Source organism: Taudactylus pleione, unplaced genomic scaffold (assembly GCF_031769625.1).
Source record: "Taudactylus pleione unplaced genomic scaffold, aTauple2 ptg000026l, whole genome shotgun sequence".
NCBI lineage: Eukaryota > Metazoa > Chordata > Amphibia > Anura > Myobatrachidae > Taudactylus > Taudactylus pleione.
The window spans coordinates 2,200,822-2,450,364 of record NW_028284428.1 but is presented as its reverse complement, the minus strand read 5'-3'; the positions used below and the strand labels follow the sequence as shown (position 1 = coordinate 2,450,364).

At 44.4% G+C, this 249,543-nt stretch overlaps 2 protein-coding genes across 5 annotated transcripts; both read right to left on the bottom strand.

Annotated features, from left to right (window-relative positions):
• Positions 1-37,092: 37,092 nt before the first annotated feature.
• Positions 37,093-124,784, bottom strand: VEGFD (vascular endothelial growth factor D). The gene is made up of 7 exons (XM_088451577.1): positions 124,131-124,784; positions 81,421-81,622; positions 60,901-61,091; positions 58,090-58,232; positions 46,943-47,046; positions 44,956-45,130; positions 37,093-37,892 (listed from the first exon to the last, which is right to left on the bottom strand). Exons 1-7 carry the CDS (start codon positions 124,215-124,217, stop codon positions 37,772-37,774), a joined length of 1,023 nt encoding a protein of 340 aa, XP_088307703.1. The 5' UTR covers positions 124,218-124,784; the 3' UTR covers positions 37,093-37,771.
• Positions 124,785-124,839: 55 nt separating this feature from the next.
• Positions 124,840-216,071, bottom strand: PIR (pirin). 4 transcript variants are annotated; one of them, XM_088451580.1, is made up of 10 exons: positions 215,990-216,071; positions 214,394-214,495; positions 195,000-195,092; positions 177,148-177,231; positions 165,396-165,602; positions 161,246-161,330; positions 148,945-148,989; positions 147,363-147,445; positions 140,112-140,178; positions 124,840-125,971 (listed from the first exon to the last, which is right to left on the bottom strand). In XM_088451580.1, the coding sequence occupies exons 2-10, from the start codon at positions 214,484-214,486 to the stop codon at positions 125,856-125,858; spliced, it is 873 nt and encodes a 290-aa protein (XP_088307706.1). In that variant the 5' UTR covers positions 214,487-214,495; positions 215,990-216,071; the 3' UTR covers positions 124,840-125,855. The 4 variants fall into 4 exon arrangements, with proteins under 4 accessions (XP_088307706.1, XP_088307704.1, XP_088307705.1 ...); XM_088451578.1 differs by lacking the exon at positions 215,990-216,071 and adding an exon at positions 215,384-215,565 and having other exon boundaries at positions 214,394-214,538; XM_088451579.1 differs by lacking the exon at positions 215,990-216,071 and adding an exon at positions 215,384-215,564.
• Between the last annotated feature and the right edge of the window lie 33,472 nt (positions 216,072-249,543).

Below are 249,543 nucleotides of genomic sequence, written 5' to 3'. Positions count from 1 at the left end.
CCTGTCATTTTACCCTTGCCGGATTATACAGTCGGGAAGCCGGCGGTCGGGATTCCGTCCATCTGCTTCCTGACTGTTTTCCCTCTGTCCATATCTCCTCCGATGTCCAAAGCCCTGCTCATTTACCCATGTTTACCGAAGCTCCGTCCATTTACCGATATTTACTGAAGTTGCACCCATCCGTGGGTGCCAGACCCGTAGCCCCGCCCCCAGTGGGCATCCGAAGTTCCGCCCATTCACTGTGCACATCTACCTTGGCAACTACTGAGATGGGATTTGGCAGCTGTGCTCTGAAATTATGAAGAAAGTGGAAGCTCAGAGGCTGAGCTGCTGGTGGAAATAAATGGCTGTCACATACACTGACTGGTTGGTATAATGTCTGGTGCTGCTGTCTCTGGGAGGGGGCAGCCAGGCATGGCGCTGCACAGGGGGAGTGGTCGGGCATATTACATGGCAATGGGGGAATGGCCACGGAATCGGGTCATTTTAGCCCCGCCCTCACTACACAATGCCAAGATTTTCAGCATTGTGAAGCAGGGGGCGGGATCATGAATCGTGTCATTGCCCCTCCTCCGCTGCAGAGGTTTGTCTAGAAAATGTGGGTGGGGAGACGACCGGCTGGGATGCTTGCCTACTTTTCCGGGGGCCGGGAGCGGCACCTGATTTTCGAGTGGCTCCTGGCCGAATCTGGAGAGTAGGTAAGTATGGTGTGTTGTGATCTTACCCTGGGGCTGTATATCTATCTAGATAAATATAAACAATGGTAGAAGGACAGGTACTCAGATCATATCCAATGTGATAGTGCCTTCATTTGTCGTAAATTCAAGCTGAAATGATAGGCCTTATAGTTAAAAATATGTCATGTCACTATACACAGAGGCCCTGATTCAGAGCCGGACGCTCTGACAGAGCGCTCGCTCTGAATCAGGGCCGTCCTTCTCTTTTTGTAGAGCGGCAATGGTGATGGTCAAGACCATCGCGACCATCGGGCCTGCGACGAGACCCTTGTGGTAGGGTCTCGTTCATCGCAAGCCCCAGAGAGCTTTCGGCTCTAACAGAGCCGGAAGCTCTCCACTGACATCAAGGCCGTCCTTCTCTTTTTTTTAGAGCTGCGTCCTGTGACCACCCACAGCTATAACGAATGGCCAAAAAGATGGTCGCGATGGTCAAGACCATCGCGACCATCGGGCTTGTGACGAGACCCTTGTGGTAGGGTCTCGTTGCCGCAAGCCCAAGAGTGCTTTTGGCTCTCCCACTGACATTACTTGTGATGTCAGTGGGGCCGGCCCTAGACGATAGGCGTTCCCATGCACGCTCATAGGTGTTGCTTTCACAATCTCCCTGAAATGCTTTTTCAAAAGTAGGCAAGTATGCCCTTAGAATAGGACTGTCACTGGACCACTCCACTATACTATGTATATAGGGCCTGATTCAGAGCCGCTCGCTCTGAATCAGGGCCGGGCTATTTTTTTTGTGGAGCGGCCTCTTGGCTGCTTGCATAGCTGTGGGTGACCACCCACAGCTATAGTGAGCGGCCATGATGATGGTCGCGATGGTCAAGACCATCGAGGCCGCCCCCAAATGGCAGGCGTTCTCATGGGAACGCCTCCGTCTGGGCAGCCATGCCCCCGGCCCGCCCACCAAAGGGGGCGTGCTGTCACTCAACAGCACGCCCCCGGAGCAACAGCTTGTCCGTCGCTATCCGGGTCTCGCGCATGCGCACGACAGCCGCCTCCGTCGTGCGCATACGCACTGAGCCAACATCGACCCACTTGCAACCCACAGTTCACTCGTATTCTTTTTTCAAGGTAACATGTAAACATGCTTATCCCTCTCTTCATCTGCTGCTCAGTCTGTCTCCAATATATTTATATAATTGTCAGGATCTGCAGCTTCCAGCCTAAAGTACTGCATTAATTACTGCCTGTCTGTGTGCAGTGTCAGGTGCATGCTAATTAATTCTCCTGTCTGTGCACAGCTGCACACTGGTCTATCATTAAGGGAGACTTGCTCTGTTTGGGCCTTGTTCCTGTTCCAGCCAGTCCATCGCTCCATGCCGGTGATAGAAGTTTTTTCGTACTTCTGGTTCCTGTCTCCTGCATGTCAGTCGAGCTGTGTTTCGTGTGTGCAGTGTACTCCATCCAGGCAGCTCCACCTGCATCCTATTCACACGTGCTGCTTGTACCATCTGGGCAGCATGGCGCGCTTCCTATCCCAGAAGCGTCTGTCACCATCCAGTGACCGGTGTCATCCCGGCGCACTGGTAGCAGCTCTGCGTTCCAGATGCGCAACCTCTCACACCGTCGCCAGTGTCATCCTGGCGACACTGGTAGCCACTCTGCGTTCCACGTGCGCAAATTAGCACACCATCGCCAGTGTCATCCCGGCGGCACTGGTAGCAACTCTGCGTTCCAGGTGCGCTGTTAAGCACACCGTCGCCAGTGTCATCCCGGCGACACTGGTAGCAGCCCCACGTTCTTGCTGCATACCTCAGCTGTGTCACACCATTAGTCCCTTGGCCACGACTATAAAGGCCACAATCAGCCCCCAAGGCTGCTCCAACAGCCCAAAGGCTGCTTCACACCATCAGTCCCCTGGCCACGACTATAAAGGCCACAATCAGCCCAAAAGTTGCTTCATACCATTAGTCCCTTGGCCACGACTATAAAGGCCACAATCAGCCCCCAAGGCTGCTCCAACAGCCCAAAAGCTGCTTCACACCATTAGTCCCTTGGCCACGACTATAAAGGCCACAACCAGCCCCCAAGGCTACTCGGACAGTCCAACGGCTGCAACCAAATACTTAACCCTTGGCCATGACTAGTACTATACATTCCAGCTCTCAAGGCTGTCATCAGTTGGCTCTACATTAATACCATTGATTCCCTCCAGGAATCATAATATTATCACCGGCCATAAAAATTTGTAGAGCCACGGATTGTAATTGTGGAGCTAAGTCAGAACCTAGCTCAAATTCAGGCTGCCCAAATACAGGGCCTAACACAAAAGGACTTTCTCTCCAGGTAGAAGAGACAAGGGCAGCTCCCCCCTCAGTTTCTGTTTCTGCCTCAGCTCGGCCCCTTGAACCTAAACTCAATCTGCCGATCATTTTCGGGCAACCGTAAGGACTTTCTTAACTTCAGAGAAAGCTGCAAACTATACTTCAGGCTTCGGCCTGCTTCTTCTGGATCAAAGACTCAACGGGTCGGAATTATAATTTCCTTGCTCCAAGGTGATCCTCAGACCCGGGCCTTTGGTCTGCCTCTGGCTCATAGTGCTCTGCAGATGGTGGATGCTTTCTTTGCCGCTCTAGGCCTCCTCTACGATGACCCAGACAAGGCGGATTTAGCGGAGTCAAAACTTCGGTCCCTGTCACAAAAACAAAGAGCTGCAGAGGATTACTGCACAGAGTTTCGTAAGTGGGTGAATGACTATGATATCCTTGTCCAGCACACCGTTCCGGAGACATTGGATGACTTCATGCATCTAGTCATTGGTACTGACCGCCGCATCTGAGAACATAGAATGGAGAAGGAGCTTGCTTCACCTGCTCCTCGGTCTCCAGTTTGGGTAACTCAGCCGGATCCTGGAGAGCCTATGCAGTTGACTCTCGGCCGAAGAGAAACGAGGAAGACGCTCCCAGGGCCTCTGCCTATACTGTGGAGGAAAAGGGCATACAGCCTTGAATTGTTCTGTTAAATCAGGAAAAGGCAGGGTCTAGGTGTCATGGGAGAGCTACACCTAGGCCTTGTATCTGTCTCTCCCGCAAATTCAGTCCTAATCCCCACCGTTATTCAACAAAATGGTGGCCAAGTTTCCGTTCCAGCATTCTTAGCGGTGCAGCAGGGAATTTTATGGACATCTCCTTCGAATCATTGGGACTAGCATCTGAACCTTTAATACAACCTCTCTCGGTAGTTGGGCTCAATGGAGAAGAACGTTCCAGAGTTGTCGTGGTCTCTCAAACATCTCCCATTCAGCTGTCCATCGGGGCCCTACATTCTGAGGAGATCATGTTCTTATTACTCCAGTGTCTGCTGGCTCTGTTAGTGTTAGGTCTTCCTTGGCTCAGAAGATACAACCCTGTCTTCAACTGGCCGACTGGAGAAAATCTCCAGTGGAGTGATTCCTGTGCCTCTACCTGCCTTACTCTCCCTGTCCACCTAGTTGCTGCTGTCCAATCTGAATTAGCTTCCAGGATTCTGACTCCTTATCAGGACTTGGCAGAAGTCTTTTCTAAGAAAAAGGCAGACACCCTTCCACCTCACCGCTCCTACGATTGTGCGATTGATCTCCTTCCCGGTGCTAAGCTTCTCAAAGGCAGACTCTATGCTCTTTCGCTTCCTGAAAGCAAGGCTATGGAAGAATATATCCAGGATGCTTTGGAGAAGGGATTCATTCGGCCTTCCAAATCACCGGTCGGGGCAAGGCTTTCTATTTTGTGCAAAAGAAGGATGGCTCTCTTCGACCGTGCAATGGCTTTCGAGGTTTGAATAATATCACGGTGAAGAACTCCTATCCATTGCCCTTGATTTCTGTGTTATTCGATCAGCTCCGGGGGCCGCCATCTTCTCCAAGATAGATCTCAGAGGCGCATATAATCTGGTCTGCATTAGGGAAGGTGACGAGTGGAAAACGGCCTTTAACACCCATTCCGGCCGTTATGAATATCTGGTGATGCCATTCGGCCTGTCAAATGCTCCAGCTGTATTCCAGGACTTCATTAATGATGTGTTGAGGGAGTATCTCTGGGTATTCGCAGTGGTCTACCTCGATGATATCCTAATTTTTTCCAGCTCCCTTGAGGAACACCACAAGCACGTGAGACTGGTGCTGCGTAAACTCCAGGAGAACCAGATATATCCGAAACCTGAGAAGTGCGACTTTGAAGTTCAAGAAGTGTCGTTCCTGGGGTACATTATCTCCTCTCAAGGCTTTTCAATGGATCCAAGCAAAGTCAAGGCCATCTTAGATTGGGTTCAGCCCTCCAATCTAAAAGTAGTACAACGCTTCCTTGGCTTTGCCAATTATTATAGGAGATTTATTGAATCCTTCTTATCCATAGTCACGCCTATTGTGGAGCTTACCAGGAAAGGAGCGGTCGTAGCAAACTGGCCAGCCACAGCTCTTCAAGCTTTTGACTTCTTAAAGATTGCCATTACCTCTGCTCCAGTTCTTCTGCATCTTAATACTGACCTCCCATTTGTTGTCGATGTAGGCGCCTCAGATATCGGCGTGGGGGTCCGTACTTTCTCAGAAGGATTCTAAAGATGGCAAACTCCATCCACGCACTTATTTTTCTCAGAAATTAGCCTCAGCAGAGAGGAATTATGATGTAGGGAAACGTGAGTTGTTGGCTATCAAGTTCACGTTTGAGGATTGGAGGCACTGGCTGGAAGGAGCGAATCATGTTGTCACGGTGCTCACTGATCATAAAAATCTTATATTGAGACCGTCAAAAGGTTGAATGCCAGACAGGCTCGATGGGCATTATTTTTTACTAATTTTAATTATGTCATCTCGTTTCGGCCTGGCTCCAAGAATGTTAAGGCAGATGCGCTGTCTCGCAGTTTTCAACCAGTTTAATCACTCACCAGACTGGAAGAAACCATCATCCCTACCTCTAATATCCATTTTGCTGTGACCAGGGATCTTGCGGATCTTATTTGTACCTGTCAGTTGGAAGCTCCAGCAAAAACGCCACCAGGGGTCTTGTTCGTTCCGGAAAGATTTTGGAAAGCAGTGCTATTGGACTTCCATTCTTCCAAGCCGTCAGGGCACCCAGGAATTGCAAACACTGCCGAGTTGCTGTCCCATTCAGCCTGGTGGCAATCTATGGGTCAAGACACTCAGGAATTTATTTTGGCTTGTGATGTCTGTGCTCGCAACAAGTCTCCTCGCACAGCTCCGTCCCGTCTCCTGCTTCCTCTTCCTACTCCTTCCAGGCCACGGACCCGTATTGCCATGGACTTCATTGTGAACCTACCATCTTCCTCCTGCTGCTCTGTCATCTGCACAATTGTTGATCATTTTAGCAAAATGGTTCACTTTGTTCCACTTACCAAACTGCCTTCTGCTAAAGAATTGTCTTCACTAATTGTACTCCACATATTCAGACTTCATGGCTTACCGATGGATATCGTTTCCGACCGAGGGACTCAGTTTGTGGCGCGGTTTTGGAAGAATTTCTGCTCAACCCTGGGTATCAACATCAGCCTATCTTCCGGGTACCATCCACAGTCAAATGGGCAGACAGAACGGATGAACCAAGCATTGGAACAATATCTCTGATTCTTCGTTTCCAAGGACCAGAACGACTGGGTGTCTCTTCTTCCCATTGCGGAATTTGCATTCAAAAATTCTTGTCACTCCTCTTCATCAGTTCACATTTTTTCTGCAACTCTGGGTTGTACCCTAGAGCAAACTCCTTTGAGGCAGTTTCAGCTGGTGTGCCATCCTCCACATCGGTGACGAGGCTACGGTCTATTTGGAAAAAAGTTTGCCAATGTCTGATGAAAGCATCCGGTCCTGCCAAGATCTGGGCAGATAAACATAGACGACCGTGCAATTTCAAAGTGGGCGATTTGGTGTGGTTGTCTTCCAAGAATATTAATATCCATCAACGATAGCAGAAATTAGGTCCCAGATTCATTGGACCATTTAGGATTATCTCTCTTATCAATCCTGTGGCCTTCCGTCTGAAGTTGCCTGCTAACCTGAGGATTGACAATATATTTCACTGCTCCTTACTCAAGCCGGTGTCCTCTTCTCTCAGGTACAGTTCTAGATGGCCAGCAAGACCTCCACCTGTCCTTGTCCAAGGACATCAAGAGTTTGTGGTGGAGAAATTCTGGACTCCAGACTCTCACGAGGGGCCCTTCAATTTCTGGTCCATTGGAAGGGGTATGGGCCAGAAGAACGCTCCTGGGTGCCTATGAGATCATTGAATGCTCCTGTCTTAGTAAGAACATTTTTTCAAGATTTTCCGGAAAAACCTGGAGCTAGGGGTTCCTTAACCCCTCTTCAAAGGAGGGGGGTACTGTCAGGATCTGCAGCTTCCAGCCTAAAGCACTGCATTAAATACTGCCTGTCTGTGTGCAGTGTCAGGTGCATGCTAATTAATTCTCCTGTCTGTGCACAGCTGCACACTTGTCTATCATTAAGGGAGACTTGCTCTGTTTGGGCCTTGTTCCTGTTAAATTCCAGCCAGTCCTTCACTCCATGCCGGTGATAGAAGTTTTTTCGTACTTCCAGTTCCTGTCTCCTGCGTGTCAATTGAGTTCCTGAGTCAGTCTAGCTGTGTTTCGTGTGTGCCGTTTACTCCATCCAGGCGGCTCCACCTGCATCCCATCCACATGTGCTGCTTGCACCATCTGGGCAGCACGGATCGCTTCCTATCCCAGAAACGTCTGTCACCATCCAGTGGCCGGTGTCATCCCGGCGGCACTGGTAGCAGCTCTGTATTCCAGGTGCGCAACCTCGCACACCGTCGCCAGTGTCATCCCGGCGGCACTGGTAGCAGCTCTGCGGTCCAGGTGCGCAACTTAGCACACCGTCGCCAGTGTCATCCCGGCGGCATTGGTAGCAACTCTGCATTCCAGGTGCGCAAACTAGCACACCGTCGCCAGTGTCATCCCGGCGACACTGGTAGTCACTCTGCATTCCAGGTGCGCAAATTAGCACACCATCGCCAGTGTCATCCCGGTGGCACTGGTAGAAACTCTGTGTTCCAGGTGCGCTGTTAAGCACACCATCACCATTGTCATCCCGGCAGTACTGGTAGCAGCCCCACGTTTTTGCTGCATACCTCACCTGAATGTCATCAGCCCAAAGGCTGCTTCACACCATTAGTCCCTTGGCCACGACTATAAAGGCCACAATCAGCCCCCAAGGCTGCTCCAACAGCCCAAAGGCTGCTTCACACCATCAGTCCCCTGGCCACGACTATAAAGGCCACAATCAGCCCAAAAGTTGCTTCATACCATTAGTCCCTTGGCCACGACTATAAAGGCCACAATCAGCCCCCAAGGCTGCTCCAACAGCCCAAAAGCTGCTTCACACCATTAGTCCCTTGGCCACGACTATAAAGGCCACAACCAGCCCCCAAGGCTGCTCGGACAGCCCAACGGCTGCAACCAAATACTTAACCCTTGGCCATGACTAGTACAATACATTCCAGCCCTCAAGGCTGTCATCAGTTGGCTCTACATTAATACCATTGATTCCCTCCAGGAATCATAACAATAATATATTAATAAAGATGGACACATGGTTTGGGAACCTGCCTTCTGCCTTCTCAGACCTCCTGCTTTAATGTTACCACGTCTCCATTCTACCATTTTTCCTTTTATATAATTTGGGGATCTTTGCTTAGGCTCCCCTATTCTATAACATTGACCCTAACTAGGCCTCTTCCCTACTTACCCAACCCCCCCCAATCACCGCCTCTTCTCTTCCTTTTCTTCTTTCTATTCCTTAATTTTCTTTTCTCTCATACTCTTACGATTTCCATTTGTTCACATTGTATTGTATGCTTAGTAATGTTACTTACAGTTCATCTCAAAATGTGCTTTGGCATCTAACGACTCTCATTTCCCCATATTTTCTCTCAGATTAGTCTATTGCCAAACTTGTACCTACATATTTCTATGCAAATCCAAGTACTGTATATTGTTTTTGTATATTTCTATTTTACATGCATATGCACGTATCTTTGTAGTTATCTTATTTTTTAATATTGTAAATAAAAAAATCCATGCCATTTAAAAAAAAAAAAAGCTGGGCACTCTGATAAGGTGCCAGACATGAGAAAAGGCTTAAGCTTAATAAACACTTTGGCGATCACATAGTCACTGAAGGGTCAATCCAATTAGGTGTTAATTGTGAGGTGCGAGTTGCTATTTTCTCTTCGAACTTGCACAGCAAATTCATTTTGCAATGCAATTAGCAACTCGCACTGAACCAGTTAGAGTGAATTCGCATTTTTCCATTCGCACCTCCCTGAGGGTGAGAGATGATTTTTTTTTAAGGTTAAAATGTCACTGAGCTGAACCCCTTGGACACGCACCCCCCCCCCCACCCCCAATGACTAATTAGGCAATTGGGAGTTTCAAATTATCTTAATTAGTCCAATAGTTACATGTCATATTTTGGGGTAAAAATAGAATTGTCCTCAAAAGACCCCCCCAAAAAATCAACTTTTTCGTTAGTTTAGGCACCCCAAATTTAATTACAATATTTTTTTTAATTGAAAAATAATTGGGTTTTTTTTAATCATTTTTTTTTTTTTTTCAAAGTGCCCTCAAAGTACCCCAAAATCACCTTTTTTTTGCATTTTTTGTTTAATTGAGTTTGAGATTATGCTTTTTATCAGTTTTTTGCATTTTTAAAAAAAAAGCACAACAGCCATTTGACACCATTATAAAACCTTCAGTACTTACTTAATGCCCACAAAGTCTTCTATATGGTCCTGCTAATGAAATTATCAATTTTGGGGGGTCCAGGATGGTCTCCCTACTTTTTCATGCACTTATCTCACATCGCATTTGGCAGTCAATTCGCAAACCTCAGCTGCGAGTACTGCAAATAGGCATTTTTTACTGGACTGGAGAATTCTCTGGCATTCGTGTGAAGTCTGCGAGCTTCATGAAACAGACTCACTACTCACAATTCGCACCTAATTGGATTGCCCTATGTCTGTGGTTAACATATCAACATTCACAATGTGGACAGCAGAAGGTCAACATTGATAATATCAACATGGTTAAAATGTCAACATCATTAATGTCGACAATTGCAAAATGTCAACATTGACAGAATATCGACATTGGAAATGTTGATTTTCCAGAAGGCTTAGGGTTAGAGCTAGGTTTTCAGTTAGGGTTAGGGCTGCCGTTAAGAAGTAGAAGAAAACCTGAATGTCGACATTGTAACAGTATTGACATAATTTACATAATGACATGATGTCAAATTAATATATCAAACCATTTTGAAATATACCTTGGAGTTCTGTTCGTATCAACTATCTGTCCGTCCATCCATCCATCCACATAATGGGCCTGATTCAGAGACAGACGGATCTCTGTTCATGGGCAGAAATGGCGAGTGTTTGCATACAGCGCATGCACAGATGTAAATTTGCGCTTTTACGTTTCTCCGTTATATTCTGAATTAGAGGAAACTTGGCTGTATCTGCCTTTCCATGAAGTAGGACATTTTGGAGTGGGAACTGGGTGGTGACAGTGAGATTGAACGTAATCACCCTGTCTTGTGGGGGTTTAATGGGCGTGCATATAAAGCTCTGTGCGATTCTGTGCTGTACATACAGGTATGGGATGCCTGTTTTTGACAGATCTCTTGCACCTAGCATGGGTCTAGTGCAAGTAAAGGGGTGCAGGGCAGTGCCCCGGGCTTCAACTTAAACTTGGGGAGTCCCGACCTTCTCAGAAAACCCTTGGCTTGGGCTGACTAGGGTGCTAATGCTTTGGCCAGGGTGACCCGATGAAAGGGTCTCCTGGCTGTGGCATTACACCCCACCTAAGTTTGATTCCAGTGCTGGTTTTAAAAATAGGGGGAACCTCGCGCAATTTTTTTTTTTAAAACCAAGACTGGCTCAGGAGCCCAGTGCTGGTTCCTAAAATACTGGGGAACGCTACACATTTTCCCACCCATATTCTTAGAACCAGGACTGGCTCAGGAGCCTGGGGCTGGTTATGCTTTGGTTGGGAGGCCAACCCCACGTCATTTAAAAAAATATATATTTAGCACTTTCATAACTTGCAAACACACAATCAGCCTGCACGTATCTCACTGATATGTGCAGTCTGCTTGTTCGGGAGGGAAACATGGGTAGGGACGATCACATACAACATCGGGAAACACGATCCTGACAAACACGGGAGCTTGGTAACTCCCCGATTTTCTGTAAAAAAAAAAATCCTGATTCTGATCGTTCTTACTAGTGGTTTACAAACTGACAGACACGGGCAGGATACGATTGTTAGTAAACTTTCCCCTTACTGTACATTATTTTAACAGTTTCCACTAGATGTCCTCTGTGCTTCATGAACATTTTCAGTGCAATACCAAGAACCACATTGATTGTGGAGTATATAAGATGAACATCTTAAAACTACTTGTTGGTCATGGTTTTTATTATATTATTGTCCCCATGCAAAAGATCTAGTATGAACCTTTTTATAAAAATCTGAAAATAGAAACTATCACATCCATAGTGAGAAAAACCAGAAGCAAACGGTAAATTATAAAAGTACAAGATATTGCAGTGAACATGCTTCCTTGTGACACTATTATCTGGTATTGAAATGTGCCTATATTTTGGAAACCACATGTATCTGTATCAAGATTGTAAAACTTTACACTTACTGATGTGGGTAGCTGGGTAGATTGGAGTATTATATACTAAATAGAGACAAGATATACTCATGCACTTTGTATTGGGTCTAAACGCATCAATGAGATTATTGTTTTTGCATTTGCTGGCATTGTACCTTATTAGGGCATTGGCACATAGCCTCTTATTTCTTAGAAAGAGCCAGTATCATCATCATGTAAGGGGATGTAGTTTATATATCATCTGTCATGATGATGGTGCTCAGAATGCAGACACCAGTCAGAATCCCGGTGCTGGCATCACAATGGTAAGTATTGGAGTTATGAGGGTTAGGCACTAGGGGGAGGTTAGGCTGCGAGGAGGGAGGGATAGGTGACGTAGGGCAAGGTAAGGTTTAGGCTGCGGGGGTAAGGTTAAGTTTAGGCTGCGGGGAGGGAGGGCTAGGTTTAGGCGTACAGTTGGGATATTTGCCAACGGGGTCAGTATCCTAATCCTGTCAGGATGCCATTGTCGGGATTCGGACTGCCGGGATCCTGAGCGCCGACATTTAGTACCTGACCCCATGTAAGTGGCAACAAAGCACTGCCATGCAGGACAGCTAGAGGTCGATTCAATTATTCGCAAATTATGGGTGCAGGGTGTCATATACGGTAACCCTGGAATTGTGCAAAGCTGCCAATTTTTGTACACACCTCTCTGGGGCAAACAATTGTCTGCTATCTAAGGGCCTGATTCAGTGTTGTACCCAAACCCGATGATTTGTGTATAACACAGTTTGAGAGAGACCAGCGCATGCGCAGAATCTAACCTGCATGATCGCTCGCAGTTTCCCCAAGCTGCAGCCTGATTGACAGGCTGCGGCCATTTGGGGGTGGGGAGTGGGCGTGGCCTGCCTCCTTTCCAGCAATATTGATGACACTTTATATCTAGCGTGCACAAATTGTGGGGGTTCACAAATCCACTGCTTCACAAATTTACCCCCATTTTGCATTAATTGTTTATTTAATTTTATTTACAGATTGCTATCATAGCAGAAAAAAACATTAGAGCTTGAAAAAGATTTTGAGTCCAAAAGTTCCCATCCCTGCTTATGGCAAACAAAGTGCAAAGACTACTCAAGCAGGCAGAAGAGGGTCAAGGCACTGGAAGACCTGGTGAGGGTGAGCCAGCCACATTTTCCTGAAGGCACAACAGATTTGGAAAGAGGGAAAATTGCCAACGTGACAACGGGGTTCTAGCAAGAGTTGAACAGGAGAGAGGCATAAAAAAATCCAGGGCAGAAGTAGATGAGGGTGCCTTAAATCTTCAGCTACAAGGCCGGATCTAGAAGATATTCCCTCAAGTGGCATTGTAAGAACACACTCAATTATAAATAAAAATACATTTTAAACTCTTTGGGTAGGATGTACTAAGGGCAAATACCACATTTCTCAAATGTACTAAGCAGCACTTCATCGCATTAATTGAAGCTTATGGGCTTCTTATTGGGACTCCCCCTGAGAGGGATCTAATCGGATCCCTCCCAGCTTCCTCCACAGCGCACGTGCCTTTCTGCGCAGAAGGACGCCAAAGGGATTTCTGGGTCTTAAACCTCTATTGCAAATGACAGACCTGTCCTTGACGATTTTCTATTTACATACATATTATTACACAGCCATCACTGCTTATCAAGGAGGGGACATCGGCTACTATGGAGGAACCAGTTGACACACAACCTCCCAGCAAGTTTAGTACTCCAGGAGGGTAAAGAAAAGACCACGTGAGGGAGTGGAGTACACTGAGGTCATGACTTGCTGCATCATGGAGTCTGCAAACAGGCTAATGGAAAAAGATCAGGATGAGCTGGACCTGGTGTGAGTCACCTTTTAGGAAAAAAACTAAGGAGGATGGATCCTAACAATAGGGTTGAGGTAGAGAGGATTGTCAATGATGTCCTATATAGGTGAAACAGGGATGAACTGACCCTATACACCGGTCTAGTAGAACTCAACTCAATGACCAGACAGAAAGAGTTTAGGCCCATCTGTCCTGCATCATTGCTTCAGGCACCATAATACCCACACATGCATTTTCCCTAGTTTCCACAATTTGAGGGGTGGCCCCCCACCCCCACCCCCTGTATTTACCCTTGCTACACCAACAACAACTGTTGCTGCATTGGGAAATACTTTCATGCTGCACTTTGGGGAAACCCCATCTTTCATTGACTGTGGAATATAAGCATCTTTCATTATTTTTAGTTGTTATCAGTAAGCTAGAGTCAATTTCATATTTTAAAATTTATAGTTATTATTTATAATTCTATTTGTCTTCTTTGTTTATAAATTAATACTTAGTTATTATTTTTTATTTAGTTATGTTTGCTGTACTTATATATGTGTTTATATAACTATATATATGTGTGTGTGTGTATATATATGTATATATATATATGTGTGTATATATATATATATATATATATATATATACTGTATGTGTGTGTGTATATATATATATATATGTGTGTGTGTGTGTGTGTGTAAATTAAAAAAGTTTACTTATTTATGATCCCCAATTCTCTGTCCTAATGAGTTTCCCTTTGGCTGCAATGGTCAGATGTTTCCAAATTCCAAGCAGTGTTGTCAAGTCCCTTCCCCCATGAGCTTCCCATTCATCACAGAGGATCAGGAAGCGGGATGACTGTTTATTTTTTTTAAATCTCCTAACTCCACTGAAAACTGTAACTTTAGTTTTGGTGGCGTTCATCCTTTAGTATAGTGGTTCCCAAATTTTCAGCAATCACGGCACCCTAGAGTATCAGCAAGTTTTTCATGGCACCACTAGGCCAAATAAATCTTATTGAGAAACTCAGCAAAAATTATTAAGTCAAGTAAATTGTGTTTACCTGGCATACTTAGATTCAGTTATGTGGTGGTGGATATGGTTGTTCTTCAGATTATTCAGATATTGTATGAATGGCAGCTGCCAACACTAGTTTTGTCTATTACATTGACCATAAATTTGATTGGTCCTGGACCACCAACCAGTGATACCTCTGCACAAGTGCCCCTTGGCACCCTAGTTTGGGAACCACTGCATTAGAAAGATTAATCAAATGGTGCTAGTCACTGATTTAATAGTCCATTACATGGGAATGGTAAGTGTATGATGCCTATAAAATGTGTGCGTGTGTGTGTGGGTGTGTGTGTGTGGGGGGGGGGGGTTATTTTCACTTGAATTAAAGAATTTCAATTCCACTTGAATTAGATCACATGTGGAGCTTACATAGTTTGTACATATTGAATGCATTTGGTAATGTCTGCATCAACTGCCTACACTATCTAAGTCATTACTGACACTGCCTCCTACTGACAGTGCTTGCTGTAAACCACATGTAGGAGTATTTAGTCTTGGCAGACGATTGATATCAGGAGAATAACTCTACACCATGTTATGGAGAATCAGCAGGTCTGTTCATTTATCATGTGAGCTATGTACAGTATGTATGCCTATGCTGCTGGTAATGAGGAGACACTTATTTATGCTCACTGGTAATTTGTTATGTCATATAACAATGACAGTAGTACACGTATGCATTTCCTATGTCCCTGGCCACTCATTCATCCCCTGTAGATTGTGCCTGCTAAAACATTTTTTGAATTTCTTACATTGTTTCTATTCCATTGTAATTCCATCATCACTGAGATTTCCAGATGTGCAATTACTGCCCAGGAGATTAGTGAGGAAACAAAGATGTTGCCAGAAGTCCATTTGTCTTTCCTAGGGTCCTTTTTAATATTTACATTGAGATATGATTAATAGGAAATTAAATTTTACATTTATTATTATATGTTGCTTCATACCACCATAAAGTCTTGTTTATGAATGTACAGTTCTATTTTAATGTAGGTAAAAAGTGTGGGTCAGCTTATTTTGAGTGACCACAGGACATTTTGAGTGTGGTTTTGTGGAGCACAGCTGTGTGACCGCATTGGGGTTATCCAGTTTTATTTCTTTTTCATAAAAACCCCCAGAAAAGGGAGTGTCCCCCAGATATCCCCCAGCACACTAAATTGTAACTGCAACAATACTTGAAAACTATATGGTAATAGAAATTCAGAGATATTTGTTGCAGGCATATGCAAATACATGGTAATGCACCAGGCCAACTTTACAGCTTCTCTGATACTGGTGGTCCCTACACTGCATGATAACAGTACCCACTCTTGGCTATGTAATTGTCTATTGTAAGGCCTCATGGTAAAGGCACATACAGAGATACATTGAAATTGAGAGTCAGCTTACCTGGCAGTCACCCCTGGGACCTCCAGTTAGCACTATAAGAACCAGCATGCCCTCCAAATGCTGGTTCCATCTATGCATCTCAAAATAGCAAACATAAAAAAGTGGAAGCCTCTCAAATCAAGTTTTTTGTTTAGTATGACCCCTCCCTTTCATGCATCTGAAAAGCATTGCCAAATTGATTTGTGCAGCTTCCACTTTGTTATGTTTGCTGTTTTGAGAGGCATAGACGCAACCAGTATTTTAAAGGCATGCTGATTCTTATAGTGCAGATTGATTGACAGGAAGTACTGTTTGTTGGTGGTGACGGGGGGGAGGTGCTCAGTGAAAACGCAGGTGTGCCAGTGTGTTTGAATGCCGTTGCATGGGCGTGCATAAATTTTTCACTTCGATGCCCTACGCAGCCTGAAGCTTCATAGTGTGCTCTGAAGTTAGCAATTTATGAGTAAGGTCAGGGCTTGTGCAAGTATGCGTGAGGCTGCGATGATACTCGATTGTACCAATGTTTTTGCAGTCTTGCTAAACATTACGGATGTGTGTAAGGTAAAGTGGGTGTCCGTATGTAGTGATGTGGCGGCATAGCAATCGCAATGAATTAGCATACCGTCGCAGTTGAACTGTGTGCATAATTGCAGCTGCGATCGCAATAGCGATCCAAGCTTAATCAAGCCCAAAGTGTCAATTGGGAGGGGATGGGGCCAGATGACACAATTTAATGAAATTGCATCATATTGGCTCTGCCTCCTCCCTATCGACCCGCGAATAGCTGCATTTTGCAGTGAGGGGCTTAATAACATTGTGCCTGTTCGAGTCTGTCAGGGGGTACCTGGGTACTCAGAATCTTCCCCCCCCCCTGCGTGCACTACTGTGGGTCTCCCCACAACATTTTAGCGTACTCTATAAGAAAAAAATTTAAATATCCATGTATTACACAGGGATCTTTTTTGTTTCTTTCCTCTTTTTACATATATATCTCTCAATGGCTGAGACAGATTGTGGAACACCTTGTAAAGATAACCCAAGGGAAGTGTGGTTAATGTTTTACTTAATGCACCTCTGTTATACAATTGAAACTTTGTTGTATTATTGATTTGAGGGTAAAATGTGTGATCCCCTTCTCTATTGTTAAGCTAAGGTTACTTAAGTGTGCGCACAAGAACTGTACCACCTGCTTTATTATCGATAAAGAAACTGTTAGGCAAGTTTTGCATGAAGATCTTACCATGATAAAAGTTTACACTAAGATGGTTCCAAGGCTTCTCACTGCCGAGCAGAAAGAAAATCAAAAGGGAACTTGTCCAGACATTTTGGAACAAATTCATGCGGATTCACATTTTTTAGATATAGTTATTACCTGTGATGAAACATGGCACTGGAAACACCATTAGCACCAAGAATGAAGAAAGCACGTCAAAGCAAATCCAAATTCAAAGCCATGTTAATTATTTTCTTTGATATTAACCGTGTTATTCTGGAAGACTGGGTACCAGAATGCGCAACAGTAAATCAACATTACTACAAAAATGTTCTAGCAACTTTGAGGGAAAGAATCAGAAGAAAGAGGCCAGAGATGTAGAAAAATGGTTTCATCCTCCATCAGGACCACGCACCAGCCTCTGGCTTAGAAACAGATTGCAGTATTAGAACACCCTCCATACTTGCCAGACCTAGCACCGTGTGACTTCTTTCTTTTCCCTCAAGTCAAATCTGTACTCAAGGGGACCAGCAGAGAGGAGGGGGCCCCAGACAGAGACTGCACATGGGCCCCCTCCTCTTAATACGCTCCTGGTGCATTATTCTGATAAAAGAGACCACTGCCATCAGCGAATACCGTTGCCATGAAGGGGTGTACAATGATTAGGTAGATGGGCCCTATCAAAGTAACATCCACATAAATGCCAAGACCAAAGGTTTCCCAGCAGAACATTGCCCAGATCATCACACTGCCTCCTCCGATTTGCCTTCTTCCCATAGTGTATCCTGGAGTCATCTCTTTCCCAGGTAAACCTCACATGCACCCGGCAATCCACATGTTGTAAAAGAAAATGTGATTCATCAGAACACAGTTAATTACAGTTAATTACTTCGTATTACACGGCAGAGCGAATCAGAGAGTTGTGTTAGGTTTACTTTACAATAGTAAAATAATACGTACAGTGTTGTAACGCTAATTCAGGACACCATACGCTAATGATAAAATACACTGCTATGATGGCATCTGTGACAGATAAAATCCAATGTATTTATGTATGTGAATGACCAATGCACTCAGCCCATATTTATTTGCAATTAATAGGTATCAGTGGTTTTAAGGTTATGGTTGATGGTTGTATATTTGATAGATATTCAGCAAAAGTTACTTTCGAGAACTAAGCTTAATGATCTATATTAGCTGAATTTGCTCTACCGTTTACAACAATTAATCTTATAACAGCAATCTTTCTATTTCTAAGTACTATTAATATCACTGTTATGTGTAATCTAATTGTGCAACCTTATGTTCATATTTGTATTCTATATGTAAAATCTTAACAATTCATGGCCACGTATGCTGGGTGGGGGGGGGGGTTTGCCGGCAGGCTGCACGGAAGGGGTTCCACTGTAGAGGAGCTCCCTAGATGGGTCCAGGCAAGGCTCCATGAGAACACTGCTTGGTAGGGCAGTACAGATGGTGTAGCCCTTCACATATCCCACAGGTGAGACACACGTTTTATTTTTTAGCATAGCATTATAGAAATAAGGCTATCATTCTCATGAGGCTGTGTTTGTATATTGCAATTCACCCCCAAATACATCTAATTCGCCCCCTGTCTGGGTACTATATATATATTAGATGGAATTTAGAACAAGGGGAAGGAAGAGGAGCTGGCTCTGTCCACTCCACGCATTGTTAGAGTACATCTTTATCTTGGCCCTCTTTTGGGGAGGGTCTCCAGTGTATAGTATATGTTTATATTCATCCCAATACTGGGCTGTATGGTCTGGTATCTCCTCTGAACCAGTTCCTTTAGTCTAAGAGGTCTTCTCCCATGTGAGTACATGAAGATTTTTATTTGCGCTGCTCTCATTCATGAGTAAAAGACTGTGGTATCTTGGTGTGACCACAAGTGTCTCCACTGACAAGTCTGATGGTTTTTTTACACAGGGCGAGGCCTTACTGACGCAACTCCAGTCTAAAGCCCAGGTTGAAAAGCGTATGGTCTAAAACAACCTACGGAAACTATTGGTACTCTAGCGGCAACATTGAACACAGTTCAGTAAAAGTCCAAAAAGAAACCAGGTGGTCCCTGGTCGCTTGCAGGTAAGATCTTGCTCCACTTTTTTAGGCAGGCGCTCTTGTCTTAGATATATTTAAAAGGATGACAGGCTCACTGTGCAACCACATGCTCTGACATAACTCCTTAACAGCTATACTGGCAGACATTTGTCCCTGTAAGGTACCTCCATTCATATCGGTTTAGCTCTAAACGGAGTTTTTGCTATATTCAATATTTCCTTCTAACGGACCGGGGCAGGTCGAACCAGAGCGGAGGCATTAACACTGCTTCCCCTTGAACTAGTATACATAAACTATTACAATTGTATTTGTTGTGTTAGGTTTGTTTTTTTGTCTCCTACTGGCTCTCTATCAGATAGAGGGACAGTTCAAACTGGGCAAAAACACACCTAGTTTACCAATCCTTTATTGTGCTTATTCTCCTTCAGTGGTTATATACGCATTGCCTTCTGAGGTACATAGTTTTAGCTTACCCGTTTTCCCTCCTGGCTAGAGTTATACGCCCTAGCTTCCATACTCTAGATGTTTAATGCTTCTGATCAATGTGCTGGTATTCTGTGCAATCTTCTCCCTCTTTTGGAAGCTACCTCCCTTCTCGAAGGTTGGCCTGTTCGGATCCTCTCGGTCAACAGCATTGCTGTCAAGTACATCATCAGCACGCCCCCTTTGCTACGAGACCTGGAGCGACGGCTTGGCCGTCACTATCCGAGTCTTGCGCATGCGCACGACGGAGCCGGCTCCGTCGTACGCATGCGCACTGGGCCACCTTCGACCCGATGTCGAGCGCTCAGCGCTCGCGAGCGGGTCTGAATCAGGCCCCATGTCTCTTCAAGGCTTAGTACATAGACACCTTATTGTTTAGGTACAGTACACCTTTAAAAAAAATAATAGAAAAAAAACTGTGTATTATGACATCACAATGTGTTAATGGCACTTAAAACTCCCCACCCAGGCTCAGGCCACTGATTTGCAAATAAGTAGATGAGGAGTTTATTCCTATGAATCCTATGCTGTGAGTATTCTAACAATCTTTAACACTGTGCATTTAACATTATTTTATATTAAGTAAAATGTAAGCAGAGAGATGCAGCCAAATTTCTTAAGTTTGTTTACATAGGAGCCACCTATTGCTGAGACAAAACCATACTTGCAAACTCTCCGGGGAGCTGCGGGAGGCTCACGATTTTTCAGGTAACCCCCCGCCCCCCCGGAAGAGTATACAGATCTCCCAAATCCCGCATCCCTGTACAAAGCCAGAGTCTACTGCACTGTCAGAAAGGAGGGGGCCCGCATGGAGCCTGCGCACAGGCCCTCTCCTCTCTTAAATCACCCATGGCATAGCTACTGTGTATATATATATATATATATATATATATAATCATTAACTATGATGTAATGTCCTGGGCAAAAAAAATATTTTCCATGAGAAAGTCTCTTTAGCACTGAAGTGTGAAGGTGTGTATAGCTCTGCATCATCAGCTTATGATGAAAAGCACCACCTTGTACAGTACGTTTGACATTTTTAGTATTTAATTTACCATTATCTGCTATATCCAGTTATTCTTACATTATTTCCATCTGTTGGAAGTACCTGTTTACCAGTGTGTCCAGCACCACTGAATTTATTATTTTGACTTGTGCTGTTACCCTGTCTTAGTCCAGCCATTGGGATCCCTACCTCCTTCCACACATATCACAGTATTGGATAATGTCTGCAGTGTTCCTGATTTTAAAAAATATTTACATTAAAAGTACTTTGCTTCATCTTAACTATTGCCTAAGTGTTCCAATTATTGTGGTAACACCGTGTATTCATACATCTGGCCACAACAAGTAATCGGATTACATTTTTCTAGTACAGTTCAGATTTATTAAAGCAAACTACTAATTGGGTGCTTTGGGCAGCACCATCTGTTATACACAGTGACCTGCACAGTAACTTTCATATATGCTCCTTATATATATGGGTAACTCATTGACCTTGTGTGATGACCAATTTTTTACCTTTATAGCTGTGTCACTGTTTTACATTTCTATCTTTTATTTGTATAGTCTCCCATTACACACAATGTAGTGGCCAGCGCCCCACAACCATCGGAGAGGCTGCCACTGCCCCCACGAACATCTAATAGGCTGCCAACACCACTGCAAACTATGGAGAGGCTGCCTGCAGCCCCAACACGTCTGCCTAAGCTGAGGCCACGACCTTTATGTGAGAGGCTGCCTCCACAAAAAACACGAAAATCAGTGTGGAGGCCACCAGCACAGTCATCATCTGGGAGGCTGTACATACCCCCATCTCGTATACCAGTACTGAAGCCACCAGGGCCCCAATTATGCCAATCATCTATGAAGCTGCAAGTGCTCCCTCCAGTACAATCATTCGGGAGGTCACTTGCACAGCCATCATCTGGGAGCCCGCAACCATCCTCATCACGAATACCAGTGTGGAGGCCACCAGCACCCCAAAAACAAATGTCATCACTGAGGCCTCCTGCACACCCTTCACAACCATTATCAGGGAGGCTGCACATGCCCACATCTCGACAATCAGTGTGGAGGCCACCAGCACAGCCATCATCTGGGAGGCTGTACATGCCCCCATCTCGTCTACCACTACTGAAGCCACCAGTGCCCCAATCATGTCAATCTTCTGTGAAGCTGCAAGTGCACCCACTAGTATAATCATTTGGGAGGTCACTTGCATGGCCATTATCTGGGATGTTGCAACCATCCTCATCACAACTACCATTGTGGAGGCCAACAGCACCCCAAAAACAACTATTATCATTGAGGCTTCCTTCACAACCATTATCAGAGAGGCTGCACATGCCCTCATCTCAACAATTACCTGTGAGGCTGCCAACACTTCCCCCACTAAAATCATTGGCAATACCATCAGCACAGCCACCAACTGGAAGACCACATGTAAATCCATCACGTTTATCAGTGAGGAGGCCAGCAGCACCACAACCAGTGCCCCCATCAAAGCTATCATCACAAGACTGCTAGGTACCCCCACAACTGCTACTATCGTTGAGGCTACCAGTGCTGCTACCACTACAATTGAAGAGGCCAGCTGCATCCATCCCACCACGACCATTAGTGAGGCTGCCGGTTCACCCACGATGGCCATTGTCAAAAAGTCTACCCATGCTCACACCGTGACCATCGTCATTGAGCTCACCAACATCCCCACCAAGACGAACCTTGGGGAGTTCACCAGCACTCCCACCACATCTACTAGCTACGAGGCCACTAGTGATCCCACCCCAAACATTATTGGAAAGGCAGTCAGTGACCCCACCATGACCATCAGTAGTGAGCTCGCCAGCGCTCCTACAAACACCATCTCAAGAGAGGCTACCAGCACTCCGCTCAAAGACCATGGACAGAGAGGCCACCAGCACCCACACCACCTTCATCAGAGACGTCATCAGTGCACACTCACCACTGAATCATGACAACTTTCATCTAATTGTATTTGGGTGGTGGTGCGGTGAACAATTAATGTCACCAATCTTATGAATAAGAGAGGACACCAGCACCCTCACAATAACCATTGTAGAGGATGCCATCACTCCAACTATGACCATAACACCATCACTCCACCAAAAAAGTTTATATAAAATAAACAAATTCTTCATCAATTGTGTCTAGCTTCTTGTGCACCACTTCCTCTGTACTTCCAAAATATATGATGCATATTACTGAATGATAATATATTCCAAAGCCGAAGTATTGCTGAGTTAAAAAATTCAAGTGACAGTGGTGTTTTTACTTAAAAATATCCATCCAACATGCTATTTGTGACAACCTTTGGCTGTGGTATCATGTCTAAAAATATGTGTTTGCTGTAATTGGACTGAGCTAATCTTTTTTTTGGAGTCACTGGATTGCAGAAATTGAATTGCAGAGACCAGATTGATAACCTCTGAATGACCAACCTCAGGAGCCCAAAATGACAGGAGCATGATTCCTGTATATTTCATCTTTTTCATCCATATCAGAACATATTTCATACTTTTTACAATGATGCAGCATCTCATACTTATATTATTATTTTTTTTTATTTAGGAGGGGGGTGGCAAGATTGTATGAAGGGATGGGAGGCAGAATGAGTGGGAAGGCATTCCAGAGGCTGCCCCTGTAATTCTGTGCTGGTAAGTAGGCCAAAAAATACATTGATGTATAGGCTTCTTGAGCTGGATTCTCTGAGTATGATTGTAGTACCATAATTTAAGTGTACCTGAGTTCCAAGAGATTTGCTCTGGAATGGAGAGAACTAGGTATAGGTCTAAAGTGAGAACAAGGTCTCATAGAGATGAGCAGCAGTGTGAGGTAGCAGCTGGATGATGTTACCCCAACCTGCACATGTGAAAATGTGAGTGCTCCTACAGAGAAGTACCTGGAAAGCAGCTTCTGTGCTGCATGTACCTGTCATCTAAATGCAATTATGGAGAAGTCCAAACAGCCATAGGGGGAAATGTATAGCCTACACATATTGCAGCCCCTCCACCTGCACTAAATAGCATTGAGCCCTTCCTTGGGGAAACAGTGGGGAAGCCGACAGACACAATGCCGACCGCTGGCTTCCCGACTGGTAAATCCCAGCAAGGGTTAAATGACAGGCATCGAAATCTCAACACCTGTCATTTTACCTACGCTGGGAGACGGGCGCCTGGCATCCCGATCGACGGTATGCCGGGCGCCGGATGCGGACAGCCGCATGGGGGTTAGGTTTAGGGCTCCTGGGGGGGGACTTAGGGTTAGGCACCCCCCGGAGGTTAGGGTCAAGCTAGGGGAAGGGGGGGTTAGGGTTAGGCACCCCCCGGGGTGAGGTTAGGGTTAGGCACCCCCCCAGGGAACTTAGGTTTAGGCGGTGGGGAAGGGGGGGTTAGGTTTAGGCACTGTCGAAGCCGGATGGTTAGCTAAGACAGAATCTGTTAAAATCAAAATCTGCACAATGCCATTTTGTGAATGGCTACTCAGCGCCATTTTGCGAATACTACACAGTATACGGCACTATGTTATTATTTAGCATTGTGCGTTTCCTGCACAATAGAACACTGCTAAAAGTCGTTAAAAAAACAATACGTACATTTATTAATACACATATATCAGTGATGACAAAGTCTTGTAGACATGTCTGTGACAAATAATTAAGAATACACAAAGAAACTGTGAGTGTTTGCTCCGCATACAGAAACAGTATGTCTGTGACAATTTAAGTATATCACAGACACTGATATGCTCAGAAGAAGTGTTCTAAATATGGACTTGGAAACAATGGTCAGACATTTAGCTATCGTTTAACAATTGTAGGCCTTGTATCCAATGCTGATGTGGTTAAGTAGAACTAACAGTTGTATTCTGGATAAACATAGGAGAGCCTTTTGTTAAAATTATCAGACTGTTTGCCAAGACTTGCTACACAAATGAACAGGACAAACTCCATTGTCTGTAATTTTTTAGCTCAGACAGAAGTAATATTGATAGTAGCCAGTGACTGTTTGAAGCTATATGTATATATATATATATATATATATATATATATATGCTTATATACACTTAAACGATCACATGAGTATCCACAATGCACACATATATACAGTTGCAATTATAAATAGAAACACACAGCGCACCTTTTATGCTGCATGAAGACACACCACTTGGCATGTTTGGTACTAAACTGACACACTGTTTATTTCCAGATATCTGAACCTATCAGCGAGGGAGTCGCATCTTGCGTTCGATGGTTATGGAATATAGGAAATTATTGGTTAGAATGCATTCTGTGTGTAGTGTCTATTGATTAGTTAAAACACACACAAAGAGCCATTGGAGGGCTGAACTACTATTGTACAAACTGACCTATGACAGAAGAACCAAGAGGAAGAACCAATGGGATTATGCCAATTTTTTCCTATTGTATTGCCTGCTCTGTATAAGGGTATATATGCAGCCGCTCTATATTCAGTAGTTAGTTATCATATTTTTTCTTTTGACGGAGGCTTCACCTTTGATGCCGGAAATCTGGATCCAGAGCGCCTGCGTGATGTATCGACTGTACCTTACCTTGCTTTGGAACCACTCAAAGTTTGGAAAGCAATTATTTCTTGTGCGACTTACAACGCTAAATAGCAACATTTAGGGTGTATAGATTATTAGATATTAATAGTACTTAGAAGGGGGATTAGGGCCAGCGGTAAATCATACCAAATCCCTTCCTTGTACCTGTGGCGATGGTGGATAGAGGAGAAGTAATAATAAACTGGGTCCTCTAATTAATCATAGTAAACTGGATCTGGGTGAGAGAGAGCTCTTGGATGGCCAGCTATTCAATACCATTCTTCCCTGTCTTCGAATAAGTTCACGTTGGGTCTTCAGAACAATTGATCACTTCTTTTTAATGAGGTTTACTTTTTCTATTCCTTAAGGATGACTTCTGATTAAGCAAAAAAAAATAAACGCAGGTAAGTAAGTTAGAGTAATCACTGCACTACAAAAAAGTTCCATTTTCTTATGGCCACCAGTTATTGCAAATTGTTAAAGGAAACAGTTTTCTAAGATATAATGTACACAAGTTTTTTTTATTACCCTGGTACCGTCCACTCATTGGGCCACTCATGTCTAGGTAGGTGGGGCCATCATATATCCTCTGGCCTTGCTCCATCTGTAATGTGTATGTGCATAGCAGTGACTATGACTACAATACCTTGTCTGCACTAGAATAAACCTAGCCCATGGTTACGCTAGTGTCTACTGTTTAAAATTCTGCCTACTACAATATAATACACACATCTCAACAGGATAGATATAGCATATAAAGCATATACATTTGTCAGAAAGTACATATATAAATGAATTGCTGTGCAGACTAAGGACCCCCCACCTCCCACCACCACCACTTCCACCATTATAGGAGGATTATAGTCAGCAATTCATAATTCATACCACAAAGAGAATGAAAAACATTGAAAAAGCAGTTGCTGTGATCGCAATGGAAGTGTAGCTATGTAGCTTTCACAGTCAACCCACTCTAAACAAATGAAATAGCTTTTGCTTAAATAGAAAGGAGGTATCCCTGATTGAATCCATACTTGTAGTTTGGTCTTTTTAGCAGCAGCACTCAGGGCAAATAAGATTCTTCGACAACTACTAGAGATCCGCTGGATCTTGAGTCCAAATGTAAAGATCTGCATTATCTTCCTGGCATATAGGACATTTGTGAAAAAGAGGACAAACCCATAAAAAATTCTCATATCCTCCTCCTTGCAGCCGGTGGCCTGGGCATCTCTAATATATGTAAATATTATTACTTGTCTAGGCTAGCACAATTTGTGCATTGCCATTCTCCACCAGGCATCAGAGTTTGGGTGGACATGGAGATTGCAGTGATGAGCGGATTTCCCATTTGTTCACTCCTATAACTACCCCCTCATCAAAGAGGCTCTGTAGCACAATTGCACTGTTTAATTCTGCACTACCTGGCCAAATGGACAAGCTGCAAATCAATGTCCTATTTGTTACCTTCTCTATCTCCTGCTGTTCCTCTCTAGGGTAACAAAGCATTTCCACCAAGTTCTACCTCCATGTTTTGTCCAAAGAAGGTTTTCTATTTATTAACACTTTCCTGAAGGCTGGGTCCTTCCCTCATTATTGGGAGATCTCCCATGATTTTCCAGGGAGTAGCTGCACCAGTACCTGTAGATTAGGTATTTCTTAATTAGTCGATTGAGCTGAGCCTTCAGTCCAGACCAGGCTCTGAGGTTGGATGTCTTAGTTTCGCTGGCCCTATCTTCAAGGGTCTCATATATACACTTTACAAACCCCTTCTCCCAATTACTGGCAATGAGAGGGATCCCTTCCAAACAAAATGAGAATTCAACTTTGAGGAATCTCATATAATCTCCAAAACATTTCCAAACAAAAATGGGAAAGTCTGCAAGGTCAAGGCCAAGATCTGCAAGCAGGGTGAGACTAAGTTGTTTCTTAGACCAGTATCTGAACTGATCCTAGTGTTACCCTATGAGGACTTGAAGCGTGGTGTCTGTTGATACCATACAGGGAGTGTCATGCCTTCAGCATCATCTTATGTTTGTTGTATGCACTTTTTCTGTGTAAGCTCAACCTAGTGGTCAGCCTGATATTAGTTTTGCTTTAATTTCATAGGTTTCCACTAGAGATGTGCGCTGACCCCCGTGTTTTGGTTTTGGATCTGAACCTGGTTTTGGATTTTTTTCTATGGTGTTTTCTTTTTAGGTTTAGGTTTTGTTTTTGGATCTGTATTTTTTCCAAAAAATGATATAAACAACTACTCTAAAACCACATAATTTGGGCCTGTTTTTGTTCCTACAGTATTATTAACCTTAATAACAATCATTTTCAGGCATTTTATACACCTCACAGCTCACAATATTGATTTCACAATTTTTCACCAATACAGGCCAAAGGCTGCAGCGAGCTGGCTGGCTAAAGTAAGCAACAGAGCAGCGGCACAAACGCACAGCAGTTTAAAAAAATATAGAACATCTATGAAACATTACCACACAGCAGTGGTAGACTGGATGGCAGTTTAATTAACTATAATAATGTCAGTCGGCAATGCCCCAAATTGTGCCAAATGTAAAGGACAGAGGTGCAAGATGGAATTGTCCCTCCCACCCACTCTTATGTGGGATATTAATAAGGACATGCACAGTTAAACAAACCAAGCACTTTAGCCACTAGGACTGACACTTTCATGACTGAACTCCTTGGTTTGTTTGGGCCCCACAAAACATTTTTTGGAAGGACTACCTTCAATTATTAAGGAGGAGGTTGATGATTATTATTATTACATTTTATTTATAGGGCACCGCAAGAGGTCCGCAGTGCCGTACATACAGTACAGGGTACACAGAACATTACATTACAATACAGTAACCAACTTATAAACAGAGCACAAGTAACAATTAGCAACACAATTCTCCATACACAATACAGCTGGGAAGGTGAAGGCTGTCATAGAAGTACTAGAGAAGAAGGCTGTGAGACAGTGGGGAGGAGGACCCTGCTCCTAGGAGCTTACAATCTAGGGGGTGAGGGTGTTGGTGTGGAGATTGCATGTGCTGGTCCAAACTGCTGGTAGCTGATACTGGACTGCTTGTTATTAATTTACAAATTATAATTTTGTTAAACAATTTGAATGAACTCGCTGCAAATTACGTAACAGGGAGGAGGTGCCTAGATGGTAAATGTCCTTTCCTCTGCTAACTTTGACTTTACAATTGGAACAGATGCCTTCACAACTGTTGTCAGAATTTAGATTAAAATAATTCCACAACCAAGACGTTGCTTTTCTGGCTTTCTTTTTATCATTAGCAAGAACTGCTACCACTGGTGGCTGATTTACGCAAACCACATCCTTATCATCAACATTCACATTAGCGTCAGATAGGACACAAATTTCCCCCTCATCCTCCTTTTATACTTCCTCCACACTATCATCCTAATTTTTTATTATTTCACCATCTAATACTAGCACAGCCGTCATGGCGTCAGTGATCCGCTGTGAACCTGGGTGACAGCTGTTATACTTACTTCCTCTATCAAAAGACTGTTTAATAGTCAATTGTTTTTTTAAATTACTTCCGATCACAAATGAGGATGTAGATGATGATGCAGGTGTTGCTGTTGGAGATCGGAGGTGCTTGGATCCCACAGAGAGGGAGCAGGGAGGTGACACTGGACTTGTTACATTTTGAGTTTTGGAACTTTACTTTGATATTTGATGAATGCACTCCAAGTGACGTAACAAGGAGGAGGTTCCTAGATGGTTTAGGTCCCTCCCTCTACTCACTCTTGCTTTGCAATGGATACATATGGCTTGACAACTGTTGTCCAGATTGGGGTGGAAATAATTCCACACATGAGAAGTGGATTTTTTAGTCTTTTGCCTCGGCATGACAACAATAGGCTATGGCTTTTTCAATTCATGGGCAACAGCTGTTGCCTTACTTACACAAAGGACATCCTCGGTATCAACATCCTCATCACCAACATCTTCATCATCAACATCCTCATCATCCTTAGCACCTTCAACTACCAAAATATCCTCCTCCTCCATGTGCAGTTCCACAGAAGCATCCTCACTGACTACGTCTGCAAGATGTTGACTGCCCTTCCCCACATTTACAGAGGGCACACAAATGTTGGAAGTTGGAGGACCCCCCAGTACACTAGTATTTAGGTCTGGCTCACACATGGCAACTGCGGACACACTTGCACTCTCCTCGCGGATTTGTGATTTCGGTTTCTCAGGGCACACATTTGTTTTTTCCGAACGGCTATCTGAATCAGAACCAGCAGTCTTCATAAAGAAAGGCCAAGGTCTTATCCTTTCCTTGCCACTTCGTGTAGTGACAAGCATATTGTAAATTTTTTGTTTATCTAAAGGCAGCCCAGATGGAAACAGCAGACAGCACAGTGACAGCAGTAGCACCAGCTCTGATGGATCAGCAACAGCCCAGATGGACACAGCAGACAGCACAACAACACCAGCCCAGAATGGATCAGCACCAGCCCAGGACACAGCAGACAGCACAGGACACAGCAGACAGAACCGCACATCACCTCTCCCTAGCCCTACACTACCCACCCTCCCTGTTCAATCTCCACAGCCGGAGTGAAATGGCGCCCGCCACGTCCCTGATATATATAGAGATGAAAACTTGCGAGCCGCGAGATTTCATCTCTATGGTTTTGCCTGGATTTGAGAGATCCGAGTAAGGCGGGAACATCCAAGCCAGCTTGGATCTGACTCGGATCTACAAATTTCGGGTGGGTTCGGATCTCTGAAAACCGAACCCGCTCATCTCTAGTTTCCACCGAAGCTCCCCAATGCACCCTGGGTATATGATAGCACAGGTCCACCATTTTAGTAGCCTCATGTTCACATCAAGAGGTGGAGTTACATGCTTCCTTATATTTGCTACCATTAGATCTGCTGAAAGTTTAGAATTTAGGGCCTGACTCAGTAGAGGATGGAATTGCAAAGCCGCACACAAGCAGCTTTGGAATTGCGTCTTTGATAAAATGCAGAGGCATAAGCAGAGCTACGTGCAATCTCGCAGGGCCTGTTCTGCACATGCGCAGAACAGGTTCTGCACATTCACAGATTCCCAATAATCGGGAATCTGCATTAGGCTCCTTAACTGCGTCCTTTGCTGAATCAGGCTCTTAGTTCTGTTTGTGTATTAATAGTCAGTACATTATTACTGTGTGTATGTATTTCATGTTTAATTTGCATACATTGCTGTATCTAATATTGTGTTTTTATGTGCGTATGAAGTGCGTATCGTAATTGTATTTCATTGCTTACTTGTATTCCAGGTTTTCTAAGTCACTTCATGAATCCTATTATTACAATAAATACCATTCTTCAGATTTCACATCTAGATTGATAAATACCATATCTGATCAAAACTGATACAACTTAATTTAATTTTAATTTGGGTATGATTGACCAGAACAAGACATAATGGTTGAATTGACTGAACTGAACAATATATGTGTGCAGCCTAATAAGTAAATGCACAAAGAGGTATCACTATCAAGTAAGGCTTGACTGAAGTACTATACAAGGCTTAAGTAGAAACAGAACACAACTACAGTATATATTAAAAGCATAGAACAAACAAAAATCCCCTTCCTTATTAAGAACTTTATAAATACAATTCTAAAATAAATAATTCACATCCAAAGATATGTTATATGTGTCTTTATTTGCGTGTGTCATATTTTCAACAACTGGGGATATATAAAAGTAACATATATATTTGTCATTTTAGCACATTTGGGCCACACAAACTGAACATTTTGCTATGAAACTACATTACTAACTTAACATAAACCATTTAAAATAATCAACAAAAACAATCTGCAGTGACCTTGTCGACATCTTGGCACCATCAACAAGTTAAACCAACAACAGATCTGATCATCTTATATAATATGTTTGTATTACTTTTCATATTTGACAGCTTAGAGCAATTGTTTAACAAATGTGGTAATTAAAAGGGTTTTCCGCATTAAAGCTTTTGTAAATCATTGCGCTTGTAAATCATATAGTAAATAGGTTACTTTCTTGTTAGTGTTCTTCTGCAGTTTTTAGCTCCATATTTCCATCATCAAGCAGAGTTGTTTATTTTCATTGCCCTCAGTTTTGTTGTATCCAGGAGCACCGAGGTGGTACTCTTATAACCATGCTCTCCAAGTTGGCATACCCATGCCCTTTTTTGCGTACGCAAATTACAAATCACCATCCAGACTTAAGAAAACAAACTGTGTAATTTATCAAGCTGTGTTTAAACAAATCTCCAGACAAACTGGTGGAGAAAATAGCAGAATAATGAATTTATTGTAAGGGGCAAGATTGCTCTAACTGCATTCTGTTTTTGCTGTATGAGTCATTATTTATTAGGGCAGTTATTATTTATTGATTAAGAAAAACAATTATCTGATTGTAAATTGGGCAATAAAAATGTATTTATTGATGAGGGCAACAGTTATAATTTCATGGCACTATAAATGGTGCCCACATCATAATATAATAAGTGTCTTCCTCATCATAAATATATTATTATTGTCCCCATTAATAATAGTGATGAGCCATTTGGTTTTGCTGAAAACCAAACATATCCGAACTTTCGGGTTCCAAGTTGAACCGAGTCCCGCGTCTTCTCGTAAGTTCAGAACTCTTATCTAATAACCAAATCTCGGGTTTTGGATTGCATGTAAGCAGGTCCAAAGTTCATGATTTTACATGTTTTTATCAATTTTAAAGAAATCCAAAGCCGAAACCAAACCAAAATGCTTGAGGGTTTTGCCAAATCCATAACATTCGAGGGTGGTTTTGCCAAAACCAAAACACATAGGGATCTATGGTTGCACACATCTCTGAACAATGATCAAATATTATTGCCTCCATATAATTATTTATAAATAAAATTGTTAAATAAAATGACCCTCTTATTATAATCATACATTAATTGGGCCCCATAAAATAAATTTCCCCAATAAATTATTTAATACTTGTGTTTGTCCCCTTAATATATAAAGAATGATTACTATCATAATAAGTGCGCATTGTGCCTCTTATATTCTGAATGGACAAAGGGCCTGATTCACTAACAATCGCAACAGAGATGTTCCTAATCCATTGTGATCGCTATGCCGTCGCAGCATAACATAAGGACGCCACTTTACTTTACACACATCCATAATCTTTAACAAGACTGCAAAACCATCGGTACCATTGAGTACCATCGCAGCCTCGCACTTGCACAAGTCCTGACCTTACTCAGGAATTGCTAACTTCATCGCACGCTATGGAGTACTCAAACTGCATCACAGTGGATAATTTATGCCCGCCTCTGCAACGGCGTTTAAACGACCCTGGCATGCCTGCCTTTTGCCAAACCCCCCCCCCCCCGTCACCTCCCACAAACACCAATTCCTGTCAATCACTCTGCGAAGTCACTGCGATCGTGGTACCGATCGCAGTGGCCAGTTCGCGCACGCGCACTGCGATGCTTACGCGATCGGTCATGAATCAGGCCCAATAGTTCTAAATTATGTCAGTTTCAACCCATTGCAGAAAAACTATTATTAGTAAATCTAGTTCCTATTATCAGCCTTTAATACTTTTGCTCTAGACCAAATCAGCTTGTCTCTATAAGTCTTAGCCAACCAAAAAACAAAATTTAAGCAGAGAAGTTGGGCCCGAGGGCCTGATTCAGACCCGCTCACTAGCGGGTTGAGGGCCGGGCAGTGTGAACGTGCCACGTGCGCACTGTGCGTGCACGAGCCCCGGAGCGAGCGAGAACTTCACTCGCTCGGGGCTTGTAGAAAAACGGGCCGGCTGTCGATGTTGATAGACAGCTCGCCCCGTTTTGTAGGCGGGGAGGGGGGGTGGCTGGCCAAACGGAGGGGTTCCTGAAGGAACGCCTGCCGTTTCAGGGCGGCCCTACTGACATCACTTGTGAGTCAGTAGTGAGCTTCCTGCTCTATTAGAGCAGGAAGCTCACTGGGGCTTGCGAGAACGAGACCCTACCACAACTTACCCACAGCTTAGCGAGCGGCCAGGAGGCTGGTTTAGAGCGAGTGTTCGCTATTTGCGAGCGCCTCTGAATCAGGCCCTGATTTCTCAGTACAGCACTGTGTATTATAAAGTGTATGCATATTTTATGCACTAAATGCAATAGTAAATTATATATATTCCATTCCATTTATGTTGAATACATGGGAAGGTGCTGCTGTACCAAGACCCACTCATATGTACTTACCTGTAAACTGATCAAGGTCTTGTGGCTACATTAGTTATGTGGTTAATTGTTGTAAACCAGAACTTACTAAGAACTTAACTTTTTACATCACATACTCCTAAAACAATACACCATGCCCAACCCCACCTTTTTCTGGAGGCCACATCCGCCTGGCTTATTGACACTCTGGGGGTTAATTTTCAACTCAAAAAGTTTTGCTGAAACTCGGGTGATTTGAGGCTCCTGAAACTCACACATTTACTAGAAGTGAGTTTAGCTGAGAGTGAGATGGCCAATGGCGAAGCAGATGATTTTTCCCCCCGATAAGGAAGTTTTGAAGGAGATTACTCACCCATGATTGCAGTGTCTTCTCTTTGCCTAACCCTCCTGAACAAGCAGCCTGCAAATATCAGTGAGATATGCGAAGGCTGCTTGTGTTATACATGTAAACAAAAGGGTTAAATCTTTTTAAAAAATTATGTAGAGTCCCTCCCCCCCAAAAGCATAATCAACCGCAGACTGCTCAGCCAATCCTGGTTCCTAAAATTACGGGGGAAAAAACGTGTAGGGTTCCCCCGTGATTTAGAAACCAGCACCTGGCTGCAAGGCCAGTGCTGGTTTTAAATATAGGGGCGAAAAAAAAGAGTAGGAGTGTAATGCGACTTGGGTGTAATGCCACAGCCAGGAAACCCTATCACCGGGTCTCCAGAGTCAAAGCATTAACACGCTTAACTGGTCAGCCCAAGCCGGGGATCTCAGGGGAGGTGGGGACCCCCCCCTAAGAAGGGGTTCCCTCTCTCTCGAAACCCCAGGCTTAGTCTGAAACTCGGGGCTCTTCCCCACACCCCTGGAGCGGTGGGTACGGGGGTAATAATGGGGGAAATAAATCAAAACTATTGTATCTTACAATGGAACTACAGGTGCCAGCATGCTTGCCCTTTTGCACTTGTTGAACTACAAGTGGTAGCAGGTGGCCGGCACCTGTAAACTAAATAGTTAAAAAAACACAGTACACACACACCGTATAATACAGTAGAACTTTAATACACCTATCCCACTCACACATACCTGCTGCCAGATGTTCACGTCCGCTTCTACCATAGATTCCAATGGGAGTACATGGAATAAAGATCCCATACTCACCTATATCCTGGCGCCACTCTCCGTAGCATCCACGGGAGAAGTGGATGTGAACATCTGGCAGTAGGTATGTGTGAGTGGGATAGGTGTATGTATTAAAGATCTACTGTATACGGTTGTGTGTACTGTGTATTTTTAACTATTTATTTTACAGTTGCGGGGGGCCGATCACCATCCTGGGGCACTTACCTACTCTTGCGGGGTGACGGGATGCTCCCAGCAGTCCCGAGAGGGTAGGCAAGTATGCTCAATCATTTAGGAGCTGATTCATCATTTGGGCAAAGCTTAACAAAGAAGTAACTTTGCATCTTGACTAAACTTGCACTGCAGGCAGGACATATTTAAAATGTGCAGAGAGATTTAGAGTTGGGAGGGGTGTGTCCTAGCCATACTTGCCTAAAATCGGGTGTCGCTCCCGACCTCCCGGGAAGGCAGGCAATCCTCCCGGCTGCCGCCCACCCCTCTTAACCCCCCCCCCCCGCACTTACCTTAAAAACTCCCGCAGCGGGCTGGGCTGCGACGCGATTCACGCTGAATCGCATAATTTTGGCTCCGCCCCCTGCTTCACAATGCCTGTAATATTGCTCTGCCCATAAACACACATCACCCGGCCGTCCTCAAGATGCGCCACGTCCCCCCCCCCTCCCTGTAATGCCGATCTGGCTGCTCCATCCTGGAAGGGGCAGCCAGAAAGTCGGCAAGCCTGGTCCTAGATGAACTCTAAATGACAGTGTAAAAATAAAGCTGTGCAGCATTTGTGGGCTACATACAAAAACATCTTATTATTTCCCCGGAATACAAAAAAAAAATATAAAAAAAATGTTCAGGTGCAAAGTTTTCTTTTTGCTTTGCTACAAACTCACAATCAGCCCATCAATGTCTTTCTTTTGATCTTCTAATCATCATCTCTCTCTCTCCTTCCAAACAATCCCTATATTGGCTCCCAAAAGCGTTTTTTTTGTGTGTGTGTCTAAATGAGTAAAAGCATGTACAGTACACAATGCACAGTATACTGTGTTGTGATGTGTTTACGTTGTTTGTGATGTCTGGAGCTACGTATTATAAGCTGTGTCTTTAGATAATAGATTCTATTATGTGTTTGTGATGTTTGGAGATACACTAATATTTGCTATTTGAATTTTTGGGAGGTACAGTATATAATCAGAACATAGAAAAAATTAAGTTACAGTATGTTACTTATTTATTTATTGCCAGTTATTTTGCAGCGCTTTACAGAGACTTCAAACAATAGATGCAAGGGCCACCTTATTAGTACTAATGTTGGCCACACATATCGGCAGTGATATTGGCAAAATGCTCTGTTAACACTGTGTGACCCTAATATAAGCACTAAGCCCAACATTGCTCCAAACATCTGACTACATCATCAAGCCCCATGTGGTCCATCTAAGCAAGTAAAGCAAAATTATTGGCAACTTTGAGCTTCAGGAATCCTAAGAAGGTAAATATAAAATAAAGCAGTTTCTTGTAGAAATATAATAAACATGTTGGCCATTAATTTGAGTCAGTTTCTAATATAATATGTGTTTGTAGCCCTACATAGGATATATGCTAGGGAAGGGAATAAGTATGTAATAGGCTTCTTCATGACTTTTTGACATGACATAGACAATGACGTATTGCGACAAAAGCACTGGGGAAGTTGTTGATAGGAGGTACTGTATATGGGGCATATCCAGTTGGGTGCGAGGATTAGCGAGGTAAAAAACCTTACACCCCTCGCACCCAATTTTGGATTACCGCGGGTATGCATGCTCCCGATACCCATATCCAATAAAAAAGTAATTGTGGGGTTTCCGGAAAACCCTGCGGCGTGGGAAAAAAAAAAAGGTACTTACATGTCTGGGGGTCTTCAGTGGTTTCTGTGGCTCCTGGTGACCTTCTCTCTATATTGTCACTGGGGAGGGGGCTGCTGGGAGCCTACGAGGGTGCTGGGAGATGCAAGGGCTGCTGGGAGATGTAGTTCTCCCAGCGCCCGGTACAGGGGGGTGTACACACACACGTGGGGGGGGTCACACACACTAGGGGTCACTTACACACACTTACAAACACCCACACACACTTGCATACTCACCCTGCTGCAGAAGAGCCGTCTCCCGACCTGGATGCAGAAGACACCGCTTCAGAAGGTGAGTAAATAAGGACTAATTAAATTAATTGAAAACTTCCAATGGCCTAATTAGTCCTCAGAGGGGGTGCCATCAGCATCCCAGAACAAGTCCCGCTGCTTTTTCTTAAAATTAACGATTTTAGGAAAAATCAGACTTGCTTTGGGTATGCAAGAAAAAAGACACAGTGATATCTGTAGAAATCACCATGTCCCATTTACAGGCACCTTATTGAATAGGAAAACTCGTGGCTGTGAGAAAAACCCAGCGCCGTGGGGTTTTTCAAATATCCCACCTGCAACTGGATATGCCCCTAAATGGCCCAGGTTCTTATCTTTTGTGTGGCAATTATCCAGGTAATGAGCAGCCTTGATTTCCAGACCACCTGTGAAACGCTGATAACAGGTATGTCAGTTTCTCTGGGCAGTCTCTCACTACCTGGGGAGCAGACTAACAGACCTGTTGAGAGACATTGCTATTGCTTTATGTAAATACTGTATTTAAATGCTGTTTTGTGTGAGTTGTACATTACGTCTTCCTACCCTCAGCGAGGAAAACTTCTGTTTAATTAGACGCGTATAGGCTAGGAATTATTGTTATGATTTTGTTTATTTTTGCTACACAAATACAGTAAAACGAGCTGCAGGTACTTGTACCAAGGCCCTGAACTGGTGTGATACTGATTGGCTGCTGCATGCAGAGCGTGGCTATTTACCCTAGAAAACGGCACTCCTTAACCTGATCTTGCGACAGTATTTATATACATAATAAGTTGCGTCTTGTAAACATCAACAGATTCATTTCATGTGAAATTGAATAACACTTGATTAAAAAATAATTTGCTGATACATATGAAACCAGTGATCCCATCTTATATTATTTAGAAAAGGAATCTTGAAATTCAGCTTATGTTGGGAAATCTTATTCCATTAAACCCCTAAGGTCTGTAACGTATGCTTCCCACACTGGCAGATCCTGTTGTCTGAGCATACAGATCTGCGTAGAGTGTTTTGTGACATATCTGGAAGTCCAAATTGGGCACATGTCAGCATTCAGTCTTAAAGACCAGATCATGGGGTGCCCGAGAAGTGCTATTGGTCATCGAAACACTGAACATTTTTTTAGTCAGATATTTGTATAGAAGCATTGAAAAAGTATTGTCCAGTTTATGAATAAGAAGTGGCATAAAAAAAAGAAATTCAATACATACATAAATGTGCGCTTTCATTTTAAAGTCTGGAAATGTTTATTTGGAAAGTCCTAGAAGTCTGAAGAATTCTGTTTATGGGTTTTCTCTGTTGTGGTATGAAAAATGTCCTCTTTTCATGCAGTTAAAATACTTTGCACAGACTTTCCTACCATCTGGGCACACTGTGGCACGGAATGGGCAATCATCTTTACAACTGTGGGAGAAAGAGAAAATAATATGAGATATGGTAAGAACTTACCCTTGTTATCTCTATTTCTACGAAGTCCATAGGGTTCCACAGGATACCTTGGGGTATAGGTGTGACGTCAGTCGCAGGGCACCAAAGAGTTAAGCTTTCAGCCTCCCAGGATGCACTAGGTCCCCCTCCTATACCCCGCCCCCGGGCCAAGGCACCTCAGTTAGTTACCAAGCCATAGGCCGGAGGAGGAGAAGGAAGAGAGAGAACAAAGATCTGGACACATACAAGAATCACATTCTCACCAGAGGGAGACGGAAAACCGGTGACCAGAGCAAAGCCCATCTGCAGCACAGGTGCGACAGGGCGGGAGTCCTGTGGAACCCTATGGACTTCGTAGAAATAGAGATAACAAGGGTAAGTTCTTACCATATCTCATATTTTCTACTTCAGGGTCCATAGGGTATCCACAGGATACCTTGGGGATGTCCCAAAGCAGTATCCTTTAAGGGTGGGGACGCTCCTGTGCAGAAAGGAGAATCCGCCGCCCGAAGGAAGCATCCTGAGAGGCGAAGGTGTCAAACCTGTAATACCTCACGAAGGTATGGACAGAAGACCACGTAGCAGCCTTGCAGATCTGAACTGCCGAGGCACCACGTCGAGCTGCCCACGAAGGACCCACAGACCTAGTGGAATGAGCCTTCAGAGAAGGAGGGACCGGTAGGCCTTCATGAAGATAAGCTTCAGAAATAGCCATACGGATCCAGGCTGCCAAAGTTTGCTTTGAAGCAGGCCAACCCTTTTTACAGAAGCCATAGAGGACAACAAAGCGTCCGACTTCCTAAACAAAGAAGTGCGGTCAACATAAGTCCTTAAGGCCCGCACAACATCCAAAGAGGCCTCACCCACGGAAAGACCCGGTGAGTTAAAGGCCGGAACAACTATTTCCTCGTTAACATGAAACTGGGAAACAACTTTGGGAAGAAACTCGGGCCGAGTGCGGAGCACTGCCCTGTTCCCATGAAAAACCAAGAAAGGGGGTCTACAAGAAAGAGCCCCTAACTCAGAAACACGTCTGGCTGAAGCAACGGCCAGAAGGAAAACAGTCTTAGCTGTTAGCCATTTAAGATCCACTGAGCCCAGTGGTTCAAACGGCGGTCCTTGGAGAGCCCTCAGGACCACAGCCAAATCCCAAGGCGCCACAGGTGGAACAAAGGGCGGCTGAATACGGAGAACACCTTGCATAAAGGTGCGCACATCCGGGATTGTAGCAATCCTACGGTGAAACCAGACAGATAGGGCCGAAACCTGTACCTTCAAAGAAGCAAGGCGAAGCCCATGATCTAGTCCCGCTTGCAGGAAGGCGAGAATCCGAGACAGACGAAACTCCCGCGGTGCATAACCTCTCGGTCGACACCACTGGAAGAACGTATGCCACACGCGATGGTATATCCTCGCGGAAGACGGTTTCCGAGCTCATAACATGGTACGCACCACAGAGCTGGAAAACCCCCAGGACCTCAGCATGGCCGTCTCAACAGCCACGCCGCCAAAGACAGCCGAGTCAGGTCCGGGTGAAGACAAGGACCCTGAGACAGAAGGTCCGGTAGTAGCGGCAACCGCAGAGGACTGTCCACGGACAGACCCTGAAGGTCTGAGAACCAGTGCCGTCTGGGCCACGCGGGAGCTATCAACAGGAGCGTCCCTCCTTCCTGTTTGAATTTCCGGATTACCCGTGGAAGAAGGGAGACCGGAGGGAACAGGTATGCGAACCTGAACGTCCACCGGACGGACAGAGCATCCACCAGAGACGCCCCTTCGTCTCTTGTGCGAGACCCGTACACCGGCAACTTGTTGTTGTGCCGGGACGCCATGAGGTCGATTTCTGGAAGACCCCACCTGTCCACCAGTAGTTGAAAAACGTCCGGGTGCAGGGACCATTCCCCTGGATGAACGTCCTGGCGACTTAGAAAGTCCGCCTCCCAATTTAGCACCCCCGGGATGAAGACCACTGATATGGCCGGAAGATTGCGCTCCGCCCAAACCAGGATCCGAGAGACCTCTACGAGAGCTGCCCGACTGCGAATTTCTCCTTGCCTGTTTATGTAGGCCACGGTGGTAGCATTGTCCGACTGGACCTGCACCGGGTGACCCTGGAGAAACCGCTGTGCCTGCAGGAGAGCATTGAAGACCGCACGGAGTTCCAAGATATTTATTGGAAGCTCCGCTTCTGTCGGTGTCCACCTGCCCTGGAACAAGTGTGGACCCGAAACTGCTCCCCAGCCCCGAAGACTGGCGTCCGTTGTCAACAGGACCCAATTTGGAACCCAGAACGGACGTCCCTTGTTGAGGTGGGTCGTCTTTAACCACCACGCAAGGGACAGGCGAACCTCCGGGGTGAGCACAATCGTCTGGAACTTCAGAGACTGAGGCAGCCCGTTCCACTTGGACAGGATCAGGTGCTGCAGAGGTCTGGAGTGAAACTGGGCGTATTCCACCATGTCGAACACCGACACCATGGAGCCCAGTAACCTCATCGCCGAGTGTAAGGACACCCGGCGGCTGTGCAGACAACTGCGCACCCTTGACTGTAAAGCAGAGATCTTGTCCTCCGTCACGAAGATCCTTTGCTGTCCCGAGTCCAATAAGGCTCCAAGATGCAGAATCCTCCGAGACGGGATTAGAGTGGACTTCTGCCAGTTGATTAGCCAGCCGTGCCGTTGCAGCAGTGCAATGGTCAGGTCCAAGTGGTGTAACAGGAGCTCTGGAGATCCTGCCACCAATAACAGGTCGTCCAAGTACGGCAACATGCGGACTCCTTGCAGCCGCAGAGAAGCCGCCATGACCGCCATAGCGTCCTGTATGTCCAATGACACCATGTAGTCCCCAGGTTCCAGCGCCAGAATGATGGACCGTAGGGTCTCCATCCGAAACTTCGGGACCCGCAAAGACTTGTTGAGTGCTTTGAGGTTGAGAATCGGACGATATGACCCATTGGGTTTCTGTACCAAAAATAGATTTGAATAGAAACCCTGGCCCCTCTGGGAGAATGGAACAGGCACTATAACTCCAGCCTGGAGCATAGTGTGCAATACCTTCCGCAGCTCCGTAGCCTTGTTCCGGTCTGATGGTAGACCCGTGGTGAAGAATCGAGCCGGGGGTCTGTGCCGGAAGGAGAGGGCGTACCCGTGAGAGACCACCTCCAGAACCCAAGTGTCTGTCGTAGTGAACGACCAACACCGGGAGAACTGCAGCAGGCGGCCTCCCACCCTGGGATCCCCCAAGGGGAGACCCGGACCGTCAGGCCGCAGGCTTGTCATCTGGCTTGGGGGCCGGACGTCTGGTACTCCATGCCTGTTTCCGGGGCTTGACCGATTTCTTAGGGCCAGCCTGTCGAGGAAACGACTGTGGTTTGGGCCTGCCCTGGGCCCTAGATGACCGAAAGGACGATGGTCCAGAACCAGAAGGAGCAGCGGCCGACAGGAGACAAGCAGATTTGGCTGCCGCCAGCGTGGCCACAATCTTATCCAGATCCGGACCGAAGAGAACTTCTCCGGTAAACGGCAACGCTTCCAGACCTTTCTTGGATCTGCGTCCGCCTTCCAGGATCGCAGCCACAAGGTGCGACGAGCAGCTACCGCTGCTGAAGAAATTCTAGACACCAGAGTACTAATGTCTAGAGCCGCCTCGTTGATGTAGGTGGCCGAATCACGGAGATTGCCAATCAACTCCGCCTGTTCGGCCGGACAGTCGGATTCAAAAGAAGCCTCTAATGAATCCGCCCAGCGCTCCATCGCTCTGGCAACCCAGCAAATGGCCATAGCCGGCCGTGCTGCCCCCCCTGCAAGGGAATAAGCGGACTTCAGGCAGATTTCTACCTTGCGGTCCGTAGCATCCTTAAGGGAGGACATGGATGGCATCGGCAATGTGGCACTACGGACAAGACGGGTCACGTGAGAATCCACCTGTGGAGGGGATTCACACTTAGCAAAATAATTATCCGCGAACGGATAAGCCACCGCCACTCTGCGGCTGGTATCTTTTGCCAGGTTGTTTCCACGCCTCCTCTAAATGGTCCACCAACTGACCCGAAAGAGGAAAGACTGTGGCATCGCCCTTCACATCTTTGAAAAAGGCATACTTAGATTTAGCCGCTGGGGGAACTTCGTCCTCAATCACCAAGGCTGTGCGGACCGCCCGAATAAGTCCAGGAATATATACTTTGGACTTAGCATCAGCGTCCTTAGTATGGAAAGGTTCCTGATCGTAAGGATCCAGAATCTCCCCATCATCAGACGTCCCTTCGTCATCCTCATAAGGAGCGGACAGAGACGCCACCGGCCTTTTATGAGGCCGCATCACAGACTCCCCTTGCAACACATCCGACAAGTGCTGTACAGAACTCGTCAGGGAGTTAACCCACGCTGGCTCCTGAGAACCCGGGAGCGGGGAAATAGGGAGACTGTGGGGTACCACCAATTGTCGTGGGAACCCCTGCATGGGTGACGACACCACAGACTGCTGGGACAAACCCATCGGAGTAAACGCGGGCTGCGGAGCTAACTGGCCCACTAAAGCTGTTAACGCCTGAGCGAAACAAGCCCAGGGCGGCTCCTGTACCGGTGCTGTAACCGTAATAGGCCGCGCCATGGACAAACACTGCCGGCAAAGGCCCTCCGCGCTACCCTCCCCCTCCGCTAACGGTACTTTGCACGTGGTACACTGTAGCCGGAGGGGAAAATCACTTTCAGACATGATGGCACCACGTATGTGACCTCTCTCACCAATTAAGTATTAAATAGGCGAGAGACCACCCTGCAGCACCGCACCGCAAGGGCTTTAGCAGAAAGAACAGGGACAGTAATAAAGCTGACAGTTTAGAGAAGAAAAGTTACAGGCAGCGCTAGCACAGTCACATACAATGCAGAGAAATAACAATTCCTGCACTAACAGCGCTGATCACTCAACTACACAGACACAGGGCCTGGTAGGACACAGCGCTGCATACACAGACCTGAGCCACAGCGGAGGAGAGGTATGCGGGGGGACCCAGACCACGATGCTTCCTTCCAGACTTCCAGCAGCGTTCACCATGCGTTGCAGAGAAGATGGCCGCCGAGGAGCAGAGAGAAGCTGGCCTGGGGGAGGAGCGCTGACACAGGACCAGTCAGCACAGTGCAAAGAGGGCTGTGTGCAGCGGGGGAGGCGCCGGCTGTGAGACAGGGAAGGCGCGCTCCCCTGGCATGCATTTAACCCCTGGGACGCCGCAGCGCTACCGCTCTGCTGCGGTCCGCTGTCCCAGGGGGTAGTGGAAGCGCAGGTTGGTCGCCTGGCTCCACGCTGCAGCCAGTCCCCAGGGAGCCCCCTGCCTGGGGACTTAGGACCATGTGATCAGCGGGGACCCACCGCGGGACCCCGCTGCTTACCTCTGTCCCCCTTGAATCCGGCCATGGTCCGGAGCATCTGGGGTCACCGCTAGCTGTGACCCCAGACGCCCACCAGCATCCCCGGATCAGTACCGGCGTTCTGGTACCGGTGGGGTGTAGGGAAGACAGCATGGACGTCAGGACTGACTGTCCATGCTGTTCATCCAGATGTGCAGCCACAGCTGCATGAAGAAAAAGCTTCAGGGGCTCTTCTAGCCCCCACTCCAACAGGTGCACCCGACTCCGGCCGGGCACCAAACTAAACTGAGGTGCCTTGGCCCGGGGGCGGGGTATAGGAGGGGGACCTAGTGCATCCTGGGAGGCTGAAAGCTTAACTCTTTGGTGCCCTGCGACTGACGTCACACCTATACCCCAAGGTATCCTGTGGATACCCTATGGACCCTGAAGTAGAAATAAGGATGTTTGTGTCAATGTGAACCTTACATTTACATATGCATTTATTTACAGTTATTTATATGGTACCTACATATTATGTAGTGCTGCACAGAGCATATTTAATCATTGACACCAGTCCCTGTCTCATTGAGGATTACAATCGATATTCAAAGCCAATTAACCTATCAGCAAGTCTTTGGAGTGTGAGATGAAATGAAGTGCCTGGGGAAGCACACACACAGGGAGAGTATGGTTGGCATAGAACCAATGACTCCAGAGCTGTGAACCACTGTGCCATCATTAACCTATATAAAGTATAACAAACAGCTACTAATGTCTGTATGGCTTGGTAGCACATGGCACGGATGGAGCAAGCTTGTTTTAGACAGATGGTGGATATAGATCATTTTTTTTCATTAAGTAAATACCCAATGTTTTATGTGTTGGCTACTTGTTGAGGTGGATATTGAGCGTGTGAGGTATGTACTCTCCCGGTAAGAGCTGTCCTTTACAATAGAGGGACTTCTTGATTTATGACCCAGAAGTCCTTCTGGCGTCCTTCTGTGCATGCTGCGGGGGTTCTGTGAGGGATCTGATTGGATCCTTCTTAAGGGGAAACATGAAAAGTAGCCCATAGGCTTCTATTGGGTAACACCATCTAAAGATGGCATTACTCACTGGGTCCAAAGCTCTGGAATGTATCACATTTAGGAGCTTGGTACATATGAAAATGCGGCCAAAACTCAGACTTTAGTACATCCCGGGCGGCCATCACCATGTTTTTGGATTAGAATTTCATTGCATATAATGAATAAAATAGTAGTTGGGAAGTGCATAGCTTTCTTTTAATAATCACACTTTATTTTCTGCACTTTTTCTATAGTCTATTCATTGTATTATGCTGGGTTTTAACGTAGTTATATCTTAAAAGTGACATCAAAGTTATGTTTTAGAAAATGATTATGTGCACCACACAGGACAATTATTTCTTCTATTTCTTTTGTTTGTTATGTACTGTATGGAGGAACACCCTGATAGTAGAGTGTCTGGTGTATTTGTTTATGGCTTATTGGCTATAAAGAGCAGTGAGCACATTTATTACTGAATGGAGACTTCTACTGTATTGGACTATCACTTTACTGATATCCATAGTTTTATCTACTGTATAGTTAGGACTTGTAGCCGGTGTTTACAGACCCCACGATTACCAACATTTTAAATATAACAATAGCACCATGTATATCTGACATTAAACTCACCTGCAGGTGTCAGGGTGAAATATTTGACTTTTCTCGCAGCAGCTATGTATACTTTCACTGCACTCATTACAGGTGCAGTTATCTTTATTTAGCACATGGTTCCTGGGACATTTAAGCTTGCAGACACATTCACAACTGTCTTCAAACTCCATGTGTGCACCGCATAAGGCCAACTCTGAACCAAAAACAAAGAATATTTCTTTTCTGATAATGAAGAGAAAGCTATACACAGAAGTCACATGACTTTACAAACGACCTCACTCAGACCAGTTCATCAGAATCCTTTTCACTTATACCCCTTTTCCACTGCCTAAAAAACCCGGATAATTGTCGTCTCTACCTGGGATTCTGCTCAATGAAAACAGCTCCAAAGAAAAAATGCCAGGTCTACTGACCCAGTATTTCTTCCCGGGTATCGAGCAGGGTTTTTAGTGGGTAAAACCCGGTAACACTGCAGTGGAAACAGCTCTTACCCAGGTTTTATGACCCAGGTAAAGGCAAAAGCTGCTGATTGGTCCTTCCAGGGTTCTGACTGCTGATGTAATCATCCAGAGACCAAAGGTGACGCCTGAATAAAGGATGTCATTAAAAATGTTAGTAAATTAAATAATAATAATTAAATTAATAATAAGAATTAAATAATAATAATAATAATAAAGGATGTAATTAAAAATGTCATTAAATGTGGATGTCATTAAAAATGGCCTGAATAAAGGTTTTCCTGGGCTTACCTGAGTTCAGTGGCAATGGAGGCGACCCGGGAAGAACCCGGGACGAGGGTGTAGTGGAAACAGGGTCTAAGCCGGCTACGACACAGCAAAATGCCTGCTAAAAAATCCTGGGACAAACCGGGATTTTGGTGGAAAAGGGGTAATAGTGAAAATTGTCTGGTTCTGCTTTCCCAGTTATAACTGTAATAACCTAGCCTGATTTAAAGGGATGTAAATGTTAAGGAAATAATCTATAACACTATTATTTCCCTAGTATCTATGATGGTGTTATTAGGTCTGCTTGCTGAGCTCACTATTTAGTATAGTTCAATAATTTGCCATCCCTTACCCATAATTAATTTCTCTCCTCCTATAGCTCAGCTGTTATTTATATGCTACAAAACTTTCAATAGTATATAATACACGGTCATAGGCTTGTGGCAAAGTATATGTGTGACAGATTGAGCAGATTATAATGTAGTTTGGGCATTGGTCGAACCGGTAAAAGCCAAAAAGATGACCAAGAGTAACCAAGGAGGAAGCAGATGTAACCCTCTTCACACATCCTGCACAGTGGGATATCAGATAGTTATAATTATGATTATAATATACACTGCATCAAACTAGGCATAATTAAACCAATAATATATTGAGGTTACAGTCCTTTTAAATAACTGTTGTTTTTAAACATATCAATCTGGCCGTCCACCCGCATAAAAGATCTGTCTTTAGTTTCCGACTGTATATTACATTAAGAGGGTTATGTTTGAATTATAAAATGTCCTTTTTATACTATTTGTGATCATATATTTGCTCAGAAAATAAGTCAATAAATAAAATGATAAAAATGTTATATCGATTGGTGTATAATAATCGGTGCGGTGTGTACCCTGCACTCAGGTCCCATGTAAGTACCACAAAAATGGCACCACCATATTTCCAAAGATTATGCTGGATATATGGTGCATGCGCAGATAACTCTGACGTGGTCACGTGGTGCCAGAGCCTTGTGATTTTCTGTGCATGCAAAATTTTGTTCCATGGGGAGGGGAGGAGACCCTTGGACATCCGTCTTCCAATCTTAAAACACTGGTGGTTAGATCAATTATATTTTATCCATAAACACAATTAGGACTGTTGATTAGCAGATCCTATGCTTAGCAAAACATTATCAAAACTGTAAAGGCCAACCAGACATAAGAATTGTCTCAATACACACATAAATTTATGGTGTTTAAGCTGATGCCATTCTTGCTTTTGAAGTCACAAAACAGTACCTTTCTTTCGTCTATTAATTGAAGAATTCTTTTCAAGCACACAATCACACTGGTTACTGTCCCAATGCCAACCAGAAGGACAATTTCTATTTTCTTGGAAACAACTAGAATAAAAATATAGATTATTACAATACATTGTATGTTGGATTTTGCTGCTACAGATGTGTCCTCATAAACTGTTGCTGCAGTCATGCTAAACAGCCCCTCTCGGCACGCCAGGTGCCATGCAATTTTACTTGCGCCAAGCATCTTTTTTGCCCAGAAATGTATCATAGACACAATGCAATGCGAGTTGAACTAGGAGACTGCACTGATCTCCGCCCCCCACCTCGCCCCCTCCCCACCTCCTGACTTGGAGACACAAGGTGCCTCCCAGTAAAGCACGCTGCACTGCAAATACTTGTTTCCTATTTTTTATTTTGTAAGGAGGTGTGGCCTTTCCTCCTCACATAAGGAAATGCCCCTCAAAGAGTCCAGCACAGCTCTCTGCGGCACTGACGCCAAGTTCCATTTTGCTTCATGTACAGACTCAAACGCACACATATATATACAAGTGTTAATACGCAGAGTCTGCTGGTGAAGCTTAGTTGCATCACATTGCGATTAAGATCTAATTTCAGGAAAAGAAACTCTTGGTGCAAGCAGAGTCGCACATGGCGGCTCACTCACGCCAGATGACACACACCGCATGATGTATTGAGGCTAGAATTATGAGGACACATTTGTAGACTAACATTATACTACTTAATGCTTTAATGCTATTTGTGTCCCTTGGGATAACTCTTACAGTATTCTATACAAACGAGAAGGGGATAGGTTTTTTTTTATTATTATTTTCATTATTTTAATTGTAGGATAAAAGTACTGTATTAGTATGTGATTTTCATATGTATTTTAATGGAATTTTGACACATACTTGTATTGTATTTTTAGATATATAGATGTATATTTAACATATATTTATCATTCTAATTTTAGCCATTATGGAGCTACAGTAATGCAGAATTGAATGCAAATTGGCTGTAACTGCTCCTGCATTACATACACACTCACAAAAAATGTGTATATTTCCCATATGCAGAGCAGTATACATCGCTGTTGTTGGACTGTTCCCATCTGTACATTTCATCATCATTATCAGTTTGCAATTACACCATCCGTATCCCTAGTGCAAAAGGCACATCTGAAAACAGGCGTAATTATGTGTACACACAATTCAGCATAACCCACAACTCCATCAACCAGCCCTGCCTGATATTTGGCGAACGCCCTGATACCACACAGTTCTGCTAATTGAAACGCAAATGGATATAAGACTTAGGGCCTGATTCAGACCCACTCGCGAGCGGCTGTCCGCTCGCAAGTGGGTCGATGTTCTGGACTGAGCATGCGCACGACGGAGGGAGCTCCGTCGTGCGCATGCGCCAGACGCGACGAGCGAAGGAAAGTCCTTCGCTCGTAGTGTCTGATGTGTCTGAGGCCGGCCCTCATTCAGAGCGTGCGCTCTGCTCAGAGCGTACGGCTCTGAATGAGGGCCTTAGTTGCTTATGACTGAGCATCTTTATTACTTACTTATAATCGGCTACTGAGCATGCGCACTGTGATAGTATGTCCGCAAACCAACTCTGTATAAACTCCTACATCTCCTGCATCCAATTCATTAAGCTCAGAGACAAATCCCATATCATTTAGGGCCAAGCTTGTATACTTTTACATTGCAACAGGTCTGAGTAAAGCAGAATAACTTAATAGAAACCAGAATGCTCTGAAATATTTGTGTTTATCATTCCTTTCTTTTGACATAAGTGTGCAAATAGCATGGCCTACTGTTGGTTCCACATATTTGCACATTCAAGGACAAAATGTAAACAAAGTAAAATACACCTGAGACCATAAGCTCATGCCTTTATGCAGAACTATTTTACCTATCCCGCATATTGATCCAATTTATATTTACCTCATAAAACCCTTGCTCTCTGATAGAGAAAAAACAGACCCCTTGGCGATTCACGGTACAAAACACATGTCTTTAGGAATGCAGACAATAATATCCCTGCTTTTTCTGTCAGACATTCTTGCTTATTGTGTAATAATTCTCATTAGATACGCATGGCTCTGTCACTATTTGTTAAATATTGAAGCTTTCTTTGCCCACTGTTGTGATGGACTGTGAGCTGAACTATATTTTTAAAATTATAAATGTACACTATGGGCCTGATTCTGAGCCGCTCGCACGATGTGTATGCAAATTGTGTAGGCAATGCATTAGCACGCCCACTATTTCTTAGAGAACTATCACATAGTGTATGCAGACACCCCACCAACCTGTTTTAAGGCGCCCACTTGTGCACGTCATATCCAGGAAGTGTATGCAACCATCGGTACATCGGGTAACATCGGATGCTATCGCAGCACTTGAAGTTGACCATACCCTGCCGCAAGCACTTCAGTGTAAAAACAAGCCAGGTGACGTGTACTATGATGCTGTCTTATAATTATGCACACCTCTAAAACGCCGTTGAGATGCTCAGGCACGCCTGCGTTTGCACCTCCACTCCCCCGTTTTTAATGACCGGCCCTGTTACCACCTACAACCGGCTTCTCCTGTCACTCACTCTGCTGGGCTGTCTATGCGCAGAGAGCAAATGCATTGTGAACTTTCACTAAGGTATGCACATGAGCACAATGCATACACATTGCATACACACTGCATACCATCGGCAGCAGCGAGAGTATGCATCTTAGCGAACGGGTCTGAATGAGCTCCTATGTTCAGTATTTTACTGATCTTTAAGATAAACTGTGATACGAAATTTTGTGACACATTTTGGTACTAAGTTGCAGCTTGATGATGTTTTTGCATTTGTGTTTCTTTTCCACTATTTTTAAACAGGTTTGACTGTTGCTCATTGTGGGAATGATTCATAGGTGGTCACAGAAGCAGCTGCATCTGCATCTATTGACGATCGCCCGTCTGTAACTTTATGCAGATGCCACTACAAAGTCCTTCCCTTCTGCGCGTATGAATATGTAAGGACTGAGATGCCCACAGTCAGCATATGTAGACACTATAATACCGCTTGATGCATCCTTAAATGTCACCAACGGTCGCACCAACGAAACTTGCACCAGCCCTAAGGCAGGTGCATATTTTCCATCTAACTATGGCCTCTAAACAGAATGAGAGTCTGAGGGGTCTATTTACTAAGCTGTGTTAAGAGATAAAGTGAACGGTGATAAGGTACCAGCTAATCAGCTCCTAACTACCATGTCACAGGCTGTATTTGAAAAATGGCAGTTAGGAGCTGATTGACTGGTACCTTATCACCGTTCACTTGATCTCCTAACACAGCTTAGTAAATAGACCCCTGAGTATACAAACACGCCCACGACACTCCCATAATGCACTTACAACACGGACCATCTCCGTGCATCTTTTTAGCCACCCCCGTGTCACTACCCAGGAAAGCCCAAATCAATTTCAAAACAAACACTTCTGTGTGTGTGTCTGAAACAGCAACTGCAACTTTGTAAAATCACAATTAGAATGCATGCGCGGTGCAACTAAGACGCAGTAGCCAAAAAAAACGCTCAATTCCGTCAACATCAACATTGCGTGCAAATCAGGCCCTGTACCTTCTAAGATGCACTTTTCAATTGCTGTTATCTGCTGAATTTATATCCGAGGCATGGATTGCAATTTAGTGGTGGTGTTTGGACATTTTTATATCAGGGAGTTTGTGAGGTATGGGTGTCTCCTTTAACAATGGTAAAATGGATATCCTGATATACAGGAGCAAGGTTCCACACAGGACACTTGGTGGGTAAGAAGGATATATTGACTTTGATACAGTAGAGGTGTGTTACTGCACACCCAAACCTTATCATAATCTATATAGTGATCGGCTAAGATGTGTCCTGTCTCCAAAATACGCAGACCAGCCAGAGGGGACGAAGGACCACTCAGCACCGAGTACAGGCTGTGCTAAGTATACAACAAGGACAGGGTGAGATGGGCGTCCAAGAGTAGCGGAGTGGGGAAAGGGCCGAGGTGAACCAGCATATAATAATAATAAAATAATATAATGTGCTCCTCTTTGGCCTAATACACTTAAAAATCGGTAACACTGGATGAAATGTCTGATAGTTAATAAATTTAGGGGAATAAAGCCTTTCACTCAGTATCAAACATCCTAAAGAGCAGCAGTGGAGAAATTATATATAGCAACCAATCAGCTTCTAGCTACTATTTATCAAGCACATTCCATAAAAGGATAGCTAGAAGCTGATTAGTTGCTATGGGTAACTTCTCCAACTGTCCTCTTTAAAATATGTGATAAATCCCCCCATAAACATACACTCATAAGTAGCTACTTGATGTACAGATGTGTCCTTGCTCATCTAGCCTCAATACACCATGCAGTGCAATACGCCTGGTATACTTGCCTACCTTTGTTGTCTCTTTTACCTCTTTCAGGGGTTCACCCCCAGTGTGAAAAAAACAAACAATTGTTTGGTGTGCGCGTGTTAGCCTGCCACACCACCAGTGAAAAAATAAAAACGATTTTAAGTGTGCGTGTTAGCCACACCACCAGTGAAAAAAAAATAAATACATTTTGTGTGTACACCACGAGTGTGAAAATAAAAACAATTTGGTGTGCGCGTGTTAGCCTGCCACACCACCAGTGAAAAATGAAAAACAATTTTCTGTATGTGTGTGTTAGCCACACTTGTCATCAGCGTAGGTGTGCAGGAGTGCTGTGCTTCTGTCTGTCAAGGGGCTGCTGCCTCTTTTAGGGGTTCACCCCCAGTGTGAAAAAAACAAACAATTTTTTGGTGTGCGCGTGTTAGCCTGCCACACCACCAGTGAAAACATAAAAACAATTTTTTTGGTGTGTGCGTGTTAGCCTGCCATACCACCAGTGAAAAAAATAAAATAAAATTTGGGTTGTGTGCGTTAGCCACAAATGAGCTGCACAATAATTGCTTGGTGACACTGCTGTAAGACCGCAGTGAGTATAGAGGACAGACACATGACAGGAGAGCAGGATCCACATACCAGTCTTGTAGCTGCCGGCAGCAGTCATGATGACAGTACAAGGCCGTCAACGTCATCTTTGAAGGCTGATGCACCAGGGCTTAAGTCCGGTCATGTAAAAAAATCTACTTTTACCCTGATAAAGAAAAAAAAAGCTAAAGCTAAGTTACCTTTAGAGAAACAAAAAACTGGCAATATGCCATTCACTACACGAAGTGGCATGGAAAGGATAAGGCATTGGCCTGTATTTATGGCTGATGGTTCCAATGATAACTTAAGGCCCCCTGCTTGTAGGAGAGGTACAAAATTTTTTTTAATTGTTAAGACAAGTAAGATACGGAACCAACTGTGTGCTCGGAAAAATCACAAATCCACGAGGAGAGTCCAAGTGTATCAGCGGTTGCCATGTGTGAGCCTGACCTTTCTAATACTGTACTTGAAGAGGATCCTCCTTCCACCATTTGTGTGCCTTCTGACATAGAATTCGAGGATGCTTCTGTGGAATTGCACGAGGAGGATGAGGAGGATATTTATCTAGTTGTGATAACAACAAGAATGATGATGATGAGGATGTTGATGGCAAGGATGTTTGTGTAAAAACTGTAAATCAGGCAAAAGTTGTTGCCCATGGTGGGAAAATCCCATTATTGCCATGCCTGGGCAAAGGACCAAATTATCCACTTCCATTGTGTGGAATTATTTCCACCCAAATCTGGACAACCGAACCTTAACCATCTTGGAACCTCCTCCCTGTTACTTCACTTGCAGCGCATTCATCAAATTGGAAAGGGTATTTAAAATTCTAAAACTTTGGGGATAAAAAACCGAACAACAATCAGTCCAGTGTCACCTAGCTTCTCCCTTCTATCTGGTTCCAAGCACCTGCAATCTCCACCACCAACAACTGCATCATCATCAACATCCTCATTCCTGCTGCATCCAATTTCATAAGCACGAATGACTCCTCTGCTATCCATGATTCATCAGAAATATCCTTGAGTGCTACGCCTGTTGCTGCTGCTGGGGGTGGATCTTCATCCCAGAAAGGGACCAAGACGACTACTACTAGTAGTAATTAAAAAAAAAACAATTGACTATTAAATAGTCCTTTGATAGAAGAAGTAAGTATAACAGCTATCACCCAGTTTCACAACGGATCACTGATGCCATGACGGCTGTGGTAGTATTAGATGGTGAAATAATAAAAAATGAGGATGATAGTGTGGAGGCAGTGCAAAAGGAGGATGAGGGGGAAATTTGTGTCCTATCTGACGCTAATGAGGATGTTGATGATGAGGATGTGGTTTGCGTAAATCAGCTACCAGCAGTTTGGACCAGCACATGCAATCTCCAGGGTAGTCCTTGCAAAAAATGTTTTGTGGGGGCCCAAACAAACCAAGGAGTTCAGCCACGAAAGTGTCAGTCCTAGTCGCTAAAGTGCTTGGTTTGTTAAACTGTGAATGTCCTTTTTAATATCCCACATAAGAGTGGGTGGGAGGGACAATTCCATCTTGCACCTCTTTTTTTTACATTTTGAACAATTTGGGGCATTGCCGACTGACATTATTATAGTTTATTAAACTGCCATCCTGTCTGCCACTGCTGTGTGGCAATGTTTCATAGATGTTCTATATATTTTTTAAATTGCAGTGTGTTTGTGCCGCTGCTCTGTTGCTTACTTTAGCCAGCCAGCTTGCTGCAGCCTTTGGCCTATATTGGTGAAAAATTGTGAAATCAATATTGTGAGCTGTGAGGTGGTTAAAAATGCATTGCAATGCCTGAAAATGATTGTTATTAAGGTTAATAATACTGTAGGAACAAAATAGGCCCACGTTATGTGGTTTTAGCTGTTTATATGATTTTATGGAAAAAATACAGATCCAAAATCAAAACCTAAAAACAAAACACCAAGGAAAAAAATCGAAAACCAGATCCAGATGCAAAACCAAAACACGGGGGTAAGCGCACATCTCTAATAGGAATCATTGTGTCTTATAACAAATTCAGGGAAACGGCACTGATTATACCGATACTTGGCGACACTTAAATGGAGCTTCCCGGGACAAGGCTCCTTTACTAGATGCAGGTGGGCAGTGATGGGGACGGGGCTGGAAGATTGCTTCATTAGGCCACGCCCCCTCACAACAAAGTGCCATGAATCGCATACATTTAGATAGGGGCGGGGCCAAATTATTTTCATGTCATTCAACCCCGCCTCCCACAGGACTGCGGATTCACGGTAGGATTCTTTCCATTCTGCCCACTTCACTAGGAAGTAGGCGGGATGCTGGAGAAATGCCTACTCTTCCGTCTTGCAGGGGTGCGGGGGGGGGGATACCCAGAAACTTGGGAGACTCCCGCAGGTCCCAGGAGAGTAAGTAAGTATGATTATACCATTTGAATATATATAGTATGATTATACCATTTGAATATATATATTGTTGTGAGAGGGGTTGTCTTTCACCTGAATTGCCCACATTCCTGTGGGATCAGCTCACTCCAGGGGAGTGCATTAGCAGTGGAGGTTTTCACATTTACATTAGCAGTGGAGGTTTTCACATTTACACAGATCCAGCTGGAATAATCACTGGAGCACAGGAAGGGTTTAAAACTCCCACAAACCTGATGCTCCTTGCTCCTGATGCTGGATAAGCTGGCCAGGCGATAGGCCAGGGGGTGTTGGTTAGCATTAGGGTGCCAGGACCTGGAAGGTCCACAGATATTGTAACTACTGACTGTTAAGCACAAGGAGTGCTGGGACATTTACTTTTATGTTTATTCGCCTATGCTCAAGTATTCTAGGGTGCAGTGTTTGCTGCCATTAAAAAGACATTGCTTCACTGAGTACCTACATATATATATATATATATATATATACATACACATATATATATGATTTCTTTTTGTTCCCAAGTATGTAACAGCTACATAAAAGGGGTATAATGCAATCAGGGAGATTGCTAGACTCTTCAGGGAGCTGCTATTTCAGGAAGTCTCCCTTTCAAGCATAGCAGAAAAGAAAGAAAAGAAATGTCCTCTTTGTTGGCGCACTATTGGTAATTAAAATATAACCTTTATTATTAAGCTTTAAAATGTAAATACACTCCTGAAGTTAAATATTAAAATAATAAATTGAAGAATTAAAAATTAATTAAATAAATATTATTGTGTCTTGTTTCTCAATTTGTGTTATTTCATTTATAAATGATTTAGTTGGTAAACCTATTAGTGCTATGTATCAAGTTTATGCTGTGGTCCTGGAAAATTCTGGACTGATAGATAAGCCAATGTATTCTTGTGTGAAAAGAAAAATTAGTTACATCTATTATGTTACAATAGTTTCTGTTAGGTAACAGTTCTCTAAACACAAATGTTGCTAATCTAATCACAACAAGTGTATCTATGTGGACATACACAAAACCACTGGATGTCACTGTTGTTATATTAGTCCTTAATTATCAATTCCACTCGCCTATGTATCTAAGATATACATCTGCACATTCACTATAGATAGTACATCATAATCTTGATGCTGTCCGTGAATCAATATAAGGAGGCCATAAAGTATATATTATATTAGTGTATTTGTCTTCGTATTGTTTAATGTCCTCTTAGATCACAATATGTATAGTACACAGCGCTGTAATAATCCTATAGGTTGGTAATTAATTTCACCTTACAGATATGTTGGCACCCAAATAAGTCTCTAAATGAAGAGCATTACATCAGCTCAAGATTCGTTAATGTAACAGTCTGAATAGCGACAATTATTTAATTGTTCAATATAGTTATATTGACTATAATGCAGGAGAGGTTAAAGTCTATATTGACTAACACTGGGGTGAACGTAGTATGAATTGCACTCAGTGTTGTAACAATCCTATAAAGTGGTAATAAGTATTCACCCTATAGATATATTGGTGCCCAAATGAACCTCTAAATAAAGAGCATTACATCAGCTCCAGAGCCATTTGTGTAACAGTCTAAATAGCAACACTTTGTTAATATATTGAAGCACACATCCTTATCAACATACTGAGCCTAGCATAAGCTCAGAAATATTTCAAGTATTTATATATCTCAACCCACCCGACATACGTTTCACTACAAAAGGTTTTTGCCTTGATAAAACCTTTTGTAGTGAAACGTACGTCGGCAGTGGGAGTAGTTTCACTACTTCGATATGTGTCTCTCAATATGATCTATATATTATAAAATTTGGGTCACCTATTTCCACTAAATGTAATACTGGTATCCAGATTGACTAGCACATGGTGAAAGTATTGCGGTAGAACGCCATATGCATGTCAGTCATACAAGCAACCAATTTACGCAGTTCACCTATGATTCCAACAATGTTCTTGGGTTGATATATATAAATACTTGAAATAATTCTGAGCTTACAGTCGTACACTGAAATCTCTTACATATGATGAAACAAAGTTTGCAGATATGCACATTCATATGAGAATATGCCATAAACGCCAGGCAATTGATGCAGAGCTGAAGTATTGCTAGCATGCCAATGAATGTATATATTTAGCTCTGTGCAGAGCCAACTCTAATTGGCCTCATTCTTTCTGAGTTGGTCGCAAGTGGACATACAGATGGCTCCTGCGGATATCTGCAGACTGCAGGATGCGCACGTGCCACACCATGCACACGCACTTGGATGTGCCACACCATGCACATGCATTCGGATGTGCCACACCATGCACACGCACTCGGATTCAATGTGAGGACGGGTTTATCCATCTGATGACGGAGCGCTCTTTCCATGAAATGGGTGTTTGATCTGTATTGTGTACACTGGGAGTGTAGGACGAATTCTGTGCTTGGTTGCTGCATGGGGACAGAGATGGGACACCTGTTCCAGACCGATCTCCTGCACCCAGCATGGACTGGGTATAAGTGCTGACACTAATGATGATGGCTGTGAACGGGAAAAATGTGGGCGGCTTGGCCTCACCATGAAGACCGACCGATATTCAGCATAAATGGGCGGCTAATCGCATTAGCATAAGGTAGCAAGCAGCTGCTGTGGTCGTACAGAAAAGCAACTGCAAATGCATCCAACTCAGAACGAGGTACTTAGTTTAATACCCGCTACCAACATTAGTATGGACTTACACTGCCCCTATCCTAAAATACGGCTGCATTTGTATGCTTCCTAGTAAACCTGAACAGCCTGTAATTCCACCAACATGCCCATTACAGCCCAGTTAAGCACCTTCAGCAGATGTTATTGGTATCCCGGCGGTCGCGATGCCAGCGGTCAGAATATCGGCGCTGGAATCCCGGCTTCAGAATCCCGACCACTGACATCCCGATGGTAAGTATTATGGTTAGGAGGAGGGATAGCGTTAGGCAGCGGAGGGAAGAGTTAGGCTGGGGGGGGGGATTAGGGTCAGGCTGTGGGAGGGGAGGGTTAGGGTTAGGCTGTAGGAAAGGTGGGTTAAGGACACTTACCTACTTATGTCAGGATTCTGACTGTCGGGATGCCACTGTCGGTATTCTGCCTGCTAACATCCTGACCGCTGCGATCTGATACCCGACCCCCCTTCAGTCACAGTAGAGATGTTCCTGAATTTTGGACAGCTCTACATCGGTTTGCTCGATTGCACAGAATGAGCAGTGTGAAGACTTGTAAGATGTGCGACACAAAGGACTGCGTCTGTCCTCATGTGTCTGCATAGTGTTTGTGTGCCAGATTTATTGATGTCTCGCTCCCTTCTCTCTCTCATTCTGCTTGTCAGTAGAAGTACAGTATCTTAAGAAGAATGCAAACTCATAGAGAGGGAAGGAGCACATTCAGTCTGGTACACTATAAGACTTCTTTACTCCACTTTATAAACACATAAAAGACCAATTGTAAAAGAATGTTATTTATGTGGAAAATATAATGGCACAGTTTTATCAGCTCTCAAAATAAATGTTCTGTACAACACAGATAGTTACTGCCAGACACTGAGCCCCAGTCACTCTTGTAACTTAGTTTGATAAAGCTTTTCCATTTCTTTGATTTTTACGCAGTGTCTAATAGTCAGACATTGCTCCATGTGAATGTAGAGAAATACGCAACTGATGGAAGAAATGAAATACTAGTTACCCATATTCTGGATAGGGAGCTGATCTACGTATAATGGATGAATGACGAGGACTAATCGGTGAACATTTGCAGCTTGTGTGATTGGCAACTTTGATAGTTACGGGTTCTGGTGCTTGAGTCAGGGGCACAGAAATTTGAAATACCTAAGAAAATAAATCAATTGATTAGTTATCTCTAGTTTAACTTTACATTATATAATTTATTCAGTATAATTTCATATACTTTATTTTCCCTATTTAAGTTGTATACATTTAAATGTATGCATAATTTCACTACCTGTCTAGTGGCTCTTTGTTGCTGGAATTCCATAAAAACTAAAAGACCTAGGGGTTTATTTACTAAGATATGAGATTGGTTGAGATGCCAATCTCGGGTGAGTTTAGAACTGATTTTCATCTCGCAAATTTACTAAAGGCAAAGTCAGGTGAGTTAGAAAGAGAGATTTCTTTCTTCTCACTTGTAAAACTCGGGTGAGATAGCAAACTCGAATCAACTCACCATCGGGACAACTTTGGAGTACTTTCCACCTAAGATACATCTATCAAATTTACCAAGAATCGGGATGACAAGCTCGGGTGAGACGACAGCAAACTCTCTGGCAAACTCACTTTTCAAACTCTCCACCTCCTGAGCTGCGAGTTTGGCAGAAACATACACATATTATTGTGATTTGTGCCTGTTTCTGGCTGTATATAGTTAAAACAGGGTTCATTAAAAAAAAAAAAAAAAAAAATTACGTAGGGCCCCCCTAAAACTATAACCAGCCCCGGACCATCAGCCAGTCCTGGTTCCTAAAAATTACGGGTAACAAAATGAGTAGGGTTCCACCATAAATTAAGGCTGCAAGGCCAGTCCTGGTTTTAAATATAGGGGTAAAAAACTGAATAGGGGTCCCCTTATATTTAAAACCAGCACCGAACCCAAACCTACCAGGGTGTAATGCCACAGCCAGTAGACCCTATTACAGGGTCTCCAGGGCCAAAGCATTCTCACCCCAAGCCAGTCAGGCCAAGCCGGGGATCTTATGGGAGATGGGGACCCTCCAAAAAAGGGGTCCCCCCCCTCTCCCGAAACCCCAGGCTTTGTCTGAAGCCCAGGGCTCTTCCCCGCACCCCTGGGCTGTGGGTATGGGGGTAATAAAATGTAAAATAGAAGTAAACTATTGTATTTTACAGTGGAACTACAGGTGCCAGTATGCCTGCCCTTTGGCACTTGTGGAACTACAAGTGCCAGCAGGCATCCAGCACCCGTACCTCCACTGTAAAATAAATAGTTAAATAAAGACATAACACACACACTGTAGATAGTATAAATTTATTACACACATACCACAAATCACACATACTTACCTGTACCAGCTGATCGGTCCTCTTCTCCAATGTAGAAATCCGTGTGGAATGACCTGCTAAAAGATCCTATACTCACCTACATCCTGGCGCTGCTCTCCGTAGCATCAAGGGTCTTGTCAAAACAACAAACCGACTTACTCGAACCATGCCGAAGATGTGCAAGTATATGTTGTTACATATACTTACACCTCGCGAAATGACAGATGAGCGAAATCATCTGTTATTTCTCACGGGCCGCTAGCCAATCACCGTCCGCGTTACATGTAGCGGCCACTCATTGGCTGGGACCCACGTGGCACCACCGGGAGGGAGGTTAGGCTTAGGCACCCCCCAAGAGGTTTAGGGTGCGGGGAGGGGGGGTTAGCTTTAGGCTCCCCTAGGGGGAGGTTAGGGTAAGGCAGTAGGTGGGGGTTAGGGATAGGCACCCTAAGGGAGGGTTAGGGTTAGGGGGGGAGGGGAGGGTTAAGTTACTTTTGTGCCCACACATAATTGCTGCTGTTCAAAAACAGGGAAGGGGGGCCCTGGCTATTTTGTCAGTCCCGGGCCCCACCATTTCTGAAACCAGCATAGCGGGCATGAGCTAGTATATTGAGTGCGGCTTTAGAGAGAGGTGGAGGGGGAAAGGGAGGGAGAGAGAGGGAGAAACAAGGAGTAAGACAGAGAGAGGGAGAAATGGAGAAAGGGAGAGGGAGGGGGAAGGGAGAGCAAAATAGAGGGAGAGAGGAAGAGGGATGGTGGGTGTGGGAGAGAGAGGGAGATGGAGTGACAGAGAAGGGAGAGAAAGATAGACTGAGAGAGGGAAACAAAGAGAGAGGGAGATGGAGGGAGGGGGTCATTGGGGGATGGAGGGAGAGAGATGGAGGGAGGGGGTCATGGGGTGGAGGGAGAGAGAGGGAGGGACAGAGTGCACATACACTACATGTTGCAGACTTGCAGCATCAGGCTTCTGATGGGGGCAGGCAATTCACGGCATTGGGCCTCCACCCCTTACCCATACACCCGTGAATCGCAGCATTATGTGAGGGGGAAGGATTTCCATAGTTAGCCTCGGTCCATCAGTGACTGTGCTGTCACTGCTGTTGGCCAGAGGGTACAGAGTGGCACAGGCAATGTGGGGGCCCCCAATGTGTCTGCCTTTTCTGCCCTGCCTATAATCCGGCCCTTAGAGGGAGAACAGTTAGGGCTATAGTGGGTATCGAACCCCCAACCTCAGTGCTTTGATGCAGTAATGCTAACCATTACACCGTCAGTGCTACCCATTACTCGACTTGTTGCTTTTGCTGTATGAAGATGGAATGTTTTGCTGAATTACTCTTGAAAATGGAAAGTTCTGCTTAATTACTCTTGAAAACAGGACTACAGCGTATATTCAGGTTAAGGTCGACTATAACATTTAACAAAAAGTTAATGTTTTCTTAATATGAAAGTAAAGACAGCATATGTACAAAGGAAATGTTATTACCGATTTCAGCACATAAGACGTGCTGGTATTCAGACAGGACACACCCTCCTCATTGCAGCATCCTCCGCACCTGTATACGGAGACGCAGGGCGGCTTGTAGAACGTACTGGTAGCCGTGCCAATGTCCTTCCCAACATCCAGGCAGGTCTCTCTGGGCATGCACTGCGTCTTCTGCCACTCCTCATCAATAACTGCAATAGTGGAAGAATATGTTACCTTTATTGACAAAGCTTGCAATCTGTATATTATGGATTGTAAGTAAATTGTTCTGATTTATATGCCTTAATATTCCTTTATTATCATCTGTTCAGCTTTATAGTGAGTAATTGCAGCCTTGACCATTCAAATTTTCCCACAATCCGTCAGTGGAGGAAATAATCATAAGTCTGATTATCCAGTGCTGGATGACATGGCTGCTGGCTCATTATGATTTGGCTTTTGTTCCTGCAATACCCGTGTTAGTGTGTTTATAGTCCCCCACACCATACCATGAGGTTCCAGCCATTGCCAGATCGCAATATTTGTTTAGTACTCGTCTTTTAGTTATTCTTTTATGTACTAAGTCAATTAAGTATTGCATTGTGTAGGATGCACAAATGTATATCAAATCTTCAAAATTTTCGGCATCTACTTTAGTTCATTTGGAAAAAATAGAATTAATTTGACTCTTTTCTGATTGGCAGTACTATACGTTTTAATACACACACACACATATATATATTGTTTTTTTCTTTTTTTTTTTTGAAAGCACTACACAGAAATGTAAGATCATGTATTTTGAAACATATTTTCTCCATAAACAGCTAGTGAGGCTTATATTAGTATTTCTAGAGTAAAAAGCCAACTCTAAGGATCAAAGAGTATAGTTTTAGATTGGTCGTAATTTGCTGACCATGCAAAGAATGTAAATTAGCTCAAAACAAACTTTAAACATTGTATATAGAAGACGAGTATGATGCTATCATTAGAATACATTGCCAGACATACATAAACCAGCTGCTGATGAGCAAACATATCACCAGAAAATCTTTTATTTTAGTAAAAGGCATTTTATTTTTACAGAACAATTCTTATTTATATACCCTCTGCACCCATGGCATTGTATGTTAAAGAGAGAGAGGGGTCAGGTCACCAGTTACATCAAATTAAGCCTACTTTAGGCATAAAAAGCAATATAACTGTCATTATAAAAAATATAAAACGCCTTAATTTTACATATGCCAGTTGCAGCTATGTGAGTGTGGTTTACCTTGATGTAACTGGTGATGAGACAATTTTATAAAACCTTCATTAATTGTTTCCAATAACTTGGATCACCATCTTTCTGAATGAAAGCAGAAAGAACAGACTGATGTTTATGGATGCGGTAAGTCTGTAGTAGCAGTCCCAATTACTCCCTGATTAAGGAGATATAACAATTTCAACACTCGACTGTAAAGCTGAAATTTATAGAGCTCCACTATGCAGGATAGGCAATGCAAAGAAGTCCTAGAGAGACACAAATGTGTTACAAACTTGTTATTATTATAATGTGATGTCCGAGTGTCTAAAAAACATGCCACTAAAACCAAAAGATCTCTGCTATGTAGGGTATGTAATGAGTGGTGTATAAAGTAAGTGTTAATTACTTCCTTCGAGACACACATGTAAGGCAATGTCCCAGCAGCTATAAACGCAGTATTGTATTTATTCAAATTTCAATAGTTCTGCTTATACTCCACTGTGCAGTATTCACTAGTCATTATATACACACACTACGTCTTACAATAATAATGGGACACAGAGATTAATACAGCCATTTATATTTATATTTTCATTACTTTTCTATCGTTTTATTTCGCTGATTTTAATATTGCTACCTTAATAAAAGTTATGCTTTAACATTTATATACCTATACTAACTAATACTGTGCATCCAAACGGTTGGACTACTTTTTTCTTTTTGTGCTATGTACTATTTCAATGTTCCAGGGATAGCACCCCTCATATATATCCAGATAAATAAATGGAATTACAATATAAAGAGGGTTTTATTATATAGGTATCATATACTAGTTACTTTGGTGCAACCTATTTGTTTTGTATCGTCCCAGCAGATATGTTATGTGCAGTCAAAAAGTAATAGTAGTGAACCTTTCCTTGTCACAGCGCACTTGTAATATGAAACGTTCACATTCAGTGAAGAAAGCTCTGCAGAAGTAACTCATGACACCATGAAAAATAACAATCCTGGGATTAAAATTATACAGCTGGCCACAGACTGAATATTAGAGGTTCCCATTAGGAGCAGCTGTGTGCTGTTTGCTGATAAGTCAAGGTGTAATCTGCAACATTCTTTTATATATGTATATTGAATACTGGCTCTTTGTATGCCCATATTTTAAAACACTGCAGCAGTTAACATCATGGAACTGTAAACTACACTATGACAAGACAGGAATAACCGTCTCTCATGCAGCATTAAAATATTTATTAAGGGTATATCATTTTCCTAATGCCATTCCCATACCTAGCACTGTAGTTCAGTATTGCATGTCAATCATACTTGACTAACATGACATGCCAGGTTGAGTATGAGAGACCAGCAGTCGGGATGCCAGCTGTCAAAAGACCGACAGTGGCATCCCAATGCTCAGAATCCCGCAGGGGCTAGGTAAGTATTCTAACCCTCCCACCTTCACCCCCTTACCCGAACGCTCCCTTCCTGCATCCTAACCCTAACCATCCCTACCCCACACCATAACCCTCCTGGTTAGTGTCTAAACCTAAGCCTCCCCCTTAGTTCCTAACTTCCCCCTGTCCGCAGCCTAACCGTAACCTCCCCCCTTTTGCAGCCTAACCCTAACCCCCCCGTGGTGCTTAAACCTAACCCTTCCCCCCCGGCTAACAGCTAACCCGACCCACTATACTACGATCGGGATGCCAGCTGTCTAGATATCGGCGTCGGCAACTCTACTGATGTCTGGATTCTGTCACCGGGTCGGGCGCTGGGTTTTGAACCACCGGCATCCCGATCGTAGGTAAATTGACTGCATCCCGACATGCCTGCATACACATCTAGAACTGAGAAAGTATTTTATTGTTGTTTGCCAGCAAACCAATTCTCTGTATTATGCCTCTGGCCTCGAGAAGGAATCCCACCAGGGCCAGTGAAATGTTTCCCGGTGCCCTAGGCAGAACTTGAATTTATTGCTTCCCCCCAATCCAATGTGTGTTGTGTGTCAGTAAGTGTAATGGAGGTGTAGACAGTATATAATATACTGTCTTCAGCGCCATTATACTTACTGACACACACAAACAACAGACATTTGTTGTTAATATACATGTGTATTATAGGAATGGGTACGAGATGCCAGCACTTGGGATCCCGGTGGTCAGAATCCCAATGCTGGCATCCCAACAGGGTTAGAATACCTATACTTGTTGTTCAGTATCCTAACTCTCCCCCTCTCCCTACCCTAACCCTCCCTCCCTGGTGCCTGACCCTAACCTCCCCCACTAGTGCCTAAATCTATCCTCCCCCTCCCCACCCCCTAAACCTATCCCTCTCCCCTTAGTGCCTAACCCTCCCCCTAGTGCCTAACCCTATCCCCTTGCCCTAAACCTCCCCCTAACACCGCTATTTACCATAGGGATGCCGACCAATGGTGTAACTAGGGCAGGGCCGCCGGGGCTTATGCCCTGGGTGCTGTGGGACCATCGGCATGGAGGGGGCGCCGCCGGCCATGTTACAGGCCCACCCTAGTGAACCAGTGTAGTGCAGACCGCAGTGAGTGCGGTCCGCACTACACTGTTACACACACACATCGCCGCCGGCGCTGGGTAGTACACTTGTACTACTCGGTGGCGATGTTTGTGTTTCAGCAGCCAATGAGAGTCAGACAGACTCTCATGGGCTGCTACACCCACTGCTGGAGCTGGGCTGTAGCTCACTCATGAGCCCCGCCTTCCGGCTCCTGCAGTGGGTAATGGGAGAGTCATCATGATGGCACTCCCATAGTACCGAGCGGGACCCAGCGGGTCTGTGTGTTTTATGCACTACGGAAGGCACTATATAAAGGGCAACTCAAAGGGGGGCCTTTATAAAGGGGACCACTACTGAGGGCACTGTATAAGCGGCACAGCATAGATGGGATCACTACAGGGGGTCTGCATAAGGGGGACAACTACTGGGGGCCTGCATAAGGGGGACCACTACTGGGGATACTGTATAAATGGCACTACTGGGGGCTTCCATAAGAGTGACCACTACTGGCAGCACTGCATACTGGGAGTACTGTATACGGGGCATTACTGGGGGCTTGCATAAGGGGGAGCACTACTGAGAGCACTGCATAGGCGGGACTGTATAAGGGGCACTGCATAGGGGGGACTGTATAAGGGTGCACTACTGGAGGCACTGTGTAAAGGGCACAACTGGGGGCACTGTATAAGGGTGCACCACTTGGGCACTGTATAAAGGGCACTACTACATGGGGCATTGCAATGCAAGAGGGGGACTATTACTCGGGGCATTAAGGTGCATATGGAATGGTAAGGAATGTTCCCAGAGTGACAAGAAAGGGGTGTGTAATGTTCACATGCCCCATTTTTCAATGACCACGCCCCTTGTGTCATGTGGCCACGTCCATTTTAGACGCACGGGCCTTCGGCGCTTGCACATAGGGGATGGGAGGCTCCATTTTTCATTTGCCCTGGGCTCCAATTACCCTAGTTACACCACTGATGCCGACGCTGGGATTCTGACAGATATCGGGATTCCAGCTCCAGCCAGTGACGTAACTACTGCCCCCGCAGTGGCTTGGAGGCGCCGGGTAGCTTGGAGGTGCCGGGGGCAGTGGTTACACCACTGCAACTGTGAGCGCTGGCCTCTGAAGTGATCGGAGATCATGACGTCACCCGCGCAGTGAGGAACCTGAGTGGCCGCGTCTGCAGCGCGGGAGTTGGGAGAGACAGCCGGATGACAGCTGCAGCCTGCACGGAGTCAGGTAAGTAGAGGGGGAACATCTACAGGGCGCACTAATTGAAGGGGCACAACTACAGGAGGCAGTGGGCACTACTTGACGGGGCACAACTTCAGGGGACAGTGGGCACTACTTGAAGGGGCACAACTACCGAGGCACTTCTTGAAGGGGCACTATTCTAAGGGGCATAACTACAAGGGGCAATACTTTAAGGGACACAGCTACAGGGGGCACTGCATATGGGCACAGCTACAGGGGGCACTACTTGAAGGGGCACAACTACAGGGACACTACTTGAAGGAGCAGAATTACAAGGGGCACTACTTAGAGGGGCACAACTACAGGGGCACTGCCTATGGGCACAACTACAGGGGGCCCTGGATAATGGGTACTACTACAGGGGGTATTGCATAAGGGGCACTATTACAGGGGGCATTGCATATGGGGCACAACTACAGGGGGCACTATATAAGGGGCACTAATTTAATAGGTTATAAACTATGTTCCCAATAATCTGGTTCTACATGGACATAAAAGCTGTGCAAGCTGTCTTGAGCTGAGGTGAAAGTCTGACAGGAGCGGAGAGGAGGGTTGATGAAGTAAATCTGTCAGGGTGGGATGTAATGGGCATTATTGTGTGGCATAAAGTGTAATGGGCATTACTGTGTGCACAATGTGCTATTAGGGGTATTACTTTGTGGCGTTATGTGTTATAAGGGGAATATGTATAAGGGGCATTACTGTGTGGCATAATGTGTTATGTGGCATAATGTGAAATAGAGGCATTACGGCATGGCATAATTTGTTATAAGGGAATCACTGTATGGCATGTGTACAGTGCATTGCTGTGTGGCATAATGTGTTGTACGGGGTATTATGGTGTGGCATAATGTGTTATTGGGGCATTCCGGTGGGCATAATGTGTTATAAGTGGTATTACTTAGTGTGTCATAATGTGTAAGGCACATAACTGTATCATGAACATGAAACCGCACACCTTAAACGTCGTCTTTGGGTGTGTTTGTTTTTTGGGCGGGGGGCGCCTTGAACTTTTTTGGCATGGGGGAGCAAAATTTATAGTTACGCCACTGGCTCCAGCATTCTAAGCTCCAGCATCCTGACTGTCAGGATTTTAACCACATCCCATATTAGCGTTCCCGCTAGGCTGTTTTAGCGGGGCGCAGCGCCCTGCCCTCCTTCTGGAGGGCAAAAAGCACACTGCCCTCCAGGAGGAGGGAAAAAAGCGCCCTGCCCTAACAGCCTGCGGGAGCCGTTCTCACCCGTGGGACGCAGTGTCCCGAGGGGTGGACAAACATGCGGTGACCCGGTCACCGCCGGAGAATAGACGCCGGGCGCATGCACCCGGCATCTATTCTCCCTTTCTGCAGCGCTTGGGGGCTGCCCGGCATGTCCGTAAGCGCCGGGCACGCCCCCAAGTATGACGAAAAGGGTACGCGTCTTATAGACACGCCCCCTTTTCATAACCACGCCCCTTTTTGGCCGCGTGCGCACAAGATTGCCCTCTCTAGCTCCGGCGCCCTGCCTGCCGCCGGAGCTAGAGGGAACACTACATATTATATACTGTCAACAGCAGTGCCATTACACATGCTATGAAGACTCTTTCTGGCACTGCTCCTTGTCTCTGAGAGGAAGAGGAAGAGTAAAGGGAAGCATAGTGGAGGCTAGGGGGTGGGTGCCACAGGAGTGATTGATTCATTCACTTGTAAACAACAAGTTAAAGTAAGCGTAGGTCAGCGGTAGCACTGACCCTGACAGGCAGCACAGGCATGGTGGGCAGACACAGCGGCTGCAGGGAGTGAGGAGACCAGTGTGCAGCACTGCTGGTGCACACTGTCTCAGTGACTGACAGAGGTAGCTGTGGCTGGCTTTACTAGCACCGTAGCCACCACTAGAAAATCATCACAGGCACAACCATGAGCCGTAGCATAAGCAGGCACATTTATTGTGGCGTGTGGCGCCCTCCAGTGGGCAGCACCCCTAGGCAGCTGCCTAATGGTGGCGCCAACCCTGCATCCCATGGCAATATATCTTTGCTCATTTTTCCTTGCATAGAGGTAAGTAGGAAAATGAATGAAGATTTCTTACCACAATAAGTAATGATGCGCAGATCCAGACTTTGGGGCAATACATCATAGAAAAAAAAAATTACCTCCTTTGTGTGAGGGCAATAACAGGAATATATTACCTGTCTGCCAATGGTGACCACATGTATGTTTTAAGTTACGATAGATTTAGCGCCACAAGAAATACTGTACATAGCGTGCGTTCATAAATTATACAAAGGTATAGCTATAATAAAATAGCCTGTGGATGCTGCTATTCTATAATTAAGTAGCTATCTAACAGTTGATTAATCATCATTGTCAACACACATAGCAGATGACTGCAGCACAAGGAAACAAACACGAATGCCTATCTTATATTTTACTGGTTTTATTCTTCAAGTTGTTCCAAATAGAAAAGACAGTTAAATTAAAGCTAATAAAACAAAAAGATACAAAATAAATGAGTGGAAAAGAATACGAAACTGCCAACATCAACATAGAGACATGACAGAGAAGCTTAATGAGGTTCCTTGTTGATAGACATTACAGTTTTATGAAGTGTGTTATGATAAATCTAATCAGAGCCAGATGCAAATAACTCTCTGAGCTGTAAGATTGTCTGTCTCCTCCAGTAACTGGCATGTATCTTTCCCCATCTTATACCAATTCATCTATGACTGTGTTACTCAATATATGAAGAAACAACACAACACGATCGGGCGCTGTGGCTTTAAATGAAGTGAAAAATGGTGTTCATATGCAGCTCTCTAAGGGGTGGTTGACCCCTAAAAGGAAAAGACTAAAATAATGATGTATGAAAGCGCAATCAGAAGAACCAAGTTGTTCATTTATTGTATGGTAAAAAGTATAAAAAGTGTCTAATGACAGTAAAAATATCTAAACATTAAATTCAAAACTGTAACATAAGATATTGCAACTTATAATAAGTATCCAAGTCACTGATAAAATAAACTGTAGTGACGACCGTATATATGAGAAGGTGTAACAAATATCTGATTGAAATAGTATCCGGGGGAAAAAAAAACAAATGGTATTGTAAAAAAAGTCACATAAAATATAATATGTCTGCAATGTTCTAAATAACGAATGTTAAAACATCCATGCACCGATGTGCAATAGCTTGGATATATTTTGGAGTCCCCAATGAATGGTGGAGGGACAGTATTAGTTGATCCACAAATATAAATAAAGATAATTCAAGTCACTTGTGATAGTTCTATAATAGGCTATTATCACCAGTGATATTGTGCACAATACTGGCTGACCTGTTTGTTCAAATACCGGGTTACATCTAGATGACAACGAAGGGCAGTGTCCGGAATGCTGCTCCGGTGGTCAGTATTCGCCGTGTGGAGGATTAATGTGATCTCCAATAGTGGAGTGACACCTCCGGTTCTTTGGCACCAGGGAGATGTTAATACAGGTTGTCAGCTGGTTTGGAGCTGTTCTTATGCTACCTCCTCCGTCCAAGCGGCAGCGGCGATTGGTGATGGACCAAAGTGCTTTGTTGTCAAAACTGAGTGTTGGATGCGAAGAAATAAGGTGCTCTAACGCGTTTCTCGGCCCTAGTCTGTCTGGCCGTTTCCTCAGAGGCAAACTGAGATGGAACTGAGATATACCCTCAGTCATTAGTTTGAACACATGCAGGTGAAATCTCTGCTGATCCTCATTATTGTGTCACAGAGCTAAATCTCTGATTAAATCGGTCTTCTCAACATATTATGTGTACCTCAATAGATAGGGTGGATACAATATAAATATTATGGGTCGTATATACAGTATAAGACAATTATAGAACTCATGGGAAAGAGTGTATATAATGAATCAGTTAGATTACTAAATAACAATAATAATATAATAATATCATGACTACATATCGATTTTTAAAAATAAGTGCTTATTCCATCGAGATGTAATTCATATTAATTAACATCACATATATATGTGTATTGATATAGATGCCTGTGCCAAACCACATGAATAACCACACATATAGAGATAAATCTCTGCCCCCATATAGGGAAACATACTTATTAAAATCTAATACAGAATCTACCTAATAAAGAATCGATGTGCTCAATTATGAGGAAAATCTAGTTAATAGAAAAATACACTCAATACTGATAAAACCCTAATATGGTGTGTACTTCCCTTTAATAAATGGAAGCGGATCATATATCTCACATAAATAGATCTAAGGGATTTTGGGCTTGATTCAGACATGGTCGCAAGCACTATGCGCTCGTGAGCGGGTCGGTTAGGCCACTGCGCATGCCGGAGCCGGCTCCGACGTGCATAGGCGCAAGACCAGGCTGGCAACGGGCGCTCTGTCGCTCCAGGTCTCGCACCAAAGGGGGCAGCTGTCGATTTTGGAGCCGTTTTGGAGGCATGGCGTGGGGGTGGCTTCAAAAATGGAGGCGTTCCCATGCAAACACCTGCCATTTGTGGGCGGCCCCACTGACATCACCAGTGATGTCAGTGAGAGAGCTTCCAGCTCTATTAGAGCCAGAAGCTCTCTGGGGCTTGCGGCCACGAGACTCTACCACAAGGGTCTCGTCGCAAGCCCGATGGTCACGACCATCATCCTGGTCGCTCGCAATAGCTGTGGGTGGTCACCCACAGCTATGCGAGTGGCCAGGAGGCCGCTCCAAAAAAACCAAAATGCCCTGATTCAGAGCTATGTACATATCTCTACTTTGTTTTTGCAAAAGTAAGCCTCGTGGAGCAGTTCCTCCTCGAGTGGAGGAACTGACCTTTGGGTATATTATTTTTCCATGGTTTGAAATGACTGCTATTATAGTGCAAATAATTCTGGCAATCTACTTTTTAATATACGTTGCTGATTGCAATTTCCCAGCAGAGACACTTACAGCAATATCTAAAAAATGAATGGTGTTATAACTATGTGTATACTGTAGGTGGATCTCAACCCAAACGTGTTCGTGTTAAGATGTGAAACAAAAATCAGAGAATCAAGTGTACCATCACAAATAATGAAAATGTCATCAATATAATGTGTATAGAGGACCAAGTTCACCCCGAAGTCACCCGTCCACACATGTCGCTCTTCAAAAGAGCCCATGTAGAGGTTGGCGTAACTCGGGACAAACTTGGTCCCCATCGCTGTGCCCCATGTTTGAAGATAAAATTGTGCATAAATGTGAAGAAATTGTGTTCTAAAATGAATGAATCAATGATATAAAAAGTGCGTAGGTTTTCAGTTAGTCCTATGTCTGAGTTTAAATAATGATTAATTGCAATTAAACCAAATTTGTGCGGAATAGTCATGTATAACGATTCTACGTCACATGTGAATAGATTATACGTGTCTTTCCAAATAATAGTGTCGAGTATCTGTAAAAAAAAATGTGGTGTCTCTAATATAGGATGGAAGAGAGACAACATATTTCTGTAAGTGTGCATCTACATAGGCTGATAGATTCGATGTAAGGGATCCAATCCCTGAAATAATCGGATGTCCCAGTGGGGATGTAAGTGACTTATGTACCTTTGGTAGGTGGTAGTATATTGGGGTTATTGGATATTCCATACTTAAAAAGGTAAAAACCTCTTTAGAGATAGTTCCTGAGCTGAAAGCTAGATCTAGGATACATCCTAGATCCTCTTTGAATTTAGTCATGGGATTCATAGTTAATTTGGAATAAAAGGTTTTGTTATTAAGTTGCCTATGGGCTTCTTGAAGGTAGTCTTCTGAATTTTGTATGACTAAGCCCAGGGGCAAATGCAGGATTTCTAGAGGGGGGTTTCCATATACATAATTTTAGAGTGTGGCCATCCCATGTAGGGGGCATAATTAGCATTAAACACGATATATTCTTGTCTGGTGCACTAATGGAGTACTCATTTTGACACAAATTTGTATTATTGTGGTCTTGATTTGATCCACTGGTCTGGAGAGGGGTTTCCAGGCAACTGGAAACCCCCCCTGCATTTGCCTATGAAGCCCCCACCCTTGTTGGCTTGTTTTATAATAATCTCTTTATTTTTCATCAAATTGGATAATGCTAATCTTTCAGCTCTGGTCAGATTATCTCTAAAATGATATTTATCATATTTATTACACAGTTCACTGATAGTAATGGTATAAAAACTTTCTATAAAGGGTCCCCTATATTGAAGGGGATAAAATTCGGATGCTATTTTAAAAGGTTTGATGTCACCTGATTTTCGGATATCGTATAGTAAAGTTTCTTTATTTGTCTCATTCCCATTCTCTTTCAAAATGGACTCTAGTGTCTCTAAAGCTGACTTGTCTCCCTCATTGAGTACAATGGGAATTCCTTCAATGTTTTGCCTTTGTAATGACTTGATACAAAAATACAGTTTTCTACTCAGTGTGCGTGTGTATTTATTCAGATCCACAAATAGTGTGAATAAATTTGCTTTGGTTTGTGGGGCAAATCTTAATCCCTTAGTTAAGAGATTATGCTCTGCAGGTGTCAGTTCTTTTTTAGACAAATTGAAAATGTTGGTCGGGTTTTTAGAGAAAGACATGATCCCCAGAGGTTTTAGGATTCTTAAGATGTGTTCATTCAAAGATGATCCTGTGTTTCTGAGTGAGTGGGATACAGCATTAGACCAATGTTCCAAAACTCTAATGTGACTACTTATTAAATATAAAGAACAAAAAATAAATGATATTCAGAAAGAAATTGAAGTACAACAAATACTATCTAAGTACATCAAACATCCAGAGTTTGACAACAAGGATATGAGATTTAATAGGAAATTAGAAGATTACGAAAAATCTCTAATACAAATTAAAGATAAGAAATTCTACAGAGATAGAGGCGATTACTCTAATGATAGAGTGCGCTCATTCAACAGACAAAAGAGAACTCCTATTCAGAGACATTCCACAAGATCATATTATAATGAATCACTTGCCAAACCACTGAGATTCAATAATGACAAAATAAAGAATGGAGATCTATATAGAGATTATCCTATAGACCATACCCCCAATGAGAGGAATTGGAAAACTGTCCCACGACGTAAGACATCACATGAACATCATACACATTATGTAGATGCACCTAGATGGGATTATAGAAGAGAAATGAAAGATCAATTTACTCATCACAACAGATTTGAGGCATTAAGAGACAAGGAATTTTCTCCACTAAGATCTTTTGCTAGGACTAGAGATGATCAACAGAAACACACATACTCAAATAGAATACGAGTCGCATCTGACCCCCCTTTTTTATAGAAAGGAGATTTATCCCCCAGAGAACCCTCACAACACCCCCCCAAAAGAGATCAGAAAATTCCAACAGACTGTCAAAAGAAGAAAAAGAGAGGATGTAGAGGTAGAGGAGGAAGGGTCACAGAGAAACAGAAAAATGTGAGATGGGATTAAACCCGACCAACATTTTCAATTTGTCTAAAAAAGAATTGACACCTGCAGAGCATAATCTCTTAACTAAGGGATTAGAATTTGCCCCACAAGCCAAAGAAAAATGATTCACACTATTTGTGGATCTGAATAAATACCCACGCACACTGAGTATTTTTGTATCAAGTCATTATAAATGCAAAACATTGAAGGAACTCCCATTGAACTCAATGAGGGAGACAAGTCAGCTTTAGAGACACTAGAGTCCCTTTTGAAAGAGAATGGGAATGAGACAAAGAAAGAAACTTTACTATACGATATCCGAAAATCAGGTGACATCAAACCTTTTAAAAGAGCATCCGAATTTTATCCCCTTCAATATAGGGGACCCTTTATAAAAAGTTTTTAGAACACTACTATGCAAGATTTCGGAGAACTATGTAATAAACAGGATAAATATTAGTTTAGATATAATCTGACCAGAGCTGAAAGACTAGCATTATCCAATTTGAAGAAAAATAAAGAGATTATTATAAAACAAGCCGACAGGGGCGGGACCTTAGTCATGCAAAATTCAGAAGACTACCTTCAAGAAGCCCATAGGCAACTTAATAACAAAACTTTTTATTCCAAATTAACTATGAATCCCATGACTAAATTCAAAGAGGAACTAGGATGTATCCTAGATCTAGCTTTCAGCTCAGGAACTATCTCTAAAGAAGTTTTTACCTTTTTAAGTATGGAATATCCGATAACCCCAATATACTACCACCTACCAAAGGTACATAAGTCACTTACATCCCCACCAGGATGTCCGATTATTTCAGGGATTGGATCCCTTACATCGAATCTATCAGCCTATGTAGATGCACACTTACAGAAATATGTTGTCTCTCTTCCATCCTATATTAGAGACACCACAAATTTTTTTACAGATACTCAACACTATTATTTGGAAAGACATGTACATTCTATTCACATGTGACGTAGAATCGTTATACATGAATATTCCGCACAAATTTGGTTTCATTGGAGTTAATCATTATTTAAACTCAGACATAGGAGTAACTGAAAACCTACGCACTTTTTAGTTATCATCGATTGGTTCCATTTTAGAACACAATTTCTTCACATTTGATGCACAATTTTACCTTCAAACATGGGACACAGTGATGGGCACCAAGTTTGCCCCGAGTTATGCCAACCTCTACATGGGCTCTTTTGAAGAGCAACATGTGTGGACGGTGACTTGGAGGTGAACTTGGTCCTCTATACACATTATATTGATGACATTTTCATTATTTGGGATGGTACACTTGATACTCTGATTGATTTTGTTTCACATCTTAACACGAACACTTTTGGGTTGAGATTCACCTATACACATAGTTATGACACTATTAATTTTTTAGATATTGCTGTAAGCGTCTCTGCTGGGAAATTGCAATCAGCGACTTATATTAAAGAAGTAGATTGCCAGAATTATTTGCACTATAATAGCAGTCATTTCAAACCATGGAAAAATAACATACCCAAAGGTCAGTTCCTCCACATGATATTATTATTATTATTATTAATTATTATTATTATTGTGATTTAGTAATCTAACCGATTCATTATATACACTCTTTCACATGAGTTCTATAATTAATGTCTTATACTGTATATATACACTATCTATAATATTTATATTGTATCCACCCTATGTATTGATGTACACATAACATGTTGAGAAGACTGATTTAATCAGAGATCTAGCTCTGTGCCACAATAATGAGTATCAGCAGAGATTTCATCTGCATGTGTTCAAACTAACGACTGAGGGTATATATCAGTCCCATGAGAAATAAGGATCATTGCCTCTGAGGAAACGGCCAGACAGACGAAGGCCGAGAAACGTGTTAGTACACCTTATTTCTTCTCATCTGACACACAGAGTTTTGACCACGAAGCACTTTGGTCCATCACCAGTCGCCGCTGCCGCTTGGACGGAGGAGGTAGCATAAGAACGGCTCCAAACCAGCAGCTCCAAACCAGCTGACAATGTGTATTAACATCTCCCTGGTGCCAAAGAACCGGAGGTCTCACTCCACTATTGGAGATCACATTAATCTTCCACACGGCGAATACTCACCACCGGAGCGGCATTCCGGGCACTGCCCTTCATCGTCATCTAGATGTAAGCCGGTAGTCTCAACAAACAGGTCAGCCAGTATTGTGCACAATATCACTGGTGATAATAGCCTATTACAGAACTATCACAAGTGACTTGAATTATCTTTATTTATATTTGTGGATCAACTAATACTGTCCCTCCACCATCCATTGGGGACTCCAAAATATATCCAAGCTATTGCACATCGGTGCATGGATGTTTTAACATTCGTTATTTAGAACATTTCAGACATATTATATTTTATGTGACTTTTTTTACAATACCATTTGGGGTTTTCTTCCCCGGATTCTATTTCAATCAGATATTTGTTACACCTTCTCATATAAACGGTCTTCACTACAGTTTATTTTATCAGTGACTTGGATACTTATTATAAGTGGCAATATCTTATTTGTTACAGTTATGAATTTAATGTTTAGATATTTTTACTGTTATTAGACACTTTTTACCATACAATAAATGAACAACTTGGTTCTTCTGATTGCGCTTTCATACATCATTATTTTACTCAATATATGGCAGAGCTGATAGTCTGTAGTTTGCATCAGTCTTTCAATGGTTTAATGCAATGAGCTAACATGAACAGAAGGCAACATCTTATTGAATTTATGAACACATCTGATGAACTGAAGCCAGCATGTGCTGCCATAGTGTCATATGATTCAGCTGTATTAAATCACATATCAACAATGTCCAATGCAGCAAACAAAAATGTGATGTATTAAAACCGAAGCTCTGCCTCAATCAACAGGAGGGTACCATACCCAACTTTGGTTAAACTGAAAATATTATATAAAAGGCTCTGAGGGCAGTGGCATTCCTCCCTGTGGTGAAACCCGGTGTGGAAAGGATTGCAGTGCACGCCGAAGCCGTGAACTGGCAAAAAGGGAGAGTCGGCACTTTGGTGTCACCCTTCGGCGGGTGACACCCGGGAGCAGCCAGCACCTCCCGCCCCCACTTGTGATGCCACAGCTTATTGGCTGTGGCCCACAGGCAGGCCCAGCGACAGGGGAGGACTAAGTGGACACCCATACCGGGCCCCGAGGTCCAGAGGGGCCCCGAGGACCATAAGGGCACTGGCACAAACAGGGCCAAGGACGATGGTCTTTGTTCCAGCCGGGGGGCTACAGCCACCGGGACCCATAGCAACCACCCAGCCCCTTGTCCCCTGTAACCTGGCCATGGCAGCGCTGGGCTCTTCCAGGTGGCTCAGCTGCTGCCCGGGATGGGCCTGATCTTTAATTGAGTAATGCGGCGGCGTGACATCATAGGTCACGTCCCCACACGTCAGACAGGCAGCGCCGCTGCAGGGATAGAAGTGGATAGTTCCCCGGATGGTACAGCCTGAGGAATAGGTGCTGGGGATAGAAGAATTAGGAAGCTGATAGGGGCTCTGGGCAGCGGAAGGTGATGGGAGCTGGGGATAGAGAACGATGAAGGGGGATAGGAAGGTGATGGGGGCTGGGGGCAGAAGGTGACAAGGGCTGGGAGCAGATGAAGGTGAGATGAGCTGGAGGCAGAGGAAGGTGAGATGGGCTGGGGGCAGAGGAAGGTGATGGGGGCTGGGTATAAAGGAAGATGAAGGGGCAGAGGAAGCTGCTGGGGGTAGAAGGTGACACAGGCTGGGGGCAGAGGAATGTGATGGGGCTGGAGAAAGGTGAAGGGTATAGAGGAGGATTGTGGGTGCAGAGAAAGGTGATAGGGGCTGGGCGCAGAGAATGGTGATGGGGCTAGGGACGGAGGAAGGTGAAGAGGGCAGAGGAAGGTTGATGGGGCTGGGACAATAGGTGATGAGGGCTGGGGATGGAGTAAGGTGATGAGGGCTTCTGGGCTGAGGATGGTGATGAGAGGCTGAATTTGAGGAAGGTGACAGAGAGACAGTGTGGTAAGTCATAGTATATTTTTACTTTATTTAACGGCCGGCATATGTTTCAGTTAACATTCTCATGCTTCACATATCACACATGCAGGGTAGGGATGTGCGGGATCCGGGGTGGTGGTGATAAGGTGGGGTCCCCAAAGACATCAGTATACCGGGCCCCGAGATTTCTGTTGCCGGCCCTGCCCACCGGCCAGCCCTTGTGTAGATGTTTCTCTCTGTACCTGACAGGTGAGTGCAAGTAACTGCAATGTAATGCTGTGTTGGGCGTATATGACAGTGTAGGACTTGCAGAGAATTGGAGTCCCTTGATGGGCGGCAAGCTAAAATGTTTTGATCATAATATGAATAAAATCCCTATGTTTTATATGCGAGATACACACAGATTTGCAATATATTATTATTAACGCTAATAGCAAGAGCCTTTCTGTTTTATTATATATATATTATATATATATATATAGTAATATGATTGGGGTAGGGGTCCTTCTCCTGGGGTAGACGGACGCCTCCTTACACACAGCAGCCAGGAAACAGCAGTAGTCGTGGGTTTTCGTGCAAGCTGGTCGGCACCAGTTTTTATTGTGTGACACCAATAATCAAACAAACAAAACATAAAAACAAACCCTAGCCCGTCTGGGCTCTAACTAGGCAGGTAACTCCCTCTCTACATGTGGCAGGGCCTACTGCCTTACCACAAACATAGTACATACCAATGTCACAGTATCTCAGACCAAAACATCAATGTCTGTTCTCCCCAGGGTGTGTGAGACACTGCATCAAAACTCTACACAGCTCTTATGAGCCACTTTCAGGTGTAATCATTAATTAGCCTGGTCTCAGGCTGAATAGCCCAACACCTGAAGCGGCCGTGTGGATGGAGCCCTCCCTTCTCTTTCACACCCACACCCCCAGGACCCATTATCCGGCTTTTACCAAAAGCCGACACTCAAATCTGCTTGGTAAAACAGACTTTTCCTGGGGGTTTAAAATACATATGACAGGAATCTGGGACACACATACATGCCATCCCCAACTTCTCCAGTGCCTCTACCACTATATATATATATATATATATATATATATATATATATATATATATATATAGTGAAAGGATCAGAGATGGCGATAGTGAGCTATGGATTCTGTGTAGGGCTGCAGGGATCCGCCCACACAGGAGGGAATTAAAGCCAGGTATTAGCTCACCTAATTGCTGCCCAGTGGATTCAGTCTAGGGAGGACTGAGGCAGACCAGTCAGACAGAGCTCACTGTGCTAGCAAGCCATTGAGGGCCAGGAGGCCTGTGACTAGACCTGTGGGAGACAGGCAAGGCTACCAAATTCTGGGACTGAGCTATGTTACCTGCAAGAAAACAGGCCAGACTGTGGGGCTGTGGCAGCCAGCCAGCTAAAGACCATCTGTCAGGACAGCTGACAAAAAAAGCCAGAGGCCAAGCGAGGCCAGGCTAATTATCCCAGTGTTACTCTGCAGGAGGCAGAGAGAGACTCTGGACTATGTTTGCAAACTAGCTGCCCAAGGATAGTCAGGAGAGAAGAAGTGAGTCAGTGCCCTGATGAGGGCTAGGCGTTTGTTGTTTTGTTTTCTGATCATGCTTACATTAAAGCATTATTTCATATATTTTACCTGGAAAAGCTGCGTGGACCCTCACTCAAGCACTAAACCCTGCACCACTGACACCCATCTACCTAGCTAATTACCCCAAGTTATCACAATATAAATACAGTTTGGTAGCCTTCCCTGTCTTCCACAGGTCTAGGCTCGGGCCTCCTGGCCCTCAATGACTTGCTAGCACAGTGAGCTTTGTCTGACTGGTCTGCCTCAGTCCTGTCTGGACTGAATACACTGGGCAGCAATTAGGTGAGTCAATACCTGGCTTTAATTCCCTCCTATGTGGGCGGATCCCTCCAGTCCCACACAGAATACATGGCTCACTAACACAATCTCTGGTGATCCTGTCTCATATCCCCCTCTCCAGCTCGAAACCCCTGGGTTGGGAGACATGGGACGAGACATTTTCATGATGAAGTCCCTCTTCACTCTCCTCATGAGGGCCATCCATTGTATCCACGGTCATACAAACTCTTGATATATATGAGTGATGTATGTGTGGCACTCAGAGATTTCAATAATACACACAACTGTCTTCCTGTGGTCAACATTTCAATGTCAGAGTATTTTTCATCATATATATATATATATATTCACACCAACCTGCAGTCTCAGTCCATATAATGAAATTGTGGAATACAATAAAAGACATAACCAGCAAGGTGTAGGATGATGGTTACACAATTGCAGGACTTATTAGACATGTTGGTCTTTAATTGTTGGTGTTGGTTTGTACCAACTTCACAATGTATGTAGCCAGTTAAATTGATTATTGTTGACCTTCTGAATACAATTGGATTGGATTTACTAGGACATAATGGCTGATGGCCCCTGTCAGAGAGGGTGTGGTCATCAGCCAACATGATCTACTTACCCTGATGTCCAAAAAGCCCACCATCTAACTGGCCCCTTATTTGTATGGCCACAATTTGCTGATTTGTTAATCTGATCAGATTACATTTTACAAAACATACAAGTTGGCATTCCTTATCCAGGGGGCTATTTGTTAGTGTGTATGTCGCTTCGCTTTGCAATCCATACATGCAGCAGATAGAATTGTTCCCAAGGCCATTGATACAGTAAAATTCTCTCATCAACAATTTTAAATATATATTTCAATTGGTAACATGGAAGCATTGCAGCTATCTTGTCTTTTCTTTAACACTCAACTCACTATCACAGGAGCCATTTGGCCTTTTTGCTGTCAATAACCAGTCACTGGTCTTTGATTCAATCACACACACGCATACATACCTGGACAAGATGCAAGCACATTCGTTATTCCCCATTCATGGATAACACAAAGGCTACAGTACACTTTGAGGATGTCATAACATTTCATTTTCTCTCTCTCTCTCTCTAGGTATAAAATTAGATTCATGGAGTTTTGCTGTAGAGGTAGATCAGGATTTGCTTTAGGGCTACAATGTGAATGGGTCATAAGGGCTGTACAAAACGACCACTAACATATGCTGGTGACTCTGTGAGATACATGTGAGAAATGTTGCTGATGTCCGGAACCATAGTTGTATTTTGTAATCAAAAGTTTAGAGTATAAGAATATTTTTCACGGGATTCCTAGGCCAAAAGTTTCTTACTCAGAAATTCTAAAAAAAATTATAATTTATGTATACTGTGCTTACCTGTCATCCTTATCTTTAAATACATAGTGGTGGACAGATTGCTTGTCCACATACTGTATCATTGGCACACTGACCCTACATAATTTGATTCGGTCCTGGACCACCAAACCCTTGGCACCACTGCAAGTGTCCCCCCAGGGTACCACGCCACCCAGCTTGGGAACCACTGCATTATGGAATGATTACTACTGATATGATTGTAGACTGCGTAGTTACCTTTAATTGGTATGTAATTTATATCTTGGCAGTCAGGATGCTAGCTTTCAGAATGCCGGCGCCGGAATACCAACATCATTCAGAATCCTTGCGCAGCATCCCGACCGCTGGCATCCTGACGGTAAGTGTTGGGGGTTAGAGGGAGCGTTAGGGTTAGGCACTAGGGGGAGGGTTAGAGTTAGGCTGCAGGGAAGAGGGGTTGGGTACAGGGGGGTTAGGTTTAGGCTGCAGTTAGGGGGGGTTGATTTAGAGGTAGGGTTAGGATACTTATCTTACCTTATCCTAACCCTGTTGGGATGCCAGCGTTGGTATTCTGACTGCCGGGATCCTGAACACTATCATCCTGTACCCAACCCCCTTGTATCATGGGTTAAGGGTACCATGGGTTAATGGGTGCAGGCCACCACACACCCTGCACCCATTATAGATATGCCCATGTGCATGACACTGGTACCTCTTCTTACCCGATATAACAATTTATACAATTTAAAAAATTTAGCAAATGAGTCTTTAATGTTTTTGTATTGCTATAATTTATTTCTATTATGGATCTGCTCATTTATGTACCTTTTAGTATTTCGATGTCATAGAATGCTGCAGCAAATCTGGTTGATCTATGAGGCCCAGATCTGGCGTCTGTGCTGATGTAGGATTTCAGCTTTGAGCGACACCTCCACAGCTTCAACTCTCTGGGGTGAGTAATGCGAAGGAGCTCTTCCAGGTTGGCAGCAGATCTGATCTTGTGTTCTAATTCAATCTGTGACACCCCCTAAGCATCGAACATATGACAAGAAAGCAAGGTTAAGATTGTGGTATTAGTAGGCACTTCATAGAGGTAAAGCTGTATAAAGCAAACTAGTCATGGTGTGGGAAGCATTGGTCAGGATGCCACATTGAGAGGTTTCATTATTTCCTTTCAATGTTCTTTTTACCATTCCCTTGTATACCCAGCAACAACCCATTCACATCTCACAACCTATGAAACATTACACCTTTGCCATGGAAAAATGTGCCTTTTGTCTGTTGAAGGGTATATGGCTGGTATACGTTCAGAATGTCAACATTGACAGAATTTCAACATTTAACATGTGAATGTCGACAGCCAGTTTTTTTGATTCATAGGTTTTAGGATTAGGGTTAGGCTGTGCCTAGGGTTAGGGATATTTATCTCATCAATGGTCAACATGCTGCCTATGTCAGTGTGAATCTCGACATTTGACATTTCGACCTCCAGTCCATGTTGACATCATGGAGGCGATTCAGATGCTCTGCCGGTGTCTTTTTTTTTTTAAGACGCCCGACAGAGCAATTCAAATGTTGCTCTGTCAGAGCGCGATAGCTGCCGGTGCCGGCATTTCTGCACGCACTCAGGAGGGTGCGAGCAGAAATGTGTCTGAAACATCCTGGTTAGGGTGCGCTAACCGCAGATAGCGCACCCTAACCAGAAATTAAGACTGGTTTAGCCATTTTACACAGCTAAACCTCGTCAGATAGTCGGCGAAGAGGGCGATAATTAATGAGCGCCCAGAACAATTGAATAGCAAACTCGGCGCTCATTAATTATCATGCCCAAAAAACATTTGAATCGCCCCCCATGAATGTTGACATTTGTACCGCACCCATATGACTAGCCACCTGCTTTTCACAATAAAATATTGGTGTAAAGGTGATGGATGAAAGATCCTGTAGTTAACATAGTTGCTAATTTAAGTTTTGTTTTTTTTAAATGTCTAGAATAGGATCCTCTCTAAATAAACTTACATGACAATATGGATTTCTAAATAATAATAGCAATAAGTATAATAATATTTACAGTATATAGCGCTTTTCTCCAAAAGGTCTCAAGTAACTTTACAAGTACCATAAAGATAATACAAAGGTTTAAATTTGCATAAAATACAGAAACCATGAATATAATACGGGCCATCAGGTCCAAGTATTATTCATCCTACCCACAAAGAATCCAGGTGAGGCAGCCATTTTAGGTGCACTACTGTACATAGGATTTCACTGGCCAAAATAGGCAATGCCTGGAAGAGATGACACATAATTGAGGAGCAAAATCATTAGAACCATGTATTGTTCAAACTACACAAGAGTACCAGTGGAGGTAGCCACCTTGGGCGCACTAAATAGGTTACAATGTGTGAAATATGTAATACATGGGAATAAGACGACATACAAGGATATAATGAAAAACTACTAACATGATGCCCACTACATAAATAGTTAAATAAGATGTTTTTAGCCCAGAGAAGTATCATTACTTATCACAGAAAAAGAAGTTTGCAGATGCACTGTGCGATCATTACTGTTCACATTTAAATGTATTTTGTAATTAAATGTAATTTCAGATGTAGTTAGCATATCAGTGGCCAATGATACGGGCCTGCCCACCAGCGTCATGGTCACCTCATTGAGCAGGTCCCTAACACTCTGGGGTTATAGCAATAACTGTTTGAGGCTTTTCATAGAAAACCTCATACCGTGACAGTGGCTATCACTTTACTAACTGACCCAGTTTACCTACTGTACATTCACAGTTATAAAGCAGCACAAGTGCACAGTTTAGACTCCGGGGATCAGTCTCTGGTGATACTCACTACAATGGCTAATGCCATTTGAAGATGGTATTGGATTTTGAGGCCAAATTACTGGTAAATTGCTGCAGTTTGCTGTCCCCAATTAAAGATATGGATCTGACAGTCGTGAGCAGTAGTTTGGTTAGAGCAGGAGATATTGTTTAATAGTGCTGATACAATTATTTGCCTTAATCATGCAAAACAGCACCGTACCCTAAACCTAACCCTCCCCCTTAGTGCTTAGCCCTAACCCTCCACCTAGTACCTAACCCTAATGCTGACCCTCCGCCCATCCCCGCTACTTACCTTCGGGATTACGGCGGTCGGAATGTACCTCATCCTCTCAGAAAGGAAAAGACTCAGGGAGACAGCTGATTTTCAGATCAGCTGTCTCCGCACCGGAGCAATGATGAATTGCTCTGGCGGTCGCATTGAGTTAGAATGTTAATTATTGGGCTCCGTTTGGACCCCGATAATTAACATGATGAATAGAGCCCTTAGTAAGACATTCTCTCAAACACTAGTTTACCTTCCAAATATATTTAAGGAATGTCATCAATTTGTTCTCCTGTGTAATTTCAAAAGACTGAACTGCCATGTTGAACTTCATTTTTAAATTAAATGGCAGTTGAGTAAATTTACTGTAATTATCTAGAAAGTAATCTACATTGTTACAAACACAGATTATTTAAATAAGGCTAACTGCTCTCTTCCCCTTGCTATTTTTAAATCAGAATTCACATCTATATAATAATTTGCTAAGATCTGTCCGGTCTGCAACAAGGAATCTCCAAGGTGCGTTGCATCTGTCCAATGGCTCCCACTGCTAGGGATACTGGGCCTGATTCATTACGGATCGCAACTGCGATTGCAATAGCGATTACGCACGCAATAGTATGCTAATCCATTGCGATCGCTATGCCGTCGCAGCACAACATAGGGACGCCCACTTTACCTTACACACATCCATAATGTTTAGCAAGAAATTGCTAACCTCGTCGCACGCACTAAGTATTCAAGCTGCGTATGGCATTGCAGTGGATAATTTATGCACACCCATACCACAATGTTCAAATGCCCTAGCACCACTGTGTTTCACCGACCCCCCCCCCCCCCCCGGTCACCTTCCACAAACGGCACTTCCTGTCAATCACTCTGCGATGGGTCTGTGTGGTCACTGCGATCGCAGTGTCCTAAATTACACATGGGCTTCATACAGGGTTGGGTATGGAATGCCGGCGCTCAGGATTCAGGTGCTTGGAATCCTGACATCGGCATCCCGACTGGGTCACAATGCCGACCCCTACCATGAAGTTGGCAAACCCTAACTCTACTCCTTAACCTAACCCTCCCCACCCGCAGCCCAGCCCTAACCCTCCCCATAGTGCCTAACCCCTAACTCTCCCTCTAACTCCAGTACTTACCGTCAGCATTTCACTCACTGTGTCATCTTACAGTAGCCATCCCAGGGGTCTTAGCAGAGTGCCTGGCAGGCTCATGAGCAGCTCAGCACTCAATACATTCAGACTGTGGTAGACAGCATAACCAATCCACAATCTTTGATCCTGCCAAATTTTAGCATACGCATATTACAAGCAGCAGAGAAGCTTGATCGCAACCACTGTGGACGGCCCCCTTCTGTCCAGCCCTGCTAGACATGGTCTTCAGTGTTGATCTGCAGGGTGATTTCAGGGGGATGTAGTCAGGAAACCGACAGTCTAAATGCCAACTGCTGGCTTCCCGACTGTCTAATCCTGGCAAGGTACTAATGACAGGTGTCGAAATCCCGACTCCTGTCATTAGACCTACGCCGGGAGCCCGATGCCCGGCATACCGATCGAAGGTAAGCCGGGCGCGGACAGCCGTGAAGGGGAGGGTTAGGTTTTAGGTCTCCCAGGGGGGACTTGGGGTTAGGCACCCCACCGGGAGGGTTAGGTTTAGGCTTTGGGGAAGGGGGGGTTAGATTTAGGCACTTAAACAGGGGTTAAGGTTAGGCACTTGGGGGGGAGGGGGGAGGATAGGGTTAGGCACCCCTAAGGGAGGGTTAGGGTAGGGAGTAGGGTTAGCAGCACTTACCTTAATTAGCGATCGGGATCTTCACCCCTGCCAGGCTTCTGCTGTCGAGATTTAAACCGCCGGCCATACTGCACCCATTTCAGGGGGTGATTCAGCTGTGGACACAGTGACATATTCCCGATTATCACATGTGCAGTATGGGTCTGTGATCCCGCACACAGGGCTCGATTTAGACCTGCTCGCTAGATGCATACACTCGCACCCAGCGTATGCAAATTCAGTAGCGGCAGGCGATCGCACGGCAAGGCATTAGCACGCCCACTATGTCTTGGCGAGTGATCACATAGTGTATGCAGACGCCCACCAGACTGTCTTAAGACGCCCACTAATGCACGTCATCTCCTGGAAGTGTATGCAACCATCGATACTATCGATTAACATTGGAAGCAAACGCAGCGCTTGTGGCTGACCATACCCAACCACAAGCACTGCTATCACTTCAGTGTAAAATCCATCCAGGTGACATGTACTATGACACTCCATGTTAATTATGCAGGCCTCTTAAACGGCGTTGAGACGCTCAGACACGCCTGCGTTCGCACCACCACTCCCCCGTTTCCATCGTCCAACACCTGTTACCACCCACAAATGGCTTGTACTATCACTCAGTCTAGTGAGCAGACTATGCGCAGCGAGCGAATGCTTCCCGATCGCCTGGACTAGTTTGCTCACACGCACTGCGATGCATGCGCACAATGCGAACCATCGGCAGCTACAAGTAAACGCATCCTAGCGAACAGGTCTGAATCGGGACCACAGTCCGGCAGCAGACTGTCAGTGATTGACAGTCCGCTGCAGTTTCTGGGGGAGGAGGGGGCGGTGACGTCCTCGGTTTCCCAGAACGGAGGCATGTTGCTGCCGTTGGAGGAAGTGGAGAGGCCAGGATCTCTGACGACTGACGGAGATTTCCTGGTCTCTTTTACTTATCTGCAGCGGCTGACTTGTGTGATCCCATGGTCACTCAGCCATCTCAAAAGATTGCAGATGATTTGATGCTCCGTCCATGGACGCAGCTCAAATCAGTAATGCATGGAGGAGTTGTGACTCCTCCTGTTGCTTTACTATATTACAGCTGCTAACATGTTAGCAGCTGTGATTACAAATCTGTCCACAGCTGAATCACCCCCTCTGTTCTGCAGTGATTTCTGAAACTTAAGTGATTTTGTAAGCTGTACTGATTTCTGTTCTGTAAGTCAGTCTGCCCCTGATGTACCCCATTCCAAACAGTATGAGAATACGCCTGCCTGCACTGTCATTTACTCCTAATTTGCATTGTTATTCAGGTTATAGGCGAGGACATAGCAATTTTATTAAGCACAATTGGTTCTGAGGCTTTTTAAACTTTAGGTACAGTTTTGTATACCGGATAGTGCAATATCCCTTTATTTGGTTTATTATGTAGTGGAGACTGATATCCAGTGCTGTAAGCAGCTAGCTAATGAATAATGATATTATAAAGCTGTTGCGTGGGACTAACCAGGAAGCAGATGGAAATGAAGTGAAATGAATCACATTGAGTGTTACTATTTATGCCAGTGCAGCACATTTTGAACCCCATTTGCAATGGTGAATAGATATTATGAAAACATCTGTTTTAAGTTGCAGAAGAGCAATTAAAGGACAGTCTGCTTTAACAGACACATAAAATCTATTTATATTCATCATATTACTATTTCACATTAAATTGCAAACCAAAACCAATCTGTTAATACACAAAACACACACGCACTAGCGACCCACCCCAGCTTTGCACGGGAGCAATTTAATTTCACCATAGTCCCCTGCATCTCCTAACAGCCTACGCCATGTTATCACAGCCCCCTGCATCTCACAACAGCCTCCTGCTTCTCACTGCTGCCCCTGCATTTCACCACAGCATCCTATATTTCACCACAGGCCTCTGCTGCTCATCACAACCCTTTGCTTCTCACTCCTGCCCCCTGCATCTCACCAGTGTCACCACAGTCCTCCTGCCCTTCCCAGTACATGCCAGTGGCTGGGCCGCAGCCATTTGCCCTGCTGTGGCTGGAGCCTGCCACTTGGATGTGCTGGGAAGGGCAGGATGATAATGGTTGAGAGATTTGTATTGCAGCTACCATAAGCATTATCAGGAGCATGTTCTCAAGGCCGGGGCACCTGTGCATATGTGCATATTTCCACAGCCTCCAAGCGCACTCCTCCATGGCTGCCGAACATGTCGATGAGCAATGTCCTCTTTGCACAATGCACCTTGTATTTCCTGAGTATTCAGTTGAGCTTCCTAGACGTGGTGCCCTTGTCCAAGAACAGCGCTGACTTCCATGGATAGTGCCTCCTGTTCACTGAGGGCATGTGGCGGAGCGGGAACATTAGACTGGAGAGAGAGCACTTCATGGTGGAGGAGTGGTGGCTGGAGTTTGCCTGCAGGCTCAGAGTAGGGATGGACATTGGCATCTGATGGTTACAGACCATCAATGTTTTTGTGCTGATGGTAGTGTTTTTACCATGTGATGGAAATGGTCCAATGTTTGCCACCATCGATTGGAAATCGATGGTGTCCGATGTTTTGCTTTTATTTTATTCCTGATAGATATGCCTCCCTTGCCTCTTCCGGGCTAATGTGTCTCATCAGGGCATCTTCATGGGTACGTTGGAGGCTGTCGCTCACTCTCTGCCGGTCTCAGACATGACCCTGCTCAGTTCCTGACTTGCCCCCTCTCTAGGCTGCTGCTAAGCATCACGGCACATTGCTATCTCTGATTGGCTCTCATTGTCTCAGCGAACCAATCAGGGTGCAGCCCTCGGCCCTTCAGCAGCAGTCAGACACACACACAGCACAACAGTTTTTTCTGACTTTTTTCATTCCAAGCCTCAGTTGATGATTTTGCTCAGCGAATGCATATGCATCGCAGTCCGCGTGCGTGAACCGGCCAGTGCGATGGAGTATGCATATGCAGGCAGTCCGCAGCCCCAGGGACAAGCAATTGACAGGAAGCGCCGTTTGTAGGTGATGACGGGGGAGGGGTTGGGCAAATGATCGGAATGCCGGTTGTTGGGATTCCGGCGTCGGCATCTCACCTGATGTTGGGATTCCGATGCCGATGTTGTGGCCACAGGTCGGGATTCCGGCGCCAAGATTTCGCCCGCCGGCATACCGATCATAGGTAAACTGACTACATCTGCAAAACATACTACATGCACTGTAAGCCACATAAACTCATTATTAAAAAGACTGGCACACACCCAAGCAAATGTAAAGCGTTGTTTGGTGACTTTAGTTAGGAATATGATTATTTATCATTAATACATTATACATCTCAATTCACTATCTTGTTGAGTTGTTGTACAGCGCCAGTAGGAAGGGTCTTTATTTTACTTAACGGTTGTTTTAAATTGGGGCATGAGGAATCACCCTATTAGTTCTTTTGTATAGGTTGCTGTTATTTGCGCACTTATAACACCAGTGACACCATTGTTTAAATTGAAAGGCAGTTTTGTGGATAGAGGGCCTGATTCAGCAAGGAACACATGGATGCAGACACACGCAATCGGCCGATGTTCGCAGTCTGCGCATGTATCTGGGTCGCGTCTGGGTCGTCCGCAAAAGCGAGCACAGTGAACATGCAGACCCAGGGAAGTGATTGACAGGAAGTGCCATTTGTGGGTGGATACGGGGAGTGGTCGTCCAAATGCACGTGCGCCAGTGCGTTTGCACCCCGTTACTGGGGTGTGCATAAATTAGCCACAGAGATGCTGGACGCAGTCCGGCATTCCTCTGCATGCTCTCTCAACTCCTGCGGCAAGGTCAGGTCTACCTTTATTCTGCGTGCTGCTCCGATGTTACTCGATGTTCACAATGTTTTCTCAGCCTTATGTATCAATACGGACGTTGGTGGAGGGTATAGGTGGCGGCATTATGTAGTGCTGGGCGTCTGCATCTTTGTGCTGCAATTGCCATGCGTATGCAATTATTAGCATATTCTCGCAGCGGCCTGGTGCGTGCGTGTGCATCCGTGCATTCCTTGCTGAATCAGGCCCAGGGAGAAGGGAAGAGTGTTTAGCAGGTGAGTAGTGATTTCATATAGGTGCTTAAAAAGTGATTTCGGAGAGTTTTGTCCTGTAAATTTCTGTATTGTTATTGTCATTTTGAAATGCATCTTATTTACTTTTTGTCTACATTTTTTATTTAGTTTTTGTCCGTGTCTCTGTGTGTCCTAGGGAGTGTGTGTGTTTAAGTTTTGTGTTAGTTTTTAAGTGTAGTTTGTGTATTTATTTTTCTATTTGTTATAAAGGCTGCCAGAAGAGGGGCCAGAGAGGAGAGGGAGGTGAAGGAGAGGGATCCAGTTGGTGAGGATAATGTGATGGAGGAGGCAGAGGGCCAGGACTCTCATTCGGGGGAGGAGCCTCAACCTGGCAAAAACTAAATCTGGCCGCAATGTCAGATTTAACTTTGAGGAGAATTGTGCATTGGTAAACTCCTTGTTTAACTTTGAAGAGTTATTTGGTCACCATGCCCAACCCACATCTGCAAGAAGAAAGCAGGCCATGTGGCAGGCAGCAGTTGATGCAGTGAATGCTATTAGGCATTTAAAATGCAACAAGTGCCACTGTGTGAAGATTTCTCAGACTTCCAACCCTGTATCAAATCCAAGATGACCCTGGAAAGGTGCTCTACATGCAGCACTGGAGGAGGTGAATTATAATGAGTATAAGGAATAGGTCAAGGGAATTATTGTTACGGTCTCATAGAACTCACCATGTTAGACCTCTAGATCCAGCTAATGTGAGGCCTTCACCAATAACAGCCACCAAAGGCGGCCGCCTGGACTTAACTCGATAAAGGGCTTACGCAGTTAACCTAGAACCACAAGATATTATGCGAGTGTCTAAGATGTGGCCTTGTGGGCTGAAATGTGGCTTTGAGAGCCGAGGTGGCAATAGACTGAGGTGCGGCCTTGAGGTCTGATATTTAGCTAGAAAGCCGGGATGTGGCTTTGAAAGCTTAGGTGATGTTAAACTGAGGTGCGGCTTTGAGGGCCGAGGTGTGGCAATACAGCCAGGATGCGAATTTGAGAGCCGAGATGGTGATAGACTGAGGTGCGGTCTTGAGGGCCAAGGTACGGCAATACAGCCGTGATGCGGCTTTGAGAGCCGAGATGGTAGCAGGCTTGCATGTGGCCAAGGGAGCCAGGATGTGGCTTGGAGAGCCGAGATGGTAGCAGGCTTGGATGCAGCCTAGTGGGCCATGGTGCAGCTATACAGCCGGGATGTGGCTTGGAGAGCTGAGATGGTAGCAGGCTTGGATGCGGCCTAATAGGCCATGGTGTGGCTATACAGCCGGGATGCGGCTTGGTGAGCCATGATGGTATTTACAGGCTAAGAGATGGTAATAGATGACCACGATGAGCAGTGAGGTCATAGGCACAGCACAACCCAAGAACACCGCAGGCAGCGATGAATGAACAGTCTAGGTGGAGGAGTGAGAGTGCAGGATAAGAGTATCTTGGATACACAATAGAACAGGCACAGACGTGCAGAACCACGACTGGCAGGAACCGGAAGGACACGTACTGACACGCTATAGCCGTCAAGTCGGCAAAGAACCAGCAGGATTATGAAAGGTGTTTGCCCCAATTAAAACAAGGCAGAAGATTAATGGAATCCACCACTCTCCTAGCAACTGGAGATGCTGTCCCAGTATGGCATTTACACTGTATGGAAGCAGGATTGCCGGTGTGTGACTGGCGATCCAGAAAAGGAGAGATGCCTGGAGGACAGACAAGTAACAAGGTGCGGTGGCGACTTGCGACAATTATGCCACAGGAACTAGTGTCAGAAGTTAACATGCATGCCACGGTGCACCACATGCTTGTATCTCCTTTTATAGGCATCATAACTAAGTTCCTACCAATAGAATGTTGTTTTTACAAGCTAGAAACAGCTGTTTTTTAATCATCTATTTATTTGGGGATTTTTCTGTCGATTTTCTAGTCAATTTTAAATCGGTTGTCAATCTGACTAGTAGTAAACGAGAGACCCTGTAGTGGTTTATGTGACAGTATTGATATTTGGTCAATGGACGATTTTTGCCAGGATTCGGTTTTATAGTCGATTTTGCATTTAGTAAATGCCCAATTTGCAAATGACACAGGGAATCACCTATAAATGCACCAAAAAGCCACTATCGATCAAAATTGACCTTTAGTAAATATATTCCTTTATCTGAGAAAGACTCTGATTCATTTTTAAGACGATAAAAGAGCAATCAATGCTTTACCTGGCTTCCACTAAATAGTACTTCACATTCATTTACCTATGCTGGCCTTGGGTCTCTGATCTAGTTCTTGATTATTGAAAAGATTTTATAGGATAACATAGTTTATTAAACTGCCATCCTGTCTGCCAATGCAGTGCCATAGGTTTTCTAGATGTGCTATATTCTTTTTTTAAACTGCCATGTGTTTGTGCCACTGCTCTGTCGCTTAGTTTAGCCAGTCAGCTCGCTGCAGCCTTTGGCCAAAATGGGTGAAAAATAAAAAACAATATTTTGAGCTGTGAGGTGGTCAAAATTGACTGGAAAATAATGTATTTGTGATTAATAATACTGTAGGAACAAAAACAGGCTTAAATAAATAAATCCAAAACAAAAACACTTGAGGATGGTTTTGGCAAATCAAAAACACGATGATGAATTAGAACCACAGCCAAAGCATGGGGGTCCACGCACATCTCTAATTTTGACCCTGTCAACATTTCAAACTGTCTATTTATTGAATGTCTAAATTATGTACCAGTCTGACCCAGAATTATTTTCAGTATAATGGTTATAACTATTACCAGTTCAAGTGGAATTAAAGTTAAGAAAAACAATATTATTATAAGTTGTAAACAACATTGTCCAAGTTACTATTTCATGAATGTCAGAACATCACTGGTTAAAGATAAAATTGTTGTCATATTTCTGTGCCTGCAACATCTGCTTCATACATGGATAGCCCACTGTTCTGCCTACAGCTGTCTCTGTTTTGGCAATATGAAAACTGCTGCCAAGAGCAGGTTTTGTAAAGGGACAGAACAGGTCCATGTATGAAAAGTGCACATACTGCAGTGTTAAAGCCTCTCCTGTGTCAGGACTCCAGGGAAATTGGCCTCCTGAGATGAATCAGACTCTGTGGGCTGGGACCGTGGCAGTAGAAACTGAGAAGGTTTTAAATAGTTTTTCCTCATAGCAGAAATAATATCCACAGTGATGGGGAAGGATAGAAGGCTTTATTTGAAATAACAAGGAACTGAGTGGAACGTTGAGTAGGAGCAAAAGTAAAAGTCCAGGATGAGGAACAAGTTAGCTGGAGTAGGACGACTAGTACTTGTGACCAGACGCCTTTCGCCTAGGCCGTCCCTGGTCACGGGTTAGCGCTTTTGGACTCCCACTCACCGTCAGTGACCGCCTGTCACCGACTCCGCCCACTGCGCCGTGGGCGTGTAACGATGCTGCCACCACCAAACTCTACCATCAGCGTTTGGAACCGCTTATTAGGTACACTCAGGCTCCTGCCTCGGAACCTGGAACCGCTTCTGCTGCGTATGCGTTTGATTAACTGCGGACACACCTGTTGGTGTCGGCTGTTCCCACCTGATCCTTCGCAATGGACCAGGTCTGCGTGGTAGCTTGGCAGAGGGCTTGAACTTGGAGACACGGAGCTCTTACCCAGAACAGCAGGAGAACGGAACAGCATTTTGCGCAATTCTGTTGGTCGCAGGATACAGATGTAGTAGAATTTAAAGGCAAAGGTGTTTATTGCTCTCAGTCTTAAAAATGACCCTCCCTTCGGATTGAAGGGGAATATCAGCATATTTTTCTCCACACAGGATTTTCAAAGATGTACCACATACAGGAATCTTATCAGCAGCTCTTCTCCTCAAAGAAGTTACAGGGTTGTACACATACAGGGCTCACAGTCCCTCTTTTTATGTCATTCTTACACACAACATCACAGGGGGGCAAATCCACATTGTGTTCCTTCTAGCCAATCAGACTATCTCAGAAAACATAAATTAACAGCATATTACATTTCAAAGGAGTCACTCAATATCCTCCTTCCTAATCCACCATCCAAACTTTAAACACAACTGATTTATCATACATTATACTGTCTCCTAAAATGTTGATATAACATTTCACAGGAAATAGTAAATGACATTCATCCTTATTAATCAGTTTGACATTTCCAACCTTAACACATTCAGTGACATCCAAAAGGTTCTTTACAACAAAATGTCTTTTCAAAGGAAGTTCTGTACATGAAGTGTTTGGCTATATGACACCATTCACACCTTTACACAGAGAATTTCCAGTCAAGCCTCTTCATCAGACCTCCTGCTAAGGGAATGACAATTAGCATCTTGTTTCTGCAACAATCATGAAAAAACAAACTTTTCCCCCAGAAATGCGCACACACAGGAGATAGTCTCAGGCCTTTTGACTTAAATGTTACAGCCTTCTAAAACAAAAACAACTTATACATTCCTTATAAGTGCATTTTCTCTACAAAATATACATTTAAACCATATAGTGCATAGCCTACTAAATATACGTTGCTTCATGCACTAATGCATTGCAGATCAGCTGCAGTGCATTACAGCAATACATATATACTTTAATACAGTTTATTATAAACCATGTGCAGTGTGCTTTTACACTGTCCTTTTAAAAATGGCGCAATGGCATGAGGGTTAATCCCCTCAATGCCTTGGCAGCCATTTTAATCACGTGTGGTCGGCCTCCGGCCACAGTACTGATGTATAAACTTCCACGACAAGCACACTGAATTATCCTCACTAGACGATAGGAGAAATCCTGAGTCTGAGTCACCGGGGTAGGCCCAGTTAGATGAGACGGGAATCCTAGATCACAAGGTGTAGAGGTATATTCAGATGGACTATGTGGAATGGCAGGCTTGAAGAAAGTGTAGAACTTGAGTATACAAAGGTGCATCAAACTCTGGGTGTAGAACACTGTGATATGTGATATGGCACTGTGAACACTGTGATATGGCGATATAGATAGAACACACAGATGTGCGTTTCTAGGTGCTCCGGGTTTTGACCCAAAGCAGTGTCTTTGGTGCTGTGGGTTTTGACCCAAAGTAGCATCTCTGGGCAAAAGGGCAAATTATAAAGTTGCATAGCAGATCCAACACTGGAAGGTAACAGGAGCCAAATACTAGGATTGAAGAGACGTTGTACAGGCACTGAATGAGTATCCAGGAAGTGTATAAATAGGCAGTGCCTGTTGCTGATTGATGGCTGACTCTCAGCTGACTAGAGAACCAGGAAATACTGATGGATTCTGGCTACAAAAAGATGGCCGCGCCCATGAACTGAGGACACCACCGGCAACTATGCAGGATGACATCGGGCTGTATGAGGGATGGCTGTCAGTGTAATGAGAGAGACCTGTGGCTGGATCTTTGCCGTGAAGATGATCTGCGGTTGCCCAGAGCCCCGAATCGGAGACCGGTGGTAAGTAAGGCTGCTGGCTTGGCTCTGCGTCGGGACCTGGAAACGGAGTCCCTGACATCCTGCTTCACCTGTTATCGGTGCAGAGCAGAAGGCAGCTACCGCGACTTGTACCTAGAAAAGTCCGGCTGAAGAGGGTGAAATGAAAAGTCACCCCCTCAGCAATGACAAATAGCAGAGCAGAGATTGGACTCAAACTCCCTGCAGAAGTGACACTTTATGTCAAAACTTTATTGAAAATAGACAAAAGTGACAGAGCTATGGCATCACTAAGTGACCCAGGTGCAGTGTGATATTGTAGCCTGCACTTAGCTCTGGCAGGCTGCAGACAGAGAAAAGCCCATTGGTACAGATGTGTCCTGCCACATATTTGCTCCATACGCCAAGTAGCGTGCAGTGCTATTCACGTCCTGCCGTGCCGCTGCTTGGCATTCTAAGTCGCCTTATACTGCAGTAAGTCACAACATAACTTATGGTACTGAAGCGCTGGAAAAGCCAGAGTGTGTAATACAACTTCCTGTCCACCAGATGTCGCTTTTCTTAAACTGCACTGCACATGCGTCAAATAGTAAAGTAAAGAAAAAGATCTGTTGCACAGAAATAATCAATATAATATATGAAAATTATTATATATGCGCCTAATAACAATGGTTTTCAATCTTAATTCTGATAGAGGGTGCTACCACAGATTCAGAAGATACATTTATTGCAGACAAAGAAGAGATTCCTTTTCTCCTACTATGTGTACTCAGGTCCTGATTCAGCAAGGAGCGCAATTCTGCTTATACGCACGCAATGCAATTGCTAATATCAGCGGTGATATACAAATGTTTGCATTCACAAAGCGATCTCACACTAACATGAGGATGCCCACTTCCCCTTACTCATAATATACTTGGGCAACATAGCGAAACAATCGGTAACATCGGACCCATATGCACAGTTAAGGCAGGTCAGACCTCACTCAGGAATTGCTTACTTCAGCACACGCTATGAGGCCTCAGGCAACATCGTCCCAATGCACTGACATGCCTGCGTTTGCCCGACCATCCCCTTGTCACCACTCACAGACTGCACTTCCTGTCAATCACTCTGCCATGGGTCTGCGTACACACTGCAATCTCATTCCCGATCGCAGTGGCTGGTTTGCGCACTTGTACTGTGATGCATACCATGCGCAGATCGCAAAAATTGGCCAACTGCATGCCTCTTAGCACTTGCGATCCTTGCTGAATCAGGCCCTCAGTTCTGTCAAAATACATAAAGATGAGCAGAGTACTTTAATAGTACTGAACTTGTAATGATCTCTCTTTATGAAAAGCTGCCCATGCGTGTTTAGGCCAGGCGTCTTTACATCATGTAGCGACAGTATTTAGTACGGATGGCCGGTAATGAGTACAATACAATGTCTATAGCTGTAAAATGCAGCTGGGTGTCTAACATACTGTAGAAATGAAAGGAGGTGGCAAGTTCGGTGCAGTGTATTAAGTTCAGCAGAGTACCTTAATAATATTGAACTTTAATTGTTTTGTCTTTATGAAATGCTGCGCACGCGTCTTCACACCAAGGCAAAAATGTATTCTTATAAAACACAGGACTCACCGATCAAATGATTTAATCCTTTATTTAGATTAAAATAAATAAAAAATTCTGATTTACAAAATTATATTGTCCTCCTTCCGGGCTCGAACATGAGGCGCCAGCTATAGAAATCACTCACCTTACCCACTCGCCTATGCAAGCCAGCCAAAGCAGCTGTTACACAACAGTTGTATGTCCTGTAAAGCGTGCATCTTTACACCAAGTAACATATACAAAACGATGTCTATAGCGGCTTAGAGTCTAATGCAGATGGATGGCATAACATAGAGATGAAAGGATGTGGAAAGTGTGCATCTATGCATATAGTTGAGTAGAGTACTTTAAGAATGTTGAACCTGAAATGATCTCTCAATGAAAAACTTCCCATGCATCTTTAGGCCAGGCGTCTTTACACCACGTAGCGACAGTTTGGACAGCCCATAATGAGTACAATATAATGTCTATAGCAGTTTAATCTTGACACAAAGTGATCATTTCAAGCACCTGGAGGAGTGACTGTTTACACTGCCTGAACGGAGATTGGCCAGCCTCTCATGGATCACCATCCACTGCTACAGTATTGTATTCAGTACTGTAGTTTTCATCCATTAAGCATTCGCCACCCAGCAGCTAAACTGTGTACTGCATGGCGTGTAGTCTATCACAGCATACACTATGCTACCCATAACGTGTATTAACATGCCACGGCAGGGAAGCCAGAATGCTGTACTAGGAGCAAAGATGTAGCAGGACACATCTGTACAGGGATTTTTTCTGCCTTAACCGTTTTTATCACTTTACTCCCTTTAGTACATAACAACGGCAAATGCAGGATTTCTAGAGGTGCGTTTCCAAATGCTTTGTTTTAGAGCAAGTAGGGCCAGTCCATGAAGAGGGCATAATTAGCACTTACCAGCTTTAATATGCATCATACAAAGTGTATTGTGTGTCATAATTCCAGCATATACAAGTCCAGCGATCATAGTATATCTTTAAATGTGGCAGACAGCCATCCTTTATGAGCTGGAATTTTTATATTAGATATGGGCACCATTCCAGAGCATTGGAGCAAGTCCAGGAGTCTAGGGAAGCAGAAGAACCACCTCATACTGCCCTAGACATATATGTACACACTAGCTGATGTACCCGGTTTCACCCATGTATTTACTGTTTCCATTTCTTTCACCGTTGTAGTAATACCTTCCCTCACCTGTGTACTAACACATTCCCCTACCTCACCTCTGTAGTAACACCTTTCCCTCCCTCACCTATGTTGTAACACATTTGACATTCCCCACCCTCACTTGTGTAGAAATACAATCCCTCCCTCACACCTGTAGTAGCACATTCCCCTCCCTCATCCCTGTTTCAGGGTTCAGCCTTTGCTCACCTTTTGCCTGGCTTTCCCTGACGTCTCGTGCGGTCAGACGTCAGGTGCAGCAGCGGGTGACATGCTGAAGATTCTGCCTCAGGTGCTGGTGGACTTCCATGGGCGGCCCTGTGTCTTGGACACTGTGGTTCCCGTCATGGGTGCCGCCATGACAGTCCTTCTCTCATGACAATACCTCCAACCATTGGTAGTATGGTCTGGGTCAGCTGCCACTGTCCTCCTATCAACTGCTAACCCTGGGTATATAACCGGCCCCAGAACACCATTTGTCATTTCTAGTGCATGCTAGTCATGTCCTCATTCCAGGTTCCCTTGTGATTACCCTCGAGTCTTTGCAAGTGCCACCTCTTCCTGTGTGCAACTCCATGCCACTTCTCAGTGCAACAGTGCGTCATACCACCTCTACCTGTGTGCAACTCCGTGCCACTTCTCAGTGCAACAGTGCATCATACCACCTCTGCCTGTGTGCATCTACAAGTGCCACCTCTCGGTGCAACAGTGCGTCATAACACCTCTGCCTGTGTGCATCTACAAGTGCTATCACTGTGCATCCTAACACCTCCACCAGTGTACCACGCCAGGTGCCCTCTCTCAGTACACCTGTGTGTCAGAACGCTTCTACCAGTGTATAATACCTTCATCCAGTGCAACAGAGGCATAATCCAGTCTGTGTGAGCCTCTATTCCCACGGGTTTTGGATATCTGATTAAAGGACCGCAACCTGCCTGCTGGGTGCAGCTTAAACCCATATTCCGATTGGTGGGTCACTGGAGAACACCTCCCAGCAGGTTAGACTCTGCACCTTTAATCAGGCCTCTTGCCTCCGATTTGCCCCACAATCTCGGATCTCTGCTTTCAATACCCTAGTGGCAAGCGTGAGACTCTGTAGTCACACATTACCCCCACTCACTCCTATAGTGACACATTCCCCTCCCTTACCTCTGTAGTAACACATTACTCCCACTCAACCCTGTAGTAACACATTCCCCTCCCTCGCCCGTGTTGTAACACATTCCCTTCATTGACCCTGTAGTAACAAAATTGACATTCCCCTCCTTCACCTGTGTAGTTACATATTTTCCTTGCTCACCTCTGCAGTAACATATTCCTTCCCTCACTATTCAAATAGGGGAGCCACACCAACTGCCAGTGATGTTTTTGGCAGCATTTGCGGTGACAGTTTGTGTTTGAATATGATCTGTGCTACAGCCACGATGAGTCAGTCATTCTGGACATTGCACAGGGGTTGGAAACATTTTAGCCCCTTTCACCCCCTTAGGAGTCGAATTTCAAAAAAATCCCTTCTAAGTAAGCATCTACGTCATGGAAGGAATATGCTCCCTGATTTTCATATTTCTAGGTCCAGAGGTTTGGGCTGGTTGTTGATAAGTCAGTGAGCCAGTCAGTCAGGACATTTGATTTTATATATATATATAGATATGTATGTGTTTTCCAGCTCTCCTAGTTGGAGCACAGGTGTATTTATTACTGGCTGACACATGTTAAAAGATCCACAGGTGGTGCTAATTATTTAGTTTGTGATACTGAGAAAAACATGCAGCACTAGTATAATTATATTATATTACTATTTCTATTGTAGATGATGGCCGTTCAGTGTGTAGTGTTCCCTCTAGCTCCGGCGGGAGGCGCGCGACCGAGAAGGGGGTGTGGTCCTCGGAAAAGGGGTCGTGTCTATAAGACGCATCCCCTTTTCGTCACTCTTGGGGGCGTGCCCGGCACTTACGGACACGCCGGGCAGCCCCCAAGCCCTGCAGACAGGGAGAATAGATGCCGGGCGCATGCGCCCGGCGTCTATTCTCCGGCGGTGACCGGGTCACCGCATGTTTCTCCACCCGCGTGACACTGCGTCCCGCGTGTGAGAACGGCTCCCGCAGGCTGTGAGGGCAGGGCGCTTTTTGCCCTCCTCCTGGAGGGCAGGGTGCTTTTTGCCCTCCAGAAGGAGGGCAGGGCGCCGCGCCCCGCTAAAACAGCCTAGCGAACGCTAGTGTGCATGAATCACCATCATCTGCAGATATATCTGTCAGGTATGTACCCACCTTAAGATGTGCACAATATCATGTCCAAATGTATCTAATCTTTTAAGCATGTTTGAAGATCCAGTAATGAGATAATACTGATTTATCTGCGATAAATGGTGATTGTATGTGTGTACACATTATTCAATTCTCTGTTCCATCATAAAAATCTCAGCTATCTGACAGATAATTGTATAGTGCAGGATTTCCAAAACTTGGTCCTCAAGGCACCCTAACAGTCTGGTTTTAAGGATATCATGCTCGTGCACAGATGGTAAAATCAAACTGACTCATGCACTAATTAGGTCACCTATTCTTAAGGATGCATATTCTTAAAACCTGCCGGCTCCGTCGTGCGCATGCGCTCTGGGCCACCATCGACCCGGTTGCGAGCGCTCAGTGCTTGCGACCGAGTCTGAATCAGGCCCAGAGTCTCTCTGCATGTGTGGGAGGTCTGATGGGCATGCAGGAGGGTTTAATTTAATTGACCGTTTCATTTTTTTTCCAGTGAATGGGTGGGAAGGGGCCCAGTGCATTGCTTTGCCCAGGTATCCAGCATTAAATCTAGGATCAAGCATGGTTGCCAAAACATAGTGATCAAATTCCAAGATGCTGCACAGGGGCTGGCTGGCAACTTTCAGCCTAGGGGGCAAACAAGAGCAAGTGGCCCAGTTTTTCTACCAGTGAATGCAATTTTAAAAATGGGCGTGACAATAATGTTGGGGGTGTGGTTTGCGTAATGTGTGTATGGTTTAAATAGCAAATTAAATCTGAAATTTTTTTTATGACAAAAGAGCTATAGTATAAACAAATATATCATATACCAGTCCCATATGACTAATGCTGAGTGCACACTGACAGATATATTGCCTGTTCTATTGAACAGACAATACTATGAGATATGGTAAGAACTTACCTTTGTTATCTCTATTTCTACGAAGTCCATAGGGTTCCACAGGATACCTTGGGGTATAGGTGATGACGTCAGGCATCGGGCACCATAGAGTTAAGTTTTCAGTCTCCCAGGATGCACTAGGGTCCCCCTCCTATACCCCGCCCCCAAGCCAAGGCATCTCAGTTTCGTTTGGTGCCCGGCCGGAGTCGGATGCACCTGTTAGAGGGGGGGCTAAGGATAGCCCCTGAAGTTTTCTTCAAAGCAGCTGTGGCTGCTCATCTGGATGTACACATGGTCCAGATTCCCCAGGCAGGGGGCTCCCTGGGGACTGGCTGCAGCGTGGAGCCAGGTACCTAACCTGCGCTTCCACTACCCCCCTGGGACAGCGGACCGCGGCTGAGCGGTAGCGCTGTGGTGTCCCAGGGGTTAAATGCATGCCAGGGGAGCGCGCCTTCCCTGTAACACAGCCGGCGCCTCCCCTGCTGCACACAGCCCTCTCTGCTCTGTTGACTGGCCCTGTGGCAGCGCTCCTCCCCCAGGCCGGCCTCCTCTCTGCTACTCGGTGGCCATCTTTCCTGGAGGCCCAGGGTAGGATCTGGACACACACAAGAATCACATTCTCACCAGAGGGAGACAGAAAAACCGGTGACCAGAGCAAAGCCCATCTGCAGCACAGGTGCGACAGGGCAGGAGTCCTGTGGAACCCTATGGACTTCGTAGAAATAGAGATAACAAAAGGTAAGTTCTTACCATATCTCATATTTTCTACATCAGGGTCCATAGGGTATCCACAGGATACCTTGGGGATGTCCCAAAGCAGTATCCTTTAAGGGTGGGGACGCTCCTGTGCTGAAAGGAGAATCCGCCGCCCGAAGGAAGCATCCTGAGAGGCAAAGGTGTCAAACGAGTAATACCTCACAAAGGGTATGGACCGAGGACCATGTGGCAGCCTTGCAGATCTGGACTGCAGAGGCACCACATCGAGCAGCCCACAAAGGACCCACAGACCTAGTGGAATGAGCCCTCACAGAAGAAGGAACCGGAAGGCCTTCATGAAGATAAGCTTCAGAAATGGCCATACGAATCCAGCCTGCCAAAGTTTGCTTTGAAGCAGGCCAACCCTTTTTACGGAAGCCATAAAGGACAAACAAGGCGTCCGACTTCCTAAACGAAGAAGTGCGGTCAACATAAATCCTTAAGGCCCGCACAACGTCCAAAGTGGCCTCACCCACTGAAAGATCAGGTGAGTTAAAAGCCGGCACACATATTTGTCTTTTTCCCCTTTTTTTTGCTTTTTGCAAAAGGAGTTTTATACATGTGTTTAGCACAAATTTTTTGGGGAGGCACCACCAACTTATAAATATTTTGAGAATTTTATCTTAATTTCTATTATGTTGGTTTCTGTTATTGCGTCATAGTGACTCTCCTTAAGTGTCACTTAAATTTAACCACTAGTGCGGTCTCATTCCTCTGTTTGCATAGAGTTAAAAGCCGGCACAACGATTTCCTCGTTGATGTGAAAACTGGAAACAACTTTAGGAAGGAAACCAGGACGAGTGCGCAGCACCGCCCTGTTCCTATGAAAAATCAGAAAAGGGGGTCTACATGAGAGAGCCCCTAAGTCAGAAACACGTCTGGCCGAAGCAATGGCCAGAAGGAAAATTTTTTTAGCTGTCAGCCATTGGCGGTCCCTGGAGAGCCCTCAGGACCACAGCTAAATCCCAAGGCGCCACCGGTGGAACAAAAGGTGGCTGAAATCTGAGAACACCTTGCATAAAGGTGCGCACATCAGGGATTGCAGCAATCCTACGATGGAACCAGACGGATAGGGCAGACACCTGCACCTTCAGAGATGCAAGGCAAAGCCCATGGTCCAGTCCCGCCTGTAGGAAAGCTAACACTCTAGACAGACGGAACTCCCGAGGAGCATAACCTCTCGGCCGACACCACTGGAAGAACGTATGCCACACATGATGGTATATCCTTGCAGAGGATGGTTTCCGAGCCCTTAGCATTGTTTGCACTACAGAGCTGGAAACCCCCCTGGACCTTAACATGGCCGTCTCAACAGCCACGCCATCAAAGACAGCCGAGTCAGGTCCGGGTGAAGACAAGGACCCTGTGACAGGAGGTCCGGGCGTAACGGCAACCGCAGAGGAATATCCACGGACAGTCCCTGGAGGTCTGAGAACCAGTGCCTCCAGGGCCACGCGGGAGCTATCAACAGGAGCATCCTTCCTTCCTGTTTGAATTTCCGGATTACCCATGGAAGAAGGGAAAACGGAGGAAGCAGATAAGCAAACCGGAACGTCCACCGGACGGACAGAGCATTAAACTAGAGACGCCTTTTCGTCTCTTGTGCGAGACCCGTACACCAGCAACTTGTTGTTGTGCCTTGACGCCATGAGGTCGATCTCTGGAAGACCCCACCTGTCCACCAGAAGTTGAAAGACGTCCTGGTGCAGAGACCATTCCCCCGGATGAACGTCCTGGCGACTGAGAAAGTCCGCCTCCCAGTTTAGGACTCCCGAGATGAATACTGCTGATATGGCCGGGAGATTGCACTCCGCCCAAACCAGGATTCGGGACACCTCTACGAGAGCCTCCCAACATCGGGTTCCTCCTTGCCGATTTATGTAGGCCACGGTGGTAGCGTTGTCTGACTGGACCTGCACTGGGTGACCTTGGAGAACCCGATGTGCCTGCTGGAGAGCATTGAAAACCGCGCGGAGCTCCAAGATGTTTATTGCTTCCGCCCGAGTCCACCTGCCCTGGAACAAGCGTGGACCTGAGACTGTTCCCCAGCCCCGAAGACTGGCGTCTGTTGTCAACAGGACCCAATTTGCCACCCAGAACGGATGACCCTTGTTGAGATGGGTCGTCTGCAACCACCAGGCAAGGGACAGGCGAACCTCCGGAGTGAGCACCATCATCTGGGATTTTAGACTCTGAGGCAGTCCATTCCATTTGGACAGGATCAATTGCTGCAGAGGTCTGGAGTGAAACTGGGCATATTCCACCATGTCGAATACTGACACCATGGAGCCCAGTAACCTCATCGCCGAGTGCAGAGACACACGGCGTTCTGCAGACAACTGCGCACCCTCAACTGCAAGGCAGAGATCTTTTCCCCCGTCAAAAAGATCCTTTGCTGTCCGGAGACCAATAAGGCTCCGAGGTGCAGAATCCTCTGAGACGGGATCAGGGTGGACTTCTGCCAGTTTATCAACCAGCCGTGCCGTCGCAGTACCGCAATGGTCAGGTCCAAGTGGCGTAGAAGGAGCTCTGGAGATCCTGCCACCAACAGAAGGTCGTCCAAGTACGGCAACATGCAGACTCCCTGCAGCCGCAGGGAAGCCGCCATGACCGCCATCACCTTGGTGAATACACGAGGTGCTGTCAACAGCCCAAAACTTAACGCCCGGAACTGAAAGTGGTCGTTGCGGATTGCAAACCTAAGGAACGGTTGATGGCGTAAAAGAATAGGGACATGCAGGTAAGCGTCCTATATGTCCAACGACACCATGTAATCCCCAGGTTCCAGCACCAGAATGATGGACCGTAGGGTCTCCATCCAAAACCTCGGCACCCGCAAAGACCTGTTGAGTGCTTTGAGGTTGAGGATCGGATGATACGACCCATTCGATTTCTGCACCAAAAACAGATTGGAATAGAAACCCTGGCCCCTCTCGGAGAATGGAACAGGCACTATAACTCCAGCCTGGAGCATAGTGTGCAAAACCTTCCGCAGTTCCAAGGCTTTGTTCCGGTCTGATGGAAGACCCGTGGTGAAGAATCCAGACGGGGGCCTGTGCCGAAAGGAGAGGGCGTACCCGTGAGAAACCACCTTGAGAACCCAAGTGTCTGTCGTGGTAACCGACCAACACTGGGCGAACTGCAGCAGGTGGCCTCCCACTTTGGGATCCCCCAAAGGGAGGCCCGGACCGTCAGGCCGCAGGCTTGTCATCTGGCTTGGGGCCGGACGTCTGGTACTCCAGGCCTGTTTCCCGGGCTTGGCCGATTTTTTGGGGCCAGCCTGACGGGGAAAAGACTGTGCTTTAGGCCTACCCTGGGCCTCCAGGAAAGATGGCCACCGAGGAGCAGAGAGGAGGCCGGCCTGGGGGAGGAGCGCTGCCACAGGGCCAGTCAGCAGAGCAGAGAGGGCTGTGTGCAGCGGGGGAGGCGCCGGCTGTGTTACAGGGAAGGCGCGCTCCCCTGGCATGCATTTAACCCCTGGGACGCCACAGCGCTACCGCTCAGCCGCGGTCCACTGTCCCAGGGGGGTAGTGGAAGCGCAGGTTAGGTACCTGGCTCCACGCTGCAGCCAGTCCCCAGGGAGCCCCCTGCCTGGGGACTCTGGACCATGTGTACATCCAGATGAGCAGCCGCAGCTGCTTTGAAGAAAACTTCAGGGGCTATCCTTAGCCCCCCTCTAACAGGTGCATCCGACTCCGGCCGGGCACCAAACGAAACTGAGATGCCTTGGCTCGGGGGCGGGGTATAGGAGGGGGACCCTAGTGCACCCTGGGAGGCTGAAAACTTAACTCTATGGTGCCCGATGCCTGACGTCATCACCTATACCCCAAGGTATCCTGTGGATACCCTATGGACCCTGATGTAGAAATATTTGTAAAGCATGATCGGCGAGTGTGTAAAAATTCATTCACAGGCATATCGCATCTGCCCTGCAGCACACTTGATGCTGATATATCTTACAGAGTTATTTACATGTGTATGGGGGATCTGACAACCGCCCTTACCCTTGCTGCAGGGGTCTGCCAGTGACTGATATCTCAACTGGGTGGGCAAATTTAAATGCCCAACCAGTTGTGATGTCAGTGCAGACACATCGTCCTGAACGGTTGGTAAGGTTCTATGCATTTACCAATCGTTAGATAGGTCGACCTGTCGGCCAGGTGTGTGCCCAGCTTTAGCTGAGACATGAACATCAGGGCCAATTTAAGGCTGTTTATTAGGGTGGCCAGATTTTTTCTTTGAAAAAAAAGCTTACACTGTGCTTGGGTCACAGTGGAAATAAGGGCCTCTTCATGGTAAAGTACTATCTAGCTGTGGCCACTACCGTCTGCCTGTGTCAACCCACCGGTCTGCCCTAGCCTCTGTTTAGCAATTATAAAATGAGCAGCAGCTTGTGTTTATAGCATCTAATAATGCCTGTCCGGCGGATACTGGCCCAGAGCATTCACTTTGCTCCATATCCTTCAGGTAAAATCATGTGCTGTCCTGACTCTTTCGCAGTCACAGGGGTAAGCTGTACGTCTGGGTGTCCCTCTCCAGCTTGTGTGGATTGGGCTGCGGGAGGCATGAATTGGGAGCCCTGGGTTCCACCTTCTATTGTGTGTGCCTCCCAGGGGCTGGGTTGAGTAGTTGCGCCCGGCCCTTTGTTCCACCTCCCCTTTTTGCGTTGTGCGTGTCTGCTGTGGAAAAGGCGGGGTGCAAATCATCTATTACAAAACAAGCAGGGTGATTTCACAATTAACAAAATGGACAGTGGGTACACACACATATACATATATATGCAGTGGTCGAAGTGGGAATTTTGAAGTGGGGGTATGGACAATTTAGAAGTGGTGGCAGCGGTGTAAGTAGTAAGAATGTGCCAGTCACAATATAAGTGTGCTTGGTCATGCGTCACAAGGGGCGTGTCCGCATGATACACCACCCCTTTCTTATCACTCTGGGAGCATTCCTGTACATTCCATTACAAATACACCTTACCTATATGGTGGTTTCTCGGCAACGGGGAATATCTGAAGAAACTGATCCACCCTGGGGTAGATAGTGTCTTCAGTCGGTATTCACTATTCATGTAGGAGATCACATGGTCTGAAAGATGCCTGTTTGTGTAGGAATATATAAGTTATAACCAATGTCATCATCATACAACAAAGGTTCAACCAGACTCGTGCCCAGTGTCACCTCCTGCACCCTGTATCCCCACCAGCCTCCTGCCACCTGCCCTGTCACTCCAACCACACACATTGTCCCCACAGGTAATAAAAAACACATGGTCTTTGTATAAAAAAAATAAAGTACATACACATAGGCCCCCACAGGAAATAAAATAAAAACACATAGGCTTTGTACAAAAAAAAAAATACACATTGGCAACGATAAAAAAAAAAAAAACACATAGGCCCCCACAGGAAATAAAAGAAAAATACATAGGCACCAACAGGAAATAAAATAAAGACACACAGGCTTTGTTTAAAAAAAAAAAAAAACACATTGGCCCCCACAGAAAATAAAAGATAAAAACACATAGGCCCCCACAGAAAATAAAAGAAACACACATTGGCAGCGATAGGAAAAAAAACACATATGCCCCCACAGGAAATAAAAGAAAAATACATACCGTATATACTCGAGTATAAGCCGAGTTTTTCAGCACAAAAAATGTGCTGAAAAAGTACCCCCTCGGCTTATACTCGAGTCAAGTGTAGCGCTGACCGGACGGAGTTCGGTCAGCGCTACACACTGCCAAACACATAGCCGCCGGAGCCGGCAGCTGCGTGTTTGGTGTAATCAGCAGCCGCTGAGAGTCTGTCAGACTCTCAGCGGCTGCTGCTGCTCCCACTGCGGGAGCCATCTTCCGGCTCCCGCAGTGAGTGATGGGAGACACGTCGTCATGACGACGTCTCTCCCATGCAAAGCGGCCGGAGGAGCGGACAGCGGCGGGACCAGGAGCGGGAGTTACAGGTAAGTGATTTTTTTTTTTTACTCTTGTCACGTCTCTCTCTACTGGGGGGTGGGGACTACAGGGGGCACTAAAAGGGGTATTACCACTGGGGGAACTACCAGGGGGGGATTACTACAGGGGGCACTACCAGGGGGGAATTACTACAGGGGGGGATTACTACAGGGGGCACTAAAATGGGGGATTGCCACTGGGGGAACTACCAGGGGGGATTACTACAGGGGGCACTACCAGGGGGGAATTACTACAGGGGGGGATTACTACAGGGGGCACTAAAATGGGGGATTGCCACTGGGGGAACTACCAGGGGTGGATTACTACAGGGGGCACTACCAGGGGGGAATTACTACAGGGGGGATTACTACAGGGGGCACTAAAAGGGGGGATTACCACTGGGGGAACTACCAGGGGGGGATTACTACAGGGGGCGATTACCACTGGGGGCACTACCAGGGGAGGATTACTACAGGGGGCACTGAAAGGGGGGATTACTACTGGGGGCACAACCAGGGGGAATTACTACTGGGGTCACTACCAGCTCCTGCCATTTCCCACACTAGGCTTATACTCGAGTCAACAAGTTTTCCCAGTTTTCTGGGGTAAAAGTAGGTACCTCGGCTTATATTCGGGTCGGCTTATACTCGAGTATATACGGTAGGCCCCCACAGAAAATAAAAGAAACACACATAGGCTTTGTTTAGAAAAAAAAATACACATTAGCAACGATAGGAAAAAAACACATAGGCCCCCATAGGAAATAAATAAAACACATAGGGGGAATTCATTTCTTCTGTGTGGCGTCAAAGCTAATGGGCGGATGATGGAGCAATTCAATTGCTGCTCCGTCAGGTTCCCATAAGCTGTGGGAGACACAAGTCTGTGATTTAGGTGCCCAAACGGCATGGGTGGTGGGGTACACAGGGGTGATGGGGTGGAAAGTTATAATAACTGATGGTATTATTCACAAACTGCATCAATCTGACTGAGATGATTATAGTGATTGGGTGGAGTGGGATCTTGAAGCATGATGAGCAGGGAGCAGTGTGGCAGCAGAGAGGAGGACGGGGTGGGAGGGGGGGGGGGTCAGTAACTAAGAGACCTTGGCAGCAGGAGGAAGCTCCAGCACCTGCTTTGCTTGGTGTAGGCGGCACTGTAGGGCTCCGCATGTCAGCCTTGCTGCGGGCGGGCGACATCACAGGAAGGCTTCGGACTCGGGAGCATCAGTATTGCTGGGGGTAAGCGGCACAGCAAGACTCCACAAATCCGCTTTGCCGGGGGTGGGGAGGGGTTACAGACGACACACACACACACACATGCAACACAGACAGATGGACACATACAGACACACACACATGCAACACAGGCACACACACACATGTGCAACACAGACACACACACACACACACACACACACACACGTGCAACACAGACACACACACATGCAACACAAACACACACACATGCAACACAGACACAGCACACACATATTTGAAATAACAAAACAACACCCCCTTGCAAAATTTGTTCCACTGTGACATATAAATATGTCCCACTCCATCTTCCACTTACCTGGTGGGTGGAGAAGACAGGAAGCAGGATCTCCCTCACAGTAAGGTACTCCTCTTCTCTGCCCTCTCTGACTCTCTCCTCCATGGGTGCGGTGCAATAATTTTTCAGCTCCTCTTCTCACTCCCCCGATAAGCCACACCCCTTTTCCCATTCTCCAGCCTCTTGGGTTTCTAGGTAGAGAAACCTTGCTCCTCATTGATAGCGGCCATCTTTTTGTAGCCTGATATGGGGGCAGCCATTTTCTATAAGCCCCTGCTGCTACTTATATCGGATCTTTCTCAAGCTGGGCAGTGGCCGAGGAGCATGAGCATCCTCTGCCTGCCGGCCCTGAAATAAATAATTGTAGCGCCCCGGGGGCAGTTGGCACCCTGCCCCCCGGCCCAGCCCGCCACTGATACTGCATACCCATGGGTCCTGTTGAAGCACATAATGAACTTAGGGGCAGATTCTGAGGTGGATGCAGAAACTATCTGTTGGTGGTCGTCCACCTGTAACTGTATTCACATGGTGCTGCATAGTCTGTCCCTTATGTACATCCATGCATCTGAATGTGCAAGGACTGAGACGCCCACTTTCAGCATCTGTACACACAGTTCCATCTCACACCCACAGTGACAGACATGTTAGCAGACTGTGGGTCTGAGGCCCTGATTCAGAGCCGGACCCTCTGACAGAGCGCTCGCTCTGAATCAGGGCCGGGCTTTTTTTTTTTTTTTTCAACGGCCTCTTGGCCCACAGCTATAGCACCCACAGCTATAGCGAGCGGAGACCCTTGTGGTAGGGTCTCGTTGCCGCAAGCCCCAGAGAGATTTCGGCTCTAACAGAGCCGAAATCTCTCCCACTGACATCACTCGTAATGTCAGTGGGGCCGCCCCCAAATGGAGGCGTTCACATGGGAACGCCTCCATTTGGGCAGCCACTCCCCCGGCCCGCCCACCATCAACATCGACAGCTCACCCCCTTTGTTGCGAGACCCAGAGCCGGCTCCGTCGTGTGCCTGCGCACTGGCCCACCATCGACCCGGTTGCGAACGCGCACAGCGCTAGCGACCGGGTCTGAATCAGGCCCTGATTCATTAAGGATCGCAAATGCAGCTACGTACGCAGATTGAGCGATTGTTAGTTATTTCGCATGCACATAAGCCGCACTGCAGTGTGCTGCGATCGCATTGCGATTACAGACGCACAGAGGAATCCATTGCAGAGTGAGTGAAGGGACGTCAGCGTTTGAGGCTGGTGACGGGGGAGTGATTGGAGAAACGCAGGTGTGCCTTCCGTTTTAATGCTGTTGCTTGGGCGTGCATAAATTAGCCACTGTGATTGCATACACAGCATGAGAGCCCATTGCGTGCTAAGAGACTTGCAGTGTCTGCGGCTGGTCAGACTTGGTGTAAATGCTGCATACATGTGCATCAATAGTACCAATGTTTATGCAGAAGAGCGATATTGGACGGATGTGAGAAAGCTGTAGTGGGCGTCATTCTGCCGGCGGAGCTTTGGCAAGCATTAGCATATTTTCGTTGCTGCGTTCCGTGAAATTCGCAGCTGCAATCGCATTTGCGATCCTTACTGAATCAGGCCCTGTGATCTTTAAATAAATTGTACAGATTTATTTTCTACAGTAAAATGTCAGCCAGTCTAGTACATATTGATTGTCTTTTTCATCCTCTCCAGCCCATAGCATGTAATTCTATAAAGCAACCTCTTCTATTCAAAAATGGGAAGCAGTCGGGAAGCCGACGGACGGATTCCCGACTGTCTAATCCCGGCAAGGGGTTAAATGACAGGCATCAAAATCCTGACACCTGCCATTTTACCTACGCCGGGAGCCTGACACCCGGCTTACCCATCCAAGGTAAGCTAGGCACCCCCTCCCCCTGGGGACTTAGGTTTAGGTGGCGGGGAAGGGGGGTTAGGTTTAGGCACTTGGGGGGGAGTGTAGGGTTAGGCATCTCTAAGGGAGGGTTAGAGGGTAGAATAGGTTAGTGAATACTTACTTTTCGGCGATCGGGATGACGCTGTTGGGATTTGAACCACCGGCCATGCTGGTCAATCATACTGAATCCTCTAAAACTCCCAGCTGAGACCCAGGTACATTCGGATTTTGTGGGAGGAACAGAGTCATTCCCTGTGTTTCTCTCAGCTTTCTCCTCCCATCCGAGCCACTCATCTCTACTTACAGGTACCTGGCATCACGGATTACATTTCTGCTGTCTTCCTTCTGTAGACCAGCATGTGGGCATACAGACAGTGATTAACAGAACACAGCATCATTATGACCGGATCAGGTTGCATTCCACTGAATAGGAGAAGCACATCCCAATAAGCCAATACATTAGCTGAACGCCCCTGATTACCTCTTTTAGTATTCATTTGTACATTACTATGTACACTGATGTCAAGCTTCACTTTTATGTTTTATTCACTGTTTACAACATAAGCAACTGTCACTTCTATGCAAATAAAGAAAATAGAATTTTACAACCATACAATAAACAAGAAATTATTAACCTACTGAAGTCACAATTTGCTTTAGTTCATAATTGTGCCTAAGTACAAGACATATTTCCCAACAAATAGACAAGCAGTGGCACTGGACCTTTAGGGGCTGATTTTGAATCGCATGTAAAGGGGCTGAAGTTGCAGACAGCTATGGAAGCTGGGTTTACTACCTTATGCCAATGTAAGAAGACGTAGAGCTAATGTGGGGTATATGCACCTGCAAGCGGAATCTTGCGCTAAACTAAAAGTCCTTATTCAAATAACAATATACAAGGACACAAAAAATTCAATGATATTATAATGAATAAATAAAAAAATATAAATTTTTTTTTAATAAATATAAATATCAAAACAAAAAAACACAAGGAATAAATCCTTCTAATAATGAATTATTAGCTTCAATGACAGTAATTTATATAAAACATGTGTAGCATGAATCAATTGGAAACATAAAATCCACTCCTGCTTGTCTGAATGTGACAATTCTGTAAAAATATAGCAACAATTGCAATTGGCGCCGGTTCCTCAAAAGACTTTTTGTTCTCCGTAATATGAGAAATATATCCAGTTTAAATCCACATAGAAAAAGTGTCCCAATAATTTCCAGGCTGTATTATTGGCAGCAATTCATGCTCCGTATAAGTTATCAACAGGTAGAGTTTACCTCAGTTTAATATAACACAATGAGATGCAGTCTTGTATACACTGTAATAAAGCTGCATGGATTTGCATCAATAGGGCACGATCCTTGGGACAACAGCCATAAGTGGAAGTAATAAAACAGCTATACAAACTGTAATTGTCTTCATTAAAATTCTATACTGGTATCCTAATACGTAGGCTCTGTTGTTGGTGTAGCCAGCACGCAATTGGAGTGTGGTATATGGACCGAGTTCCGTATGCAGTTCCTGTGTGTGCTGTGAGCATACACGGCTCTTGTATGTAATCAGCAAAGTATAGCTCAGATCCAACAGTTCTACTGCATACTCACACACTCATTATGTAGACCACAGGTTCTCAAACTCGTTCCTCAGGACCCCACACAGTGCATGTTTTCCAGGTCTCTACACAGACTTAAAAGTTAAATAATTATAACCACCTGTGGATCTTTTAAAATGTGTCAGTGAGTAATGCGTACACCTGTGCACCTGCTGGGTGACCTGGAAAATGTGACCTGAGGACCGAGTTTGAGAACCACTGATGTAGACAGAATGATACCAGTCATATGTAGTCACGGAGAGCGGACGTAGCATGTAATCAATCCAAATAGTAGAAAAATCATATGGGACATACAACCCCCCCCCGACTTGGTCTTTTTTAAATATGCCGGCGCTGCAGAGCAGCAAAAAGCATTGCACTGCACACCCTGCACCCATTATGGATATGCCCCTGAGTGTCGTATAGTTTATTAAACTGACATCCTGTCTGACACTGCTGTGGCAGGGATGTGCAGTCAGGGTAGGTCTCCCCTGTCATACTCTCTTGTCAGACTTCAGCGTTTTGACTATAAAAATGATTAGAATCAGGGGTTAAAGTGTGCCAGAACGGGGCGGAAATGCGTTCCGTCACATCTATTTGGAGAAGACCCACCTTAGCCTGGCACCACAGGGATGCACCCACTGAGATTTTGTTACCAGAGAGCGTCCAGCTACTTCACCGCAGTGGCAGCCGGCGGCTGGAGCTCACTCTTGAGCTCTGGCTTCCGGCTCTGCTCTCCCCATGGGCCCTATGGGAGAGACATCATGACGTCCGCTCTCCCCTACAGGGGGCCTGCATAAGGGGGACCACTACTGGGGGCACTGAATAGGGGGGACTAATACTGGGGGCACTATATAAAGGGCACTGCATAGGGGGTACCACTACTGGGGGCACTGCATAGGGGGGGACTACTACTGGGGGCACTATATAAAGTGCACTGCATGGGGGGAGTACTACTGGGGGCACTAATGGGGGGCTGCATAAAGGGGACCACTACTGGGGGCACTTTATGAGGGGAACTAATGAAGGGCTGCATAAGGGGGACCACCACTGGGGGTACTGTATAAGAGGCACTACTAGGGGCCTGCATAAGAGGGACCACTACTGGGGACATTGCATAGTGGGGGTACTGTATAAGGGGCACTACTGGGGTAAAGGTGCATATGGAAAGGATTGTTCAGAGTGATGAGGAAGGGGTGTGTGTCACGTTGACAGGCCCCATTTTTAAGTTACCATGCCCCTTGTGACCATTTTTCGCTGTAGGGGGGGGCCTCCATTTTTAAATTTGCCCTGGGCTCCAAATACCCTAGTTACACCACTGAATCTAGGGGACATTACTACTGGGGGCATTACTACAAGGGGCACCACTGCTGGAGGCACTACATAAGGGGCACTACCACTACTGTGGGCTCTGCATAAAGGGCACCAGTACTGGGGGCACTGAATAAGGGGTACCACTACTGGGGGAACTGCATAAGGAGCACCACTATTGAGGGCACTGCATAAGGGGCACCACTACTGGGGTTCACTGAATAAGGGACACTACCACTGTGGGCACTGCATAAGGGCCACTACCACTACTGGGGGCACTGCATAAGGGGCACTACCACTACTGGGGCTACTGCATAAGGGGCATTACCACTACTGGGGGCACTGCATAAGGGGCACCACTACTGGGGTGCACCACTACAATGGGCATTGCATTTGCATATGGGGCAGTACTGCTGTGGGCATCATGTGTAAGGGGCACTACTGCTGTGGGCATTGTATAAGGGGCACTGCTACTGTGGGCATTGTGTATAAGGGACTCAATTGTGGGCATTGTATAAAAGGGGCATTGCTGTGTGTCATACATGAATAAGGGACATTACTATGTTGTGTAATGTTTTATCAGGGGTGAATCAAGATTGTGCTAGGACTGTGTGGTGCAATTTGAATTGGGAATAATATCGTGTCACCACACCCCTTTCTTTTGAGACCACGCCTTTTTTCCCGCACACGCCTATGGAGCTCTCTGTCCCTGGGGGGTGTGTTTAGTTCCACCACTTCTCTAGGACCACTTTAAGCACTAAATAGAGTAATACGAGGAGGATATTTATAACTTATAGAAGCTGTGCCACTATGTTTCATAGATGTGCTATGTTCTTTTAAACTGCCATGTGTTTGTGCCATTGCTCTGTCGCTTACTTTAGCCAGTCTGCTCACTGTGATGTACTTAGGCCTCCACGATAGGCCTCTATACTGCAGACTAGACACCAATGTCATAAACTAGTCACAAACAAAAAGTAAGAGGGCTGATTGAAAAGTAATGAGACTGTCTCTGTTTTTCTGTCCCATAGGTAGATGTGGCAACTCTATGCTGGTCCAGTGCATGGGAATAAGCAAATTTGCCTACGCCCAAAAAATTCTGTGTGATTCCTTCAGCATGTCAAGTCATATTTCTGCAATTCTTTGATATGCACAGTATGATCCTACAGCACTGGGTGCCCGTGGACAGACAATTAACTGTGACAACTATGCAAATGTCCTGAAAACCCATTTTGGTGGCGTCATGAGGAAGAAAAGACCACATTTGCTAAACATTTGCTAAATTTGTGTTTTTTGCTCCATGATGATGCCCGACCACATGTTGCTGCTGTTGCATTGGCAGCACTGACTGAAATTAACGGGACAGCACTGGAACACCCTCCATATAGCCCAGACTTAGCGTCCTGTGATTTCTGGGCGTTCCCAACCCTGATAAAAAAACAACTGAGAGGAAAGAAGTTCTCAAAAATGTATTGAATGATGCTACTTTGAAAAAAAAAAATTAATATTCTGTGGTTTCTGAATAAAAAAAAATCAGTCTCATTATTTTTCAGTCAGCCCTCGTATATTACTCACCCTACTAGGAGTTCTTTATCGTATAGTACAAACCACCGCATAAAGGGATATGCATAGTATATTAACATTCAAAGGGCCAGCCCCAGCAGAGACACAGTGAAGCAAAATAGAGCAGGGAGACAAAGGGCAAAGATGAGACAAGGTCAGGACATACAAGAGAAGAGGGGAAATATTGGAACATACAATATAGCCAAGCTTTACAGGAGAATGTTCATTTATTATGTCTGCATTGTGTGTCTTCTTTTCATGTGTGTATTCTGTATCATTAGGGCAACTGCTCCACCCTCCTTAGTGTCTTACCTCTCTCTGTACATCACCTAATATGGGTACAGGCAGTCTCCGTCCGGGGCCCTCTCCTCTGTACCCGGCAGCACAGTAGACTCTATAAGACAGTAGCGCTGTGCCAGAGTCTACTGGTCTCCAATGGATGCAGCAGCCATTTTACTGGTGATTTTCCAATTACCCATGCGCAATAACAACAGGAAAATGGCCGCAGCACCATTTTCCCGGTTATTTGTGCAGCACTACCCCCAATGCGGTGTGGGCCCCTCCTGGACCCATAATTGACATGCCAGTGGGTACAGGGACCCCGCTACCTGAAGACAAACTGAGGGCCTGATTCAGGAAGGAACGCACAGGAGAGAACGCACACACTTGGCCGATGTTTTTGCACTGCGCATGTGTATGCATCGCACTGCGCGTGCACGAACTAGCCAGTCCGATCGGGTTAGGGAACGCAGACTACACGCAGTGTGTACGCAGACCCCCTCCGATATTGAAAGGTAGTGCCATTTGTGGGTGGTGACTGGGGTGGTCAGGCAAATGCAGGCGTTATAACGCCGTTATAGGGGCGTGCATAATTAATGGAGTGCAGCAGCTTACGCAGCCATACCGTAAGCTGTACACAGGAAGCGGGAAAAATCCTGCGGCAGGTCAGGTCAACCACTATTATGCTAATGGGTCCGAGGGTTATCGATGTTACCGATGTTTACACTATCTTGCGTTCTGATCAGGCTGTGAGTAAAGGGAGATGGGCGGCATCGTATGGGAGTAGGCATTGGCATCTTGTGCTGCGGTCTCCGTGCGTATGCATTTATTAGCATATTCTCACAGCGGACGGGTGCGTGCACCTGCATCTGTGTGTTCCTTGCTGAATCAGGCCCTGAGTTGGCTGCAACACCTTCTGCTTACAATGCAGGAGGACTCAGCAGATCAGAATAAACAGCTTCTATTCTACATTATTTAATAGGGCTGGATGGGTTGAGTTCTCCAGAGATATGAGCTGCAGTAGGCCAAATACTATACAGGGCAGGCTGGAGGCCGGGCAGAGCATCAGGGGAGGTGGGGCGGAACACCAGGGTAGGCGGGGCAGAGCATCAGGGTAGGTGGGGTAGAGCAAAGAGGGTTGAGTTGTTAATTCTGGATATAACTGCAATCTCTTACGGATCACAGATGCTAAAATATGCGAATACCTTCCAAAGCTTAGCCACACATAGGGACGCCCACTAAGGGGTGGAACTGCCGTAGACAAAGGAGGCGGTCGCAGCCAGGCGCCAGGCCTGCAGGGGGCACATCTCCTCCATTGTCCCAGCCAGCTTCCTCCGTCCCCTGCCCTGTTAGTAAATGTCCTCAGCGTCAGGTCAGACTGGAAATCCAACCACAGTGCAGCTGCTTGCCGGCTGTGTGCAGCAGCAGCACCAAGGATTCACGGGGGAGGAGACAAGCTCCTGGCCTCTAGCAGGGTACTCAAGGCTACTTGCAGACACAGGCAGGCACACCCCCTCCTATGCTGCTCGCATGCAGGGGCGGAGCCAATATGACTAGCTCCGCCCATTTCCCATTTCCCCACAAATCACGGGATCATTCCACACCTGTTGTATCTGGTATGTAATATGTAATGTGTATGTATGTATGTACAGTATGTATGTATGTATGGGTCTTATAAAATGTGTGCGTTTCATTATTTCTGTTCTAACTAAGGGTGATGTGTCTGTGGTGGTCGGGTGATATTAATGTTGTGTGTGGGCAGAAGGTATATTAATAATGTGTCACTGTAGTATATTCATATTATCTGTGTTAAATGTGGGTCACTGAGACACTCTGCTTTACATGGAAGACACCACAACACTCTGCATTATCTGGTGGGCATTGCAACACTCTGCATTACATGGCGGGCACTGTGATATTCTTCATTACATGGCGGGCACTGTAACACTCTCTACATTACATGGCGGGCACTGTAACACTCTCTACATTACATGGCGGGCACTGTAACACTCTGCTTTACATTGAAGACACCACAACGCTCTGCATTATCTGGTGGGCAATGCAACACTCTGCATTACATGGTGGGCACTAATTTTCTGCATTACAAGGCAGGCACTGTAACACTGCATTATATGGCGAGCACTGTAATGCTCTCTACATTACATAGCGGGCACTGCGACAATGCTTTACATGGAAGACAGCTGTGTATTATATGTGGGCACTGCTATGCTCTCTATATATGGTGGGCACTGCGGTTTACGGATACTTTGTGCAATATGTAGCAGTCATTGTGACGCCCTCTGCATTATATGGTGATTGCTGTGATGCTCTCTGCATTATAGGGTGGTCACTATAATGCTCTCCATATTGTCTGGCGGTCACAAAAATGCTTTTAGTGGTCTATGGCAGTCACTAAATTAGTATCAATAATCATATGGTACTCCTTAAAAAAATATTGCCCAGTGTCACTAAAATGTTCTCCGTTTTGTCTGGTAGTCACAAAGATTGCAAAAGTAAAGAGCGATTTTTACACTACTGGACATGCGTCATTTTCTGAGATATTGCTCTGTGCATGCACCAGATTAGCAGTCCAAAATCGCATACATCTGCATCAATGGTTGAAGTGAGCTGTAACAGGTTAGCGGGTAATGGGCTGTAACTGGATGGGAACTACGGAGTCAAATAATACTACTCATTTTCATAGGGATGTCAAGGGTGTGTCATTTGTTTTACAAAGTTGAAGAGACAGCATGGGACAAGGGGGGGGTGCCAACATCTATCTTACCTACGGGCAACTGGGATGAAGTTACGCCACTGCTGCCTTCTCAATCGTTCACCAATGTTCAAGAGTGCAAACATCGGTACTATCAATACACATTGGCCAGTCTTTGTAATGCTAAGTAAAGTCTGACCGCCGCAAACTCTGCAGCTCTCCTGACACGCAGAATCTCTCTTGCTGCGATGGCGATTGCAAAGGCTAATTTATGCATGCCCATGAAACAGAGTTTAAATGCTCAGACACACCTGCATTTTCCTAACCACCCCCAAATGTTGACTACCTGTTACTCACTTTGTGAGTGGTTCCTATGTACAGGCGTGATAGCAATGCAATCGCTGCGTGTGCAGTGCGGATTTGCATAAATCTTTGAAGCGGGCCAATTGCCCATCAGGGTGACAGCCATAGGCGGCAGCCGCACGTGCAGCTGCTCCACTCGAACAGCCCTCAAGCTGGTCCTATACACTCATACAATGGGGCCTGTGTTGTACTCTATCCAGCATACAGTACAATGGGATTTGTATAGTGCAGAAGTCACATGAATAACACAATTGCAAACAACATTTTTCAGGCACACTTTGCTGCTGAGCCATGCTGAATGCACGCAAGAACAAAGTGCACAATATTATCTAAGTGGATCTTTGCCATAGTCACTATGTTTGACTATAATGTAATCTTTTTTAAAAAAAATTAAATTTAATATTTATGAATTCATAAAGCCTAGTAAGAATAGCAACATGCAGAAAAAAAGAGGAATTACACTAACAAAATAGGGAGATTTCTAAAACTATAGCTGTGCGCAGATCTCAGTGTTTTGGTTTTGGTTCTAAATCATTGTCGAGTTTCGGATATAGCAAAACCACCCTCAAGTGTTTTGGTTCAGTTTTGGTTTTGGATTTCTTTAAAATTTGATAAAAGCAGCTAAAATCATGTAACTTGGACCTGTTTTTGTTCCTACTCTATTACTAACACCAATAACATTAATTTCCAGTGAATTTTGACCACCTCACAAACACCTAAAATCGTGCGGGAGGGACTAATGCAATCCAAAATATCTAATAAAACCTTCTCTCAAAAAGAGCCAAAAAAGGCCTAAAGTACAAAAGCTGAAGCGCACGTGTCTTTCATTAGTGCAGACATTGTCTAGTAATGTGAAGGGTGAGTTCATATATATGTCTGGAATGTTTACGGTTACAGATGTTCTGATGATTGCAGCACAGGCTGCTCAATAAAACCTCAAGTTTCACTTGTTGAAAATGTTTAGTTTAGTTTTGAAAGGTCACACACAAACATAGGCACACACTGAAGTTATAGAATTACATTGCTACCGATTCATACGTACAGTATGTAAGATAAAGATAATAGCCTGCAATACACTTTTCAGCTTATTTGTAACCTTTTTAAAGTTACTTGCAAGCTTCATAATAAAGAAACTAAATACTAGTTGGCTTATATCAAAGAGCAGAAGGTAATTTTCACAAATGTTATGATAGAGAAAAGCCCAGAGTAACGCGATAATGAGGTCACCATTTTGACAATACTAAGGTAAACATATATAAACATACTGTGTGTTCTTTTTTACTGTGACTTCAGTCGCACCAAATAGCTCCGCTCATCGTGCCAGGTCCCATGTAATGGCTGCGCCAAGCATCTTTTTTTGGCCAAAATGTGCATCTTATTACCATAAATAAAACAACTGGGAGTGACAGAACTACACTGCTAGCGTACACAGACCATGGGGGCTTGTATTTGTACATTAGTTGTGTGGCTGAATCTGAGTACAAGGGGCTATGGTATGAGCAGCTGTGGCTTTTCCTCATTCCAAGTTTAATCTGCGACTTTGTACGTTGGTACAGTAATACGGGTTGGGTATGATATCCCAACACTCGGGATGCCAGCTATCAAAAGACCGACAGTGGCATCCTGATGGCTAGAATCCTGACAGGAGAACGGTAAGTACTGTTCCCCTTCCCTATTTACCCCCTAACACTCCTTTTCAGCACCCTAACACTAACCCCTCCCGGTAAGTGCCTAAACCTAACCCTCCCCCCTTAGTGCCTAACTCTAACCTCCCCTGTTTGGAGCCTAACCCTAAAGCGTCTACATTTCCACTACTGTCGGGATTCCAGCACAGGTCTTCTGGCCGGCAGTGGGTATTCTGGTGCCGGGATTTTGAGAGCCGGCATTCTGGGTGTAGGTATAGTAGTTACATCCCTGGTAATACTACTCCCTGTGCAGTTACAGCAGCTCACAGTGTACCAGAGAGGCTGGGCTGTAACTGCGATGCTACTAAGGCACAAAATGTAAATAAAAATACAGTACGCTGCACCTTTCTGAGCATCTCAGTCACTGCAGACAATTAGTGCCGTATGGCATGAAGATGCCCAGTGTTTGAGGACACATCTGTATATGTTTTACACATGCATATATACATTTACTGATGTGGACAAATTTGTTGGTTGAAACAATGGTTCATACCTTCCAAAAATGTATTCAATTAAAAGCTATTACCTCAAGTATACCTGCATGACTTTGATAGGTCATAGAATAAAGCAAATAAACGTTAAAATTTGATTATTGCTTACTCGCCAGAGATATTCTTAAATGGACAGATTGTTGGTACCCCTTAGAAATAATAATACATACACACATTATACAGTAATTGGATTATAGTGATATTTCAAACTAATTGCTTTCTTGAATTAGCATCACATGTCTTCAATCTTCTAATCAGTCATTCAGCCTATTTACATAGCTGTTGAGATGGTCCTAGGGCCCCCACTGAAGGGGGCATGACCAAATCCAGAAAAAAAACCATGGAAAATATTATGCGCTGCACCGGGAATCTCTACCGCGTGCTGCAAAGGGAGACATTTGTCCCCCTCAGCAGCTAGCCCGAGCCCCCGCTGGACCCAACCCACAGGTCTGGACCCGGGTAATCAGTACCTGCTCCCCCTCCCCTCAATGCGCTCCTGCCTATTTAAATTGAGAGAAGTTGTCACTCTGCAGTTTGGTATCATTTGTGGCATTCTCTGAGCAGATCAGAAAGAAAGAAAATGACAGAGAAGCAGGTTAGAGGTAAAGGCGGCCATCTCCAAGCAGCTTGATGTTCCTTTGACCACAGACTGCAAATATTATTAAGAAGTTTAAAGCCCATGGGACTATAACCAACCTCATTGGATGGAGCCACAACAGGAAAATCAGCCACAGATAAAACAGAAATATAATGAGAATGGCAGAAAAAGTACCAAAGATATACAGGCTGAACTCCAAGGTCATGGTACTTCAGTGGCGACATTAGGGTGTCACCCTACGAGGGAGTGACATCAAAATGCCATCTCATCCTCTGAGACAGGGAGCCGGGCACTGCACACTAACAGCACAGTGCAGTGCCTGGCTCCCGGGCCCTGTAGAGGAGCTGGCCATGCAGAAAGAGTCTCTAGGCAGCGGCGGCTCTTGAGCCACACGCGGCTCTTTTGTTGTTTTGATGCGGCTCGGCAGTACAACGGCCCCCATAGACCCCCCCTGCAACTGTGAACGCTGGCTTCTGAAGTGATCATAGACTAAAGAAGCCACTGATCGCTTCAGAGGCCAGCGTTCCCAGTGATAAAGTGCGCAATTGATGTCATGGCGATGTGAGGAGCCTGTGCGCCTGCTGGATCTAGTTAGATCCAGTCAGCGGCAGTGACAGTGGGAGCCCTGACAGCGCTCAGCCGGCTATGCGATGAGGTAAGTACTGGGGGCACTACTTGTGACAAGGTGCGCGCATGCTGTCGGCTCTTTAATTTGACTACAGATATTTTTGGACTCTTTGCCTCTGACTGGTTGGCCACCCCGGCTCTAGGGGGTAGCCTGGCATCTCCGGGAGTACTGGGCACACCCCCAGTGTGATGAAACCGGGGGGGTGCTGCGAGGCCACACCCCTTTTTCTGAGGTCCATTTTGACTCATTATTGCACATTGCATCCAGGTGCAGAAGTTGTATGAACCATAGCAAATCAAACAATAATTTATAGGTCTCGTGCAAGGAAGACGATATATATATATATATATATATATGAGAGGTTGTTTTGGCTTGGTGCCCACTGTGCACCTAAAGAAGAATTGTAACCAGGTGTTATAAGTGATATCTCCTGTGTTACAGAACTGAAGAATGGCTCTGTAACTTAATTTCGACAAAAGTAGGTGAAAATGTTACTAATAAAATAATAATAAAAGTATTAATTATGTATATAAGGCCTGGCCAAGGCAGAGTGAGAGGACAAGGCAATACTCTTTAAGACATCATCACTGTAATAAACATTAGGAAGTAAGGCAGACATTAGCCTCCTGCCAGAAGTCTGATCATGTATATGTTTTGCCTCCACCTGATAATGTTGGTGCATATATTTATGTTATGTTGTCCAGGTTCAAGTTCATGAATGGTCATCATGCAAACAGCACTATTTTTGATGTCTTCTTAGGAAGTCTTCACTTCTCCACACCTCATTGCTCTCTGTACTCGGAGAGTGAAGCCATGCTTCTGGTTGGATGGGAGTTGTGCACCGAATTGGATGGCTCAGGTACCTGGACATTCACTGCTCAACTCCTGTAGTAGTTAATTTGGACTATCAAATGTGAAATCTCAAATTTTGTGAAATATAATTTTAAAGTAAAAAAGTATTGTATTCTCCAGAACCTGAAATCTCCAGATAAATGAAAGGAGTCATTTTGTTCTAGAATTAGAACACAAGATACAAAGTTTCCAAATAAGTTTTGTTCATACCTGCAAGGAATTATTAAATGTAATAAGGATTCTGCTGAAGTGTGCTACAAGATCTGGAACTGCTACGATGTCAGTTTATTTTATTGCTATACACTTTTAAACAATTGTATTAAAAAATAAGTTATAAATGCATCTACACACTATAATGGAGGCAATTTTCCTTCTACACCAAACCCTTTCGCAGGAATATGCTCATGTTATTATTATTATTATTATTGTATTTCCATGGCACTTTACAATTGTAAAGCTTGCACCAATTTCAGCTATAAATAGGGTGCATTAGAATATAACATCAATGATTACAATTCAAACCAAACATGTACTGTACATACAGTAATGCATAAGTTACAGGAAAATTCCCTATAAATCTAATAAATGCTAACAAATAACAACAACAAAAAAAGTTACTGAATACTTATACCAAGCTTAACCAAGTCACTGGTACTAGCATATACATAATTATATATAAAAGGGAAAATAAATACAGTAACTGAGCCATAAATATTTTTATATCCCTAACATAACGTCATTTTTTTAAATCCACCTGCTACCATTTGTGATACATGATCACTCCCCTATTAGCACTTCAAAAGAGTAAAACATGTAAAAAAGGATAGAAAGAAAATCTGTAGTGCCAGCTGTTCTGGAACTACAAGTGCCAGCATGCCCGGCAAAGAGTTTGAATTATCCTGTTGTATACTGAAAGTCATGTTAGTGCCATAAACAACATCTAACATCGGTTATTTCATAGAAACAATGCCCTTACCTTAACACTTCCGTCGTCGTAATCAAATGCATGAAGGAGATGCAAGACCACCACAAAACAGCTTGTAAAGCCCCACAAACAGGTCATATTGGCATATAGTAGTATTTCCAATAATTAGGAGCTGGATCAGGTACAGCTGCAGATACCTATTTTACTGTACATGATGTTAAAACATTCCACACACAAACACAAAGAAGATTGCTGAAAGCTACTCCGGTAATTACAGGAAGAGATAATTGGTGGCCAGAAACACAACAGCTGTAGAATGACTTATGCAGATTTGAGTTGGTATCCTTTCTTTTGAAACATATTTCAGTTAGGTAGATGGTTAGTTCAGTGGTTGTAGAATATCTTCAAAGTACCAACTTAGAAATCACCTCTTGAATTGTTATATGCTACTAAGCTTCATTGCGAGTTTTGTAATGCAGGAGAGAAACTGATATTTGTAGCAGGGAAAAGCAGTAATCCGAACTCTGTAGTGAATCTCTCTTCGCAGCGTTCAAGGAAGCATGTGTGTTAAATCGGATACAGAGCTTGGCTGAAGAGGCAGACACACTTTGGCTTCTCTCCCATTTCAATTCTTAGCAGATCACAACAGCCAATAGCATTGAAGAATTCCACTAAGCGAGTTTTTTGTTCATCTATATATCAGACCAGGATACCTGGCCGGGTAGCTCAACATGTCAGGACGCAAACAGAGAAGTGACAATTATATACATTTTTTATTTTTATTTTTTTAATGACACAATACAATATATAAACAATGGTTATTATTTAGTAAAGAATAGTTTAATATAGGCCGTAAATAGTATATGTATTTTTTTCTGTTTATTTCTGCATATGAATGCCTATTACTAACATACAGTGGGGGTAACCATTATGTCGAGAGAATTACATTTTCCAGAGAGTGCAGTCTATAAAAGTGAATTCAGAACTAATGACACCATAGATGTATGTGGCATGCAGTGATGGCACTTGTTTCAAGTGAATTCATAGGCTGAATTATTGGTTAGGCCACAAAATGGCTGCCACCCCAGATTGAGACATACTCGCCCACTCTTCAAAACAATCTGAGAGACTCCTGGGAGAAAGTTACAGATTTCCATATCCTGCCCCAGAAATGAGGATCGGGCCCATAGGAGTTTCACTGTGAATTGTATGGTCATGTCCCTTCACTGCTGGCTGCATTGCGCACTGGGGAGCAGGCCATAATCTTGCAAATCCCAAAATTGCCCCTTGAACCTTCCCTCTGATTAACAAAGTAGGCATGTGTGCAAGTATGGAGAGGGTGGGCCCATCTTAATGAAAGAAAATGAATAGTCTTAACTAGCAAAATAAAAAAGTATGACCACTGTAATTAGAGACAGACAGTCCTTGCCAGGTCCCTTTTCCAATATTTACAGATGCAGTGGTAAAATGCAATAGTCTGCTTATTTTTATTTAAAGCGGCGATAATCTAAAAAGGTATAACCAACCTTGTTTTGCCTATCAAACTATTGCTGGTTTAAAAAAGGGGCAGACTGGCTGGGTTCTCACCGATGCCGGGAATCTTGCAAGCTATTGCATTTTTTCCCAAAATTCTGGAAACACATTAAACGATACACACAAATATGCCATTATTGAGACTGTAAAAAGGTAACCATTTCCTAAGCATTAATGATAAGATTATACATTATGCCGCACTGACTATCAGAACTTCAGTTCCTGGTAAGGGAACTCCTCACTTCATTTGTTCCCAATCTTTGATTTCCATGTTGCAGCTTTTTCAAACCCATTTTTGCAATGGGTATAATCTTCAATGGTCTGTGAAATTTCTTTTTGCGTGTTCATCACAAATGGACCTGAAACAAAGACATTTTTTTTTAACAAACGATCTAGTAATCTGGTGGATCATTGTAGCAGCCATAATAATGAAAGCATGACAGGACAGTGGGGTTGTTAGAAGCATGAACTGTAACAGTTAACAAGCATGTTACATCTCTACTGTTACATTGAGTAATGCATACATATAGCCATGCAGAGGTGGGAAAAACATCTGAAGTCCCTTTTCAAGTTCTAATAAATACATAGCTCTATATCTCTAGTTTCTTTCTGAGCTCTTTTGAAATATCTTTAGACAGTTTTTAAAATGACCCAGTTCAACATAAAATAAAACGCATTGTTACGTATGATCTCTGTCTGATTATACTATATAAATATGTCCGAAAATAACAGAAGACAAAAAGAAATAAGCAGTATTTTATAAAAGTATAGATGGTTTGTAAAATCTTTTTTAAACAGGATATATTATTTGCCTGCGCATTAAAACAAACATTGCTCTCCCCAAAACATTTGTACAGGTTGAGTCTCCCATATCCAAAAAGCTTGGGATCAGGGGTATTTTGGATATCGGAAAATTCCGTATTGTGGAATATTTGCATACCATAATGAAATATCTTGGGAATGGGACCCAAATCTAAACACAGAATGCATTTATGCTTCATATACAGGTTGAGTCTCCAATATCCAAATATTCCGAAATACGGAATATTTTTAGCATGACTGAGATAGTGTAATATTTTATTTTTGATGGTTCAATGTACAAAAATTTGTTTAAGGCACAAAATTATTAAAAATAAAGTATAAAATTACTTATAGGCTGTGTGTATAAGGTGTATATGAAACATAAATTCATTTCATGTATGTACACAAACTATGTTTGATGCACAAAATTATTGAAAGCACTGTATAAAATTACCTTCAGGCTGTGTGTATAAGATGTATATGAATCATAAATGCATTCTGTGTTTAGATTTGGGCCCTATTCCTAAGACATTTCAATATGGTATACAAATATTCCAAAATACGGAATATTCCGATATCCAAAATACCCCTGGTCCCAAGCATTTTGGATATGGGAGACTCAACCTGTACACCATATATACACAGCCTGAAGGTAATTTTATACTATATTTTTAATAATTTTGTGCTTTAAACAAATGTGTGCATTGAACCATCAGAAAGCAAAAGGTGTCACTATCTCAGTCATGCTAAAAATATTCCGTATTTCGGAATATTCCGTATTTCTGAATATTTGGATATGGGAGACTCAAACTGTATAATAATGGGCAATATGATAAAACAGTTCACAAGATATCACTGAACGAAGAAATGTTAAATTCATAGCTAAATTAAATATTCAGATGAAAAGTTATGACCTAATCAGGATTTAGGTGGTCATGATCACTCCCAAAAATAGACATTGTTTTAGATACAAGTCCAGAAGTAAACTAGGGGTTCATGTATGTGAATTTAGGCTTCAGAGGCCTGTTTTTTGTCACCTATCTTAGATGGGTTTTCTAAAGACGCCTCAGGTTAAAGAAAAATATTTTTATTGTATTGGAATCCCTGCACCGCAAACTATGCAACCATTATAAATATGCCTATGCAGTAAACCATTCCTTTGTAGTATATGTAATATTACATAAAATGTTATAAAAATATTATACTAGTTATAGAACTCCTTAGTCTTATTGTTTTTGAACAAAGGGGAAATAAAACAAACTGGTTAGTCATACCATATTGAATGCCCTCTGCAGAAGCTATCCACCACAGGAGACAGAGGGAACACCATTTTAGGGGTATGGCCCGGGCCCGGTACATGACTAGCCACCCCTGTCCCTCTAGGTGCCCTCGGTATAGGCAAGTCAGTGTTCAGACATAATTAGCTGGTTTTAAAAATATTCTGTCCTTGTGGCTATGTCTTTCTATTGATGACTTGTACATACCTTCTAGCCTTCTTCCCCAGACAGCAGAATTTAGTGATTGTGCATTTATACAGTAGTTATGTATGTCAATTTATCATCATATTTATATTTTATATGCAGTGTGACTTTGACATATTAAACTATTTAGTAATGTTCTGCCTTTGTGTTCTTAAAAAATGATTGTGCAAGAAACCTCGCTGAGCACAGGTTGTAAGAGACGCTCTCCTGGTTCAGGCTTTATGACAGTCAAAGATAAGCTACAGTACTATAATGTGTAAGTTTATGTATGTCTGCTGTTATCTATCTCAAGATATGAAAACAGGTACAGTACTATGGTGTCTTAAGTGCTCCCATTTCAGATACATTTGCCTTGCACTTGCCCCTTAGATGTTTTATGAAGTCAGTGCAGCCAGCTGTACTATGCAACCTTAAAACGTTGCTTTAAACATGATGCAATGCCTTGAGAAAGATGGTGATATGAACAATAGAATATGATCTTATCCCTGGGTGCAAAGACTAGGAGACATCCAAGTAAATAACATAAAAGCAACTGTAGCTGTTAATCTTGAAGAGATTAATTTTAACTGACAGCCAATGATTCACAGCTTCAAGCGTTCAACAGGATTTACACACATCACACTTCTGTCCTCATTCCAGGCAGAGCTTTGCACTTAGTGGCCAACCCTACACTTATGTCCATATGTATTTGTAGCACAGTCTGAAATTAAACAGAACAACATAGCAGACAGCCATGAATACTGCTATTAACCTTGAAGACTAGATTACAAATAATATGGTAATAAGAATATTTTACAGGGAATACTTGATTTAATAATCCAAAACTGTTATAACTATTCATTTTCACAAAATAGCTGGACAGCAGATTCATTTTGTAAAAAGATAGTAGAAGAAGCCGCGCCTAGCTCAGTAACTACCCTTACTTTCTGTTATCATTAGGACCACACCACCGCAATAAAATGAAAGTGAACAAACATACTTTACCAACTGGGTGAAGAAGATAATGTCCAATATGGCTGTCCTGTTCAAGAAATGCTTTACTAAGCATATAAAGATCCAGTTGCATCAGTAAGGGGGTGCAGACCGCACCGGGTGTCACCCTCCTTGGGGGTGACACCAAAATACGATCTCCATGAGGCCACACCCCTCCCAGTGAGGCAACGCCCCCCTTTCAGACAGGTGCCACAGTACAGATCTCTTAGTCATGAAGTCACAGTTTATGGGAGAGACTCACTTAAATAGGAGATATATATGGCTGTGCACATATTTGTTAACTACAAGAAGAAAACCTTGCTTTTTTTGCTACATCTCTACGGATTGCAAGCACAAACGAGTTAGGTTATCCTACCCAGATCTGCATAGGAATCATGCTGCTAATTAAATCTTCCCATATTACTCTAGGGGAGAATTCAGTTCAGTACCATATGCAGCCGGATACCAACACCATGTCCAGCTACACGCATTACCATCTATTACAGCACACAAACTTTGTTCATTTTTACCTGCAGGCGTCTATGGGGTGCAAGGGAAATGACTGTACCTTTGTCCAACCAATCCGGAGGCATTTCATGGCCATCGCACTAAATTGAATTCCCCCATTATTTTTTAAAAACACAAAAAGGTATGGTGACATGCTTTCCTACTCATTTGAAAATAACTGTGTCAAACTCAGTTTTTCACAGCAATAGCTGCAGGCTGAGGGGGAGATTTAAATAAAGCATAAAATTCCGGGCAATGTGCATCTACGCACATTGAGGCGAGTTACACTAGAAAACCTGGCATGTGCTTGCTCACACCTCTATAGGGTGCAAACAAAACTGAGCCAGGTTATATTCAGGGATAACCAAGTGTTCCTTGAGGGACAGTGAGTGGCATGTGCATTAAGTTATCACTATGTAGTCTCCCTCTGTTGTATACTCTATTATATGTGTTTCTGGGTAATCCTTCATGTTATGTGTCCACTGCTGACAGGTTTATCACACAATCTTCCCTGTAACCTAATACACAAAATGCAGAAGAACATATAGAAAACAGTCTAATGACCGGATCAAGAAGCTGACGCAAGGTTAAAATGGACTTTAACAGAACACGTGGCTAGAACATCACACACTACACTGAATAGTATCTGGCTGCAAGACACGATTTGTGAATAAAGTAAAATTTTGTTAAAAAGTGTTAATTTTCTGTATGTATGGAGACTTTTGGACCACCCTGTTGAATCCTGTCGCTTGACAAGTGATCAGGCAATGCATTCTGCAGGCACAGGACAACTTTTGTTGGAATGGCATGATGCTCAGATATACATCTCATCTAAAATGTATACAGGGACAGCTATATTCCCAGTAATAATGCCTTCACAATTGAATCTGGCCATAAATAGGTAGCTGTATCCAACGGCGTCACAAGGGTGGTGCGGGCCGCACCCGGGTGTCACCCGCCGATGGGTGACACCAAAATGCTGGCTCCTCCTCAGTGACAGGAGCCGGATGCTGCACTGAATCATTACGTGCAGCACTCGGCTCCTGACACATGCATGCTGCAACTTTACCTGTACTCTATTTGTGGGACGACTTTTCCTGTTGGAGAAAATGTATTTAATTTAGCATTTCTTGGAGTAAATATATATTTTTATCATTACATGTTATTGTTATTTTAGCGAAAATATGACCAAATTGAGTGCCAAGGAGTCATCACTATTGTTTTATTGCTATTTCTACATTGGGGAGTTCAGGGACTCCCTTTTGTGTTTGACCTCCCAGGCAGACCCTAGACATATTGGCCCTCATTCAGAGCCGTACGCTCTGAGCAGAGCGCACGGTCTGAATGAGGGCCGCCCTCCATGAAAATAGAGCGTCCTCCTGGACGCTCGTATAGCTGTGGGTCACCACCCACAGCCTATACGAGCGTGCATTTTGATGGCCGCGATGGTCGTGACCATCGCGACCATCGAAACTGCGAGCCGGAGCCTGCGGTTGAGGTTTTCAACCGCAAGCTCCGGAGTGATTTTGGCTCTATCAGAGCCAAAATCACTCCCACTGACATCACTAGTGATGTCAGTGGGCCGGCTTCTGACGGGAGGCGTTCCCGTTGGAACGCCCCCGTCAGGGAGACACGCCCCCGGCACGCCCACCAAAGGGGGCTTGCTGTCAATCAACATCGACAGCACGCCCCCTTTGATCAGATACAACGAGCGAAGGACTTTCCTTAGCTCGTCGCGTCTGGCGCATGCGCACGACGGAGCTCCCTCCGTCGTGCGCATGCTCAGTGCATAACATCCACCCACTTGTGAGCGGACAGCCGCTCGCGAGTGGGTCTGAATCAGGCCCATTGTGCGCTGTGACACAGTCAGATTAGGGGTTCCCTCTCCTGGGTAGAAGGACTCCTTTCTTACACACACCCACAGCAGCAGGGAAGCAGCACACCAGTCTGGATGCAAGTACAAGCTGGTCGGTGCCGGTCTTTATTGTACAATGTCAGAAACAAAATAAAGAAAACAAACATAAATCCTAGCCCTGTCGGGGCACTAACTTCACAAGTGACTTCCCTCACTACAAGAACCTGGCAGGGCCTAATGCCCTCGCCAGCAACAAAGGCACAGCACAGCACTTACAAATAGGTTTTCAAGTGTCTCTGAGCAAACTCCCTGCCTGCTCTCCCAGGTGAGACACTCAGCCCTAAACACACTAGGCTTATATTGGCCACTCTCAGGTGGGAACCCAATCAAGCCTGTTACCAGGCAACGAGAACCAAAACCTGGAGTGGCCGTGGGTGGAGCCCTCCCTCTCCTATCACCCACAACCCCCAGGTCCCAAACCGGCTTTTCAAAAAGCCGAGACTCAAGCCTGCTACACTGCAGACTTTCTCCTGGGGATTTAAAACACATAAGACAGGAATCTGGGATAAATGTCCCTGTCACAGACCACTTTACCAGTGATCCTATCACATATCTCCCCCCTTTGTTTCGACCTATGGGGCGGAACAACTGAAGCCCCCAAACAATGAACGCGTGACAACGCGTCTGCATTAAACAACAGGCCCCCTGGCCTGTGTTACACTGAAAATTTAAAAGTTTGTAACGCCAAGAACCATCTCGTAATTCTCGCACTACTGTCCTTATTTTCGGACATCCACTTCAAAGGGGCATGGTCAGTGATCAATTTGAACTTTCTACCAACCAAGTAGTACCTGAGAGCCTCTAACGCCCACTTTATGGCCAACGCCTCCTTCTCCACTGTGGCATCGGGTAGGCATCGAATTTTGAAACACTGTTCAACTTTCGGAAGTCATTGCAGAAACGCACACTCCCGTCGGGCTTTGGAATCAACACAATGGGACTTGACCATTCACTATGTGATTCTTCAATAACCCCTAACTCTAGCATATTTTTAATTTCTTTCGACACCGATTCTCTTTGTGCTACTGGTAACCTATAGGGCTTTAGATTTACTGGAGTGGCTCGGTCGGCCGACAGTACCGTTCTATCTTTCCAGGGCTTTAACAGATTTATATGGTATATCTGTTCCGGCTTTCTTTTCCCCGGCTGGTAAACTTTGTAATTGACCTGTCCCACTCTTTCTAAGATTTCAAAGGGCCCTTGCCATTTAGCCAAAAGTTTATTTTCCACAGTGGGGACCAACACTAACACTCTGTCCCCAGGAGCAAAGCTGCGTAACCGAGCATTGCGGTTGTATACCCTCTGCTGTGCCTGTTGAGCCTGTTCCAGGTGCTCTCTCACTATCGGCACCTCTATAATAGGCAATGGTACTAGTGGACCCTTAAAATGTGGTCTGGGAGCATGATACTGACACTCAGGGTAGGATGCGCAGAAGTCAGATACCTCTTTATGAAGCCTGGGCCAGAAAAACCTCTGCATTATTCGCTCAGTGGTTTTCTCTACCCCTAGATGGCCTGCCGTTATATGACCATGGGCCAGATCCAACACTGTTCTTCTGTAGGCTTTGGGAACGATTAGTTGTTCCACAATATCTTCCCCCTTCTTAGTCACCTGATATAACAAATCCTGACACATTACCATGTGGGGATAGGACAAAGGACTATCAGGGTCCACGGGTTTACCATCAACTACTTTTACATTCTCCCTGGCTTTTACCAAAGTAGGGTCATTCAACTGCTCCACGGCAAAGACCTCTCTTCTGACCTCTAAATCAGGCAGACGATCCACTGGCCCAACAACACTTCCCACCTCAATGGGAGGCACATCAGTTGGCGGGCCACCGTCACGCTCCGCATTCTCTAGTTCGCCAACCATAGTAGGAAAAGGGAATAACTCTGACTCAGAAGAAACTCCCTCCTCCACTATATCGACAACCTTCTCAAGTGGACCGGGGTTGTTCACTTCTGGAACAAAACGGCTTTCCCACAATTTCCAGAAGTGAGCAAAGTCTCTCCCCAATATTGCATCGTACATCAGACCAGGCACCAAACCCACAGAAACTATAGTAGAGCCACATGGTGTCTCGATGTTCACCTCGGCAGTAACATAATATCGATTATCCCCATGTATGCAGGTCACACCAACAGTTTTCCCCTTATGCCTCAAGGGGTTCACCAGCTCAGGTTTTAGAAGTGTCACCAAGCTACCAGAGTCTAACAGTGCCTCTACTCGGTTGCCATCTACAGTGAGTACACACATGTGCTTATCAGTCTCAGCCTGCCGGTCAGCCGTACAGGCTGTCTGTGCAAAGAAAGACCCCCTGCGGTAGACATGAGCAGTATCACATTGCATAGGTTCAGTTGTAAGTGAACAATTAGCGGAAATATGGCCGAAGTCACCACACCGGAAACACTGAGTCATATTAATGTCTAGTCGTTTACGGGGAAAGAACCTTCCTGGCCTGGCAGGCCTGTCTCCAGGTTCTACACCCTCAGTCTTAGGTACATCCCACCGCCCAGCACCCTTCTCCCCTGGAACAGTCTTACCAGTGTCAGTGGGAGTTCGCCGGGGCGCCATCGGGGCTCGGTGGGGCATACTCCTCAGCTCCTCAGCCGCCACGTACCTCTCCACTAGCTCGACCAACTGGTCCGCGGTCTTAGGTTCTGCATGGCTCACCAACTTGCGCAAAGTCGCGGGTAATGATCGCAGGTACCGGTCCATCACGACCCTTTCCACGATCTGTGGTCCCGTCAGCGTCTCGGGCTGTAGCCATTTTGAGGACAGATGGACGAGGTCATGCATCTGTGAACGTGGAGGCTTGTCCATATGGAACTCCCAGCGGTGGACCCGTTGGGCACGAACAAAGGTGGTGACTCCCAAGCGAGTTAGGATCTCCTGTTTTAGTTTTTTATAGTCCTTGGCATCAGCCAGGCATAAGTCGAAATATGCTTTTTGTGGCTCCCCAGACAAAAAAGGTGCCACCAGACTTGTCCACTGCTCCTGGGGCTAACTCTCCCTTTCGGCCGTTCTTTCAAATGCGGCGAGATAGGCCTCCACATCATCGCCCAAAGTCATCTTTTGGAGGAAGTGACTGGCTCGTACGGAGTGAGTGGTGGTGGGAGGACCAGTATTAACATCCCTGGGCCGGGCGACCAGGTGCTGTACCACCTCTCTTATGGCCTGGCTGTTTTCCGCTAAGGCCTGGCGGGTTTCCTCAATGGCGACCTGTTGAAGTCTGTTAGTCTCCTGCTGAGCTCTGGTAGATTCCTGCTGAGCTCTGGTAGATTCCTGCTGAATTTTGTTTGTCTCCTGCTGAGCTGCTGTAGCTTGAAACAAGGCCTTAATAATGTCCTCCATTTTGTCCTGGGGTGTAGGTTGGAAGCTGAACCTTGCCTCTCTGAGCATTGGCTGACGCCTCCTCTATGGGACTCCAAGGACACAGTGTTATTTCCACACTCACAAATTGGGTGTCTGTCCCTTTAATTTTTAAACGGAAAGTTTTCCTCTCGCTGCAACTTCAGTGTGTGTGGGTACACGCATTCTCCACCATATTGTGACACAGTCAGATTAGGGGTTCCCTCTCCTGGGTAGAAGGACTCCTTTCTTACACACACCCACAGCAGCAGGGAAGCAGCACACCAGTCTGAATGCAAGTACAAGCTGGTCGGCGCCGGTCTTTATTGTACAATGTCAGAAACAACATAAAGAAAACAAACATAAATCCTAGCCCTGTCGGGGCACTAACTTCACAAGTGACTTCCCTCACTACAAGAACCTGGCAGGGCCTTATGCCCTCGCCAGCAACAAAGGCACAGCACAGCACTTACAAATAGGTTTTCAAGTGTCTCTGAGCAAACTCCCTGCATGCTCTCCCAGGTGAGAGACACACAGCCCTAAACACACTAGGCTTATATTGGCCACTCTCAGGTGGGAACCCAATCAAGCCTGTTACCAGGCTGCGAGAACCAAAACCTGGAGTGGCAGTGGGTGGAGCCCTCCCTCTCCTCTCACCCACAACCCCCAGGTCCCAAACCGGCTTTTCAAAAAGCCGAGACTCAAGCCTGCTACACTGCAGACTTTCTCCTGGGGATTTAAAACACATAAGACAGGAATCTGGGATAAATGTCCCTGTCACAGACCACTTTACCAGTGATCCTATCACAGCGCTTATAGGGTTTCTAGCTATTTGCATACACTTCGTAGGGAGGCCCATGCACTTGCTGTTCTATGGAAACAACAAATGTTTTTATCAAGACGACAATGCCACCTGTCATGTTTCCAGGGAGACACTGGGCTGGTATACAGAAAATTTGGTAACCCGGATGGACTGTCCAACTCAGAGTCCAGATCTTGAAAACCTCTGAGATGAATTGGAGCGACCGGTGCATTCATGGCCGGATTAATGCTTGTGGGGGCCCCATCAATAAAATTGCCATGGCCTAACACAGTGACTTCTATACCCCTTTACCCCTTACCTTTTATCAGGTCTCTCCACTGACCTGCAAGATCGCAGTATACTACATCATGTCCGCGACACTGCTGGGAACCGACTGCCGGCAGCATAGCGGACATGATCTAGTACACTGCCATGGGCAAATGCAGGATTTTCAGTGGGGTGTTAGAGAGAGAGAGAAGGAGGGAGGGGGGAGAGGGAGAGAGAGACAAGGGGCGGGATGCATCAAAAGGTAGAAATGCGGTAAAACCCACGCAAAATGTGGGTTTCATCACATTTCTCATATGCACCAAGCCCTGGAATGTGATGCAAAGATGGCGTTACCCAATAGAAGCCCATGGGCTTCTATCAGGAGAGTGCTGTGAGAGAGATCCAATCGGATTTCTCCCAGCACCCCCCGCAGCGCGTGTGTCCTTCTGCGCATGGGGAGAGAGAGAGAGAGAGAGAGAGAGAGAGAGAGAGAGAGAGACACATAGCACGCAGCCACACACACACACACACTAACCTGTTTTACAGACTTGAAGCATCAGGCAGACTTCTGATGGGGGCGGGCAATTCACAGAATTAGGCTCTGCCCCCTACCAATACACCCGCGAATCGAGGCAGTATGTTACCGAGGGGGCGGGGCTTCTATCATCAGCCATGATCCATCACTGACTGTGCTGTCATGGATGTCGGGACTTGGAGCCAGGCAGAGAGGGTACGTTTGCCACAATGTGGGAGCCCCTAATGTGTGGGGATGGCCCCTGGACGACAACCCGTATACCCCCTACTATAATCCAGTCCTGGGTGCGTTCTAGGCCGACTCGACCTTCTTCAGTGTCACAGTTGTTCACTGTACTTAAGGCAGAATGGCAAAACATACCGCCTGCTGTTGTCCAGGAACTTGTGGACAGTCTACCAAGAAGAGTGTCTGCAGTAACCACTGCACGTGGTGGACCTACAAAAGTACTGATGTCAATAAAATCTCTTTGATCTATTTGCTGTCATCAGTGTCCAATCACTTTTGTCTACATAGTGTATGTCCCAGAAAACTAGGCAATCTGATGGTTTAAGGACTTAGGGGCATATACAATTGGGCGCGAGGTTTAGCGAGTTAAAAACCTTGCGCACCTCTCCCCCAATTCCGGAATAGTGCGGGTATGCGCGCTCCCACTGCCCGCGGTATTCAATTAAGAAAGTAGTGGACGAGGGGTTTTCAGCTCTGAAAACCCTGCGCCACGTAAAAAATGCAAAAAAACACACAAAAAAAAAAACCACCTACCTGCCAGGGGTTCTCCGTGGCTCCCAGTGGCTTCCCCACTCTCTTCTTACTGGAGAGGGGGCTGCTGGGAGGAGCTGATAGGAAGAGGCTGATGGGAGGAACAAGGGTTGCTGGGAGAGGTAGTTCTCCCAGCGCCCATTCTGGGGGAGGCCACACACACCACCACACACACACACACTCACTCATACACACTTACATACAGCACACACACTGACACACTCACCGATCCTGCAGAAGACCCGGCTCCCGACGCTGGATGCAGAAGAAGATGCAGAAGACAGCGCTTCGGAAGGTGAGTAATTAAGGACTAATTAAGCCAATTGGATACTTCCAATTGCTTAATTAGTCCTAAGGGGGGTGACGCGAGGCTGTCAGAGCAAGTCGCGGTGATGTTTCCTAAAATCATCGATTTTAGGAAAAATCACGCATGCTCAGGAGGTGCGTGAAAAAAACCTCCCGGTGCGTGTTTTAAAAAAACCCAAAAACACGCACCTAATAGAATAGCAAAAAACCCGCACCTGCAGGAAAAACCTCGCAGGTGCGAGTTTTTTACTATTCTTGCACACAATTGAATATGCCCCTTAGAGCCTTATTCAATTTGAGCTGAGCCGCGATTCTTTTTCACGTCCTGGACTTTTCACCTACTTCGCCTGTTTTGTAGGCGGAAAAGTATCGCGCGCGTGCCCATTTTACCCTGTATTCAATTTGAAAATACGCGAAAACAGTACCCGGCGAAACTTGAACAGGCAGAAAGTACTGTCAGATTTGGGGAAATCAGCCTGACACCCCCCAAAAGATGCTCTGACATGGGGGTTCCCTATGGTACGGGGGGGATTTGGCTTACTGAAGGTATTTGTTTTTTTTAAACGGCCTTAATAGCTGCTAAATAGCGTTTTTCCATACGTGGTGCAGAATAGTATTCAGGAGTATGTTTTCCAGAAAATAACTTATCCCAGCAAATTTGGGGTACTTGAAAATGGTGGTCAGCATATTTAAAAGTTGCTAAAGTTTAAAAAATTGTGCAAAAATCCACCTGCAGCAAGCACCTGCAATTAAACACACACTTGGGGCATACTTGAGGACCCCCCCAGACTCAAGTTCGCTAGTTAACTTTGTACCCCAACATTTTTTTTTTCGCCCCCTTTTTTAAAGTCATTTATTGGGGTGTCCTTAAGTGTTCTTTAAAATTTTTTTGACACAGATTACCTTTGGGGGACTGTCTGAAGGCTGCACGGGGGTTCCCACAACGTTGCACCCCAAAACCCCAATTCTGCACTTTTTTTCCGCCTGCTATTCCTAGGCGAAACTTTTTCGCCTATTACATTGCATTGACTTTCCGCCTTGAATACAGGGTAAAAGCAAAACAGGCGAAAATGACGTAATCGGCGAAAAAGTATCGCGGATCCGGACTTTTCGCCTCAAATGAAATACGGGCCTTAATCTGCATTGAACAGCTTCATAGTGTCCTCATCACCACATTACAATATCTTGAATTGTGGCTTTGTACAGGAAAGGTTGACGTGATATGATTGCGCAGAGCCCTGCAGCCCTCGCACCTGGCTGGGGGAGATTTTATAAAGTATGCTATAGCAGTCTGTTTTAACAGTGCTGCCTGACAACTGTTGATGTAGCTTTAATGCACAGACACACATTTTTACATTAATATTAATTTAGGCCCTTCATGTTCTCTATGTATGTATTTCAAGTAGTATAAAATATAGTAATGCACGATATGCAGAGGTTACCATTGAGCCATCCACAATCAGTTATCTAACGGAAGCGAGAATCTGCAGTTCACTTTAAATGCACTGATCAAGGTTATACATTACATTGAAGTTACAATATAATGGAGGGGAACACTATTCTATTTTACATCTGATTTATTTGTGATCCAAAAGCAGATGCATTACAATACATAAATAATGTGCAGGTTTGCTGTAACAGCCATTTCTAATGTTGCATGTAAGGTTTGGTAACATTGGCCAAGGACAGGAGGATAAAAAAAAAAAAAAAAAAAAAGGATTTTTCAAATTACTTATCCTGGGATTGAAAGTAATATTTTTTTTTATTAAATAATTGCATTTGCCTGTTCTATTACCGGTATAGAAACGCCCTGGACTTATTGTACTCTACATGCAGTTTAGCCTCTTAGTTTCTGAGCAAACAAATGAGTGATGCCAATAGCTGGAAGGAGACCGGTTTACTCCTAAACTGCTGCAGCAGACATTTTGTTCTGAGGTAAAGTTTGCTTATTCCTCCAAACCCCATGTTCTACTTTGACTGCAGAGCACGGCTGAGTCTGAGGTTTGCCAATGCAGGTCCACACTAGTCACTGGCAGTTAGCACACTCTGGATTTTTATGTTGAACATAGATCAATAAAGGGGATATCATTAAGAGCATATACCAGTATGAGACATGCACGCTAAGAGATAGATTTGCCCACATACATCTTACCTCCGTGCGTGACAAGTCGCGTTAAACATAAGGCGTGAGCACCGAGTGACTCGGTAGTGCCAAGCATTTTTCATTCAACTTTTTACCTTCAAATAGATTTGATTCGCACAGCGATGTGAATATGACGCACAAGCAGCTTCCGCTGATTAAAATGATATGCGGCGTGCCTATATTCTGTGTGTGACTGCGGCTATATCTGCCTGCTAAATATAAATACTACATTACAGTGCCAGCGGCTGTGACACTGTAACATAGCGTTTCGCATGCAGATGCACCCGTAGCAGCACACAAAATTATATGCAGTGTGCCTACATTCTAATCAGCAGAAGCTGCTTGTGTGTCCTATTCACATTGCTGTGCGAATAAGACACATTTGAAGGTAAAAGGCGCACGAAAAGACGCTTGGCGCTACCGAGTCACGTCACGCATTTTGCAACTTGAAGGGCTGTTTAACGCGCAAGGAAATAAGATGTTTGTGGACACATCTGTAGTTACTGCTCTAACTAAAACATTACAGTTTTCTGGAGTGCACCTACAAACGTACGCTCTACATTTTCAATTTGCCAATCTATGAATCAATTAAATCATTTTACAAGAGGATCCTGACGGAAAGGTTACCTAAAAAAAAAAACACACAATGACTATTCTTACCATGTTGCACAACAGGTTCCTTTATAGGTTCTCCAGCAACCAAAACAAAGTGCGACAATTCATCGTCCTGCAATATATATATCATTTTGTTAGTCACAGCCCACATTATTTTTTGGTATCTTGATTCCCACTAATATACAAACGTATACAAATTATACAACTCAATACCTTAACCATTTTTACAGCCCTAATAAAATAATAAAAGGTTATTTGTGCAAGCAATGCTTTCTAGTACAGAATACAAAATCTGGTTCAACAACTCCAACTTAATTATTAGTCGTTGCCCATCTCCTGCAGCATGAAAAGAAGAATATACTAGATTGAATAGATAGTACTAAGATTGTTACTGGCTCGAAAGAATTTAGGTTAATATTTCAGTGAAAGAAAAAAACTAAGGGGAGGCGCTAATTAATTGATTGAAAAAAATATAACAACTAACAGCAAAACATAAAAGAGCTTGTGCCAAATCTAATAAACCAACATGAAATTTTACAGAAAATAGTTTTGCGCTCTTAGCATTACAAATGAATTTCAGATCAAATGAACAATCTTTTTACTCCTACACCTATAATTGGATATGGTAGAAAAAATAAGCAAGGTGCCAGTTTTTGGAAAAAAAATTACTTTATAAATTATTGTCCTAAAAATACATTTAGACTTGCAACAAGTGAATCACAACATAAAAATGCATATAATAAAAGTTAATATACTTTTACTGATCATCCACTTTAAACTTCCTGTATGTCCCTTTGCTTGAGACAAAATAAAACAATGACCACTTGTATATATATATCTCACTCCTACTAGAAGATGGGAATTATTCACTTTAAGAAACACCTCTCATGCACCAATTTCGGAATGTTTATGCAGATTTTTGTTGGTAGCTGCAGTAGTATAGCATAAAGTCACAAATTCTTTTCCCCTATAAGGCTCCAAGTTGTATCCACATATAAGACGCCTGGTCACTCTTATGGGTCACAGTATTAGGAGACCCCAGGAGATGTACTCTCCACTGTGCAACTCCAGAGATTCCGGGGTTTCCAGCACAATACGAAAGTCCAGCAAAAAGAGTGACAGCACAGCCGCGTACAGCAATAGATGCTCCACAGCTTTGGATACGTACTTCTCGGCTTTGCAGTCCTGCCACTACTAGCGAGCCCCATATAGCTGCGGCTTCCGCTGGAATAGATCCTTCCAATTAAGCCAGGCAAAAAAAATTGAGCGGTGCAGCTTATATTAGAGTCCAATCTCCGTCTTTTTAGAGGATATTGATATTGGCCAAGATATTGGCCGTTGTAGAGGATAATTGAAAGTAGATTTAGACTGATCAGCCATCCACTTTTTTGCTGATAATGCTTCACCGCCATCTACAAGTAACCATTGTCTTTCTACAAACACATGGTTGGCTGATGAACTGGAAAAAGTCTTCCCTGACCCCTTCTCGAAAAATGGTACATCTGGGAGCCTTCCTGGACTCTCAGGCTCAGAGAATCTTCCTGACAGCAGACAAAATCTCTGTATTACAGCACCGAGAGTGCAGATTACTCCACAGTCGCGAGTGTCAATTCACTCTGCAATGCAGACCTTGGGATCCATGGTGTTCACCTTCGACATGGTGGAGTTCGCTCAATATCACTCCAGGCCCCTAAAACACCTGATCCTCTCCAGGTGGAATGGGCTGCCTCATCTCATCATATCCCAGATGATGGGCCTCTCTCTGGAGGTTCACCTGTCCCTATCCTGGTGGCTACAGATGTCCCACCTACACAAGGGTTGCCCCTTTTGGATCCCAGACTGGGCACTCCAAAACAACAGACACAAGCCTCTGTGGGTGGGGTGCAGTGACTGGCCAGCACTCCTTCCAGGGGTGCTGGACTCCAGCCGAGGCGGTCTTACCAATCAATGTACTGGAAATCCGAGCCATTTACAAAGCCCTCACTCTGGCTCAGGATATTCTTCAGGGCAAGCCTGTACAAGTACAGTCCGATAACGCCATGGCAGTGGGCTACCTCAATCACCAAGAAGGCACTCAAAGTCAGCAATGGCAGAAGTGTCCCGCATTCTCACATGGGCTGAACGCCATCTCCTAGCCATCTCCGCAGAGTTCATCCCGGGGATTGTCAATTGGGAGGCAGATTTCCTCAGCCATCACAACGTGCATACAGGGGAGTAGTCTCTCAATCCAGAAGTTTTTCAGCTCCTGGTGGACAAATGGGATCTACGGGGCGTGGACCTCATGGCCTCATGACACAACCACAAGCTTCCAGTGTACGGGCCAGGACAAGGGACCCCAACGTAGCCTTCGTGGACGCATTATTTGTGAAGTGGAACTTCCATTTGGCATACCTCTTTCCTCCAGTCTCCCTTCTGCCTTGAGTTCTTCGGAAGTTCAAGTAGGAAGGGGGCACGGTCCTGTTGGTAGCTTCGACTTGGCCCAGATGCCATTGGTACTCCGATCTTCAAAGTCTCTCCATAGACATTCCTATCCAACTTTTTATACAACCAGACCTGTTGTCTCAGGGTCCCTGTCTACATCCAGACCTGGCCCATCTGTCTTTAACGGCTTGGCTCTTGAGACATCCCTCCTAAGGTCTAAAGGGTCTTCCAGCTCTGTGGTCCAGACCATGCTCAGAGCGCATAAACTGGCCTCTGCCAGGATTCATCATCGAGTGTGGCATAAATATTTCCAGTAGTTTGCTACTAGAAAACTATGACCCTCAGGTTTTTAGGGTTTCTAGAATTCTTGCTCTTCTTCAAGCTGGATTGGATCTCTGAAGGTCCACGTCTCTGCTTTGTCCATCTGGTTCCAGCGCAGAATTGCTCCTCTACCGGATGTTCACACCTTCCTGCAAGGTGTGCTACGTATGTAACCACCCTTTGCCCCTCCTGTGGCTCTGTGAAACTTGTCAGTGGTTCTCCACACACTTCAGGAACCTCCATTCGAACCCCTGGAAATGGCTCACTGCAAAAGACTGTTTCTTCTGGCTATAACATCTGCCCATAGGGTATCGGATTTAGGGGGGTTTTCCAATCGCTTCCCATTTATAATCTTTAATCCGGACAGGGCTGTTCTTCGAACACCCTGGCTTCCTTCCCAAGGTGGTCTCTCTTTTTTTCCTCTCGCAAGGAGAAAATTGTGGTTCCGGCCTTTCAATCACCAGACCTCTTGGCAGATGAGGCCTCTTTGGATGTGGTCCATGCTCTGAAGATCTACGTGGACCGTACTAGTTCCATCAGGAAATCGGATTCCCTCTTCATATTATGTGGATTCCATAAGAAGGGATGACCAGCTAGCAAACAGACTATGGCCAGATGGCTTACACGCAGACTGGCCTTCCTGTGCCGGCTACAGTCTCTGCCCATTGTACTTTCTCTGTGGGTCCCTCATGGACAGCCCGCCGTAGTGCGTCTGCAGAACAACTATGCAAGGCGGCCACGTGGTCTTCTGTCCACATCTTTCTTAAGTTCTATGCCTTTGAAACATTTGCCTCTCAGGATGCTTCCTTCGGGCACCGGGTTCTCCTCTCAGCTCAGGAGCATCCCGGCGTTTGAACAACTGCTTTGGGACATCCCCATTGTCTCCTTGTGGAGCCCTATGGACCCTGAAGAAGAAAAGGAGAGTTATGGTAAAACTTACCCTTGTTAACTCTTTCTTCGAAGTCCATAGGGTCCACAGGGCACCCACCCTGATGCACCTGGCTTCTATGGGTTTATTCTCTTGGTCACTTGTTTCCTTCTCTGTGTGAGAGTGTGATTCTTCTGTGTACCTGTCTCCCTTCTCTCCTATCCTGCTCCTGCCTTGTTATCAAAACTGAGTTGCCCTCAGGCTGTGGACGGGGTATAGGGGGAAGGACCAGAGCATCCTGGGACAGGAAAAAGCTTTGCTGTTGGTGTCCTGTCCTCCAAGTACCACCTACACCCATTTGTCTCCCTGTGAACCCTATGGACTTTTAAGAAAGAGTTAACAAGGGTAAGTTTTACAAAAAACTCTCCTTTTTTTCATAAAATAAAGGCAATCATATTATACATCTAGATTTCCAAACATTATGTGCTCGGTAATCAGGCCTCAACAACTCCCATAACATTACTTTGATGAGAATGCTCCACAGCGTAATTTGTAAATTAATTAGTTCAATTCCTGGCAGTAAATAGACAGTTAAGCAGGGTTTAGTTTCCTTTTGAAACTGAAACAATTGCCCTGAACCAGAACGTCTCCTTCTAAATTGTATGATAAAGTTTTTTTATTGCAGAGAAAATTAAACCAAAAAATGTTATAAGCCATTTCTGTGGGGTTGCATATCTGCAATGCCTTAAATACCCCACTAGTGAGATTAAAGTGTATTTTGTGACTGGATGGAATTTGAAAGTAAGAGATAAACCCCTAAAGTATGTGTCTAAAAGAGGTGATGCAACAAGCACTACACAAAGCCATATGTCCGTTATGCTGAATTCCATACGTAACATCAATAAGGAGAAGACAGCAAAGATTAAGCTAACATTTCAAGTGACAATGAGTATTACGTTAGACAAAGAAACATAGAATTTTATGGTATAAAATTAGCCGCAGATCTCTGTGACCTGTCCTTCTCGGCCATCATTTAGATTAATGAGTAAAACAGCTAGTAATTTTACACATTTGTGGAGACAGATATGCTTAAATAGGAGACACCAGCACAATCCTTACACAATGTCAACAATAAAGCTGCCCGGTATTTCTGTAATACTGTATATCCAATTTTTCCTGCATTAATTTGCATCCCAACATGGTTTCCCCAGGTGCTATGCTGTCTTATGATCACAAACTCACAATCAATACCGTAATCATTCAGCAAAACAGTCAGCCTTTGGGGTAGTTCAGATGTGTCCACATACATCTACCTTCCTTGCGCTACAAGTCATGTTACACATAACACATGAGAGCTGTGTGACTCTGTAGCGCTAAGCGTCTTTGTGCAACTTTTTTCCCTTAAAATGAATCTTATTCGCAAGGTGATGCAAATAGGACGCACAAGCAGCTTCTGCTGATTAAAATGACGTCTGGCATGCCTATATTCTGTGTGTGAGTACGGTTATATCTGCATTCAAATTGCTACGTTACTGTCACGACCCTGTCTAATTTTCACCTTTTGCCTGTAGACTAAAGGCCCCCATACATCAGAGCTTGATTGCAGAAATCGTGCAATTTGCAATCGATTGTGTATAGAAATCTTTCCCTTTTCAATTGATTTCAGAATTGCCACAATCGATTGAAAAAGGGAAAGATTTTTATACACAATCGATTGCAAATTGCACGATTTCTGCAATCAATCTCTGATGTATGGGGGCTTTTACCTCTGCCAGCTGTCTCATGGATCTGTGTATGTAATTTGCCTGGGAGATCTGCTCTGGTCATGCCGGGAATGCATTCCTTTCCACAGTGATTATTCACCTGGGCCTCCTCTGTCTGTGAACTGCTAGCCTTGATTGGAATCGCAGGTGTGGTTCTGTCTCTCAGTACTGCAGAGATGATCACTCCCTCTGCATGTTGTGCCCTCCACCACTCAAGAGTGCTACTACCAGACCACCTGTCCGTATCCACCAATTGCTGCCAGACCAAGGGTATATATATCCTCCCCTGATAGCATTCTGGGCATGAACATCTCGTTACTTCCCGTGGTGTATAGTTCGTGCTGTATCTGTCTGCAAGTGCATCCTGCAATCCTGCTGATTCCTAGACTAGTTCATCTGGAAATTCTGCTTACAGCAATACCTGGCAAATCCAGAAATCCTGCTTACAGCAATACCTGGCAAATCCAGAAATCCTGCTTACAGCAATACCTGGCAAATCCAGAAGTCCTGCTTACAGCAATATCTGGAGCATCCAGAAATCCTGCTAATTCCCAGGCCAGTGCAACTCGTGTGTTTCAGCATCAGCTATAAGTGAGTTCCTGCGCCCCTGACCTTAGTCTTGCTCCGCTGCCTGCCCTACTCCTGGTTGGTCCCTGGCTCCCTGCAAACCTGCACTGTGTTACCCTGCCTTGCTTCCTGCTGTGGATCAACTCCTGCTACCTCTACCTACCAAGTCCTCCCTGAACCTTAAATTCCCAAACCTACCTATTCCTTCCTGAACCTGTTATTCCCAATTACCCAATCCAGTCTGCCCCTGACTTCCAGCCTTTGTCACAGCATTTCCGGATTACCCTGTTTAGCCCTCGTCTCAGCATTACCTGATTTCCCTTCAGCCATTGTCACATTATTCCAGTCCAGAGTCAAGTTCCGAGCCCGTTCCGGTTCCAGCCCGGATTCTGCCCGTTCTGGTCCCAATCCGGATTCTGTTCAATCCATGTCACTCCAGTCCGGAGTCCAAGCCAAAGTTCTTCAGTTCAATCCACGTCACTCCAGTCCGGAGGCAAAGCCCAAGTTCTTCAGTTCAACTCAGCAAGTCTTCCTGCTGGTCCCAGTCCGGTTCTTCCAAGTTTTCTACTGGTTCCAAGTTCCTGTCATTTATCATCAAAGGCAGATATAACTGCCACATAAGTCTTGCAATAGAGCCATCTACCTCATCTGTGATTCCTGTCATGCCGTTCTCTGCTGAATCCAGTTCATCACCTGAGTCAGATAACTCTCAGACACCAAACGTGACAGTTACACTGTAACATAGCATTTCGCATGCAGATACACCCTCAGTCGCACACGGAATATAAGCATGCCGCATATCATATATTTACCTTTATAATTAGTCTTGCTTTATCTGAGATTTCAGTTAACGTGTGTAAAGAACTAGTTAATGCATAGGTCTGTGAACTTATCACAGACTCTATGAGTTAACGGTTGTTAACTGTACTTAATGCCCCTTTTTAACAGCTGTTGAAAAGGTCTCGGATGAAAAAGAGAGGCTAATTGAATAGCCTCAGGCGATAAAGCCCGAGGTTACCTCCCTATTTCATCCCTGTTAAGTTAACGGCCCTAAAAGAATTCCCCACATTGAGATATACAGTATGTTACACAAATACCTCCAGTACATGCCATCTCTGTCAGGATATTGTGTGTAAAAAAAAAAAAAAAAAAGAAAACCATGCACAGCATTTATAGAAATATCAGTTATTTTTCTATTTTAATTGGTCTTCTGTTTTTCATTTTAAATTCTTTTTTGTGCCAGTGGCATCAGTTTTCAAATGTTCTTCAAAAGATGAATTTCCAACTGCAGTACAGACATCAAATTTATGGCAATTAAAAAAAAAAATGAAAGGAAAGAATTGTGTAAAATAATACCTTATTCTCAAACTGGACACACTCCCCATCATCCAGCACTGCTGTGTGGTGAGCCTCGACCTTCTGTTGGGCATCACTTGGTCCTTAAAAGAAATATAAATACATAAAACCCAAATTCATGATAATAAAAAGAATCACAGAGTAGTGACAAGAAACTAAGGGTCTCATTCAGACCCGCTCGCAAGCGGGTCGATGTTGGGCTCTGCACACGCGCAGCGGCCGCAAGCCCTGGAGCGAGAGAGAAATTCTCTCGCTCCGGGGCTCACTACAAAAGGGGCGGCTGTCAATGTTAATCGACAGCTCGCCCCGTTTTGGAGGCGTGGCAGGGGGTGGCTTCACAAATGGAGGCGTTCCCAAGCGAACGCCTGCCGTTTGTGGGCGGCCCAACTGACATCACCAGTGATGTCAGTGGGAGAGCTTCCGGCTCTATTAGAGCCGGAAGCTCTCTGGGGCTTGCAGCAGACGAGACCCTACCACAAGGGTCTCGTCGCAAGCCCAGATGGTCGCGATGGTCTTGACCATCGCGACCATCATCCTGGCCGCTTGTTAATGCTGTGGGTGGTAACCCACAGCCTAGCGAGCGGCCAGGAGGCTGGATAATGTTTTAGATGCGGCCGCTCTCATTCAGAGCGAGCGCTCACATTTTGCGAGCGGATCTGAATGAGGTCCTATGTGTGGTTAATACTAAAATTGATTTAGGAGAAAAACAACTTTGCCTTAATGCTCATAGGGGTATATTTACTATAGCTTCTAAAACAGACAAGCGGTTGTGTTGCCCATAGCAACCCATAGATTGTGTCATAATTTTTCAAGAATGCAATAGAGAAATGATCGCTAGAGAAATGTCACAAATATTTGTAAAAGTTAAAGGCGCTACAAAGAATAAGGGAGCTATACATCATTAACTCGATGTAGCCCCAAGTAAATTATTTATACAACTTGCGAGTTGTATCAGTGAACTCCAATGCATCAGAGCAATTCAGCTTTGCTCCAGTACTGGGAACGCTGCTCTGAAAAAGCACAGCAAGTGGATCCCTCTTTGCACTCCTAATCCCCTTCCAATAAGAAGGAGGGGGGCACAGGAACGTAATGCAATCTAAAAAAGGCATACCTTCCTGCTGTCAAGTTCCATAAACTTTTAGTCTCTTCTACTGTTAGGGTCGGTGCAAGCCCTGGGGACACCCAACCCCAACTTGGAGGTTCAGGAATGACATATCACCTCCTTCCAGAATGATCTATAAGCAACTGGCTATGTTTGCATAATGGGGCCCATACATCTAGCTGCTATTGCGGTAGTTCACCGTTCTAAAGGGGAATCAGGAATATTGAACATGTTGAAATATCTCGATTCCCTGATCCCGGCCAGAAAATGGTTCAATTTCACCAATCCGCCAGCAGATCACCGATCATCGATGGTCAATCGGATTTTGGATCGGCAGAACGGGGAATCGTGGCCTTAGATGTATGAGCCCCTTAATGCTAGTCCGTACACTGCCTATTTTGTTTAAGCGATTGGAATATACAGTATAAACATGTGCGTTCCCCAATACTCTACTTTCTTAGACATTCATTAGAGACTTACCTACAAGTGTTGCACCATGTATTGTATAGATGAAGGCAGTCCATCCTATGAATTAATGTGAAAGAAAACAAATAAATAAGCTAGGCTATAGAAGTACAGGTTTTGAAGATTGGAAAAAAATAAATATAGCATTAGGGTTACCATTTTCAGTACTGTTTGACTGTATAACATTGGATTGGCTATTGTGTCTAGCCCTAATTAATCAAGGATGTGCCAAATAAAAACCCTACTATCACAGCAATAATCAGGGCCTGCGGTTATACAGCCATTCTAATTCTTTTATCACCTACACTACATACGCCACTCTTTTCCCATTCTTTGAAACTAAGGGCCTGATTCAGAGTTGGGAATAGAGAGAGAGATAGCACTTAACTGTATACCTGGGCAAACCATGTTGCAATGCAAGAGGTGTAAATACATAATTTTTTTTGCATGTAGGGTAAATACTGGCTGCTTTTACATGTTGCCCACAAATCATACTTGCCTACCCTTCCGATTTGGTCAGGAGCCTCCCGAAAATCGGGTGCCGCTCCCGACCTCCCGGGAAAGCAGGCAAGCCTCCGCGATCAGCGACACGTCCGCCCCCCCCTGCACTTACTATAAAAATCCCGGCAGCGGAGGGGCCAGTGACGCGATTCGTGCTGAATCGCATCATCACGGCCCGCCCCCTGCCTCACAATGCCTTTAAAAACGGCATTGTAAAGTGGGGGCGGAGCCGCGATCGCGATGACACGCCCCCATGCTCCGTCCCAAAATGCACGTCTGCACCGAGCCACGCCCCCTTTCCGCCGCAAACCGCCCCCCGCCAAGAAAGCCCGACAGCTCCCTCCCGGAAGGAGGAAGTGCAACGTCGGCATGTATGCCACAAATACTGCACAGCTTTATTATTACACTACACTTTAGATGTCAGTTTGGACACGTCTCTCCCATATCTAAATCTCTCTGCACATTTTAAATCTGCAGTGCAGCATGGTTTCACCAATATGATCAGTTGAGAGAGAGATCTCTCTCTGGCCCTGATTCAGAGCCGGACGCTCTGATAGAGCGCTCACTCTGAATCAGGGCCGTCCCTCCTCCTTTTTGGAGCAGCCTCCTGGCCGCTCGCATAGCTGTGGGTGACCACCCACAGCTATAGCGAGCGGCCAAAAAGATGGTCGCGATGGTCAAGACCATCGCGACCATCGCGCTTGCGACGAGACCCTTGTGGTAAGGTCTCGTTGCCGCAAGCCCTGGAGTGCTTTCGGCTCTATCAGCTATAGCGAGCGGCCAAAATGATGGTCACGATGGTCAAGACCATCGCGACCATCGGGTTTGCGACGAGACCCTTTCGGTAGGGTCTCACTGCCGCAAGCCCTGGAGTGCTTTTGGCTCTATCAGAGCCAAAAGCACTCCCACTGACATCACTAGTGATGTCAGTGGGGCTGGCCCCAGACGGTAGGCGTTCCCATGGGAACGCCTCTGTCTGGGCAGCCATGCCCCCGGCACGCCCACCAAAGGGGGCGTGCTGTCAATCACCATCGACAGCACGCCCCCTTTGGTGCGAGACCCATAATGACGGCTTGGCCGTCGTTATTCGGGTCTCGCACATGCGCACGACGGAGCCGCCTCCGTCGTGCGCATGCGCACTTGGGCAACATCGACCCGCTTGCGAGCGCTCAGTGCTCGCGAGCGGGTCTGAATCAGGCCCTCTATTCCCAACTCTGAATCAGGCCCTAACTACGTTACAATACACAGACAACGGGCTTTGTATCCATCTATGACATTACGGTATACTAAATTATGTTTACGGACAGAGGTGCAAGAGATACATTTACACGGTATGCAGCGACTTAGGGAACCTTTTTATTAAAAGACAGACAGCTCTAAATCCTGTGAAAATGCTGGAAATGACGGCTTCTGTCTATTTATCAAATACCCCTTTGGAGACCATTGCAAAAAAATGCATAAATATTAACATAAAGGATCTGTTTTTTTTCATGATTTTATGCGCACAGCATCCATTCAGTGCAGGGAGAGGGCTGGGGGCAGCACAGCTACTGAAGGAGTGCTAGGCTCACCCCCAGCCTGATGTTAAATGGGAGGCGTGCCATAAGGGCACGCCCCCAATTAGTGCAATTTAGGGGGCGTGGACTACTTGTCCCCTTTTCGGACGAGCGCAGGGTAAGGGGGCGCTGGAGTACCTCTCTGCACAGGGTGCGGCTCCATCTTGAGCTGGCCCTGCCATGATCATGGCTGTATTAATAAATCCAATCTAAAATCGGTGGAACGATTTGATAAGTATTAGTCACCAACAGTCCTCATAAGTTGATGGAGTTCAAACAATAAAAATAAAAATGCATGGGTGAAATTGGCAAAGCCGGATTAGATATACCCAAGTAGACTTGTGACTCTAATAGCAACTAAAGGTGTTTCTTCCAAGTATTAACAGAAGGGGGTGAATACTTCAATTAATTATAGTGTGTATTTTATTTTTGTTATGAATAGAAAGCTTTTTTATTTTTTTTAACAATTTGACAATACATCAGTGGTAAAAAATTCCAAATAAATCCATTTTGATTCCATTATGTAAGAAAATTAAATGTGAAAAATGTCCAAGGTGCATACATATTTTATAACCATTATTAGTTTCTATACTTTCAGACAGCACTACATACTGTATTCTGCCGTCCTTGTTCCAGAATTGTGTATAAAGGGGAATATAGAGAGTTTTGGGCACAAATTATTATACTATAGCTGTATGTCAATTTTAGAGAAAATATAAATTTTCCAACAAGGTTTGGGTCTTGTCTAGATTTTCCTGGTGCTCTTTAACAAGCCTGGCTGTTATTACTCTTATCGCACATAGTGTTCATGCCACAATCATCTCCCAGGAACTGCCTTCCAGACTCCTGCAGAGCTCCTTCTTCCCAAAAAAGTTGTCTGTATAGTCTCCCGATTTGTTTATAATAAACCTCGTCTCTGTTTATTGTGCGCCAAGACATATTTGGAAAGAAGATGGAAATATCTTTTCTAGTAAAATATATGAAAAAAAGCAAATAACTTGCTACAGTGTAAGTTTCTCTACATACAGGAACAGCATTGGTATGCACAGCACATTTCATTAGGGTGTGCACCTAGGAAAATCTAGTGAGGAATACTCTGCACCAAGGGGCGTGTCTAGCACTGTTTTTAGATCATCAATCCCCCCTCATCATCCTGTCCCATCTCAACGTCCACCCAAATCATATCTTCCATCAATCCTCCCAAATCAGTCACAAAACTTACCTATAACCATAGTATGCCTCATAGTAGTGCCTCCAATTCATATTATGCCAAATATAACAGGACAGTGTATTTTATATAGTACATGTGCACTGCTTTGTCCTCAGATCCTCCAGGGGTGGAGATAATTAGGGTGCAAAATGATAGGATGGCAATGATGTATTGCTATGCCCTAAGAGTCATTTGTAAGACTCAGCCACTGACATCTCATAGGAATGCCAGTAATGACAAGAACAGAGGCTATATCCAATATTCGGGTGTGCCTGGGCATCATACTTGCCTACTATTCCAGATCGTACAGGAAGCTCTCAAAAATCGTGAGGAGCTCCCGTCTGCATGGCAGAGTGGGCAAGTCTCTGGAACCACCCACCACCCCGCCGTACACTCCAGAGTGAAATGGGCAGTACAGACGGCCGATAACACAATTCGCGATGACTTGCTTTCGTGGCTCAGCACCCATCACCGCCCACTTCTTACATGCCATGACCCCTGATGTAATGACTGAACTGCCCCGCCTAAAGGTTGGCAAGCATGCTGGGCACACCTTGGTCACTATGTGGCCACGTCTATGGAGGAACAGTACTGTATGACATTTTTATCCTCCTTTATCAAATGGTTTAACCCAAGCTCGCATACAGATGGTGCGAATGTTCACCCTAACAAGATCACATGATCGTATGAGGAATTCCACCCAAAATGTAAATGTTCCCTTAGGTTAGCATCTTCCTAGTTAATACCCAAGTGTCCCAAGCACATCATTTACCATATTTAGGCTTTTTTTAAACCGGGGCATAAGGGCTCCTAAAGGTCTGGCATGACACATGACCACTAAACATACTAAGAGAAGGCAATGAAGAGCTGCTAGAAATTTCCAGCGATCACGATGCTCAACAGTGTACACGTTACTAACCACTTAAGAACACTCAGTAGAAGTGGGTCCTGCTACTCTTAGGTGCCGCGGAACCAGTGATATGTTTGAGACTTGAAAATATACATTTTGATTTGTGGGTAAGGTGGACTGGGCAGAGCGATAGCACGAGTGGCAAAGAGGGTGCTCTGCAACCTTTGCTACCATCTCAGCAGCCTGGTGTTTTCTGCAAAAATCTGCTAAAATCTAGAAAGTGCGAAATCGGATAAATCAGTAAATACTGCCAGAACCTGTGTAAGTAGCAGATGTACATAGGAATTTCCCTACGCAATGCCAGTGCAGCAGAGTGGTAAGGTTCCAGAGCTGATGTGTTACTCGTCTGTGTGTAGCAGATCCATCATGGAGAATAAATGAAACAGAGAGGCCAGAGGAGAACCTCACTGCTGGCACCCTGGTCACTTGTCTTAACAACCATAAAACACATTCTCCACAGTTTAAATTTCTCTACTACATCATATGCTGATTGACAGCCCCAGCTCTGTTGGTAATAGAAGTAGGACTGCCAATCAGACAAATCATTATGGTTTTCTTTAGATTCACACAAACAGGTTGTAACAAGCAACTTATTTTAAATATATTAGAAACTGACATTTTACATGGGTGTAATGCTTGCTTTGTCTATACAAAATAACCATTACTTTTTTGAGTACCAAATTCAGAATATTATAAACTTTTTCCCACTAATACGGATTAAATAAATATAACAATAATAATAATAATATAAATAGGCTAAACATCCATTTAAGGAGTTGCATTCTATAGAAGAGGGAAGGCCCAGCACCCCTCACAGCTCTTAGTGGCTGCTGACATGCAATGCACCCCTGCAAACCCTACCCCCGCTCACAGCCACTCAAGGTGAAAAGTGAGAAAGTAATGGAAGCACATTATGATGCACACATCAGGCTTGGCAACAGAAATTAATCTTTTTTTTCCGACGCAGCATCAGGACATTAAGCTGCTGACAGGAAGAGAAGCCAAGAACTGAAACCATGAAGAAGAGCAAGCAAGTGACCACAAGTTCAGGCAAGAGGGGATTGGAGAGAACTAAGAGGATGAGACCAGAAAGAGACATGGGGCACATGAGGCTAGGGAGACATTGAGGGGGGTCATGAGACTGGGGATGCACAGAAGCTGAAGCTGGAGAAACACAGTGGGGGCATGAGGCTGGAGAGACACAGTGGGGAGGCATAAGGCTAGAGAGTCACAATGGTGGAGCATGAGGCTGGAGAGAGAGAAGTGTTGGGGCATGAGGCTGGAGAGACACAGTGGGGAGGCATAAGGCTAGAGAGTCACAATGGTGGAGCATGAGGCTGGAGAGAGAGAAGTGGGGGGACATGAGGCTAGAGAGACAGAGTGGGGGAACATGACGCTGGAGAAAACATTAAGGGATGGGGCTGGAGACACATAGGGAGATGAGGCTAAATGGCAGCCACAACAGCAAGTGAACTGATGAATGAAGAGTCTAAAATACTAATCAATAGTACTGTTTTACATTTTCAGATATAAAAAAAAAAAAATATGATTCAAAATAAAAATAAAATTTAGAACACAGCAGAATAATAGGAAACATTAACATTTTAAATGACAAATTTGGCATAAAAGGATTTTTTGCCATTTTTATATATCACCCACTATTATTATTATTTATTTATTTTGTTTAAGACGAGTAGTGCAGAACATAACTTAACAGCAGACAATGGGGTCAATCCTATTCCATGCGAAGGGTGCGACCTGCTGTTGAATTTTGCCTGGAGCTTTATGGGGCTGCGAGCAATTTTAAGCAAATCCGGCCTTTTAAGCGCCGCCTTTGTCGCGATGTCTCGCACTCACGAGAACATTGCATGGAATAGGATTGACCCCAATTACAAATATGAGCGATACATTGTTTCTACATACACAGGCAACATCATGCTTTACTGCGGTGGATGACTTGTGACACATAACTAGATTTACTGTGTTATGTTCTCAGTTGTAAACTTCATTGTACACACTGTACTAAGTTACTAATGACAAAACCAGATCTGTTTGGCTAGGAGGGGCAAGCAAAGACCTCAGCTTCACCTCCAAAGCCAGTGATATACCTAGCCAAACACATTCAGCAGAGTCAACAAACTAATTTACTGCTCTGTGGATAGAGTCTGTCATAAAGACATTACCAAAGTCTCAAGTAAATAGGAGAGCATCTGTGTCAGACAGCAGGTGGAAGTGAAGCAGAAGACTGTACAGCTGTTTGGCATGTCAAGGATTACTATTTTGGCGGACATATGGTCCCCAGCACATGGAGAACAGAACACATTAAGATGGCTTACAGATAGAGAACACTGAATGGACAGTTAACAATAGGGCTACACTAAAAAGCGCAATAGCACGGTATAACCTTTGCAAGGCAGTCAAATTCAATTCCATGACATACTTAAGTATCTCTAGGTCACTTTGGCAGTAAGTCTTAAGTCTTTGACCATCCCTCTTGTGAGAGAGTAATATAATTTGCAACAATTTTATGTTCTTTTTTTATCCACATCATTAATCATTGTGTTATACAGTACATATAGATGTATGCTCATACACTGGGGCTTCAGTAGCACCTAACAGCACCTCTAGGTGCACCAGGTCTTGGGCGACTCGGCCGCGACGTGCATCTTTCTCACTCACATAAACAAACAATGAAAGGCAAAAAGACTACACATTGCTAGGTTACACTGATTAGTTTTATGTGTGACACTTGTACATCTGTGTGTGACGGAGTCTGGATCCGTGTACAAAGTGCTATGATGCAGCGGACGCAGCTTCTTTTCACACCAAGTTCCAATGTGCTTCATCTGCAACTTTGTACGTGCTTAAAACTAATTCCGGTGCATTTAATGTAACATCCCAGTGTCTCTAGTACACTATAGGCGGGTATCCACTACTAGATATACAAATGAGAGCACGTTTACGACTTTGCAATCGTGCTCTCGTTTGTATATCTAGTGATGTGCCTAGACTGAACGTTCACTCGTTCAGTCTAGGCAGCATGAGATCAAGACACGGACCTCTCTGCAACACACGGGAAGGGAAACAGTCACAGCCTGATGACAATGGACACATGTTGCGAGTGTCCGGCGTCATCAGGCTGTGACCGTTTCCTTTCCCGTGTATTGCAGAGAGGTCCGGCGGCAGCAAGAAGAGAACAGTAGGTGCTCTCTATTGCTCCCCGTACATGCTGAACCTGACTGGATTGTCAGGTTGACCAGAATGTAAGGGCAATGATAGATGGCAAAAATGACCAGTGGGCACGTGCATCGCTGGTTGTTTTTGTCATTTACATGCCTGATTTGCGGGCGATTGCACGATAACGATGTTGTTATCGTACAATCGCCTGCCGACAGGGGCGGGCTGGGCCGGGGGGCAGGGTACCATGTGCCCCCCGGGCCGGTAACATTTTAGTGGCCCAGGGCCGCCCGCAGCCGTGCTCTACATAAACATAGCAATGCAGGCTGTGGAAGGCCGTAGGCTGGGGCTGGTCATCTCCTCTCTGTTCCATCAGACGTCCTACCTCTTGCCCTGCCTCCTGTTCTCCATTCTCTCGCAGCGGGCCCCAGGCCATTAATTGCAGCTGCAGTCAGTGACAGTGTCACAGTACAGTGCAGTTCGAAGGAGGCTAACAGGGAGGCGGAGTCGGGACAGGGGGCGGGGCTACACGGCAGTCAGTGGCAGGCCAGCAGCAGCATTGGAGAGAGGGGATGGAGGAGACAGAGTATATACACAGTGAGTATACTGTACCCTGCCTGGCTGTAAGGTGATAGAGAGGGGGGGGGGTTCTGTGACTTTGTATGTATCTGTGTGTATAAGTATGAGTCTCTGTAACTGTATGCATGTATATATGTATGTATGATGATATCTGTGTGTATATATATGTGTCTCTGTAACTGTATATATCTATCCATCTATCTGTATATGCATGTATGTGTGTGTATATATGTGTCTCTGTAACTGTATGTATCCATCTATGTGTATGTACAGTATGTATCTGTATATATATATATATATATATATATATATATCTGTGTGTATATGTGTCTCTGTAACTGTATGCATGTGTGTATATATGTCTCTGTAACTGTGTGTGTGATATATATATATATATATATATATATATGTATGGGTGTGTATATATGTGTCTCTGTAACTGTATGCATGTGTGTTTGACTGTGTATGTAGGTCTGTGTATGTGTTTATATTTAAGTTTGTTTGTGCATGTTTGTGTGTGACTGTGTATGTCTGTATGTGACTGTGTGTATGTCTGTATAAGTGTGTGTATGTGTGTCTGACTATATTTATGAATGTAGATGTGTGTGTATGTGGCTATATGTGGACTGTGTGTGTGTATTAATTTGTGACTCTAGGTGTGTATTATACCCCTTTCAGACATCTCGAGATTCCCGGGAATTTGGCCTGCCTCAGCCAAATTCCCGGGAAGCCAAGTCTGTCTGAAAGGTACCTACCCGGGAACACGTTCCCGGGTAGCCGTCCCTGCAATCGACCAGGATTTTTCCCGGGAAATTACCCTGCCTCTGTCTGAATGGTGCTACCCGGGAATTTAGTACTCCCGGGCAGCACCAAGCAGCTTTGACATGTAGCTGACAGCGCAGATCGTCCTATAGGACGCTCAGCGCTGCTGCTTTGAGCCGACAGCGCAGAGCGTCCTATAGGATGCTCAGCGCTGCTGCTCTGAGTTGGCAGCGCAGAGCGTCCTATAGGACGCTCAGCGCTGCTGCTCACCACTCGTCCACACTCCCGCTGGACCACCACTACTGCCCCTATTGCGAGGGGCAATGCGAGGGGCAGGATGCTAGAAGAGGCGGCTCCAGGTCACTGGGGCGGGGGTTTCACGGGGTCACCAAGCTCGGCTCTAGCGCAGCGCCATCAACCTGGCTCCAAGAGTGGGCCTCCCCTGTCACTGCAGCCCGGGGACCCATTACAGAATGGCAGTACTGACTCCAGCCTGGCTAGTCCCCCGCTCTCCCCTAGCACATCTCGGGGGACATGTCCGGATTAGGCAGCCCCTGCCTGCCAATATCGCCTATTGGATACACCCCTTATGAGTGGTATTTCACTGCATCTGCCATGCGAATAAGATGCAAAATCTAAAGTCGCAACTCCTTCCAGTAATCACAAAAAGTCTCACTCATGACTGCAGTAGAAAGTAGAAGACAGAGATATATGCCTGTCAAGTGCGCGAGGGCCATGGTGACTGGCTGCATGGAAGTACTGTACCGAGACAGGGCCGTAACTAGGGTAGTGCGACCAGTGCCATGGCACCGCAGGGCAGGTGGTACTGTTTGGGCCTGTAACTGTTCCTGTTTATTGTCATTCTCACTTGTAGCTTCCTCTTTTTTTATCCCCAGCATCTACCGGCCTCCCGTATGTCTTCCCTGGCCCTTCCCCATGAGGCCATGGCCCCTTTTCAGGTGCACTCTCTTATGTCCCTATTTGAAAAATGGGGGGGGGAGGGGGGGCGCCAATGCTCACTCTGGCACAGGGCACCAAAAAGTATAGTTACGGCTCTGTACAGAGAAGGTGAATTGAGGGGTTTGATAAGGGATCCTGGCAATCAGAAACCCGACGCCGGCATCCTGACAGGGTTAAGATACAGACATCTGTCAGTAAGTATTATACAAAGATGCAGCGTATAAAGGGAGTGCTGGCCCAGACTCTTTTCATCTACCTGGATGATAGAGACATAGGAAACACAAGTATTACTCCCCTCCACTCCTCTTTCTTGCCTGTAAGGCTGCAGTGGGATGATACATACTGGGACAGTATATACTGGGAGGATAACATATATTGGGAATCTGGGATGTAGTTATGAGTGATGCCACCGGTCTCAATACCGACATGGATATCCCGACAAGTGACTTAAGATAGGCGTCGAAATACCAACGCCTATCTTAATTCCGACGCCCGGAACACGTGCCCGAACGAGGTAAGTCTGGGGCGCCCTTAGCGTTAGCTGTGGGGGAGGGTTAGGTTTAGGGACCATAGTGGAGTTAGGGTTTTTTTTGGGGGGGTTAGGGTTAGGCACCACTGCGGGGAGGGAGTTAGGTTTAGGCATTAACGGGGAGGGTTAAAGTTAGGGTGCGGGTGGGGAGGGTTACCAACCATCTGGATGCAGCTGTCGGTATTCTGACAGGAGGCATCCCGACACCTGGCATTACATACCCATTCGTGGGAATATATACTGATGGGATATACTGGGGGCAGGGATATACTATTATGGAGAACAGGATTGTAAAATGAGGCCAGGAATATTCTGAGAAAAAAAAAAAGAATACAAGCAATGGGACTTGATTGATATATTGGAAAACACTGACACTATTGGGACAAAGATTATAATGGACAGTATGGTGGCACCGTGGTCGGCTATGCCGTCGCATTAATAATAGTGATTACATTGGGAATTCAGGACAGACATCGTCAATGAAGCGGTTGGTTGTTATATATTTTTATACATGGAAACTGTACCATTGCATATATACAGTAGGAAACAAACCGGTCTGGTATCATCTACATTAAACTGTTACAGGTTTGGTGTTTAAAATGATATTATTAACAATCTGTTGTAACATTGTTGCACAAGTAAAAATTACATATACTGTACATCTGTATTGTGATTGCGGCCTATATACAGCCAACACGCAGTAACTATTGAACAAGGGTTGTAGGTTATTAAGGTAGTGGAAAGGACTTATAAGGAAAAGTGTGAATTATGAAAAAGACTATCTAAGAGCAGGGTCTGGAAATAGCGAGTGCACCATATTGTATATAATAGGCCCTACTGTATTTTCCTATTACAGGTAGAACAGTAATCTTCTAGAGATGCCAAAGGAGCTGCACTGTGGGTTTTTGGCTTTGCCTCATTAATAAATCTTGAACCTTACATAAAACAATGCATAATTAGAGGTGTGTCCATTGACGTTCTATAACAGATGGTATAGAAAATCCCAGCACCATTCTCACTACTGGAGTTTAGATGAGTGTGAACCCTCATTTGAGAGCCTACTCGCCATTATGTATACACAGTGCTAGTTTTTATGATGAGCGATGTATGCTAGATGGCTACCGTTACACCACTATATGGGGTGTAGCTTTAAGGTTCTTGTTTTTTCATTTTCTTTCAAAACGTTTCATGTAACTTTCATGTGGTACATCCTGTTTATTTATCTGCACAATTAGTAAAGTAGTACTGCCAAATATTTTTTTTCTGTTCCTCAGAGTTCTGACTAGGATTACACTATATGGGAGGACGTTGAACAGATCTTTCTCATTAGGCATACAACATACTAATGTTTATGTAGGGGAATCTATCTTAAAATAAACAAGTTTTTAGAAATTCTTCAGACAGATTGCTTATCTTCTGCAAAGTTATTTTCTTTTATTGGCTTTAATGCATGCGGGTTATAACCGAAATGGTCTGAATGGTGAGCACACATAGGGTCTCATTCAGACCCGCTCGCGAGCGGGTCGATGTTGCCCAAATGCGCAGGCGCACGACGGAGGTGCCTCCGTCGTGCGCATGCGCGAGACCCGAATGACGACGGGGTAGCCGTCGTTATGGGTCTCGCACCAAAGATGGTGATTGACAGCACGCCCCCTTTGGTGGGCGTGCCGGGGCGTGGCTGCCCAGACGGAGGCGTTCCCATGGGAACGCCTACCGTCTGGGTCCGGCCCCACTGACATCACTAGTGATGTCAGTGGGAGTAATTTTGGCTCTGATAGAGCCAAAATCACTCCAGGGCTTGCGGTCAACGAGACCCTACCGCAAGGGTCTCGTCGCAAGCCCGATGGTCGCGATGGTCTTGACTATCACGACCATCATCATGGATGCTCACATAAGCTGTGGGTGGTAACCCACAGCTATGCGAGCGTCCAAAAGGCCGCTTCGCAAATAAAAACAACACGCCCTGATTCAGAGCGGGCGATCGTTCGGCTCTGAATCAGGCCCATAGCTCATAACTTGCAAAACACCAGTACTACAGATTAATTAAAACAAAATAGAATAATAGAACCCTCCCCCCCATTTTAACGCTAAATTTCAGCACACTTTCAGAAAAAATTATTCTTGTTGCTTACCTTTAGGGACCACCTGGGTGTGCTTTGCACCTTTTTCTAGCTTAAAGTCCAGATACAGTGTGGGCGTTCTTGTATAGACTTTTGACTGCATTTACAACATAAAAGAAATTAACAATATATTAGTATTATTCATACCCTGTGTTTACAACAAAATAGTATGAAGAAATAAAAAGAAACTAATCACATTTACATGCAAGCATTTAACACTGACTTTGGTTCATGTGTGAATTGGAGAGGCATAGTGGATTCACACACAAAAAAACAACATACATACAGTACAATGGGCCTGATTCGACACGGATCGCAATTGCTATCGCAGCTGTGTAACCGCACGCAATGCAGCTGCGAAAAATATGCTGATGTCTGCCACCTTTCAGCCAGCACAGAGACGCCCACTACTGCTTTCTCACACCCGTAATACCTCGCAGTCCTGCATATACATTGGTAACATCGAGGCCCCTTACGCACAATTACAGCAGGTCTGACCCGTCGCAGAAATTGCAGCACATGAAATGTGCAAAACTAGTTTGTTTTCGTGTTTGGAGAGCTGGCAGACCGGGGCACACAGAAGAAATGAGGCTGGTGCAAGGGGGGAGTCCAGATGGACTAGAGAGGAGATCAAAGATTGGACCATCGACCAGAAAGGGGTGATATTAGGGCATGTCCACCAGACATGGAAAAAGGATCCAACTTGACCACATTGTCTCCAGCAAAGGTCAGAGGTATTAGGGAACATTTGGTGTAAACGCTCTGGGACAAGATACTACTTTTCCATTTTTATTATTCCCATAAAGTATAAAAAACAAATTCCGGCCAAATCTCCACTCAATACCCTGGAATTATTTATTAGGCATTCTCTACAGCAATTACTCGCCACACAAACATTCATTGACCGTTTCAGAGTGAATAAGTGGAAAAAGGACTAGTAAATACAACATCAGTTTTCACTTATTATACATGTTACCAATTTACATACTTGCTGTCTGAATTCCATTAGGTTTCACAAAAAAAGAAAACCTCACGTAAGTGGAATGCCAGTTTAAATGTTAAGAGCAGGGAGATGAAGGGTAGTTGCTGAGTGGAACGATTAATGATTTTTTGCATTAAATGTTTTCTCCTGTGCAATGTTATAAGGATGACAAAACAATTACATTACATCCAATAGGCACATTTTGCTCTTACTATAGCATTTGCCTAACATTATATTGCCAATATGGGTTGGGTATGGGATCCTGTCAGATTACCGACAGTGGCATCCTGACAGTCACAATCCCAGCACTGAGAGGTAAGTTCCCTACACCTAACCCTAACCTCCTCCCCCTAGTGCCTAACCCTAACCTTCCCCTCCCCCAAGTGCCTAACCCTAAATCTAACCCTCCCCAACCCCCGATACTTACTTTCGGTATGCCGGCGTCGACATCCCATCTGACTACATCCCACTTATATAGTACTAGTGTCTTTTTACTGTTCCACTGCACCCCCCCTCTCTGCTCCCCCCTCCACTCTGTCAAACCACAACCCCTCCTTGCCTGTCTGCTGCTGTCCCGCCCCCCTCTCTGCGTTCTCCTCTATCCCGTTCCTCCTCCTGCTCTATCACATCACCCCGTTCCGCCTTGTTCCGCACTTACTATGTTCCCAATGGCCCTGTTCCTTGTTCTACTCCTCCTCCTCCTCCTCCTCTCCTACTAGAGGCTGTCCTGTCTCCCTAGCAGTGGAAGCCATTGGGGCATGTGCCCTAGCTCCCACGACACATGCATATTGGAGATGGGACAGACATTAGAGAATTATTATATAGATATTATTTGCACACTTCTGACATACTGGAATGTATACCATTGTATGGGCCTCAGTTACATTGCATCCTTGATGTGCACTACAAAACACTTTGGTTTCTCAGCACAGTGTCTGGACGGTCCGCCCCATGCACTTCACAGTGTACGTCTACCTCCTGCTCTAGGGAAATGTCTCCACAAATTCACATTCCACTTAAGTGAACAGATCAGTAGAAAAATATCCTGTGGGACACTGTGCAATAGTCCAAATTCCCTTACTTTAGAACCATCCTTTTCAATGTAGTACCCTTCTCTATTTTTATTCTAAAATGCTGTTTTTATTAACCTTATGTTATGAGCCAGGGGAAATCAGAATGGTCCTACATGCTGCATTATAGCATATATACGTCTTTACTAGAGTGTTATGAGTGCACCTGAAAATGCATTTTAAATTGAAGAGCAACGAAGAGATGCAAAACAGGTCCCATAAAATAAAAATCCCAAAAAACCTTAAAGCTCTGAGCTGATGCAAAATTTAAGCAGAGTGCTCCTAATCCATACGTTACAATCAGCAGCCACTTCTAATTGGGCTACTGCGTACTGTCCACTTCAGCTTACATTGTGCAAATCATTAGTGTTGCAGCTATATGACATCATGTTGCTGCTGTCTCATTACTTAACAGACCTTTTCATTTGGATGAATGCAGGAAAGGACATTGCCATTGGATTTACATTTATTAATAATAATAAGTCAAGATAATATTGTCTAGTGATTACAGTAGGACATTTCTTTATTCTCTACAATAAGACAATGTGACATTCATATTTACTACTACTACCTACTAAGCCAGACTTCCATCTCGAAATGCATCTGACTGAACATAAGCTTATAAAAAACATTTTTATTGACTATCTCTACTACAGATGTGTCCTTGCTCATCTAGCCTCAATACGCCATGCAGCGCGATATGCCTGGCGTGAGTGATGCTCCAACACACGATTTGGAGTAAAAAGCATCCAATCTGACTTAAGATCTACCTTGCATCTTAACTTTTTTTTTCTTCCAGTGCATTGTGTCCCAGATTGTCAGATCCGCCCTACTGCACGGCAGATCCGACGATGCAATGTGCGACCAGCGGGGACACGCATCGCATCGTGATCGTGAGTGGGTACTCACAATTTACTCTCAAATTGGCCATGACACGATCTGTCATTCCAATGTGTCGGAATCGGCCAGATCGGGTAAAATATCACTATGTGTGTGGCCAGCTTCAGTCGCAACGTGATGTGACTAGAATCCACCAGGAGACTGCTGATTAATATGATATGTGACTCTTGTATATCCGCGTGACGCCTCTAAGTCGCAACGTCATGTGACTAGGATACACAAGGAGACTGTGCTGATTAATATCATATTAATTGTAGCACTTCGTATACAGATTCATAGACTAAGTCGCCCACAAATATACAAGTGTCACATATCAAATTAATCAACACAGTCTCCTGGTGTTCCCTAGTTATATAGCATTGCAATTTAGGTGGATTTTGGCAAATAAAAATGACCAAAAAAATATTTATATAACAGTGTGCTTCAATATAGGATGCAGCTAGGACAATAAATAGAGGTCACAAAACTCTATATACATAGACATACAACAAAAACAGTAAAGTCCTAGCGCCTCCTTCTAGGTCAATGTAAAATGTCAAATGTGGTTCCCTTCTGCAGATTCTTTTAAGTGAAGATCCTTTTTAGGTGGTTCTTCTTTTCTTTCTCCACGTTAATTGCCACCAGGCATATATTCCAGATATATATAAAAGAAAAAAGATTGCCAAATATAGTGAAGTACAATCTTTTTATTTGAACAACAATTTAAAATATATTATCCTCCAGCACTTTAAGGGTTTAGGTAACGTACCAGATGGAGAGGTGTATCTGTACACCAGCAAACACATGCGAATCAGGACGCAATCTTCATTTAAAAGAATCTGCAGGAGGGAACCACATTTGACATTTACATTGACCTAGAAGGAAGCGCTAGGACTTTACTGTTTTTGTTGTAAATAAAAATGACCGGCACTAGCTGAGTCTCACAGATTCAGGCGCACCACAAGGGGCTTTTTGGTGCAACTGCAGCAATTAGGAGTGAGGACACATCTGTATGTATATATGTATGTTCAGGGAGCAATGTGTCCATCTCTAAATGAGCTCATTAATGTACAATGTTGCATACTGTTGTGTTTTGTGATATAATATAATTTTGTAATATTCAATTGTCCTTTGCGTAGACCTTTTAAGTACACAAAGATGACCGGTCTTCATTAATAATAATATATTAAATGAAATACATTTATGTGTAGCAGAGTTATAAATGACTGACCTTGATCCCCATTGACTCTCCAGAAATAACGGTAACGGTTACACCATCTTTTGATGGCTTGGGAATTTCAGCACATTTCAGTTCTTGGTATTCAGGCGGAACCATCTTTTCTGAACTTCTTAGATTAACCCACAGTTGTAATCCATGTGCTGGCTCGTCTGTACATGGCATCTCTGCATGTACAATACCACGTCCAGCTGTCATCCACTAAACAGACATGAAGTGACAGTTAAGAAATGGAAATAATCTTCTGTAAAACTAAATGGCACAAATAAATTGTTGTTTTCTTTGAAAGCTGCACCCTTTCCAATAATATCACCAACTACCAGCGTTGCATCTGGTTTCACAATAGACTTTACAGTACTGAGGTTTCTGGGATTTGGGAGCGGTTGCTCCAGGTTCTCTACTTACAGAAAACTATATTGCTTCTGAATTGTGATTTTGGAATTGACATCAAGCTCACCTTTTAGGCATGTGCGTTAATTGTCAATTTAAGGTTTACACTGCATTTTAGAATGCACAACTATATATAATTATGCTAGGATCTTTTATCATGGAAATATATAGATGGCTTCTCTTTCCCATGCTTATCATATTAGACAGTTGTCAGGTGAAATCGGCTTAGACTGATATTTAAAATGGCAATATGAATAAATGCTAAATCAGGCTGGTTTATCCTTTATTTCTATTGCAGTTTAAAAACAATCGGTCAAAGCTGCCTTCACAACCCGCTCCTAAATAAGCCTATCCCCAGGGAGAGATGCGGTCATAATCCCGACTGCTGGGATTCCGGCGTTAAGAATGCAGATGCCAGAATCCCGACACATCAGAATACGGATGCCGGCATCCTGACCGCCAGGATCCTGAAGGTAAGTACTGGGGTTAGGGGGAGGGCTAGGGTTAGGCACTAGGGGGCGGGTTCAAGTACTAGGGGGAGGTTAGGTTCAGGCAGCGGGGAGGGAGGGTTAGGTTTACTTACCTGAAGGAATCGGTATTGTAGCCTGGTCGGGATGCCGGCGTCGGGATTATGACTGCCAGGATCCTGAGCGTCGGCATCCCATTCCTATCCTCCCAGGGACACTTTTATCTACCCAAAAGATCTTCAACAAGCAGAGTTTCTGCAAGTACCAGTACTGTTTTTATTTCAATTTGTTAGTTTTTTTTTTTTTTTAAACACGACAAAATAAATTGTGTGTTGAAAATTAACCATAATACAGTATACATATTAGGGGTGAGCGGGTTCGGATTTCTGAAATCCGAACCCCCCCGAGCCCCCCCGATCCGAGTCCGATCCGAGTCAGGCTCGACTTTTCCCGCCTGACTCGGATCTGACATCGAGGCAAAACGTCATCATCCCGCCTTCCGAGTCTCGCGGGTTTTGGATCCTATATAAGGTACCCGCGTCGGCGCCATTTTCTCACTCGGCTGTGGACAGTGAAGAGGGAGGGTGGGAGTTAGTGCTGTGTAGTGTAGTGTAGTGTAGTGCTGCTGTTGTCCACTACTTCAAAGTCCATAGGGGCTGGCTGTGTTGTGCTGTGCTGCTGTTGTTAATAGGGGCTGTGTCCACTACTTCAAAGTCCATAGGGGCTGGCTGGACTGTGTTGTGCAGTCAGTTCTCCATAGGGGCTGTGTCCACTCCAAAGTCCTGTGCAGTGTCCCAGTCCTAAAGGGGTGCTGTAGTGTTGTCCAGGGGGTGCTCTGTCCATCAGGGGTGCTCCCCCCAAGTGCTAAAAAAATAATATATTTTCTGTGTTTGTGAATTGTGTGCGCAGTAGCCGCACGTGCATCAACAAAGTAGTGCCAAGCGTGCGCCTGTGTCATAAGTAAAGGGCCGGCTGGCTTGACCGTTAAAGGGTGCTGTAACCCCCGAAAGTACACTCCAGTCCAAACCAAAAAAAAATTATTTTCTGTGTTTGTGAATTGTGTGCGCAGTAGCCGCACGTGCATCAACAAAGTAGTGCCAAGCGTGCGCCTGTGTCATAAGTAAAGGGCCGGCTGGCTTGATCGTTAAGGGTGCTGTAACCCCCGAAAGTACACTCCAGTCCAAACCAAAAAAAAAATTATTTTCTGTGTTTGTGAATTGTGTGCGCAGTAGCCGCACGTGCATCAACAAAGTAGTGCCAAGCGTGCGCCTGTGTCATAAGTAAAGGGCCGGCTGGCTTGATCGTTAAGGGTGCTGTAACCCCCGAAAGTACACTCCAGTCCAAACCAAAAAAAAAATTATTTTCTGTGTTTGTGAATTGTGTGCGCAGTAGCCGCACGTGCATCAACAAAGTAGTGCCAAACGTGCGCCTGTGTCATAAGTAAAGGGCCGGCTGGCTTGACCGTTAAGGGTGCTGTAACCCCCGAAAGTACACTCCAGTCCAAACCCAAAAAAAAATTATTTTCTGTGTTTGTGAATTGTGTGCGCAGTAGCCGCACGTGCATCAACAAAGTAGTGCCAAGCGTGCGCCTGTGTCATAAGTAAAGGGCCGGCTGGCTTGACCGTTAAGGGTGCTGTAACCCCCGAAAGTACACTCCAGTCCAAACCAAAAAAAAATTATTTTCTGTGTTTGTGAATTGTGTGCGCAGTAGCCGCACGTGCATCAACAAAGTAGTGCCAAGCGTGCGCCTGTGTCATAAGTAAAGGGCCGGCTGGCTTGACCGTTAAAGGGTGCTGTAACCCCCAAAGTACACTCCAGTCCAAACCAAAAAAAAATTATTTTCTGTGTTTGTGAATTGTGTGCGCAGTAGCCGCACGTGCATCAACAAAGTAGTGCCAAGAGTGCGCCTGTGTCATAAGTAAAGGGCCGGCTGGCTTGACCGTTAAAGGGTGCTGTAACCCACAAAGTACACTCCAGTCCAAACCCAAAAAAAAATTATTTTCTGTGTTTAGCCGCACGTATATATCAAATCGATATAACATAAATGGAGGACCAAACTTTCTCCGATAAAAATAAAATAGAGAAAGATCAAGAACCACTTCCTCCTAGTGCTGAAGCTGCTGCCACTAGTCATGACATAGACGATAACATGCCATCAACGTCGTCTGCCAAGGCCGATGCCCAATGTCATAGTAGAGGGCACATACAATCCCAAATGGCAAAGTTCAGGAAAATGACCTTGAAAAAGACATTTAAATCAGCTGAAGAGAAACGTAAACTTGCCAATATGCCATTTACGACACGGAGTGGCAAGGAACGGCTAAGGTCGATCCCTAGTATGTTCATGACTAGTGGTTCAGCTTCACATGACGATGGAAGCACTCCTCCCACTAAAAAAATCAAAAGAGTTAAGCTGGCAAAAGCACAGCGAAGAACTGTGCTTTCTAAGAAGATATCACAAATCCCCAAGGAGAGTCCAAGTGTGGTGGTGGTTGCGATGCCTGACCTTCCCAGCACTGGACGGGAAGAGGTGGCTCTTTCCACCATTTGCACGCCCCCTGCAAGTGCTGAAAGGAGCACCCACAGTCCACTTGCTGATATGCAAATTGAAGATGTCACTGTTGAAGTACAACAGGATGAGGATACTGGTGTAGCTGGCGCTGAGGAGGAAGTTGGCGAGGAGGATTCTGATGGTGATGTGGTTTGTTTAAATCAGGCTCCGGGGGAGACAGTTGTTGTCCGTGGGATGAAAAAGCCCATCACGGTCATGCCTGGGCAGAAGACCAAACATTCCACCTCTTTGGTCTGGCAATATTTCTATCCAAATCCGGACAACAACTGTCTTGCCATATGTACCATATGTAAAGGTGAAATAAGTAGGGGTAGGGACGTCAACCACCTAGGAACATCCTCCCTTATACGGCACCTGCAGCGCGTTCATAAAAAGTTACTGTCAAGTTCAGAAACTTTGGCTCAGACCGTAAGCAGTCCAGGGACACCTAAATCCCGTTGTCCTGTTGTATCCAAGCGCCTGCAAACCACACCGTCAACTCCCTCCTCGTCAATTTCCTCCTTAGTCAGGATCGGAAGTAGTCCTGCAGGCCATATCACTGGCATGACTGACTCTCCTATCCGGGATTCCTCCGGAGGATCCTGCATTGCTACGCCTACTGCTGCCGCTGCTGCTGTTGCTGCTGCTGCTGGGAGTCGTTCATCATCCCAGAGAGGAAGTAGGAACACCACTACTTTTACTAAACAATTGACCCTCCAACAGTCCTTAGCGAGGAGGATGAAGTACGACAGCAGTCATCCTGAAGCAAAACGTATAACTGAGGCCTTGACTGCTATGTTGGTGTTAGACGTGCGTCCGGTATCCGCCATTAGTGCAGTGGGATTTAGACAATTGATGGAGGTAGTGTGTCCCCGGTTCCAAATCCCGTCTAGATTCCACTTCACTAGGCAGGCGATACCGAGACTGTACAGAAACGTCAGAAAAAGTGTCCTCAGTGTCCTGAAAAATGCCGTTGTACACAATGTCCACTTAACCACGGACATGTGGACAAGTGGAACAGGGCAGACTAAGGACTATATGACTGTGACAGCCCACTGGGTAGATGTATCACCTTACGCAGCAACAGCAGCAGCGTCACCAGTAGCAGCATCTCAGAAATGCCAGCTCGTTACAAGGCAGGCTACGCTGTGTATCACCGGTTTCAGTAAGAGGCACACCGCCGACAACCTCTTAGAGAAACTGAGGGAAATCATCGCCCAGTGGCTTACCCCACTTAGACTCTCCTGGGGATTTGTGATATCTGACAACGCCACCAATATTGTGCGGGCATTACATCTGGGCAAATTCCAGCACGTCCCATGTTTTGCTCACACAATAAACTTGGTGGTGCAGAATTTTCTGAAAAGCGACAGGGGTGTGCAGGAGACGCTTTGGGTGGCCCGAAAAATTTCTGGCCACTTTCGCCATTCAGCGACTGCGTGCCGAAGACTGGAGCGCCAGCAAACACTCTTGAACCTGCCCCGCCATCACCTGAAGCAAGAGGTTGTGACGCGGTGGAACTCAACCCTCTATATGCTTCAGAGGATGGAGGAGCAGCAAAAGGCCATACAAGCCTATACATCCACCTATGACATAGGCAAAGGAGGGGGTATGCACCTGACTCAAGCGCAGTGGAGAATGATTTCCGTGTTGTGCAAGGTTCTCCAGCCCTTCGAACTTGCCACACGTGAAGTCAGTTCAGACACTGCCAGCTTGAGTCAGGTCATTCCCCTCATCAGGCTTTTGCAGAAGCAGCTGGAGAAAGTGAAGGAGGAGCTAAGACGGAGCGATTCCGCTCGGCATGTGGGACTTGTGGATGAAGCCCTTCATTCGCTTTGCCAGGATTCCAGGGTGGTCAATCTGTTGAAATCAGACCACTACGTTTTGGCCACCGTGCTCGATCCTAGGTTTAAAGCCTATGTGGTGTCTCTCTTTCCGGCCGACACAAGCCTGCAGAGGTGCAAAGACCTGCTGGTGAACACACTGTCAGCTGAAGCGGAACGTGACACGTCAACGGCTCCTTCTTCATTTTCTCCTGCAACTGGGGCTGCCAGGAAAAAACTTAGGTATCCTAAGCAACCCGCTGGCGGTGATGCAGGGCAGGCAGGACCAAGTTTGGACATCTGGTCCGGACTGAAGGACCTGGCAACAATTTCTGACATGTCTACTGTCACTGCATATGATACTGTCACCATTGACAGAATGGTGGAGGATTACATCGGTGACAGCATCCAAGTAGGCATGGCAGACAGTCCATACCTGTACTGGCAGGAAAAAGAGGCAATTTGGAGGCCCCTGTACAAACTGGCTCTATTTTACCTGAGTTGCCCCCCCTCCAGTGTGTACTCCGAAAGAGTGTTTAGTGCAGCCGGGAACCTTGTCAGCGAAAGGCGTAGGAGGTTGCTTCCACAGAATGTGGAGAAGATGATGTTCATCAAAATGAATTATCAGCTCTTCCAGGGAGACCAGCCTCCAGAAGGTACAGAGGGACCTGTGGTGGTGGATTCAAGTGGGGACGAGTTAATACTTTGTGAGGATGAGGATGTACACACTGAAGAGGGTGAGGAATCGGTGGATGAGGAGGATGAGGATGACATCTTGCCTCCATAGAGCCAGTTTGTGCAGGGACACATTAATTGCCAGCTTGTTTTGTGGGGGCCCAAACGAACCAATCATTTCAGCCACAGTTGTGTGGCAGACCCTGGCGCTGAAATGATTGATTTGTTAAAGTGTGCATGTCCTGTTTATACAACATAAGGGTGGGTGGGAGGGCCCAAGGACAATTCCATCTTGCACCTCTTTTTTTTCTTTGCATTATGTACAGTTTGGGGCCTAGTTTTTCAAACTGCCATCCTGTCTGCCACTGCAGTTTCACGCCTAGATGGGTCACGTGTTTGTGCCGCCCACTCGTGTCGCTTAGCATAGTCATCCAGCTACCTCGGTGCAACGTTTTGGACATAAAAACACTATTGTGAGGTGTGAGGTGTTCAGAATAGACTGGAAATGAGTGGAAATTAAGGTTATTGAGGTTAATAATAGCATAGGAGCAGAAAAACCCACACATTCTGTGATTTTAGCTGTTTTTATGCTTTTTTAAAAAAAAATACAGATCCAAAACACAAAACCCAGAACCCAAAACACGGAAGGGTGGTTTTGGCAAAACCAATCCAGATCCAAAACACGAAGAAAGATCCAGATCCAAAACCAAAACACAAAACACGAAAAGTGGCCGGTGCACACCCCTAATACATATGCATACAGAACATTGGAACATTACTGTGGTGAATATATTATAGCATATGAAAGAAAACATAGCTGTATAAAAAGAGTCAAAAGAACACAATATGAGTAAAAAACGACACCAAGGCGAAACTGAAACATAGGTAACATTTTAAGTAAAGGTGCCAACATTAGTGCACAAATAAAGCAAAGACAAATATATGTCAAGAACCAAATATTGTGAACAAAGAAAAAAAAAAGGGGCAAATTAAAACATTGTTACAACTGTGACATATACTGTGACAAAAATGAAAATGTTGTGAAAATTCAAAAGATGAGCCATCCACAGGAGGGTTCTCTCTATCACTATTAAAGTATACCATAACTAAATAAGTATTCAGTGCTAGAATTAGTGAAGTTCCTATGAGCATAAGGAAATCTAGATTCCAAACAACTAATGGCGGTGAACCATTCCATATTACTGTAAGTATACAGTGCTGAAATTATTGAGTTCCGATGAGCATAAGGAAATATAGATTCGGTGAACCATTCCATATTGCTATTGTTCAGAAGCTGAAGGTGATCCAGACGATGACCTACGGCTGAATAAGTGACAGTTGACCAAAGGGGTGCAATCAAAACAAAAGTTAACCATTATCAAAAACCCTTAGTGGAATTTTTGGATAACTGTGCCAAAAATAACATGTCACAGGCCAGGGACTTGTCAACATCCGGTCCATCAGGGCACAAGCAAAGAGCACTGTTAATTTACGGAACTTGTCTGTCCATTGCTAAACCCAGGGCTGAGGACAGACTGGGTAAGCTGTGACCCTACAGGAGATCCCAGGGACCCTATAAAATTGAAGGTATTCCGGCACTGCTGGATTTTGAAAATTTCAACATCTTCACATAGAGATTGAAGGGTCTTTAGCTGGTTTCTATAGAAGAGGAGTGACCTGGTATCCCAGACTACCAGGATTAGTAGCTTTTCTGAATACAAGGTTGGCTTAAACCTCAATTTTAGTGAGAGCAGCATTTATTTTTGATTCCATGTTCTCCAGTCATCTATCAATATGGGGCAGAAGAGCCATAGAGATGGCTTCCGCCAGCTCGGACAGGCAGGGAATAAATGGGAAGCATGATAAGACCAGGCTTAGACAAAGAGCATGTTAAACAAAATAGTAACCTAAAGCCCAGTAGCATTTATCCTGGAGGAAAGGTGGGTGAATAGGGAGAAAAAGGGAGAGATACAATAGGGAAGCAAGGGGACAGACAAAAAAAAAAAAAAAAAAAAAGAAGAAGAGGTTAGAAGAAACAGGACAGCAACCAGTCCAAAAATGTAGTTGGAGACCAGGAGCAACGACGGGCACATCAACACTAGATATCACGTTCTGGTATAGGCGTAAGGTAAGCTGCCAGCAGTAGTCACCAAAGGTGGGACAAAAGCCACTCCAAACTGTTCAGGAACAGATGGAAGTCTCAGAAAGCACACAAGTCACTAGAAGTAAGAGAGTGAGTGTTAGTTACAGTAAGCACCAGTGACTGCAGCAGTCCATTCAATCATCAGCGACAACCACCGAAGAGTATGAACAGGAGTGATCCAGCAAGGGGAGCAGGTCAGCAAACAGACGTGACTTCTTCCAGATGGCAAAGGAACAAAGACATCTGGTCATATCAAAGTCCACAGACTGTAACAGGCAGGTTTCACAGCCTGAAGCTGTCCAAACTCCACAATAGAAAAGGTCAGTGCACAACACAACCTCCACGGGGGGAGCCACTCCACAGAGTCCGGATACCAAAGGAGCATGCTCCATTCAGTTGAGAGATCGGGCTGAATGTCATTGCCAGTACACAGGAAGCCAATGAGGCAAGGTTACCGATGAAAGGGTCTCCAGACCTGATACCAGTGTCAAAATTCCTACCAAAGCATTGATGCAGCTGCAACCAACAGTGAAGGGTAATTCTTAAAACCCCAGTTTCAAGGTAGGTTTACTAGTCAAAGTCTGGAACCCATGAAAAATGCATCAACACTGGGGCACCGACAGTCTCTACCATTACCGTTTTTCATAGAAACAAAAAAAGCAGAGTAACAGAATTGCTCCAACAGTTTTTCAATGTGCCAAAATCCCCATTACACTGAAGTGCCAAAAGTCATGGGATAGCAGTATGTAAAGGTAATTGTAGGTGGTGTCACCATACTGTGACATCTTGGAAATGCCCAGACCTGCACCAGTTTTAATCTGATATCTCGAGTCAATAGGAACACCAGCTAGGTTGCTCGTGGCTAAGTGACATGAATTATTGGAGTTCAAACTGGGCATGACAGTGGATGCCCGACAGATGGGACATTTCATTTCCGAAGTTGTGTGGACATTCAACATTCCTCAATATACGGCGTCACATGTGTCCCGGGAATACCTACTGGAAGACATTACCACCCACGGTGAACAGCGCAGTGGCTCACCACGGGTGCTTAACCACTTGCCTGGCCGGTCGCATTTTTCCGAGCACACCAGGCTGTGCGTTATCTGAGCTGGATGCAACAATGTGACCAATCAGATAATCAGTGTGGGCGGCTGCAGGAAGAGAATCTTCCTGCAGGTGCTGCTCTCAGAGGGACCTTCCAGTCCCCCTGCTTGTCTGCATCCTCCCCCAGTGTCTGCTGTGCTGGCGATCACAGCTGATTGGTCAGTACAGCAGGACCCCCTCACCCAGCAGCTTCAGAGATTAGCAGCCACTGGGAAAAAGTAAACTAACTCCCCCTCACCCCCTAAAGTGTACCCGGTGCCTGAAGCAAATGTGAAAAGGAAAGTTGTGATGGTCACGATGTTCCGATGGTGGTGATCCGATGTTTGGGGGGAAAAATTGTTTTTTTCTTTACCCAATTCAGAGGAAAAAAAAAAAAATTCTGAGCGGTTTTTACAAAAACTATTTGTCAGTTAAGTGGTTAATGATTGTGTCCAGAGGTGTTTGGCCAGAATTGACACATATCCAACAGGTTAGTGCAGTGTTCTTTAGCTTCCATGAAAGTGCCCCTATTAACACTACGACACCGGATACAGCACCTTACCTGAGCTTATTATAGCAATAATTGGACCCTGGAAGACTGGCAACATGTGACGTGGTCTGAGAGTCACGGTTCCAGTTGTTTTGGGCTGATGGTAAAGTTCAGATGTGGCACAAACCCCATAAGGCCATGGACCCCAGTTGTCAACAAGGCACCGTGCAGGCTGGTGGTGGTTCCATAATGGTGTGGGGTGTGTTCAGATGGCAGGTTGGGACCGCCTGAACAGGTCATTGATGGGTAACCACTACGTTGCATTGCTTGGTGGCCACTTGCAGCCCTTCATGGACTTCATGTACCCCCACAACGATGGAATATCTCAGCAGGATCTGGTTCGAGAAGCATTCTGGAGAGTTACGACGAATGGTGTGACCACCACGTTCGTCCCACATGAACCCAATAAAGCATTTATGGGATGTGGTAGAGGTCCAATCACACCCAAGATCCTGCACTTACAAATATCAGGGATGGGTCAACATATCTCCAGAGGTCTTCCATCCACTTGTGGAATCGATGCCACGTCGAGTTGCTGCACTTCGCCAGGCTAGAGGGGGTCCTCTACACGATACTAGACATCTATCCCATTACCTTTGGCACTTCAGTGTACACTACCCTGGGTCTAGACGTTTGTCCCTCTAATACAGCAGTCGCCAACCCGTCGCTCGCTAATGACCGGTGGCTTGCGGCCGCAATCTGGGTAGCTCGCCTTATGGCGACGGCAGTAGCACGGCGGGGTAGCTCGTGCATGTCACACGGTGCGGTGGCTATCAGGCACTGCCAGCAGGCTCGCGGCTGACCGGGCATGATTTGGTGGGAGTGTGGGATCAGGTGGGAGTGTGGGACCTGGCATACACTGTCCCACCAGCATAATATATCCAGCAGCACCCTACTCCCCGCTGACAGCTCTCAATAGGCATCAGAGGTACTGTACAGATCGGGCACTTTAAAAGGGGTTGTGGGACTTGTTCATTCACGGTGTTCTGCCTGCACAAACCATTCAGCAGCACCCTGCTCCCCGCTGACCACTCTCCACAAGCATCACAGAAGAGATCGGGCACTTTGAAGGGGGTGTTGGACCAAGCTTAGTAAATAGACCCCTTTATCACTGTATTAATAATGTATTGTTGTTTTTCTATGAAAAATGTGGTTATTAGCTAGATTTGAGCTTTCAAAAATAAAATGTGGCTCTTCAGGACATCTCATTATTCTCAAGTAGCTCCCACCCCAATTAAGGTTGGCGACCACTGCTCTAATATATAGTCAAAGTTACTGAGGATTTAATGTTGTTATTGTGTGACAATCGTCTTACTCTCTGGAAACTAAATCATGTACTTACAGTATGTTTACAATTGTGACATAACAGTTGGGACATTGATCATCATATAATGCGTCCATGATAGGAAGACTTAGCTACAATGATAACACTGCCTACACCAGTGGTTCCCAAACTGTGCGCCGCGGCACCCTGGGGTGCCTCGGGACACTTGCAGGGGTGCCTCAGGTTGGTGGTCCAGCACCAAATCAAATTCTTTATGGTCAATGTAATGTAAATATATGGACAAACAGCAGCACAAACCTGTCCCCCACCACATAACTGAGCCTAAGGATGACAGGTCAGCACAATGTACTTCACTTTACTACATTTTTTTCTGAATTTCTCTATAACAAACTTTTCTCTTAGGGGTGCAGTGAAAACAATGCTGAGACTCTAGTGCACCGTGATTCAAAAAAGTTGGGAACCGCTGGCCTACACAATACTCCACATATACTTCAGTCTCTGTCTAATCCAGGTCTCTATGGAGACTTCCACAGACCCAAATTTTAACTCCCCATGTATGTTTGAAACTGCATTAAAATGAGAATAAAAAGATACATTTTCAATGGGTCTTAATATAAACGGTGTACTTGGCCGACCCATAATGATTCTGTACTTTATGGCATTTTGTGCTACACATACTTTACTGTGGCACCAGAAACCATTCACTTTGTTGGCCAAAAAAACGCAGACTAATATGTATGACTACAGTAATAATCCAGTGTAATTAATTTGGTTACCTGCAAATCTCCAGGGTCCAATCTGCCAACGTGTCCACAAAAGTCTTCATGTGCCATAGAACCGCCAGCCAGCAAATAACTTACCTATAAAATAAATAGATCTGTTTATAGTGTCTGCTGAATTACATTTATAAAAATCTAGGGTGATATAATACATTTCTCTCTATTTTAGAGATGTGCGCAAACCAACAGTAGTCAGGTCTCATTGTGTAATCTATTGTCCCCCATGAATTTAATTAGTCTGCAGCATGCTCGCACACCTAACACAGTCAGCTGCTCTAAGAAGTGATAAATCACCATTTTATTGTGTGCAGCAGCAGTGGTCTACAGTGCTAATGGATGCTATAGCGTGTTAAGAGATTTATTCTAATAATAAAACGTATTTGTGCAACATCTTATCTACAAAAACTATGACTGATTATGTCTTGCTCTACGGTTTTGTCCACATGAGTAGTTTCAATCTGTGTTCCAAATGCAAACTGACAAAACTGCAAAACAAATAGTCCAACATAGATATCAATGAATCTCTACAGCATTATTACTTTGCAGTAATCTCTGATCCATTCGCATTACTGCCGTGTGCCACAGAGAGCATTAAATATCTATGCTACATCATTTCACCAGTAGTATTTTGAGTTGTGGTATGTTTGGAATCTAGACTGAGAAGCAGTTTGTGCTAGTAAGCCCTAAATGTGAACTAAAATAATTCACCATTTTGGGGATATTGTCCATCAAACAAATCAATGGATTTTTTTTTTTTCTCAAAACTAGTAGTGACGAGTATAAAACCTCTGTGCCATAAGCTTACCCCTCGTTTCAATGGAAAATGTTATGGGGACAAATTCTGTCAACTCTGCTGTTATTAAAAAAAACCAAAACAAAACACCTCAACTGAACAGAAAAGAGCATCTCCTGTGCATCCCAGGAGCCCACACAAGTACCATTTTGTATACAGTATAATATATTGTACTAATTTCATAACTAAAATTAGTAATTTTAGTTAGAATTATACTAGAACTTCTTCTTGGACAAAAATGACACCTGTGGGTTATAAACCCTTATTACCTGTAGAAGCACCATGACAAATCAGTTGGAAGTTATCAAACATGCAATGCGAGCAAGAAGACCTGAGAATATAGCCAAGTTAAAGTGTTCTGCAAGGAACAGTAGGGAAAAGTTCCCTTATAATTCCTACAGACATCAGTAAGACATTCTTTACATGTCAGAGCCCTGTGTGACAGTCTGCACAGACAGTTATATAGCTCTGTCTGTGGAATTCTCAGAAGCCTCTTTAGTGATGTAATATCACACAGTGCTTTATGTCATGTTAAATTGGACCAATATGCCACCAGGTGAAAACCATGTGGTTCTAATCGCACGTGTGAAATATTAGGCGCTGTATAGCATCGGAAACAATGTGGAAAACCACTGGTCTAGCTACAACTTTCAGAGCCCAATTACATCATTTGCTGCAAAAAAAAAAAAAAGCAGAACCCAAATATCAGGGCAAAAGAGCTGCAAAACGAAAAAGAAGGTTTAGCGGACATGATTGTGCAAGCAAATGGAGAGAAACTCAGAGTGCCAGGTTAAAAGATAATGTGGGCAAAGAAAGTGGCGACATGGCACTAACCTACAGTGGATAGTTTTAGATTAGCGATCTATGAAAAGGCTTCAGTGAAATAGCAAATATCAAACACAGTAGTATATGGGCATATTCAGAAGTATTGTGAATGAGTACATTCTCTGTATCACATTGTAGAATATGATTAGCAATAAGATCAATAATGAGACATTTAAGTGATATGGGAGAGATGCATAGCAAGCAATCAGCTGCTAGCTGTCATTTAACAAGTACATTCTATAAAATGATATCCCCACAATACCAGATTATCTTTTAACTTGGTAAATATCTATTTGCATATGTAGCAAAACACTGACCTCTAGTGATTATTTTGCAGATTGCAATAACCAAATATACGGTAAGTGCAGAGATGGTCGGCAAAAAATTACATTGCAGCAATATTTACCATGTTGTAGATGTCAAACTAAAGGGGAAACTATTGTAACATGACAAATGAGTGATTAATATCAGTTAAAAGGATGGACAAAAGGTGTAATGTTATGGTTGTATTAGTTTGCATAAAGCAAACATTAGTTTGATGCGATATATGTATGTATGCATGCTTTTTTATTTATTGTTTCAAGGGGAACAAGGTATTTTTGATTTGCAGGAGCAAATCGGAGAATGTGAAACATTTCAAGGACAGATCTGTCTATAAGGTTTTCTTGTATAGCGCCAATCATATCATGCTGTATAGAAAATAAAGATGTGCGCAGACCCTCGTGTTTTAGTTTTGGATCTAATCATCATTGTTATTTGGATTTGGAAAAACAACAAAGTGTTTTAGGTTTACTTTTGGATATGGATTTTCATAAAAATTTATAATGAAAAAAAGCTAAAATCATGTACTTTGTACCTGTTTTTGTTCCTATAGTATTGCTAACATCAATAACATTCATTTCCACTCACTTTTCACCTCCTCACAGCTCACAATATTATATTCACCAATATTGGACAAAGGCTGGCTAATCTAAGCAACACAGCTCACAATATTATATTCACCAATATTGGACAAAGGCTGGCTGGCTAATCTAAGCAACAGAGCTCACAATATTATATTCACCAATATTGGACAAAGGCTGGCTAATCTAAGCAACACAGCTCACAATATTATATTCACCAATATTGGACAAAGGCTGGCTGGCTAATCTAAGCAACAGAGCTCACAATATTATATTCACCAATATTGGACAAAGGCTGGCTAATCTAAGCGACAGAGCTCACAATATTATATTCACCAATCTTGGACAAAGGCTGGCTAATCTAAGCAACACAGCTCACAATATTATATTCACCAATATTGGACAAAGGCTGGCTGGCTAATCTAAGCAACAGAGCTCACAATATTATATTCACCAATATTGGACAAAGGCTGGCTGGCTCATCTAAGCAACAGAGCTCACAATATTATATTCACCAATATTGGACAAAGGCTGGCTGGCTAATCTAAGCAACACAGCTCACAATATTATATTCACCAATATTGGACAAAGGCTGGCTAATCTAAGCAACACAGCTCACAATATTATATTCACCAATATTGGACAAAGGCTGGCTAATCTAAGCAACACAGCTCACAATATTATATTCACCAATATTGGACAAAGGCTGGCTAATCTAAGCAACACAGCTCACAATATTATATTCACCAATATTGGACAAAGGCTGGCTAATCTAAGCGACAGAGCTCACAATATTATATTCACCAATATTGGACAAAGGCTGGCTAATCTAAGCAACAGAGCTCACAATATTATATTCACCAATATTGGACAAAGGCTGGCTAATCTAAGCGACAGAGCTCACAATATTATATTCACCAATCTTGGACAAAGGCTGGCTAATCTAAGCAACACAGCTCACAATATTATATTCACCAATATTGGACAAAGGCTGGCTGGCTAATCTAAGCAACAGAGCTCACAATATTATATTCACCAATATTGGACAAAGGCTGGCTGGCTCATCTAAGCAACAGAGCTCACAATATTATATTCACCAATATTGGACAAAGGCTGGCTGGCTAATCTAAGCAACACAGCTCACAATATTATATTCACCAATATTGGACAAAGGCTGGCTAATCTAAGCAACACAGCTCACAATATTATATTCACCAATATTGGACAAAGGCTGGCTAATCTAAGCAACACAGCTCACAATATTATATTCACCAATATTGGACAAAGGCTGGCTAATCTAAGCAACACAGCTCACAATATTATATTCACCAATATTGGACAAAGGCTGGCTAATCTAAGCGACAGAGCTCACAATATTATATTCACCAATATTGGACAAAGGCTGGCTAATCTAAGCAACAGAGCTCACAATATTATATTCACCAATATTGGACAAAGGCTGGCTGGCTAATCTAAGCAACAGAGCTCACAATATTATATTCACCAATATTGGACAAAGGCTGGCTAATCTAAGCAACACAGCTCACAATATTATATTCACCAATATTGGACAAAGGCTGGCTGGCTAATCTAAGCAACAGAGCTCACAATATTATATTCACCAATATTGGACAAAGGCTGGCTAATCTAAGCGACAGAGCTCACAATATTATATTCACCAATCTTGGACAAAGGCTGGCTAATCTAAGCAACACAGCTCACAATATTATATTCACCAATATTGGACAAAGGCTGGCTGGCTAATCTAAGCAACAGAGCTCACAATATTATATTCACCAATATTGGACAAAGGCTGGCTGGCTCATCTAAGCAACAGAGCTCACAATATTATATTCACCAATATTGGACAAAGGCTGGCTGGCTAATCTAAGCAACACAGCTCACAATATTATATTCACCAATATTGGACAAAGGCTGGCTAATCTAAGCAACACAGCTCACAATATTATATTCACCAATATTGGACAAAGGCTGGCTAATCTAAGCAACACAGCTCACAATATTATATTCACCAATATTGGACAAAGGCTGGCTAATCTAAGCAACACAGCTCACAATATTATATTCACCAATATTGGACAAAGGCTGGCTAATCTAAGCGACAGAGCTCACAATATTATATTCACCAATATTGGACAAAGGCTGGCTAATCTAAGCAACAGAGCTCACAATATTATATTCACCAATATTGGACAAAGGCTGGCTGGCTAATCTAAGCAACACAGCTCACAATATTATATTCACCAATCTTGGACAAAGGCTGGCTAATCTAAGCAACACAGCTCACAATATTATATTCACCAATATTGGACAAAGGCTGGCTGGCTAATCTAAGCAACAGAGCTCACAATATTATATTCACCAATATTGGACAAAGGCTGGCTGGCTAATCTAAGCAACAGAGCAGCGAAACAAACACAAAGAAAAACAACTGCAAGTGCAGCTCACTTCAACTTCACCTCTAACAAACACACACAAGAGCCTGTTTGCACTAGATTCCAGGTGCTAGCTAGTGTCTGACAAACAAAGATGACTGCAGTCTATTACACACCTACTCCATAAACCTACAACTATCTCTAATGGTGAGGTATGTAGTATTGCAGCATGAACTACAGATCACTCTCCTGTGTGAAATCAGGAAAGACTTCAATCCAAAACACCCAATATCCGTTTTTGAGAATCAGGACTCTGTTTTACTCGGAAACACCAAAGTTATCCGAGCTGGGACTTGGTTCGACTCGGAACACCACAGTTCGGATACGTTTGTTACTCCGGAAAACCGAACTGCTCATCTCTAAGAGAAGATCTAATCGTTACATTCCCAGCCCATTGGATATTACAACCTAAATTCCCTAGCACACACACACACAGATACAAGGGTCATTTTTGGCAGAAACTAAGTGACTGACAGGAGGAAACCTGAGCACTTAAAGGAAACATAAACAGGCAGAGAACATACAAACTCCAAACAGGAAGGCACCAGAGGCAGCACTGCTAACCACTCTGCAGTTCAGATAATCTTGGAGGGAAGGAAAAGCTTGAACATTTGAGAGAGAAAATAACATGAAATGATTGATCGGTTGATTGAGAAAGAAAGACAGGGAGAAGAGAGCTGGGAAGGAAGACATATGCAGAGGGGTGGCCTCAGGAGGACACATGGGAGAGAAAGGAGAGCTGGAAAGAAAGCCTTTTTCCCCCTTAATTGTACAGCGTGTATAGATTGCACTGTGTGCAGGCAATAAACTTCATTTAAGTGGGATATTTTACTTTCTATTAAGCGAGTTACTTCATCTTCCCGAGTGCCCTTGTGATCTCCAGTACATAGGCCAAATAACAAGGAAATTAAAAACCTGTATATGAACATATTAGAAATATGAACAATGGTCTCCAAACCCACACATTGGGGTAAATTTACTAAGATGGGAGTTCTATTAAGTGTTGCCCATAGCAACCAATCAGATTCCTGGTATTATCTTCTAGAAGGTGCTAGATAAATGACAGGTAGAATCTATGGGCAACATCACTTTTTAAATAGAACTCCCATCTTAGTAAATTTACCCCATTGTATCTCAGCATTTCTCCGTAAGGCTTATGGAAATGAAGAAGTAAAATTATTTTAGAGAGGTGAATTTTCCGAGGTCTCAGAAATTACATCAATACAAATTTTAATGAAATGCTTATTTGACAATATCTAGCATCCCAATATATTTTATTTTAGCAACACTCTTTTTGTAGGTCATTAAAATAAAAATGTATCTATAATATGTATTACATATCTGTGCATTATATAACAATTGTTTGCATCTTCTTTCATCACTTTTGTAAATATCTGAAATATATTTATATCATGTAACATATTTAAAGGTCTAGATAAGTTAATGTAATACTATTATATACATTTTGTAAAAGGGACGTTTAATGTAAGGTTCAGACTTTCTATGGATTCATTTAATGCATTAGAGATTTTAAGAAGCACTGTCACTTTAAGAGACCAAATCAAGGGGTAAATTTACTAAAGTTCGGTTAGAGATTCATTTTTATGAATCACTGAAATCTCCTGAGATCAGCCCCCGCCATTAAAGTCAATGGTGAAAGCCGTAGGGTTACTAAAGGTGATTCTGCGGTTCTGTATTAAAACGATACTGTCACGGTGTGTGTATTGTTTTTATTTAAACATTTCTTTACAGGTGAACTACAAGTACCAGCGGGCCATTAATGCCCCGCATGCTGGTACTTGTGTTTCTCCAAGTACCAACATGTTGGGGAGGCTTGCTGGGACCTGCAGTTCTACTAATAAAAGACAATGCATACTATTCTCTTTTTACGCTACACTTACACTATCAAGCCGCAACCCACAACCCACGGATGGCGGGGATAGCCCCGGGCTATCAGCCTAGGCCTGGGATGCCCTGGAGAGGGGGATCCCTTTATTGGGGGGTCCCCAACTCCCCAGGGATCTCCGGCCTGGGCTGACTAGCGGTCAGGAGTAATGTTTTGGTTGGGTAACCCAGGGATAGGATTTCCCTGGCTGTGACATTTACCCTCCCTGCTAGAAAGGGTCCTGGTGCTGGTTGTGGAAATTACATGGGAACCCTACGCATTTTTTCCCGTAATTCCAGAAAAAGGACCGGCCCAGAGCCTGGTGCTGGTTGTGCTAAGTACATGGGAACCCTACGCAATTTTTTCCCTATACTTACACAACCGGGACTGGCAATGAAAAGTCTGGGGCTGGTTCTGTTTTATGGGGGGACCCCATGTAATTTTTTTTTTAACTTCAACTAATGCCTCTTTTTTACCTTCTGAAGAATCCGCTACCCTTAAACAGCGGAGAAACGTGTAAAGGGATGATGATGTCTCCACCTGTTTGCAGCTGTTCCGTAAGGACCTTGTATCTGCCGAACTGTCTACCAGCCGGAGGACTCAGAGTGCTGAGCACACTTTCAAACCAGCCAGAGGTTTCTTCTACCTTGTGCTTTTTCCCTTTCAATGAAGTAATGGCACCGTGTGCTATTGGCTGCTTGCTACAAAAGATCTGAGCCCTAATACTGGGAGTGGTAAGAACTTGCTATAAGAGACATTATATACTCTTGGAACTGGAAAATCTATACGTACACCACTTTACCGGGCAGGCTATCATTATGTATAACAAAAAAATTTCTGGGTGTGAAAAAGTACCCCTATATATTTATCCCTACTTGCAGACTTGTAAGTGGGGTATGTTATTGCCTTAGAGGGATAGGCGTTATTGTACCCGACTTGATTTATCAAAACTCATCTTTTATTCTAACCACTAAAACTGTATATGAATTTCTTGTATTTTTTTCATGTACGAACGGAGAACATCAATGAGATTTAAAGGTGCACACTGAGACACTCAACTAATACGCGTTGAGATTGAGTATCAAATTTTCTTTTTCTCTTTTATATGTCACGTGATTCACTTGATATCCAGCGTCACTTTTTCACACCCAGAAATTTTTTTGTTATACATGTTATTCTAAGTGTGGTGACACTTTTTTCTTTGGGGTAGTGAACAGGATGCAGGTTTTGCGCACCTTATTTACCCACAAACTTGAAAATGGGCTATCATTATGACCTGTGGGATGCACTAAAAGAAGGGAGTATGGACATAAGTTTAAATACCTGGCTACTATGTTGGAGACAAAGGCTACATCATTGCAATAATCAAATCAGCTGCATTTAGATTATATATGTAAAGGTGGACTTTTTTTCTTCAGATTTTTATGTTTTTGTGTTATGCACAAATATTGATGGTTTTTAATGTAAACTTTGAATGTGTATATACAGTGCATCCGGAAAGTATTCACAGCGCATCACTTTTTCCACATTTTGTTATTTTACAGCTTTATTCCAAAATGGAATAAATTAATTTTGTCCTCACAATTCTACACACAATACTCCATGACAATGTGTAAAAAGCTTTTTTGAGAATTTTGCAAATTTAATAAAAATAAAAAAACGAAGACATCACATGTACATAAGTATTCACAGCCTTTGCTATGAAGCTCAAAATTTAGCTCAGGGACATCCTGTTTCCACTGTTCATCATTGAGATGTTCCTACAGCTTAATTGGAGTCTACCTGTGGTAAATTCAGTTGATTGGACATGATTTTGAAAGGCATACACCTGTCTATATAAGGTCCCACACTTGACAGTGCATGCCAGAGCACAAACCAAGCATGAAGTCCAAGGAATTGTCTGTAGGCCTCCGAGACAGGATTGTCTCGAGGCACAAATCTGAGGAAGGGTACAGAAAAATATCTGCTCCTTTGAAGGTCCCGATGAGCACAGTGGCCTCCAACATCCATAAATGGAAGAAGTTCAAAATCACCAGGACGCTTCCTAGAGATGGCCGGCCGTCTAAACTGAGCGATCGGGGGAGAAGGGCCCTAGTCAGGGAGGTGACCAAGAACCCGATGGTCACTGTCAGAGCTACAGCATTCCTCTGTGGAGAGAGGAGAACCTTCCAGAAGGACAACCATCTCTGCAGCAATCCACCAATCAGGCCTGTATGGTAGAGTGGCCAGACAGAAGCCTCTTTTTAGTAAAAAGCACATGGCAGCCTCCCTGGAGTTTGCCAAAATGCACCTGACAAAATTCTCTGGTCTGATGAGACAAAGATTGAACTCTCTGGCATGAATGCCAGGAGTTATGTTTGGAGGAAACTAGGCACCACTCATCACCAGGCCAATACCATCCCTACAGTGAAGCATGGTGGTGGCAGCATCATGCTGTGGGGATGTTTTTAGAGGCAGGAACTGGGAGATTAGTCAGGATAGAGGGAAAGAAGATGCAGCAATGTACAGAGACATCCTGGATTAAAACCTGCTCCAGAGCGCTCTTGACCTAAGACTGGGGCGAAGGTTCATCTTTCAGCAGGACAACGACCCTAAGCACACAGCCAAGATATCAAAGGAGTGGATTCAGGACAACTCTGTTAATGTCCTTGAGTGGCCCAGCCAGAGCCCAGATTTGAATCCGATTGAACATCTCCGCAGAGATCTGAAAATGCCTGTGCACTGACACTTCCCATCCAACCTGATGGAGCTTGAGAGGTGCTGCAAAGAGGAATGGGCGAAACTGCCCAAAGATAGGTGTGCCAAGCTTGTGGCATCATATTCAAAAAGACTTGAGGCTGTTATTGCTGCCAAAGGTGCAGCAACAAAGTATTGAACAAAGTTTGTAAATAATTATGCACATGTGATTTCTTAGTTGTTTTTTTTTAATTAAATTTGCAAAAATCTCTAAAAAACTTTTTACACGTTGTCATTATGGGGTATTGTGTGTAGAATTTTGAGGACAAAAATGAATTTATTCCATTACTTTCCGGATGCACTGTATACATATGGATATTAAATATTGAACTGTATGATCATCTTTGCGCTCCTTGTTGTTTTAAATAACATTTACTGTGGATTAAGTACAGGGGAACCCTACACAATATTTTTCCTGTACTTACACAACCAGGACTGGCTATGAAAAGTCCGGGGCTGGTTCAGTTTTAGGGGGGGACCCCACGTCATTTTTGTTTTTAACTTTAACTCTTTCCCAGCTCTTTACAGCAAGATACATGCATGCATCTCACTAATGTATGCATGTATCTGTGTCAAAACAAACTGCTCATGCTGAAAACGATTTGCAGTTCGATTTTGAGTTGCTTTTTCATTCGATTTGCAAATCTGATTTTAGTAAATAAAGGGATCCTATTGTCCTCTATGGGAAAACATCAATGTTTTTCAGAAATTCGATTCCATTTGAAATTAATTTTTCTGCTTGATTTGGGCTTTAGTAAATCCTTTCATAAAAAAAAAAAAAAAAAAGTCGACCCAAAATTGAATGGCAAATCGAACTGAAATCAATATCGAACCTTGGTAAATATACCCCCAAGTCTTTCTTCGCCTCTACAGATGAGGCAAATAGGTAATTGAATACATCTGATTACATTTCTTTGAACTTTTTGACTAGGGATGGACAATGGAAGCCCGCCAATGAATGGTGGACAGGCTTCTGCCATTGAAGTATTGCAATGCGATGGTAACAAACCATGAGGCTTATGTAATCGGGTGTGAGCTGGCGCTGCTACGGCAATTCATGCGACTATTCCCCTATGTTTAAAGCGCCAATAAATTAATTATCCGCATTGTCCGCAGTGCATTGTCAACGCTCAACAACCACCTGGATTCTGGGATGCAGGGTTTTGGGCCACCTATTGTGTTGTGTTTTCATATGCATATTTTACTATATACGCAGATGTAGAGTTTATAGGATTTTATGTTTTTTGGTGTAATTATTCAATATATTGTATACATTAGTGTAAACTTACAATATTATGCTATATATTATTGTCTCTTTTTCTATCTGTATGTGTGAACTATTTTTGCGATCAAGCATCACGAGAGAAGTAAACTGTTTTTATACTATTTATGGTTCAGTGTCACTATGTTTTTACACATTGTTTCTAACAGTCAGACAACTGACTTAGCTTTTTTGACCTTTACAAAGTACCATTATTATATGGTCCTAAAGATGTAAGATATGGTGTAAAATATATGTAATGTATACATTTTTACTTTTTAACACCAACAGTAGAATGGCAATGTTATCACTCATGTTATATTTAAATAAATACAATTTTAGTAGACCTTTAAGTGCAAGACATCTTACACTTTTCAGTGCCTTAAGCATAGAAGTAGACTTGTAAGAGATTCTGTAATTTTTACATAAATATAAACCCTTTAATGATTATTGCCTTCCTAAATTGCAGTCAGCCATATTACCGTAATAAAACTTAAGCACATGATATAAACATAACATTTGTCAAATTAAAAAAGGGAGAGCACAAAAGGTGATAAAACCACATAGGCATGTTGCAGGCATAACATTTGATGTAAATGCCACCATAATAAATATGTTATCCGTATAGACAGGCTAGCATTTAAGTTGTACATCCAGAAAACCTCAATTCAGCTAGAACATTCACTAGATGCCCCCCACTAAGTGGCACTATTGTACTTTCTTTTCCAAGAAATATGAAAGTAGTTATTTATTTAACAGTTATTTATATAGCACACACATATTCACCAGCGCTTACAGAGAATATTTAGCTATGCACATCAGCCCCTGCCCCAGGGAGTTATTTAATATTCCCAACCACATGTACACGCACAAACACTAGTTTTGTCAACAGCCACATAACCAGTATATTTTTTGAGTGTGGGAATAAATCGGAGTACCTGGAGGGAACCTACGCAAGCACAGGGAGAATATACAAAGTAATAATTTTAACAAAATGTTTTTCATTAAAATGTTTTTAAATTAGAAGGTTTTGTGATAATTCCTCAAGCAAATGCCTTTATTTCCATGATCTAAATTCAATATGAACATGCTATAAAATTATTATTTTCCATGTATTGTAATTTATATTGCTTCAGAAATTATTACTTGACGATCAGTGGGCAAGGCATCTAGCAGGGAATGGGTATGTAATGCTCGATATCGGGATGCCTCCTGTTACAATACTGACAGCGGTATCCTGATAGTTGGTATCCCGACAGGGGTCAGGTAAGTATACTTGCCCTCCTCCCTTCTTCCCCTAACCCTCCCTTCTTGTAGCCTAACCCTCCCCACCCCGCACCCTAACCCTGCCCGTTAGTGCCTAAACCTAAATCTCCCTACTTCATGCCTAACTGTAACCCTCCCCCCATAGTGCCTAAACCTACCCACCCAGTGGTGCCTGACCCTAACCCTCCCCCCTAGGGGTGCCTAAGCCTAACCTTCCCCCCCAAAAAAAGGAACGCTGACCCCACTAACTGACCGAAACCAACCCCCCATATCATTATTTTACCATTGTTTTTTTTGCTGTTTTATTTGCTTAATTTGAAGCTAAAATTATCATTGTTATCTTTTATTGTTCCTCATGTGATATTTTATCATTTTAAAAGGAAGAAATAAATCTTTGATTATTATACATTTCAATCTGTATACGTTTTCTGTTTAGCGCCCAGATCACTATATGAAATGTTGTCTACTGCTTTATTTGGGGTAAAGGGAAACTAATAGTGACCAAAGGCAGCATAACCAATCTACTTTGCTCTAAGGAGTTCACCAATCTAACTACTGTTAATTTCTTCAGGGAACTTTTTGCTGAAACTGTAAATCTGGAGATCTTATATCACACAGATCCCTGCTCCCATTTTTCTAGTTTTCCGGCTTCGCATTGTTTCACTTTGATTGTGTGGTTAAGCCATTTACTATTTCATAAAATTTGAAACATAGAATTTGATGGCAGATAAGAACCTCTTGGTCCATTCAGTCTTTCCTTAATATACCAACTGAGCTGTTCTCCTATACTTACAGATTTGTTCTCATACACTTTGGCTTCAGGAGCGGCAAACGGCCCCTCTCTGTGCACCAGGTCCTGGGCGACTTGGCCGGGCGACTTTCGCACTCAAAATGTGCATCTTATTTGCATAAATAAAACAACTGGAAACAACAAAACTACTTATCTAGAGTAGACTGATCAATATGATGTGTGACATTGTAGATCTGTGTGTGAATGAGTCTGCATCTGTATACGACGTGATGCAGCGGGCGTCACTTTTTATCACTTTGCCACATTTAGAGCCTGGGTTTAGATGTGTAGTATGATCTAAGGGCCTGATTCAGAGCCGGACGCAATTAGCGCTCGCTCGTCCAGAAAATAGGGGTGGCTATTCAAATGAACCGTTCGCTGTTTGCGGTCTGTTCACGCCTCTAGGTCTGAACGAGCGAACAAAACTTGCGGACTTTTTTTGGAAACTACGCCCCCTGGCCGCTCGCATCCTACGTCATGTCCGCTATTTATTAGATTAATCGAGTACATCGACCAGGGTATGAACTGCTCGCTATTCTTGTGGTTGGTTTTTGCTACCACAATTTTGCGAGCAGTTCTGGCTATTAAATAACCCAGTGACGTGGTCAATGACGCTGCTGTTTTAATTATGCACACCCATAAAACGCCTTGACCTTTAAGCACGCCTGCGATCGGATCTCCACTCCCCGTTTTCAAGCACCTTCCCCTGTTACCATCCACATACGCCTCATTCTGTCACTCAAATTATCAGGCATTCGCTATTTTGCGAGCACATGAATTTCAGCCGCACTGACTGGTTCGCGCATGCGTATAACGATCCGTACGCATGCGCAGTTGGCCAAACATCGCTCGGAGCGAACGAGCGGCCGCTTACGAGTGGCTCTGAATCAGACCCTAAGTTACTAAGTCATATTTCTTTCTATTGCTAGACTGCAATGTTCATTCTTATTACATGGGCGGTGACACTACTGCCACCCTGTGGCCGCATTTATTTATTTCACACTGCATCCTTACTTTCTAATGCCTGGGGCCAAATGTAAGGGGGTGAGAGTTTAAAAATGTGAGAGTCAGAGAAAATGCAATCTCGCATGTTTTTAGACTCAAAAAACTCTCACGATTTAAACTCTTATCCAGATTTTTCCCATTTTGAAGATAAAACTTGACCAATTTGAGAGATTACTGCTAAACTCTCACACTATTATATTTAACTCCTGGTGTATCTACTATTTACCAGTTACAACAACTTTCTAGTTAATGAGGGTGTGTGAATTTCTACTTTTTACAAAAGAATTGTCAGAGTTTCAGCAAGAGAGTTTCTAAGAGGTTATATATACTTACAGATTAGAATGTAAGCTCTTACGAGCAGGGCCCTCTACCCTCTTGTGCGTCTCCGTTCTACCTAACACTTGGTTGCTTTGCTCTGTTGCTTATCTGGGTGTTATGGTTGTGAATGTAGCAATGTATATTATCCATGTCCTGTATTGTATTGTACTGTAAGTCACTGGTCAACCTATCTGTTTATGTACGTTGAAAGGTGCTGCGGAACACTTGTGGCACCATATAATTAAATGATAATATAATAATAATCATATATATTCTTTCATACTGTTAGTTCCTTCTGTAGCACTCTATTTGCAGCAATATATTTGTAATCATTGCAGTAAATGTTACTACAATTCATAACACATGAATTTGTCCACGTGGATTCTTACTGGTATTACATACTATTAATCTGTATAACGTTTATACTATAAACATAATATATTACTTCTAATATACCAGAGAGTTGGTAAAGGCATCTTCAGTGTATTCATATGTGGCTATTCGTGACTCTTCTTAAAGGATTTTTTTTTTTATTTCACCTCATTCTGGAGGAATATTAGAACTCTACTGAATGGAATCTACGTTTTATTAGAAACAATTACGGCAGCAATGGCTTCTTTTCAGGACTCCTACAAAACGTGCTTCTGAGTCTATACTGCCATAAAGCTTTTGATACTATATGGTGGCATTGATAATATAATACTACACTAACAATTATGGAAAAAAAAAAAATAATAATATTATATATATATATATATATATATATATATATATATATATATATACACATAAAAACACAGTCTCTAGCACAAATAATCCGTGTAGTTTCCTTTTTCAATAATAGTGTCCAGCCAATGTTTTAATCAAACAGATAATGTTGATCCGTGCAGCTCACCTTGTTTGGCTCACCTCCTGAGCCATATGTCTATATGGAAACAAAAAATAGGGAGCGCACCATCGCGAAACACATTGAAACATATAATTTATTAAAAGTCACTGACGAAGTCCATTGACGTGACGAAACGCGTTTGGGGATTTGGAGAAGCAATACCTGTGATTTTCTGCATGTCCAGCCTGTGAAGGAGAGGGAGAAGTTCCCGTTTTGTCAGCCGCAACGCTTGATCTGAGCTGATGCTGTACAACTTTGCGGCTCTGTGAGAGCTTTATTTGATACGCTCATGAAAATTGAATACATTGTAAGTGTTCTCAGTGACTTTTAATAAATTATATGTTTCAATGTGTTTCACGATGGTGCGCTCCCTATTTTTTGTTTCTATATATATATATATATATATATATATATATATATATATATATATATATATATATATATATATATATATATATCTATTACACACACCCTAAGTGTACAGTCGTGCCCTTCTTTTAAGGCTTAATCAAGGGGGGGGGGGGTGGGGGGCATGGTGTTTAAGGGGCTAAAGTCCGGTGCTGGTTCTGTAAAATACAGGAGAACCCTACTAATTTTTTCCCCCTGTATTTCCAGAACCGGAACCGGCTCAGAGTGGGTAGACCTGTCACTCGGTGCTGCATGCCAAATTTCACGGCAAAAACATAATAAAAAATAGTAATTGGGAGCAGTCTAAAGTTCCAACTGTCAGTTTTTTCTGACACTTTCAATTAGGACCACTTTTCTGCTGTTCTCTATGGGGGGATTTTTGGGAAGGCATAACGGGGCATATTTAGACTTGGGGTTTGTTTTATAAGGTAGCAATTGTTCCATGGTAGGTGCTTTTGGAGTTTAGGCAATTGAGAAAGTTACAGTTTTTAAACTATTACCTCATGAATCCGCCATTATAGAGATAAGAAGTTTCAGTTTGTTGCGCAGCCTCAGTTGGAGCCTCCAGCAGGTGTACTCACTGTGGCTTCACTTGGGTCCACCAAGATGGCTGTCCTCTGCCGGCGGTAGCGGGGGCCGGGGGGAAGGAAGCCGGTGTTTGCTGTGGCCGGGACAAAGGGGGAGGTAGCAGCTATTAGCGGTGGCTGATATCAGGGGGAGAAAGCAGGCGGCGGTGCAGCCGTTGGTGGCGGCCTAGGCGGGGCGAGCGGTGGGCAGTAGGACCCAGGGGAGGTTGCCAGCGGCAGATGCAAGGCTCGTGAAGCCTGCATCTGTGTGAAAATCTCCCCCCCTCCCCATTAGAGCAACCAGAACCGGACTTTTAGTGCTGAGGACAAACGACGTAGGGGTCCCACATATTAAGCACAACCAGCACCAGGCTAAGCAGAACCAGTCCTGGTTGCCAAAATATGGGGGACAAACGACGTAGGACTCCCCCGTATTCAGCGCAACCAGCACTGGGCTCTGAGCTGGTCCTGGTTCTGGAAATACAGGGAAAAAATTAGTAGGGGTCTCCTGTATTTTACAGAACCAGCACCGGACTTTGTTTCTGCCCTGAAATTTAGCATGCAGCACCAAGCAACAGTTCTACCAGCCCATGCCAAATTTCAGCTCCGTACCTCCAATAGCTTTTGAGGTGTAGCCCCTTAAACACCATGCCCCCCCCTCAGGAGTTCTCTATGGGAGAATTCCGTTTTTTTGGAGGGGACACCCACGTCATTTGTTCCCTGCATTTTGTCAACCAGGACTGGCTCTGATTAGCCTGGTGCTGGTTGTGCTTAATACACGGGACCCCTACGTCATTTGTCACCTGTATTTAGCACAACCAGCACTGGGGCTCCAAAGCCCGATGCTGGTTGTGCTGTGGGGGCACATAATTTTTTTTTTTAATATCACACATTTTTTAACAGATGCATGGATGGATCTCACTGATACGTCTATGCATCTGTGTCTTACTAATTTGACTTTTGTCAGGTGCATGCCCAGCACCAGTGTGTCCCTCTGTCACCCGCTGATGCTTCTATGCATGACCCTTTTGCTGCAAGTGCTCTGCAACTCCGCTGCTGCCACTGCTTCACACACCTGCAGCCTATCCCCGCAGCCGTCTCTCCCACTGTACCCCCAAAACACCACCTATGTGCTGTCCACTCCTCCACCGCACTGTCTCTTCCCCCATCCACTCCAGTCTTATCCCGTCTGTGCAGCTCTATCTTCTGCTCAAAGCTCAGTTGCATAGACTGCATGTGTGTATTCCAATGAGCACACAGTTCTGTGAATTAGCAGCTCCGCCATTTTGTGAGTGACAGCAATCTCAATCTGTGAGAGTGCAGAATCTGCAGTTAACCACAGGGTGTGATGGCATGCCATATCTGTATTGTGCAAGGAACACGTCCATTAAGGTGTCAGCCTTAACGATCGGAATGTCATTGCTTTTTTTAGTTTAAGTGGCACAAATTCAGTAGGTTTTGTGAAATTTCAGATCATGTCTAAGAAGCCTTAATGAGACATGTGAAACAATAAGGTTTTTTTGTCTATGGAATATATAAAACTGCAATGTGTAAAACATTTTCTGGATTTTGGTGATTAAATAGGAAAATACTATTTTTTTAATCCTCATAATAATCTGCTATGGCATAAATTGTTATTCAATGAAGTCCGTAAATTCAGTGTAAAAAACAAACAAACAAACCAGAAATATGCATAAATGAAAAAAAAACCAAAAAAAAAAACCACATAGTTATCCCTGTATTTGTTACCGTTTCAAATCCTCGATGAGGATGGTCTGGAAAGCCTCCTGGCCGACCACCTTTGAATTCATCCAGCATCAGGAATGGATCCAAATTTCTTAGCTAGAGTCAAAATAAACAAAGAAATTACTCAACAACTTCAAGAAAATAATGTGTTCTAATTTAACACATTACAAGGACTCATGTTTTCAAATAAAATAAATAAATAAAAAACACACACACACACACACGTAAGCTCTGACACCCCATCCAGATATACTGCGAAAACACCATGAAGTCACGCCGGTCTTATCAACCTTGGCACAGGTTCTTTAGATTTCCAGATCTACATCTTATGACAACCATCTCCATGGTACAGCTGACTCATCTTCCAGCTATTTTATTGTCTATTTGAGCTGTAAAAGCCAATCACAAAAGCAAGAAGAAAGGGACCTGGAAATAAGAGGCATCTGCTGCTGGACACAGGTACAGTAACCTTTCATGCTTTATCTGCAGAATATACAGGTTTGTATTTTGTAGCACCTGGCTCAGTATTGTTTGTTGTGAACTGGATAATGCGGGTAAAGCTAGGAGTGAACATTTTGCCACGCTGTATTGGGAATCAGTATGATTTACCGCCGGACCCATGCCCGGCGGCTGCAATCCCGACAGGGCATACCGGCAGAGGAGGAAATCCCAATCTAAGGTAAGTATTGACTAACCTATTGCTACCCCCTAAATCTAACTCTCCTTAGGGGTGCCTAACTCTAACCTACCCCCCAGTGCCTAACCCTAATCCCCCCTCTAAGTGCCTAAACCTAACCCCCCTTCCCCGCCGCCTAAACCTAAGTCCCCCAGCGGGTGCCTAACCTTTAGTCCCCCCCGGGGGTGCCTAACCCTAGCCCTCCCTTCCCCTAGCCTAAACCTAACCTCCTGGGGGATGCCTAACCCTAAGTCCCCCTCGGGAACCCTAAACCTAACCCTCCTCCCCCCGCATCCTTGCGATCGGGATGCCGGGCGCCGGTAAAATGACAGGCGTCTAGATTTAGATGCCTGTCATTTAACCCTCGCTGGGATTAAGCAGTCGGGAAGCCGGCTGTCGGGATTAGGTCCGCCGGCTTCCCGACTGCATACCGTGTATTGTGCCTCTGTCCCAAAGCCACAGCTCCTGGGACTGGAGATGCCATTGTCATGTGGATTGTTCTGAAATGGACATTCCCTTTTGCCATGGACAGAAACCAGTTTAGTGGAGATATGTAACTCCTCACGCAGCAGGGACCTCAGAGCATGTTACTGGATAACAATGTGATTCTACATGAAAAATAATGGGTAAGCATAAAAAAAACATGCTTCACTTGTTGGACAAGTTCCCAGACTTGCATACAACAGTTTGATTATGGAGAAGAATCATGTCATGGCACAGCAACTGGCATAACATCTAGGAGGAAGTTAAATTTATGCTGTGGAAAAATAGAAGCAGCTTGAGGTCATGTAAGGAGGCAAAGCTAGGATTAGGATCCACCCAAAAGAATGATCTTCAGTCAGTATACATTATAAAACACACAAACAAAAAAAATAGCTTTTTCAAACAAAATAGTTCATTTGGGAGACACATACACACACACAGTACAATTATACATAATTTGTATGGGAATGTGCAGGAATACACTTACTGTATAACCCAGGGGTATTCACCTTTCAACTCTCCAGCTGCTGTGGAGCTACACATCCCAATATGCCCTACCACAGCAAGCACTGATACACCCCCAACCACCCTGATACACTCACAACCACGCCTGTGTAGTGAGAGCCCCTATAATGACACAAACGGGGGTTGCCGCGAGGCTCCGCCCCATTTCCGGGAAGCCATGCCCATTCTAGCAAAGCCCCATCCCCTTTTCAGGCGAAGTGTCCCTCTTCAAGGGATGAAAAAGTTCGGAGGTATGGTATAACCCTTTGCTTTCAATCAACAAATTAGTGCTGGAGTACATTACAAAGTTCTCACCACTTCACAGTGACAACACTGACTGAGGCAGTCAATGATTTGCCAGTTGTTAAATATAAAGGCCATTACTTGTTCCTAGTTCTCCTTGACTTTTGCACTGTATTTTATAGTGTCAACCACTTCACTAAACAAGCTGCATTTCCTAGGTCCTTAAGATAACCTCCTAGAGCATTTCTCATCCAACTTTAAGTGGGTCCATCATTTCTATATAGTAAAATCTCTTAGAACATGGACACATACCCCCCAACAGTCCTGCTTTCCGACTCGTGGGTTGCACTGTCTCATGGAGGGGGGTGCATTTGATCACTGCTGCAGCAGAGAAGCGGGTGAATAGAACGGATGGGACGATGCACTTTTTACTGGCAGGCGTGAGAGGTCCTACTTCCATACTCCCATATGTTGTTAGGAGTGTGTATATGTTGCTTTGGGCTTCTACAGTATTTCACCTCTACATGGATAGTAGAACACCCAAATATTTCTACTATCTGTTTGCTCACTTTACTGAATGTTCTTCTGCCACCTCAAATTAATAGCTGGGAGATGGTGATCTCAGGCTACATCCTCTCCCTGCTCCACTGTGTTGTGGGGGCTCAGGGCCTGCATCTCTACTGCTGCCCGCTGTGTCCTCCCACTCGGTCTTCCCGGCTGCCAGTACTCACTGACCTGATGCCGCTCCTGATGGTCCAGTGCTGCCTCTGCTACAATGCCGGCGCTGCCTGGTTCCTGCTCCTCCCGTGGCTAGGCTATGAAAGCACCAGGAGTCCAGAACCTCTCCTTGCCTGCTGCGATCTTGCCCACATGGACTAACAGGTTTCACCCCCTCCCTCCCCACATCGGCTCCCACTATGATAACTTGGATTACAGTATATGATTTTTATACTGCTGTCCTCATTTTTACTTTTGCCTTCACCACTGCTTCAATACTGCCTTTAACTTCACTGTGTTCTGCGATTCTCATATTTTCTTCCTGTAACCCCCACTGTATGCTATAACTCTACTAGTTGTACCCCCTGCCAGCAGCAACCTACGCAGTGCTCCCCAGATGGCTGCCTGGGATGGTTCCTCCATGGGCAGTATGTACTACATGCTGATCTATTCATACAGGGTATATCATATTACACACGTGTCAGTGTTACCAAATATGCCTTGGGCCCTTGTATTTCTCTCTCTCCCACAGTGTAACCTTTGTAGTACGTCCAACATGGCTGCCTCACCTGGTACACTTGTGGATGGGATGAAACATACATGGAGCTCACGGCTATGTTGGGACCCTACTCCTAGCTTAAGGTCACTGCAATCACCCCATTTTGTGTCATCTCTTCTAGACGTGACCTATTCCACCCTGGGTAATCCTACATAGTGCACCCAACATGGTTGCCTCACTTGGTACATTTCGTGGGTGGAATATATAACCCTTGGAGGTTATCACCCAAAATGTCTGCTGCAACCCTGCATTATGCCTATTGGGCTCTCTAGATTTACTCTCCCTATTTCGGTGTGTGCACAAAAACACACACACTATATATTTGTTGTTATATATATTAGCACACGCAAGGGAGGGCTGTGTGATTGTGGGGGATGTGTGGAGGGGGGGCCCCAGAGAGAACAGTGTACCGGGACCCAAGATTTCTGTTGCCACCCTGCACAAACCACAACATTCTGTTCTCCTATCCCTGAAATCTATTTTGAATGCAGTGATTAGGCTAGATTCCTTCATTAATTGCAGGATCCCAAATAAAATACTTTGTACTAACAAAGTAAGTCATTAACAAATTTGATCCCCACATTCTGCCTAAGATCTGTTACTCTCATGCTCACATTACTTACACTACTTCCATCCCAGTTATCAGGCTGCATTAACTCTCTGAAATACCCTCCCTGGTACTACAAGAATTTTCTGTAGTCTGCAAACCTTTAAGCATTCCCTAAGAACTCACCTAGGGGCCTATTCAACATATCTAAAACAACGATGGAGGTAGTTAGGTTTAGAACTCGCATGACTATCTATTTCGAAAAGCTGTCATTTTTGCGATAACCGCTTTTCAGGAAATAGATAATTTTCCCTCTCCACTCTACATTACCGCAGCTGTAATCAGTGCTGCGCATGCGCTGATACATCCGTAAAAGCAGCGCATGCGCAGCACTGCCTGCAGCTGCGGTATTTCTGTGTGTCCCCCCCAAACCCCGCCTTCCTCAACTGACCTGCCCGCTGCAGCCGCCTCCGGCTCCATCTGCTGTTCTGACACGGTGTTCTCCAGGCAGAACACAGTAAGGTTTAGAAAAAAGGAAATAAAAAACTTTTTTTTCCTAAACTTTACTGTGTTCTGCCTGGAGAACACATGTCAGAGCAGCCACTGGAGCCAGAGGAGAGACCAGTGAGCGCCGGAGGACACCGGTAAGTGTCACCTACTATACACCACCTCACAGTGGCGTATAGTAACTCCATCAAATTCCGAAAATACATAATTTTCAGAATTTGATGAATAGCTGTATGGGGAGTGTGGAAATTAACGCAGTGATATCTCCTGTGTTAAGTATCTTCAAGAATACTAAAATAACGGTAATTAAGGAAAATGTCCTTAAAAACGTTATTTTAGTGTTGATGAATAGGCCATACTTGCCGACAATCAGTTCCCTCCTTCCGGGAGCTTGTAATATTCCCCACTGATCAACTTAAATCCCTGGGTTTTAATGCTAAGCAAGTTTATGGTCAGTCTAACTTCCTCCTCCTAAATATCAACCTTGAGAAAACAATCTCTTTGCTTAGCAGTTAGCTTTGGATGTCTAGCTTCGGACAGGAGCAATCGGGAGAGGGGCCGATTCTCAGGGTCTGCTGTGTACAAAGAAGAAAAAATTAGAGTGGAATTGGGCAGCTAAGTATAGAACATGTGGTTCTCATGAGGAGCTGTGGTTCTCAAATTCGGTCCTCAGTACCTCAAACAGTTCATGTTTTCCAGGTCACCTAGCAGGTGCACAGGAGTATTCATTACTCACTGACACATTTCAAAAGATCCACAGGTGGAATTAATTATTTCACTTCCGTGATGAGACCTGGAAAACATGACTTGTTTGGTGTTCTGAGTACCCAGATTTAGAACCTATGCACTTAGGCATTTCATTTTAAGGATAGGTTTCCAAGCTGGTTGACACACCATGTTAGACAATACTGTAGCTTACCAATTTTCTTCCCCTGTCTAAAGAATTAATTTTTTGCATAGTATACTGTCGAAGTCAAATAAATGGTTATGATAGCACACAATTATTATCTGACGATCTGGAGGTCGATCGTCTGACGATGCGTTTCCACGACGTTACTTTGCGTCGTACAATCTGATGCGCTAAACTGCGTATGCACAACACACACACACACACACTGATGCACATAACGCACACACATATAAATGTATATATACGGATGCACATATGCGCACGTATAATACTCACACATGGACGCTCATTTGTATATAGTTGTTATTTCAACACACAGACGCACATATGCGGACACATTCACAATAGTTACTAACCAGTGTTATTAAAGGTATTATTGACTAATAATTATGATGTAATATGTACTTAAATGAGATCTAAAGTTTAGAACATAGTGGACATGTCATGTTTGGTATCATACTAAATCCCTGTTTATTTGCAGACTCCCGTTCCTATCGGCAAAGGAGTCGCATCTTGCGTCCACTAGTTATGGATGATAGGGATTTATTGCATAGAATGTTATTATCAGTATGCAGTGTTGTAGCTAGTATTAACCAGTTGTTCGGCGGGAAACTACACAAAGAGACCGCTGGAGAACTGAGAAATGCCCCTGATGACACCGTATGAATCAACCAATGACCAGATAATCCAGAGGCAAGAACCAATGGAAACCTGTAAACTAGTTCCTTTGTTAACGTAGAACTCTGTAAGGTATATAAACTGCGTCCCGATCCCAGTGTCCAGACATTCTCATTGATGATCACAGACTTCTGGATTGATGACTGTATACTGGGACCAGTGCGCATGCGTATGTATCGGCTTGTACTATTATTGATTGCTCAGTTGTTAAATCTTTCACCGTGTTACTTTTTCATTACATAAATAACTTTTTGTTCTTTGGAACCACACGATTGGACTGGAAAGCAATTCTTTCTTAAGTGACTTGCAGCGCTAAATAGCGACTAGCGACTATTAGGAATCAATAGATGGGGGCTCGGCCTTGAGGTCACACTACCCGACATTACTCAAAGCGATCGGATTTTGATTCCTCAACAAAGGGTGGATGCATCATATACGGGCAAGAACGCAATGTGTTTTGTGCCTGTTTTGTACTCAGTGTTGTGAAATCGAATATCCGTTTTTGGGTGATCTAAGGAGCGCTGATTAGAATCCAGGGACAAGAGAGAAAAGTCAGTTTATTTTATTGTCACTTTGTGCTGCAATAGGCGATTCGCAAATAGAGTATGCGTCTTCCCTGTATTGATGCCACATGTTTAAACAATCGTTGTAATAGATAGTCTTGTATCACTTGTTAAAATCCTCTGAATTAGTGTTGCCACTAGGGAAAGCATTTTTCTGGCCAGAAAACAAAGATATATGAATGTGAACGTATGCTTGTAATGTGAAAAAGAGAAAAAGAAGGCTTTTTCTTCACTGTCAAAGTAGAGACAGGAGAGACCCGGTAGGTGTCCAACGAGGCACAACTAGTACAGAGTAGGTATACACAGCAGGAATACTGAGCGAGTAAATGAAGGCACTTTTCTCGAACCGAACCCCCAATAGTAATTGCAAAGTCCATTGATAAGTTGTAGTGTCTCTGGGCAATGTGATTGGACCGCATGGTAGTGTAAACCGTGATTGTGACTTGGGGATCGTGGGAGGAAATCCCTGGAATGAGTAAGTGTTATTGGAATGCTTAAATTCTACCAGTGTAGAGTAACTCAAAGTAGGAAGCTTGGTAAATTGAAGTTGTACGGAAAGCAGAACAATTGCATATTTTCTGTTCACTCGTTGTGCACGCTAACGGAAAAACGCCTAGCAGTCGGCGGCGCATAATGGGTTGAAGTGAGTGGACGCATCTTATTTAATTCGTCCAACGCCGAAATCCCTAGTGAAAGAAGCGAAAGCATTGTCTCAGATGGGTGCTAAGCAATCGCTAGGGATGGTCAAGGGAGACCTGCTTATGAATGGGCCGATCGGATCGGCAAGGTATACAATGAATGAGAAGTATGGCGCATATGCAACTGTGTACTGTGACATATAGGTCAAAATGACCAAAGGAAACCCATTCCTAAAGTTGGCAGTTTCGATTTGGAGGTACTGAATACTGTTAGATATAACATAAGTTTAGTCAAATCTCTAAAGAAAAGAGTAAAGTATAATGATTGTTTAAAGCTGTGGCTGCAAGAGGGGCACGTGGCACGGTGGTGTATGTGCGTCGCAAAGCAGCGTACTCACACCGCTAGGCAGCGTGCACACGCCGCAAAACAGTGTGTTCACGACGCAAAATAGCGCACACACGAGGTATAGCAGCACGCGGTTAAACGTACTCAAGCCGCAAAGTAAGACACCGCCCAGTAGCATACCCGCACTGCAAGGTAGCGTCACAGTGCATAAAGGAGACAGCGCAAGCGCACCTCGGTCGCCATATGCGACCGCAGGTGAAAGTACAGCCGATACCAAAAATAATAAAAAATCATAATAAGTAACTTATACACTGTTTTAAGTCCCCTCAAGGAAAATGTTTTTGTAGATGTTCCACAGGGTGAGAAGTTAAGGGCAGCGAACATTCAGGCTCTACAGGAAGAACTTACACGGACACAAATTTACCATACACGTAAATCACAAAGGTGTTATAACTGCAACAAGGAGGGACACATAAGAAGGAACTGTAAATCGAGAAATCAGAGACTACTTAAGAAAGAAACACATAGATACACTCAGAGAGGGCACACACACGATTCTCACATAGTTACGGCCAACGCTCTGCTGGAGGATGATAGTCAGTACTAGGGGTCAATTACTCATTTTACTGTCATTTATTTATGTTCTGCATTCTTCTCTGTTCCTCTTCACCCTGACTGTCATTTTCCTACAGAGGGGTACAATATACATGGACACGGTTGCCCCAGTAGTTTTTCTCAGGCTTTACATGACTGCTTGCAATCTTTTCAACCAAACAATGGGTCTGTCCTCATTCAATATGTAGATGATTTGTTGTTGTGCTCTGATTCCTTTATGTCATGTTTAAATTATACTAAACTGTTGTTGCTTCATCTCTCACAAACAGGGCACAAGGTTGCAAAGGACAAATTACAGCCATGCCAGATTATGGTTAAATACTTGGGACACTGTAACCCAGGGCTACTACATTTTACAACTGACAGAATACAGGCCATACAGACCATGACACTGCCGCGAAACCAGCAGCAAATCCATACCTTCTTAGGCACGTGTGGATACTGCAGGACGTCGATCCCAGGTTTTTCTATTTTGGCTTTACCATTGCAGGAATTAGTTTCATCCTCAAAACCAGACCGTGTCATACACACTGAGGACACAGAGCAGGCTTACCTTAACCCTAAGGATAGTCTGACAAGAGCCCTGGGAATACCAGATAATGATAAACCCTTTGAGTTATTTTGTACGGAAGCTGATGGCTGCGCAGCAGGTGTCCTCACACAAAAACATGGTGACGCTAGCAGACCTGTAGCATACTACAGTGCACAACTGGACACTGTAGCAAGATCACTCCCAACGTGTTTAAGAACTGTAGCTGCAACTGCTCTTCTGGTAAATAAGAGCGAGGATGTAGTAATAGGGCATGATACAACTGTCTATACACCACATGCAGTATCTGCTTTGTTGAATTCTGCCCAAACCAGAAGACATGTCTCTTCAGCAAGGTTCATGAAATGGGAACTAGCTCTGATGGCACCTGCAAATATCAGATTAAACGGTGCAATACATTAAATCCAGCAACGTACTTACCATATGTGCCTCGAGATGCACAAAGGGTGGAGGAAGGTAAGTCTCTGGTTGAAGGTGAGTTTTGCAGATATACTGACACACATAATTGTATGGAGTATTTGAATCAGACTTTTACTGCAAGACCAGACATACAAGACACACCATTAGAAAATGTAGATTTGAAGTTTACACGGATGGGAGTTGTCACAGGTAGATGGACACAGGAGAATTATGCACAGGTTATGCTGTTGTAAATGACGAGGATGTTGTAGAAGCTAAACCACTTGGTCCACCTCACTCAGCACAGATGGCTGAACTGGTGGCATTAAGGAGAGCGTGTGAGCTGGCAGAAGGTAAATCCGCTAATATCTACACTGACTCCAGGTACGCCTTCGGGGTAGTACACGATTTTGGGGCTCTTTGGCATCTTAGAAATTTTATGACAGCAGCAGGCATACCAGTCGCCCACTCATATCACATAAAAGGACTACTGACAGCGATCCAGATACCAAAGATAGTAGCTGTCATCAAATGTAAAGCCCACACATGCGAAGAAGACCTGGTGTCAATGGGCAATAACAGCAGATGAGGCTGCCAAATGGGCAGCAGGGTTACGCATAAACTTAACAACTGATAAAGTAATAGTCTTCCAGACAATAGACAAGCAGAAATTAATCAAAGATGCAAAATTTGTGTTCCCTACAGGAAAAGGCAGTCTGGAGATCGAAGGGATGTGTTCAGGAGTCCTCCGGTCTCGGGAGCAACAGGCCTACCTTGTCCATCTCTCCAAAGGCATACTACCCAAGCCTGGTTGAGGCAGCGCATGGTCTGACTCACCTAGGAAAAGAAGGTATGTGGAAGTTGGTCAGAGCAAATTGGTGTGCACCAGGCTTTTCTTCTCAAGCTGGAAAGATAGCAATGTCTGGTCTGACTTGGTTGAGGAAAAATGTCGGGAAGACAATTCCTACCAAACCATCCCACATCCCTCCGACAGATGGTCCTTTTCAGGTAATACAAATTGATTTCATTCAATTACCACCTTGCAGGAATCTCAAGTATGTATTAGTTTGTACTGATGTATTGTCTAACTGGGTAGAGGCATATCTAGCTGCCACTAATACTGCTGTTTTTACTGCTAAAAAGATTGTTCAGGAATTTGTATGCAGATACGGTATCCCCAGAATCATATAAAGTGATAGGGGTACTCATTTCACTGGTGATGTTTTTCAGAACATGTGTAAGCTTATGTGTATTAATAGTAGACTTCACACCCCCTACCAACCGCAAGCCAGTGCAAAGGTGGAGAGAGTGAACGGTACTATTAAAAATAAACTGAGTAAGATCATGGCTCAAACTGGATTAGGATGGCCAGAAACCCTACTGCTAGTCCTCCATAGCATCAGAACCACTCCTAGATCTCCTCTTAATCTGTCCCCCTTTGAGGTACTGTGTTATAATGAGGTTACTGTGAAATATCTTATAAAAATGAATAAACAGCTGAAACAACAGCAACAGAAACTGAAAATGTTGTCACCTGATATGCCAGAAACAAACTGTCATGACAGTTGAACCTGGAGAATATATTATGATCCGAAATTTCTTACGCTCAGGTTGTTTGACAGACCGGTGGGAAGGTCCGTATGAGGTGTTGATGACAAGTACCACGTCGTTGAAGGTAGCGGAAAGATACCTGGGTCAATTCCACTCACTGCAGAAAAGTCAACCACCCGGAGGAGATACAAGGCGGAGTCGAGACAGATAACGTGGACCTGTCGATTTCGAGCCTGCTCCGGGAGAGCTAGAGACTGCAGTGAAACAGCTGAGCTAGAGGCGTGTGCAGACCACTATTCCAGCAATGGAGTGGTGGGCTGGGTTTGCGTTTGTGCTTCCTTCCAGGGTTCTCCTCATCCTTATTTGTTTCGGGATTTCCTGTTTCTGTGACGGAGGACAGATGACGGAGAGGGAGGCCGATAGTGATGTAGAAGAAGTGGGGTCGGGAGAGAGAGCGATAAAACAATCAGGACGGTATATGGTCAAATTCAGTACAGGAATTGTTAAAGAGATTTGTTAGCCATGTAACTCGGAGACAGTGTGATGGGTTATTGTCTGATGAATATTGTACTTGTGAGTACTGTGGGTCCTTAATTGATGAGAAATGCATCCAACGATGCCAGTCCAAGAGTCATCTGTATGTGGGCGGGCATCCTTTAGAGGATTACCATTCCTTAGTGGGTAAAGTCTTAAACCAGACTAAATGTAGGGTGTGCTCAAAAGTACCTCAATGACATAGTAACTCGGGATTAGTGCAATACCCATTAAAGTTAGCAGAGGTACTTGAATTACATGGGGGAAGAACGGTGGACAAGAAATTTAACATATCTAGACCCCCTAGTCTTAAGCTCCACCAGTACCATGTAGATAGATCCCTGGTATGCTTAAATGTCACAAATTTCGGAAAACCAGGAAATTGGGAGGTGACCGGGAACAATCAGACAATGACTTTTTCACACCGAGCAGATAATGAGCCTATCGATTCTGAACTTGTACGCAGTATTTTATCAAGTGGGAGATACTTCTGGTATCGGTACACGCGTAGTTACAACAAATTAGTGGTTGGCAAAGTAGCATTAGGATACTGTGCAAATGTTATACAGCCAGAAACGTGTACCAGTCAGATGAGAGAAATAGGAGCAGGATCCTTTGTCAAAATAATGTGTTCTATGATAATGATGCATTCTATTCCTTACATTCTCCCAGATGATGTGTATTTTATATGTGGAAGGAAAGCATACAAGTGGCTCTCTCCGAGTTCTGAAGGTTTATGTTATCTTGGAAGGGTGGTACCAGAAATTATGACCCTTACAAATGATGAAATGATTTTTATCCATAAAACCGCACCACCTCCATACATACACACATAGTATGAACATTGTGACAAAAGAAATATGATCTCTGGTGAAGAACATATAGCCACACAGTTGATTAGTGAAACATCTGGCTTCCAAATTTTGGTAGCATTAGATCCCACCAGGATCACTCGGGGAAATTTACATTTTAGATATATCCAAGACCTGGCTAAATTAATAGACAACATCACCGAGATGTATGATGACACTCTCAAGTATACTGGTAAGGAGCTACAGGCTTACAAACAGGAATTGGTACAACATAGGGTACTGTTAAACTACCTGACAGCTGTTACTGGTGGATATTGTGTGACTTTGGCCACCCAATTTGGTGTCAAGTGTTGCTCGTACATCACCAATAATACTAATGACCCCAAAGAGGTGATAGACCGGAAAATGGATGAAATCCTACAACTGAAGTGGGAGTTTCGGAAGAACCATAATGCTTCGCTGTATGAGGCAGAGGTAAAGGTAGAGAAATGGTTCTCTTGGTTAAACCCTGTAAAATGGTTCGCCGGTCTGGGAGAGTGAGTACAGGTGATGGTTGTTATTGTAGGTAAGCTTCTTATACTTGTTGTCATCTTAGTAATTGGTTTATGTGAGTGAAAAGAGGAGAAGAAAGAAAACCCTCTTTTTGGGGGCACTCTATTAATAATTATGTATGTCAGAAATTCATAATATAATAAATAACTTTTAATAAGTATGCATTAAAAAAGTATTTGCAGGTTCGGACCTGCTAACCAACAAACAATCCTTCTGCTAAAAGAGCAGTAGAGACATATTAGCAAACAAAATTTTGCTGCAATGGGGCGGGGCCTAATGACGTGACAGCTGGGCCTCGTCCCCCAAAGTACAAGCTGTATCTCCTCTCCAGGCTTCTCCCGGAAAGAAGAAGAAAAAAGTAGACAAGTATCATCTTAACTGACAGCAGCCAAGACAGCACTAGGCCAGATTTTTATACTAAACCAGAAAATAAATATGCTCTCGGTTTTACCCACATGAGCAAAAACTGTTTAAATACCAGAGGAGTGAGGGCATTTTCTCATCATCAGTTCAAGGACAATATTCAGGATTAGATATCCATCAGTATCAGTTTTTGAGGAAATCAGGAGTCCCCAGTGACAATTCCCAAAGGTATTTGATTTTTCTAGTAAAGAGTTATCATAAACCTCAGTATTAAACACGAATTCAATTTTGTACCTACTACAATACTTAATTTCTAAGATTGAATAATAGACATCTATCTTTTTACCAGTAATGGTGAAGACTTAACGCTTTTAAAAAATCAGAAGTTGCAGTTTGGCTCACAGCCTACAGAACTTGTGCATGCATGCATTGTGGTTGTATGACATATGAGCAGATAGTGGGTGAGGGTGTGTTATTGTATGGTCTACCTTAAGTACATAAAATAAAACAGAGATTAGAAGTAGACAAATGTGATTTGGCAAAGAGAGCCTTATGGAAAATGTCAGCAAATATTTATACTGAGTATTCAAGCCTTTTGTGCTATGTTCACCATCATATACTGTATACAATGGATGTCCTACAGATCTGGAAGGAATTCAGGTTCCTGACACTATGAGCTGAGTTGGATGATGAAGCTATGTGTACAGCAGTTTATCATATAAAAGGGGAATGGAAGCTATGGAATATTTTATTGGCAATCAATGTACGGAGCATAATAAAATTTATCTTTTCCTCGTACTCTCCATTCTGTGCCATAGCCATTTTTGATTTGCTGGAAAGATCTACCACTGGTTTGGGGGCACTGCGATGGGAAGTTCTTGTCCTGGACTGGTGGAAGGAATTGTTTTTACAGATAAAGATTTTGACGTGGTGAAGATTCATAAAAGGGGTGTTTTATGGTGTGTGAGGACACTGCAACTAACTTCATGTTGCTTGTGTATAGTCTATATGATCTGGGGTTATGGTCCATACAGGAAATCCAGAAGAGTATCTCATTGCTGGAGTTTCTTAGGACTAAAATTAGTAATGGCACATTGTTGGTTATGGCGGTTTGAAATTAAACTATAATAAACAGTGTTTTGAGGTGGAATAGTCACATTCACTTCATGTAGGAATTCCCAACAACATTTTTATTTATTTTTTTATATAGTGCCTAGATAGTCCGCAAATACATCAATCTCTGTCCCACTGGAGATTGCAATCTTTATTCCCAAACACATGAACAAACACTTGGGTCCATTGTTGACAGAAGTCGATAGACCAAGGAGTATGTTGACACATGAAAGAGCATGCCAGAGCACCCTAAGGAAACCCATGCAAACACAAGAACACTGCACCACTGTGCTGAGACACAATTGAAGTTATAGGGGCTTATGTAATAGGTTGCGGGCTACAGCCGATGCGAGAACTCCTGCGAGTCTTCCCGTATTTTAAAGTGGTAAACATTTTAAAGGCAAAACCAGCTTTGAGCGCTGTGTCTTCCCTCCGCTGCCTTTCACCATATAAACAGACATCCCCTGGGCAGGGGCATATTTATGATGGATGTAAGGTGTGCAGGGGGGCCGACACACCGCACACCCTGCACCCAATTACTTACCTCTCTGTCGGCCCGGCGCTGGCTGCAGAAAATCACTGACATAATGGGCACCACGGCCATTTCTCCAGGTGATTTGCACACGAGCAGTAGAGATGTCCCGGGAACGCGGTGCAGGCACCATTTTCCCGGAGACCTGCACAGTAGACTCTGGAACAATGCCAGAGTCTACTGCACCGCCAGAGAGGAGGGGGCCCGATCAGAGCCTGCACACAAAGTATACCCATGAAAACCCACGCAAGAACAGGGAGAATATACAAACTCCACACAGTTAGGGACGTAGATGGAATCCAACCGACGACTTCAGCGCTGTGAAGCAGCAATGCTAACCATTACACCATCTGTGCTGCCCAGATTTGCTATATGTGGTGAGCATGTTTTATTAAGGATGGATTGTCTAAGAGTGTGATTTAAAATTAAATCTAAATTACATATGCATTTTGTTAAAATAAATGGTTTCTTTGGAAACAATTTCACATTTTTACAATTCGCCTCTTGCGAGTGGATCATACATGTTAAATGTATTTATGCATTGTACACCAACACTGCCCACATTTAGAACACTTTCTTGTTCTTATCCTTTTGTCAGCTACAAACGGGCACTCAAAACACACCTTGTCATTAAAGTATACCATCCCGCCTCCTAATCTCCACTCCCTTGTCTGCTCTTTTTCCAAATTCCTCCTCCTCACCAGCAGGTTCCTTTTCCCCTCTTGTTATCCTCTCACCACTATCAATGGCAACTGTCAGGGCCGGTTCTAGATGAAGTGGAACGCAGTGCAGAAATTTCCTTTGGCGCCTCCTCCACTCCCTTAGTAAAAATGAACATAACATCATACTCTGCTTGCAAACACCTCCAGGAACCTAAACTGCAAAAAGGTACAAATCCACAGCAACCGCAAAGGCAAAAACACATGTTTTCTTCAATTTGTCTCATGCATAAAAAATATTAATGAGACATTTTTAAAAGAGTGCATGTTATTTGCATATGTGACTAGGACGTCTATGCAGGTGTTAATGCGATCCTTACCCCCATGGTATAGAATGGAAAAAGTGTTCTAGATCTTTTATTTTTGTTTGCAGGGTATAGTACCATCCTCATACTTAGATGAAAGAAAATAATCAACTTTATTATTTGTTAGGATAACATACTGCTCCATGCAACAGACTTTAAAAGGGTGAATCCACGCGTTCCATACTATATCATCTGACAATGTTCTATAGTTATAATGAGAGCTCTCTATACAAGAACAGTAAATAAGTTCAGTCATGTACAGTGGTGCTTGAAAGTTTGTGAATCCTTCCGAATGTTCTAGATTTCTGCTGAATTTGGCCTAAAACTACCTCTATCAGACACCTTGCTCTTGGCGTGATCTTTGTTGGTCGAACACTCCTGGCAGAGCCGGCCCTAGGCAATATTCTGGCTGGTGGCCCCTAGAGCATATATATTTCCTTAAAGCCGGTCTTATAATATATCTATAGATAGATATATCTATAGATATATCATTTTTTAAGACCGGTCTTAAGGAAAATATATATATATATGTATATATACACAGTATGTCTTGGAAGAGGCACTCCTCAACATGTGCAAATAATGCTTTAAATACCTAAAGCCGGTGCGTTCCGATCTGCTGTACATGAGGTGCAGAGACTCATAACATATACATAATGGCGGCACTCAGGCATTAAAACAGGCTCGCAAGGTGAGTTACCAACATTTCAATGCTGTATTTGGTCGTGCATTTCGTCTTGCACCCTGACAAAAATGCACGACCAAATACAGCATTGAAACGTTGGTAACTCACCTTGCGAGCCTGCATTCCTAAGTGCCGCCAGTATGGAGAGATATAGATATATATATATACACACACACACACCTATACATATCATGTAACAATCATAGATTTCTACACACATACATTATAATCCAAAACCCACATATTTGCTGTAAAAAAAAAAAAAAAACAGGCACATGTTGTATGGACTACTGCAAGATAAGTTGTCGGCCCTTTACCAAACCCCTTCCCTACCATACTGTACACACACATCCCACACCCACACACCACTTACCTGGTTCTGGAGATTATGGGGGTAGTCATGACCATAGAAAGGAGGGGTATAAAGGTTTGAAGAAGACTGGTCACACAAGATGCCGGGCACTGGGAGGAGAGGAGTGGGAGGCAGGCAGGAGAGGAGGTGCCAGTCTGTAATGGAACTCCTTGGTGGCTGGTCTCAGGGGAGGAGCCAGTCACTGAAGCATAGTACTGGCTATAGGGGCTGGCAGGCCCGCAGACAGCCAGGCCCAGGTGACAGGGGGCGTGGCCAAATCTCGGGTGGCGTGGCTACACCCCCTTAGAAGAAAAAAACCACACAAACACTTTTGCAGCGCAGCGAAGCTTCGACCGCGGCTGCAGCGCATGGAGGGAGATGCAGAGCCGTGGAATGCCCTAGGCATTTGCTTAGAATGCCTTATGCCTAGGGCCGGCTCTGACTCCTGGGGAGGGTAATAATGGTCTCCTCCATTTATACACAATCTGTCTGTTTATTGGTGGAGTCAAAACTCTTTAGAGATGGTTTTGTAACCTTTTCCAGCCTGATGAGCCTCAACAACTCTTCTTCTAAGGTCCTCAGAAATCTCCTTTGTTCGTGGCATGATACACTTCCACAAACATGTGTTGTGAACATCAGACTTTGATAGATCCCTGGTCTTTTAAAAAGACAGGTTGTCCACTCACACCTGATTGTCATCCCATAGATTGAAAATACCTGACTCTAATTTCACCTTCAAAATATCTGCTAAGCCTAAAGGTTCACTTACTTTTAGCACTCACATATTAAATGGGATATTGGATCATTTTTCCTCAATAAAAAAAATGAGCATGTCTAATTTTTTTCTCTCATTTGTTTGATTGGTTCTCTATCTACTTTTAGGACTGTGAAAAAAAAAAAAGTGTGAAAATCTGAGCTAGTTTTAGGCCAAATTTCAGCAAAAATATAGAAAATTCTGAAGGGTCAACAAACTTTCAAGCACTACTGTAACTCACTTCCCACCATTACTGTGGTGGCAGCGCGATCACGCTAATGACCAAGTTCCAGACTTGGGCACCGGTTCCGAATCTCCTTGTGGCAATGTCACACTTCAGACAGGGCCCAACCTCCCTGCGACGTCCTGCGTGAGCAAAGCCGAAGTGCCTGAAGATAGCATTTGTTCCCGCAGGCAGACTCTAAAATCTTTCAGTTTTCAGAGTTTACTAAATACTGGGCGTCCCCTAATAATGAATGTGGGTCCCATCGAAGATTAACCCTACTGTGTATGTGTGCGCGTGTACATGCAGTAGGGAATATAGATTGTAAGCTTAACAGGGCCAGGGACTGATGTGAATGGCCAGCTATTCTCTGTAAAGTGCTGTGGAATATGTGTGCGCTATATAAATAACTGGTAATAAATAAATGTACCCATTACATAAAACATGCGGAAACTAGCATTTCATCATATGTAACGGATCCATTAAGAATGATGAATAGACCCCTAAACATCTCAGTGTTAATATAACAATTTGCTAATAAAAGTTTGTGACTTTGGACATGACCTCACACAGGCTTACTTAGGGGGCGATTCAATTCAGCGCGATGCTGAATAGTTCCGGGAACTACTCATTTGACCAAGCTGTTAAGTCCGGCTAGAACAACTTAAGTTGGAGAATGCTGGTGGGTGTTTAGTCGCGGTAACCAGCATTCTCCGACTAAAGTGCCAGGCCGTGAGGCTGTTAGCGCCGCGCTAAGCTGGAAAACAGCATAGTGGCCGGATTAAACAGCGCAGTCAATTGAATAGCTCCAGGGATTCCTTCCCAAGGCTATTCAGCATCGCGCTGAATTGAATCGCCCCCTTAGTTTGACACTGAAGAAAAAGTAATGCAAAAAAAGTAGTACAAATAATAATACTATATACCTGTCAGGTGATGTCATACAGCCTGAGACTCTGAGAACAGGGATTGCGCAGCAGCTGCCCGGTAGTGTATGATTACTCAGCCTCTAATTCTCACAACATTCCCAGCTCAGTCATTTTGACAATACAGCATAGAGTCGATTTGCTTCCATGTATAAATATGTGCAGAATAAATATGAAGCAGGTGTGCTGCAGGGCTCTATTATAATTAGGGAAATCAGAGTCATCAGCTTCCTTCCTGTCTGCAGCACTGATGCAAAACTTCACTATATAAGCGCTGGGCGAGGAGATGGCGGCAGTTAGGCGATAGTACATTGGTAGGCTGCGGGCATTGCTGTCGGAGCTCTTGCTGGACGGGCCTGCACTGTGTTACTGAGAGCTCAGAGGTCCATGAGACTTCCTGGCTGTTACAGGGGGGCCGCAGCCTGGCAGCTGTCTGATCTCTAACAAATGCCAATCTGCCCCTACGAACTGTGTATGATCACCGTTACATTAAGCTCATGCCCAACTGCCTACCCATCCCTGTGACTTGCCCCTTGTCCTGCAAACATTGTTGTTGTTTTTTTAACTGTGTGTTGTTCCTCAGATATGTAAATTTACATTGTTTTATACTTACACAGTTGCTATGTATGTTCCTTGCGGACACTTTGGAATGCCTTAAGGATAAAATATAATAAAAAGGTCCTGCTTGGTTCCCTGGTGAAAGTATAATTCTGTGAATTATTTAATTTGTGGGTTATACGAACAATTAAATTGTTTTTAAAATATATACACTAGAGTGTTTTCAGTCTTCTCTTTGCATGAATACAGCATCTATTGATGGTGCTGCTACAAGTACTGTACACATATATCTAATTTAGGCACTGTGCATGTTACCACATGATCAATGTTAGGCACTGTGCATGTTACCACATGATCAATGTTTTTTACAAATCTGCTGGGAAAGAATTTGTTGGCAAAAGCTCATACAGTAAATTCACCCTCCACCATTTCAATAACACTTTCACATAAAAAATTAAAAGATAAAAAAAAAAAAAAAAAATGTACCTCAGATCGGCCAATGCTCCTTCGGACACGGGCACCAACTCCCTCCGACTGCTCAATGCTGAGGACAGTTTTCACAACCTTTCTGCAGCCCATCCTTACAACCTGGGAAAGCATAAACACGTTATCCTGTCCTGGATTCTTGGGTCTGTAACATGCACCAAAATGGTCAAACTGAGATTTCAATGTACTGCCTCCCAAATCTGCACACACTAACAACAGGCAAACTGTTCGCACAAACAAGAGTTTAGTTCAGGATATGCCAAACTCCCTGGTTTTGTTTTGTTAAACAAAATGGAAAAAAATACAGATTATGTTAACAGGAAGAATGAACTGAATGTGCCAGAGGTTTAGTTTCCAGCCATATTTAAAGGGGAACTACATATGAAAAGCATTAAGTGGCCATAAATGCTGTACTAAATGCAAATACTGCTATCGCTGTCTCTATAACCACCTTACATTCAGCAATGGGTGTTTAGGGTTTTCTGCCAAAAACAAAACGGATACCTACAGCTTTGTAATCTGAGTGAGTTCTATGCAAAACAATGGTAGCAGAAAACTCTGGGTACGGAATAATTTGCTGGTGTTCATAAGGCTGAAGCCATACAGAAAGGTATGCATGTAGACGGAGCACATCTGCATTTTTATTATGTTGACATGCAAGATGTCGGCTTTGACATAGTCAACATGTTCACTATGTCGACATCAATTTTCAACATTGACCATAAGATTTGTATTGTTGACTTTAGGACTATAGTACTTACACATGGCAGACATCAACATGTACAATGTCGACATTTTAACTATATATCGCCATGGTAAAATTCGGTATTCTGATGTTGATATAATGACTGCCTTTGTAGTCTTTGTCGACATACTGACTGCATAACAAAAACTCCATAATGTAAAACAAATGTATTTACTAAATATACAATAATTGCTATGATATAAATACTGACTAGAAGTAACTAGTAGTGACAGGGATCTGCTTACCTGCTGTGGTGTCTTATAGGAAAGCTTGCGTCCCAGTGACCATGCAGAGGGAGCCACAGCTTCCTATAAAGGCTGAGGGAACGTGCTCACCATGATTCAGCAGAAATAGATTGTGTACTGTAGTGAGCTAAGCTGCTCGTCACCTTCTATTAGCAGTGTTCTGATGGATCTAGGCATTCCCTGTTGTGCACATTGTAATTAATACAAACAATTCAACAGGTGCCAAGATGGGTGTGTAGCTACAAGGAGGAGTGTGGGAAGCAACAATGTCATTGCAGTTATGTAACAATTACGTTTTACTGATTGTACAAAGTTACTACAGGTCTACAGCACATGAAGAAGCGATGCTGTGATACAGATCATATCAGGACAACACACAGAGTGCTGCCCATCACTAACATTGTGCTGCTGTAATGTACAGAGAACCTCTCACAGCCACATTGGGTTGCTTTATTGTACCCAGTGCCCCTGTACACACTGATCCCATGTTACAGCTGGGTTAGTCGCATGCTGCCTGAACCTAAATATATTGCTGTATAAAAATGTATACAGTACATGTAATGTTAGAGAGGACAGTGTGCTCCTTTCCTGCTGCCATTTACTCACTTCTCAAAATGACACCAAGCAACGTCAACATATAGGCAGAAAAACAGGGACATGACAACCAGCTTCACTGACACGCCCTACTGCTTCTGATTGATAGGGAAATGGACCAATGAGAGAGATACTCTAGTTATTATGGTAATCCCGTCGCTGAGTAGCCAGTAAAGGAGCATGATAATAGCAGCACGTAAGTTCCTGCAGTAGTTTCATTGCATGGCTGCTGGGAGTGTGGAGCTCTGACAAGCTATATTGTTTTAGTGTAACATGTAATCTATCAACATTGACAAACCAACAAATTATTAAACATCATAAAGTATATATATCTCTTACTGAAAACAGTATGGACATGTGAAGAATGACTGTGAGAAAACTTAAAAACTATTTTCACTGTGTAATTGAAGTGACCTATTTATGTGCTGCACAGAATGTTGGTTAAAATTATGGGGTATATTTATTTATTAAGTGGCTTGCTACAAAGCTAGTGTTTTTTATCTAGGGTGGGATGTAACCAGAGCTGGCCATGTCCAAATTTTTTGGTAAGCGAGTATATTTTTTGGCGCCCCCAGGCTTATTGTTGCGCGTGCCCAAACAAATTAAGGGGCCATGGCCGTGGTCTCATGGAAAAAGCCATAACCATGACACACACCCCTTTCTCGTTACTCTGGGAACAGTCCTTTCCACTCCATATGCACCTTAATGCAGTCCCTCCAGTACCCCCAGTATGCAATGCCCCCCAGTAGTGGTCTCTCTTATGCAGGCCCCCAGTAGTTGTCCCCCCTGTGCAGTCCCCCAGTAGTAGTCCCCCCTATGCAGTGCCCCTTGTGCCCTAGGAGAGGTCCCCCTTATGCAGGACTCCATTAGTGCCCCCAGGAGTAATCCCCCTATGCAGTGTCCGTTTACAGTGCCCCCAGTAGTGGTCCCCCCTGTGCAGTACCCCTTGAGACCCCAGTCATAAGCCCCTTATATAGTGCCCCCCAATAGTGGTACCCCTTATGCAGTGTCCTTTAAACAGTGGCCCCAGTTGTAGTTCCCCCCCCATGCAGTACCCCCAGTGTTGCTCTTTATATAGTGCCCCCAGTAGTGGTCCCCCGATGTAGTGCCCCTAGTAGTAGTCCCCCCCTTGTAGTGCCCCTAGTAGTAGTCCACCCCTTGCAGTGCCCCTAGTAGTAGTCCCCTCTTGTAGTAGTTCCCCCCTTGTGCCCCCAGTGGAGGTCCCCCCCTATGCAGTGCCCCCAGTAGTAGCCCCCCGCCGTAGTGCCCCTAGTAGTAGTCCCTCCCTGTAGTGCCCCCCCCAGTAGACAAACACGTAAAAAAAAAAGACACCTGAATCGCCACTCCGGCTCCTGCTCCCGCCGCCGCCATCTGCTCCTCCGTCCATCCTCCCTGGCCGGGCCGCTCAACATTATGGGAGAGACGTCATGACGTCTCTTCCATTACCCACCGCGGGAGCCGGAAGATGGAGCTCATGAGTGAGCTCCAGCCCGGCTCCGGCAGTGGGCGCAGCAGTCAATGAGAGTCTGACAGACTCTCATTGGCTGCTAATTAAAACAAACACACAGCTGTCCGGTCAGCGCTACACGCGCGGTGCAGCTGTGTCACAGAGACACAGTCTGCCCGCAACCTGCATAGCCGCAGCGGAGGCGCCCTCCACTATGTGGCGCCCTACTCAGCTGCATACCATGCGTATGCGTAGAACCGGCCCTGGATGTAACGCAAATTAATGTTTTTTAATGCAGCTCTACCTCAACATCTGTGCAGTAAAATTTGGGACTAACCGCACATCCGAAAAGGGGGTGTGGCCCTGTGACACTCGCTGGTTTTTATCACTCTGGTGGTGTTCCCAGCACTCCCAGAGATGCTGGGCTGTCCCCAGAGACTCTCCCCACTATGTAGAGTAGTGGTGTGTGTTCCATCCAAGTTTCTCCCCATCAATGGAACACTGCGGGCCGCGGGTGGGACATCGTCTAGTGCAGGGATGGGGAACCTTAGGCCCAGGGGCCGTATAAGGCCCCCGGAATCATTTGGTCTGGCCCTTTAAGCTTTTTTCTGTAATGGCACCATGCAGCCAGAATCTATGCAGCACTGCCGCCTGGTGCATCCTTAGGACGCTTCAGATGCTCACACCGCTGCCTTACAGCTCCCCGGATCATCCTCAGGATGCTCCAGGCATTGCTGTAATCACTGGCGATTGTGGCCCCGTCCCCATGTGACATCACATGGAGGGGGCGTGGCCTGAACCGTGCCCGCGAATAATGTTTTATATATCAAAATGGCCCTCTGCAGAAAAAAGGTTCCCCACCCCTGGTCTAGTGTATACCGGCCTTATGTCCTGGAAGGATGGCGGAACAGAATATTCCATGACCCACCAGAGGGGGAGGTCCCGATACGGCTTCTGCACACGCCTATAGCACCATGGAAATGTATATCAAATTATTTTTAGGTCACGTGTGCACTGCAGCACTGCGCTAACTCTGGCAGCTGTGACACTAGCTGTATTAAACCCCAGTGCGCTGTGTCTGTGAAATGTAAATGTATTAGCCCAGGTGAGTAGTCTATGTCCTGGATGGAGGAGGGTAACGGAATATTCGATAACTCGGCAGAGGATTAACAATATTGGATCAGAACCTCTATACACACCTTCCTATACCTTCTAAGGTTGACGCTAGTTTGCGTACGCAGTCACACCATAAATAAAGACTTAGACATAGAACCTGTGGTTCCAAAGCACAAGTGATATTCAGGTAAAAGTTCAGACAGTTACACGCAATTGATCAAGACACAATTTAGGCGCAAAAGTAAATCATACAGACCACAAGTACAGTATACGTACGCAGGCGCTTCTGGACCCAGAGATAGGCTTCAGCGAGAGACCCCTCGTCATTCAACATTCAGCACGAAGACTCCCAAATAGTGTCCGTGCACCCATACTTATACCCCCCCAGTATAAACAAGACAAAAGGTATGTCTGTTGCTGATGTCATTGGTTCTCAGAGGTGAAGCATCTGTTACAGTGCATCTAACAGGCTGGTTTAAACAGACTTTCCCTGCCTCTAACAGCTAGGTGTCTTCCTCCTCACGCCTTCGTCAGCATCCTAACAGTTGAATCTAAAATATACATTTTGGTTGCTTGTAGGTTCTGCGGTCCATAACTCGAGAATGCATAATGCGATCTCCTCACCGATAGCACCGGGAAACTGTGGAAAGAGTATGCATCAGAACAACTCCAAGAATGACGTGTTTATCTTGTATAATTCCTTAGTTAACAAATATCTTTATTTCTTAGCATTTAAACTAACTGAACCTTCTTGAATCATACATTTTGATGCTTATGGAACCTTATGTGTGAATATGAAATGTGTGAGTATTCGGGGTTTGATATAAGACATATTTAATGTGTGTGTGAGGATAAGTGCCTTGTCTCTAACATTTTAGCATGCTGGGCCAGATAGTTCTACATCTCCTGTCAGTAGGCCCTCCCACCTTTCCTGTGTCTTTGCAGGAAAGCTCGTTATTTATTCTAGCCAGACCACCCGTAGTGAACAAACATTATGCAGGAAACGTATCTACCCAAGCCAGTTGTCACCTGGCCACTTGCTTCATATGATAATGGTCACAGATGCCTTCGCATGATGCTAATGGTATTATCACCACATGTACTAAAATGTGAGTTTATCTAAAATGGCGCTTAGGCGGCCATTCGCAAAATGGCGTCTTGCGATCGCATTTCTAAAATGGAGTCTTGCGGCCAGTCGGAAGATGGCGTCGCTGTGATTGAATTTTAAACTGAACTTGTCTTACTCAATTATTCAGCTTCGACAGTCCACCCTTTGATAGCAAACAACAGGCTATCACAATCTGTTATATAAATTTATTTTAGGCTTACATTTACATATTATTTAGTGTTATTCTGGGATGGCACAAGGTGCTCCTTAATCCATCAATAATGTGTCTCTGGGTGGGGACATAAAACTACTATTATACGCACACCGCGGATCTTGGGAGATCATGTGACAGGTGTGGGAATGCACCAGTCTTATAACAGCAGTCTTGAAGGGGAATTTGAGACTTTACATTATCTGAGGTGTTCTATAAATAACATTTCAATAATATCTTCTATGCATGTCTAAATATTATACATTTAAATGATGGTACTTCCTAGCTCAGGGTTGTAATGCAGTTATGTATCTACCTCGTTATACATATTATCATTTCTGACCACCATCATAATTTCATTCTTTCGTTTTACTCTATTTTTACATTTTCCACACTTCAACACAATAGGAACACACCGGACGCATATGCCAATTACTATGATGACAATCAGTATAAGGATCAAGAATTTGCCTATGCTGGTGATCACTTCCTGGACCCATTCCCCTAGACCTGAGAACCATCTCACTGGGTTCAGCCATGACACCCATCCTTCTATCTTTTCCCCTGCTTCAGCCAGTGATGCGTTATGGTTCTTACGAAATTCCCACTTTAGCTGCAGAATCTCATCCATCTTCTGGTCTATCACCTCCTTAGGATCGCTGGTATCATTGGTGACATAGGTGCAACATTATACTCCAAATTGGGTGGCTAACATTACGCAATACCCTCCAGTAACAGCAGTTAAATAATTCAACACTAGCCTGTGTTGCACTAGTTCTTTCTTGTACCCTTGCAATTATCTCCCTGTGTACCTGAATGTGTCATCGTACATCTCGGTGATATTATCTATTAATTTAGCAAGTTCCTGGATATATCTAAAATTTAATGTGCCCCTAGCAATCCTGGTGGGATCCAGGGTGACTAAAACTTGGAAGCCAGTTGTCTCACTGATTAACTGAGCGGCTTTATGCATATCACCAGGTATCATATTTCTCTTGCCTCTGTGTTCATATTGTGTGTGAAGATATGGTGACGGTGTGTTTTTATTTATACCCAGCATTTCAACATGTGTGAGGGTCATAACTTTTGGAAGTATTTTTTCCAAATAACATAACAATTACGGTACTAAAATTGGTCAGAAACTCCCCTGATTGGCATTGCACTTCTCCTCCTGACTCCACTCCATCAGCTCCGCCATCAGCTTACATCTCCTTTATCGGTCCCCCATCACAGACACTGAGTATCCCCAAACAGATCATCAGGACAAAAACTCTGGAAAGAAAAAGAACTAGGATGACCACAGCAGTCCACTCCATTGCTGGAAGCACTGATCTTTAGCTCAGATATCTCACCGTCACCTGTTTAATCCGTCCGCAACAAGCTCGCAATCGACAGGTCCACGTTATCGGCCTTGTCTCTGCCTTGTATCTCCACCGGTTGGTTAACCTCCCTATAGTGAGTGGAATGGACCCACATATCTTCCCCGGCCACCCTTTGAGGATACTGTATCGTCAGATACGGACCTTTCCACTGATCAGTCAAACAACCTGAGCTAAAAAAAAAATTTTGGATCATAACAAATTCTTCCAGATTTGACATCATGACAGGTTGCATTAGACATGTGAGTTAATAACACTTTCAATTTCGGTTATTCTCATTCTTCTTCGTGAGACCCTGCACAGTAACCTCATTATTAATTTTTCACATGAGGCTGCCTGTTTGGACAGTATCTCAAAGGGGGGCAAATAAAGGAAAAGACAGTCTGGGATAATCATGGTGTTGTTACCCATCATCTTACACATGTTCTTGTAAACGTCACCTGTAAAATAAGTCCCCCCATCATTTTTTTAATAATTCTAGGGATATAGTATCTGCATACAGGTTCCTGCAATTAAATCTTGTTAATAATAGCTACTGTTCTAAATAATGCCTGTGCCACTGGGTTGGATAATATTCCGAGTAGTCAACCTTAGCCTGGCATGGCTGCCATTTATCCTCAGCAACCTTGTGTCCTATGAGTGGGAGATAAAGCACAACCGTTTAATATCATTTTTTTTTTAAACAATTTCTTTTATTGAGACACCGCACATAAACACAATCAAATACATCAAAATAACAGTCACGAAAAATATAGATATACATAGAGTACAGTAGACATATAGATCATAATTGTTTTGGACATAATATAGTAACAGTGTGTCTACCTAAGGAGAAAGAAAAACCTAAAAACAAATCAAAAACCATAGATACATATATATAGCTTATGATAGCAGTATTCCACCATGTAAACACTGCATATATCCTAGTTATCAGATCATATTGTATATCAGATAATATTTGAAACTTTCAACATTTGACAAATACAAACAAAAACAAATATAAAAAAAAAAAAAAAAAAAAAAAGCTCTCTCCCAATCCCCCCCCCCCCTCCCCCAAAGGAACCACAGCCACCTGCATCTGATGTGAACACATTATGTCGCGGTAGAGTTGATGACTATTGGTGGATTATTCCCAATAGTCTGGAGTAAAAACCAAGATGTATCCTTCACACTATAATATATTTGGCGCCTTATGTCGAGGGATAATGTAGATATATATGATTCACACATATCAAAAAATGTATCTACTTTCTTTTCCTTCTCCAAGACTACCTCTACCCAATCCATTCAAAATATGTTGTATAATTTTGTCTTAAATAACACAAAAGAGGGGGAGGAAGTCGAAATCCACTCCTGCAATAACGTTTTACGAGCAGCCGCGCTAATTGCCAATAACAGTCTTCTGCTTCCTTTGCTAGCCCTTATATCTGCAGGTATAATGCCAAAAATAGCCCACTCTGGAGTGAAAGCGACATAATCGAGTAAAGCTGACTCCGCATATCGCTTGATCCGTAACCAAAATCCTCGGACTATAGGGCACGACCAAAAGCAATGATATAAATCCGCATTATCTTCTCCGCACCTATAACAGGAATGAGAAACCGAACGTCCCATTAAAAAACTTCTATGCGGAGACAAATAGGCTCTGTGAAAAATGTTTAGAAACATCTCCACATATATTGTTGATGTTAAAGATTTACAAGAATAATTTAGGGCAGTCAATAACTCTTCAACTGTATACAACGGAAATTTTTTAACCCACTGCGAAAGTCCCCTACCATTGGACGCGTGATCCAAAGATATTTTAAAATATTGATAATAATTAGAAATAGCTTTCATGAGTATTGGAGGTTTGGAAAGAAGGTCATCAACTGGATTATTCCAATCTTTCGCCACAAACACCTGGATTACTGAGTTGATATAATGCTGTGTCTGCAGGAAGGCCATGGGGAACCCCAACAGAGTATTATACTTTTTTGCAGCTTCGCTAAAAGATAAAACCTGACATGTTTCTTTATCTACCAAACATCCTATTCTCTGAATGCCACCCACTCGCCATATTGTGAATGGATATGTCGCCTGCCCAGACTGAAAATGCGGATTTCTTACGAGAGGAAGAAATAATGATTTGTGTGAGTTAAGGCCTGCCTCTTGTCTTATTAAGTGCCAAACTCGTTTTGTATTCCACAGTAATGGATTATTTTTAATTGTGGTGGGTAGTTCCTGATCAGGGGAGTGAAGAAATGTAATCAAATCGCCCTGGTCTAAGAACTCTCGCTCAAGTGAAGTATTGGCATAATTCTCTGATCCATTTATCCAATCCGACAAATAACGGAACATAGCTGCTTTATTGTATAATCTAATGTCTGGAAAGCTTATTCCTCCATTCAATTTGGTTTGTTGCAATTTTAACAAACTAATCTTAGGCCGTTTACCATTCCATATAAAGGATCTAAATATCTTATTTAAAAGACTCAGATCCTTAACTGTAATGAGCAAAGGTAGGATTTGGAGCATGTACATTAATCTTGGAAATGAAATCATTTTGATTAAGCTCGCGCGACCCATATATGACAGAGTGATATTCCTCCAGCCATCCAATTCGTCCAAAATCTTTTTTATAACGGGTCTATAATTAAAAGGATATAAATTTGCCAAATTGCTGGGAAGCACAATACCTAAGTATGTAATCCTGTCTTTGGCCCATTTAAGTGCAACATCACTAGGTAGACGTGGCAATGAATTGCGCGAACCCAAATAAAGTGCCTCTGATTTACCTATGTTCACCGTGAACCCTGATATTTCTTCAAAACTTTTCAAAAGCCCCAGTATATGCGTTAAGCAGTCATGAGGATTTGCAATGTAAAACATTATATCATCTGCAAATGCTGTTAATTTTATTGTTTTAGAACCAATCTTTATTCCCTTAAAAAGATCGTCCTTCTCCAGTATTCTAATCAGCGGATCTATAGCTAGATCGAATAAGAGGGGTGACAGAGGACACCCTTGTCTAGTACCTCTAAACATCTCTATAGGTGCACTAGTACAACCATTTATCATTAGGGACGTCTGGGGATAAATAAAGATATTTGATCAGTCCGATAAATGAAGAGCCGAACCCACGCATTTGTAACACATTAAATAGGTGGGGCCATAACACTGTGTCAAATGCCTTTGTCGTATCTAAACTTAATAGAGTGTTAGTAGAAACTGAAGATGTCCCAGCTGACACTGCCACTGCGGCAATAGCCGCTCTAACTCCTCGAACTGAGTGACGCCCTTTTACAAAACCCAATTGATGAGGAGTTAGTAATTCTGGCAAAATAGTTTGTAAGCGACTTGCCATAATTTTAGCTAATAACTTTGCGTCAGTATTTAACAAACTAATAGGTCGGTACGATTCTAATTTTTGTACATCCTTTTGAGGTTTAGGGATCAATATTGTAGTTGTATTTGTAAAATATGGGAATGGAGAATTGTTGTCTATCATGTCATTAAACAAATCCACTAAAATCGGGGCCACCTGGTGCCGCAATAATTTATAATATTCGTTTGAATAACCATCTGGGCCCGGTGATTTCCCGAGTTGTAACTGTGAAATAGCCGACAGCATTTCATCTAGAGTTATTTTCCCAGAGAGTGCCTCCTGCTGTTCTATAGTTAATAAAGGCAACAAGTCATTGGGGATCAAAGCTTCATACCGAGACTGATCAAAAGGAAGATCTCTATATAAGTCCTTATAGTACTCTTCAAACTTATTTATAATTTCATTATTCGTTGTGAGTAAAGCATTGGTATGCGGATCTTTAATGGCTGTGATATATGTTCTTCTACGCCAGGGCTTAGACATGTTAGCAAGCAACTTTCCAGCCTTGTTCCCCCATCTGTAAAATTTATGCTTAGTAAACAATACATCCTTTTTAGCTTGGGATAACAGGTGCGATTCTAAGAGTTGTTTCGCCTGAACATACGTTTCCCGAGATACATCAGTAGGGTCTGCTATATAATTTTGAAACGCTAAAGTTAGGGCCTCTGACATTGATTTATACACAGCAGCCTCTGTCTTTCGCTGGGATGAGACAAAAGCTATGATCTGTCCCCGCATTACAGCCTTCGATGCACCCCAAAAAATTGCTGGTGTATCCCATGCCTCTATATTATCGTCTTGATAATTCATCCACTGTGCTAGTAGGTGATCTTTAAATTTAGTGGACTTGTAGAAATAAGACGGAAACCTCCAATGTTTCAAGTTTCTCGGAGACTGCGTTACACTCAACGAAATTGTAATAGGCGCGTGGTCAGATATTAGAATTGAATGCAATCTGGATTCCTGTGTTCTAGATACCAGGCTATCTGAGACCAGAAACAAGTCAATTCTCGACCAAGATTTATGGACAGCAGAGTAAAAGGTGTATGATTTATCTGTAGGGTTCAATAGCCTCCAAACATCTGTAAGTTGTTGATTTGCTTTAAAAGATTGGAATTGTCTCTATATTGTCATATTAGATAATTGGGGAGTCGGTTGTCTGTCTAATGAGGGATTCTCTACTGAATTGAAATCTCCCGCCACTATCAATGCATAGTTAGTACGTTGTGCCAAGATGTCCATCACACTTCTCATAAATTCTTGAGGTGAAACATTTGGTGCATACAAATTTACCAGAGTATAACAGGTACCCTGAATCTCTACATCAATAATCAAAAATCTTCCATTAGGTTCAGCTATGGTATTTATAATAGAATATTGCAGATTCCTTTGAAATATTGTGGCCACCCCCCTGATCTTTCTACCGCAGCTAGCCTTAATACATTCCCCTATCCATGGGGCCCTCAAAGTGGAAATATCTCCCTCTGCCCAATGCGTTTCCTGCAGAAACACTACATCTGATTTAAATTTTTTTAAATGAGTTACTACTCTTTTGCGTTTAATAGTAGAGTTCAAACCCCCAATATTCCAGTATAAAAATTTCAACTTACCAACCGGTGCCCCAGTATTACCAGTATTCATATCATTAGACATGTCTTATCCAATACCTTGCTGTGGGACAAAACAGTCTAAGAACAAAATGAAGTCAAAACGTGGCACTCCGTCCCAGCAAGCGGAGACCACCTTATTTAAAGAATGCGAAACCCCCGGCACCGAATTCCTCCAGGGGGGGAGAGAGAAAACGAGAGAGAGCCAACAAAATAAAAAATTTAAATAAAAATAATAAAAATGAAAAACAAACCATAGAAAAATAAATGCATTATACATTTCTGCGCAATGTCTCTTACACCCTTTTCTTTTATTTTCTCTCCAACATTTCAATGTGGTGTTCATCACTCGCAACCTGTGATTCACACCTGAACTACTAAATATCACTTATAAAGTAGCAAACAAAACGTGTATCAGTACACTAGAAAAACTTCACTGGAACGAGAAATGCTCCTTTATGTCAATCAGACGTGATGGCATTCAATATTAGTTTCTCGTTTAACAGATTAGCATCAAATGTAAATGAACAATCTACTCTCAGGGATGATCGTGGATACTTAGAAATTAGAATCGTACCTTAAATTGGTGTTATATCAGTTATCCAATCATCTATTTGGTGACCGTTGCGGCGGGCGCTCCCTGTCTATACCCACACCAAAATGATGTTTAGCAATCTTAGGGTCTGAAAAATACAATGTTTGACCCCCATCCTCCACCCTCAGCTTGGCAGGATATAGCAAAGCAAATCTAGTGTTGCGCTCATACAATAATTTGCACACATCTGAAAACTCCCGTCTTTTCTGTGTTACCGTTGCTGAAAAATCCTGGAATATGAGCACCTTATAACCATCTATCATTAGTGTGGGTATCTTCCTATATTCAGCAAGTATCCTTTCCTTCATTCGATAGTCTAGATACTTTGCAATCACCGGTCTAGATCGTGAATTAGGCGCTGGTCTTTCCGGACCTATTCTATGGACCCTCTCTACGTGGGGCAAGATGGAATTTTCCGACAAATTTAGGGCTGCAGGGATTTTGTGGGCTACCAGTTGAACCAGAGCCTGGCCAGTTATTTGCTCAGGTACCCCAATAAACCTCAAATTACTTCTTCGAAGTCGATTTTCCATATCATCAATTTTGACTAATAGCGATTGAACGCTGTTTAATTGCGTATCTACAGTGTGTTGCATATCATGGGAGCGATCCTCCACATCACTAACTCGCTGCTCTAAGGCAGCGAGTCTGGAGGTATTGGAATCTATTTTAGCAAGTGCAGCGTCAAAAGATGACTGGAGGGAATCCAGTTTTTTATCTATTAGAGGCATTAGTATTTTAGAAATTTCCTGAGCCGTTTCAGCAACTGACGAGGGACCCTGAGAGTGATGACTGAAATTTGTAGCTTCCTCAGGTTCCATATCAGCAGTGTCACTACGTGATGGAGAAGGGGGAATAACTTTAGCTGGAGTCTTAGACACTTTGCCCATTTTACCTGTCGACCCTTGTGAAGCGGGAGTAGATTTACGGACGTATCTGTCCATAACCTAGTGAGAGATCCCTTGAAAATTCTACTCAAAGTAGATCCTTAGCAGTTAGTAAGGTCAGAAGAATTCCAAATTCCTCAGCAGGACACTAGATTAGCAAGAGATATAGCAAGGTACAGGCGTATATGCGCACGAATCACCCCTAAATTGCAGACATGTTATGAAGATTCAAAAATATACATCATTCTGTCTAATACCCATGTCTTATAATCTGAGCAAGAATAATTGAGCTACATTCCTCTATATGATGAAGCCCTACCAAGGTTCCATGATACACCGTGTACCTATAACATGAAACTAACAAAATTTGCTTCCGTTACTGCCAGTATGTGGCAACAATGATATACAGATAATTTATGAAATGCCTATCAGCATAGAGGCTAGAATTAGATACTGTTGTTTGTCACTTTGACCAGCAGATGGCAGCGATGTACTAGTGTTAGGTCAGATATAATACATATGATAGACAAAGGTATATCTTCACTGTTCAAAGTACAATATACTAAAAGCTCACAAAAAGAAAAACAACAAGTATAAATATTTAGCTGTGTTACTTATCAGACTTTCAGCATGGCACAACAAAGTCCAGGATCAACCGGAGTATTAGCCAAGTGCAGCAAAATGAGCACCTCAGCCTCCGCACCCTCCCAGAACAGCAAAAATAGAAAGTCCGGACATCAGCAGCCCAGTGTCCGAATCAGCGATGCCTCCTCAGCACTCAGAGACCGCGGTATGGGGATAAGATTAACAACCAAGCAGGTAATCGGGGTCGGGGGAGAAGCAGAGGGGGTCGGATAATTATTACAAGTAGTCTTCAACCAGAAGGACAATGGATTGTTGGCATACACCGGAAATCAGACTTCTGTGTAGAGGTTAGGGTCCCTGGGGGGAGGGAGAGATAAGCGACAGCTTCCAAGTAAGTATCCTCCGATTATCACATCAGGGTACAAGGCACTTAAGATCAGATCGTCTCCTTCGAATGCAGCAAAAGGGGACCCAGGATCTATGACAGGTCCGTCGATGCCCGTGCAATCTCAAGGGCATCAAACAGGTCTCCAGGCGTGCAGCGGTCTTCAGCAAATAGCTGCCAACATCCAGCAAAGGACCGGAGCCAGATAGATCCCCAGCTATATTGACAGTCACATTCGGGGAGACACCGTGTCAGGAACAGCAGTGGAGGGGGTATCAGGCCACGCAGCTTGCAGCAGAGGTGCCCGGAAGGACGGTCCCGTCAGCGGCTGAGTATGCAGTGGGATCTAGGAGATATACAGAGCAGGCACATCCCTATCACCCTGACATCGCCCCCCGGAACCTCAGCCCGCGTCCGGCAGGTAAGCTCCGCTAAGTAGAACAAGCGCGCGACCACTAGTATATCCTCAGGCTATGGTGCAGTACCGGAGGGGATCGATGATCACCGCTGCCAATGACCAGAGGAGAGGTTCCGGACCGCAGCGCATGACCCGAACACCCACACCGCCAATCCAAGGGAGCGGTCACAGGTACAGCGCCTCCGCGTGTTAACCACTTCAGGCCAGGACGTCAGCAGCAGGTAAAACAAATGGTCCGCGAACGCTTGCCAGTCTTCTGCTGCCACATACAATTATCCCATGCGGGTGTAGTCTTCAAGGGGGCTAGCAATCTCTGCGATGCGACTCCTGAGAAGGCAGAGATGGCCGTTTTAGCAGGAGAAGGAGAGTCTTCTCTCAGGCTTTTCGTGCCCAAAATGGCGGGGGGCAGTCATGAACGCCTGAGCTTTTCAGGCTTGGATCCCGGTGGATAGATTCTGGCTCCAGACCCAATAACTGAAACAAGTCACTCTGTAGTGCAGTGGCGTTGTAGTAGGCAGCTTTTGGGTGATTAATTTGGGTGAAGAAACCCAATCCTGGGTCATTTATAGCATATAAGGCTGGAGCCCAAGTAAAATGCGGCCACTCTGGGTGCCCCGCCCACCGGAACTCCTAAGCAGCATTCCCGTTTAATATCATTTAAACATGACCTAAAATACAACAATAAATCATCCACATTTTACATTAGAACAGATCCATTGATAGGTTGAAAAAGATTATAAACAGTCATATAAGGCCTGGGAGAAGATACTGGGGTTACCTATGAACCCATGGGAAACTCGTGTTCCTGTGTGGTGTTCTTCACTTTGCAGTACTTACTTATGTGTCCCACTTGGTGACAGTTAACACATAATTTTGAACGTTGTGGATGAAAAGATTGTTGTGGGATTTGAGCAAGAGGGAAAGGTGGTGGGTATGGGTAAGGATAGGGAGGGCAAGGATATTGTGGGGGAAATGAGTATGGGACCTGTGGTTGTGTATGATATGTGGGGTAAGGATGTGTTTGCTGTGGTGTGGGATTGGTGAGGACGTGTAATTGTTCAGGTGCAGGTGTGTCGGTTGGCTGTGATGTTATTGTCATTCCTTCCAGAGCTTGTATACTGACAGCCATTAGTTTCTCGCTCTGGGCTTCTCTCTTTTTGGAGATGTTTTTATCATGTTCTATGGCAGACTCTATGAGGTTATCTATTGTGAGTCCCCTCCAGCCAGGTTGTGAGGTCTGAACCCGAATCTTTAAATCGTCTTTCAGACCGTCCATGAGTACTGTGACTATCATTCCCCTGTGGTGAGTGCTATCTTTAATATCTTCTATCCCAGTGTACTGGGTGATAGCCTGCAGAGCCCGATCACAATAGTCTCCTGCAGTTTCACTCTCCTTTTGCTTAATTGTGAAAATTTTGTTCCAGTTAACTACTACTGGAAAATATATACCCAATTGAGTCACAATGCGGGAAATGTTACCTTGGTTTACTTGGTCTGTTAAGGGAACGTCGCCATCCAATACACAATCCGTGATAAATTTTGTCACGTCAGTATTGCGTGGTAGACAGGCCCTTAACACCACACGCCAATCTTTATTAGTGGGCTCATGAGAACTACCCAAATTTCTCAAAAATCTTTGACATTTGGCTAATTCTTTTTTTGGATCAGGGAAATCATTTATGATGGAATTTAGTTCTGCCCTTGTCCATGGACAATGCATTACTACTTCCCTCATGGGTACTACACCGTTTGCATCCGCATTTCCATTCGGAAAAGTTATTGTCCGAATGGGATGCAGACCGGCAGCGTTGCTACCTCTGACCTGGTTACCTGGCTGGGGGTTTAATCTGCTGCTGCTACGTATGGTATTAACAACTTCCTCTGTGGGTGCAGAGTGTGTTAACACTTCCCTTGCTGTTACCGATGGAGATGGCAGCACCACCCGTGATTGTGGTGATGCAGCATCTATCATTTGCACAGCATGGGAAATGGCAGACATTACAATAGGCTCATCATCCACATCATGAACATTTTCTTTCTAATTGTTTAAGAGAGGGTACAAGTTGCTTGTTACATTTTTATGGGTATTTTTGGTAACTGTACTTACACCTCCATCCACATAGGGCGGGGGAGGTGCGCGTGAACTGCTGGCACTACTCTCCACGCCGCTACCTTGCCGCACGTGCGCGCCAATTTGCGGCTCGCCTGTATTGCAACTCAGCGTCGCGGATGTATTTTCTGGCAATGCGCTCGCAACGCTCGTTTGCGTAGTTTGCACATTTTTAAGCCAAGCATCCCCTTCATGCTGCCATAGTTTTAAACATTCAAAATATTTAACCTTTTTCTTTCGGGATCGCATCAAACTGATGTGATCCTGGACATTGTCTAACACACTTTTGTCAAAACTACCAATTCTGGGAAACGGTCTAACACTCTTCCTCGTCATATTAAACCATAAATCACAATACCTTATTGCATAAGTACTGTACTTAGTATGCATAATACGACGGGCTGATCCAATCGGAGCTTTCATTAGCAGCACATCATTGTCTAACATTTCTACTGTTTGCGTGGCTCCCATTCTGAGACAAAGTCCTACGCTTCCAATAAAAATTTAAACTGGTGAAAGACAATCAAGATACTTTCACTTACCTACGGACGAAATTTCTAGATGTGCCCGCTCACAAACGGAAGAAATTCTAGATGCTCCCCGCTCACCTACGGAAGAAATTCTAGATGCTCCCCGCTCACCTACGGAAGAAATTCTAGATGCTCCCCGCTCACCTATTATCTCTCAGCTCACAATCACACCTAGTGCGGCTCAACTACAATGCTCAAATATTATTGAACACTGCAATTACACTGAGAGCCGGTCCCTAACAAAAATAACAAACCATACACCTGCTCTGTGTACTGAACGGTAAGCTGCTTACCGAGCGGCTAGACTAACCCTTGCACCTAGCCTTTAAGGATCATACGATACCCTCAACTGTCCAACACATACTCACTGTTACACACTTTTTTTTTTTCTGCGCAGAAAAATACACTTTTAACCCAGATATTGGTAATATTTAAAAAAATGTAAACCTCAACAGCTTTGTTCAAACATGTGGCAGCAGAACCGGAAGTGCGTATACGCTATTGTGCACCCAGCCGCAAACACATTAATGCGACTACCACACAACCGTATAATGACTTTTTAACTGCGTACGCAAAAGTGCATCTTTTACTGTGCGCAAAACTGCGACTCAGCCGCGTACTCATTACTGCGGCACCCCTTTTAAACGTTAGGTTCTATCAACAAAGGAAAAAAAAACTTTTTCCTTTCTTGTCCCTGGATTCTAGTCAGCTTCCTTTGCTCACACGAAAACGGATAGCGATCTTTCAGCACAAAGCGGTTACAGGAAAACCCTGTATGTGGCCACTCCACCCTTTGCTGAGATATCGCTAGACGTATGTGCCATGTGAGTAGGTAAGTGACTTCACTCGATGAGCCCCCATCTAACAATATTGGATCAGAACCTCTATACACACCTTCCTATACCTTCTAAGGTTGACGCTAGTTTGCGTACGCAGTCACACCATAAATAAAGACTTAGACATAGAACCTGTGGTTCCAAAGCACAAGTGATATTCAGGTAAAAGTTCAGACAGTGAACACGCAATTGATCAAGACACAATTTAGGCGCAAAAGTAAATCATACAGACCACAAGTACAGTATACGTACGCAGGCGCTTCTGGACCCAGAGATAGGCTTCAGCGAGAGACCCCTCGTCATTCAACATTCAGCACGAAGACTCCCAAATAGTGTCCGTGCACCCATACTTATACCCCCCCAGTATAAACAAGACAAAAGGTATGTCTGTTGCTGATGTCATTGGTTCTCAGAGGTGAAGCATCTGTTACAGTGCATCTAACAGGCTGGTTTAAACAGACTTTCCCTGCCTCTAACAGCTAGGTGTCTTCCTCCTCACGCCTTCGTCAGCATCCTAACAGTTGAATCTAAAATATACATTTTGGTTGCTTGTAGGTTCTGCGGTCCATAACTCGAGAATGCATAATGCGATCTCCTCACCGATAGCACCGGGAAACTGTGGTAAGAGTATGCATCAGAACAACTCCAAGAATGACGTGTTTATCTTGTATAATTCCTTAGTTAACAAATATCTTTATTTCTTAGCATTTAAACTAACTGAACCTTCTTGAATCATACATTTTGATGCTTATGGAACCTTATGTGTGAATATGAAATGTGTGAGTATTCGGGGTTTGATATAAGACATATTTAATGTGTGTGAGGATAAGTGCCTTGTCTCTAACATTTTAGCATGCTGGGCCAGATAGTTCTACATCTCCTGTCAGCAGGCCCTCCCACCTTTCCTGTGTCTTTGCAGGAAGCTCGTTATTTATTCTAGCCAGACCACCCGTAGTGAACAAACATTATGCAGGAAACGTATCTACCCAAGCCAGTTGTCACCTGGCCACTTGCTACATATGATAATGGTCACAGATGCCTTCGCATGATGCTAATGGTATTATCACCACATGTACTAAAATGTGAGTTTATCTAAAATGGCGCTTAGGCGGCCATTCGCAAAATGGCGTCTTGCGATCGCATTTCTAAAATGGAGTCTTGCGGCCAGTCGGAAGATGGCGTCGCTGTGATTGAATTTTAAACTGAACTTGTCTTACTCAATTATTCAGCTTCGACAGGATGTAAATATATATCTAATAATATTTTGGTCAAGTATGCACCGAACAACCAAGCTATGTCCGGCAACTGTATTACTAGCTGTATTAACCCCAGGTGCGCTGCATCTGGGGATGGTAAATATATTAGCCAGTGGTAAGGTGCATCACTGCAGCCAGGAGGGACATGGCATTGGATAGTTCCATCGCTGGGAGCTTGGGCTAGCATATTTAAAAGATGAAGGAATGTGTCTGTGTGTGTGTGTTTTAAAATATAAACTGATGCATTTACGCTAGGGGTGAGCGAGTTCGGATTTCTGAAATCCGAACCCCCCCGAGCCCCCCCGATCTGAAATCGAGGCAAAACGTCATCATCCCGCCTTCCGAGTCTCGCGGGTTTTGGATCCTATATAAGGTACCCGCGTCGGCGCCATTTTCTCACTCGGCTGTGGACAGTGAAGAGGGAGGGTGGGAGTTAGGGCTGGCTGGGCTGTGTAGTGTAGTGTAGTGCAGAGTAGTGTTGTGCTGTGCTGTGCTGCGCTGTGCTGCTGTTGTCCACTACTTCAAAGTCCATAGGGGCTGGCTGTGTTGTGCTGTGCTGCTGTTGTTAATAGGGGCTGTGTCCACTACTTCAAAGTCCATAGGGGCTGGCTGGACTGTGTTGTGCAGTCAGTTCTCCATAGGGGCTGTGTCCACTCCAAAGTCCTGTGCAGTGTCCCAGTCCTAAAGGGGTGCTGTAGTGTTGTCCAGGGGGTGCTCTGTCCATCAGGGGTGCTCCTCCCAAGTGCTAAAAAAATGATATTTTTTGTGTGTTTGTGAATTGTGTGCGCAGTAGCTGCACGTTCATCAACAAAGTAGTGGCAAGCGTGCGCCTGTGTCATAAGTAAAGGGCCAGCTGGCTTGACCATTAAAGGGTGCTGTAACCCCCAAAGTACACTCCAAACCAAAAAAATATATATTTTCTGTGTTTGTGAATTGTGTGCGCAGTAGCCGCACGTGCATCAACAAAGTAGTGCCAAGCGTGCGCCTGTGTCATAAGTAAAGGGCCGGCTGGCTTGACCGTTAAAGGGTGCTGTAACCCCCAAAGTACACTCCAGTCCAAACCAAAAAAAAAAATATTTTCTGTGTTTGTGAATTGTGTGCGCAGTAGCCGCACGTGCATCAACAAAGTAGTGCCAAGCGTGCGCCTGTGTCATAAGTAAAGGGCCGGCTGGCTTGACCGTTAAAGGGTGCTGTAACCCCCAAAGTACACTCCAAACCAAAAAAATATATATTTTCTGTGTTTGTGAATTGTGTGCGCAGTAGCCGCACGTGCATCAACAAAGTAGTGCCAAGCGTGCGCCTGTGTCATAAGTAAAGGGCCGGCTGGCTTGACCTTTAAAGGGTCCTGTAACCCCCAAAGTACACTCCAAACCAAAAAAATATATATTTTCTGTGTTTGTGAATTGTGTGCGCAGTAGCCGCACGTGCATCAACAAAGTAGTGCCAAGCGTGCGCCTGTGTCATAAGTAAAGGGCTGGCTGGCTTGACCGTTAAAGGGTGCTGTAACCCCCAAAGTACACTCCAGTCCAAACCAAAAAAAAAATTATTTTCTGTGTTTGTGAATTGTGTGTGCAGTAGCCGCACGTGCATCAACAAAGTAGTGCCAAGTGTGCGCCTGTGTCATAAGTAAAGGGCCGGCTGGCTTGACCGTTAAAGGGTGCTGTAACCCCCAAAGTACACTCCAAACCAAAAAAATATATATTTTCTGTGTTTGTGAATTGTGTGCGCAGTAGCCGCACGTGCATCAACAAAGTAGTGCCAAGCGTGCGCCTGTGTCATAAGTAAAGGGCCGGCTGGCTTGACCTTTAAAGGGTGCTGTAACCCCCAAAGTACACTCCAAACCAAAAAAATATATATTTTCTGTGTTTGTGAATTATGTGCGCAGTAGCCGCACGTGCATTAACAAAGTAGTGCCAAGCGTGCGCCTGTGTCATAAGTAAAGGGCCGGCTGGCTTGACCGTTAAAGGGTGCTGTAACCCCCAAAGTACACTCCAGTCCAAACCAAAAAAAAAATAATTTTCTGTGTTTGTGAATTGTGTGCGCAGTAGCCGCACGTGCATCAACAAAGTAGTGCCAAGCGTGCGCCTGTGTCATAAGTAAAGGGCCGACTGGCTTGACCGTTAAAGGGTGCTGTAACCCCCAAAGTACACTCCAGTCCAAACCAAAAAAAAAATATTTTCTGTGTTTGTGAATTGTGTGCGCAGTAGCCGCACGTGCATCAACAAAGTAGTGCCAAGCGTGCGCCTGTGTCATAAGTAAAGGGCCGGCTGGCTTGACCGTTAAAGGGTGCTGTAACCCCCAAAGTACACTCCAGTCCAAACCAAAAAAAAAATAATTTTCTGTGTTTGTGAATTGTGTGCGCAGTAGCCGCACGTGCATCAACAAAGTAGTGCCAAGCGTGCGCCTGTGTCATAAGTAAAGGGCCGGCTGGCTTGTCCATTAAAGGGTGCTGTAACCCCCAAAGTACACTCCAGTCCAAACCCCCAAAAAAATTATTTTCTGTGTTTGTGAATTGTGTGCGCTGTAGCCGCAAGTGCATCAACAAAGTAGTGCCAAGCGTGCGCCTGTGTTATAAGTAAAGGGCCGGCTGGCTTGACCGTTAAAGGGTGCTGTAACCCCCAAAGTACACTCCAGTCCAAACCAAAAAAAAAATAATTTTCTGTGTTTGTGAATTGTGTGCGCAGTAGCCGCACGTGCATCAACAAAGTAGTGCCAAGCGTGCGCCTGTGTCATAAGTAAAGGGCCGGCTGGCTTGACCGTTAAAGGGTGCTGTAACCCCCAAAGTACACTCCAAACCAAATAACAAAATATTTTTTCTGTGTTTGTGAATTGTGTGGGCAGTAGCCGCACGTGCATCAACAAAGTAGTGCCAAGCGTGCGCCTGTGTCATAAGTAAAGGGCCGGCTAGCTTGACCGTTAAAGGGTGCTGTAACCCCCAAAGTACACTCCAGTCCAAACCAAAAAAAAAATTATTTTCTGTGTTTGTGAATTGTGTGCGCAGTAGCTGCACGTGCATCAACAAAGTAGTGCCAAGCGTGCGCCTGTGTCATAAGTAAAGGGCTGGCTGGCTTGACCATTAAAGGGTGCTGTAACCCCCAAAGTACACTCCAGTCCAACCAAAAAAAAAAATATTTTCTGTGTTTGTGAATTGTGTGCGCAGTAGCCGCACGTGCATCAACAAAGGAGCAGCGCCAAGCGTGCGCCTGTGTCCCATAAGTAAAGAGCCGGCTGGCTCATTTCTTAAAGGCTGGTGTAACCCACAAAGTGCACTACTCTCCAGCAAAAATAAAAAAATATTTTCTGTGTTTTGCCGCACGTATATATCAAATCGATATAACATAAATGGAGGACCAAACTTTCTCCGATAAAAATAAAATAGAGAAAGATCAAGAACCACTTCCTCCTAGTGCTGAAGCTGCTGCCACTATTCATGACATAGACGATAACATGCCATCAACGTCGTTTGCCAAGGCCGATGCCCAATGTCATAATAGAGGGCACATACAATCCCAAATGACAAAGTTCAGGAAAATGACCTTGAAAAAAACATTTAAATCAGCTGAAGAGAAACGTAAACTTGCCAATATGCCATTTACGACACGGATGGCAAGGAACGGCTAAGGTCGATCCCTAGTATGTTCATGACTAGTGGTTCAGCTTCACATGACGATGGAAGCCCTCCTCCCACTAAAAAAATCAAAACAGTTAAGCTGGCAAAAGCACAGCGAAGAACTGTGCTTTCTAAGAAGATATCACAAATCCCCAAGGAGAGTCCAAGTGTGGTGGTGGTTGCGATGCCTGACCTTCCCAGCACTGGACGGGAAGAGGTGGCTCTTTCCACCATTTGCACGCCCCCTGCAAGTGCTGAAAGGAGCACCCACAGTCCACTTGCTGATATGCAAATTGAAGATGTCACTGCTGAAGTACAACAGGATGAGGATACTGGTGTAGCTGGCGCTGAGGAGGAAGTTGGCGAGGAGGATTCTGATGGTGATGTGGTTTAAATCAGGCTCCAGGGGGAGACAGTTGTTGTCCGTGGGATGAAAAAGCCCATCACGGTCATGCCTGGGCAGAAGACCAAACATTCCACCTCTTTGGTCTGGCAATATTTCTATCCAATTCCGGACAACAACTGTCTTGCCATATGTACCTTATGTAAAGGTGGAATAAGTATGGGGTAGGGACGTTAACCACCTAGGAACATCCTCCCTTATACGGCACCTGCAGCGCGTTCATAATAAGTTACTGTCAAGTTCAGAAACTTTGGCTAAGACCGTAAGCAGTCCAGGGACACCTAAATCCCATTGTCCTGTTGTATCCAAGCGCCTGCAAACCACACCGTCAACTCCCTCCTCGTCAATTTCCTCCTTAGTCAGGATCGGAAGTAGTCCTGCAGGCCATGTCACTGGCATGACTGACTCTCCTATCTCGGATTCCTCCAGAGGATCCTGCATTGCTACGCCTCCTGCTGCTGCTGCTGCTGTTGCTGCTGCTTGGAGTCGTTCATCATCCCAGAGAGGAAGTAGGAACACCACTACTTTTACTAAACAATTGACCCTCCAACAGTCCTTAGCGAGGAGGATGAAGTACGACAGCAGTCATCCTGAAGCAAAACGTATAATGAGGCCTTGACTGCTATGTTGGTGTTAGACGTGCGTCCGGTATCCGCCATTAGTGCAGTGGGATTTAGACAATTGATGGAGGTAGTGTGTCCCCGGTTCCAAATCCCGTCTAGATTCCACTTCACTAGGCAGGCGATACCGAGACTGTACAGAAACGTCAGAAAAAGTGTACTCAGTGTCCTGAAAAATGCCGTTGTACCCAATGTCCACTTAACCACGGACATGTGGACAAGTCGAACAGGGCAGACTAAGGACTATATGACTGTGACAGCCCACTGGGTAGATGTATCACCTTACGCAGCAACAGCAGCAGCGTCACCAGTCACAGCATCTCAGAAACGCCAGCTCGTTCCAAGGCAGGCTACGCTGTGTATCACCGGTTTCAGTAAGAGGCACACCGCCGACAACCTCTTAGAGAAACTGAGGGAAATCATCGCCCAGTGGCTTACCCCACTTAGACTCTCCTGGGGATTTGTGATATCTGACAACGCCACCAATATTGTGCGGGCATTACATCTGGGCAAATTCCAGCACGTCCCATGTTTTGCTCACACAATAAACTTGGTGGTGCAGAATTTTCTGAAAAGCGACAGGGGTGTGCAGGAGACGCTTTGGGTGGCCCGAAAAATTTCTGGCCACTTTCGCCATTCAGCGACTGCGTGCCGAAGACTGGAGCGCCAGCAAACACTCTTGAACCTGCCCCGCCATCACCTGAAGCAAGAGGTTGTGACGCGGTGGAACTCAACCCTCTATATGCTTCAGAGGATGGGGGAGCAGCAAAAGGCCATTCAAGTCTATACATCCACCTATGACATAGGCAAAGGAGGGGGTATGCACCTGACTCAAGCGCAGTGTAGAATGATTTCCGTGTTGTGCAAGGTTCTCCAGCCCTTCGAACTTGCCACACGTGAAGTCAGTTCAGACACTGCCAGCTTGAGTCAGGTCATTCCCCTCATCAGGCTTTTGCAGAAGCAGCTGGAGAAAGTGAAGGAGGAGCTAAGACGGAGCGATTCCGCTCGGCATGTGGGACTTGTGGATGAAGCCCTTCATTCGCTTTGCCAGGATTCCAGGGTGGTCAATCTGTTGAAATCAGACCACTACATTTTGGCCACCGTGCTCGATCCTAGGTTTAAAGCCTATGTGGTGTCTCTCTTTCCGGCCGACACAAGCCTGCAGAGGTGCAAAGACCTGCTGGTGAACACACTGTCAGCTGAAGCGGAACGTGACACGTCAACAGCTCCTTCTTCATTTTCTCCCGCAACTGGGGCTGCCAGGAAAAAACTTAGGTATCCTAAGCAACCCGCTGGCGGTGATGCAGGGCAGGCAGGACCAAGTTTGGACATCTGGTCCGGACTGAAGGACCTGGCAACAATTTCTGACATGTCTACTGTCACTGCATATGATACTGTCACCATTGACAGAATGGTGGAGGATTACATCGGTGACAGCATCCAAGTAGGCATGTCAGACAGTCCATACCTGTACTGGCAGGAAAAAGAGGCAATTTGGAGGCCCCTGTACAAACTGGCTCTATTTTACCTGAGTTGCCCCCCCTCCAGTGTGTACTCCGAAAGACTGTTTAGTGCAGCCGGGAACCTTGTCAGCAAAAGGCGTAGGAGGTTGCTTCCACAGAATGTGGAGAAGATGATGTTCATCAAAATGAATTATCAGCTCTTCCAGGGAGACCAGCCTCCAGAACGTACAGAGGGACCTGTGGTGGTGGATTCAAGTGGGGACGAGTTAATACTTTGTGAGGATGAGGATGTACACACTGAAGAGGGTGAGGAATCGGTGGATGAGGAGGATGAGGATGACATCTTGCCTCCGTAGAGCCAGTTTGTGCAGGGACAGATTAATTGCCAGCTTGTTTTGTGGGGGCCCAAACGAACCAATCATTTCAGCCACAGTTGTGTGGCAGACCCTGGCGCTGAAATGATTGGTTTATTAAAGTGTGCATGTCCTGTTTATACAACATAAGGGTGGGTGGGAGGGCCCAAGGATAATTCCATCTTGCACCTCTTTTTTTTCTTTGCATTATGTACAGTTTGGGGCCTAGTTTTTCAAACTGCCATCCTGTCTGCCACTGCAGTATCACGCCTAGATGGGTCACGTGTTTGTGCCGCCCACTCGTGTCGCTTAGCATAGTCATCCAGCTACCTCGGTGCAACCTTTTGGACATAAAAACACTATTGTGAGGTGTGAGGTGTTCTGAATAGACTGGAAATGAGTGAAAATTAAGGTTATTGAGGTTTATAATAGCATAGGAGCAGAAAAACCTATAAATTCTGTGATTTTAGCTGTTTTTATGCTTTTTTTCAAAAAAATACAGATCCAAAACACAAAACCCAGAACCCAAAACACGGAAGGGTGGTTTTGGCAAAACCAATCCAGATCCAAAACACAAAGAAAGATCCAGATCCAAAACCAAAACACGAAAAGTGGCCGGTGCACACCCCTAATTTACGCTAATGTGCAGCTCTGCAGAAAGGCCCGCAGGGCTGTGTTATCAAAAGATTAACAGATTGCAGATAAAAATGTTTTAATGTATTTTAGCATATATAATGCACTGTGCGCAGTTGTAGATCACCATGCTTGGGAAACGTATATTTAAATGTAGGGACAATCAACTTACCGGAATGTATAAGGAATTGCCATCTTCTAGGAAATTAAATGGTTATTATCCACACCTAGCAAAATGTCTAGTGTGAAATGACCAACTTTGTTTACAGTCAGTGCACTCCAGAGGGTAATTCTTGTATTTAGAGAAGGTGTTTAAGAAAAAGGCCGTTATATGCTAAATCAAATTGTGTTTGGGAAAACTGGTGGTATATGTATGAAAGGAAAGAGGAAGTTGTTTACCTCCTTTGAAATACAGAAAAAAGAAATTTGCCCCCCAGCACACTGCAGCTAAATTAAAAATACTTGAATCCTACATAATAATAGAAATTCAGAGGTATTTTAGTTACACATACTTACCTACCCTCCCGATTTGGTCGGGAGCCTCCCGAAAATCGGGTGCCGCTCCCGACCTCCCGGGAAGGCAGGCAAGTCTCCCAGCTGCTGCCAACCCCTCCTGGCCCACCCCAATTGTTTGTAAAACCCCCGGCAGCGAAGGGGGGCGGTGACGCGATTCGCGTCATTTTGGCACCGCCCCCTGCATCACACTGCCTGTAATATCGGCAGTGTGTAGCGGGGCAAACTGACGCGCTCACGTGGCTCCACCCCCTGCTCCACCCACAAAATGTGTCATCTGGCCGACCCCGCCCCGTTTGCTGGCCACGCCCCCCAGTAATGCCGATCTGGCTGCTCCCTCCCGGAAGGGGCAGCCAGATAGTCGGCAAGTATGTAGTTACATACATTTGCAAATATATGAATAAGTGCTGGGCCAACGTCAAGGCTCCTCTATACCAGCGTCCCTAACATTAAGGGGTTCACGTCCGAGAAGCAAGGCACCCCAAAAAATTCCAGCCAAGGACCATCCCCAGGGCATCACATGAAGAGGGGAAAAAAAGGTGATAGTGAAGTGTAAAGAATAGATGTGTAAAGATACATCAATAAGTGTTAATGAAATGTAAAAGAATTAAAATGACATAAATAATATACAAATGATTAGAGAAGTGAAAAAATATTCTTCCCCTCTTCGTGTGATGCCCTGGGGATGGTCCTTGGCTGGAATTTTTTGGGGTGCCTTGCTTCTCGGACGTGAACCCCTTAATGTTAGGGACGTTGGTATAGAGGAGCCTTGACGTTGGCCCAGCGCTTATTCATATATTTGCAAATGTATGTAACTAATACCTCTGAATTTCTATTATTATGTAGGATTCAATTATTTTTGATTTAGCTGCAGTGTGCTGGGAGGCAAATTTATTTTTTCTGTAGCTCAGTGTAAACCCCGCCCTTTACAAGCACCTGCAGTATGTCATTAAGCTGATTGAGCAACTACCATATTTTTTGCTTGCCTCCTTTGAAATGTAAGATGTATTTATTTATATTTTGTGAGATAGTCTGCTGATTGATAGTCCTAGTAGCCTGTTGTGTTGTGTCCTCTTGTTCTAAAAACGGCCTACGAGTCTGAGTATGACATCAAGTAGGATCGTAGTTTTATCACATCTGTATACTGTGATTGGTTCCTTGCACCTTTAGCGATTGTACTTAGTCTTTTTAAAGACTTTTGAACAATAACTATCTTGCCTTAAGACTAGGGATGAGCGAGTTCGGATTTCTGAAATCCGAACCCCCCCCGAGCCTCCCCGATCCGAGCCGGGAACTGAGTCAGGCTCGGGTTTTCCCGCCTGACTCGGATCTGAAATCGAGGCAAAACATCATCATCCCACTGTCGAATGTCGGCGCCATTTTTCACTCCGGCTGTGGACAGTGAAGAGGGAGGGTGGGAGTTGTGCTGCTGTTGTCCATAGGGGCTGTGTCCACAAAAAAAGTGAAATTAAAAAGTCCATCACGGTCATGCCTGGGCAGAAGACCAAACATTCCAACTCTTTGGTCTGGAAATATTTTTATTGAAATCCGGACAACAACTGTCTTGCCATATGTACCATATGTAAAGGTGGAATAAGTAGGGGTAGGGACATTAACCACCTAGGAACATCCTCCCTTATACATCACCTGCAGCGCGTTCATAAAAAGTTACTGTCAAGTTCAGAAACTGTGGCTAAGACCGTAAGCAGTCCAGGGACACCTAAATCCCTTTGTCCTGTTGTATTCAAGCGCCTCCAAACCACACCGTTAACTTCCTCCTCGTCAATTTCCTCCTCAGTCAGGATCAGAAGTAGTCCCGCAGGCCATGTCACTGGCATGACTGCCTCTCCTATCCGGGATTCCTCGGGAGGATCCTGCATTGCTAAGCCAACTGCTGCCACTGCTGCTGTTGCTGCTGGGAGTCGTTCATCATCCCAGAGAGGAAGTAGGAACACCACTACTTCTTTTACTAAGCAATTGATCCTCCAACAGTCCTTAGCGAGGAGAGTGAAGTACGACAGCAGTCATCCTGAAGCAGGGGCAGAACTATGGGAGACAATGGAGGCAGCTGCCGCCGGGCTCCAGCTCTGAAGGGGCACCTCCTCCATTGCCCACAATATATTCACCCCACTTAGGGCTGTAACTATTTACCCAGAGTGTACTGTCATGGCCGCCCAATACATGGCACCCCTTCCCAGCACCTGAGAAGCCACCATACACTAGTGGAGAGCTCCATGTCAGACCATCAGCTGTCGTCTCTGTCTATCTATACCCTGTCCCTACTCATTGGTGTCGCTGCTCCTCAGATTATGTAAGTGTAACACATGCGGCATTACAATGTCAGCGGCTGTGACGGGGGGCACCAAATTATAACTTTCCTCCGGGCGTCTGGGATGAACTTACGCCACTGTCCTAAGCGGATAACTGAGGCCTTGACAGCTATGTTGGTATTAGACGTGCATCCGTTATCCATCATTAGTGCAGTGGGATTTAGACAATTGATGGAGGTAGTGTGTCCCCGGTATCAAATCCTATCTAGATTCCACTTCACTAGGCAGGCGATACCGAGAATGTACAGAGACGTCAGAAAAAGTGTACTCAGTGTCCTAAAAAATGCGGTTGTACCCAATGTCCACTTAACCACGGACATGTGGAGAGGAAGAACAGGACAGACTAAGGACTATATGACTGTGACAGCCCACTGGGTAGATGTATGGCCTTATGCAGCAACAACAGCAGCGTCACCAGTAGCAACATCTCAGAAACGCCAGCTCGTTCCAAGGCAGGCTACGCTGTGTATTACCAGTTTCAGTAAGAGGCACACCGCCGACAACCTCTTAGAGAAACTCATCACTCAATGGCTTACCCCACTTAGACTCTCCTGGGGATTTGTAATATCTGACAATGCCACCAATATTGTGCGGGCATTACATCTGGGCAAATTCCAGCACGTCCCATGTTTTGCTCACACAATAAATTTGGTGGTGCAGAATTTTCTGAAAAACAACAGGGGCGTGCAGGAGACGCTTTGTGTGGGCCAAAACATTTCTGGTCACTTTCGCCATTCAGCGACTGCGTGCCGAAGACTGGAGCGCCAGCAAACACTCTTGAACCTGCCCCACCATCACCTGAAGCAAGAGGTTGTGACGCGGTGGAACTCAACCCTCTATATGCCTCAGAGGATGGAGGAGCAGCAAAAGGCCATTCAAGCCTATACATCCACCTATGACATAGGCAAGGAGGGGGTATGCGCCTGACTCAAGCGCAGTGGAGAATGATTTCCATGTTGTCCATGCAAGGTTCTCCAGCCCTTCGAACTTGCCACACGTGAAGTCAGTTCAGACACTGCCAGCTTGAGTCAGGTCATTCCCCTCATCAAGGCATAACCAGCCCCTGTCTTTATATAGCCTGTCCTGGTTCTAAAAATACAGGGGGGAAAATGCATAGGGGTCCCCTGTTTATTAAGAACCAGCACAGGGCTTTGCTGAGCCAGCTCTGTTTGTGGAGAAAGAGGGGACAAAATGAGTAGGGGTCCCCTGTAATCTCCATAAGCAACACCAGACTCTTTTTAGCAGGGGGGGGTAATTCCACAGCCGGGGAAAACCTTTCACCGGTTTCCCCGGCCATGGCATTACCCCTGACCGCTAATCAGCCCAGGACGGTGATCCCTGGGGAGTTGGGGACCCCAACCAATAAAGGGGTCTCCCTATCCAGGGCACCCTAGGCCTAGGCTGATAGCCCGGGGCTATCCCCGGCACCCGTGGGCGGTGGGAGCCGGTTTGATAATGTCCACAGCCAAAGAAATACGTAAAAAAACACAACACACACACCGTTTCAGTATGTTATGCTAAACTTTTACTGAAACGGTGTGTGTTGTGTTTTTTTACGTGCATGCTTCTGTATAACTCGCACCTTTTAATGCTAGTCACATTAAAAGGTGTCAGTTTACATAGTCCAAAACTCGCCTAAAATCGCATATGTAGTAGCCTCGAGCTGAAAAGTTTGCAGGCTATTACATTTGCGAGTTGCAGGACAAACTCACACTTTTTAAAAGTGAGAGTTTGTACTGTTCCCAAAACAGACACCCTTTTGCATTTGGCCCAATATCTTTAAACCACTTTGGCGCCAACCTGGGTTACATGTGAACTCCTATATCTCACACCTCGCAGTGTATGCAAAATTCAAGGTAATCCCAATATCTTTTAATGAATTAAGGATTAGTAGCCTTAAAAACAGATGTCCTTTGGTTGAAGAATTTTGGTGTGTTTCACCACCTTTAGGGACCTCCAATGCAGAGCCGGCCCTAGCCAATTTGGTGCCCTAGGCAAAATTTTGACTGGTGCCCCCTACCCCTACACATATATATATTATTTTATTTTATTTTTTATTACCAGTTATTTATATAGCGCACACCTATTCCGCAGCGCTTTACAGAGAGGATATTTGGCCATTCACATCAATCCCTGCCCCAGTGGAGCTTACAATCTATATTCTCTACCAAATGCGCACACACATACACACTAGGGTTAATTTTTGTGGGGAACCAATTGACCTACCTGTATATTTTTGGAGTGTGGGAGGAAACTGGAGTACCCGGAGGAAACCCACACAAGCACAGGGACGATATATAAACTCCACACAGTTAGGGCCATGGTGGGAATTGAACCCACCTCATTGCTGTGAGGCAGTAACGCTAACCATTACACCGTCTGTGCTGCCACACGCACACATATATACATATATATACATATATATATATATATATATATTTATATATATATATATATATATATATGTACATAGTAATGCCCCTGTAGTAGTGCCCATATATAGTAGTAATACCCCCATAGTAATGCTCCTATAGTAGTGCTCCCATAGTAATGCCCCTGTAGTAGTGCCCATATACAGTAGTAATACCCCAATAGCAGTGGCGTAACTAGGGTCTTCGGAGCCCAGGGCAAGAAGAAGAACGGCGCCCCCCCACCCCACAAACACACAGACAAGACAGAAATATTTCAGCGCCTTCGGCGCGCGTCAAATAAATGGGCACGGTCAAATAGCAGAAGGGGCGTGGTCACTTTAAATGGGGCGTGCAAACATGACATGCCACCCATTTCTCGTTACTCCGGGAACATTCCTTTCCATATGCACCTTACCTATATGGTGGTTTCTCACAATGTGGAAATGTATCTTCCTTGGGAAGACGGCGTCTTCAGTCGGTATTCACTATTCATGTAGGTCACATCGTCCGGAAGATGCCTGTTTGTGTAGGAATATTAATAAGGTCATCATCATGCAACAGCGGTTCACCCAGATGTGTGCCCCTTGTGTAACTTCCTGCCCCCTGTGTCTCTCAGCCACACCATCTCCCCCTGAGTCGTCTGTTAGCACACCATCGCTTCCCCCTCCTGCATCGTCTCTCAGCCGCACCATCATCTCACAGACGCACCCACACTGACACAGATGCACACACGCTGACACAGATGCACACACGCTGACACAGATACACACACGCTGACACATATGCACACACGCACACACCCTAGCAAAGCCTACACAGACACACATACACCTCTTTCAAACACAGCCAGCCTGAGCCAAATAAATACAACAGATGCAAAAGTCTGCTCTTGCCCCCGCAGGCACCTTCCACCCCCGCTGGCGCTACACACTGGTACTCACTTGCACGGCAGCTCCAGAGCGCTGGGGAAGGAGAAGGACTCATTATCTGACAGGTGTCACCCGGCGCCGGCAGCAAGCCCTCAGGATCAGCAGCATGCAGAATGATAGGATAGGAGGTCTGCCTTGGAGGGGCTGCACGCTTTTGCTGCAGCTCCCTCTACAGTCAGCCCCAGCACTAGCAGGCTGCTCAAGTCATGCACACTCTCAGGTATTCTCGTCGGTCAGGGAGCAATGGTTCCACTGCGGGGGTGGGGGGGGGAGCAGAGAGCGGGCGGTGCGGGTATGATGCAGCAGAGATGTCAGATGCCCCTGGGATTCCAGTCGCCCCTAGGCATTTGCTTATAATGCCTATGCCTAGGGCTGGCTCTGCTCCAATGAGTTCAATAACATGGTATGGACTGCTCATAAGATGCAGCTGGGGTAGATTGATCATTTCACCAATTTCATGATACAACAATTCCTCTTTTAGGATACATTTACCACAAAAAAGTTACTTGGGATCTCTCACCCAAGTGTCCTACACTCATTATTATTATTATCAATCATGGTAATGTCTAAATTCCCTTCACGGAGAGGACCCTGACATCATCAGCCAGTGTCCAGCGTCATTCCCAGTGTCCAGCGTTATTCCCTACCGTCCAAGTGGGCATAGAGGGGGAATATAACCTTGTGGCGAGCGTACGTAAAAGTACACAAGTACCATTTAAAACATTTGTTGGGTTCTCTCTGCAATGAGTCCGTAAAGTACACAAGTACCCCAAAAAAGAAATAAAGGCAGTAGTACAACACCATAAGGCATACCTCCCAACATTTGCTGGGAGGGAGTCGGGACCTGCGCACTCCAAAGGCGCGTGCGTCTGAAAAGGGGCGTGGCCTAATCATAAAGGGGCGTGGTCAGATGACACGCCCCCGTTTACATCTCCGAGATGCTGGGCAGCCCCCGAGGTCCCCCCGTATCTCAATAGATGCTGTGCGCATGCGCACAGCATCTATTCTACCTCTGCATACACGCTGCTCTGCATAGCAGAGCAGCGTGTATGCTTCCCCCAACTTTCCCCCCACCGCGGGACACTGCGGGGGACTGTCCCACTAAATGCGGGACAGTTGGGAGGTATGCCATAAGGTATATGCAAATATTTAATATCACAATGCACTCACATTCAGAAATAAGTAACTAGCTTATAAACAAATTCTTTTGGACCTCCTCTGGATATGGAGTCTTAAGCTGGTCACACACTAGACCAACTTACATCCAACCAGCCAACTTGTTGATTGGTTGGAATGAAAATCTGGTAACGTATGGGAGTAAATGATGATCAGCAATTTGCTCCTAAATGCCAGAAAACAGATGAAAATGGTCGTTCAGACAAGTTTGTTAAATGTTTGATCTAAACTATTTGTTCAAACAACAGTTTTGGACCATTTTCCAGTGTTTGGGAGCAAATTGATGATTGTATACCTTACCAGATTTTCATTCTAACCAATCAACTAGTTGGCTGGTTGGACAGATAATCTTTAGATGTGTGGCCAACTTTAGGATATGGATCACCTCTCAGATCACCTGGATGATGGAAGCCAGGAATGGACACCTCCAAGTCCCGGAAACTGGTGGTATCAGTCCAAACAGGTGTCCATAAAGTCCATATAGAAGCAAACCAAAATCTCCACAGATTCTTTTGTCACCTTGCTTAACGCTTTTTGGACCTATACAAGGTTCTACATCAGGAGGCGCTGGGAGGTCCATTGCTGGCTGCTGGAAGATTATCTTCTGGTATCCGTCCAGTATGTGTTTCTGACTGGTTGCATAGTTTGTGTTCAAAGAGAACTTATATAAGCTAAGCATGATTTGAATTTGACATCACCATCTGACACCTCTCTGTTAAAATAATAACGAAGTCAGTGTGCCTTTGCCCCTTATGGCAGCACTGGTAACCAGGAAAGGAAGCAGGATGAGAGATAACAGCAGGTGTCAGTGAGATCTTGCCATCAAACATGATAAGACAGCACTAGACTCCACTTTATCATATACATGTTCCAGTGCTGATGATGTTGAGGTACCAAATGATACATCACAGTATGGATTAGGGACAGTAATAAGCCAGGAGAGATCAGATGCAGTAACAACCTGTGGCCTACTTGAGCAGAAAACTGCTAAGTGGGACATGCCCGGTTTGGGGAGGTGTACAGTATTTGGCGATGGTGGAAAAACTTCAGTCTTATTTATAAGGCTAGAACATCACAGTGGTGACTGGCCATGATCCTTTATAGTGGTTGCAACACACCTTGAGGAAAACTCATAAGGTTACTAATGGTCGATTTTAATAGATTTTGAGCAATTTAAAACTGATAAAAATCGATGTTGTTTTTTTTCTGGGGCTAAATCACACATTTGCTAATACTTAAAAATACAAATCAGAAATTGCCTGTTTGTAAATGTGTGATTTATTCCTAG

What these genes read in the sequence shown, in the direction of transcription:
- PIR (XM_088451578.1), bottom strand. Translation starts at nt 214,507, where the DNA reads ATGCTTTCCCAGGTTGTAAGGATGGGCTGCAGAAAGGTTGTGAAAACT. An exon ending in GAGAGTCAATGGGGATCAAG is followed by an intron (nt 161,331 to 165,395) that starts GTCAGTCATTTA and finishes TTGTAAATGCAG; the next exon opens with TCAAAAGTCTATACAAGAAC. An exon ending in GGAACCTGTTGTGCAACATG is followed by an intron (nt 125,972 to 140,111) that starts GTAAGAATAGTC and finishes TCTTTGTTTCAG; the next exon opens with GTCCATTTGTGATGAACACG.
- VEGFD (XM_088451577.1), bottom strand. Translation starts at nt 124,217, where the DNA reads ATGACCTGTTTGTGGGGCTTTACAAGCTGTTTTGTGGTGGTCTTGCAT. An exon ending in TGACATCGAAATACTAAAAG is followed by an intron (nt 61,092 to 81,420) that starts GTACATAAATGA and finishes CCACTATTGCAG; the next exon opens with TTATTGATGAGGAGTGGCAG. An exon ending in AATTAATAGACGAAAGAAAG is followed by an intron (nt 45,131 to 46,942) that starts GTACTGTTTTGT and finishes TTTTTGGTTCAG; the next exon opens with AGTTGGCCTTATGCGGTGCA.